The 276,319-nt window shown below is 43.3% G+C and overlaps 15 protein-coding genes, 1 long non-coding RNA gene and 1 other non-coding gene across 46 annotated transcripts in view; 7 read left to right on the top strand and 10 right to left on the bottom strand.

The window, feature by feature from the left end:
- Nucleotides 1–4,135: 4,135 nt before the first annotated feature.
- Nucleotides 4,136–29,055, top strand: OdsH (Ods-site homeobox). The gene is made up of 4 exons (XM_032440729.2): nucleotides 4,136–5,001; nucleotides 25,227–25,465; nucleotides 28,285–28,424; nucleotides 28,505–29,055. The coding sequence occupies exons 1-4, from the start codon at nucleotides 4,566–4,568 to the stop codon at nucleotides 28,923–28,925; spliced, it is 1,236 nt and encodes a 411-aa protein (XP_032296620.1). The 5' UTR covers nucleotides 4,136–4,565; the 3' UTR covers nucleotides 28,926–29,055.
- Nucleotides 29,056–33,810: 4,755 nt separating this feature from the next.
- Nucleotides 33,811–33,882, top strand: TRNAG-UCC (transfer RNA glycine (anticodon UCC)). The gene has a single exon. It is a non-coding gene; the product is annotated as a tRNA-Gly (tRNA).
- Nucleotides 33,883–36,955: 3,073 nt separating this feature from the next.
- LOC6633360 (uncharacterized) lies at nucleotides 36,956–37,573 on the bottom strand. Its single transcript, XM_002056948.3, has one exon. The coding sequence runs from the start codon at nucleotides 37,388–37,390 to the stop codon at nucleotides 37,001–37,003; it is 390 nt and encodes a 129-aa protein (XP_002056984.1). The 5' UTR covers nucleotides 37,391–37,573; the 3' UTR covers nucleotides 36,956–37,000.
- Nucleotides 37,574–38,722: 1,149 nt separating this feature from the next.
- Nucleotides 38,723–107,041, bottom strand: raskol (Ras GTPase-activating protein raskol). 13 transcript variants are annotated; one of them, XM_070206612.1, is made up of 11 exons: nucleotides 106,908–107,041; nucleotides 105,617–106,100; nucleotides 80,928–81,040; nucleotides 80,152–80,184; nucleotides 79,823–80,012; nucleotides 58,480–58,551; nucleotides 45,254–45,374; nucleotides 45,065–45,192; nucleotides 40,765–44,340; nucleotides 39,612–39,927; nucleotides 38,723–39,548 (listed from the first exon to the last, which is right to left on the bottom strand). In XM_070206612.1, exons 2-11 carry the CDS (start codon nucleotides 105,693–105,695, stop codon nucleotides 39,299–39,301), a joined length of 4,878 nt encoding a protein of 1,625 aa, XP_070062713.1. In that variant the 5' UTR covers nucleotides 105,696–106,100; nucleotides 106,908–107,041; the 3' UTR covers nucleotides 38,723–39,298. The 13 variants fall into 13 exon arrangements, with proteins under 13 accessions (XP_070062713.1, XP_032296657.1, XP_032296661.1 ...); XM_032440766.2 differs by having other exon boundaries at nucleotides 105,617–107,035; XM_032440770.2 differs by having other exon boundaries at nucleotides 38,723–39,533; nucleotides 105,617–107,034.
- Nucleotides 107,042–107,525: 484 nt separating this feature from the next.
- IP3K2 (Inositol 1,4,5-triphosphate kinase 2) lies at nucleotides 107,526–119,431 on the bottom strand. Of its 3 annotated transcripts, none has more exons than XM_070210507.1 (6): nucleotides 118,847–119,431; nucleotides 111,718–112,712; nucleotides 110,431–110,680; nucleotides 109,235–109,503; nucleotides 109,059–109,169; nucleotides 107,527–108,642 (listed from the first exon to the last, which is right to left on the bottom strand). In XM_070210507.1, the coding sequence occupies exons 2-6, from the start codon at nucleotides 112,660–112,662 to the stop codon at nucleotides 108,226–108,228; spliced, it is 1,992 nt and encodes a 663-aa protein (XP_070066608.1). In that variant the 5' UTR covers nucleotides 112,663–112,712; nucleotides 118,847–119,431; the 3' UTR covers nucleotides 107,527–108,225. The 3 variants fall into 3 exon arrangements, with proteins under 3 accessions (XP_002056982.2, XP_070066608.1, XP_070066940.1); XM_070210839.1 differs by having other exon boundaries at nucleotides 119,167–119,431; XM_002056946.4 differs by lacking the exon at nucleotides 118,847–119,431 and having other exon boundaries at nucleotides 107,526–108,642; nucleotides 111,718–114,097.
- Nucleotides 119,432–121,290: 1,859 nt separating this feature from the next.
- Nucleotides 121,291–145,336, bottom strand: LOC6633356 (uncharacterized). Its single transcript, XM_015170144.3, has 2 exons — nucleotides 142,822–145,336; nucleotides 121,291–121,547 (listed from the first exon to the last, which is right to left on the bottom strand). Exons 1-2 carry the CDS (start codon nucleotides 144,364–144,366, stop codon nucleotides 121,422–121,424), a joined length of 1,671 nt encoding a protein of 556 aa, XP_015025630.1. The 5' UTR covers nucleotides 144,367–145,336; the 3' UTR covers nucleotides 121,291–121,421.
- Nucleotides 145,337–148,729: 3,393 nt separating this feature from the next.
- On the bottom strand, nucleotides 148,730–152,110 carry LOC6633355 (pre-mRNA-splicing factor 38B). Of its 4 annotated transcripts, none has more exons than XM_002056943.4 (6): nucleotides 151,952–152,110; nucleotides 151,642–151,794; nucleotides 151,417–151,541; nucleotides 151,148–151,283; nucleotides 150,014–150,120; nucleotides 148,730–149,889 (listed from the first exon to the last, which is right to left on the bottom strand). In XM_002056943.4, the coding sequence occupies exons 1-6, from the start codon at nucleotides 151,959–151,961 to the stop codon at nucleotides 149,173–149,175; spliced, it is 1,248 nt and encodes a 415-aa protein (XP_002056979.1). In that variant the 5' UTR covers nucleotides 151,962–152,110; the 3' UTR covers nucleotides 148,730–149,172. The 4 variants fall into 4 exon arrangements, with proteins under 4 accessions (XP_002056979.1, XP_015025629.1, XP_070067307.1 ...); XM_070211221.1 differs by having other exon boundaries at nucleotides 149,804–149,889; nucleotides 150,003–150,120; nucleotides 151,952–152,109; XM_015170143.3 differs by lacking the exons at nucleotides 151,417–151,541; nucleotides 151,642–151,794; nucleotides 151,952–152,110 and having other exon boundaries at nucleotides 151,138–151,275.
- Nucleotides 152,111–152,685: 575 nt separating this feature from the next.
- Nucleotides 152,686–157,117, top strand: Raf (Raf oncogene). The gene is made up of 5 exons (XM_002056942.4): nucleotides 152,686–153,262; nucleotides 153,377–154,434; nucleotides 154,676–154,816; nucleotides 154,872–155,245; nucleotides 155,932–157,117. Exons 1-5 carry the CDS (start codon nucleotides 153,100–153,102, stop codon nucleotides 156,512–156,514), a joined length of 2,319 nt encoding a protein of 772 aa, XP_002056978.1. The 5' UTR covers nucleotides 152,686–153,099; the 3' UTR covers nucleotides 156,515–157,117.
- mRpL14 (mitochondrial ribosomal protein L14) lies at nucleotides 157,102–157,758 on the bottom strand. The gene has a single exon (XM_002056941.4). It carries the CDS (start codon nucleotides 157,690–157,692, stop codon nucleotides 157,174–157,176), a length of 519 nt encoding a protein of 172 aa, XP_002056977.1. The 5' UTR covers nucleotides 157,693–157,758; the 3' UTR covers nucleotides 157,102–157,173.
- A 1,182-nt stretch (nucleotides 157,759–158,940) lies between these two features.
- On the bottom strand, nucleotides 158,941–192,390 carry LOC6633352 (uncharacterized). Of its 4 annotated transcripts, none has more exons than XM_015170142.3 (4): nucleotides 191,836–192,390; nucleotides 164,162–164,478; nucleotides 163,788–164,093; nucleotides 158,941–163,091 (listed from the first exon to the last, which is right to left on the bottom strand). In XM_015170142.3, the coding sequence occupies exons 2-4, from the start codon at nucleotides 164,217–164,219 to the stop codon at nucleotides 159,634–159,636; spliced, it is 3,822 nt and encodes a 1,273-aa protein (XP_015025628.1). In that variant the 5' UTR covers nucleotides 164,220–164,478; nucleotides 191,836–192,390; the 3' UTR covers nucleotides 158,941–159,633. The 4 variants fall into 4 exon arrangements, with proteins under 4 accessions (XP_015025628.1, XP_015025626.1, XP_015025627.1 ...); XM_015170140.3 differs by lacking the exon at nucleotides 191,836–192,390 and adding an exon at nucleotides 172,399–172,457; XM_015170141.3 differs by lacking the exon at nucleotides 191,836–192,390 and adding an exon at nucleotides 171,811–172,329.
- Nucleotides 175,708–178,873, top strand: LOC138911060 (probable serine/threonine-protein kinase dyrk1). Its single transcript, XM_070208070.1, has 2 exons — nucleotides 175,708–175,749; nucleotides 178,166–178,873. Exons 1-2 carry the CDS (start codon nucleotides 175,708–175,710, stop codon nucleotides 178,871–178,873), a joined length of 750 nt encoding a protein of 249 aa, XP_070064171.1.
- A 1,926-nt stretch (nucleotides 192,391–194,316) lies between the features above and the next one.
- On the bottom strand, nucleotides 194,317–269,651 carry PsGEF (Protostome-specific GEF). 9 transcript variants are annotated; one of them, XM_070211350.1, is made up of 19 exons: nucleotides 269,567–269,651; nucleotides 247,353–247,523; nucleotides 238,007–238,082; nucleotides 220,933–221,067; nucleotides 218,200–219,127; nucleotides 217,725–218,025; nucleotides 213,266–214,592; nucleotides 211,405–212,281; nucleotides 211,161–211,338; nucleotides 210,579–210,750; nucleotides 204,745–205,206; nucleotides 202,497–204,368; nucleotides 202,325–202,440; nucleotides 201,564–201,645; nucleotides 199,682–200,344; nucleotides 198,569–199,116; nucleotides 197,174–197,890; nucleotides 196,905–197,109; nucleotides 194,317–196,110 (listed from the first exon to the last, which is right to left on the bottom strand). In XM_070211350.1, the coding sequence occupies exons 5-19, from the start codon at nucleotides 219,113–219,115 to the stop codon at nucleotides 196,024–196,026; spliced, it is 8,523 nt and encodes a 2,840-aa protein (XP_070067451.1). In that variant the 5' UTR covers nucleotides 219,116–219,127; nucleotides 220,933–221,067; nucleotides 238,007–238,082; nucleotides 247,353–247,523; nucleotides 269,567–269,651; the 3' UTR covers nucleotides 194,317–196,023. The 9 variants fall into 9 exon arrangements, with proteins under 9 accessions (XP_070067451.1, XP_070067453.1, XP_070067454.1 ...); XM_070211352.1 differs by having other exon boundaries at nucleotides 204,745–205,203; XM_070211353.1 differs by having other exon boundaries at nucleotides 211,405–212,236.
- On the bottom strand, nucleotides 243,492–247,323 carry LOC6633871 (uncharacterized). Its single transcript, XM_032440631.2, has one exon. It carries the CDS (start codon nucleotides 245,082–245,084, stop codon nucleotides 244,014–244,016), a length of 1,071 nt encoding a protein of 356 aa, XP_032296522.1. The 5' UTR covers nucleotides 245,085–247,323; the 3' UTR covers nucleotides 243,492–244,013.
- Nucleotides 259,991–261,208, top strand: LOC26530414 (uncharacterized). The gene is made up of 2 exons (XR_001449887.3): nucleotides 259,991–260,372; nucleotides 260,431–261,208. It is a non-coding gene; the product is annotated as an uncharacterized lncRNA (long non-coding RNA).
- Agpat1 (1-Acylglycerol-3-phosphate O-acyltransferase 1) lies at nucleotides 261,629–273,133 on the bottom strand. Of its 2 annotated transcripts, none has more exons than XM_032440613.2 (5): nucleotides 272,970–273,133; nucleotides 270,062–270,130; nucleotides 269,567–270,007; nucleotides 263,594–263,727; nucleotides 261,629–263,524 (listed from the first exon to the last, which is right to left on the bottom strand). In XM_032440613.2, the coding sequence occupies exons 3-5, from the start codon at nucleotides 269,746–269,748 to the stop codon at nucleotides 262,866–262,868; spliced, it is 975 nt and encodes a 324-aa protein (XP_032296504.1). In that variant the 5' UTR covers nucleotides 269,749–270,007; nucleotides 270,062–270,130; nucleotides 272,970–273,133; the 3' UTR covers nucleotides 261,629–262,865. The 2 variants fall into 2 exon arrangements, with proteins under 2 accessions (XP_032296504.1, XP_032296505.1); XM_032440614.2 differs by having other exon boundaries at nucleotides 269,567–270,003.
- Nucleotides 263,870–265,970, top strand: LOC6633870 (uncharacterized). Its single transcript, XM_002056936.4, has 3 exons — nucleotides 263,870–263,956; nucleotides 264,053–264,615; nucleotides 265,675–265,970. Exon 2 carries the CDS (start codon nucleotides 264,054–264,056, stop codon nucleotides 264,546–264,548), a length of 495 nt encoding a protein of 164 aa, XP_002056972.1. The 5' UTR covers nucleotides 263,870–263,956; nucleotide 264,053; the 3' UTR covers nucleotides 264,549–264,615; nucleotides 265,675–265,970.
- Nucleotides 273,134–274,416: 1,283 nt separating the features above from the next.
- The window catches only part of Paics (PAICS bifunctional enzyme), a 2,460-nt gene continuing 557 nt past the window's right edge, over nucleotides 274,417–276,319 (top strand). The window contains exons 1-5 of the mRNA XM_002056934.4: nucleotides 274,417–274,594; nucleotides 274,664–274,867; nucleotides 274,953–275,097; nucleotides 275,739–275,851; nucleotides 275,923–276,319. The exon at nucleotides 275,923–276,319 is cut by the window's right edge and continues 557 nt beyond it. Coding sequence (XP_002056970.1) covers nucleotides 274,567–274,594; nucleotides 274,664–274,867; nucleotides 274,953–275,097; nucleotides 275,739–275,851; nucleotides 275,923–276,319 — 887 coding nt within the window. The 5' untranslated portion in view covers nucleotides 274,417–274,566. The remainder of the gene's footprint in view (nucleotides 274,595–274,663; nucleotides 274,868–274,952; nucleotides 275,098–275,738; nucleotides 275,852–275,922) is intronic.

The following is a 276,319-nucleotide window of genomic DNA, read 5'->3' as shown; positions in this document are numbered from 1 at the left end:
CGTTCCAATTCGAATTGGAAATATCAAATAATACCGATTTGACAAATCAATCGGGGACAAATAATGTCATTATTCGGCATTACGACTACGAATGCCACTCAAAACGTGAGTGTGAGTGTGAATGTGAGTGTGAGTGTATTTGATATTTGTTATTTGTTATTGTAATTATTATTGTGGCATGTTCTGTCGTTTAGTTGTTGTGCTTTTTTTCTATGGGGTTTTACTTTATTGTATTCATCAGCCAAACAGCAGAAGCCCCTCTTTCAGTCTCTCCTTCAGCCCACGCCCATGCACAGGGCCGCCCATGTAGTCAGTTATTAATTTCATTATTTGCTCAACGTTCGTTTTATTTATTCATAAATTTTATCAGCACAAATTAAAAACAAATTAGTCGACAGTAGGTAAATAATAATAAAGTGTAATAAAAATCACAGTGCATAGCCAGGTGTGGGAGGAGGGAGGCGCGGACTGACAGCAGGTGTGCTCATGATATGTGTTTGGGGTTGGGGAAGGTTGGATTTGGGGCTGGGGGTCGATATGGAGCCCAGCATTGATAACAACTCGCAACTTGATTCGTTCAACTTGAATGGCAAAACGATTACAAATTTGTATTCATTTTTTTTATTCACTTTAAATACATGTGAATATGTATGCATATGTATATAAGTATGTGTGCTTATTCGTTTGCGTTTCGATTTTTATTATAATGACATTTTTATTGTTTTTAATGCGCTTTTAATAATAATTGATTTCTGATGTCGGCATTTTGATAAACCAGCAAAAAAAGCAATAAAAAATAAATATATATTAATCGATTGAAGTATAACAAATTAAATTGTTTTGCGCTTTGCTTAACAATATATATAAATATCAGGTGATATCAAATGGTTTGTCGTTCGACCTCTAAATTGCCATGCATTTGTAGTTCATTTGATATCTACATATATATAGAAATATATATACATGAAAAGTCCCTAGTTTCAAGCTTAACTTAAGAATTAAAACACTTGATTCATGTCTTGGGCCAGCGCATGATGACTGCGCTTACTTGTTTCAAGCCTCAAATGCTTATTTTGAGTCTGAATTTTAAAGTATGAAGAAACTTAAATCATGTTTGGTCTATTAAGTTTTTCAGCTAACAAATAAAAGATGCTTAAGCTGAGCCCAATTTGAGCTACTTAAAGCTATTGGCTCTTATGCAATTCCCGATTAAGTCTTCAGACACTTGTTTCAATTAAGTTAAAGCTTTAAACGATTCGGCTTTTGATTTAAGAAAACATTTTAATAGCTTCTAATTTTGTTGTTGTAAAAATATAAGATGACTTTTTGACTAGAGTCTTGAAATTTTATTGCTATTTGAAAAACTATTCAAAGCTTGACTTAAATGAAGCATGACTTATGCTTGACTTAAGAGTTTTTGGCTTGCTTCAGAATCTTTAAATGAAAGAACTACAAAGTAGCTATTTAAATTGAGTTCGTTTTGAAGAGCCTTGAGCCATAGCTTATATGAATTATATTTGGATCGAGTATTAAGTTAAGTATTGCCTGAGTGAGTGATTGACTGACTGAGTGAGTGGGTGATTGACTGAGTGATTGACTGAGTGATTGACTGAGTGATTGACTGAGTGAGTGATTAACTGGGTGAGTGATTGACTGACTGACGGACTGACTGAGTGAGTGGGTGATTGACTGAGTGATTGACTGACTGACGGACTGACTGAGTGAGTGAGTGATTGACTGACTGACAACCCAAGCCGTAAGAGATAGAAAGTTAAAGGTTTTTATAAGCTCGTGTAATGGAAACCAAAGTTAATTGAATTTTTGTCATGCTTAAAGAGTTAGACTCGAAATAAGCATTATTTATAGATATTAATATATATATATGGATCATATTTGGATTATATATATATATATATATATATATATATATATATGTATATATTTGTAGACACCCACGGCAACCCATTCGCAATTTGTTTGAATAATATTTTTGATTTATTTTTAATTAGGTTTTATCAGTTGCCGCAATTTCAGCAGCCGCCGAATTATTAGCTTAAAAAGAATGAAAATGGATAAGAGGGGAATGGGAAAACGAAAATGAAAATGCAAATCGTAATAAATGCGCGCCCAACTGGATATAACAATAAACATTATAATGTTCATGCGCAAATTAGTTCTATTATAATAAAACATATATTAAAGGCGGGCGACTGTCAAATTAGATTTGTGCCAGCCGGAGGGGCTGCTAACAACGGCCAGAAGGGGGGGGTAAGTCTGGCAAAACTTTTCCACAGAGACAGTCGAGTTAATAGAAAATCAAGTGCAAGAAAATGGCGCACGATAAGCAGCAGCTAATGCGGCAGTAGAAGAAGAAGATAGAAAATAGCGGAACGAGTAAAGAAGCAGAAATAGCAATAGAAGAAGAAGAAGAAGAAGAAGAAGACGCCCCGCAGCCAAATTAAATGAAAATTTGTTTGTGTGTGGAAAAATCAAGTGAAAATTAATTGAATTGAGTTGAGTGCGGCGGCCGCTGCCCGTTTATAGATTTTTGCTTGCCGATAAAAAAAAACACAAACCACTGACAATGGCCCCAGAAGAAGAAGAAGAAGCACAAGAAGCAGCAGCAGCAGCCGAAGAAGCAGCGACAGCAACAGCAGCAAAGTGCCGAACGTAATAGTGTGCGTGTGTATGTGTGTGTGTGTGTATTTTCATTTTTGCCAATCACAAGTCTGAAAGTAGTTGGGAGGGGGGCACGAAGTGGCTGCAGCCTAGCAAATGGTCAGCGAGGGCGGCAAATTTTCACAGTGTCTTTGTGTGCGTGCTTCCGTGTGTGTGTGTGTGTGTGTGTGTGTGTGTCTGTCTGTGTGTGCATAATTCATTTCAAAAGACGCAAAAGTCGCAGCTGCGCAGTTGCAGCAAGCAGCAGGAGAGTGGGGGGGGGGGGGGGGGGGGGGGGGGGGTGGCCTGCTCTATGGCCCAGCCTGCTGCATATTTAAGACATTATTACATTATAATCGCATAAAACAATCAATAAAATGTCAGTTGGCAGCGCCAACAGCAGCGACCCGTAACAGTTGGCAGCGCTGCTTTGCGCTCAAATTGCCCATAATCATAATGCTGTGGCTGGGCAAACCAACAAATTTCCCACTATTCCTTGGCCACGCCTGTGTCAGTAGCGCTGTCTCGCTTTCGCACAGCGAATGTGGCCACCATTTAGCTGGCTGGCAGGCCTGCTTGCACTTGGCGTGCACGATGAGACACTCTCACACGCACACACACGTACGCAAGCCACACACACAAATTCACTTTAAATCAATTTTTTTGGCGTTTTTCATTTCATTTTCACGATGTTGTCGTCGTCGTCGTCGACGACTGTTGCGCCTCTCTCTTGCTCAGTTCGCCTGAGCGCTAGCGCTCTCTCACTTTAGCATGCGCGCACTGAGCCAGAAAAATACCATTATTGCGCTCTGCATGTAGCGCGTAGTGTGAGTGCCTGTGTGTGTGTGTGTGTGTGTGTGTGTGTGTGTGTGTGCGAGTGTGCGAGTGTGTGAAGTGGAGTGGGCAGCATGGCGCGCGGAAGAGAGCGCAGCGCCTTGGCGTGTTTGTTAAGTGAAACCATTTTTCTTTTTATTGCAACGGCGACGGCGACGCTGGCAGCGCTGCTGCTGCGTTCGTTTTGTTATTTCTCGCTTTGGCGCACATAAATTTGAACGTTAATGATTTTTGCTTGCAGTCGCGCATGCGACCAGCAACAACAATAACAAAAGCTGCCCGCAAGTGTTGAAAAATGCTTATGCTGCTTGTTGTTGTTGTTGTTCTTGTTCTTCTTCTTGTTGTTGTTGTTGTTGTTGTTCTTGCTGCTGCTGTTGTTTTGCAGGTGTCGCTTGCCATCTCACTTTTTAGCATGGACACAAACCCACCAATGCCAACCAAAGCTGCGACACTTTTTGCTGTTGTTGTTGTTGCTGCCATAGTCACACACACACACACACACACGCACACATATGTGTGCATGCAATTATTAAACAAATGCCACAAAACGAGCGTCGTCGTCGCCGTCGCCGTCGCCGTCGTCTGTTGTCAACGTCGTCTGCGGTCGCCGTTTTGCCATTTTCATTTAGACGTCAACTTTGAAGCGTCGTCGCGCGCCTCTTCTCTCTATCTCACTCTCTCTCGCTCGCTCGCTCTCTCTCTCTCTCTGTTTGGTCGCTCGCTCGGCGCGTAAATCAGCGCCTCGGAGCTTTGAGTGTAATTTTAATTCGAATCAATTTGTTTGTCGCCGCCGCGGCCGGCGCACAGTGGGTCTCCATCGCTGCCATCGCCGGGTCTCTCTCTCTCTGCATTTTGCATTCTGCATTCTGCGGCCAAGACGAAGTTCGAGTCGCACATCCTTTTTGGCCGTATCTGTTGTTGTTTTTGTTGCTGTGTCGTGTTTGGTTAACGTGTGATGCAACAGTTGCGCCTCCAGCCGCCCCACAGTTAGCCGCATTTGGCACACAACCGTCCGCACAACGCCCGCCCCCTCCCCGCCTCACATCAAGCCAAACCACCGTACCGTTCCGCGAATGGATCATCTGCTCAAGCAGCTGGCAGCTGCTGCGCAGGCGCACACACAAGCCCCGCTGCTGGGCGGCTTGCCAGGCTTCGGTGCCGGCGTCCATCCAACCGCAACGCATCCACATGCCGCATCTGCGCTGCAGCTCTATGCGGCCGCAGCCGGCTGGGCGCCATTTCTGGGCCTGAATCCGCTAAGCGGAGCCAATTCCAGTTCCAGCTATCGCCATGGAGCGGCGCCTGGCGCCTCCGGCAACGCCTCCGTGCACATGCTGCGTCACATGGCGCTGCTGCAGCGCGCCAATGCGGCTGCCGTTGCGGCCAATGCAGCGAGTAAGCTGCAGCAGCTTAAGGAGCAGCACGAGGACCAGGACGAAGAGTTGGAGGTGGAGGTGGAGGCACTGGAGCCAGCATCACGTAAAATGCTGCAAACGGAGGCGCTTGAGGGTGAGTTCTTAAACGATTCTGTTCCTCCTTTCCACATTCGGAAACGTTTCACTGGCTGCGCTGCTTAGCTTCAGCTCTATATCTATAAATCATAATTTCAATTTCTCTAGAACTTACCCTGGATTACACAATTATTCGATGTGTCGGTTACTAAGCTAAATTAACTAAGCAAAGTCTATAATTAAGTTTCTATCTTGAATTCTTAAACGTTTTACTGACTGCTTAACCTAGGCGTTAATCATATCGTAAATCTTAGGCCAATATTTTACCATTTCCTTCGTTCACTTGCTCTCCTCTGTTATTCTTCCTTGTGTCACTTTCCTAAAGGCTACACTGGCTGCGCCTTTTCAGCAACGCATTAACCGCTCTTCTGACAGCTGAGGGCAAAAAAAAAATGGGCTTTTATTTGACAACTAGTAAATAATTTAAGCATTTTTTATAAGCAACTTAAGTGGGAAAAGGTTTATTTGTAATCTATTTAATAATTAAATTATTTCACAACCCAATTGCCTGCACCAATAGCAAGGCATCTGGCACACACACACACACACACACACTCACACACACATAGGTCACAATATGTGGCCGACTCATTAATTTATAGCAAGCATTTTGGCAGCGACGTCGACTGCGACGCTTAACAGCACAAAATCGCAAAAGCACAGGCTAAAACAACAACAACAACAACAACAACAAGAGCAGCAGCAGCAGCAGCAGCGCAAAACGGAATCCAGTTTTGTTGTTGGCGCCCCGGCGCGCACTTTATTCAATTTACCAATAAAATTTCAATCGCATTGCTCTTTTTAATCAATTCGCTGCGACACGCACAGCAACAACAACAACAACAACAACAACAACAACAACAACTATGCATAATTTGTTTGTTGTTATGTTTTTTGATCAATTTTTAATCAACAACAAAATTTGTGGGCCGACGCTAGCGCCACGGCGCCTGCAGCGGCCATTTGTGACATTGTTGTTGCTGTTGCTGCCCTCTCTCGCTCTCTCTCTCTCTCGCTCATTTGCTACTGTGTGTGTGTGTGTGTGTGTGCGTGCCTGTGAGAGAGCTGCCGTTATTTTTGTTGCTTTTTGATTATGCGCGTAATTAAATTTGGCAAGCAATTTTGTGCCTTTTATTTTTGGCCATGCAAAAATAATTAGGAAACCGAACGGCACCAAGATTGTGAGTCAGCGAGAGAGAGAGAGAAAGAGAGAGAGAGAGAGAGAGAGAGAGAGAGAGAGAGGGCTGAGTGCGACAGCTCACGTTATGCATTGAACAATGCATGAAATTTCACACAATTTGGCATGCCGGAACAGTATTAAATGTGCCCAAACTGCAAATGCCTAAAAGCTAGTGTGGCCAAACTTTGGTAGAGCATTGGAAGACAATTTGGCGATAAACCAAATTGCGCAGCTGTGATAGGCATGATATATAGAAGAAGAATAGGAAGAGGAAGAAGAGGAGAAAAAAGTGGAAGAAGAAAAGGGTTGCTTAAAGTTATTGTGGGGCAATATAAGTCGGGCTACAAGCCGCGATAATTTTGCAAGAAACCAAATGTCCTTTGAGCATTTTCCCACTCCTTAATTTGGGAACTTGACAACACTAGCCCTTAAAATCTTAAGCCCCTGTGCTGTTTCCTAAGGTTATTCAACCGCAATTACAAAAAAAAAGAAAAACACAAGAATAAGCAACTATTTATGAATGTTCACCATTTTTGTGCAGCCATCCATTCAGATTATCCACCAATAAGGCTGGCTGTTGACAAACCATTTTGTCAACGTGCCTGAAAACGGACTTCGACTGAGAGGTCGCCCAGGAGCAGGAGCAATGCACAAGGGCAGCAGCTGTAGGGGGGGGGGGGGGGTGGCGAAAACTGTCAGCACGGCAGGTGAACAGGCCAAGCAGAAAGAATGTTTCCATTTCCATTTCCACAAACATTTCGGCTTCCTGCTCCCAATTGCTATGCCAATTTCAGTTCCGAGTCTCGTCCCGTCTCGTCTCGAGTCCTGTCATTAAAGGCGACTGCGACTGCCCATTGTGTCCGGCGTCAACGCCCCCGCAAAACAGAACTATTTCTTCTACTGGTATATATGTATATGTATATGTATTTTCGTTTTTTGAGCCGCCTCTCAAATTGGGTAAACGCCCGAGCGGGCCAAGAAATTTGTAAAACAGTTCGTCTTTGGACGAGGACGGGAAATTAGCTGCCATTAGTCATTTTTATTGTTTTCGGTCGCGGACCCGAAACAGCGCCAGCAACAACAATAGCTGAGGAAAAACATGGTATGGCCCAAATTGGGCAACAAACAATTTGTATTAACAATTTTTCCATTTGGCCCGCGGTCCGAAGTGAAATGTCTTAATTATTTTGGGAGCTAACCGCCTCCTGCCCCGCCAATTCGACAAACCGACAGCCCAACAAACATACAATTTACGTTTACGACATTTTAATTAAGTTTTTTTTTTTTTTTTTTTTCCTCCTTGACTTTCCCTCAGTCTCCGCTGAGCCCTGCCCCCGCTCGCCGCTCGCTGCTCGCTTGTGGAAATTGAGCAAATTAATAAGAACGCCATTGGCACGCCCCGAAAACGCTTGAGCTGGTCGATTCCCAGCGTGCCGGCTCCCAATCCCGGGCACTGCTGATCATCATCGGCCGTGATCATCAGTGATGAATGAATTGAGTTGATCTCCTACTGCTCATTAGCCTCGCCGACCGCGAGCGCGTCTGGTAATTGCCTTCATTTCTAAGGGGCCTACCTAGACCATAGATTAATTGTGTATGTACGCTGAAGTGTAGCTGCGAGTGAGTCAATTGGATGATGCTCCTAGATGAAAACAAGCTTGGCATTTGATAGAACTCGCAACGAACACACGATACGCTTACAGTAGCTTATGCAATACGTTAACAGTTTTTCATTCTGCTTTGTGCGGCATCCTTAAACGTTTGGCTCCGTTTTCGTTGATTCCGCTTTGTGCGGCACTTTCCTCTCGCAACTGTCCTATGCTTTTGCATTCCTCTTTGTGTCGCATTCGTAAATGTTGCACGGACAGGCGCTGCTTGTCTTCGGACTGTGCTGAGGCTAGACAAACCCGAACGGATTGCTTAGCTAACCACACGTGCGTGCAGGGTAATTGATAGAAGCCCAAAAACAAGACTGGAAGCCACGCGGAGCCATCAACATCAGCGGCTAATGCGCATTTGTGTGCGCCTCTGGTCTGGTTGGCTGGTCCGATTTCCACAGATTTTTCCCCATAATTAATAAGCCGCTCAGCATCAGACGTCATCATTCGTCTCGTTGCCTAATTGGTCGCTCGTCAGTTTCGGAGCAACTCAGCCAGCCCGGCGCGAGACGCTCCAAATGAGCTTTTGACGAGCGTTTTGCCTCGGGAAATGATAATTATTTAAGTGACTCTCATTTAGCTGCGACCACTGCCAAAAATAACTGAAATACTCGAGAGAAAAAAAAAAAAAACACAAATATATATAGTATAAGTATATAGTACATGTGTATATTCATGCATATTTAAGCCGAACAGCTGCAAAGTGGAGCCATTCGCCCGCGCTGCCAAGTTATTTGCATAATTTACGAGGGCGACAACCCTGGCTGGGCCCATAAATTCACCCAATTTGTGCTCGTTGGCCGCTAGCCAGCTGAAAATTTCACGAGTGCCCGGCCAAATGGAATCGCATTTTGGCAGCGAGCAACCTTCACGTTAAACCATCCCTCCCCCCGCTCACCCTTCGCTTACAGCACAATACCCAACCCTTCCTTGTGCCCAACCCCCTCCACGGACCAAACCACCCACGTGGGCGTGTGGAGCTATTCAGCTAATAAAAATCAAAAGGCGTTTTGTTCGCTAAACTTAAATTGAAAACACTTCAGCAACAACAACATCAACAACAACAACAAAAGGATAAACACTTCAAGGGGCGGATTTGGCTTAGGTAAAATAAAGCCCCAAAAGAGTAAAAAAAAAAACCCCACGCCTCTGGCTGTCTGTATGTGTGTGTGTGTGTGTGTGTGTGTGTGTGTGTGTGTGTGTTGCCGTTTAGCACAAAGATGGCGGCTGCAGATAATGAAATTTGCCGAAATAAAAAAAAAAGAAAAACAAGAAAGCGCGACTATTCTTGGCAAGCCGCAGCTTAAATACTCTACTTAGAGCTTCATTTACCAAGGATATTTCCCGATATGATACGATAATCCAAATCGTTGCAATCCTGGATATATATTTGAGGCAGACCAAAGCTCGTATTAGCTAAGTTTGGCTCAGAAACATGCACAAAAGTTCTTTACACCAAAAATAATTATTCAGCTGTTTATATATAATATATAATATATAACTGTATATATAATATTAGATTTTTCTTATTGGTAAGAAACCTGATATATGTATGTAACTGTCAACTTTTGCAAAGATGGTCTAGAATAATAGTTTAGAAGCATATTGGTTAGCAAGAATAACAAGAAATTTTTTATAAAATTCCAATTTTTGACGCATGGCTCGGACAAAATAGTCCGATCAGGCTAATTGCGTTATATATCTGTCGCTTTATATATTAATATATGTATATATACATATATATATATATATTTGTATGCATCTATATAATTTTTGTGCTCGATTGAATCTCCTACTTCTGCGTTACACAGTTCGTGACAAACTCAAAATACCCTTTATAATTGTATTAAAAATAACAACAAATGTTTTGGCGACCCGAGAAAGGGAGGGGGCGGGCAGTGGGAGGTTGGGTGGTGGGCGCCCGCTCGACTAAAAGCCATTGCATTTTTGTTAACTCGCTTTGCTGTTGCTGTTGTTGTTGTTGGCCATTTACAGTTTTGAGGCGTAATATTTGTTGTTGTTGTTGTTGTTGTATCTTATGCAGCCACGCCCCCCGAACGCCCCCTAAGCAAATGGCCAATAAGTTGGCAGGCAAATTGGCCAGGCCATTTGAGATTAGCCGTTTAGGAGTGCCATTAAGCAGAAGGATTGCAAATGAATTCACTGGCTCTTACACCCTACTCCCCCCCCCCTCACCCAGCCGCCACTATCCGCTTCTCTTGGCAGCCTGTTTGTTGTCATTTTGCATTTTGGCTGCTTTTCGCTTTTCTTTTTTCATAATTTGTGAAGTGCACAGAAGTGGAAACTTGAATGCGAAGTGGCACTTCAGGCTGCCGAGGAGGCGGTTAGATGGGTGGTCGGGTGGGCGGGTTAAGGGGGTAACGGGGTAAGGGGGTTTGACATCTGACATTTTGTTCAGCTTCTTCTTCTTCTGCCTCTTGACTTGCAGTCAAAAACTAATCCCAAATAGTTTCCTTATTATTTGATTTTATTTTATTTTACTTTATTCCATTTCATTTAAATCATCTCAACTTTGAGGTCTTCTATTCAATCTGTTGCCAGAACTTTTAGCTACCTAGCTTTAAGTGCATGGAGCTTCAATTTAGTTGGAAGCTGCTTCAATTTCAGTTGAATATACCTAGATCCAGACTCTGAACCCGTCAGAATAAACACTAAAGTGTTACATAACTATATATATATCTAGACACTTATCTCTAATATAACACTAGAAAGTGAAATATGCTCAGATAAGAGATAATTCTATATCATATTTCTGTTCAAGGATGAATCGGTCAGAAGTATATATTTATATATACTCTATATTATATATAGAAGTGCATAACTTCTCTGTTAGGTCGGAAATACATATAAATTTTGTCAATTTTTTTATAATATATATTATCCGATTGTTTCTGCTCTCCTTTTAAGTCATTTGTCAGGAACGCTCAGAAAATAATGGGAAATGTTGAGTGCCATTTGATTAATTTGTAAATATGTCTGATCAAAATAGTGGGATAAATGAAATGCTGAGCTTGGTTCAGATATGACCCCTTAAGGTCGAAACCTTTTTTTCCAAAATTATTCTTCGACCAATCGCAGCTCATTTGAAACATTGCTATTGAGCTTTAATTATGTTTATTTAAATATTTTCCAAGCTCAACATAATAAGAAAAAACGTTTTATAATTACATGAAATCATTTGAGCACAAATTATTTACTTAAAGTAAAGTTTATCGAAACGTGCTTTGTTCAAAAACAAGCAACAAAATCACAAATCTCATAACTGATCAATAATGATTAAATACATATATACACATAGCTACATACATATTTATTTTGGGGATTACCCCTGATTCCAGCGAACAGAAAATTCCTTCGGCTCGAACGAAAGCCCAGGCGGAAAGGAAAAGCCGCAGACACGTAGAGTTAAGCGTTTTACCACAAAAACCGAGGCCCCCTCCATTGGCCCAACCCCAATCCCATCCCCTTCGCCAGCCAGCGTCAAATGTTTTGTCGTCCCTTTTGGCATAGCTGCACACACGTTTCGATTTTATGTTATCTCCATGGGGCTTACCAAGTGATATGCCCCGGCCCAGTCCACCCACAAGCGCTGCTCGGGCAACGACATGAAAATTATGTAAAACTTAAGTAAAAGATGAGCTCGTCAAGAATTATGACACCCAAGGGACGAAGATGTGTGCGAAGCGCAACAGTGAATAAAGCAAACAACAGCAACAACAATAACACACACACACACATTCACACACACACGCACACACACAGAGCTACACTACTCGCCGTTGTTGTTGTTTAAACAACCCCAAAAGAGGCCATAAGCCATATAAATAGAAAGCGAGTGCGATTGCTAAAAGTTAGTAGAGAATTGAAATACCCTTTAAAAAATCAGGCAAATCAATTGCATTGGCTAAAATTAAAAGCAAATGTAACGAGTAAAGAGTAACGAGAGAAGAGTGAGAATAAGGAACGAGTCTGGGAAAACGAGTAACTTCTGGCAAGTAAGGAGCCAAGTGACGAGTGAAAACCAAGTTAACCATGTTAACCAAGTTACAAGGGAATAAAGTGAGATGAGCATTGAGTAACGAGAGAAAGCTAATAACGAGTTAGAAGTGCAAATCGATATGTGACGGGTAACTATCGCCAATTAAGGGACTACAAATAGAAATAATTAGCTTACAACGAGTAACGAGTATCTAGCCTTGACCTGCGATAAATACATAAGGAATTTATATATTTCAAAAGTAATGGCTAAAATACATAAAAGATTACAAGTAGCGAGTAAATAAATTGTGACGAGTAACGAATTGGAAGCAGCGCGAGAGAGACGAGCATTTTGCGATTCCATTTTGTAAGCCGAGTAAAAACATTTACATTTTTGGATCTGTTCGTGTGCTCATTTATTTTCCCTCGCTACTCGTTACGCGGACAAACGTTAACCAACACTGCACAAGTACAAAGAACAGAGCATAATACCCCCCAAAAAAGAAGGAAAAACGAGCATAAAAAGGCAGAAATCAAATCTAAACTAAAACTACAACATGAGGCATTTAAGTGGCAACCTCCCCCCCCCCCCCCCCCCCCCCCCCCCACACACACACACACTCACACACACACACACACACACTCACGCACTCGCTGAACAAGCAGCGAGCTAAGCAGCCAAGCGTATCCCGTGTATCCACCCACTAGACTATGAAAGCTTGGCGCTCGTAAATGCCTCATGTGCGTTTATATTGAAACAGATTGCTCCGCCAGCCGTTGCCTCGACTCGTCGCCCCCCGAGCGCCGACCCCCTTCCCCCCTAGTGCCTAGTTGCCACACTCGTTGCTGTTGTTGTCGCTCGTCCTGTCGCTCGTATTGTGAGTCCTTTGTGAAATTGTTGCGGTTTGCAATTTGCTGCAAATGACACTTGTTGTGAGCACCCGGGCAGCAGTTGCTTCTTCGCTGCCCCCTCGGCTCCCTGTCGCCTGTCCCCTGTGCCATGTCATCTGTCGTGCGGCTCTGTCCTGGTCTTAGGTGGCAGCCATGTTGGCCTCTTCTTCATGGCTGCCGCCGAATGCGTGCGTGCGTGCGTGCGAAGGCGACGCATCGACTGCGACGCGCATCAACCACCAAACGGCCAGCAGGCGGCTATGCCCCCCCCGTCCCCGCCCATCCCTCTTGCCCACTCCCAGCTGCCCGTATGCAGCCCGAGCAGCTGCCATTCGTCCCGTTCGTCCCGCACGACACTTTGGGGCTAATACAATTTATACACTTGGCTTGGCGTCGTTTCGGTTTGGCTCAGTGCCACGCCTGGCAATACGGTTATGGGGCGTCCGAGCTGGGATTTTGTGGCAGGATATGCGGCCGGTGGCGAGACGGGGGGAGGCGAGGCGGAGAAAGGGATGGCAAGGCGGGCCACGATTGTCAGCCAGTTTTACGGTTGGATCAATGTTTATGCCGTTACACACACACACACACACACAATCACAGCGCGGCATTTATCCTTGTTACACGAACACACACACACACACACACACACACACACACACACACACACAGATACACCACTCCTCCCCCTCGCCAGCAACAACAGCAACAACAACAACACGGCAAAGCGCCCCCCAAAAAGCTTTCTCGTTGGCTTTTGGCGACGTTTGTAAATTGGAAAATTCTTGCTGTGTGTGTGTGTGTGTGTGTGTTGGCTGGCTGGTAGCTTGCGTTGTTATTGTTGTTAATGTTGTTGTTGTAGCTACATACATATTTCTTGTATCCATCGCCTGGCGTTCCGCTCGTTGGGCCGCCCAACGCCCCGCGTCTTCGTCTCCGTCTACGTCTCCGTTTCCGTCTCTGTCGTTGTATCTAATAAACCTTAAATGAAGGCAATATTGTGGGGTTGTTTTGGGTTAATATTGAAACGATAAAATTGAATTGAGCCCTATGCCACAACAACAACAACAACAGCAACAACAATGGCCCAGACGTCCCTGAAAGTTTTGCTGGGCTCGGTTTTTGGCAAACTTTTGTTGGATTTTTGTGAGTTGTAATGACACTTTTAGCTGACTTTGTAGCCATTTTGCTAGCTATCTCTATCACTATCAGTCGCTCCCTCTCTCTCTAGCTCTCTCTCTTTCTCTCTCTAGCTCTCTCTGTGCGTGTATGTGTGTGTGTGTGTATATTTGGTTGTGATTTCCGTTTCTGTTGCCATTGAAAATGATTTTGTTGTTTGTTCTCGTGTGCGGTTTTTAATCAATTTTTGGCAAATATTTTTGCCATAACTTTCGCCTGTGTGCGTGTGTGTGTGTGTGTGTGTGTTTGCTTGTTACAAGCAATGCCAATATATTCCACATATATGCGAAATTAAAAGTTTTACCACTTATCGATAACATTTATCGATATATATTATGCAGATGTATGCCTAAATGGCAATTTTGCTTGTGAAGTAGCTCAAAAGGATAAGAGTCATAAGCAACTAGTTATCGATAGCTTTTCGTTCGCCTATCGATAGCTGCTGTGTAATCAGCTATCGATCGATTATCGTTTTCAGTGAGTTATCGTTTACTTATAGAAAAATACAGATTTGTTTTGAGTACAAATTGAAAACTATGTCAAATAGAAGACAAAGCAATCATGTTTATAAAAAATAAAGGAAAGAAGCAGAGATATGTTTATATGCATCCATCTATCTAGTTATCTATTCATCCATAAATGTATCTCTGTGACTATTCATCGATCTATCTATCCATCTATTTATCCATATATCCATCTATCTATCTATCTATCTATCCATGTTAAGGTAATATTCCTTAAATTCTTTTGGAAGATCTGTGCCCAGAATTTCTTGAAGATTCGAGACAGCTTTATTTAAATTTGTATCTGCCCGTTCTATTGAAAATATTGAATTAAGACAATATTTTCATGCGGAATTTGCGGGCTAAATTTCAGCTGCAGCCAAAATTGGCAACAACCAAATCTGGTTAAGTAAATCCAATGGTTGGGGCCAAAGTTTTTTTATGATTTGCAGCCGAGTCTTTCACAAAAGTTCTCAGTTTTGAATATAAATATTTTTGAGCAAAATGAAATAAACTTACATTTCGGGCTAAAAGTCATGTTAGAAGCCTTGGTAACAGCGTAAGAATTTCAGTTTCCCAACATCAATCAGTCAATCAGTCAATCAGTCAGTCAGTCAATCAGTCAATCAGTCAGTCAGTCAATCAGTCTGGAGCTGGCATGTTTTTATTGATGGTATAGATAAGGGTATTTGGAATTGGACGTTCTGCCCCATTTTGAGTTCCGCTCTAAACGCAATTTGCGCCTTGCAGTTGCCCCCCTTGTTGCAACGGCTGTTGCTGCCCCTCGCAAATTTGCGTGTCTACAAAAGGTAATTCAAATGCCGACGGCATTTTATTTGCCAGCAACACCAACAAACACAACAACAACAACAACATCAACGAGGACAACAACAACGAGTTGTTGTTGCTGCTGCTACGTTTTTTTTTATTAATTGAAAAGTTAATTAAAGGTGATAAAAATTATACATGCCACCGATTTTCGCGCTGCAGGCGTTCGCCAGCAAGAGCAACAACAGCAGCAACAACAACAACAACAACAACAACAATGGACAATGGACAAGGCAGATAAAGAAAAACACGTTTCAATTACATGTACGCACACATGTGTAACAGCTCCGCTCTTGAACTGCCTGTGTGTGTGTGTGTGTGTGTGTGTGTGTGTGTGTGTGTACTAATTACATATGTATATGTAATGCCCAATTTGCGTACAGTCTATTAAAGCTTTTGATGCTGTTCTTATATGCACATGCAACATATACATATATACACACATATATATATGCATGCACACACACACACACACGCGGAAAATGCGTAAATATATGCCGTAGCGCTTATAGATTCGAATTTGCCTGCCCATTTTATCAATTTTAAATACAGGGCTCTGCTTTTACGCACAGCATTTACAACAAGTTGCCGTTTGCAGAGCTTGCTCTCTCTCTCTCTCTCTCTCTCTCTCTGTCGCTCGCTCGATGGCCCGAGCCGCCGTTGACGTTGCCATAGTTTGTGCACTGAGCCAAGTGAAGAGAGCATTCGACATGGACAGCGAGAGCGGGAGTGTGTGGGGCGTGTGGGCGGCATACAGATATATGTGCAGGTGTGAGCGAGATAGCGCAAGTGCGCAGCATGGCAAGTTAATTAAATCCTCATGTATTAATCACGGCACCTACCATCACCGCCATCCCCTCGCCCTCGCCCTCGCACGCGCCCCTCTTAGCCACCATCATGACGCTCTATTAATCGCCATCGCCGCAAACAAACTCGTTGGCCGCACGTCCTGGCGTCTGCCTCTCTCTCTCTCTCGCTCTCTCGCTCTCTCTCCCTCTCTCGCTCTCTCCCTTTTCAGACGTCGGTGTCGCTGTCCGGCCGTCTCCGTTTCGAGTTTCCAGTTTCGAGTTGGAGCTGCAGTTCGAGTCTCAGTTTCAGTTTCAGTCTCTGCGCTTGCGTGATTCTGATGGCAAATTAATTCCTGGTAATTTGTTTTGATGTGATGTGCGACTTGAAATTGATTGAGATTGTGTTGTTGTTGTTGTTGTCGTTGCTGTTGCTGCCGCTCTGGCTCGGGCCAATAACAGCAACAACAACAACAACAACAACAGGCAGCTGAGAATTTATTAAAGCAGCAGCAGAAATCAATTTTTATGCTGAGCTTTATTTTTGCGCTCTGCTTTTTTGCTTTGCCGTTTCGTTGTAGCTCTTCTTCTTCTTGCTGCTGCTGCTGTTGTTGTTGTTGTTGTTGTTGTTGTTGTTGCTCATTTTTAGCACTTTTGTAGCCCTGTTCGCCTTCCTTATGCATAAATCATAAGCCATAGCCCAGACACACACACATACATAACTTTCAATTAATAAACTATTGTTTATATTAATAGATTTTTGTTGTTGTTTTGTTGTTGCTCATAAATTAAATTTGTTTGCACAATTAATTTTAAGCCTTAAAATAATAGAACGCAAATTCGACAAGAACAATAATAAATAAATAAAACCAAAAATTCGATTTACTTAGAGCTCTGATTCCGCGAGTTGAGCTGCGGAATCAGTTCATTTGAACAGTTCATTTGAACAGTTCATTTGAACTTGTGCTGAGTCGCGCCGGCAACTTGATCCGTCTTGGATTAGTTTCTTAAAGCTTAACTAGTTCGTTTGCTCCGTTTCAACCAGTTAAACTAGATCAAATGTCGCTTTTGATTCGATTTTAATTCGCTTCTTAAAGCTCGAGTAGTTCACGTGTTGCTTTTGATTCGTTGCTTAAAGCTCGAGTAGTTCACGTGTTGCTTTTGATTCGTTGCTTAAAGCTCGAGTAGTTCACTTGTTGCTTTTGATTCGATTATGATTCGTGTCCTTCGTATGTTTTGTAAGATTCGTGTTTGATTCGTTTCTTAAGGCTTAGCTTGTTCCTTTGTTCCGTTCGATTCGTTTTTTCTGAAAGCTTGCTTAAAGCTCAACTGGTTAATTTGATTTGCCTCAGCTTATAGGTTCGCTGATTTGAGCTCGATTTCTTAATTTTCCAATCATGTCCATCCACCCACTTAAATTGCATATTTGCCTAAGCTCAGCTCGAACCTTGCATTGCACCTGCATGCTGTTTCTTCAGCTCGGGCAGAGATTGCAGCCGAGATACCCCCGAGATACGTACCCTGGGTCCAGGGTTGCACGCCCACTCGAGGTGGACGTCGTTCGTAATCAAATTAAGTAAATTACAAGCTCTCAAATGTGCAAGACTCGTGTTTTACCTTGCTAATAACTGCCGAAAAGCAAAAGTTTCGGCCAGATACCAGTTGTAAGCCCCAATCCCGCATACCTCAACCAAGCCCCCGTCCCCGTCCCCGCGGTCAACAATGTGGCAGCCTCGAACCTGAACTGCAAACTGATCGTGCGATCAGTGAAAGGAGGGAACCAACACGGACCACAGCGCAAAATGCAGCCACAACTTAAGAACTCAATTTGAAGCTTTAGCTCGGACTCTGTCTGGCCACAGCAGAGCTTTCTCTCTCTCTCTCGCCGTGCTGAGCATCTGTTGTGCGCTGGCTGATCTTTGCCGCGCTTCCTTTCTAAATTGATTTTGAAAACAAAATGATCGTAAATTTTGATCGCCTTTGCAGCCTCTGCAAATTACTGAGCTTTTGCTCCGAAACTGAAACCAGACCCGCCCTGATCATCAGTTGCTGTTGTTGTTGTTGTTGTTGTGCCTTGGCTTTTATGGGCCTTGATTGAGTTGTCATATTTTATTACCGAAAATTTTAGACAACGCCACAACGACTTTGACTCGCAACCGCAGCGAAACGTTTCATTTGCCGTGGCGAATTGCGATCGTCGGCGACGTTGACGTCTGACACAGACGCTGGCTGCGACGCTGACTGCGACGCTGACTGCGACGATGTCGGCACATACGCTTAACACCTGTGTTCGCTCTTGCTTGCAGTTGCTCTATGTGTGTGTGTGTGTGTGTGTGTGTGTCTATGTGTGTGCATGCGCATGTGTGTGATATTCAGGTGATAATATGCCCGCCATTTTCGTAATGGAAAGTAATTATTGTTTGCGGCAACGAATTACAGTAATCGTCATAAAATGTTTCCCCATGACTGCCTACAGCAAACCAGGCGAGGGAACGCCAACAACCAGGCAACCAGGCCCAACACCAAGACCCAACAATCAGCGGCAGTAAACAGCAACAACAACAACAACAACAACAACAACGAACAACAGCCGTTGTCCGTTGTGCCCTGCTATAATCAAGGGAAATAACATTTTCAAGCAGCGTTAAAACTAACATTAATTATGTCCGAAACGAACAAAACGATCAGCGAGAGCCGCAGAGGCAAAAAGCGAAGCCACTGGAAGGAAGGCAAAGGCAAAAGGAAAGCAAACCAAATTGGACAAAACTTTCAAAGAGAGACATTGTGTGAGAGAGTGCGAAAGTGCGCGATTGCATATTGGGCAACGGGAAGGTGCACTACTGTATGTGTGTGTGTGTGAGAGAGAGAGAGAGCGGCTGCAGCGGGTGTCTGCGATTGATTGTTATTGTTGGCCGTCGGTACGCAGTGGCGCCCTCTAGCGCAAGATTCGAGCAGCGAATGCAGAGCGCAGGCCAAATGGCAGTAAAATGAAGAAATTGAAAAAAAGTCTATGTGCAGCAGCTGAAGATGGACAGCGGATGCAGCGGCAGCGGCAGCGGCAGCGGCAGCGCCGTACGCGGAACATTGCTCCAGAGTTACGCCCCAGACAGAGCAGGCGCAGGCGCAGCAGCGATGCAGCTGCAGGCGGGCAGCAACAATGTTGGAATTGGGGACTGGAACTGCGACTGGGATGTTGTGCAGTGGCAGCGACGCCAACGCCAAGCCAGCCCAAGCCGAAACTAACGAGCAAGCGAGCGAGCGAGCGAGCGAGCGAGAGCGCAACAGCAAGCCAAAGAGAGAGCGAGCGAGCGAGCGACGTTAATAAGAAATTAATGTCTTGATCATTTTCGATCGTTATGTAAATCAATCAGGCAAATTATAGCTCAGGGGCTTGCCACAATAATTAGACCCTATTCGTAATGCAGCCGCAAAGGCCAGGGCGACCAAAAGAGAGCGAGCGAGAGAGTAAGACTGAGTGAGAGTAAGAGAGAGAGAGAGAGAGAGAGGGAGCGAAAGAGCGGGAGCAGCAGCCAAGACAGCGTTAAAGGCCTCGATAGTCATGGCGTGCAGACGACGCAGACGCTGACGCGCCCCTCGAACGTAGGGAATAAGAAAATGCAAAAAAAAAAAAAAAAAAAAAAATGAAAAAGAAGAGGAAACATTTTTGCTGGCATGCAACGCCTTGATGTCTTCTTCGGAGCTGAAGCTGGAGCCGACGTCTTCATTAAAACAACAAAACATTTATGCGCCGCTTTGCCGTGTCGCAGCCCGCTGCCCGCTGTCCGCTGCCCGCTGTCGGCGTCGATCGCGGGCAGCGATCGTTCTTTGAGAGCTTTTCGTCAGAGCGGACCCGGGGCTGGGCTGGGCACAGGCTGCAGCTACAGCTCCAGCTCCAGCTCCAGCTCCAACTCTGGCAGCAACGTAACAAGATGCGTAAAAATTATTGATTTTCCTTGACTTGATTGTTGTTGGCTATCAAAATTTAATCATAACATGCAACACGAGACCAGCGAGAGGCAGACACAGACAAGGAGAGAGAGAGGGGGGGGGACACTAAAGGATCGGCAACATGTTGCCAAGTTAACCACTTGAATTTTCAATTTTGCATCGCGCAGCAGCGGCAAGTAATTTGCTGCGTTGACGTGCCTGGCGTGGCAGATGAGCAATGACCCGGCACCCGGGCTGCCAGCAGCGCCAGGAGAGGAGGAGGAGGAGGAGGAGGAGGAGGCTCGGGCTTGTGTGTGTGGCAGATTACATACGCGGCCGCTGCTCGTCGTGTCGATCAATTCATTTTAATGCAAACAACTCATATAAATTCATGTGCAACTTGGCAGCTGACGCGCCAGTTCGCCAGATCGCTTCAGATTGAGGTGAGCCCTCCCTAACCCCCCGCAACACTCCCCTATCCTCACCTGTGTCAGTCCACTCGGGTCAGTTCACTCGACTGTTGGGCCTCTGCCAATTACCGTCGTGGCAAGTGCAAAGAAATTCATTAATTTAACTGCCACACATTTGTTGCCCACTGTGCGAGCGAGCACCCCTCCTCCACTCCTCCCCTACCGCACCCGCGCTCGCTTAGGGAATGGGTGTGTAAATGTATTGCAAATGTAATTGCAGCACACCGCTTAACCTGGCCAATTACATGCCAGCAGTAAGAAACTGAACAATACTGCAGAAATTACCCGGCGTTCGACGTGCGAGAGTAACAAACTGCTTTTTTATTTACCAATAACAATTCTTATATTATAATTTTAATTTAAGATACAAATATTTTGTCCACTCGGGGGTTCGAGCCATCGACTGCGCACGATATTGGTTCGACGCTCAAATCCCATTGCGAATCGCTTTCAAGCGACTTTTTGCTGCCCCTTTTAGATGATAAAGCCTTTAACTCATATATGCAATATAACTTTTGTAGATTTTGGCCGTGTTTCGAGATGCCTTCTTATTGCGGCTCTTCGGGATTCCCACGTCTCAGATTCTCCGAGGGGGTCGGGGACGGGCTGGGCATTTAGCGTGCGGTGTGCAAACAATTTAACACACTCCAAAGTTGCAGACGCAGCTCTGGATTCTCGAACAATTCATCAAAGTGAAAGAACAGCAACAACAACAACAAGCAGCTAAACGACTTTGACAGGCAGTGAAAAGGGGCAGGGAAAGGGGTTACAACAACAAAAAACAAACCAAGGCAACAAAAAAAAAAATAAATAAAAAACAGGAGAAACAAATCGAATACCCTGCAAAAAAAAAAGGAGGGCGCGTGGCTGACTTAACGCCCTGTTTTGTAGTTGTTTATGTTTTTTTTTTTTGTTTGATACAAGGCAGCGCGAAGGGTGGAGGGAAAAGGGTGGGGGTGCTAGCTATGCCGCGGGTCGCATAATTAGCAGCCCTAATGTGTGTGTGTGACCTAACGTTCATGTTTTTTTCTGCCCCTCATTTTTTATAACCTGAACCCATTGAAAATGTGTGAAAAGGGTATATTGGTTTTGTGCAAATGCATGTAACAGGCAGAAGGATGGATCGTAGATACCATTGGGTATATATATTCTTGAACAGCATCAATAGCCGAGTCAATCTAGTCCTGTTCGTCCGTCTGTCTGTCCGATTGTCCGTACTTCTTTCCGTCCATCTATCCGCCCGTCCATCCCTCCGTCCGAGATTCCGTCTCTCCGTTAGTTTGTTGCTCCGTGCATCCATGCATATGTATGATTGCGTCTATCTCGGATTACGTCTCCTCGTAGTGCCCGGGCAGTACAAGTTTGTTTCCGATAAACGAAGCAAATTCTTCGTTTTCAAGCAATCGATAAAAATCGTTTTAGAAATCCCGTTATTTTGAGCAAACCTCTTACTTTTCAAGGGCTAAAGTCTCCAAATTAAATGAAGTAACTTTCATAGATCGAGCTTCAATTGCTTAGAAGAGGCTTCAGGGCATCGCCTAGTCGGGCACTTCCAACCAAATCCCTCTCACTTGTTTTTACTGCGCCTCTGCCTCTATTTGACTTTCATTTTTTGTCAGTTTGTTCCAATTTTTTTCAGTTTAAAATAGAAAGAGAAAAAAAATGCAAAAAGCAAATCAAATCATGTGACAAGTTTCTAATGAACCTCAAAAGGTGCCACGACCCGGTCCGAGGCGGCCTTTCGACAACCCCCACGTCTGACATTTGTGTGGCCTATAAATGCTAATGAGCCCAACGTTTATTCTACGTTTTTTTTTTTCCATTTTATATTTTTTATTCGACTATTTTTTTTTTTTGTGCATTTTACCCACGTTTTTTATTGTTGTTGTTGCTGCTAGTTAATTTTTTTTATAGATTTTTATGGTGATTTTTTGGGCAATTTTTTGTGGGTCGTTCGGCTGATTCTTGTGGGACCAAATTTACTGCTGCTGCTGCTACTGCTGCCGCTACTGCTGCTGCTACTGCTGGCAGTAGTTCTGGCGACGGTTCTGTTAGAGATTTGATTCGCCTTTTGCTTGGCCCCGAGGCGGGTAGTTTTGTCCGCTCAGCGTTATGGTCATGAGCCGTGTTTTATTTTTCTTTTCTCCCCGAGGGCCGCAGTTCAGGCCAATCGCCCCCTTGCTTCCTCGCTGTCTCTCTTCCGCTCTCTCCACCTCACGCGCTCGCTCTTTGTCGCTGCATTTGGTTCCACTTGAGTTTGTTTGCTTAACGACCTTTGAAATTAGCCAAAACTAAGGGGCAATAGGCGTTAGATGGACCCAATGCAGCAGCCCGTAGATTAGACACTGTCCGCAGAGTCAACAACAAAAGCGACAACAGCAACAACAAAAGCGACAATAACAATTTATACTATTTATATGCAAATTTGCAAGCGCCTCGCAACTGTGCACCATTTGCTGGCCTAATTAAAATTGGGCTACCCATTTTTAATTAGGCCAAAATACAAGGAACAACAAACAGATTTATATGTAAGCAGGTGCTAGCGGGACAATGAGAGAGAAGGGGAGCGAGAGAGAGCGAGAGAAAGAGTTGCTGTCTGAGATGAGTTGGGGTATTGTGAAGCCTGGAGCTCTTGCTCGTCAGCCGGAACATGCTTCAATATATCCCAGCAGCAAAGTCCTAGGAGAAAACAAAACACATTCGAGAGCTAACGAATATTTTGGTACAAGATTTAATTGGGACAGGCGAAAAATATAGCAAGAACTACAGAGCAACAGACGAGAGTGTTGGAATAAGTTCGGCAGGCCGACGACCTAATACCCTTTCGCAACTATGCGACTGAAGTGAAGCTCGTAAATGCTGAGTTTCATAAAAATAATATCTTGGCAATGATAATATATTGCCATAAAGGACTCTACTGCTCGACCGATCGTTATTTTCAGTTCTGCCCAGGGCTATACCTTTAAAAATAAGTTACTTTTTAATTTTTGAATGGAGTATGGGAAGCTAAGTATATAAAAAGAGAAATATTTTAAAGCAGTTAAAGCTACAAGAGAGCCTAGTTGCCTAGTTAGATGTATTCAGCTCTAATAGTTTTCGAGTTAAGCATTTTGCAGAATCGATAATTATCGATTTTATAGAAGTGCAAGGATGGCATCGAGGATGCTCTTCACTGGCTGTGTCTATATTAAGGGCTCCGTCTTTTATTTATCGTAAATCGATTTCTTAGCTCAACTTCTGTTCCTTGAATGTTTTCCTCTAGACCCTAAGTCGCATATGCCTCTGCTGGGCGGCTCATTGATTATTTTCCAAACCGATTTGGTGGCTGTCATAATTTCGGTGCTCGGCCTTATCAAATGCCTGTCCATTATCTGATTTAGGGCCAGCCCCTTTTAACTTCGGCTCTGACACGCCCAGCCAGGCAGCGAGGCCGACGCGTCCACAGCTTCCTATCGATTATAGTTAATATATGAAGGCGCTTGCTCTGCAAATTAGGGGCACAGACCCCAAGCGAAACTATGCCACAGCTAAACAAGAGCGAGCAAGAGAGAGAGAGAGAGAGAGAGAGGAAAAGAGTGGAAGAGAGAGGAGCGAGGGAGAGGGGGAAAGTCAGAAAGTCAACAGAAACCATAATTCAGATAATTTTATTTATAACACCCTTGAGGAATTATATTTTATTTACTCTTTCAAGTGTGATGATGAGGCCGCTGAGCCAAGAGCCGAGATTCGTACGAATGGACAAGGACCTGTTACCCCCCCTCCTCGCCTTTACCCCCCCTTGTGTGTGTGTGTGTTACTCTATGAAGTGTCTGGTCCATTGTTGTGCCAGTCGAGGGTTGGAACGGGTCGCGAGACACTCCTTCGTTTTGGTAGCAGATGTGTTTATAAATTGTTGAAATCTGTGTGCATTTTAACATATGAATATCACGTACCAGCGCCTCGAATCAGCTACTCAAGGGTGCGGACTGCGAGCTGAGCTCCTTGACTTGGGCTCATCATCATCGTGGAGCTGCTGCTGCTGAAATCGAATCTTCACGTGCTTGATGTGCATTTTATAAGCTTTTATTTAGCTAGGCCACCTTCACTCCAGCAAGCCCCGCACAGTTCTAATTGGTTAGCCAGCAAATTTTGCAATTAAATTTCACTTAAAACTGCAACTAAACATTGGGCCTAGCCAGCTGTGGGTGGGTGGGTGGTTGGCTGCCTTTAGGCGCCCGAATCGGGTCTGCGCTGCATGTAATTTACTTCCGCAGCGGCGCTTTAAACATATCCGAGCCACCAGGCTCAGGCAACACCCACCACTTCCTAATTGTGAAAACCAATTTGCGCTGCTATAAATTAGAAAGACAAACGACGGCAACGACGGGCAACGACGGGCAACGGCAACGGGCAGGGCACCGACAACGTTGCCAATGCAATCTGCGCCCGGGCAGGGACTGCGACTATGGCTGGGCGCCCGAGCAGGGACTGGGGCAAACAGACTTTGGCTGGCTGGGGCCGCAAAGCTGTGGGCGTGGCACTGGGTTCCTGTTCCTGTGTGCGGTTAGCCGTTAGCATATCTTGGAAATTTACATAAATAGACTTTAATTGTTTGCAATTATAATACGAGCGGAGCGTAAGCGAAACCCAACATGCACAGACGGGCAGACCCTAGTTGGCTACCAACCCACCCCCCCCCCCCCCTCACCATCGCCCTTCGAATACAACTGCCCCGCCCACGCGCTTGTCAGTTAATTATGCCCGCTTGTTGGCAGCAGGCTCCATTTGCAAAAGCGGCTAATGCCAACGACTTATCGACTTTTGCAGTCTCCTCGGCCTCCGTTTCCGCCTCGGCCTCGGCGTCAGCGTCAGCGTCCGCCCACGATGATGAGACGGCCAGCGAGAGCAGCGCCGCAGCCGCCGCCAATCGTCGACGCAGCCGCACCAATTTCAACACCTGGCAACTGGAGGAGCTCGAGCGCGCCTTTCTCAGCAGCCACTATCCGGATGTGTTTATGCGCGAGGCGCTGGCCATGCGTCTGGACCTGAAGGAGGGCCGCATAGCGGTAAGTATCCATCTACTTAATAGATCAATTGATAATCGATAATGTTAATTAGCAAAAAACAAAAGGCAGTTGTCAGCACATGAACAGCTTCGATCAATCAGCGACAGCATTCAATCGAGAGCACAGCCAAATATTGCAATTACTATTTACCGATATCAGTCAGTCTTCCGTGCAACCAAAAGTTATTGATTTATCTCTTATTAAGTAAAAGACTTGATAAATTATCATCAATTTGCTTTGCTACTATCTTTACTGCAAGCAATAAGAAAGTATTGTTGAAATTATTATTATTGAAATTGTTGCTGATGTTGGTATTGGTATTGGTATTGGTATTGGTAATGGTATTGGTATTGGTATTGGTATTGGTATTGGTATTGGTATTGGTATTGGTATTGGTATTGGTATTGGTATTGGTATTGGTATTGGTATTGGTATTGGTATTGGTATTGGTATTGGTATTGGTTTGGTATTGGTATTGGTATTGGTATTGGTATTGGTATTGGTATTGGTATTGGTATTGGTATTGGTATTGGTATTGGTATTGGTATTGTATTGGTATTGGTATTGGTATTGGTATTGGTATTGGTATGGTATTGGTATTGGTATTGGTATTGGTATTGGTATTGGTATTGGTATTGGTATTGGTATTGGTATTGGTATTGGTATTGGTATTGGTATTGGTATTGGTATTGGTATTGGTATTGGTATTGGTATTGGTATTGGTATTGGTATTGGTATTGGTATTGGTATTGGTATTGGTATTGGTAATGGTATTGGTATTGGTATTGGTATTGGTATTGGTATTGGTATTGGTATTGGTATTGGTATTGGTATTGGTATTGGTATTGGTATTGGTATTGGTATTGGTATTAGTGTTAATATTAGTATTAATATTAGTATTGTTATTGGCATTGGTGTTTATGTTGAATTCGTATTGGTATCGATATTCGTACAGGTATTGGTGCTGGTCTTGGTATTGGTATTGGTTTTGGTATTGGTATTGATATCGATATTCGTATTGGTATTGGTACCGGCATTAGTGTTAATGTTGGAATTCGTATTGGTATCGATATTCGTAAAGGCATTGGTGCTGGTCTTGGTATTGGTATTGGTATTGGTATTGGTATTGGTAATGCCATCGGGCATCGAGCGAGTTGCGTGCTTGTTGTAAAACAATTTGAGGGCAACTGCAACTCAATTACTCAATAAAACCAATTACCTGACTATTTTTATTCATTACAATTCATTTTATTTCATTTCGAATTGCGTTTCGTGTCGCTTGCTGTTGCAATGTAATTTCAATTGCAACCAAGTTTTAGCCCCTTCCGATTGACGCTGGCGATGACGATGACGATGTCGATGACGACGATGACGAGGACGGGTTGCATGTCAGCCGTGTGATTATCGTCGTCGGTTTCTTTGGCTGAGACACTCGTCTACGCTTTAGCCAGAAATTGTTTCTTGACATGACATATCAATTTGTCAATGCGAACAAGACGAGACGAGTCGAGGTACTGCGACAGACAGAAAGACAGACAGACAGCCGGAGAGACGAACAGCAGGACAGACGGACAGGTGAGCCAGCTGGCTGATGGGCGGTGCGATTCGGTTTGCTTTTGGTTCGGGTTGAGGTTTGAGGTTTGAGGCGCTCGTTAAAGCGCAGGCAATGTGAGCATCGCATGCAGCTACTCAAAAACAATTTGCTGCACATTAAAAAATGCACAATGCATGCAAATGACTTTAAATTGAAGTGACACACTCGCACACACACACACACACACACTCACACACTCACACACACACACACACACTCGCTCGCACTCGCACTCGTACTCGCCCGCCCACTCGAAATGCGTTCGCGTCGCGCTTGAGTCGCTCCTCAAACTGCCCCTCAATTAGGGACGCCATTTTGTTTACGACCCGCCGTCTAACCCCATGAATAACGAGTGCATATCGAAACTGAAACTGTGAATAGTCGCACACAGCGCTACGTCCATTATAACTAAATGATGATAACGATATTATAATAATCACAATATTCATTATTCAGCGAACGGTCTCTCATTATTTGTTAGCCAATTCTTAAAGGTATGCTCATGCAAATTGCCTGAAAACTGGTTCAAATAATAAATAATAAATAAATGATTTCCCTATCATCCAGGCTAAAGTTAGCTGGGCAAAAGATAGCCTCGCGACAGCATAACACTTTCTTTTAGCAATTCATAGAAAGCAATAAGAAAAACTAACAATTGCTGCGGCATTTGAGCCAGCGACCTCTCGCTTGCTGGTCCGACTAAATCACGCAGACTCTTGAAATTGCGTTTGCTTGGCACAATTTTAAGCATGCATTGTCTTAAATGTTTTTCATCCGAGCTTTGACAAATGTTTTCCGCCCCTTTGGAGTTTGAATTTTCCGAATATTTCGTCTTGTAGTCAATCAGTCAATCAACAGTCAATCAGTCAATCAATTAAGGGGAAGAGCTTTGTGTATATAAAGATTGACTTGTTTCAATAAAAATTGTCAGAAATAGGATGAGTTAAGGCTGGGTTCACAGCTGAATCTAGCCAGTTGCCTAGATTCTGAGCTAATGTCTTATCCAAACAAGCTAATCCCCCAATTTAACAGCAATCTTCACCAGAATCGGATCAGTATATAGCTGTAATATCACTCGAGAACCAAGTTCTTGCTTGTTTTTTGTGACTTTGCTCGTCTCGCGAGCGCCCCGACATATCGATTCGATAGGTCAATCGCTAACCCAAGTCCTAGATCAGGCTTTTTTTAGTCATATTAATTAATATTAAATATTGTTCACTTCCAGGTTTGGTTCCAGAATCGGCGGGCTAAGTGGCGCAAGAAGGAGCACACGAAGAAGGGACCGGGTCGGCCGGCGCACAATGCACAGCCGCAGAGCTGCAGCGGTGCTCCGATACCGTTGCCGGAGCTTCGTGCGAGGGAACGGTAAGTGGCCGGCACAGTTAACCAGATGCGACCCAAAGTCTAAGTCTAAGCCCAAATCAATGACCAATCCTCACGAGCAGCGCACAGCGCAGCAAGCGCATCGCCAAGGCGATCGAGCGGCAGGCGCGCAAGCTGCGGCTCAAGGGACTCGACGTGAATGTGGAGCAGCTGCGCGCCGACTATCTGGCCGCGCACCGGAACGACATCGACCACGAGCACGACGAGCTGGAGCAGTACGAGCAGGATGAGCCGCCCATCGATGTGGTCGGAGTCTGCAGCGACAGCCTGGACAACTCGCAAAGCTTGACGAACCAAAGAAGCTGTCCGGAGGACAGCTGCGACGGCAGCGCTGTGATAAAACTGGAGCCACTGGAGCCACTGGAGCCGACTAATCTGCCCCCGCTGCCCGCAGAGCCGACGCAGCCGCCGCCGCCGCCGCTGGCGCAGCACAAGCCCCAGCACAATTCGTGCTTCAGCATCGAATCGCTGCTCGGCACATAACACCCATCCAGAAGCAATACAACAACTATACAAATTATTTATTTTTTTAATAATATATTCTTTTTTTTTTGTAATCTAGTAATACCCACTAAGTGTGCAGGGTATGCTCAAGTTGTGCAAATATATGTGAAAGGCTAAAAGTGAACCCTTCCTGATTTTTAATTGTCAAGCTTAAATAATGTTTATTTTATTATTGCTTGAGGTAATAAACAACGATTTAATTAGGACTAGAAAATCTTTAGCTCCAACTGAAGCTCCAAAGCTGTGAACGATATAATTTGTTTTCCGATCTATAATGCCCATAATATAGATATATATAGCATAGACTACTCATATATTATAAACTAGGAATAATGATGCCAAATTCAGATGCCAAATTGATTGAATTAAAATTACGTGTGTAATTATGTAGATGTGTGCATATGTGTATATGTGCTTGTGCATGTGTGTGTGTGTATGAATGTATGTGCGTATATGTATGCATGCAAATTATCTTCTATGCCAATATCAGACCAATTTGTCTTTTTTCGCAGCAAACTTAAATAAGAAAATATATTTATTAAAGTTGCCCTCCTCCTCGATTCTCAAAAATGTAAGTAAGGCTTGCAGGCTTCACGTATGAATTAGGCGCAGGCGGCTTCAACACTGGAAGCTGTGGAGCCTCAGGAGCATGGCGGAGGAGCACCAAGGAGGCGGAGCAGGAGGAGTAGGTATGTATGTGGGTAAGTAAGTTAGTATGTATGTATGTATGTATGTAGGTGTGTAGATATGTAGGTATGTGTAGACATGCATGTATGTATGTACATTTGTTTATATGTACATATGTTTGTATGTACATATGTGTGTATGTATGTATGTATGTATGTACATATGTGTGTATGTATGTATGTATGCATGTATGTATGTATGTATGTACATATGTGTGTATGTATGTGTGTATGTATGTATGTATGTATGTATGTATGTATGTATGTATGTGTGTGTGTATGTATGTATGTATGTATGTATGTATGTACATATGTATGTATGTGTGTATGTATGTATGTATGTATGTATGTATGTATGTATGTATGTATGTATGTATGTATGTATGTATGTATGTATGTATGTATGTATGTTTGTGTGTATGTATGTATGTATGCATGTATGTATGTATGTATGTACATATGTGTGTATGTATGTATGTATGTATGTATGTATGTATGTATGTATGTATGTATGTATGTATGTATGTATGTATTTTCACTTGATTTTTGAATAATGATGCCAAGCCACGTGGCACGTTTAATATTAAATCTCTCAAAGCTAAATGTGAACGTTTTTCGCGATTGTTTCACACATATGGGTGGAATTTCCGGAAACCCCGTCTTAGCATGCAACCTCATCACATACATAACTACAGTGGAAATTTCAATTTACAGTCAATCAGTTAGGACACACCGATTTATATATATACACCTCATATACTCTTTCCACTCTGTGATCGAATTTAAAAAGAGATAATTAATTTCTTTAAGAAATCAAAATTCAACGAAAAAATAAGTTAAATAACAAAGTAATGTCTTAAGTAAATGTCTTAATAAATTGGAAGATGGGCATAATAAATAGGGATTAATTTGAACAACTTCTGGGAGTATAGAGTTAAGATTGAGAGGGAGATAGAGAGATAAGAAGGGAGAGAGAGTGTACTTTCTAAAAACTCGAAAAAATCGCGAAGAGGATAGTTTGGCATTCAGTTATATTGACATAAGAACCAACTACTTATGCATATTATTTTCCGGCGAAAAATGCCAAATTGCATGTCTCTGACTTTTGACACCGAGTTGTTGCAAGCAAGAGGGGGACGGCAGAGCTTGCAGCGGCAACGGGAACGAAATGTGGCAGCTATAGTTGGATTTTTAGTGAATGCGCAAAGGCGCAAACAAATGCGAATGCGAATGCGAATTTGAGTATGCATTTTAATTTCCAGCAAAGTGCCCGGCGGCTGCGTGTGGTGCGCGCTGCGGCTGGGAGAGTGTGGTGGCAGCGAGGCGAGCGGCAGGCGCAACAGAAGGCGGAGCGGAGGCAGTGCATCCATCAAGTTCACACGCAGCACGCAATGGACCTGTGCCCCAATATGAGCCCCAAGCTGGATCACGGTGCGACCATGGGCAAAGCTTGGCTAAACTATCGAGCAAGCGATTCGATAAGTGTTCGAGCAACTATCGATATCAATTACCGCTAAGTGCAATCGAAGCGACTTATCGATAAATGCCACGATGTTTGCTATAAAAGAAAGTTTGCAACTGTAGACATTAAAGGGCGCGATTGAAAGCTGAAGACTTATTGGCAAAAGCTGAGGTAACGTGTGTTATCGATACATCGATAGCTTCGATTTGTAAGCAGTTCATGAAGATCTTGTTGCTAAACTTAAATATTTGTTTCACATATCGATGTTGCTTTTTACTGAGCTATGTTATCGATAGCTATCGATATTTGTATGGAGAATTTATCCAGTTTTAACCGAGATTCGTGCGCTGAACAACAACTGATTAGCTGTTGATCGATAGTATCGTTCGCTGAGAGTAAGCACCAGCTCTGGCGCGAGCAAGATCAAGAAGTGTCTGTCATTAATAATTAATGAGATTGAGGTTAAGGTGCTCGGGTACTCAGGTGTTAAGGGCCAGCAGGCAACAGTGCACCACGTGCGTGGCGTGCAACAATGAATTGGATTTTCGCTGCGGCTCAAACGAATTTCGGCCATTGTGCGAGCCAACAACTGTATCTGAAAGATACTTTCTGCTGAACGCATCATCAGGCAGGCACCGTCAACCACCGTCTTGAGTGGCTCGACCTGCATAGCCGAGAGGCAATTTACGAAATGCAACGCGTCCGGAATCGGGACAAGAACGGTCACCGTTTGCGACTGCAACGGCGACTGCGACTGCGAGTGGGACTGCGACTGCGACTGGATACAGCCGGGGTCGGGGCCACAAATGTAATACACACATCAGGCAAATAAATTAGAAGGCAACTCCTTGTGGCAGAAGCGTCAGGAGCGTCGCGCCCCCTCCAGTTGGTTCGTTTGGTTCGTTCAAAATGGAGCCAGAGCAATGTCGGGAGAGTAATGCCGACAATCCGTCATGCAGGTGTGAATGATTCATTAATTTCTCGCCTTCATACGAATTTTCAGTTAACATGCAAGCGGAACCAAAACGAGCCGCCGCAAAAGAGTTACGCAGTCGGCAACTGCAACAGCAGCGACGCATGCCTGCCAGCCTCAGTCCCAGCCTCAGTCCCGGTCCCAGTCGAAGTCCCAGTCGAAGTCCCAGTCCCATTCGCAAGTCGCAGTCCTTAGCATGAGAGTTCCCCAGTCCCAGTTTCAGCTTCAGCTTAACGTCTTCATTACGCACGGCCAACATTTCCGCTCTCCACTCCGTTTGCTGCCAGTTGCCAGTTGCCAATTTCGTTTTGCATTTTCAATTTTGTGGCATTTCCTTCGTCCAGGCTGCAACAGCGGGTGGGCATTACCCTAACCTACCCCCCTCCCCCATCGGCTATGCAACGGCGCGGCATGCGTTAATTACCTGATGAGTCCAAGGATCAAATGCCAATTGACACCTTGGGATTTCGTTAGTTGTTTATTTTTTATGCAATTGAATCAATTTAAAGCTTATTCAAATCTAATTTTATAATGCGTCATTCATGAATACATTCATGAATACACTAATGAATGCACTCAATTAAAACAGTGGCATAAAGTATTATACATTCCTGGCAATAATCATGCATTTGAAAGTAAATGAAAAACTGATGTGAGTGCAACCCATGAATGCACTTGTGAATGCAAATGTGAATATAAGCAGCAGTAGATTCAAATATGAATATAATTGTGCATTTATTTAATGAATGTATTCATGAATATTTCCATGATGTAATTTAAGAACACTTTTGAATTGTCTCATGCACTCATGAATATACTCATAAGTTGATATGCTCATTAGTTTATCAAGCGTCTATCAACTACTCATGAATATACTCATGAATGCATGCAACCACAAACATGTAAATGCACAAATCACTCAATTGAATTTGCACTCATGAATACACTCATGAATGCACACCCATTAAGACTCATTCGGCACCATGTAATTATGTTTGCATACACTCATTCATTTATATTCATTCCGTTTAACGGCATGCACTCATCTTATTCAATTGCCACTTCTTTGGCACTCACTTCGACGCATTTCGATTGCCCATTCGCCAGTTATTCACACTCATATTCACACATTTCGCCTGCCAATTTGCTGTTCACACGGATTCCGAAACTGAATCCCAAACCCAAATCCGATTCGACTTCAGCCTCAGCTCGTAAAATGCGCTGAATGATTTTTGGCTGCTGCTCGAGTGCCTCAGCCTCTTCTTCCACTTGTTGTTGTTGTTGTTGTTCTTTTTGTTGTTGCGACTTCAAACAACAACAATTCATATTTTTTATTACACCTACTTGGAGGCTTGAACCCGGCCTGAACAGCGGCTCGCAGCCAGTTCGAAGCAAAAATGAAGGCGTTAACCAACTTTAATACATTTATTTGGGCCACAAAAAAGCAAAATAAACAACGAAAAATCCGGCAAAAGAGATGAGCACGACTTAAACATACCCTGTACGCAATGCTGGCTCGAATTGGCAATGTTGGTTTCATAAGAAAATATGATTTTAGCAAATATTCCTTAAACTAGCTTTAATTTGAACAAAAATTATTTATATTTAATAAAAAAATTATTATTTATTTCCTTATATGCATGCATAGAAATAGATACATGTAATTGTTGTTGGCATAGTGCAAGCTCTGCCAAGTGCCTGCTGTGATTATATGTTGTTTTTTTATCTGATGGCCGCCAGGTGGCGTCGGTGGTGTAATGGTCAGCATAGTTGCCTTCCAAGCAGTTGATCCGGGTTCGATTCCCGGCCGACGCACGTTCTTTTTCAAATGCAATTTTGTATTTTTTTATAAACAAAATAAATTTATTCAATCATTCGGGCATGCAATCTAATTAAAAAGTAAATATAAAAAATCAACTGAATTAACAACAGAAAATGCAAATTAAAATGCGATTTAAACAAATATTAGCATATTATTTACATATGTCAAATATGTCATAAAAAATAAAATTAAATTAAAAAAAAAAAACGACTTAAAATGCAATTACCTTGATTAAAATTCAATTTAATTTAATATGCGAATATTTTATTCAATTTACTTTTAAAGGCCAGAAATTAATGATAAATTTGCAAATTATTCAACTTCAAATTAACTAAAAATCTTAACAATTTAACATGTCAAATTAAATGCTCATTAATATATAAATATAAATATTTAATATATTTGACATTTGAAGTCCTGCCTGGAATTGAAGATACTCAAAATGCAAATAATTCAACAATAATGAAAATTGCCAAATTTAATACTATTGTCCCTTGCCAGGGACTAAAGCCTGATTTCATTATACGATTTTGTACATTATTATAAGGCATAGAGAGATAGATAAAGATAGATAGATAGATTAAACTAAGCTTAAGCTAGTCAAATATTTTATATCATTTGCGTTTTAAGCATTTTGTACAGACATGCTTTTTAGAGGGTATTCAAATTCAGTCAGCTAGTCAAGCGGCTGGCGCAGGACCCGGCGCAGTCGCAGGCGCAGTCGAGGTTGCCATATCTGTCCAAAGTAATAATTATGTTTCACGTTGTTATCCTAATTTACGTGCCGGGGCTGCCCAGGCCCAGGCCCAGTCCACAGTCCACAGTCCATGCGGTCCCGAGTCACCCGTCTCCAGTTGTGGCTGTCTCTGACTCTGAGGCCTGACGACAACGGAGCATGGACTGTGGCTCAGCCTTCGCCTGGGCTTCTGCCCTGGCTGGGTTTCTGCCTGCCTGGATGGCCCCGGGCGCTGTGCAGCTCCACGTCGCACAGCGGCGCATTTCACTGGAAAAAGTATTAAGCACAAAGCGAGATACTGAAAATTGATTTCTCACCTTCGTGCACGTTATGAGCAGCCGGCTGTCCAGCTGTCCCCCTCTCCTCTCTCTCTCTCTCTCGCTCTCGCTCTCGCTCTCTCTGGCCGCAGCCTGGCTTTATAATTAATTAATATATATCGCTGCAGCGACTCGTGAGCGAGTCGTGATCCGCACGCCCGCATTTCGCCCGCGACGCAAACAATTTCAATAAAACTGATGCCAACTGTAAGTCCGGCCCAGAATGCGCCTAGACAGTCTGTCTCCATGTCCATATGACACCTGAACAATGCCCGCCAACTCACCATCAAAACCACCAACAACAACACCCCCCCCCCCCCCCCCTTAGCACCACCCGCCTGCTGCATAACTTTGCCAGCTAATCGTAAATAAAAATTTTATCTGTGAATTTATTGCATCATCGGGAAACTATTCAATTCATCGCACAGACAAAGAGTCAGAGCGAGACAAAGAGTGGCCCATGTTGGAGAGGGCGGAGGGGTAGGGGGGGAAAGCAAATTCGAATAGCCGGACGTGCTGGGAAATGTACGTTTAGACGTAGAGCCTCTCTCAAGCACCTGTTGCTCAATGGGAAATTTATTTGTCATTTCTTTTACGGCCATTTGTCGTGACATTTAATTTGATTTCAAAAATGCAGCTTAGCTTTTTTTTTATTTCGAATGCTTTTCTTTGGCCTCATGCTGTAACCTCGATCCGGTCGCAGCACTTTCTTGTTTGTTAGACCAGAAACCACTTTCGTACTTGATGTCTACAGATCTGAAAACAAATATATATTTATATCTGGCTTTAAGCTAAATTCCTGCCTTTAGCTTCGATTCTTGACCCTGACTTTCCACATGTTTCGGCCAGGTTTTGGTTTAAGCCCTCTTTCAACCAACTTTGATCTCTAATCAAAATTGGCATCTGCAAAATATGTTTAGACAAGGGCAACAATTGGAGCCAAATTTAAGTGTGCTTCGCGGCTAAGTTTGAACCATCAAAATGGCTCGAATTAACGAAAATAACTTGGCTTTAAGTAAATTTGAACCGTTTCATCTCATAAACGGTTCGCAACTTTGCTGCATAGTGTATATAAATCTCATTTTTATTTTTTCTTATTTTTCGCTTTTGTTGTCTGACCCCCAACCCCTTGCTCCCCAACCCCTTCTACTGTGCTTCGGTTAACCAAAACGAGACATCTTTTAAAATGTGGATGGCATATAAAAATTTGTATTGATATGATTTTTATGGACTTCAAATCGATTTTTTTACGATCATTGCTCGGCTTTTATGCGCTCGCCGCTGCTTTATGTGACAGGCGACGGCAGGGGGGGGCCGAGCACGCCGCCGCGGGGGGGAGCGCCAATTATGTAATTAGGTGTTAAAGCAAACAATATGCGTGGAGATTCAAATGTCAATATCGGAGCGAACTGGAGATGTGTGCGAACCGTTAGCCGGGCATCGTTGGCCTTATCGCAGCGCTGGCATCGATATGTGGAAGGGTAAAGGGGTTAGGGGGGAGGGCGGCGTCTCGAGAGCTTGGCCGAGAGCGCCATATGTTGGCCCGAAAAGTAAGAGAAGCGAACAATATAAATAAATACGCAAAGCCAATATCCGGCCCGAAGTCTGCGCCACAAACTGATCAGGAGCTGGCGACGTCGCTGCCGCAGTCGCTGCTGCCGCTGCTGCTGCCGGCCACCTGTTGCGTGCTTTTCTATGCGCGAGCAGCATTTTTTTTTTTTTTTTAATTTAATGTCTTTATTTTTTATACCACTTTTTTTGTGTTGCAATAACTTTTGCGGCAGGGTCAATGCTGCTGATTAATAAAGCGAGGCGGCGGCGGCGGCGGCGGCAACAGCTGCTGTGGCAACAGCCTGGCCAATTTCTGGTTCTGTTTGTGCAACATGCGGCAACATATTGAAAATTTTTTTTTTTTTTTCTTTTTTGCTTTTACATTTAGTTTATTGGTCATATTATCTAGAGCTTAGTTGCTATTTTAATTTATATACAAGCTACCCTGCCCCACACCCACAAGCAGCCCCGAACCCGACCCCGCCTTGACCCGCCCGTGCGCTTGCCTCACGCCTTGCTGAGGGCATTGGCGAATGGCGCCGCATTAGCCGTGTGCAGCTGATGGAACCGGCAGGCGGTGCGACAGCCGCGGCTGCAGAAGATGCGATCCGCACACATGGATCTGGCCAGGCTCCATTCGGCGACGACCAGAACGCGGCAATAGTCGTGGCACATATAGCAATCCGGCCGGGCGTGGCACAGTGCCGGCGTCACCGGCTGCAGCAGCGTCTGCTGATAGCAGCGCTGGCGACACTGCCAGATGCGCACCTGTTGGGGCAGCGTCAGTCGCTCCCGGAGCACGTTGCCGGCGGCGGCGCCTAGCGCGAGCAGCAAAATGATGCAGGTGATGCAACTGGTGCGCGGCACGGCGTTTGCTGAGCTTCTGGACGTGAACATGCTGGACTTGACTGGCTGACGTTGGCTTGGCTTCTAACTGTCTTTGGGCAGCATTCGGCTGGTTTTATGTTGCGTTCATTCAACAATTGGCCGGAAAATCCCACAGTCTACCTGGCGACGGATGCTACCTGTGCGCCCGGACGGGCGTTTAGGTAATTGACAACACATGTGCGCAATGCGGCCGACGAGCCAGATTTTTATGAATGGCGCACAGCTCTGGAAAACCCTTGGAATTTCAGCTCATTGAAGCGGCGGTGGCGGCGGCCCGTTTTATGGATCGCTTACCTGTTTACCTGTTGGCCCGGCTGTTGGATTGGGTCACAGCACAGATTTATCTATTGCTTGTTTGGTGACAGTTTTTATTGTTGCGTAATGCTCGGCACTCCGCACACACAATCGGCTAATCCCATTCTGTTGGGCCAGTTATAAAATCGGTGCGCGTGCCGTCATCTGTTGCTCGTTAAGCGGCTGCTTAGCTACAGAGCTGAACTGTAGATGCCGCGAGCCACGCGCGTTCCGAAATGTGTAGTAGTAGTTCGATTACAGCAGATGGCGCCAGTAGCGCACAGTTGTTACTTACATTTTCCATTGCATACTTTTCATCGAACATAAATAATTAACATGTACTACAGTTTGACTGTAGAACGCGCCACTTGAAAGGCGCTAAGCGGAGATGTTGGCCCGGCTGCTGGGTTAGGTCAAAGCACAGATTTGTCTGCTGCTTGGTTGGTGACAGTATTTATTGTTGTGTAATGCTCTTCACATTCTGGGCCAGTAATAAAATCGGTGCGCGTGCCGTCATCTGTTGCTCGTTAAGCGGCTGCTTAGCTACATAAATGAACTGTAGATGCCGCGAGCCATGCGCGTTTCAAAATGTGTAGTAGCAGTTCGATTACAGCAGATGGCGCCAGTAGCGCACAGTTGTTACTTACATTATTCGTTGCATACTTTTAAGCGAACACAGATAATTAGCATGTTCCCCAGTTGGACTGTAGCTGGCGCCACATGAAGAGGGCTAGGCTGATACATGCAAGGAATTCCAGATCGTAAGCGTGGGTATTACTGCTAATAATATTATTACCAGATTTTTAGGCAACGGATCCTAGAATAAATAAAAATGCAGCCCTTCTTCTGTTGTTACAAATTATTCGCCTATCACTCGACTCGTTGTGTGGTGGAATCCCTTGCAATTCGAATATATGATCCCTAACAGTCTAAAAAGATCTATCGATCCATAATCCGACCCGAGATATTCCAGAAATGCACCAAAACGGTTCGTTTTCGCATTTTTCCCCGACTTGCCCCATAAACAAATGAATATGCACAACGAAATTTGTCTAACTTTGGTTATAATTTTATTCATTAACTTAACTTGTTCTGCACACTTCTTCGTCCTGTTCTCTGCTTCTTTTGTTTATTTTTTATATTAACTTTTACAATCTTCTGCCGTTGCCGCTGCTGCAGCAACAGTTGCGTTTTTGTTGTACATCATTTTGTTTAAACATAGCTTGAGAAATTATGTATAATATGTATGTATTATTTATGTATATATATATATAAATATATATACATATATATATATATATATATAAATATATATATATATGCATACATATATATATATGTATGTATTATATTAAACATGTAGTATAATTTATATAGCATAGCATTAAAAAAAAATTGGCGCAAAAAAAAAGGTTTTTAAACAAAAATGTATCTTAATCTGACGAAAAAAAATTACACGACGACAACGGCGGCAGCTTCAACTTCTATGTGTGTCTGTGTGTGTGTGTGTGTGTGTGTGTATCCATGTGCTGGGTGCAGGCTGTAGCTAATCTACATGCAACCTCAACCCTGACCGCTTGCCGCTTCTGTCGCGCCTGCTTCCGCCGGCTCCGCTCCAACCGCTCACTGTGGCTTCTGGTTCTTTGGTGCTTGCTGCTGCTGCTGCTGCTGTTGCTGTTGCTGCTGCTGCGTCTCGTAGCGCTGACGCAACGCTGTCAGGGCGCTCAGCAGCCGACTGTTGGCGGCGTCTAGCGCCGCAATCTGCTGGCCCTGCTCCTCGATGACGCGCTGCTTGTGGGACAGCGCCAGGGACATTTTAAGCTGCTCGCGGCGCAGCTCCTCCTCCATGGTGATGAGCCTGCAAAGGTTTTGCCTGATATTAGTTGGGGCTGGTGCGAGCGAGGGGACAACACACGGGCGTTGGGGCCCCACTCACCTGTCAATAATGCTGCGCATGGTCGACTCCGACTGCTGTGACAGATTGTTGATGCCATTGCCACCGCTGCTGCCGCCGGCGCAGCCTGGTCGCTGTAGCGCGAACAGCTCGTCGCTCGAATCGCGCAGCTCGGCCTCGTCACGGTCCAGAGTGTGGCGCAGCGTGTCCAGCGTCTCCTGCAGCAGCTGGATTTCGCCATTCTGATCGTAGCCCTTGCACAGGCCCGACGACTCCGAGCCACCGCCAGCACCGCCGCTGTTATTGCTGCTGCGCAGCTGGCGACGTCGTTTGCCCTCCTGCAACTGAGCGCAGTGACCTGGTCGCAAGGAAGGATTCATAGTTAGGTAATTGCATTAAAGCAGGTGAAAATATGTAGTTAACGGACAGTTTTTTCGTGTTCATTACAAATTTAACAGATACTTTACAATATTGTTGCACTCAATTTCGTTTCAGATGTTCGCCAAAGGTTGCAATGCACTTTATCCGCCCGGCAAAACATTGGAATGCACTCTATCTACTTTGAAAAATTTGTCATGCACGTTATCTGCCTGGCAAAACATTTTGGAATCTATCTCTATCTACCTTTTATATTTTGACGTGCACTTTATATGCTTGGCAAAGCATTAGAGTGCAACTACCTTGTCAAATTTGACATGCACTTTACGAACCTGACTAAGAAATTTGCATTAACTTAAGTTTGTTTGGTAAAATCCACACGAGATCTAATATTAAATCAGCGAAAATTAAGCCTCATCTCTTTCCAAGAGATTGTCGTGCACTTAATCTGCCTGGCAAAAATCGCGTTAAACTAATCTGTCTGGTTAGAATATAAATGGACCAGCACTTTATCTTTGCTTATAAAAATTGCAATGCGCATAATTTGATTGATAAAAATAGCACATTTAGGCACTTTGTTTTGGCCGTAATTCATCTGCATGACAAAAGTTAACATGCACCTTATCTACCTGGCATATAAATTAAACTGCCAACTTTGAAGGTATTTATGAACATCTGACTCAAACTCTAGATATTTTGTTGCATAAAACAATCCATTTTGACGAACTTATACGCTTGGTATATTTTCCATGTGGACAAATGTTGCCACGAGCATGACAAAACGTGCCTTTAACCAGATTTTTTTGGCCGTACTCACCCTCAGTGTCGGTGCTGCTATCGGAGAGCGTTCGCGCCGAGTCCAGGCTGAGGCGTCGCTGGGCCACCGCCGTCGAGGAGGTTGCTGCGCTGCTGGCGCCGCCGCTGCTTGCGTATTGCTTGTGTTCCTGCTGCTGCTGCGGCTGTTGCTGCGGCAGCTGCTGTTGTTGTTGGTGCTGCTGCTGCTGCTGGTGGGGATGGGGATGATGATGGTGTTGATGCGGCTGCTGCTGCTGCTGCTGTGGCTGTTGCTGGTGATGATGCGGCGCGGACATGGCATAGGCGACACCCATGCCGCTGGCGCTGCCGTAGACATCCTCGCGCTTGAGCGGACCACCGCCATTGAGCCGGCCATAGGCGTGCGGCTTGCCAGAATTGGAGTTGGAGTTGGAGGAGCTGCTGCCGCCGCTGAGGGAGCGCTGTGCCTCCAGTTTGTTGGCCACATTGGCGCCGGCAGCCGCTGCCGCCGCATAGCTATAATAGTTGTCCGCCGATAGCTGCTCGTCCGAGGAGCTCGGTGTCAGGGTGGCCGCATCCAAGGTGCCGCCGCTGTTCAGAAAGGCGGCGCGTGCCGCCACAAGGCCAGCGCCCAGCGGCTTGACACGCCCGCCAAATGCGCCCGGCTGCGGCGTAGCCGGGCCACGTCCGGACGCGTTGGGCATGCCGCCGCTATTGCTGGTGCAGCTCTGCAGCTGGTACGAGGGATTCTTAAAGGCCAGCGGTGCGTTCAGCTGTCGCTGCTGCTGTTGCGGTTGCTGCGGCTGCAGCTGGCTCTCCACGGGACTGGAGGACTGTGCGGGCGAGGGATTGGTGGAGATGCTCTGGTAGCCGGAGCTGCAGTGGCTGCTCTTGGCCGACAGCTGTTGCTTGTTGTGACCATGACCCTGAGCATGGCCGTGTCCATGGGCATGGGCGTGGGCGTGGCTGCCAGTCGGTTGCGGTTCGATAATAACCTCCTGTTCCTCGGCGTACTTGAACAGATCGTCGAGATCCTCCAGATTCTTGGGCATGTTCGAGTTGGGATTGAGCGGCCCACGCGCATAATTGCTGTGGCCTGAGTGATCGGGTATGCCCAGATTAAGGTTCAGATTGTGACGATTAATGCGCTGGCCACGTGTTCCAGCTCCGGCTCCAGCTCCGGCTGATGCGGCGGCGCTCGCTTTGAGCAGCGGCGTCGGAGATTTGCGCACGAAAGCGCTGCTGGTGTCCAGGCCAGAGATTTGTATGAATTCGCCGGGCATGTCGTCGTAGCTGCCGCTCTGATTGCTATTGTTGCAATTGTTGTTGCAATTGTTGTTGTTGTTGATGTTGTTGCGGGGCAAGGTGCGCGCCCGGGAGCTGCCCGTGGAGCTGTCATAGTCGGCGGCATTGCCATTGTGATTGACCACATACTGATAGGTATGGCCCAGCCGATCCAAGCGCTCCATGGTGCTGGCGGCGCTCGTCTGCGGTGCCGGCGGGCAATGCGGCTGGTGCTGGGCGGGATGCGGCTGCATCAACAAGTTGCTGTTGCTGCCGTTTAACGAGGAGGATGCCATCGAGCTCTGCGACTGGGCGTGCTGCAGCACAGGTGAGCTCATGTAGCCACCGGCATTTGCAATCGAGCTTTGCGAGTTCGAGAGCAGCTGCTGCTGCTGCTGCTCCAATTGTTGCTGCTGCTGCTGCTGCTGCTGTTGCTGGAGGCGCACATTCACCGTGGGATCATTGTAGCGGAATATGTTCTTCTCGAGCGCGCTGGGCGTGAGCACGCCACGCATAATGCCGCGCTCCGCGGGCAACGGTTTGCTGACCACCGCATGCTGCGGCTGCGCCAGCTGTGCCTGCTGTTGCTGCTGCTGCAATTGTTGCTGCTGTTGCTGCTGCTGCTGCGAGTGGCTGGAGCTGGTGGCGCCGACCATGCTGCAGCCAGGATCGGGCTGGCGATTCTCCTGGTTCTCGCTGGCAATGGAGTGCGTGGACATGACTGTCGGCAGGTAGCCGGAGGCGAGCGCAGGTCCGCCGGACAGCTCCTTGGCGCGGCTAATGTCGTCCAGTATGTGCTGCAGCGGATCCAGCTCGTGCTGGCGCGCCTCGGGCAGCTTGGCCAGACTCTCGCTGAGCAGGCTGTGCAATATGGACAGCTGTTTGCCCTGATCAATGTAGCCGGCCCAGTCGAGAATGGAGTCGGGTGTCGCATGCTCCGGACGCGTCGATATATACTCGAGGAATTGCTGCATGCGCGACGCCTCCTGCTCAAGGAAATCGTTGAGGAACTCCATAAAGTTCTCCTTGCCCTGGAAGCGTGTGAAATTGGCCAGTGTCTGGAGAGTCTTGGCCACCAGCGTCAGGTTGCGTGTGGCACGCACCGACGGCAGCTCGCTGGTAATGTTGAAAAGGGACGGCGACAGGATCGCCGGGCAGAGGAAACGCAGAAATATGCTCGCCGAGATCAGATTGTCGGCCATATCCTGGCGGCCCAGCTGCTGCAGTCGCTCCCGGAACGTGGCGAAGCAGGCGCGCAGCTGCGGCGGAAAGTGTTTATGCGACTCGTAAATGCATTGCCAGGCGCTGCGCACGGCGCCGCGCAATGCCGCCTGCTGGCGCTGCAGCGAACCGGCCGAGGAGCCGCTCGTCTTGGTCGGATCAACCTCGCAGTCGCGCTCCGATTGTATCAGCTCGTTGATCGGCGCCGAGAGCGTATCCTGCAGATACTGCTCGCCCGTTAGCTTGAGGAAGGCCTCCATGCTCTTGGTGGCCAGCGAGTTGCCGCGAAAGGTCAACCTCTGATCGCCGACGCGCAGCAGATCGAGCGCAACGACATCGGTGAGAAAGGCGCCGGCCAGGCCCTGGGCATGCATCAGCAGGACTAAAGCCTGGCCAATATCCTCCTTGGCCTTGACCCCGATCACCGGCTCGAGCGTTTCGCAGACGCGCTTATAGTTCTCCTTGAGGTAGGCCAGGAAGTTGCCATAGATGTTGATGGGCAGGATGTCTGTGCTCTGGAAACGGCACTTGATGCGCAGCGTTGGCAGCAGTTCCCGCTCCTTGTCCTTGCCCAGCCCGGTGCGGCCGAGACTGTCGCCGGCCTTGTCGCTCAGTATCGGATACCAGTCCTCGCAGATCAGCCTTGAGGTCACCTCGTGCACGGGTATTTTAACGGAGCCAACAAATTGGTATTTGTCGCGCTTCTTCTTTTTGTCGACCTCACGAAAAACATTGACGGTGATCACATTGATCTCGGGTATGTCCGGAAAATCAAAGTATTCGCCCCAGAACAGCAGATCCGTTTGCAGCTTGACGCTTGTCCGGCCGTAGAGCGTCTTGTCTAGCTGCAGCTCGCAGAAGTATTTCTTTTTGGCGGGCAAGTTCTTTGCCTCGTACACCCAGAGCTTCAGCGAGTTGTCCGTGCGGCGAGTGTGCTCCGCATTCGGTGCTATCGATTTGCGCAACGAGTAGATCCAGAGATCTCGCTCCTGGCGTGATCCGCACGAATAGTAGCGCTCGCCGCGCGGCCCGCCGCGCACCTGGAAGCAGTGCCGGCGGCCCAGCACCGATTGGTGTACGGGCGCAACGCCCACAGCGCCGGTGCATGACAAATCTGCGGCGAGTAGAGAAAAGTGGCGAGTAAGTTCAGCGAATGACGAGTAAGTTACACATGTATCAAGTAGATAACAAGTTCAGCTGGGGCAACACTTAACGGATAATTTAAAAATATAACGAGTGAGCTCAACGAACGACGAGTAACGAGTAAGCCTTGTCAAACACGAGCAGTAACTATCAATCGAAAGGACGGACGAGTAAATTAAAGTGAAATAGAGTATTTTCGAATATTGTAAAATGCCTAACAAGTAACGAGTAACTGTGACTAGTAACAAGCAAGTTACTCGCTAGGTAAAAATAACTTTTAGGTAAACATCGTACACTGATTAATGACCAAATTTAATGTTAAAAATAACGAGTATGTCGAACGAAACAAAGCTCATTTCACGCAAAACAAGTTGTAATGAGCATCAAATAAGTTCGAAGAGTAACGAAAGTAAACAACGAGTAGATTTTATTAGTAACCAATAATTTACTTACAAACACCTAGCTAGTAGGAATTGCCTGATGAACAAGTTAATGTAATGTGTAAACAATAAAACTAAGTTAACGAGTAAGCAAATGAAATAGAAATCGTTTCACGAGAAGTGAGTTTACGACTAAACGAGTACTTCCAATGATAAGTTAGTTGAAAGAGTAACGAAAAAGTCTAAATGAGTTCATAACTTGTAACGAATAGCTAGTAAGAAGCGAGTTTAACGAGTAACGATTATAACACTTACCAATAGTGGACATGACTGCATGACTGGAGAGTAGACTCTCGTGGGAGCGCGAGCCGCGCAGCCCACCCGATCCGCGCTTGGTGCGCTCCAATTTGGTCACCGACTTTGTACGCTTGAGGGGATTTGATCTGTATTCGAAAATCAAAGCTGTTTGAATCTGTTTAGGTGCTTAGTTTTTTGTGCACTCACCTCTTGGAGAAGAAATTGGTAAAGCGGGAGGCGGCATTGTGCTCCGGCTGATGCTGTTTGCTGCCCAGAATGGGCGTTGTGGGCGCCGAACCGCGGCGACAGGCCTTCTCATATGAAGTATCTATACGAAAGCAAGAGAAAATCCAAATTAGTAAAAAGATTCGCATTTGATGTGAAGTAGAATGCATTCAAGGGAAGTAAAATTCCGTAAATGCTATTCCTAATTTCATTGTGAGCACATTTGTGATTTATATCGATATCGATACCGATAAGCTATCCGTTAAGCCGTTTATTTTTTGTTTCATTATATGGACATGGTAGTCGACAACCGAAACAAGGCAATTATTTATAGAAAAGCATATTTTCGATTTGTTTTCCAATTAGATTATATGATTTCGATAAGTTATCGATATGTATCGATATCCAACATCATAGGAATTAACATTGCCATTTTACTGCTGACAATTATTAACTTTTTTCCAGGCTTGTACGTGTTCCTATATGTTTATGGACACACTCCTAATACCCTCGTGGGGACTTGTGACAAATATCGATATCGATAACGATACTTTCTGGCTCCAATATATCAATGTGGTTTTGTATTCAAATTCGATTATATGATATCGATAAGTTATCGTTAGTTATGTGTTCCCATAATAATGCACCTATCGATCGTGGGTTATCGATAGGTTTTTCATATTTCATTAATCTGAAAACATTGCAAGTTATTGCACATACAAATATGATATCAGCTTTTATTTCAGCAACTAATTGTTTAAGTATTTATATGGTTGTTTTTTTTTGGTTTATTCCCGATTAAATCATCAGCATTAAGAATGAAAAAAAAAACTTGTCTATAAACCTGTCTCCGAATCGTGCTGATTATTTTTAATTAAAATGACGTTTTTATTTTTTTCATTTTATGCAGTGTTCTTTCTTTGTTTTTTAAACGAATTTTGGTATTTTTGTGTTAAGAAACGTGTTGAATTTTCGTTTCGAGGATTACGTGTCTCTTGTATTTGGGATATTTGTATCCTAATCTGCGGCCACTTTGGCAGGAATTCGCTTGTGTTTTGTTTCAATTCGGTTGACGGCACAATTGAGCGGAGACCAGCCGAGAGACAGCGTGGAGGAGGAACCCGCATAGCGCAACCGGTTTGGCTCTGGGATGCGCGACTCTCGCGCCGCCGAACAGAGGCCAAAAGGAGGACCAAGTGGCAGCAGCTGCTGCTGCTGCATATCACCTGCCCCGGTGCTGCCACGCCCACTGCAAAAGGCTGACTATGGCAACTGCGGCTGCTTGGTCAGGTACTCATTGTCCATGATTCATGATTCATCAAACTGCCCCCGAAAAAGGTAAACGAGGCTTCTTTGGTTGTGGCTAGGGAAAAACTGGTTTAGCTGTTGGTCGCTCTTCTTCTTTTTCTTCTTCTACTGCTGCTGCTGCTGCTGCATCTTCTTCTTCTTCGTTATGTACGGCTTGTGGCCGCCCTCACAAAAGAAACTCAAGAGATGTAAAGACATGGAAACGACCTTGTCAGCCCACCCAGCTAGCCAAGCTGTTTGGGCCCTTTTCTGTCTGTGTGCATGTGCGTGTGTGTGTGTGTGTGTGTGTGTGTGTGTGACTCATCAGGCAAAAGCAAACATCATTTTTGTGCGCTGACCGCGCTGCCCCAACATCTCCACCTTTGATTTATTCATTTTTGATGAGCTGCGCCTTTTGGGGGCAACTCTTCCGCAACGTTGATTCATTTCCAGCTGCCCAGAGATGCAAACACTGCGATTTGTCATCAAAAGGAAAGAAGCCCAACAGAAAGCCACAACAACAACAGTCACGACTGACAGGATACCCTGTACTGCTCATCTAGCAGCAAATCAAAAGTGAATACTCTCAAATAACTCATCGATTTTTTGATCCGATTATAATATAACTTTAAAGGCAACAAGATAACCCTCCAGTGTGTACATATCCGAAAAATCAAGACTATAGCTCTTTGATTCCCCGAGCTCTATGCCTGTTTCCATAACGCCTGCCTCTCACCTATATTCATGTAATGAAATACACTCTATCCAGCCTTTAACAATTACAGGGTATACACAAGTCTGAAAATTGTGTCATGTTTTTTTTGTTGTGTTTGTCTTCTATTTATGAAAAGAATTTCTATACGAGATCAAAAAACCCGTTGAGAAAATCTTCCACTCTTGGCCGGCGGCCCCAAATGGGCGCTGCCCACAAACAAATCACACAAAAGCCACACAATGAAGAGGAAGCAGGGCGAAGATGACGACAAAGAAGTAGAAGACGAAGAAGAAGCAGAGGAGGAGGCAGAAGAAGAGGCAGCTATAGCTCCACTTACAAAAATGGCGCAGATTATGATTATGATTTTTATAACGCACCCAACGCCCACACGCCACGCCCACAACACACAAGACCATGCCCAATGCCCATGTAAAGAGACGACCGACATACACACACACACACACACAAACACACACGGCACACCCCACAAAAGCGCACAAATGATTATGTTTACAAGTGAGGTTGGGTTAATGAATACTTGAGAACGGCGCACGGCTTGATTATAATTGTAATAGATCCCAGCCAGAGCCAGAGGCGGGCATTGCGGCATAATTGCAAAGGAAGTCGCTGTTGCAAGTAGTTAATGCCGCATAGTTATCATTATTATCAGTAATTTCCATCCAAGCGACTCGAGCATGATGTCATCTGACGACAGACTAGAGCTTATTTAGCTTAAGCTTGAGCTTCTAAAGATGCAATACAACAAATAGAAAATGTTTTGTTTGAAATGACTTAGAGCCTTAATATAACATACGCTCTGTTACTAACATAACTCTGTTATGTAAGTTTTACATACTAACTGTAACATTTCTTTATTTAAAGTTATTTAAGTGTTTTATGACTGCTTAAGAATTTCTGCAGACGCATCTATGTCAAGTCTTTGCACAACAGGCATAACAGACTCTGTTACTAACATAAGTCTGTTATGTTAATTTAACATGCATGCTGTAGCATTTGGTTGACTGCATTAATTGTCTCATAGTTCATTAAAAGTTATTTAAATCTTTTATGGCTTTGCTTAAATGGTTTCCTAAGTTTCCGGGTGTCATAAGCTATTTATTTACGTGCTTTAAATTTTCTTCATATTTCAATTTAACATATCACGACCTTAAAAGGTCTCTCTGTACTCTCACGTTCATTTTTTTTTTTTAATTTTCTATTTTTCTAATCTTTTTTTTACTTTATCTGCAACTTCATTAAGTTCCAAGCAACATTAGACAATCTATTACAAATATGTATTTATATTTATAGATCATATCTCAGCAAACACTTGACATTTCCAATATCTCATTTGGAATTTATGGCAGATCGTCTGGGTAAATGAAAAATGAAAAATGACTTATGTATGCATTTGAGCTGTTTCTAAAGTGTAATCAAATAATAAACTTCGTCTGTCTTATCAGCCGGGACGGACATTCTATTTATCGTTTCTCATGACAATTCTGAAATGCTGCTCAAATAAAACTGGGTTCAATAAACACATTTTCAATAAATATACAAAATGTATGCGAGGTCTTGTTGAAAGCGTTATCATATAAATTATATATACATAGATGCAACCAAGTGTTAACGGAAGACGTGGATTTTAATAAATTCCTAGACTTAAACAAAGTTAACTAAGCCGAACGCTTTTGTAAGTAATTTTATGTTAACATTAACATCGCTCGTTAACATTAACATTTATATGTGAACAGACTTTTAATCAAGCCTACACACAACTGAAATTGACCAAAATGCTTTTGTTAATCTTGTCGCCCGCATGCAAACATTTAACATTTTATGTTAACACTAACATAACTATGTAAACATTATTGATTTTATACTTGAAATCAAACCCACACAAAACTAAAATTGACCAAAACGCTTTCGTTAATCTTGTCGCCCGTTCGTAAACATTTAACAGTTGTTTTTTCCCTCGACCCATAATATTTGCCAATTCTATTTTAGAGATCGCAATCAGTGCCACATATGGCAAGGGCCAGGGCCTATTACAGCAACAGAGACAGTCGTGCCAGGGCAGGGCAGGGCAGGGCAGGGGAGGTGTAGGACAAGACAATTTTGGTCAAAATAAATAAAGCTGAAGGTGGCACATCTTGGGTTGAGGAGGCAGCGACCTCCAGAGAGAGAGAGAGAGAGATGTGTGATCCGAATACGTGTGTTTCGAATGCTGTTGGTGATTTCATCGACATTTGGAATGCGTTCCAAAACGGATTTCAATTCGTGTGAGGCCAGTTACCAGCGGCCAGCGGTCAGGGATTAGGGGTTACGGGGCAGTGAAAGCGATTAAGAAGTGGGGGGGGAGTAGACAACGCATGGGAAATGGATTGGAAATCGAATACGTTAATGTATTATATATAGGAGGGAGATTGGCTCCGGCTCGCCGATAAGGTCAACTCAATTAACGGCGCGTTAAACAAATGTATTTTCTATGCGATCTCACACGATCCGTCAGCTCGAGCTGATAAATGGTCGAAAGCGTACACAAGATACAGATAACAAATTATGTACATACAAATATACATACATACATATATGGGGCGGAGGGATGTACGAGTTGGAAGGGGGATCCTTTAAAGCTGGCCATGGCAGATGCGTTTGCGTTGTGATCCAGGCCGATAAGAAGACAGGAAAACAGTCGGGAACCAATCAATAAATGTGCATGTATGAGAAGTGCACAAATACAAACACACGCACATACAGACAGGCACAATCATGTCTTAATATGCACGTGTGAGTGTGTGTGAGTGTGTGTGTGTGTGTGTGTGTGTTTGCATTACAAAACACATTTCCAACAAATGTTTGCTTATGTGTCTTTCTATCAGCATTTGCTATGTTTGTGTGTGTGTGTCTGTGTGTGTGTGTGTGCGGCTTTATCGAGAATCGCTCAGCTGAGTCGCTGTTACAAAACCGTTTTCTCGTCTTATCAAATTTCAAATAAAATGCAACAACGCTCGACTGCTGTGTGTCCCTCTTCAATGCTCTCTCTCTCTCTCTCCACCTCTCTCGCTCTCTGTCCCTTCTACTCGATCAGTCCACAAGAATGCAACTGCGCCGTGTGTCCGTCTCTCTCTCTCTCTCTATCCCTTTGGCTCTCTCTCTTTCTGTGCGTCTGCCTTCCAGCCTGTCTGGCACTCTGCATGTGTGCGAGCATCGAAACAACAACAACTGCTAAACATGCACAAAAATATGCCAACAACAATTTGAAGTTTTTAAATAAAGCGTTTCGTTTGTTTGCCGTTTGCCCGTATCCAATGTGCGCTCGCTCTCTGCTGGCGCGCGCTCTCTTTCTCTCCCTCTCTCTCTCACTCACTCGCTGTTTTTGGCGTTCTCAGTTCCAAGTGCTAGTTCACAGTCTAAACTGGTTTTTCGGTGCGGGTGTCAGTGTGCGTGTGTGTGAATCATAACAAAAACAGCAAAAAAAAAAAAAAGAAAACAGAAGAAACAACAAAAACAGCGGCGACAGGCGACGCGCAATGAAATTGAAATTGTAGCCAAATCCAACGAAAGAAAAAAAGAAAGAAGCAGCAAATGCTGGACGACAGACGGGACAATGGAATAAATGAATGAAGTATGTGTGTGTGTGTGTGTTCATAACATTAAATTGGATTAATCGATGCATCTATCGATAACAGAATTTTGGGCATAAATTATACGTGCCAGCCAAAGAAGTCTTGTTTTGATTTGTATATGCTTATATTCATGTTCAAATTAAGCGTAAGCGTACTTTACTTAAGTAAAGAAGTTATTAATACTTCGTTTTGCAGCTGTGTCTTTTGGCTCCGACAATGTTAAAATGAACTACTGAACTACAGGACCGACTCCACAACGGAACGAGTGCAATAAATGATCGATTTAGTTTACGACCAAAAAGTGAACGAGTGAACTTTTTCCGCCAATTCTGCTAGAGGTTCCCATTCAGGTTTGTCTAATCACCGAAGGCAACTATCGATAGCATTTATCGTGTTTCAGTTATGTTTAGTTATCGATATACAAGCAAATCCTATCTAATTTATATTATTATAATTATTATTATTCACACGAAAATATATGTACTTGTGCTGATGATTTTGGTCTGTCTGTTAATTTTTAACACGATTCTAAAAATACAAATACAAATCATAAATAACCGACATTCAAACGTGATTGTATAACAATTTCAAAGTAATCAACATAATCAACATAATTGATATGGAATTTGTTCATGCTAAAATGATCAAGTCATTATGTATACACTCACACACACGCACACACACATATGTGTATGTGTATGTGTGTGGAGTGTGGGGGAAACACAATTGTACTTTATATATCATTTTTTTTTTCCTGCTGTCAGCCAGTTGACGCCCATTGTGCGATGCTTCGCTGCCTTCTCAGGGCCAACGCCATCAAAATGGGCAACAATTGAGCCAAACAATTGGGCTACTACACACACACACACACACACACACACACACACACACATGCACGCGCGTACATTCCGAAAAAGAAACGACGCACAATCGAGAGAGAGCAAAGAGTAGCTAAGGTATGTACAGAAATGCCAAAGAACAGGAAGGCTTAACAAAAATGTGTAGGGATGAGCGTGGGACCAGCGAGGGAGGGGAGAGAGAGGAGGGTAGGGTAGGGGGCACACACAGCGGCATGTGTGTAAAGTACATCGATAGTCAAACAAACGCACACACACACACACACATACAAAAACTTTGAATTGGAAGCCTGAGCGCATGGAATAACTCATTGGAAGCGTGCGGGGCTGGGGGAAGGCGGGGGTAATGGTAACGTATCGAAATCATGTTCTCTTATCTTATCATTGCTTTGTCTTTCTACTTCGCAGAAACGCAGCCGCGATCAATGCGCACGATCGAAGGGAAGCGAGGCGAGCGACGCGGTGTTTAGCGGCAGGGTATTAAATGGAGACACGACAAAGTAGGCGATCCTGACCGTGAGACGCATACATATTAACAAGCAATAAAAAAAAATAAAACAGAAGGGCAAAAAATAGGAAACAATTACAACGAAATGGTCGGGAGAGGGGGTCGGGGGGGGGGGGGGGGGGGGGGGGGGGGGGGTTTTATCGATTGATCAAGGGTTCAGAATATTAACAGTAACAGGAAGTGAGGAAGCAACGAGCCGTGACGTACGTGTTTAACTGCACTACGAACAGGGGGTTAAATAATAAGAGAGTAGGGGAGAGCGAGCGAGAGAGAGACAGAGAGAGAGAGAGAGCGAGCGAGAGAGAAGAAAGCTACCGCCTTTATGCAAGAAAATGTTTCAGTTAGCGTTCGGAATATCTTGTAAGAAAAAAACAAACCAAATTTGTTACAAAAGAAACTACGTTCTTTTTTTTATCTTGTTCGGGAAAATGTTTCAAAGAAATAACTAACAGGAATATATATGTGTACTTTATGTTTCTGCTTCTGAAAACTGTGACAAACTCTATTCAAGAATTAATATACCCATTGCAAGTGTTTAAAAAGCAACAATATATCATAGAAAAACTGTAAATTTGACGGATCGCTGCGTATCTTATGGCCATGAGAAACAGTATATGGGATTTACGAAAGCGAATTTATACACTGGAATATGTGAGCAATTGGAATACGAGTATTGGAACAATGTGCAGTCTACTTCCAATATGGAAAAGTGGAAGGAAGAAAAAAAAACTGCTACTTCATTGGAAGAACACAGAGGAGTCCTTGCGGAATTCAAATTAGGCAGCGAGCACTGTACTTCTTGCTGTTCCAGAAAATATATGCATATGCCATGAGCAGGCTCAGACAGGGTATACAGCATGTCACCTACCAGAATGATGTCCCGCATCATCGTCCGCTGCCGTTGCATTGCTCTGCTGCTCCGACACCGATGTGGAGGCGCCTCCTGCCTCGGCTGCCTCGGCTGCTGCGACGCCGGCGGCAGTTGTTGTTGTTGTTGTTGTGGTCGTGTGCATGGTGAGATCCTTCAGCATGAAGCGCTCGCAGATGAGCTCCTCGCAGTGGTCGGTCTGGAAGTAGGCGCTCAGCTCGTCCAGGCCCAGCGGGCAGACGTCGTAGCTGACGTAGAAGTGCTTGCCCCAGCTGCCGGTCGTGTCGCTGGCGCAGCTGTTCGACGCCGACAGCGCTGTGCCCGACGACATGCCGTGCGGCAGCATCACCAGCGACTGATGCGCTGCTGCTGCTCCTGCGCCGCCGACGCCGCCTGCTGCCGCCGCAGCCCCTCCGCCGATCGTTTTCAGCAGCGAATTGCTGCGCGACAATTTCGTCGAGTGCGCGCGGCGAATAAAGCTTAGCGATTTCTTTGGCGGCGATGTGATCGTCGCTGCTGGGATCGGATGCGGGGGCGTGGCATCCGCAGTTAACTTGGGCGTTGATTTCAGGAGAAACAAATTCTTGGGCGGAAAACTGTGCGTTAGAATGGAGGCAGCCGAGGCGCTGCTCTGCAGTTTGTAACTGGAACCGGAACCGGTACCGGAACCAGCAACGGAACCAGAGCCGCCGACGCAGTTATTGCTGACGTCCAAATGGCTGGCGCTGCTGCCGCCAAACAGCTGACGTTGCGGCAGCTGCTGCTGCTTGTTATTGTTGCTGCTGTTATTATTGTTGCTGTAATAGTGCGCCGTATCGTCCAGCGCGGCCGCCTCGCGCAGTGCAACTGACGGCGATAGGTTCTGCGGCAGCGTTTTCGCCTTAGCACGTAATGTGATCAGTGTTGTTGTTGTTTTTGTTGTTGTTGTTGTTGCTGCTGCTGCTGACGCTGTTGACGTCGTTGCCAGACCGCGCTCCACACTGGGCAGCGGCACAGCCAAAATGTTTGTGCGCGAACGCGACTTCATTAGCTTAATGGGCGTTGAGGTGTTTGTCTGCATGCGGCTTATCTCTGAGTCATCGTCGTCGACGGCTGCGGCGGCGACAGCGACGGAGGCGTCATCGTCGACAGCAGCTGACGATTGACGCGAGTGTGCGGGTGAGAGCGAGAGCGCCTGCTGTTTGGGCGGCGTTGCCATCACAATGTCGTTATCTTCATTGAAGTGTGTGCGTGGCGCACACCTGGCGCCATCTGGCGGCATATTAGGAAAAGGCTCAACGACAATGCCGCTGCTATCGTCAGCAACGCTGCCGCTACCGCTGCCATTGAGGCTGATCACATTGAGCACAATGCCATAGCGTTTGAGCTTCGACGCTGGCGTTGACGTTGACGTCGATGTTGACGTTGACGTCGACGTACCCGCTGTCGCAGCCTTAAGCAATTGCTGGCGCTGACGCTGCTGCTGCAGCTGATCCTCATCATCAGAGTCCGAATACTGCGCAGCAACGTCGCTGCCGCTAATGCTCCAATTGAAGCCGCAAGGCGGCGACATTTTGCTCACGCTGCTGCTGCTGCTGCTGCCGTTAGATTTGCGCTCAACTTTTTTAACTGTATTGCTCTTTTTCCAGCTGTTGCTGCTCAAACTGGAGCTGCTGCCGCCGTGCGGTGCTAAATGGCGTTGCTGCTGCTGCTGCTGTGCGACGTTGTCGTCGTCCTCGATGACCAGCGGCACGTAGAAGGTGGAGCGGCGACGCTGTGTCTTCTCCTCCTGCGTTGGCGTCGCTGCGGCACCACTGTCGCTGCTCTCGGCGCTGTTTCTAGTCGTTGTTGTTGTGCTGCTGGCGTCGCTATGCGCCTGCAACATTTTGCGCGTTTCTTTTAATTGTTATTCCTGCTGCTGTTGCGCTCAGGCGCCGCGCACAACATCGCTCTCTCTCTCTCTCGCTCACGCACACATACAGGCGCGCACGCGCGCGTACGACTGGACGAAGAGAGCGCAGTGTGCAGGTATTTCTTATGTGTGTGTGTGTGTGTGTGTGTGTGTGTGTGAGAGTGTTTTTCTGTTTCTGTATGCTTGTCCGTTTGTTGTGGCTTCTTTGCCTGCTGCTGCTGCTGCTGCTCTGCTCTGCTGCTGCAATTTGCTGACAAGCAATTTTTTCTTTTTTGTTTTTGCTGTATGTATTTCTTTATGCTTTTTTACTCAGTTTCGTTTGTTGTTGTTGTCGTTTTTGTTGTTGCTGATGTTTGTGTCGCTTGGCTTATAAAAATTATGCGCTCAAGTGCATTTCCGCGTTTGCGAGCGAACGTTTTATATTATTTTTTCTGCTTTACAGTTTTTTCACGCGTCGTTGTCGCCAGTTGTTGTTGTTGTTGTTGTTGGTTGTTTGCAGTTGCTTTATCGCGGCTTAGCATCACATTCGCTGCGTTTTGTTGCATGCAACACAGCATTTAATGACTTGTTGTACGAAATGCACACGCACTTTTGATTTGTTTTAAATATCAACAAATATTTCACATATACACAAAACAAACAGTACGAAACAATCACAATTAAAATAATATTAAAAAAAAAAAAAACATTTACGCACGCACAAAGTGAAGGAGAGAAACGCTGCTAAAGTAACGCGACACTCGGAAGATGAGGATACATTGTGTATGGAAAACTAAACCACAAAACGCAACAAAAACAAAAATAAAGACAAGATAGAAAAACGCATTGGAAGGCGTCTGCGTTGTTTTCGTCTTCCCGCTTCGCTACCACTCGCTGACGCGCCTTTCTCACAACTGACGCTGCCGCCGCCGACGCAGCCGTTGCTACAGCGGCGGCGACATGGCCACGATAAAAATGCGAGAGAGCGATTGTGGCGAGAGAGTGAGAGAACGATCGACGCTGTTTGTTTTAAAACAGGGCTGGAAGGTAACACAACCAATTGGGAGCTGTTTATGTTTAAATTTGCTTTAAGTGAATTTTAATTAATTATCTCATAAAACAGTGCTTATAATTATGGCAAATAATGCAAATTAAACAATCGACAATTGGCACTCAATTAATTTAACAATTTAAGTTTGAATTTCAGTTGAAAATTTACGTTTAAAAGTCGCAGCCCTGTTCTATGCAAGAGAGCACGCCACAGTGTAGCCAAGCGACGCTGCCAAATAGAAACAGTGCTGCCCATGCGCGTTGACAAAGCCACCGAATCGAAGTCGGCGGCGTGAGCGAGATGGCGCGACAAAGTGCAAGGAGCGTGAGAGAGCGAGTCAAGACTCAGTCATGCGAACACACAAATGCACTGCAATTGAGAATATGCCCAAACATACCAACACATAAACTCTTTAATACATGAATATATAAATAAATATGTATATAATAAGCCCATGTATATAACATAAAGCAATTTAAATTGGTCAACAAAGCTGTCAGAACACATCTTTATTAATAATAAAAATTCTCGCTTCAATAGGGTTATCAACAGACTGTGCAGAAGTTTGATAATAATGTTTAAACTTACACTCATAAAGAATACATATGTATATTAAAAATTATATATGTATGTGTGTACATTTGTCTCACATTTATAAGCAAAACTGTAACAGCTAATTGATTTTCTCAAGTCTTTTGTGATAATTGTTAATAAAACACACAAGAAGTGAGACGAACTTCGCCCCCCGCCCGCGGACTTCTTTCTATTGTATTAACAAGTTTCTCGTGTATTTCGATCGTATCGTTAGATTTTGCATGCATGTTTGTACGTGTCCGTGACAAGTCGCATACAAAACAGTCAAAGACATGCACAAACATGTTTTTTTTTTCTTCTGCCGATGCGCATGTACCAAATCGTATCTGCATACCTGCATGCCGTACCAAAGCATTTATCAAGGGTAAACAATATGCCCGATTGTCTTAGGCGCAGCGCAGTGTATTGTACGAAATTGAATTGAAAGCAAAACAACGGCAACAGCAGCAACCGGAGAGAGTACAAGTGGTGGAAGAATGTAAGTGGAGAAGTAGATGCCGAAACAAGACGCAGGCATAAGCCATGCGCGGCATAAGGGCGTGAGTGGCAATGTGGCTCGTAATTGATCTAATTGAGCGCAGGTACACACACACACACACTTGAATATTTTTTGTGTGCTTGTGTGTGTGTGTGTGTGTGTGGGACACAAGGCGATACTTGGGCACACAGGCAGCGCATAATAAGCAAATTAGAGGCGTACATTTCCAGCCCCTCTCCATCCCTCTCCAACACGGGCACACACACACACACACACTATCTCGCTCAGCAGCAGTTGGCTGCTTAACGGAAGTGCGTGACTTTTCTGTTTTACGTGTTTTTGCCCTTCTCTTCGCTTTCATCCTCAGCACCTTTTGCGGAACTGTGCGACTTATTTATGAAGCTTGAAACAAGCCATTTCCAGTTCTGTTTCCATTTGCATTTCCATTTGCGTATGTCAGCGGCACAGTGAACTGTTAATGCGGGCCTAACAAATATTACGGTTTCTTCACCCCCGGCTCCCCCGCCAAACCACCTACAATAACGACCTCACGCATAGCCTCAACGTATGCTATGCTAATGTGTTACGCAAGCGCTGCAAAGTATGCAACAGCAATTGCGGCTTCAACTTTTGAGCTGGCAATGCGTCGGGCTTAGAGATGGGCGCGTGTCAACATTTGTTTAATCGATATTCAAACACGATCGCTAATTGGTGCTAAAACCTATTCAAATATGTTCGCATTTTGCTGTCAATCAGTGAAACTGCAAGGTAATCGATAGTAGTCAGACTTGATAGTTTCGATAATCGATAATCGATTATCGATAAATATAACTATTTATGTTCTTTAGATCTTTGTGTAACATATTTGATCCACATATATATCAAGCATTATTATACAATACTATTGATAGGGGAAATTGGCAAATCGAAATAGTTTTTCAAATTATTTTTGGTATTTTTCAAATACTAAAAAAAATAGTCTTATATACGTATAGCTAGATAGTTAGTTTCTGTAAAAAGAGAACACCTCATATTTTGTTATCTCCAGTAAACTTGCAATTCATGATGTTTTCCATAGAACATAATTCGAGCTGTAATCCCAAGTTGAATACACATTTCCGTCTAACGAATTTCGCTCTACTTACTCTATTTTATAATAGATTATTATGATCTAAGGGAACTAGGCAATAGTAGTTGGGTATACGCTCTAGTATTTTTTGTACATATATCTTTTTGATAAATCGATAGATTCTAGTTCCAAGCTGACTATGATTTAGGGCATTGACTAAATCGGCGTACAGCTCTATAAGTCCCCCTTTAACAAGCATGGCCCAACAAAGAAATTGTTTACCTTCGTTCAATGACGTATCGTTTAGCGCCGTATCAAAGTGTATTCGAGGCAGTGTCTTCGATTTGTACTCACCTGCAAATAAAAGGTGGAGAGAGAGAGAAAGAGAGAGAATGAAGGTTAGGCAATTGTGTATAGAGTATTATCAATAGTGCGTGTCTAGATAATGGGCATTATTTAATGCCAGTTACAGTTAGTTCTCAAGTGAACCGAAACGCAAAACCAAGCGACGTTCAATAATAAAGCGACCCATTTACATGGTTTGACCTTTTGCTCGGGTGCAAATTGCATGGCGATGTCAAGTTGTTATGAATTCATTTCAATTAATGCAAAATATGAATAGCCAACGGCAACAACAGCATTGACAACAACTTTAACAACAACATTGACAGCAACAACAACAACAAAATGCGCCAATTCAGCGCCGAGCGCAATTTATGTGCATACAGAAATGTGTCGTCAAATGACAAAGACTTCGCTTCGTTCAGATAAAGATACAGATACAGTAACAGATACAGATACAGATACATATACAGATGCAGATGCAGATACATTTACACAAAAGATACGCGCATTCAGTAGCAGCAGCTGTCAAAGCAACAACAACCCACGGGGGCAAGGGGTGCGGCACGTGTGTGAATGCCCATTGAAATGGCCTTCGCTTAGAAAGTCGTCGTCTCCATGACCATTCAACACATTCCCCCTGCCCAACCCCAACCACACTGGAGTTGCTTCCAATTGAGGGCAGGCCCTGCTGACGTGGCGATCAGACGGATAGAAAGCAATTGTACGCGTTGGTCGACCAACAGATACTCTGTTTACAGTGTTGACATAACCTAGAATCAATTAACACTCACATCCTGTTTAGAATTTGCGGACTTTAGCTAACTATTAACAAGCATTAGAAAGCTGGAAATACTTATAGCTAAGCATTTCCAGGCATTGGAAGGCTTCAACACTTCCAGCGAACTATTGACAGGCATCGGTAAGCTGGAAAATATTTCAGCTAAATATTTACAGTCATAGGAAAGCTGGAAACACTTCGAGCGAAGTAATAACATGCATTGGAAAGCTGGAAACGTTTCCAACCATTGTAAAACTGGAAAGTCAGCTTAATGTGTGAATCCAATATATCTTTTACCCATCTTATTTTGGCTAAAGCTTAAAGAGCTCAGATATTGAAGTATCAAGAAGTAGAATTGTACGATATATTGAACGATAGGTTGACAGCATTAGGTCATACTTGCTTTCGGATCAGCCATATATAAAATTCTTCTTTATTCCAGATATATAGATACACAAACTATACGCTTTGGGTCCCTAAAGCATAATCTCAATAAAAGATGCCGACCATAACCATAACAAATACTCTTTCTATCGACTTGTTTTACAGGGTATACGTAATGTGAAGAAGCGCTAGGAAGCGCTGGCTATAAACGACGTGCACATAAAATTAAACCCATCTTGTACTCGCAGATAGTCCGTTTGGAAGTTGAGAATCATTCAATGATTCAACCAATTGTGCATTCCCATTGACTGCACTCGCTTCCACAGAATATTACACACTCTACATGTGTGTGTGTGTGTGTGTGTGTGTTTGTGTGATAATGTTTCTTCAGTTGTCTTGAATTGCATTTCAATGGAAACTCAACTCATTCGATTTCATTCCGTTCCGTATCATTTCAGTTCTTTTGTCTAATTGTTGTTTAATGTTCGGCTTGTAACCTTTTACGTCTAGCGGTTTGTCTGTACAGGTAACGCATACTACTATCTCGCGGATTACGTATTATGTTCTTGCCACACAATGTTGCATGGTCAGCGGCTGCAGTTACCGTTAGCTAAGATCGATTAACGCGGCAGACAGCATCAGCATTATGATTTCGCCAGCATTTCGCCGCCAATTCGCCCCGATTACTACGTGCGACGTTCTTCTTTTCATTCGCTCTCGCATCTTCATTCGCACTTATTCGCAAACTGTAAATCGAGTGCGCTGCCCCCCAACCCCCAACCCCCAACCCCCTCCACACTAATGACATCAAAGCAAATGAGCCAGCCCCCCCGCCTGTCCCACCCGTTGCCCCTCGTCCAGTTTCAGCAGCTGCTGATGTCATTGGCATCATGCGGAGTGCGTATCATCAAATGTGATACATTAACGGACCCAATTTGTCGAGTTGTAGTTCACATTCTTTCGTTCTCATTAGCATGCTGCTGCTTCTTCCCAGTTTTTATGGTCAATTTCGTAAACAGAGTGGGAATATTTTTTGATTGCGATGCTGGGTCGATAAGAATTTGTTAATACCACATCGATAAGTCAGAGCCCATTTAATATCAAGTAAGAGATTCTAGTCGGGAGCTCCCGACCAGATGATACCCTGAACCCTCTTCTTTCAACATCGAATGGATATATATATATTCTATTTTAGAAGCTATATGTCAAGTTTGGTTACTCTAGCTCTTAACAAAATTACCAAAAAAAAAGGACATCGATATCGATTTTTATCGGTTGCTTGGAAACGAAGTAAGCACCTACATCTAAAATTTCAAGACTCTAGCTCTTATAGGTTCAGAGATCCTTGCGTTCATACATACGGACGGACGGACGGACGGACTAACAGACGCACATGGCTAGATCGACTCGGCTATTTATGCTGATCAAGAATATATATACTTTATGGGGTTGGATATGCTTCCTTTTGCCTGTTACATACATTTGGATTTTGCACATATACAATATACCCTTATACCCATTTTTAATTGGTTCAGGGTATAAAAAATCATCGAAAAAGTTTCGATTTTCGCACCGACCTCGATTTGAAAAAAAAAAAAACGTGATGATGTAGAATTTCATATCTCCGCGCGGAGGGATGTCGTTTTCGAACGTCATATCTCTGCGCGGAGTTATTTCCGAGATATTAAAAAAAATCATAGAAAAAGTTCCATTTTCGCACCGACCTCGATTTTGAAAAAAAAAGCGTGATGATTTGGAAGGTCATATCTCCGCGTGGAGTTATGTCGTTTTGGAACGTCATATCTCCGCTTGGAGTTATGTCGTTTTGGAACGTCATATCTCCGCGCGGAGCTATGTCGTTTTGGAACGTCATATCTCCACGCGGAGTTCTGTCGTTTTGGAACGTCATATCTCCGCGCGGAGTTATGTCGTTTTGGAACGTCATATCTCCGCGTGGAGTTCTGTCGATTTGGAAAGTCATATCTCCGCGCGGAGTTATGTCGTTTTGGGAGGTAATATCTCCGCGTGGAGTTATGTCGTTTTGGAACGCCATATCTCCGGTCATATGTCTCGAAAAAGTTTCGATTTTCGCACCGACCTCGATTTTCCAAAAAAAACCTGATGTAACCCCTTGCCATTTTGTCGATTTGGGTAAAAATTATGGATTTCCTTTTTTGGATGCCAATCGATAGAACTGATCCTTACGAATCAAGAATGGTATAAAATTCCAAAATCGGACATTATTTGATGGAAATATTCCAAAAAATCATCAAAAAGGTTGAATTTACGAACGAATCGGTATTTTGTCAACAACATTTTTCAACCCATCGATGATTAATTTGTTTGAATGCCAGTTGATGGTAGGGATCCGTACGCATTCAAAAAGGTATAACATTTTAAAATCAGACATTATTTACCCGAGATATTAAGCAAAATATCATCGAAAAAGTTTCGATTTTCGCACCGACCTTGATTTTGAAAAAAATCGTGATGATTTGGAAGGTCATATCTCCGCGCGGAGTTATGCCATAACTTTGGTTTTTTTTTAACCAATCCTTATGAAATTTTCTACAGTATATCTCATTGTATCATAGAATATTTTTGTATACTGAGAAAGTCAATTGCATTTAAATTTTGGCTTATATATATATACTTTTATATAGTCCAAAACAGCACATATATCTATGTAGGTAAATGCATGCATATTTTGCATTTCCATTTGATTTCGATTTCCTTAAAGATACATATGTATTTTTATACAGTCAACAATCTTTTATGGATTCTTCCATTCACCCGTTCCCGTTGCAAACAATAACAGGGATTACTTACTCCTGCCGGCTGCTTCGAGCGCTGCTGCTGTTGCTGCTGCAGGCATTGCGCCGCTGCCGCTGCACAGTTGCAGCTGATCCTGTTGTTGTTGTTGTTGTTGCAGCAGTTGCTGCTGCTGCTGTTGCTGTTGCTGCTGCTGCAGCAATTGTAGCTGCTGCAGTTCACAGTGCACCTCGTGTATGGGCGGCGTTGGCGCTTCGTCGCGTTCGCCGCGCAAACAGGAGGCGAGGCCACGCCCACGCGGCATAGTACTGCGCCGCAGCGGCTGCTCCATGGCAACAGCACGGCACTGCGCCGGCGTCGACTGCAGCTGCGACTGCGCTGTCGGCGTGCGCGGCATTGAGTGCATCTTGCGCTGCGCTTCAAGTTGTAGCTGTTGTTCTTGCTGCTGCTGCTGCTGCTGCTGCTGTTGCAGTCGCTGCTTGCTGCGCTGCTGCTGCTGCTGCTGCTGCTGCGGCGCCGTCGTCGACGTCTGCAGCTGCGCGTCGTCGTTGACAGTGCGCAGTGCACCGCAGTTCATGCTCGACTTATAATTTTATTATTCTTGTTGTATATTTTGTTATTTTTGGTTTTTTTTTCTTTCAGAATGTGTTTTGTTCTTTTTAGATATATTGCTTGGTATTTGGTGTTTTTTTGGTATGTGAATTTTTTGTTTTAGTTGCCTTTTGTTTGCGTATTTGGTTTGTGTTGCGTTTTGTTAGTCTCTTTGCCCTGGCCCTGGCATGATTTTCATCCACTTGCTCTGTAAATCATAGCGAAACACTCGTTGCATTATTCGTTGTGGACGAGTAGCAAGTGACGAGTCAATGCTACAGCACGACTAATTATAACGAACACAAGCGTGGTTTTAGTTCTTAAGTGGTAAGTTTGGGAGTAGCGAGTAGCGAGTCACGAGCAATGAGTAGCGAGTAACGAGTACTAAGTAATGCCCAACGAGTAGTGCACAACGAGTATCGAGTAACGAATAGCGAATAGCGAGTAGCGACCAACGAGTATCGAGCGAACGGTGCAACGCGAACAATTACAGTAATCACAATTGTTGTTTTTTTGCTAATAAGAGCGAGTAACGACACAAAGGCGCGACCAATCGACCCGCCGAGTGGCTAACTGACTGACTGACTAACTAACTTGGCAAGCTGCTGTCGGCTCGACACGCCGGCAGCGGCGCCAACGTCGGCGGTTACGCTTGCCTGCGTCGACAATTAAGATTTATGGTCATGGCGTGCTGGTTGCCCTATGGTTTTGACCCTGACTGTCCCCGACCCAGTACCGGAGCCCTACCAACCCCTTGTGCCCACAGCCCACCTTATGCCTTATGCCCTCAGCCAAGACACGCTGCCTTTTTCTGTGTGCCTTGCAAATTGTTAACTAATTTTAGTTTTTGTTTGCCTTTTTAGAGCTTCTATTATTATTGTTTCTTTTCATATTTTTTTCGCGCTTGCACACGCGCGACTGCACAGCGTCTGCGTCTCGGTGTAGGCGACGGACTTCTACAAACAAAATGTTATCGTCATCGTCGTCAGCCCAAAAATTTTCCTTTTAACTTGTACAATTTTACGCTCGTTGACTGCTGGCGTGAACGAGCCGAGTTGGAACGGAATGGTAATGAAATGAAACGTTTGTCGTTGTTCCATGTCATGCGTGAACGCCGCGGCGCAAGCTGAATTAGCAGGTTATCGATAATTTTCATTTGCTTCTTAAGTGTTTTTAACTAAATACTATTTTTGCGTGAGTGAGCGTGAGAATTGGTTAAGTTTAAAGCTGGACTATGCTTAACTTTGGAAGATCTTGTAGACTCTGATAAGAATCGTTTCGATATGTTATCGAAACCTGCTGTATTCGCAAGCTATCGATAATTTAGAAAACAATTCTTATGAGTGAAAAAATCTAGAGTTGATATTATGTTTAATGATCGAGAGCGAAATAAAACAAAAACTTGCCAGCTTCTAATTAAATGTATTAAAAATGTCCAAACTTTTGCCTGTTATCGATTAATAACACTTGTCGATAGTTAGGTTATCGATAAGGACAGGTAAACGGCAACAGATCAAGAGGTTTGTGTTTATCGATAATAAGGCTGTTTATTATTGTAATCGACAATATCGATAACAATGCTGCGCATTATTGTAAACGATAATTATGATAAGTATGCCTCATTTAAACTGTAATTTAATTCGAATGCTTTCACGCATAAAATTATGCGCAGAAATTTAAATTCTAGGCCGACTTTTCTTCAACGCTTTTCCATTAGTTTTGCTCAGCTCTACGGGCTGAGCTATTGTTGTTGTTGTTGTGTGTGTGTGTTGTGGTTAAATGAATTTTCCTTTTTGGTCGCGTTACGTTGCCGAGTTGCGTGCGTTTTGCCATGAACACTTTTCCATAATCATTTTACTCCGCGCCTTCCATCTTCTAGCTGAGCTGCGTGAGCCCAAAAAGAAAACAGCTAGCATGAGGTCGCTCTATAAAGATGTCTAGGCACACACACACACACACAAACACACACATATATATTATAATATATAAATATATATATGTGTGTATAGTTATGGTTATAGTTATGGCGATAAACATAAATTTCGCCGTCTCGGCCGTCTTACTTTCTCCACAGAGACAAGAGACAAGAGACGTAGCCGCAGCTGTTCTCAGCGCTGCTGTCGCATGGGCGCAGCGAAGCGTGACGTCGGCGTCGACGTTGTCGTCGCACCTGTAAGCGCTGCACACACACACACACACACACACACAAACACACAGGACTTTCGGATGTGTGTGCGGAACGGAAGTGCGAGCCAATGGCCAGAAATGGTCAGAATTTGATATACGTGCGCATATGGTCATGGGATCGAACAAACATATGACTGCAGACTGGAGTGTGTGTGTCGTGTGTGTGTGTGTGTGTGTCTTGTGTGTGTGTTGTGTGTGAAAAGAAGCAAGAACAAAGCGCCGCAGCGGATGCGCCAAATAAAGCAACCAAGCGATGCGACGATACGGCAATCATTGCATTCAGCTGCAGCCAACTTAATGCTGATTAATGCAACAATATGGCAACGCACGGCAGACAGGTCGCAACAACAAACAACAACAACAAAAACAAAAAGACTTGCAGCAAGCAGAAGACTAGCTGCAGCAAGCCGAAACACAAATACCCTAATAAGACGGACGTTGGATATTGCGCTATAAAAGGAGTTAATCTCACCAGGATCGAAGTCGAAGATATGTCGCTATAAAAAGATGTGTCGTTTTCTTCCTTGATTGATTTACAATCAATATCAATACAATATAGTATCTCGAATCGGTTTGCATATCTATACGTAAACAGCAAAGTAAAGCTTATCATACATGAGCTTCTTTAAAATTTCTTTCAAAAACGAATTCTTCAAGCGATTCTTCTTATACTTGCTAAAAGATATGGGTTTAAGATGTGATATAGTTAAATTTATATGATGTAGTAAAACTCGTTCAATAGATCTTAGAAGAATTAATTAATTAATATATTATAATATATACTAAACGTTGACAAAACAAGAATACCCACTCCCAAGCAAGGGTATAAATTGTGGGGTACAGGGAGTTCGCATTGTTTCTTTTTTTTTTGCGAGCGTGTGGGCCGCGCTGCAATGAATAATTTGGCAGCGCTGCATTTTTGCACGTCGCTGCGACGCGTCGACGCTGACGTCAACGTTAACGTCGCCGGGAAATAGCAGCAGAAACCTTTGGTTGGGGGCCCTCATAAATAACGCCATAAGGGCAGCTTGTAAAGTTTTCGCAAAATGCTTTTCTAAAGTTTCAATTAAAACTAACTGCAGTTAGCAAAGACCTTGGCCAGATGATATATGTATATATATATATATATACAGATATATAGATATACAAATCGAAAAGGAACCAACAACAATTTGGGTAAGAGTAGATTTTATGCTTCCTAAGTTCTAAGACTAAGCTCAAAAAAATTCCAAATACCATGAATTTGATTATTCACATCTTTTAAGCTCAAAGCTTGAACTTGGTTTATCAAATTTCTTTCAAATGTCAATGCTATAGTTAACTCTGAATATTTTAAGTTAAAATTATTGGAAAATAATATTTTCAAATAATAAAATAAACAACTTTTTCCCCAAGTAACTAAACTGGTTCAAGTTTCGGTTTCAGGTTCAAGAGAATTTGAGCATTTCGGATTCTAACCAATTCGATTCACAATTGCGAATCTTGACTTGAGTCCAATTGCACAATAGATAATTTCTCTGGAAGTCCTATTTTTTTTATAATATAATATAATACAATATACTTTTAATTTCATGGATTCCACAAAACAATTTCATGAGTTTTTTGAAAATTTCACATTTAGAAAACAGAAAGAAAAAACAGTTTTGAATATGATAAAAATGCAGCTCAACAGTTGTTTTTAAAATACGATAAATATTCAGCGAAGACTGTTTTCAAGATCTTTTATCTTTCATAGTTCTCGAAGAGTTCTTTATTTAGACATATTTATCATAATTATTTACTCTTATACCCTTGCAGAGAGTATTATAAGCGTGTCATGAAATTTGTGTAGACGGAGATGTCTCTGATCCCATAGAGTATATATATTCTAGGTCAGCATTAACGGATCGATCAAATCATAAAGGCACCATAAAAACGATCGATCTAGAAGCACGTTCTTGTATGGAAAAGTCTTTTGTTTATCAAGATATCTTGACCAAAACGACGCGTATATATGCATCGTATATTATCAATATCGAAACACTATATCATATAGCAGCCATAGGAAAGTAGTCGAAAAGTAGGTTCTTATATGGCCAAACATTCTGCTTTCCAAGATATTTGAGCAAACTCGGCATTTACGAGCCTGCAAGGGTATCAATTGTTCGACGTGCCGAGGATATCCTAACTGACTCGTTTTGAATACAGTTTTTTTATTACAAAAGTAAAGATATTAAAAAGTATAATTGCTAGTTGAAAGCACTTAACAATAGCTAAAGCCCATTCACAATCGCAAGTGCCTCATTAGAGTTAATAAGCTTCTCCAGCCATAATTCAAATTAACGATTTACTATATAGCTATAAGAACAAGCACTGAGACTCTCGTCATTATCAGGTAAGTCACGGATGAACATTATAAAGCCGACAATTAACCAATAGCTTTAACAGCTTTCGAAAATATTTAAACAATTATCGCAAAAAAATAGCCAAACAATTGATCAGCGTTTCGACAATTACATTGATCAAATTGCAATTGCAATTCGGTAAAGAAAGTGATTATGGAGTGTGGCCAAATAATTTGTTGTGGTTTCTTGAGCGTTGCCACCTTTTGGCAGTGCATAGTCGAGGTGGCAACACGTGAACGAAGTGAAAGCAGAAATTGATTTGCAATTTAAAAGTTGAAGCGCACAATTAAAATCTTAAAATTTTTGAACAATTACATCAGAGTGGCAACATTGTGAAGTGTTGCCACGTTTTATACAAATTCATTGACGAAGTTTTTATGAAGTTCTTCAGATAGTTTAAATATGATGCCAATTTTATTACATTTCAGTAAAATGGCAACATTGGGGGCCAGCTTGCAAAGAGTTGCCACCTATAATACAAACTAAATATTGGTATGGCAACACTAAACGAACTTAACTTGGGATTGTCTAACACGTTTATCTACTCACATAAAGAATACATTTAATATTATTGCAACTTCAGTTTTAATTTCCTGAACGTTTCATGAGTGTTGCCACGTTGTTCTAAACCGCATTTAATTAGGCAGCACTAAAGCGAAAAAGCGGTTATCTTATGTGCACTAAATGAGGCCTATCGATTAATCGATTAATAGACATTACGATTGTGGGCAAATTGAAAAGTCCTTGAAAATGAAAATTATGTATCGATATTTTATCGATAAATGCAGCTTTTAGATATTATAATTGCTGACTTTTGAATTGAAAATCAAAGCAGAAAGTTGTTCAATCAAAGCATTTTTACAGCTAAAATGATATATCCGTAAAAAGTATCGCTATTTTAGCTGATAACTTTATGCAAATCGAAAAGTCTTTTGGCATCGAAATAAAAGCAGAGCGTTAATCAGTCAAAGCATTGTTATTGCAACTATTGCCCATAGAGTTGATCTCAGATCATAAAGTTCCGTTTTATGGGTGTCAAACTCTTGGAAATTTTTTTGAGTGGAGCGTCCCTCGCTGAGGCCTTGCCACAGTCATTGGCATTTGGATATTGCCGCTTTCTTTGCTGTGGACGTGGGAAAATTTGCTTCATTGTCGCATAGAACAAAAGACGTTGCAGTCACTGTCGCTGTCGCTGTCCGCGTCGCAGCCAGCGCCAGCAGCCAGCGTCAGCAGCGGGCCAAACGCAGTCGGCCATATGATGAAGCGTTATGCAAGCCCAGTCACAGGGGCCGCCGCCGCTTGCAATTGTGGGTCTGGAGCTTTGAGCTCATAGCCCAAAGAGACCCCGAGACCAAGAGAGAGGTCGTTGGCATTGCGGCAGATTGTTTGGTAGATTGGCAGATTGACGGACTGACGGATTGGCCGATTGCTGGAGTTGCGAGATCCGAGAGGGTGAGACTTCCATTATGTACACTTGTATATAGATATATATATATATTATGGGCCAGTTTATTTGCACGGCTCGGGTAATTGACTTTAGCCGGCGATGATCATCAAAATGGACCATGTTGATTGCGGCGATAATTGCGACATACATAAAGCCCAGTCGAGAGACACGCAGACGCAGGAATGGAGAATAAATTGAATGAAAGAGTGAGTGAGAGAGAGAAGGAGAGAGAGAGAGAGAGAGAGAGAGGGAGGGCGGGAGGTAAGCAGAGACAGCGCAAGTGAGAGTGACTGAGCGACTAGCACATACTCAGCAATTACTATCTTTTAATAACTGAGAAGGATGCTTTGCGATTAAACCTGTCTTTCAAAATCGACACTTATCGATCCGCTATCGATATTTTATGTCCAAGGCAAATAGACTTATAATAAATATGACATCTATACTTCACTGAGATGTGCTCCAAAAACGTACTTAATAATCGACAGCTCATAAAAAAATTACCTCAGTGGATTTCAAAATCGGTGTTTAAAAATCGACACTTATCGATAAGTTATCGAAGTGCATAACGGTTATAGACTTAAATGCGTACAAGGTATACAAGTATAAAAGAAGACAGAGGCAAGTACAGCTGAGGGTGGGTGTAGAACAAGAGAGAAAGAGAGAGATAGAGAGAGAGATGGGGAATGTGGGAGCAAGAGTGATAGAGAGAGATAGATAGATGGAGGGCAGAAGCCGGGCGGCAGATAGCCATAAACGTGTTGCCTTTTGTGTGATTCATTCAGAACAATGCAAAGGCAGACAAACAGACTGTCAGACAGACAGACGACAATCAACGCAAACTGAGAAGCTAAGCAGCTCCAGGGGGGAGGTCAGGGCTAGGGGACTGGGCATATTATTGTTGCTGTGGTCGTTGATCGCACGTTGGCCACAGCCAAATTAAATTAACAACAACAAAATTAACAACAACCAGTCAAGACGGCAAATGACACAAAAAAAAAAAGTGAAAATTGTTGTTTATTGTAGTTCGTCCGGTCCGTAATTTTCGAGACGGATATTTGCGGTTCTTTTTCGGGGACAGCCCATTTATAGAGAGACGGGCAGACCAGACTGTGAAATTCTTCAATTGTCTTGACTCTAAACAAGCCACATGAATTTCAATAGGCTTAAGCCGAACAAATTATACCAAATAGCTTGCTTAGCTCTCGGTACGTCGGAGGCGATGAGCGGAATGAACGAAACGTTTTCAAAATATGGCTCGAAGTCCGGCGCTTTTATGTAGCCAAAGATCCCGTTTAATAGGTAAACAAATTCAAAATGAATAACAAAAAAATAAGTTCAACGATTTGCCAGAAGACTGCAAATTGGGTTTGAACCATGCTGGTTCAAACGAGCTGTTCAAATTTTACTATCTAGCTTGAAGCGAAGCTTAAAATAGACTGTAACCAAAGATACACAAACCTCTTCACTCTTTTTATTACCCACTCTCTATCTCAGTCTCTCTCTTTCTCCCTCTCTTTCCTTCTCTCCCTCTTTCTCTTTATCTCTTTCACTTTCTCTTTTAATTACTAGCTCTCTCTCTCTCTCTCTCTCTCGCTCTTTCCCTCTTTCGGTGCCCCTTTTACTCTTGCTCTCTCTCTATCCTCCTTTTTCTGCTCTTTCTCAACTCTACCTCCCTCTCTTTATCAATCCTGTCACACTCCCTCTCTTACCTTCCCTCTCTCTCTCTCTCTCTTTCTCTTTCGCTTTCTCTCATTCTTGCTTCTCCTCACACATATATATATCATACTTATAAAGCCACAAAACGAACGATCGTTCATTTTAGTATTCTGCTAGTACTTTAATATTTTTAATATAGTCTGCGGTATTTCAGCTTAAGTCTGAAACTTTCCTTTGCCAATATTTTGATGTGGTTAACACTGTGTTGTGTCTGGGCAGCTTGTCCATTTTCTTGCCACATTGTCTTGTCCACACGGGGCGTACAAAGCACCCAATTATCTATGCCCCTTTGCCCGGTTTATTATCACAAAAGACGGAAAATTGTGGCTGCCACTGGAAATGGGACCGGGACTGGGACTGGGACTGGGACTGGAGTTGGAGCCTCAACACTTGGCAATTGTTCACACGCTGCAGCGGGGGTAAGGGGTACGGGCTGCGGAAGGGTGTGTAGGGGGAGCGGGTGATGGGGGGGGGGGGGCGAGTTTAGTTTAGTTAGCTTCAGCCTTCACTTTGATGGGGCTGTCGCAAGTAGCGCTGACTAGTTGGCAAGGCGAGTGGAGAGAGAGAGAGGGAGAAAGAGGGGCGCTCAAGCGTCGCTCATTTAGCGGACTCTTTCATGGCAACCAACAACTGCAGCCACGCCCCGCCGAGCAGGCCGCCCACTTTGGCTCGTTATTCGTGTCAACATGTGTTGCATATTATGTAAATTATATTTTGCAGGGGCACAACTGGCGAGGGGAGAGGGCAAGGGGGCATGGGGCCAGCTAGAGAGCGGGTTAGAGGGGCGCCCAAAAGACTTTGGGCCCAAGTAGCGCCCAACGGGGCCTCAAAGATGTTGAAATGGGCACATAAAGCAATTTAACTGTTTAATGCGGCCCTCTTCCCCGCCCCACCCCCACACCCCTTCTCACACTCTCCCCTGCCTGCCTTAAAAGGGGGCGACGGGCTGTTTTTTAATGGCAGAATTGTGTGAACTTGTTGTTGTTGTTGTTAGTTGCCTAGTTTTTGGTTGTTTACGCGATTATTTTCCATAGTTTTTTCTTGTACGTTTGCTTTTTTCTTGTTTTTTTTTTTTTTCGCTAAATTTATCTGATTTCCCAGCATTGGGAAGAAGGCGCGGCAAAGGCATAGGCATAGGCAAAGGCGAAGGCAAGGCCCGGCCGGCCGTTCAAATTTGTATTTTTATTTTTGGAAATGATTTCAAACGCATCTCAAGGTGTGATAAACATTCGTGTAAACAAATCAAATCAAAAAAATACTGAAACTAACTGCGATGTCTCTCGCCCAACAGCCCAACCGCCCCCTCCTTATCCCCATTCAATATTTGTGGCAAGTTCCAGCAAGTCGTTCGGATTTGTAATATAAACACAATTGAAGAAAATTGTGAACATGTTTACAGTGGCAGCTGCTGCGCGAGGGACGCAATTCGGTTGCTCGATATGGCCAATATATCTTGTCAAATCGATCTGACAGATTGAAAAGAGACCTTCGACAGGTTCAAAAAGAAAGCGAGAAAGTAAGAATATCTACGGCAAGCCGAAGGTTGAATACTCTAGTCGAGTCTTGTACTTTGCAGTTATGTGAGAATAGCGAAGCTACGAAAACAGAAGAAACAGAAACTACTTTTCGATCGATTGTTCCTATCGGAGCTATATGATATGTTGGTTCGATGTGGAGAAGAATTTGCATAAATTTAAGGACCAAAGTGAAACTTACAAATGATTTTTGATCAACAAAATATGTTCTCGAAACAAAAAAGCTACCCTTTGACCGATTGTTCGTATGGAAATTATCTAATATAGTGGAAGATTGCTTTAAAACTGAGCAACTTGTTTGTATAGAATTGGACAGACGGACGGAAAGACAGATGGACATGGCTTTATCAACTGTTCTGTTGATGCTGATCTAGAATATATATAATTGATGGACTCGGAGATATCTCCTTATATGTATTGCACATTCCATGACAAAGTTATATTATCCTCTACAAGGTTATACAAAAATAAATACTGTATTAATATTTACTTTCCTTTTAGATACAAAATTCTTAAGGCTCATAAAAGCAACTAGATTTGAATATTACAAATATTAAAATAAATTTGATTTCTTGCTTCGAGCCGGTTCGGTTCATGAGCGGTTGGGCTGTCAATGTCCAGCCTTGAGCCTTGAGTCTAGGACGGAATCGGTTCATTAAAGAGCTTGTGTTTTCGGCGGAGTCGATTCAAAGAGCTGGAGTTTCGAGTGGAGTCGGTTCACAAAACGAGTTCGGAGTCGGTTCGTAAAGCTTGTGTTTGCTTCAACTGGTTCGTTTCGTGAAATATATATATTTAAAAACGGATTCGAGCCGGTTTTTATATATATACTAATATAAGATGAACGAGTAAATGCAACTAGAGCAAATAGAAAAAATGTTTTCTTCAACCTATTCTGAAGCTAAACATTTCTTGACTGTCCAATTTAGACATGTGTTATCACACAATATTCGTGTTTGAATGCAAGACTTTGATTTTTCGACGGTTTTTAGTGAATTTTCCAAATGCATTTCAATAACAGATCCTAAAGTATCTTCGCACTTTGCGCGCAATCCTTGGGCTAAGTCTGATTAAAAATAGACACGAAACAGTCGTAAATAATCGCACAAGTGTATATGCTATACAGGCATATATATATATATATGTATATAAGCTGTATATTTATGTGTGTGTGTGTGTGTGTCTATTATATAATTGGCTAGCTCAAATTGGAAGTGGAAACAATTGCCATATGTAGATCGAGTGCTCGACGGGACCACAAGACGCTCGCCGCTGCCAATGATGATGATGATTGAAATGATGATGATGATGATTGGAATGATGATGATGACGATGACGACATCGCGCAGTTTTTGTGCAAAGTGCGAACAGGCAATTTACATGCACACAGACACAAAAATACAAGCGAAGCGAACTCATGGATACAGATACAAGCCGAGTGACTGACAGATATTTATGACATATGAATTACTGAATGCGACGCTGTTAATTGTTGTTGTCATAGTCGTTGTTGTTGCTGTTGTTGTTGTTGTTGTTGTTGTTTTGGTTATGCCTCAAATGGTTCAATTGAACAGCCAGCAAACAACTTCAAAGTAACGGATACAACTGCGAAATTCGCATTAAAACAACTTTGAGATACATTTGTATCTACAGAAGCGCAACGCTGCCAATGCACCTGCCCAGATGCCCAGACGCTATCAGTTGCATTGCAGCTTCAAGCTGCTGTAGGCGGCTGTTGAGGAAGGGGTGGGGGGAGTGGCTGAGCGAGGGAGGCGGTGGGGAGAATAGGGGTTTGACTAGACAGAAGCGAAGGTTGTGTCGCGCATTGCAAATGCATTTTAATTTTTTCGACTTGAAACTATTTGCACATAAGCTAATCAGCCGGAGAGAGAGAGAGAGGGAGAGAGACATAGAGATTAAGAACGAAACAGAGACAGACAAAAGAGAGAGAGAGAGAGAGAGAGAGAGAGGCTCAGCGAGAGAGAGAAAGAAAGACAGACATATTCAGAGAGCGAAAGGGAGACAGAGAGACGCACAACTATGACAAAAACCGCTGCCAAAACGCGGCCTTTTTTTCTTGCTTTACTTTTTTTTTGGTTGTCAATTTCACCCACAACCCGCGACAAATGGACAGACAGAGACAAACAACAACAACGAGACAATGGCATTCATCATCATCAGACAATGGCAACTCCCAGCCAACAGCGCCCCTCTGCCCCACCGCATCACCCCCCTCAAACCCCACCACACGCCGCACGCAAACAGCTAACAAAGGGAGCGCCCATTGTTTCTATTGGCGTTTGTTTTTCATTTTAAAAGTCCAGAAAAACAACAATAATGAAAAAATAGTGCGATTTTAGATACTCTATCATACGCGTATGGGCCATTGAAATTTGCAAGAAATTTATAAATAATTATTATATAATATATTATTATAAATATTTCTTTTGTAGCAGGCGGCAGATGCTACCTACTGCTCCGACCCTAAAAGGTATATATTCTTGATGCGTGAGAGCAATGACAACCCTATAAAGTGAGTATAGAGGGACAGAGAGGCAGGGAGTTCGAATCATATTCATCATATTCAATTATAAAAAATTCTGTAATAAGTAGAACTTATTCAAATTGAAAATAGCGAGAGAGAGAGGGAAATGCAAATGGTATCAATGTAATATAAAACAAGTAAGAGGTTCCGACCAGATGATACCCTGAACCCTCTTCTTCCAACATCGAATGCATATATATATTCTATTTTAGAAGCTATGTGTCAAGTTTGGTTACTCTAGCTCTTATTTTTTGCCAAAATTGCCCAAAAAACAGGATATCGATATCGATTTTTATCGGTTTCTTGGAAAAGAAGTAAATTATCGATTATCGGAAACAAACTCGATCTGCGCAGGCACTAGGAGCACCTACAGACGGACGGAAGGACGGACATATCTCCGCGCGAGAGAGCGAGAGAGAGCAAAAAAGCGGAAGAGCTTTAAGTTAGAGTATTACGAAATGTCGCCTAGTTAAAACATTTAATTTGACTGTAATTTCGCTGCGGTTGCAATTGTTGCAATTGTTGTTATTGTTATTATTATTGTTATCGAGACAATCTCGCAGCTCTCATGCTGGTTACCGTTGTGGCCAGGGGAATAGAGTGCGCGGGGAGGGGGAGAGAGGGTTGCCAACTGTCTGTGGCCCGCATGGGGCTGGCGTCGAGGTGCGGCAAGGTGTTGCACTAGTGCATTTGATTAATGCATTTAAAATACACACGTATTTTCAATTATTTCTACAACTAACAAAAAAGTGAGAAAAGAAAGTTTTGACTGCAGCAAAAACAACAACAACAGCAACAACAACAAGTGTGCATAAAATGCGTAATTATGCAGGCTTTTTGTGTTTTTCTTTTATATTTAGATTTTCAGCAACATTTGTTGTTGTTGTTATAAATAAAATGTGGGTCATGTGCATCAAATTAATTAATTGGTGTCAATTGGCGGCATTTGCAGCGCGCGTTTTTTTTTTTAAGCTTTTCGCTTTGAATGCTGCCCCCCCCCCCTCCCCCTCTCACTCATTCTCTTTTGCCAGCTCTTTTCTTTCGCTTTCTTTTAAGCGGTTGGTTTTTATTTCGGCTGCTAACTTGGCCAAATGCGGCTGACATAGTTGGCCATTACGCTAGCTATTCTGATTTCCATATGGCCCCCAACCACCCCTCCACCACACTAGACACTTCTTCGCCCCTCGCTCTACACACAATATGTCACATAAGCTAATCCGGATGCGCTTATAGCCGTAAAAGCTTTAAGACAACAATAACAACAACAACAACAACGACAAGAAGACGATTTTGGCTATCCGGCCTGTGCCACGCCTTAATTCCCATGCCCCCTTTTGCCGCCTCAGCGATTGGTGTCAAGCGCTCATTTCCCTAATTTAGTTAACAATTTTCTTTTGCACTTATTGTTATTATTTTGTTTTGTCTTTCATTTTGTGCCGTTTGCCTTTAACACTTGACGTTTTGGAAACGCGCCCGAAACGCGCTCGAAACGCGCCGCGTGCGTTTGTGGGCGTTTTTCTTATATATATATATTTTTTTTTTTTTTGATACGTTTTCGAATTTTTCTTTGTAGAAAATTATTTTGTTCCGTTTGCTTTTGCTAAATTTATAGCCCAGTTGAGGTTGCAGATGATGATCTATGTGTGCGTGTGTGTGTGTATGGTTGTGTGTGTGTGTGTGTGTGTGTGTGTGTGTTGTAGTTGTTGCCCAGTTTGTACGGGCAATTTTTGCGTTTAGTTTTTGGGCCGTGCGTCGTACGTTTATTTGTGTTCTTCTTCTTCTTCTTCGTCTTGTTGTTGTTTTGTGTGTTTGTTTGTTGTTTGCATTCTATTTTTAGAACATTTTCATTTCGAATTCGCAACGCGTAGTTTTACAACACACAATTTTGTTGTGTTTTTTGTTTTCCAACATTTTTTTTTTTTTGCGCCCAGCAATTTTTCATTCAACAACAACAACAAAAAACTTGTAAGAATTTGTGTTTGATGGAAATTCATTTCAGCTTGTCAAAAACAACAAAAAAAAACATATGTTTTTTGTTTTTTTTGCTGGATGCCACCGAAACACAAACAAAAACACGAGCAAAAAAAAAATTAATAAATATAGAAAAAACAACAACAGCAGCCGCCGCTCAGCTGTGAATCGAGCGCAACGGTTAAAATTCAAATACAAAAAAAAAAAAAAACAAACTGTCTAAACACAACGCACCGAAGCGAGAGCTGACGACGAACCCAACCGCCTGCGCCGGAAGCTTAAAGTGGACTGAAACGAATCGAACCGAACCGAAACGCCGCAGCAGCAGCAGCAGCAGCGACAGCGGCAGCGCCAAAGCTGGCCATAAGACGTGCACAGTAGGCCGCAGCTGAAGAAAAAGCGTGCTGGCAGCATTCAAGTCGGAGTTGATGCACGCTCTTAATGGAAAGCTCTTATGTTAATTGGTAAAAATTCTAAAAAGAAACTAATTGCTTTTGCTGTATGCCAGAAACAACATTCTAAAGACGTCTGCTGAAGAGCACAAAAACCTGTTTGTAAATTGCTAAAAGTAATTCTTTCGCTCAATTGTAAATATATATGATATCATAATTTAATGTGTGGCTATTATAATATATGATAGCTCAATAGAGCACAAACGATTTTAGATTGCAAAAAACCGATTGAGCTCTCATTCATTGAGCTTAATTGAGAGTGTACAAGAAAAGAACAAAAATATCTAAGCCCATGCGTTCTCGAGACAAGCTGTCATAATTTTTCATCAGTTGTAGCAAAACATTTGCTCCACTGTGCATGGTCTTGCAATGAAATGAAACGCAACGGAAATGAGACACTCTCTGAACTTCTCTCTCTCTCTCTCGCTCTCTCACTTGCTCGCTCGCACGCTCTGTGTTCTCGGTTCATCGATGGAACAGTTTGGCAGCCGAAACGAAGTTGCAAGCGGCGCAAAGCACGAAGCGTTGCAAGTGTTCGCCGTTGTTGTTGTTGTTGTTGTTGCAGCGCTTTGTTTACATTTGCAGCCAGTGCTAGAAGAGGAAGCAGCAGCAACTGTGCAAGAAGAAGAGGCAGCAGCAGCAGCAGCAGCAACTTAAGCTAATCACAGATTTTTAATTGCATTTTAGTTTTGGTGTCGAGCAGCGACGCCTGCGCAGTCTCCGCTTCAGCGGCTATTTAGCTTTGAATTGGCCAAGCAGCAGCCTTGATACGCAGCCATTAACAACATTAACAACAACATAAACATAAGAAAAGCAACAACAAGAGCGGCCAATAATTGAGTAAATAGATGAGTGTGTGTGTGTGTGCACACCCAAGGCTTAACAAGGAAAACATTGTAAGCGACAATGGCAACACTGGACAGCCAAAAAAAAAAAAAAACAATAACAAAAACGATAACGATTACGATAAATAACTATTGAGGTTAAAACAAGCCAGCCAAAAAAAAAAACTAACTTATTTGAGGTTCAACTTCGGAAATTATGTTGAGAAATATTTTGTTGTTTTTGTTTTTTGGGTTTTAGCTAAAGATACTTTTTTGCCCAAAAACTTAAAAAACGTATACTCTTTTTTGCCCTTTTTTAGGTCATATTTGCAGCACGCCGAAGTTTGAATACTCTAGTAGAACTATTTCCAAACTGTTTTAAGTACGAAGTTTTAATACTCCAGTAGACCTATTTCAAAAGTTCGCAAATTGGACTACTTTTTCATAAACAAAACTCCAGCAGACCTGCATCAAGCGATATTAATGTAATTTGTAAATAGCAGTTTTTACAGATATAAAATATATTTAAAAATAGCTGCATTTTCGCGCAAGAATTTAATTTTAGACCAATCGTTCAAATTGCAGCTGATATAATATAGGTTGGCTGTACGTCATATGTATGTGTTGAAAGCATCAAAGTCGGGTAGATAGATGTGTGAGTAAATAGATATTAGTACTGATCAAGAGTATATAGATATGATGAGATCGGAATGTGTGATGCATTCATATTTTGGTACTTTTTGCCGAATGTTATACCAAATGTCAGCTGTGAGTTGCAGCGAGGGTATCTTCTAGTCGAGCACACGTCTAACATTTGTTTCCATTACAAATAGAAATATGCAAATATGTTTACCGAATGTTTCACATACCAAACATTCCGTTTGGCAACATATACAAAAACGTTTCAGGCACATTATAAATCCGACGCGAATATAAATTTATTTTAAGCATTTACTAGCGGTCTTATAGAATAAATAGAATATATCTTTATATTTATTTATATGCAGCTACTTATTATATTTACTATATAAGCACACGAGTGAATTCTCAAAATAATTAAATAAATGAATACACATTTATTTAGTAGATAATTCTTATTATTTTTTTTTTTGTTAGCAACAATTTTGTCGCCTGCACTGAACTGCTGGACTACGCTCTAAGGCAACAGCGCTGCTCAATCGCGCGTGTATTGTCATTAACATGATCGCCATTGTTGTCGGGTGGACGCTCTTCCGTTAGTCTGCTCAGCTCTCTGAGCTAACCCCCAGCCAACAGTGCTCCCACACCCGCCGCAGCCCTCCAGCTCCTTCGCCTTCCAGTCTGCCTGTTGCTATTGTGCCCAATGCGCTGGCATGCGTGACGACGCGGCAAACAAATTTCCTGAGTGCGCACGCACACACACTTGCACACACAGCAGGCAGCAGAGAGAGAGAGAGAGAGAGAGCGAGAGAGAGCGAGCGAAAGAGTGGGAGAGCAGCGCTGGCTTTCGATACGATCGGCAACAGCAGAGCCCCAACAACAACAACAACTGCAATTACCGAATGCGTCTCAGTCGACGCAAGGCGTCGCTCAGTGCAATTAAAGCGCCGCTTGATCGCAGCAGAGAGGCAGCTAAATGTAAGAGGTCAAGCGAAATGGTCACACTTAACACTTTATAAATACCACCCCCCACACACACACAAACAAGCACTTACCTAGATCATTGTAGAGCGTTGTGTTTAGCACAATATCGTTGAGTCCGCTCATTCCATTGCCGAGGCACGTGTCGGAGTCGTTCTCGTTCTCCTCGGCCAGCGTGGGCGGCCCGTCCCACAGTGCTTTGGCGGGGCGACGGGCGCGATCCAGGCGCACGCGCGGTATATCCTCATAGCACACATCGCCAAGCTGCAGAGAGGCATCAGAGAAAGAGAGTTAGATATGTATATATAAAGAGAGGGAGAGAATGGGCTCAGTAAACAAATAATAAAAAAAAGAAGGAGTAAATAGCAGCTTCTCGTTTGTTGGTTGTTCGAGCATTACCCACCTCCAGCTCCTTTTTGGGTGTAGCCGGAAATATCTACAAGTTAGTAGCATTTTTTAGTATGATCCATATTAGTGGGTGCAAGAATGTGAAGGAAATAGAGAGAGACAAATGCACAGAATACATATATAAAGAAAATAAGCGTTAGAGATGAATGAAATACGATATGGGCAAAAGCGATAGAGATATGCTACTCGCCGTTCGTTACGATCTACATGCTACTCGTTAGTCCTTTATTAAAAGTTGCTACTCGTTAATCACTTTCTAGAGCGAGTTTAGCGCGTCTCGTTACCAGCTAATTGTTAATCGTCACTCATTGCATGCTACTCGCCACTAGTTACTTTTGACTTGCTACTCGTTAGTCCCCAATTTCAATTAGTTACTTTCTGTATCGTTTACCTCGTTACTTGCGTCTTGTTGATCGTCACTTTTGTTGCTCGCTAATCGTCGATAGTTCTCGCAACTAGTTCAACGCATATTGTTGATTGCTTCTCGTTAATCTCGTCATTCGTTACGTTTCACTTGCTTCTCGTTGGTACCCAATTGCAATTATGAACTTGGTCTACCACTTATACGCTACTACCACTTACTCGAAATTCTTTCCTAACCAATTGCTAATTGCTACTCGTTACCTGAGTACCTGGACCACTTTTCAGTCCCTCTTCTCGACTAGGTTTCGCATATCTTGCAACTTGTCACCTACAACTCGAGGCTCGCTACTCGTTGGCCACACAGAATATTCGTTGCTAGCATTTTGTTACTCGCTACTCGTTACTTACCGAAATCTCTTCGCTGCAGTAGGCAGTAAATGTTTGATCATCCTGCTGCAGCACACAATACAGCGGACCCCATGGTAGTGTTTTGATCAGGCGTGTCAGTTCACCCTCCGTTTCTGTAATCAAAAAGGGAAGACATTTAGATTAAATTGTATAAGAGATAAACGAGGGAGATGAGAAGGGCATGCTAAAGTTAGTTAGTTTTGGAATAAAATGGAATCTGTCGACGCGCAGCAGCATTAGCAAATGCTTTGGCTTACCAAGTTCTTCTTCTAGCTTATCGAATGTTCTCTTGACACACAAACGTATAGCACAGGTTTAACAATTTAAGTCCACATTAGTCTTCACATACCAAAAATTCCAAGCTCTTTTTCAAATTATAAATTGTAGTCTAGCGCCATCTAACGGCTAGCGACGACATCGCATCGGCACTAGCTAAGTCCGAATTTTGTTGCCTGCTTTCAGGCGGCGCCCAATATTACAATACATAATGCGCGCGCATCAATTTGAAAAGGCGAACAGAAAAAGGCACCAAAAAATACCAAAATCAGGCAGAACCAAGCGACCGTGTGCCCCCAACCCCCGCGCATGCAGACAATCAACAAACTGTCTGTTACGCTGCCGCTGCACGCATGCGTGTTGCTAATAAGACAGCGGGACTACAAACAAGAAGAATAAAATTATGAATGCAACTGCGACTGCAACTGCAACTGCGTCAAATGCCGTTTGGCTGTTGCTGTGTGGAAAATTGTGGAAAATTGTATGCATTGCAAGCAGTAGCTGGAGAAGAAGAAAGGCAAGCAATGCGCAACCAACTTGAACTAAGTAACTGCTTATCCCACTCTCCCTACCCGGCCAGACCCAGCTCCAACATTTGCCTAGCCCGCATCTGATTCAATAATTCAATCCCATCCGTCTGTCCCGACTCACCAGCCCGCCACCCTCCCCCCACGATCTATGTTGTGTGGCCCCGCAAAATTCACAAAGTTCGTTTCACTTCGTTTCTTCTACGTTCTTGACGGCGCGCGTCGGTGTCGGCGTCGGCGTCAGCGTCGACGTCAGCGTCAACGTATGCGATAACAATGTGAAGCGCAGCAGCAACAACAACAACAAGATAAATAATAAAAGTAAAAAAAAAAAGAAAACTGTTTTAATTTGTTAAAGTGAGAGAGAGAGAGAGAGAGGGGGGGGGGGGGGGGGGCAGCGAAAGAGTGTGTGAGGGAGGCGCAGGCGGAGGCTGTGAAGACGCGACGACCTAACGCGACCCAAAAAAAGAAAAGAGAAGCAGAAACAACATAAAAAGTCAAAACAGCATATGAATGAGAAATGTTTGTTTCAGGCTTGCCGAAGAGTAAATACCCTGCAGGCTGAAAAAAAAAAACAAGTAACACGTTCTAGTCGGGAGCTCCCGACCAGATGATGCCCTGAGCCCTCTTCATCCAACATCGAATGCATATATATATATTCTATTTTAGAAGCTATATGTCAAGTTTGGTGACTCTAGCTCTTATTATTTACCAAAATTGCCCAAATAACAGGATATCGATATCGATTTTAATCGGTTGCTTGGAAACGAAGTAAGCACCTACATCTAAAATTTCAAGTCTCTAGCTCTTATAGGTTCAGCGATCCTTGTGTTCATACATACGGACGGACGGACGTTTTGGAACGTCATATCTCCCCGCGGAGTTATGTCGTTTTGGAACGTCATATCTCCGCGCGGAGTTATGTCGTTTTGGAACGTCATATCTCCGCGCGGAGTTATGTCGCTTTTGAACGTCATATCTCCGCGCGGAGTTATGTCGTTTTGGAACGTCATATCTCCCCACGCAGTTATGTCGTTTTGGAACGTCATATCTCCCCGCGGAGTTATGTCGTTTTGGAACGTCATATCTCCCCGCGGAGCTATTATCCGAGAGGAGTTATGTCGTTTTGGAACGTCATATCTCCCCGCGGAGTTATGTCGTTTTGGAACGTCATATCTCCCCGCGGAGTTATGTCGTTTTGGAACGTCATATCTCCGCGCGGAGCTATTATCCGAGCGGAGTTATGTCGTTTTGGAACGTCATATCTCCCCGCGGAGTTATGTCGTTTTGGAACGTCATATCTCCCCGCGGAGTTATGTCGTTTTGGAACGTCATATCTCCCCGCGGAGCTATGTCGTTTTGGAACGTCATATCTCCAGGCGGAGCTATTATCCGAGGGGAGTTATGTCGTTTTGGAACGTCATATCTCCCCGCGGAGTTATGTCGTTTTGGAACGTCATATCTCCCCGCGGAGTTATGTCGTTTTGGAACGTCATATCTCCCCGCGGAGCTATTATCCGAGAGGAGTTATGTCGTTTTGGAACGTCATATCTCCCCGCGGAGTTATGTCGTTTTGGAACGTCATATCTCCCCGCGGAGCTATTATCCGAGAGGAGTTATGTCGTTTTGGAACGTCATATCTCCCCGCGGAGTTATGTCGTTTTGGAACGTCATATCTCCCCGCGGAGTTATGTCGTTTTGGAACGTCATATCTCCCCGCGGAGCTATTATCCGAGAGGAGTTATGTCGTTTTGGAACGTCATATCTCCCCGCGGAGTTATGTCGTTTTGGAACGTCATATCTCCCCGCGGAGTTATGTCGTTTTGGAACGTCATATCTCCGCGCGGAGCTATTATCCGAGCGGAGTTATGTCGTTTTGGAACGTCATATCTCCCCGCGGAGTTATGTCGTTTTGGAACGTCATATCTCCCCGCGGAGTTATGTCGTTTTGGAACGTCATATCTCCCCGCGGAGCTATGTCGTTTTGGAACGTCATATCTCCAGGCGGAGCTATTATCCGAGGGGAGTTATGTCGTTTTGGAACGTCATATCTCCCCGCGGAGTTATGTCGTTTTGGAACGTCATATCTCCCCGCGCAGTTATGTCGTTTTGGAACGTCATATCTCCCCGTGGAGTTATGTTCTTTTGGAACGTCATATCTCCCCGCGGAGCTATGTCGTTTTGGAACGTCATATCTCCCCGCGGAGCTATTATCCGAGCGGAGTTATGTCGTTTTGGAACGTCATATCTCCCCGCGGAGTTATGTCGTTTTGGAACGTCATATCTCCACGCGGAGCTATTATCCGAGAGGAGTTATGTCGTTTTGGAACGTCATATCTCCCCGTGGAGTTATGTCGTTTTGGAACGTCATATCTCCCCGCGGAGTTATGTCGTTTTGGAACGTCATATCTCCACGCGGAGTTATGTCGTTTTGGAACGTCATATCTTCCCGCGGAGTTATGTCGTTTTGGAACGTCATATCTCCCCGCGGAGCTATTATCCGAGCGGAGTTATGTCGTTTTGGAACGTCATATCTCCCCGCGGAGTTATGTCGTTTTGGAACGTCATATCTCCCCGCGGAGTTATGTCGTTTTGGAACGTCATATCTCCCCGCGGAGTTATGTCGTTTTGGAACGTCATATCTCCCTGCGCAGTTATGTCGTTTTGGAACGTCATATCTCCCCGTGGAGTTATGTCGTTTTGGAACGTCATATCTCCCCGCGGAGTTGTGTCGTTTTGGAACGTCATATCTCCCCGCGGAGTTATGTCGTTTTGGGACGTCATATCTCCCCGCGGAGCTATTATCCGAGCGGAGTTATGTCGTGTTGGAACGTCATATCTCCCCGCGGAGTTATGTCGTTTTGGAACGTCATATCTCCCCGCGGAGTTATGTCGTTTTGGAACTTCATATCTCCCCGCGGAGCTATTATCCGAGCGGAGTTATGTCGTTTTGGAACGTCATATCTCCCCGCGGAGTTATGTCGTTTTGGAACGTCATATCTCCCCGCGGAGTTATGTCGTTTTGGAACGTTATATCTCCCCGCGGAGTTATGTCGTTTTGGAACGTCATATCTCCCCGCGGAGTTATGTCGTTTTGGAACGTCATATCTCCGCGCGGAGCTATTATCCGAGCGGAGCTATGTCGTTTTGGAACGTCATATCTCCCCGCGGAGTTATGTCGTTTTGGAACGTCATATCTCCCCGCGGAGTTATGTCGTTTTGGAACGTCATATCTCCCCGCGGAGTTATGTCGTTTTGGAACGTCATATCTCCCCGCGGAGTTATGTCGTTTTGGAACGTCATATCTCCCCGCGGAGCTATGTCGTTTTGGAACGTCATATCTCCACGCGGAGCTATGTCGTTGCGGAACGTCATATCTCCCCGCGGCGCTATGTCGTTTTGGAACGTCATATCTCCACGCGGAGCTATGTCGTTGCGGAACGTCATATCTCCACGCGGAGCTATTATCCGAGCGGAGCTATGTCGTTTTGGAACGTCATATCTCCACGCGGAGTTATGTCGTTTTGGAACGTCATATCTCCCCGCGGAGTTATGTCGTTTTGGAACGTCATATCTCCCCGCGGAGTTATGTCGTTTTGGAACGTCATATCTCCCCGCGGAGCTATGTCGTTTTGGAACGTCATATCTCCACGCGGAGCTATTATCCGAGCGGAGCTATGTCGTTTTGGAACGTCATATCTCCACGCGGAGTTATGTCGTTTTGGAACGTCATATCTCCCCGCGGAGTTATATCGTTTTGGAACGTCATATCTCCGCGCGGATCTATTATCCGAGCAGAGTTATGTCGTTTTGGAACGTCATATCTCCACGCGGAGTTATGTCGTTTTGGAACGTCATATCTCCACGCGGAGTTATGTCGTTTTGGAACGTCATATCTCCCCGCGGAGTTATGTCGTTTTGGAACGTCATATCTCCCCACGGAGTTATGTCGTTTTGGAACGTCATATCTCCCCGCGGAGCTTTGTCGTTTTGGAACGTCATATCTCCACGCGGAGCTATGTCGTTTTGGAACGTCATATCTCCACGCGGAGCTATTATCCGAGCGGAGCTGTGTCGTTTTGGAACGTCATATCTCCGCGCGGAGTTATGTCGTTTTGGAACGTCATATCTCCCCGCGCAGTTATGTCGTTTTGGAACGTCATATCTCCGCGCGGAGTTATGTCGTTTTGGAACGTCATATCTCCGCGCGGAGTTATGTCGTTTTGGAATGTCATATCTCCCCGCGGAGTTCTGTCGTTGTGGAACGTCATATCTCCCCGCGGAGCTATGTCGTTTTGGAACGTCATATCTCCCCGCGGAGCTATTATCCGAGCGGAGCTATGTCGTTTTGGAACGTCATATCTCCGCGCGGAGTTATGTCGTTGCGGAACGTCATATCTCCGCGCGGAATTAGGTCGTTTTGGAACGTCATATCTCCCCGCGCAGTTGTGTCGTTTTGGAACGTCATATCTCCCCGTGGAGTTATGTCGTTTTGGAACGTCATATCTCCCCGCGGAGTTTTGTCGTTTTGGAACGTCTTATCTCCCCGCGGAGTTATGTCGTTTTGGAACGTCATATATCCCCGCGGAGCTATGTCGTTTTGGAACGTCATATCTCCCCGCGGAGTTATGTCGTTTTGGAACGTCATATCTCCCCGCGGAGTTATGTCGTTTTGGAACGTCATATCTCCCTCCGCAGTTATGTCGTTTTGGAACGCCATATCTCCCCGCGGAGTTATGTCGTTTTGGAACGTCATATCTCCCCGCGGAGTTATGTCGTTTTGGAACGTCATATCTCCCCGCGGAGCTATGTCGTTTTGGAACGTCATATCTCCACGTGGAGCTATTATCCGAGCGAAGCTATGTCGTTTTGGAACGTCATATCTCCGCGCGGAGTTATGTCGTTTTGGAACGTCATATCTCCCCGCAGAGTTCAGTCGTTTTGGAACGTCATATCTTGCCGCGGAGCTATGTCGTTTTGGAACGTCATATCTCCCCGCGGAGCTATTATCCGAGCGGAGCTATGTCGTTTTGGAACGTCATATCTCCGCGCGGAGTTATGTCGTTGCGGAACGTCATATCTCCCCGCGGAGTTATGTCGTTTTGGAACGTCATATCTCCGCGCGGAGTTAGGTCGTTTTGGAACGTCATATCTCCCCGCGCAGTTGTGTCGTTTTGGAACGTCATATCTCCCCGTGGAGTTATGTCGTTTTGGAACGTCATATCTCCCCGCGGAGTTATGTCGTTTTGGAACGTCATATCTCCCCGCGGAGCTATGTCGTTTTGGAACGTCATATCTCCACGCGGAGCTATTATCCGAGCGGAGCTATGTCGTTTTGGAACGTCATATCTCCACGCGGAGTTATGTCGTTTTGGAACGTCATATCTCCCCGCGGAGCTATGTCGTTTTGAAACGTCATATCTCCGCGCGGATCTATTATCCGAGCAGAGTTATGTCGTTTTGGAACGTCATATCTCCCCACGGAGTTATGTCGTTTTGGAACGTCATATCTCCCCGCGGAGCTATGTCGTTTTGGAACGTCATATCTCCACGTGGAGCTATTATTCGAGCGGAGCTATGTCGTTTTGGAACGTCATATCTCCGCGCGGAGTTATGTCGTTTTGGAACGTCATATCTCTCCGCGGAGCTATGTCGTTTTGGAACGTCATATCTCCGCGCGGAGCTATTACCCGAGCGGAGTTATGTCGTTTTGGAACGTCATATCTCCCCGCGAAGTTATGTCGTTTTGGAACGTCATATCTCCCCGCAGAGTTATGTCGTTTTGGAACGTCATATCTCCCCGCGGAGTTATGTCGTTTTGGAACGTCATATCTCCCCGCGGAGCTATGTCGTTTTGGAACGTCATATCTCCGCGCGGATCTATTATCCGAGCAGAGTTATGTCGTTTTGGAACGTCATATCTCCGCGCGGAGTTATGTCGTTTTGGAACGTCATATCTCCGCGCGGAGTTATGTCGTTTTGGAACGTCATATCTCCCCGCGGAGTTATGTCGTTTTGGAACGTCATATCTCCCCGCTGAGTTATGTCGTTTTGGAACGTCATATCTCCCCGCGGAGCTATGTCGTTTTGGAACGTCATATCTCCACGCGGAGCTATTATCCGAGCGGAGCTATGTCGTTTTGGAACGTCATATCTCCGCGCGGAGTTATGTCGTTTTGGAACGGCATATCTCCCCGCGCAGTTATGTCGTTTTGGAACGTCATATCTCCGCGCGGAGTTATGTCGTTTTGGAACGTCATATCTCCGCGCGGAGTTCTGTTGTTTTGGAACATCATATCTCCGCGCGGAGCTATTATCTGAGATATTAAAACAAAAAAAATCATCGAAAAAGTTTCGATTTATGATAAAGAAAGGAACTTAAATATTATTATAGAAAAAAGTCGCAATAACCATGCTGTTAAAATAGAGCATACTTATATCGACACGACGAAAATAGAGCAGAAATATAGAATAAATACACTATATACAGAATACACTATAATATATTATATATATACATATTGAGGAGTTTATTTGCTATACAAAATACTGATCCGATTTAGAAGAGTTTGCTTCTTCTATGTGTAACACGTTTGATGACATAATTCAAATGCCCTTCGCAAGGGTATCACAAACAGAACTTAACCCAAACTTGGGGTAAAGCGTGCGGCAAGTACTTGATATAAAGACAAGAGGTTGCTCGAGGGGGCAGTGTACAGGTGGTGGGGTAAGCGGGAGGAGGATGGGGTGAGGGGGGGGGGCCCTGTTGCTCTATCATTTTCACAGACTAAAAACGAGCCACATATTTTTTTTTTTTTTTTTAGCTGCGGCGCCCGTCTGCCCATTTAACATAAATATTGTGTGTAATTGTGAAGACCACAGCCGCGGCTGACGTCGACTGCACGCGGCGGCGGCGGCGACGGCAGCGTTGCTCAGCAACTTTGCGTTAATTTTGAAACGTTCGTTGCTCGTTTTTTTGTTTTTTTTTTTTTTTTTTTTTTGCATAAGAATTTCTCGCTTGCCGAGTTCAATGCACTTTGGTCAAAGCCAGCCGAGAGCTTTGCACTGGGCTCTGTCAAGGGCGGCGCAGTGCGGCGCGGCGCGGCGTTGAGCACTGAGGCGTGGATTTGGGGCGGACCACCTGTGCCAGACAACAGCTGTTTGTTACGTCACCGCCAGCGTATCGATCAATTATCGTATCGATTGACCCTCACTGGCGCATTGCGTTTTGCAACACTGCCCGGTTAATTGCATACGCTGATAATTGCATTTCGTGAGAGTTTCAATAATTTATAAAATATCATGCACCGTAATAAATCTAAACAATGGTTCTCAGGTGTTTCCAGAGATAGTCGAGAGGGGGGCATAGAATGTGAGCTTAGTTGACTGAGGCATATGCCCTGTAGAACGCAGCATGAGATATCAACAAGCTATGCGCATGCAACTAGATCTTTAACAGGGCTACCAGATTTCTAGATAATGTTTGTATGTAATATGTACCTACATTTTCTCATATCGCATTTGTCTAGGAAACAGCACTTCGACGTGAATCAAAGATCAGAGATCAGTGCGTGATTTTAGTTTGTAAATGGTATGAGTTTTATGATTCACAAACGTTGTTAGTATCAAATTTATTTATTTATTGTTGCATCATATTTTGTAAATAACATTTTTTTTTGCCCAGCTGTTACCAAGACTTTGGACTTTGTCATCGGGCATTACAGGGCATTACATATTAATATTATTATTTATTCATTTTATTATTATTAATGATATTATTAGTGTTGCCATCATTACCAGTATCATTAGCATTAGCATTAGCATTGGCATTCGCTTTAGCGTTATCATTAGCCTTATCATTAGCGTTTTCATTAGTATTGCCATTAGCATTGCCATTGTCATTGGTAATATCATTATTATTGTTATTATTATTATTTTTATTAATTTAACATTAGTATTTATTTAAGATTCGAACTTATTTTTTTTAGCATCCCTGCCTGGGTATTGAACCCGAATTCTCGTAATGCACTTGCCTGAACATTTATTTCTAGCATTACATGACAATTGATGCACTTTATTTATATATGTATTTTTATTGTTACATACTATTTATAAAACTTGGTACTGTGCTTTATTTGCATATGCTTGCTTCTATAATTAACAACAAATTTTTCCAACAAATTCTTTTTGAATCTCACATAAGTTCAAGCCGTAAACTGAACCTTTTTTATACCCTGAATCCATTAAAAATGGGTATAAGGGTATATTGTATTTGTGCAAAATCCAAATGTATGTAACAGGCAGAAGGAAGCATATCCGACCCCATAAAGTATACATATTTATTCTGTGATGCTATTTAAGTTCCTTTTTTTTAACCATAAGTGCTTAATTCAAAATTTTAACCCAAATCCACAAAATGGCAATGACGTTCCAAAACGACATAACTCCGCTCGGATAATAGCTCCGCGCGGAGATATGACGTATAAAATTCTAAAATCGGACATTTTTTGACGGAAATATTCCACAAAATCATCAAAAAGGTTGACTTTAAGAACGAATCGGTTTTTTGTCAACAACATTTTTGAACCCCTCGATGTTTAATTTGTTTGACTGCCAATTGATGGTAGGGATCCGTACGCATTCAAAAAGATATAACATTTTAAAATCAGACATTTACCCGAGATATTAAAAAAAAATCATTTGAAAAAAATCGTGATTTGGAAGGTCATATCTCCGCGCGGAGCTATGTCATTTTGGAACGTCATATCTCCGCGTGGAGTTATGTCGTATTGGAACGTCATATCTCCCCGCGGAGTTATGTCGTTTTGGAACGTCATATCTCCGCGCGGAGTTTTGTCGTTTTGGAACGTCATATCTCCCCGCGGAGTTATGTCGTTTTGGAACGTCATATCTCCCCGCGGAGTTATGTCGTTTTGGAACGTCATATCTCCCCGCGGAGCTATGTCGTTTTGGAACGTCATATCTCCGCGCGGAGTTATGTCGTTTTGGAACGTCATATCTCCGCGCGGAGTTATGTCGTTTTGGAACGTCATATCTCCCCGCGGAGTTATGTCGTTTTGGAACGTTATATCTCCCCGCGGAGTTATGTCGTTTTGGAACGTCATATCTCCCCGCGGAGTTATGTCGTTTTGGAACGTCATATCTCCCCGCGGAGTTATGTCGTTTTGGAACGTCATATCTCCCCGCGGAGTTAAGTCGTTTTGGAACGTCATATCTCCGCGCGAAGCTATTATCCGAGCGGAGTTATGTCGTTTTGGAACGTCATATCTCCCCGCGGAGTTATGTCGTTTTGGAACGTCATATCTCCCCGCGGAGTTATGTCGTTTTGGAACGTCATATCTCCCCGCGGAGTTATGTCGTTTTGGAACGTCATATCTCCCGGCGGAGCTATTTCGATTTGGAACGTCATATCCCCGCGCGGAGTTATGTCGTTTTGGAACGTCATATCTCCCCGCGGAGTTAAGTCGTTTTGGAACGTTATATCTCCGCGCGGAGCTATTATCCGAGCGGAGTTATGTCGTATTGGAACGTCATATCTCCCCGCGGAGTTAAGTCGTTTTGGAACGTCATATCTCCCCGCGGAGTTATGTCGTTTTGGAACGTCATATCTCCCCGCGGAGTTATGTCGTTTTGGAACGTCATATCTCCCCGCGGAGTTATGTCGTTTTGGAACGTCATATCTCCCCGCGGAGTTAAGTCGTTTTGGAACGTCATATCTCCGCGCGAAGCTATTATCCGAGCGGAGTTATGTCGTTTTGGAACGTCATATCTCCGCGCGGAGTTTTGTCGTTTTGGAACGTCATATCTCCCCGCGGAGTTATGTCGTTTTGGAACGTCATATCTCCCGGCGGAGCTATTTCGTTTTGGAACGTCATATCTCCGCGCGGAGTTATGTCGTTTTGGAACGTCATATCTCCGCGCGGAGTTATGTCGTTTTGGAACGTCATATCTCCCCGCGGAGTTATGTCGTTTTGGAACGTCATATCTCCCCGCGGAGCTATGTCGTTTTGGAACGTCATATCTCCCCGCGGAGTTATGTCGTTTTGGAACGTCATATCTCCCCGCGGAGTTATGTCGTTTTGGAACGTCATATCTCCCCGCGGAGTTATGTCGTTTTGGAACGTCATATCTCCCCGCGGAGTTATGTCGTTTTGGAACGTCATATCTCCGCGCGGAGTTAAGTCGTTTTGGAACGTCATATCTCCGCGCGAAGCTAATATCCGAGCGGAGTTATGTCGTTTTGGAACGTCATATCTCCCCGCGGAGTTATGTCGTTTTGGAACGTCATATCTCCCCGCGGAGCTATGTCGTTTTGGAACGTCATATCTCCCCGCGGAGTTATGTCGTTTTGGAACGTCATATCTCCCCGCGTAGCTAATTCGTTTTGGAACGTCATATCTCCCCGCGGAGTTATGTCGTTTTGGAACGTCATATCTCCGCGCGGAGTTATGTCGTTTTGGAACGTATACAAATATTTTTAAATTTTCTTTGTATAAATATTTTATATATATCCTAGGCTAAGTTTATTTCAAGCATATTAAATAACTGTTAGACGAAACAATGTTATATTTATTTGCTTTGAAATACGAGCGAAAGTCTGATTGAATACCCATTGAAAGTCGTTTAAAAGGGGTATACTAGTTTTGTGCACATGCCCATAACGTATATATGTTCTTGATTCTTGATCGATATCGAGCAGAGAGTTGTCTTGCTAATATTTTTCTGCCTGTCGGTGAAAACTCTTAGATATCAATTCCCAATCTCCAAGGATATAGTCAAATTAATAAAGAAAAAAGAAAGAAGCTTGAGAAGAGATATGCATTTCATAAATGCCAAAGCGCGAAAAGGAATGAAAGACAAAGAAAAATAAATGAAGTACAAACAAAAATATGAACTTTAATTCGAAATATAAGTTCGATAAAAAGTCTCCAAGGATATAGTTAAAGTAAAAAAATAACCAACTAGATAAGCAAAATACATTTAATAAATGTCAAAAGCACCCAAAGGAATTCAAAACAAATGTAGAAAAAATAAATAAAAAATAAGAAGAAAAAAAAACTAAAAGAAAAACAAAAACAAAAACTTCGCCAATTAAAAGTAATTTAAAATAATTTATGCGATGCGTCATTAAAGCCCTAGTGTGTTTGTGTGTGTGTGTGTGTGTGTGCGTGGGAGGGTGTGGCAGCACGTACATGTGTTGCGGTTAAATGGGGATTGGGATGTGGGAAGTGGGAGGCGACAGACGGTTCAGTTCTAGTGACGATCGACGCGCCAAGTTTGTTTCCCCCTCCCCCTCCCCCGCCCACGCCCCCGCCCCTGCTTGGAGCTAAGCTGTTTTCACTCGCCCTGTCGCAGCAAAACCAAAATCGAAACCATGAACAAGAAAAACATAAGTCAAAAAGAGCTGTGCTTGCTTGGCCAACTATTGAATACCCTTGTCAATTTTTACAAGAATTTCTGACCAAGCAGCAAAGTTCGTTTAAGCAAGAGAGTAAGAACATCTTGGGCTCGCCGAAGATTGGATACCCTTGTGAGAATTGTGAAGCAATAAAAGCGAGTTCGCATAGAAACAGACAGACACACAGGCATGGCTATATCAAGTCGTTTGTTGATGCTGATCTCCTTCTATAATAGCCTCTACAGGGATATAATGAACTCTGGGGATTCAATATTAAAAAGGAAATCTTAGTAAAGGCAGTTCTGACAAGAACTCAACTCATTAACAATTTTACAATCGATCGCTCACATTGTTTCTATGCAATCGATAAATATCGATTAACAGTTTTTTGATAATAGATAATATCCTGTCTTTCCTGATAAGTGAACAGACATAATATATTAACTACTTAGTCGCAATATCAGGTCATTCAATTATCATCTTTTCGCCTTTTCTTATGTGTTACACGCTTCGTGACAAAGTTAAAATGCCCATTGGCAAGGGCATGTGCATGGGAATTGAGTTATTTTAAAAATGGCGCATATTAAACACCCAACAGGAACATATGACATTCCAAATTTAGGTGTAAACCTGTGTGTGTGTGTGTGTTTTTGTATAACCCATCTGATTGACCGCTTGCAGCAAATATATATGTCGAATGTCAGCCGATCAAGTTATACACTGACGGAGAATTATATATATATATAGATATATATGTGCTGATATATATATATATATATATATATATATATATTGCCTGCGTGAGTAGCACACGTGCATAAATTGTGATACCCGCCGCTGGGCTAGGGCATTCGAAATGTGTTTTAGTTTTTGTCGTGGCAGGCGCCAACATGAGAAGCAACAACAGGCGACAACAATGGAAGCTGAGACGCGGCATCAGCTACTTCCGCATAGGCAGGCAGCTGCTGTTCCAGACATTGCCCCAAACAGAGGCACCCAACCCCAACCCAGTCCCCAACTCCCCCCTCCACACGAACTATGTGTGTGGGTGCAACTGATGCAGACTGACAGACGAACAACACCCGCACCAGGGCTTGGGGCAGCGGCTGGGGGGGTGTGGGCCGAAAGTTTATAGATGATCGAGTTTTTTTCTTCTCTTTAGGTTTTTTTTTTTTTGGGTTGGATTTGGGCCATATGCGTAGCCCCGCGCCAGAAGTGGAAACATGTGTATGTCTAGGCAGCTTCCTACAGCTGCGCCCCAACCACAACCCCGTCCCCCTCCTCTCTATCCGCTCCAGCACTGCGCATTAGGTTGCGTAAATGCAACAACTTTTAATTAGGTTTATGGGAAATATGCGAAACGTAATGTTAAGAAAAAAAATCAGCGCAAATATTGAAAGAGAAAAAACGCAGAGAAAAAGAAATACAAACAAAAGCGGCACCAAGCCCCCTCCGGGTGCCGCGCCCCCTTCGGCTGCCACGCCTCTGCCTCTGGGCAAACAATGCAGAATTATAGCATAACTTGAATTTCGCATCATGTAATCAGCTCAAAGCCCGAAACTGAACCGCGTCGCGTCGCGTTTTATTTGTCAATTCATTTATAGATTGTTTTTTGGTTTGCTTCTCCGGTTTATATAATACCCTGTAGCCAGTAGACGCGTGCAAATGGCGCATGCCAGACTGGGCTGTCAAATATGTTACTCTATGTTTGACTAGAGAAAGAGTTGAGGGAGAGACAAGGAGAGAGAGCATTATCGATAACTTTAGTTAAACAGATAAATATCGATTGTCGCGCCAGCCTTTTCTTCTTGCATTGTGCAATAAGAGGGGTAAAGGGGGACTTTAAATCTGAAATACAATCTGAAATACACACATATTTTCCTATATAACGCTCACGAATATCATCATTCTTCGTTAACTCCTCCCATTATTGTAATATCGATAAATATCGATTTTGAGCCAAGGTTTCTTAAGCATAACTCGAAAATATAAGAGGTAAATACACCATTTGTGTGTGTGTGTGTGTCTTGTTTAAGGCATCAAAGGCAGCTTGATTCTGGCTACAGGGTATCATCTGGTCGGGCACATGCGCTCTATTGCTTGTTTTTTGTTTGTTTGTATCTTAGCGATTGCGAAATTCAGACTAAAGAAACGCAGATACACACACAAACACACACACACGCGCGCGCGTAATAACGAACGTGGTCTTAGTGATTTTTTTCCAACAGCTTCTTCTTCTTCTTCTTTACAGGGCGTATACGCAACGCAATTTTGTAATATTTCTTAGAAGACACGCGAATTTTCTACTTCTTTAATTCGCTCGTTGATATTTGCATCGCCGTCTGTGGGAGATACTTAAAAATTTGGTTGGCAATAATAAAGCAGATTATTAGCTCACGATTTGTGTCGATTTGGTAATTCCATGGAATTAATTAAACAGGGGTGGCAAGCAGGGGCGGAGCTGTATAAGGCAACAGAGAGAGAGAGAGAGAGCAATACCGAAGACTAAACATCCTGCCCGATGATATGATATATATATACATATATATATATATATATATATATATATATATATATGTATATATGTATGTGTTACGACATATTTAGCAGATATGCAACTTCTATCAGTCAGACAGGGGTGTTACTTGATCTCTCCTAAGGGATCCATGTCCATGTTTAGAAGATACGAATAATCCGATGTTGATATTATTTTTGCTAGAATGCAAGCACAATGGAGAGCTGAAATGTTGCTAAATTTTAGAACAGAACAGTTCCAATTTTGTATATTTTTTGTATTTTGTAATGCATTGAAGGAGACATCTCCGGCCCCATAAAGCATATAGATTACATTATATATCTGGCAAAGGCAAATGTCTGCAAGGGTATTGAATCTTCGGTCTGCCAAAGATATCGTTGCTTTCGTACATATTACTTTCCTTTGCTCTCATAAAAATAAATAAGTTTTCCGCTTTACGAACTATCAGCTCAGTTCTTATGTATTTCTCCTCTTTGCTGCCTCTTGCTGTGACAACAACCTGTTGCATGGAAATATATGTTGCCTCGCATGCAATAAAAACCATATCAAAGTTGATTTATTTGCTTTGGACACATATCTTTGAATATATATAAAGATAGGCTCTCGACTACTTTATCAAGGTAACTGGCTTTATAAATCTATTCAAAGTATTTCCAGTTCTTGCAGCTCTTTGCCTTTTGTTTTTGTTTGTCGCGTTTTCGTTTCATTTCTTCAATGACTTTTGTGTGACTTTCAGTTTCCAATCGATCTGCAGATGTGGTAATATGTGTGCGCACTTACTCGTATTACTCGGACCACTTGGATCATTTTCCGATCCATCCCCTTGCCGCCATTCTCCCCTTCGCGGAGCTGTATCTCAGTCATATCTCGTTTAGGCATATGGCGGCTATAATTTCATGCGTTTAACAGGTTTTGCGAATTTCCTTTTTCTTCATTTCTAAAAGTTTGTCTAATACTCTGCCTCTATGGAGCTAAACATATGTATATTGGTTTTGTGCGCGAAGCAAATCTTTTTGAAATGCGTAGAGAAAACAAGTAGAAGTCGAAGGTATCCGACTTGGAGATACACTCGTCAAAACATTCAAGCTTCCTTCTCTCCTTTGCCTCCTGATAATGTGCTTGAGAAATGCATTTCTTGTTAACTCAGCTCTTTATATTCCGATCTTTATGCAACTTTCAGGGTTTAGAAATGGCATTCAAATGTATTTGCATACCAAAGCGCAAGGTTCGAACTTTTAAAGTAAGTTCCATTCCATTTTTGGGAGAATGAGGAAAGGTTCTTTAAAAATGTGACCTATTCTACATCTGTATTTTCTACACAAAGAGTTTGCTGCAGTCAGCTCATAAGATTTTCGAGTTAAGCCTAAAAACTCTTAAGCCAAAATCGATATGTATCGATTAATTGCTAATGGAGCTATCGAAATATCGTTTGGCGCGTATACGTATGGCTGATCTGAAGAAAGATCGACACGCTTAGGCAGACGGATGCCTCTAAATGGACTCAGTTCATGATCCTGATCAGGAATATATATAGAAGCACAAGCAATGCACATGCTTCGTCCGTCTAGACTCTGTTTATCATCTTGATCAGGCATCTATATTTTTTAGGGATTCAGAGTCTCTTTCTGACTGTCAAATGCATTTACAAGAAGCTTGTACGCAATGGACTCAGACTTTCGTTAGTTTTTCTTCAACACAGCAAACAGAGTATCCCGCCGTCGAGTGCAATGGATTGTCGGAAAAACCTGCGATTCAGACGCGGCGGCAACGTGTTAATCCCCCTCGACGTTCGATTTGCTAAAAAGCAACAACAACAACAATAACAAGCACACAGCTGGTGGGGAACGCGGAAGAAGAGGAGGTGGTGCGCGGAGTGGGGGACATTTTTAAAGCCTGCTTGGGCCTGGCCCGACAGCGCGTCGACGTCCCAAACGATTGAGGAAAAAGTGAATTTTTTCATAGAAAGTTGCTGGGCAACATTTGCGACGGGCCGGGCTGGTGAAGGTGGTAGAGACAGGGGAGAGGGGTGGGGCAGTTGCCGATACTTGAAAATAGAAAATACAACAACAATAACAAGTGTGTCGAGTGCCGAATTCTGCTGCAGCCTGTTTCACTTTCCAATGTCCCATTCGCACACACACACAGACAGTCAAAGAGACACACGCCTCCGATGGAGCCACCCCCTTTCCGCCACCCGCCGCTTACAGTCGCTTAAGCTAAGCTCAAAGAGCGCATTGAACTTTCTATCAACAGGTGGCGCTGCGAGCGCAGTTTAACCCACAAATCAAATCGAATCACAAATCAAATGCGAAAAAACGGTAACAAATCGCGGCTGCACTTTGGCTAAAAATAAAAATAAAATAAAATAAATAAATAAGAAACAAACAAAAAAAATAACTGTGCCACGGCGACGCTTTGTTAATGACGCCATCGCCAATCGTCGCGCAGTTTCGACGACGTTTACGATTTCTCTCTTTAAACCCCCCCCCTCCCCCCCTCACACGACTTCTCACTCCCTCTCGCTCGCTCGCTCTCACTATTCTTGCGCTCTCTCACTCGCTCTTTCTTTTTGTCTAGTCTTCCTTTAATGCGCGTTTCGCTGTGCTCTTTTCACGGGCTCAGAAAAAAAATAGAAGTCAAGAATGATCTAGTCAAGAGCATGGCGCGACTTAGAGATACCCTGTGTCTGCCTTATATAGCATACATGTTTATACAAAAAAGTAAAGTTCCGAATAGAGCATCGACTAGATGTGACAAATCAAGTCAACGTTTTCTTGTATAAATACCTATGCACAGACAAGGTCCGAACTACCCCTTTGGGTATTGGGTTAGCAGAGGGTATCACGCAAAGAAATGGCAAATTGGCCTGAAAGCCACTTTGCTTAGATCCAAAAGCGCTGGCAGTGCGTGGCCCAAGAACCGGGCCAAGACGTTAGCTGGCCAAAAGCGTAGCCAAAAGCGAAGACATGTTAACCAAGACGGCCAAGTGACATGCAAAGCGAAAGCGGCTAACAACATGCAACCTGAAACATGAAACATGAGACACGAGGCGGCCAGGCAAACATGACAGAAATGATGTCAAGCCAGCGGGCACACAAACAGGAACAACAACAACAACGACAACAACAACAGCTGCTCGCAGCAGAGGCCAAGCCCGGTCAAGAGCTGTGCATGTGTGTGTGTGTGTGTGTGTGTGTGCGGGCGGGCAAAGGCATGGCCAAGCGGCCAAAAGCTCAAAGGCTGTTAGAATGTCACAAATGACCTTGACACACCAACCCGCACACACACACACACACCAACACACACACCCGCCGCAACACACCTTCCTGCCGCAGCGTGCACATTAAATAAATACACAAAACAATATTAACAAAATACATTAAAAGGTAGAATTTGGCAGTCGAATGCTCCCGACTGCGCAATACCCTTTCGCAGTCCAAACAAATTCATTAACAGCCAGTTAGCGAGCAGCTAAATGGTAAACTTCATGGCAAATTTCATAAAAGCAGCTTTTAAACTTAAACTATGACGTTTGGAGTGGGCGGGGCCCACAAAAGGTAGCTAAACTGAAGTTCAGTGAAGGTTGTTAGCATAAAATATGCAGACATTGGCTGCGCCCCCATTGGGCGTGGTCGCCAATATACCCGTTTGCACTTTGTGAAAGAGTATGAAGAGACTAAAAGAAAAAAACCAAATATGGCCAGAAGAGAGGCGAGCAGCATAGAGCTTTGCCATTTGCCATTTGCCACTTGCTGCGACGGCAAATGCCTTGAAGCCTTTTATTTTTCACTTCGTCACGGCACGGCACGACTTTATCGATGGGAAGCACCCACAACAACAACAACAACAACAACAACAACAACAACAATTGCAGTTGTTGCCAAGCAACAAAATGTGTTTCAATTTGATTCGCATGCCAAGTGATTCATATTGAAAAGAGTTACCTATCTAAATTAGGTTTATAAGCCAATAAAATCGACTTTAAAAGGAGGTTGCTAACATTTACCACAGACTTTAGCAGGAGGGTATCAGATGATTCATATTGAAAACGAGTTGCCTTCTACAACTGCAGATCGATATCAATTATCTCAATTAAGTTTAGAGGGCAACAAAAAAATCTACCAGGAGGTTTCTAACCTTTACCACGGACTTTAGCAGGAGCACTTCAACATTTCGTTAGAACAGGTTAAAATTGCTGGTGATGGAGCATATCAAGTGATTCATATTGAAAAAAAGTGCCTCCATCTACTGGACATCTATATAACTTATACAACAGTTATTTACCAGGAGGATGGCAACATTCATAACGCACTTTAGCAGGAGCATATCCTCCTGTTGGGATTAGTAGCTACATAAACTTCGCTTCTTTCGAGTAATGCATGCTGAGAAACCTTACCAAATAACTACAACTACTTTTTATAAATTAATTGATATGTTCTACAATTAGCCTCTGATAAGAGCTGCTTGTTAAAAATGAAGCTACCAAAACAACATTTAACCTGAGGCTAAACAGTGGAATCATTTTCTGTTGAATAATTAAATTTCAAATATGGAATAGCACATATTTATTTATATATATGTTTATTTAAAATTGAATTATTTACAAATTTAAAATGATAGGGTAACTTATAAATGCGAGCTACGTGACGTATTTAAAAACTCTATTAATTAGAATTTGCAAGCTAAAGAAATATATATGCTATGCCAGAGCATATCATACTTTTGTTGTTTTATAAGTTGTTGTTGAAGCTTTATCTTTGCATATAAAAAAACGTGAATATTTTAATGAATTGAGTATGCATAAAAGACAAGAAAGCGGGCTAATATGTGGCCAACACCGCCGACCACATACCCTTCCAGATATATGCCCTGGAAATGATGTTAAGCAATAGCTTTTTTTTTAATTTTATTTCTTATTTATTACAATATTGTATTACGATCTGAGCGAGCGAGCGAGAAGTGTAGCTTGAAATTGAAGAGTTTGTTAAAGATTTATCGCAGAAAATAAAAGATAATATATATAAATAATAAACAAAACTAACTTGTCGATCGATTGTACCTAAATATCAAAAAGGTATTCCGATTCTTTCGAGATTTTGTAGATATGCTGAGAAAAGAGTCAAGCTTGTTATTGAAGTGTGGCGAAGATTTCTTGATAAACAAAAAAGATTATTAAATAAAAAGAGAGCCCATTTTGCGATTGAATTTATATGATATAGTAGTCCGATATGGAAAAGTTTTAGTTTACTTCTAAAGAGCATCATACAACATTTGGATGATATGTTTCGATCTGGAAATAATGTTCCGATCTGGCAGGCAAGACAAGGAACTGGGCAAAGTTTCGTAAGAATAGCCCTCGACAGGCAGAGAGAGGTGGCAATATGGCTATGCATGGATACTGATCGAGAATATATTATATATTATATATTTATATATATATTTATATATAAATACACCTTACTTGGTCGTAGACATATGCTTGCACCTTTCTCAATGTACAAGGGTATAAAAGTGCAAGGTCAGCTTAAAAGCAAATATTGCCACCGTGTTTCTTACTTTGTTTTCTTCTTTTTGTCGCCTGAGCACACACAACAAACGTTGACTGTGTGTGTGTGTGTGTGTGTGTGTATGCATGTGTGTGTGTGCGTCTGCGTTTGCCTTGCGGCGAGCCAAGCAACCCCTCGCAGCACAACAACAACAATGACGACGACGACGACTGCAATAAACTGAAGCGGATGAGCGACAGGTAAAAATGCTAATAGTAGATAACGGGAAAACAACAACAACAACAACAACTTTGGGCAGGTTGTCGCTGTTTGTTGTCGTTGTTTGGGTTGTTGTTGTCGTTGCTGAGAGGCAGCCCTGTTGAGTTTTCCCAGGCCAAGCGGAGCATTGCCTGCATTTGCACAGGTGCTCAAAGGTGAGAGCAGGAGAGTGCAAGACAAACAGTTCGGACAGCATCCGCAACAGCTGAGCGTTGCCAGCATGCAAAAGCAAACATAAATGCAGCGCCCGAACGGGGTTGCCAGATTTCAAAAATTGCATTTGCCAAAATTGAGTTAGGGCATAGAATGTAAAGAAATTACAAAATTAAATAAAGTACAAATATAAATGAATCGCTCTCTCTCTCTCTCTCTCTCTCTCTCTCTCTCTTGCCAACAGGGTAGCCAGAATTCAAAAATTTCATTTGCCAAAATTGATTTGGGAACAGGAATTAAGAAAATGAAATAAGATTCAAACATAAATGATTCCCTCTCGCTCTCACTCCCCCTTTCTCTTCCTCTCTCTCGCCAACAGGGTTGCCAGACTTTATATTTTGCATTTGCCAAAATTGAGTTGGGGAATAGAATGAAAACAAACTAGAAAATGAAATTGAATAAAGAATATAAAAGAGTCGCTCTTGCTCTCTCTGCCCCTCTCTCTTTTTCTATTTATCTTTAAATAGGTTTCTTGAATTTGATTCACATTTTCGTTGCCTTGTCGATCATCGAAATTGGAGCGCACATCCGCCTTCAGCTTGGTCAGCGGAGCACACGCCATTCGCAGGTGTGGAGAGCTCTTTTAGTATTGGCTGCAATTACGTGAACTTATTAACTTTCTCCCAAATCAATGGAACACAAAGGCGACAAATATATGTATATATGCATTACTATAACCAAAAAAAAACAAATAAGAGGTTCTAGTCGGGAGCTCCCGACTCGGGGATACCCTGAACCCTCTTCTTCCAACATCAAATGCGTATATATATTCTATTTTAGAAGCTATATGTCAAGTTTGGTGACTCTAGCTCTTATTATTTAAAAAAATTGCCCATCGATATCGATATCGATTTTTATCGATTGCTTCGAAACTGAGTAAGTTATCGATTATCGGAAACAAACTCGATCTGCGCGGGAACTAGGAGCATCTACATCTAAAATTTCAAGCCTCTAGCGCTTATAGGTTCTGAGATCCTTGCGTTCATACATACGGACGGACGGACGGACAGACAGACGGACATGGCTAGATCGACTCGGCTATAGATACTGATCAAGAATATATATACTTTATGGGGTTGGAGATGCTTTCTTCTGCCTGTTACATACATCGATTTTGAAAAAAATCGTGATGATTTGGAAGGTTATATCTCCGCGCGGAGTTATGTCGTTTTGGAACGTCATATCTCCACGCGGAGTTATGTCGTTTTGGAACGTCATATCTCCGCGCGGAGTTATGTCGTTTTGGAACGTCATATCTCCGCGCGGAGTTATGTCGTTTTGGAACGTCATATCTCCACGCGGAGCTATTACCCGAGATATTAAAAAAATCATCGAAAAAGTTTCGATTTTCGCACCGACCTCGATTTTGAAAAAAATCGTGATGATTTGGAAGGTCATATCTCCGCGTGGAGTTATGTCGTTTTGGAACGTCATATCTCCCCGCGGAGTTATGTCGTTTTGGAACGTCATATCTCCGCGCGGAGTTATGTCGTTTTGGAAGGTCATATCTCCGCGCGGAGTTATGTCGTTTTGGAACGTCATATCTCCGCGCGGAGCTATTATCCGAGCGGAGTTATGTCGTTTTGGAACGTCATATCTCCGCGCGGAGTTATGTCGTTTTGGAACGTCATATCTCCGCGCGGAGTTATGTCGTTTTGGAACGTCATATCTCCACGCGGAGCTAATACCCGAGATATTAAAAAAAAATCATCGAAAAAGTTTCGATTTTCGCACCGACCTCGATTTTGAAAAAAATCGTGATGATTTGGAAGGTCATATCTCCGCGTGGAGTTTGTCGTTTTGGAACGTCATATCTCCGCGCGGAGTTATGTCGTTTTGGAACGTCATATCTCCGCGCGGAGTTATGTCGTTTTGGAACGTCATATCTCCGCGCGGAGTTATGTCGTTTTGGAACGTCATATCTCCGCGCGGAGCTATTATCCGAGCGGAGTTATGTCGTTTTGGAACGTCATATCTCCACGCGGAGCTATTATCCGAGAGGAGTTATGTCGTTTTGGAACGTCATATCTCCGCGCGGAGTTATGTCGTTTTGGAACGTCATATCTCCACGCGGAGCTAATACCCGAGATATTAAAAAAAAATCATCGAAAAAGTTTCGATTTTCGCACCGACCTCGATTTTGAAAAAAATCGTGATGATTTGGAAGGTCATATCTCCGCGTGGAGTTATGTCGTTTTGGAACGTCATATCTCCCCGCGGAGTTATGTCGTTTTGGAACGTCATATCTCCGCGCGGAGTTATGTCGTTTTGGAACGTCATATCTCCGCGCGGAGCTATTATCCGAGCGGAGTTATGTCGTTTTGGAACGTCATATCTCCGCGCGGAGTTATGTCGTTTTGGAACGTCATATCTCCACGCGGAGCTAATATCGCGAGATATTAAAATAAAATCATCGAAACAGTTTCGATTTTCCCACCGACCTCGATTTTGAAAAAAATCGTGATGATTTGGAAGGTAATATCTCCGCGTGGAGTTATGTCGTTTTGGAACGTCATATCTCCCCGCGGAGTTATGTCGTTTTGGAACGTCATATCTCCGCGCGGAGCTATTTTCCGAGCGGAGTTATGTCGTTTTGGAACGTCATATCTCCGCGCGGAGTTATGTCGTTTTGGAACGTCATATCTCCCCGCGGAGTTATGTCGTTTTGGAACGTCATATCTCCCCGCGGAGTTATGTCGTTTTGGAACGTCATATCTCCGCGCGGAGTTATGTCGTTTTGGAACGTCATATCTCCGCGCGGAGCTATTATCCGAGCGGAGTTATGTCGTTTTGGAACGTCATATCTCCCCGCGGAGTTATGTCGTTTTGGAACGTCATATCTCCGCGCGGAGCTATTATCTGAGCGGAGTTATGTCGTTTTGGAACGTCATATCTCCGCGCGGAGCTATTATCCGAGCGGAGTTATGTCGTTTTGGAACGTCATATCTCCGCGCGGAGTTATGTCGTTTTGGAACGTCATATCTCCCCGCGGAGTTATGTCGCTTTGGAACGTCATATCTCCCCGCGGAGTTATGTCGTTTTGGAACGTCATATCTCCCCGCGGAGTTATGTCGTTTTGGAACGTCATATCTCCCCGCGGAGTTATGTCGTTTTGGAACGTCATATCTCCGCGCGGAGTTATGTCGTTTTGGAACGTCATATCTCCACGCGGAGCTATGTCGTTTTGGAACGTCATATCTCCACGCGGAGCTATGTCGTTTTGGAACGTCATATCTCCCCGCGGAGTTATGTCGTTTTGGAACGTCATATCTCCGCGCGGAGCTATTATCCGAGCGGAGTTATGTCGTTTTGGAACGTCATATCTCCCCGCGGAGTTATGTCGTTTTGGAACGTCATATCTCCGCGCGGAGCTATTATCCGAGCGGAGTTATGTCGTTTTGGAACGTCATATCTCCGCGCGGAGTTATGTCGTTTTGGAACGTCATATCTCCACGCGGAGCTATGTCGTTTTGGAACGTCATATCTCCGCGCGGAGTTATGTCGTTTTGGAACGTCATATCTCCACGCGGAGCTATTACATGAGATATTAAAAAAAAAATCATCGAAAAAGTTTCGATTTTCGCACCGACCTCGATTTTGAAAAAAAAAAAAACGTGAAAATGAAAATTGGGTCGGATCGAACGACTACATCATTTGAGAAAGGGTCAATTTGAATTCGAAAAGAAACAGAAAGAGAGCAACAACCGGACAACGCCGGGTTATCTGTATGCATTCATGTGTATATACATGAGTACCGTATGCAGCTGAGTGCTTCCTCTTTTTTTTCTAGCCTCAACAACTTTGTGATATCCTTAAAAATGACATTTTGCCTTTAAGCCCTTCAAGATTCTTAGGCAAAGCCCAATCGGAGCTCCATAAATAGAAATAAGTAGATGATGATTTAGGGTTGCAGCAGGAAGGGGGCAGTCGAAGGGGTAGGGTGGGGGACTTACCGCAAACATCCAGCCAGCCCTCGACGCGGCTGGGGTAGGAAATTGCATGGGCGCGATTTCGATACGTGCGACGTCCCATGTTTTCTTTCTTTCTTTTTTGGGTGGGTGGTGATTTTTTTTCTGCTTCCTCTTCCTTATGGGATGCTGCGCGCGCTCTCTCTCTCTCTCTCCCTCTCTCTCGCCGCCTGTGGCGTGCGCTCTCCTGCGGCGGCTGCTTCTCGACGCTCGTTATCTTTCGGCTTATCGACAAGTTGTCGAATAGCTGCCGCTGCTGCTGCCGCTGCTGCTGCTTGTTGTTGCTGTTCTACTCGTTGTTGTTGTTGTTGTTAGCTGCTTAATTTGAATATTGATTTTGTTGTCGCCGCTGCTTTTGTTGCTATTTATTTGCCATATATTTGATTTTATTGCACTTGTCTTCGACCAAAACGGTTTCAGCGTCGAGTTTTAGTTTCGAATTTCCACTTTTTGTTGTTGCGGCTGCAGCCTTTTTTGATTAAAAGCTCAACAAAAGCGCGTTTCAAGAGCACCGCAAGAAAACAAAAATATAAAAAAAAAATACGTATATATATATATGTATTTATATATTAATTAATCACGATTTTTGTTGTTTTTTTTATTATTTGCTTTTTGCTGGTTTTTGTTTTTCTGTTGATTTCTTTACGCACGGCTCAAGCTCAATGCGGATTCCACTCTCTCTCTCTCTCTCGCCTTTGGTGCCGCGCGCGCTTTGCTCTTTTCAGTGTGTCCGTGTGTGAGATTATTATTTGGGCTATTTTAGCCTTTTTGCCTGCAACAGCTGTGGTCCCAGGCGCTGTGAGACGCGGGAGAGAGAGAGCGGCCGATGATGAGATGCTCGAACAAATTTTCAAAAAAACGCAATTGCCGCCGCCCCCCGCGCCCTTTCCAGACACAAGACTGTTGTTGTAGTTGTTGTTGGTTTGTTGTCCAAGCATACGCATACATACACATATATTGTTAATATTGTGAGTCGAAGGCCGGTCGGCGCATATTGAAGTTTTATTTATTGTTGCTGCCGCTGTTGTTGTTGTTGTCGCGCCAACGAAACCAGAAACTTTTTTAACAGTCACAGACGCCGCTGCTCAACACACACACACACACAGACAACTATGGGTACAAGTGCGTACATATGCGCTTTTCGGTGTATTATTTTTAAAAATACTCCAGCAACAACACCAAAACAACACCCAACCAACACACACACATCCGACAAAAAAAATTAGCACACACTTTTCAGTTTGATCAAACAAAAAAAAAATGAATAAAAACGCACGAGTTTTTTTTTTAAAAAGCACGCCAACTGCGCGCGACGTCGGCAAATGCAACAACGAACATTTAAAAAAAAAAACAAGTGTAACTGTAATGCGTGCGCGTTAAAAGGCGCGACGTGCCAACCGCGCAGCAACAAACATTAACTAACTGATAAACAATGTGACCGCTATTGGCAAGCATAAAAATACGGCACAAGCAAAGAGCTAAGAAAACTACCAGACACACTTAAATACCAGCGTTATGGTATTTTATGCGCTGCTGCATTTTGGAAAGCAGCTAAAAGTATGCTATACACATATATAGAAGCCAGCAAGTAAGAGAAACTGTGCGGGCTAACTGCCTGAGCACTTATGTTTTTACCTGTGGCACCCTAAAACACCACAAATTAATTGATAAGCAACAGCAAACACTTTAAATAAACATATGTCTCTAATCTCTTTATGCGCACAATGTCAAAACTGATAAATATACGTTTTGGCCGTGCGACTTGAAGCAAGCTGCAAAGGGTAACAATATTTTTTGCCTACTTTCAGGGCGCGCGGCAAAAATACGCGCGCAATTTTCAAATTTTTAAAAACGCGTTGAAAGAGCACAAAAAATAAAAGTGATCGAGTTTTGTTTGTTAAACGGTTTACATGAGTTTTAATAGTGCACATAATTAGTATGTAGTTATTAGAAGATAATCAAATACACATAATATTAATAACATTATTTTTATAAGTAAATAGTACTTGAACTTGTTTTTGTTGTTGTTACAGTATTTGCTGCGCATTGTTTCTGTGCGAATTGCATTAATAAATTACAACTACAATAGCAACGCAGGAGCACAACGAATTTAACTATATATACATATATATAGATATATGTGTATATATATATATATATATATATAATATGTATATGTGTGTGTGTGTGTGTGTGTGTGTAGATATATATGTATATCTGTGTATAGGTATACGCATATTGTTGTTCAGTCTTTGCTTTTAATCTTAACGGGTTAAAGAGAGAGTGGGAAAAAAAACAAAAAAAAAATTGCATACATACGCAAGTAGGTATATATGCATATATATATATATATATGATTGACAACTAGACTAAGTTTGGGTAATGGTTAATTAATTGATTTTTCATATTTCATTTTGTTGCTTTTTTTTAACACATTTCTGCGGAATGTGCTAGGAAATTTCCTTGGCGGGGCGCAGCCCCATGGAACGCTTCAGTATTATCGTTAACTATATAGTTTTCTATATATCTCGATATGTATATATATGTTTATATATATATATATTTTATCGATTTTTATTTTCTTGCTCTGGCTTTCACATCTTGCCGGCCTCCTCATCCTGGCCGCTCGAGGCGGGCGCTGGTGAAACCGAACCGGAACCGGAAGCTGAACCCGAACCGGAGCCGGAACCAGTGCCGGAACCGGTGCCAGATGCTGTGCCCGTTGCGGTCTCCGTTTCGATGGCCGCCTGCAGCTCGACGAATATGTCAATGAGATTGTTGATGCCAATCAAATAGCCATCCTCATGATTGCCCACCTTCCACGCCGAATAATGATCGATATGCATCTGCGGAGGCAGTGCCACCGTCTTGGCGAAGTCAATTAGCCAAACGCTCGCGTGCGTCTGATCGTGCACAAAGAGCAGCGAGCTCCCGATCACCTCGTGCGTCTGAAAGAACTCGGATACGGCCAGGGTGGCGCGAATGGCCCGCAAGCGTTGTATATAGCGTGGCTGTAAAAGCAGCACAAACCAAAGGTCGGATTAAGCAGGCGGTAATATAACGTTATCAATATAAACGGTTAGGGGCATATAGAATAGGAGATCTATCTACTAAGCATACAAATTCTGGATCAGCAAGTATTATAAGTTTCGTACAGAAAGAAACAAAGTTCAAATAAAGTAGAAAGCAGATGAAATAACTATAACAATCAGTGTACTTATTATTTTGGCCACGAGTGTATATACAGACTGCAGCCAAAACAACGAATCTATGTAAGTTCGATGGGCATAGCTCGATGCTGAGATAATGCACATGGTTAGATAGACGCGACATGACCTTAAGGACTCGGACATGACAGATCTGGGATTACTTATGACATAATACCCACTGCCGGGGAATATAGAACAGGTTACAGGGTTTAACGCACCAGAATATGTGGATGGCCGCTGAGGAACTCGTTGAAGGCCAATTTAATTTGTTCGCGTGACTTGGTCGTTTTGAAATCTTTGGAACTGGTGCCATCGCTTTTCTTAATGCCCTGTTGAGAGAAGGAAATAAAGAGATGAGCTTAGATCAGAAGCAGACCACAATGCGAAAGCCCACCTCAATGCGAAAGCCCAGCGTTGCGGTGCTAGAGATGGTCTCGCGCCAGACCATGTATCGTGGCTTGGTAACCGCCTTGGCCGCATGCTCCTCGGCATTGGGAGCCTGTGCATCGATTTGTATCATTTTGTCGTACATGTCCTTGCGCAGCTTCGGCTTCTCCTTGGCCTTGGACAGCTCTTCCTCCAGATAGGTGCGCACACCCACTTTGCAGTCCATCACGCAGGGCTGCACATAGTCGCTAAGCAGATCCTGCAGCTGCAAATAGACTGAAAGTAACACAGAGTTGAGATTATACAGAGCTTCAGAGAATTGGTCATTCAATCAGTCAGTAAGTCAATCAATTTATCAATTAATTAATCAATCAATCACATAGTTAATCAGCCAGTCTCTCAGAAGGTTACGTTTTTGATTAGTCTGTCAATCAATCAGTCAGTTAGTGGTCAATCAAACAGCCAGTAAGTCAATCAATTTATCGTACAGTCAACCAATCAGTCTGCCAATCAATCAGTCAGTAAATCAATCAATTGCACAGTCAACCTATCAGTCTACCAATCAATCAGTCAGTAAATCAATCAATTTATCAATCAATCACATAGTCTGTCAGAAAGTTGCGTATTTGATCATGCAGTCAATCAATCAGTCATTAAGTGGTTAATCAATCAGTCAGAAATTCAATCATTCGCTCAATCAATCTAGCTAGACACTAAGTCAATTTATAAAACAATTACACATTTGATTAGTCAGTCAGTGTATGAGTCAGCCGATAAGTCAGTTATCCAATCGGTCAGCTTGTAAATCTGTCAGTCAATCAATCAACTCAGTATGAAAATTAACCTGGTAACCTAATTAGACGGTCATCAAGTCAGTTCATGAGTCAGACAGTAAGTTGGCTTTTTATTCGGGCAATCAGCACAAAAAGGCAATCAATCAAAATAATATTTAGGTCTGTTCATCAGTTTGTCAGGCATACAGTAAATCAGTCAGTCGCACAATCAATGAGTCAGCCCGTCATCAAGTTATTCAGTCAGAATATCTATTAGTCAATCAAGCAATTCAATCAATCATTCGCTCAGCGCAATCTCAATCATGTAGTCAGTCAGCACAAATACTGACGCAGCCAGACATTACATCAGCTAGTTAGTCAATCGGTCAGTCAGTCAATCATAGTTATACTGATTTATTATAGGACTTACGTTCGCCATCCTCGCTGGTCACCTGGCCCTTGTAGACGGGCACATAGGGCCGCAGCACATCCTGCATGAGCACCTGAAAGCACTCCTCCTCCTTGGGGCAGAGCTTCTTGAGGACGGTGCCCGGCTCGGGACCGGCCTTGAAGTTGCCCTGGTGACCGGCTAGCTGCACCCACGGATAGCGCTGCTTCTTGTATGTCTGAAAGAAGGGCGTCCATTGCACAATGTTTCGTATTTTGCGCCAGCCGGAGCTCTGACAAAAGATAAAAGCGAGAAAAACGTAATTAAATATGGTTTTTAATGTTTTATCAATATGTCAACTACTTGAATGACAATATTTGTTTATAGCCGTGGCGCCATCTGGCGGCTGTTGTAATTGCTCGTCAGATGGCGACACTTAAATAAAACGATTCATTGAAAACTTGGTTTGTGATATTTCCAACAGCTGCGCCCCGCGACGCCGTAATGGACGCCCGCCACCTCCCCGGTCGGTGCCCATTACGAATACAAGACGATAAAAGTTGATAGCTCGAAATGGGACGAGTTTCGGATGTACAGCCGGAGCGAATGACGTCAGTGATTGAGTAACTACTAGCTAAGCGTTGGATAAGCGGGTTGGGTAAGCCTCAGATATGGCCGGATAAGGTCGGCCAAATCTTGATTAACGCCAGATGCGCGCCACTTAGTTCTTGAGGCGCGCCTACGACGAGTCCAAATGGACGTTGTAAAGCTGCGGATAACGCCGGATAATGTCGGATAATACCGAACAGAACTGAAAGTATATCCAATGGCGTATGTGCTTAAGAAACAACTGAGTAAGCACCACATAAGCGCTGAATAGTTCAGGATAAGCAGACAGTTTAGATCTTAAAGTACAGCCAATGACGTCAATGCTTAACAACGCTTAACAGTGACGTCTAAGCATTGCACAAGTGCCGTAAAATGTCGACTAGCGCCGGATAAGCACAAGAGCGTAGCCAATATTCTTAATGTACTGGTTAAGCGCCAGATATGTTTTAACCGGTTGTAGCCAGAGAATAACACGCCAAGGGCTGAAAATGTGGGATATCGTCGGTAAAATGTAGCCGGATAACCACGGATAAACACATTGGACTTAAGGGCGGCACTATCGGTCAATTTTTTAACTTGAACAGCAGTAATTTGTATTTTGCATTATTCCGGATAATTGCGGATAACTCCGGATAAAGCCGATTAAGCTCGGATAAAGCCGAGTAAAGCCAATTGATCACCGTTCAGCAACACGTAGCAGGGCAGCCAACGTCGTCTTACCTTCTTGGTGCCGCTTGCTGCGGACGCGGCCGCAGTGCCCGAGCCCGTTCCCGCTGTGGTTGAGGCCGCCGACGTGGACACATCAGAGTCCCACTCGGAGCTCAGATCGTCGCTGCTGGCATAGCCATAATCGCGCGGCATGGGCACCTCCAGCAGCGACTTGGAGTACTGTATGTAGCCGGGACAGAGGCTCTGGCCCAGCGGTGAATGGCTGCGACGCGGCGGCGTCGACATCATCATCAGCGGCAGCGAATGCTGCTGCGATAATTTGCGTCCGGCCGACAAGCTGACATGCTCGCCCGGATTGGCCGTAATGCTAATGGTGGGCATCGATAGTTTCTTTTCGGCGCGCTGCTTGATGCCGTGCGCCTGGGCAAAGGCCAGGCTGCATTTGCGTGCCTGCATATTGTTGCCGGATAGCTTGCGTCGAAAGATTTTCTTTGTGGCGCCGCCGCCGCCGCCGCTGCTGTTGCCACCGCTTGTGCCGGCAGCTGCTGTGGCATTGCAATTGGCATCCTGAGCGGGCGCTTCGGCCTCGCTGCCGCCATCCTCGCTGTCGGCGCTGGTCTTAGCGGGCGACTTGCTGCCGGCAGCGCGACCCGCATCGCTATCGACACCATCGTCGTCATCGACATCGGCATCGGCATTGGGATCGTCCTCGTCATCGAAGCGCAGCTTGGCAATGTCCTCGGGCAGAACGTCGGGAAAGTGCAGCAGCTTGACGGTAACCTTCTTGCCCGCCTCATTGTAATAGACCTCCTTGGCGCTCATTCTGTCAAAGTCCTCGTAGATGCGCACCTGCGGCGATGGCGGCGGCGTTGGCGGCGTCGATGTTGGCGGCGTTGTTTTTGTCGTTCCTACTTGTCCGTTAACGGTACTTGCTACGGCAGCTGTTGCGGGCGGTCGTGCGAGTGCGAGTGCGCACACAGACATTTTACAGGACATGCGACTTGCACTTGCGCATTAGACGCACTGCATCCACCGGGCACAATGAGCTGCACAGCGAGAACCGAAAATCGAGAACCATCAATTTCTGTGGCACCTGTCACCTGTTGCTGCTGCTGCTGTTGTTGTTGTTGCTGCTGCTGCTGCTGCCTTTGACTGTGATTGATTTCTGCGCATTTGCGAACCTGTTCGCGCCTTAGCCAACCACCATTGACCCACCGAGCGACCCGCCGACGAATGCAGCTCACGTCACAAAAACCAAATGTATATGCAGCTCTAAGAGCACGCTGACTATGCGTATACCCTACAATGAACAGTGTTGGCAAATTGTTAGAAACCAGAAACCATGCAATGCGAACCCAAGCCAAAAAGAAGAACAGATATATACAAATATATGCATGCATACGTCTATTCTTCATTAAGATCGGACAATATGCACCGAAGGTCTTCAAGAAAGGATTTCTGGGGTTAGGAGAAGAATAATTTTGAGGGTCGAGCAGGTCGCAAGTCGAGCAGCCAGCCATGGAAAATCTCTTTATCTTTATGGTTTCTAAATCTGTGTAGATTGGACTTGAGCAGCCCGAATGCGTCTCCTTTTCAGATGCCTAAGAGCTACAGAACTGAGAGCTATTTAGTGTTAAGGTTTTACCCTGAGGTGAAGATGAAGTTGAAGACGAAGCAGGCAGCGAATTGGGGCATGAGACGAAGTAGCTTGCGATTAAGAAATTAGGCAATTAATTTCCACAAAAAATCAAGATTAAAGTCTAAACAACTCTTGAACCCTATAATAGATGCAGCTGAATAAGTGCAGTAAGCGCATCGGGAATTCGTTGTGGCTCAACTCAAATTGAAGCTGCGACAAACTTGTGCTTGTTTTGGGTTGTTGTCGGCGTGTCGCAGTCGCTGTTGCTGTTGCATTGGCGCACACATCAATCAAAATTGATTAAATTTAATACAGATATATGCGAGAGTAGCAACAACAGCAAGAACAGCATCTAAGTAGGCATTGCAGGAGCGTGCTGGCATCTCGGCCGCTTCGCACAACCATCTGCGGTTCGGTTTGCAAAACCGCCAAAACCGCCTTAGGTAATTGCGTGTGTGTGTGTGTGTGTGTGTGTGTGCGTGTGTGGACTCTTTAACCACAAGCACAACGAAATTGGAATACGTAACATCAACCAAAATCGGAACTAAACGGCCCAAGCAGAGTCGGGGACAAGGCAAACCCGAACAACAATCGCATTATGATAATAATGGAAATGTTAATGCCAACAACAACAACAACAACAACAACAACAATGGTAACAATAGAGTATCAGGAATGGAAACCTAGCTATCCAGTTACACACACACTCACACACTCGACTCTGAATGCCAACTACAGTGTTCCACAAATAAATCAGACTTTTGCATAAAAAAAATACGACGTTCTGGAAGTACACTCAAAAAAAGTAATGTGCTCTTTAACTTTAACTTAAGACTTAACTTTAACAATAAGATGAAAATATTTCTTAATTTAAGCACAAGAAATTTTCTAAGATTTTTGTATTTTTATAGCAAAGATATAAGATTATTTTTCTTAACTTCAGGAAAATATGCTTCAAAGAACTAAACAAAAATGTTTTCTAAATTAAAGAAAATCCTCCAAAAAGAAGAATGTTTTGCTTTACTTGCGGGAAATTACTCCTAGAAGAAAATTATCCCAAATAAACAATTTACTCCCATATCCTTTATCCTATATATGTATATATATAATCTTAGCATAACCATATCCTTTATACATATAATCCTAGCAGGATATTGACCTACAAAAATATATTAGCCTAGAAGAAGAAACAAAAAAACATTTCTTAATTTCAAAAATTGTACTCCTTTAAGAAAATACTAAAAAAGTATATTTTGCTTGACTTCAAAAGTTTGCTCCCATATTATATCGTATTTTATCATAAAATAATATTATCGAAGAAGAATATTATCCTGGGTGGATAAAAACACAGAATATTTTTCTTGATTTAAAAAAAAAATGACTCCTACTAAAATATTATCGTAAATGCTTTTTAGAAATCAAGAAAAAAATCTCAAAACATTTTTGTATTCTTCTAGAATAATATACTCTCTAAAATCATGAAAAAAAACGGAAAATAATCAGAAATTACTTTCCTTACTTTTATTTCGACAATTATCTTGAATTTAAGACCAATTTTTTTTAGTGTACTTTCAGTGTGCATATTTTTTTTCGCGCAAACAAACTAAACCAACTTTTTTCCGTGTATTTTTTTTAGACACGAATCAAATTCATGTATTTAGTTTTCAGAGAATCTAGTTGAAGTTCGCTTAGACTCTTCTGGCCGATCTTTACTTATGACAACTATCAGATATAGTCTGCCGTTCAGCCTGATCTTGATATATGTGCTGGCTGCAGCAAAAATACATATCTGTTTCAAATTTCAAGAAGATAGCTTTCACACGAAGTGAGTTCGCATAGTTGGCTAAACGGTTGGATAGTTAGGATCTGTTCACAAAGAATTGAATTTTGATACTGATCAATTGTGTACTTAATAGTTTCACAATATATCTTGTGCACATTTCTACACGTTATTTTTTTTTTTTTTTTCGAAAAATAAGAAATTACGTTTCCAGAAAATTTCCGTTTCTATTATTGGAACAATTGTATTCAGTGTAAGTTTTAATTGCCGAGCGATCACTGTACGCTCTCTCGCTCCCTCTCTCTCCCTCTCTCTCCCTCTCTCTCTCTGTGTGTAATTTTCTGTCTCTTTCTGACTGCTGTGCTCTTCGCTCTGAAACATTTGACGTCATTTGCAAAAGTTGTACGCTGCGATAACGAACCACAACAACAATAATTCGAAACCTTGGAACGTCGCCGTTGTATGAGGCACCTTTTGTGTGTGCGATGTGTGTGTGCGGTGTGTGTGTGTGTGTGTGTGTGTGTGCCCGCATTATAGGCCACAATATGGCGACTATAAGTAGGCCGATCGATATGGAAGCGGCGAGATATGCCGGAACAAATGAAACTGCAGCTGCAGTCCACAAGAAGAGGGCACCGAGTAAGGGGGAGGGGCTGACAGGGCGCAGCTGGACATGTGCATAAACATCCGTCTAAACATGCACCTCGTATACACACACACACACACACACATATATATACATATACATGTATATGTACATATAGTAAATGTATACTAGAAATATCGCGGTCAATCGGAACTGAACCGTGTGCAAAGCGCACTGATAAAGGGACCCAAGCTAAACTCTCATATTTAGAGAGTATCTCAATTAATGCTAGATTTTTACTCAATGTACCGCCAGATAATCTGAAATGCATCATCTAGACTTTAGCCTGTTGACTCTAGGGTATATCAAATGCGTTATTTACTAATGTTGAATCTAATATAAACACATCTAGAATATCCCAAAAATAGCGATTATTTTGTCTGCGTTTTACTTTTGCGTATGCTCTATATATATATGTATATATGTACCTCCTTAGTTCCCTTCAGACATTCTAGATCTTTTGTATACTTTCAATTCCCGAAGATTTTCCCAATTTCCTTTTCATTTTCTTGAACTTTCTCAACTAAAGTTTTGATATTTATATTATATATATATGTATTTTCCTTTTTTGATCAGCTTTTATGGTCGAATCTCTAAGGCCATATACTTACTATCCAGCTGACTGTGCGAACTAGCTCAGTTCTGAAGCTATCCTGATGAAACTAGGGATGAGATTATTTTTGGTTTTATATTCTTCCACACAGTTAACATTTCCATGTCGACGAGAATCGGTAGACTATATCATATAGCTGACATAGACACAATAGAAACTTCTCTAGAAAAACTCTTTGTTTTTTTTTTCAGATAATAAAAGTTCTCTAAACGCAACAGCTTCATTTCTTTGTTTTCTGTGACTATCCCTGAAGTTCGAGAATCGAGTAAGTAGAACCCATTAAGTGGTTCTCTCTCTTTTTCTCCTTCTCTCTCTCTCTCTCTTTTTGTGTTTTCTCTTCCTATTTTTCCCTCTCTTTCACTCTCTTTATCAGTTCCTCTCTGGCTTTCCCTCTTTCAGTCTGTCTCCCTTCTCTCTCTCCCTCTCTCTCTCTCTCTCTCTCTCTCTTTTACCTCTTGTCTTTCAGTTTATTTACTTTGCAAAGTAATCCATTGCTTGTTATTTCAGATACTTTCTTTCATGCCACTTTCACTTGTATCTTTATTTAACTGTTTATTCTAGACATTGTTGTGGATTTCATGTCTGTTTCATCTGTTTGTAAGCCCCATTGTATAGCTCTGTATTTTATGTATTCACAAAATCGTGACCGATCTTTTAATCCCCTTTGTCAACTCGCTGTCTTTATACTCTATCTCTCTCCTTTCTCAACGTGTCCTTAACTTTTTCAGCAATTTTCGCTATGTTCGTCTGTTCATATCTCTCTTTCTATATCTGATCGCAATATCTTTTCCACTCTCTCCAGCTCACTTTCGCCATTCTCTACTCATCTCTCTCTCTCTCTGTCAAACTCGTTTTTGTATACTTTCCTTTTTCTCTTTCTTCGTCTCTTTCGCCCTCCGCTTTCTTTCTGCCTCTTCCTAATTTTGCCTTTGTTTCTCCCCCACTCGATCCTTAGATTGTCCCGATCTTTTGTCATTTTATCCTGTTGCTTCTCTCTATAATCCTTCACGCTCTCTTATTCCCGCTCCCATTCACTTTCCCTCTCGCCTTGCCTATCGTGCCGTCTGTTTTGACTGCGCTTCAAATAGGTAATTTGCTATTCGTTATCTAATAAACACCGTTTCGCACATGCCGTCGTCGAAGGCCCGATCTACGCCTAGATAATAGATATACATATATGTACATACATGTGTAGATATCTATAGATATTATTGTTGGGGCAATAGATACAAATGTATCTAAAGATACAAAACCCTGTATAGCTGGGTGTGGGGATACGTAACGCCAGCTCTTACCCGGACACCTATGCCCCCCTACCCCGTCAATTCTCCTCTAATGCTCCGCCGGACTGCGCTTAATGTGCGGCATTCACCCCGCATAACAATGAAAAAAGCAACGTTTTTTTTTTTTTGCTGCATGTAGATGTGTTTGTGTCTGTGTTGTTTTTTTTTTTGTTTCTTAACTGCCGAAAGCTTAAAATTAATAAAGTAAACACTTTTTTCTATTTCAGTTGCGTCGGGCGGTCGCCATTGACGCACAAAATGCGATAGAATTAGGCGCTTGGGGGGTGTGTGTGTGTGTGTGTGTATATGTGGGAGGGGGGGGGGGGGGGGTACATTGATCGTCATTGAGGGCGTTTAAGGCTGGGTGGCTGAGCGTGTGGGTGGGTGGGTGGGTATGGGCGCTGCTGGAGAGGCACCAGCGGATGTATATTGAACGATTGATGCCAATTATGGTGGAGGCGGCATGATGGTGGCAAGGGAGGGCGGGGGGGGTGGTTTGTGAATGTGTGTGTGCATGGTAAAATGGACTTGGACTGCCATTTGTGGGATTCGGGCGATAAATGAGCTTCAATTGCCAAAATTGCTGGCAAACCAAAATTGTTTAATAAAACATGCGACGCGTCTTTTATTATTATATAATTCCCAATTGGTGCGCGCGCGCGTTGCCGAGTCAAGCAACTCAGCTGCACCCCCCCCTACCAACCGTCCCTCCCTCCATCACACTCTCTCTTACGCGCTGGCAAAGTGCGTAGCATTCTCCATTGACGTCGGCGTTGAAATGTTTACATAAACTTGAATTAATTTCATTGCAGAGCAGATCAATACCGCCCCCCCCTCCCCCTCCCCCCTACATGTCCACTCTTCATCGAACACTTCATCAGACGCGCAGCAGCCAAACGTAACGCGCGCCCACTCTGTGACGCGTCGGCGTGCGACGCGTCAGCGCGTGCTTCAATTAACACTTTTTACAGCAAACCAGAAGTAGAAGAAGAGGAAGAAGCAGCAGCAGCGGCAGCGGCAGCAGCAACAACAACTGCGCAGCTTGCAACGTTGGGCATTTCCAGCGCTTCCAGCAGAAAAATTGTCAACGTGAGAGCTTTCATGTTAAACAAGCAGCAACAAGAAATATACATGTATTTATACACATACATATATATGTATATGTATATGTAAATGTATATATATGTATATATATATGAAACAACAGCACTTAACATACACAAGTGCATAAATACACGCACACACACACACACACACAGCAAAAAACAACAATAAAATAAGAAGACAAAATGAAAACACACAAAATCGCGAACCGAGGCGAAATTTAATTAAATTTTTTTTCAGTTGGAATTTTTGTCCGTTTTTTTTTCTGTTTTTTTTTTTTTTTTTTGTTTTTGTTTTTGAAACAACAGACAAGCAGTCAAAACAGCTCTGCTTAATGTTATTGTTGTTAAAGTTGTTCTTGTTTCGTTTGCTTGGCTTAAATTTTGTTTCGTTTGTTTGTTTGGTTTGCGGTTGTTTTTGTTGTTGTATTGTTACTGTTTCTGTTTGCGTTGCTGCAGCTGCTGGCGCTCGACGCGACGCGTGCCAGACATTGGCTTGAAAAACGCAAACGCAAACGCGCAACGGCAACGGCAACGGCAACGGCGACGGGAAAATTCGTTTGACAGCGACAGCAGCAGAGCACAAGCAATAGCGTATAGCAGTCGCAGTCGCAGTTGCCGTAACAGTGACAATAACAGTAGCCGTTTGCTGGTAACAGATGCAGAGACAGAGCCCAGCCGCACGCGATCGCTGCAAAAGCTCAACTGGTCGGGGGACACAGGCAGGCATACACAGTCAGAGCTGCTGCCGCTGCCGCTGCCGCTGCCGCGATGAGCAGCAGACAGCTAGCGGCAGTGAGCAGTGAGCGGCAGCGACGTTGCGTCGCAGTCGCAGCATTGAAGTCCTAACCCCAATGGGCGCGCGACTGATAACAGTAAATGCCAAAGCAAAGAGAGAGCGCATGTAACAGAGAGAGAGAGAAAGATGGAGCTGAGAGAGGGCAGTGGGAGTGGGAGTGGGCATGACGTTCAATGTTGGAAGGCCAAGCGCCCAGACACAAACAATGGAAATTGATAGTGGAAATGGCAAATTGTGTAGCTTTCATTAGGCTGTGCGCCGGGCAAAGCTCATTATTAGCTGCTCAGCGCGCTCTGCGTCTGTCCGCGTGTCTTCTTTGCGTTGTTTACTGAGAGCGCCACAGTGTAAACAGCTAAGCGCACGCGTGTGCGCGCGCGTGTGTATGTGTGTGCATGTGTGAGTGTGTGTGTGTGTGTACGTCGCAGCACACAAAAGGATAAGAGCTTAATTTGAGCGAAAAGATGAGGCCAAAGCGGCCTTTTGAAGCGCAGCTTCGAGCGTGAGTCGCTTGTTACCAGCTTCTTGTGGAATAATACGGTTTCGAATTCGATTTCGATTCTCGAATTTAAGCCAATTTCCTTTTCAAGCAGCAAATTAATCAAATTATAAAATGTGCTAAATTATGTTTTAAATTGAAGAATTTCTGCAAGAAAATGTGCTAATTTGTTTGGGGGCCAATTTAAATAAAAAAAAAAAAAAAGCCCAAGAGATGTATTTGACAATGTAAAAATAATAATAAATATTTGGATAATTCGTATTTGTGAAAAGCGTAATTTCGAAATGTGCAGTTTATTAATCTGTCGCTTTCTCCATTCATTAAATTCGAAACTTGTGCATCGCTCTCTCCTCTCATCTCTCTCGCTCACTCACTCTCTCTCTCTCGCTCACACACACTTTTTCTTGAGCCGCAAACTTCTAGATCTTGTTGCTCTCTTTGCTGCTCCTTGTGCAGCTTTCCAGATTTTAATATTTTTCTCAATGAACTTTCCCCTGCGCCCCGTCGCTGAGTCTTCAACGCTTGAGCTGCTGCTGCGGCTGCACTCCGTGCGCTCTCACACACACACTCTCTCTCTCTCTCTCTGTGTGTCTCTCTCGGGCGCGCGCGCAGGTAAGTTAAGGCCAAGCGCGTCAGCGTCGGGGCGTACGTCGCATCATAAAGCCTGTGACGTCAATGGCAACGACTACGCTGGCAGCGCGAACAGCAGCTTTCGGACCGGTCCAACAGTCCAATAATTCAATGCGACAACGGCCACAACGGCCGCAACGTAGACGGCGTCGGCTGAAGCTGAGTCCAAAGCCGACTTGGCCAAAGCTGCGTTGACTGTCTCTGCTGGCGCTGCTGTCGCTAGCTAGCGCAAGCAGCGCGAAGCTTTCGAATTGATCAATTTAGCCGAGTTGCAAACCAGTTGCGAGCTTTTGCTCGCTCCGACTAAACTAATTAACGCCACACGCCAGCCAAAGCGAGCGCAAAAGCTTTTGCCCCTCCCCCTTCCAAACACTCCGCGACCCACCTACCTTCTTCTTGGCCGCCTCAGCCGCGCTGATCACGTACAGATCAACAATGCCCAGCAGACAGTCGTCGCAGCGGCACACATCCTCGCCAAATGCCAGGGAGCCCAGGCTGCTCGTCGAGTCCAGCGAATCGGTGCGACGCAGGCGGCTCACAATGGAGGCAGCGCCGCTGCCAGCAGCGGCAGCGGCTGCGCCAGGCACAGTGACGCCGGCACCGGCGCCGCCAGCCGAACCGGAGCCTGAACCGGAACCGGAACCAGCGCCACCGGCTGCCGCGGCTGCTTCGATTTTGCGCGCCAACAGCTGCTCCATCAGCGTGCGCGGACGCGAGGAGGATGGAAACAGGGCCATGTTTCTGGCCGTGCTCTCACACGAATGCGTTATACGATTATCTGGCCACACTGCGCCTGGGCCGCTGCGGCAAGTTCTTTGCTTAAGTCTTTTGTTTTGCTCAGTGTTAACTTTCGAACGGAATTCGCTTTAACTACGACCAAAGTGCAACATACCTGTAACGAGAGCGAGAGTAACAAAGAGAGAGAGAGAGAGAATTAGAATAAGAGCATGTCAATTTAATTAAACTTTATTTTAATACTCTATTCACAATGTGAAGACGGGTATATGAGTAAGTCTAATGTCATTTTAGCTGCCCCTCCGTCCGTCCTGTCCGCGTGAATGCGAAAATACTAAAGAAAATATGCGACTTGAAACTGAGTACAGTACGCCCTCGCTCAACGATCTAATTTGTCAAATAAGTTTTGCTTTAGACAAAATCTCTGACAAACCAATTTTGACAAATATTGACCAAGTGCCGCCCATACAAATCCCAAAAACCGATATTTTCTTATATGAAACAGGCAGAAGAAGACGTATCCGACTCCATCTACTCTATATATAAAACTGGCTATCCAGACTGACTGACAAACTGATAACCGACGCATAGCTTAGATTGTAAGAGGTAATTCTTTGTATAGCTACTACCTCTTGTTAACACTAAAGCGCGACTTTGGGAAATTCCACTCACAAGTGTGGAAAGTTTTATGTTTATTATTGTTTTCTGTCCTCTTCATTTTCCTTTCCGATCCGCTTCAAGCACATTTTCTTTTACACGAAATGTATTTGCGATATGTTTCACACATTCTGTGGAAATGTGAAATTAAGACAATTTCTACACTTTTCACAAAATAAACGTGCCAGTCAAATTTTATAAGAACTTATTAAGGACATGTTTCACACTTTTCGCAAAATCCACACTTATCCAAATTGTCGGAAATTGGTCGTATTATTTGCACACTTTTCGCAAAATCCACCGCTCTTGGCGGAAACATTCCACTCAAACGTTGCATGAACGTTGAACGTTGCATGGCTGCAAGCTTCTCACCATGCGTAAAATTTTCCACCGTCGTGAAATGGATGGAAACTTGATAAATTTTATAAAAAGATCGGTCAAGGCCTTCGAATACCAGTTTGTATATCTTCTGTCTTGCCGAATCGAAGCTCTTGCATAAAAGCACTTCTTAGCCAGATGTCTGCAAGGGTATTGCAAGTTCGGTGCGACTTTCTTGCCTGTAATCTAAGTGAAGTTCGTGTAGCGTCTCTTTCTGATCTTTGGCTATTTAGCCAATCTGATTATTTTCATTTTGGATGCCTTCCACATTTGGCTTCTCCAGCTGGTGCTGGCTTTTATCGCAGCCTGTTGCTGCTGCCGCTAACTGATGTGCCACAATTTGTTGTCTGTCGCTGCTTATCGCCAATATGGATGGGGCGCTGTGGCGCGCTGGGCGTGGCGTGTTAATCTAGCTCAGGTGCATATATGGCTAGATTGGATGTGTGGCATTCGCATAATCGCAGCTGATAAAAATTTCTTGTTAATTAACATGAAAGTGCAATGCGAAGTCTGGAGTCCGGAGTCCGGAGTCCGCTGACCGACTGTGGCAAGTTGGCTAGCTGTGGCATGTATCCAGTTGCAAGTTTGCCGTTGGCACGGCCAAAAACTCGTCCACAGCCAAACCGAAACTGGCCCCCACTCCCCCTTCCGCCCGGCCGCATTCAGCTTTGCTGGCAGTTGGCATCGTTTGCAGTCGTCGTCATATTGCCGCATTTATGCGCACATAAAAGTCAAATAATAGATCCAATAGATACTTTGCCACAACTCGTTGCAAGGCAGTTGTTGCTGTAGCTGTTGCTGCTGTTGTTGTTGCTGCTGCTGCTGTTGTTGTTGTTGTTGTTGTTGCTGCTGTTGCTGTTAGTCGAATGATTTATAAGCAGTTGCTGCTATACCCTGACTACAGCCACAAGATGAGCCACACAAATTCAACGTGACAAAAGGCATAACATACACATAAATATACACATATATCTATGTATATAGATACACCTCTAAGTATTACCTCGTCCTGCTCGGGCTAAGGTTTTTTTGCGTATCAAATGAGTTTTCATAGGGCTCTTGGAAATAAGTTTTTATCCGAAACTTCTCACACCCCCATTTCCAACAAGTTGCCGTGAATTTATCGAAAAGCGTCAAACATGTCTCTAAATCATTTTCACAAACGATTTTCCACACTTGCGAGTGGAAAATACATAAGCGCTGAAACACGCGATCATTAAGTTTTTACTTTAAAACCGAACGACGAAACTTTAAATAAAGCCAGGAATTCCCTATTATTTTACTTTAGAATCGTGGATTGTACGAAAACTGTAAAAAATGTATCAAGTTAATTTTCTTAATTATAAGCTTTAGCCACCAAATATGAACCCCAATTCCACCAAACCGTCGTGAATCTCTTGTAAAGTGTGAAAACCCAAAGTAATTTGCACAAAGCACTTTAAATATTAGCTTAAGACCAATTGATTGACAGACAATAAAGTTACCCAATAATAATAAAAATAATAATAATAATAATAATAATAATAATAATAATAATAATAATAATAATAATAATAATAATAATAATAATAATAATAATAATAATAACAATTAACTTTTAATATTGGATCGTATCTTTAATTATCCTCTTAATTTCTGAACTTAATTTTCTTAGCTTTATATGAACTATTAACTGGACCAGAGATTACTTTTACTGGGAAGCCAGATATTGTTGATTCACAGCACGATCTTCGATTTATGATCGTGTTTTGATTAAATTTCTAGTTGCAGTCGAAAGTTGTAAAAGTCGATTGCACAGAAAATGGTTTTATGGAAAGCAATTAGGCTACTTAAGCTGTAGATTTTTTATCCGCGCCAAGATCAATTTTGAGCTCCAAGAGAATTATATAGATTGTTTTCTACAGCAAACAGCCGTGATTTAATAGCCATGCTAAGACTGTAATTAATCTATTTAACTAAACTGAAGATCAAGATAATCGGTTGTAAATCAATGAATAATCGTTGCGAGATTAAAATATGGTATAAGTATAATCGATTGCACATCCTGCTTTCAATGCGCAAATAAATTGTAAGTGATCTAGTAAAGTGTTAGGATTATAAATCATGGCGGTCTGATCGCATCTTGCAGATCGCATCTTGCTGATCGTGTTCAAATTTATAATTCCCGGAATTTGTCGCAGATTCGATGATCTGTTAATATGATTTAAGCAAAGCATTTAAATTGTAGATCGCAACAGCATTGATCTGCAACTGATCAAGCTGACAATTCATTCTTCTTTTATTTAGCACATCGATCACTTTATTTTGTACATTAAATTGTTCAAAATTTGTGAGGATCGTGTGCAACGCTGCAATTGTTCAGCTAAATAAGAATATAAACTGATTATCAAATTGATATCGGAGATCGGCCCATGATCGCAGATAACTACAATTGATCTAGTAAACATAAATTATTTGTAGAGCATGGAAATCATTTCGTGATGCTGTTCACTTGCCTATTAAATGCTCTCCGTTTGATTATTAAGTAGCTATTATTTTCTATACAGATGACTTTTTTTGATTTTCAAGATCAGTTGCAGTATGTTGAAGCCAAATGACGATCAGCTGATCGTGTAGATAAGCTCTTAATCTCGTTAATTAGTTGGTCAATTTTGCTAATTAGTGTCATTCTGAATACTTTGATCAGATGAAGATCAGTAGAACAAGTCAACAGCTAAAGATCAGTCGATCTCGTTTCGTATATTCAATTGTTTCGACTGTTGGCTTCTGTTAAAAGAAGAGCTGTGGCTCGCTTGAGCATATGAATTATATTTGTAAACGATCGTGATTTATAGTATATTTATTATCTATATAGACTTTTGTGAGCGATTCGTGGAGGGTTTCAGCAGGGTTTTAGCAATATGCCATGTTGAGGGTAACTAAACGTCGACGTTGGACATAAATTGTCTGTGGTCGATCATGGCTGTTGTTGTTGTTGTTGTTGTTGCTTTAGGCAACTGTCTTGTACTTTTATGGTCGCTCGTCTTATCAATAATTTATGTCAGATTATACCGTTATGTCACAATAAATTAAAGTTGGCAACTTATTTTCCCGGCTCTGGTGATTTTTCGTTTTATTTTATTTTATTTATTACTATTTTTTTTTGTTTCTGTTTATTATTTTTGTTATTTTTTATTATGGCCAAATCTGTCAGTTTAGTGGCGCATTTGGAAAATGGGGAAAATTGAACGGCTTAACCAGTAAAGTGGCGTCGCCGCGGCCCAACCTTGTTCCCGGCCCCACAACTTGGCCAGATCTGGGGACTGGGGACTGGGGCCTGGCGGCCGAGTCGGGCGCATGGCGTGCGGCGGCAAATTTCACTGTCACGCCTCGTTTTCAATTAACTTGTTGGCGGCCGCTGGCCGAGGCCGATAAATCAAATGTGCCGCCGCCAGAGGCAGCAAATGCCGCTGCAACTCGGCTGCAGGCTCTTGACCAGTGGCCAATGCAGTTTTTGATTTATGAAGATCGCTTCATTTGGCGTCGGCTGTTGCTGCTGTATATGCTGCTGGAGATGCTGCTGCTGCACGCAGCCATGTCAAAGTTTATCGCCGTCCTGTGATGATTCATGTGGCAGGCACTGGCTGGCAGTGGCCATGTGGCAAGAGTCGGCTAAGCATCTCAACCTGCAACTGCAACTGCAGCTGCAGCTGCCTGTTGCCGTTGCCTGTTCGCCATAAATGCGCAACTGCAACTGCGAGTGCCTGGCTGCTGTTTATGGTAGTTGCCAGTTGCCAGTTCGCAAGGGTCAATCCGTTTGCGTGGCGCAGATACAAAAGTATCTTTTTAGCCGCACCGACTGCTGTCTGCTGCCTGCTGCCTGCTGCCGGCTGCAGCAAACCTGTATCTATCACGTAGAAATGTATCTCTCCTTTTTTTTTTTCCTCGTACATCGGCTACGCAACGGCTGCAAGCCACGAATGCACACTCTTTCCAAGTATCTTTAGCTAATGCGCGTTCTTGCTGCAATTTTGAAAATTAATCTCAATTTATTCTGGCAGCACGCATCTTATTTCTAAGATTTTCTTTAAGTATTGCTCAACTCGTGAAAAGTAGCTTTCGATTAAATATAATCAATAGCAAATCAAGTATCTGCAAATCTACAAATCGTTGAAAGTATCTTTAGAGTACACAAAGGCTGCTGCGGAGTACATATTGCAGACAAACTTAAAAAGTATCTATTGAAATGTATCTCGAAGAATCTGTCTTTAGCTTGCATAAAAGCAATAACAAGTTGTAGCTGTAAGCTTAAAAAATATCTATTCAAAAGTATCTAACCTAACTATGGCTTGATGAAAGTATCTTTAGAGTGCACAGCAATAATCAACTATGGAGCATACATTTCGGACAAGCCTAAACGAGATCTGTGAATGCACAACTACAAGATTCTATCTGTACGTATCTCCCTTGAAATTGTATCTATCAAAAAGTATCTATGAATGTACAGCTAAATGAATACATCTCAACTCCAAAAGTTTCGAACTATTCTAAAAAATCATCAAAAAGATTGACTTTACAAACGAATCGGTTTTATGTCAACAACATTTTTGAACCCATCGATGTTTAATTTGTTTGAATGCCAATTGATGGTAGGGATTCAAAAAGGTACGCATTCAAAAACGTACGCATTCAAAAAGGTATCAGACATTATTTACCCGAGATATTAAAAAAAAATCATCGAAAAAGTTTCGATTTTCGCAACGACCTGGGTTTTGTAAAAAAATCGTGATTTGGAAGGTCATATCTCCGCGCGGAGTTATGTCGTTTTGGAACGTCATATCTCCGCGCGGAGTTATGTCGTTTCGGAACGTCATATCTCCGCGCGGAGTTATGTCGTTGTGGAACGTCATATCTCCGCGCGGAGTTATGTCGTTTTGGAACGTCATATCTCCCGCGGAGCTATTATCCGAGCGGAGTTATGTCGTTTTAGAACGTCATATCTCCCGCGAAGTTATGTCGTTTTAGAACGTTATATCTCCCGCGGAGTTATGTCGTTTTGGAACGTCATATCTCCCCGCGGAGCTATTATCCGAGCGGAGTTATGTCGTTTTGGAACGTCATATCTCCCGCGGAGCTATTATCCGAGCGGAGCTATGTCGTTTTAGAACGTCATATCTCCCGCGAAGTTATGTCGTTTTAGAACGTCATATCTCCGCGCGGAGCTATTATCCGAGCGGAGTTATGTCGTTTTAAAACGTCATATCTCCCGCGAAGTTATGTCGTTTAAGAACGTCATATCTCCCGCGGAGTTATGTCGTTTTGGTACGTCATATCTCCGCGCGGAGTTATGTCGTTTTGGTACGTCATATCTCCGCGCGGAGTTATGTCGTTTTGGAACGTCATATCTCCGCGCGGAGCTATTATCCGAGCGGAGTTATGTCGTTTTGGAACGTCATATCTCCGCGCGGAGCTATGTCGTTTTAGAACGTCATATCTCCCGCGAAATTATGTCGTTTTAGAACGTCATATCTCCCGCGGAGTTATGTCGTTTTGGAACGTCATATCTCCCCGCGGAGTTATGTCGTTTTGGAATGTCATATCTCCCGCGGAGTTATGTCGTTTTGGAATGTCATATCTCCCGCGAAGTTATGTCGTTTTAGAACGTCATATCTCCCGCGGAGCTATTATCCGAGCGGAGCTATGTCGTTTTAGAACGTCATATCTCCCGCGAAGTTATGTCGTTTTAGAACGTCATATCTCCGCGCGGAGCTATTATCCGAGCGGAGTTATGTCGTTTTAAAACGTCATATCTCCCGCGAAGTTATGTCGTTTAAGAACGTCATATCTCCCGCGGAGTTATGTCGTTTTGATACGTCATATCTCCGCGCGGAGTTATGTCGTTTTGGTACGTCATATCTCCGCGCGGAGTTATGTCGTTTTGGAACGTCATATCTCCGCGCGGAGCTATTATCCGAGCGGAGTTATGTCGTTTTGGAACGTCATATCTCCGCGCGGAGCTATGTCGTTTTAGAACGTCATATCTCCCGCGAAATTATGTCGTTTTAGAACGTCATATCTCCCGCGGAGTTATGTCGTTTTGGAACGTCATATCTCCCCGCGGAGTTATGTCGTTTTGGAATGTCATATCTCCCGCGGAGTTATGTCGTTTTGGAATGTCATATCTCCCGCGAAGTTATGTCGTTTAAGAACGTCATATCTCCCGAGGAGCTATTATCCGAGCGGAGTTATGTCGTTTTAGAACGTCATATATCCCGCGAAGTTATGTCGTTTTAGAACGTCATATCTCCCGCGGAGTTATGTCGTTTTGGAACGTCATATCTCCCCGCGGAGTTATGTCGTTTTGGAATGTCATATCTCCCGCGGAGCTATGTCGTTTTGGAACGTCATATCTCCCCGCGGAGTTATGTCGTTTTGTCGTTTTAGAACGTCATATCTCCCGCGGAGTTATGTCGTTTTGTCGTTTTGGAGCGTCATATCTCCCCGCGGAGTTATGTCGTTTTGGAATGTCATATCTCCCGCGGAGTTATGTCGTTTTGGAACGTCATATCTCCGCGCGGAGTTATGTCGTTTTGGAACGTCATATCTCCGCGCGGAGTTATGTCGTTTTGGAACGTCATATCTCCGCGCGGAGCTATTATCCGAGCGGAGTTATGTCGTTTTGGAACGTCATATCTTCGCGCGGAGCTATGACGTTCCAAAACGACATAACTCCGCGGGAGATATGACATTCCAAAACGACATAACTCCGCGGGGAGATATGACGTTCCAAAACGACATAACTCCGCGGGAGATATGACGTTTTAAAACGACATAACTCCGCGGGGAGATATGACGTTCCAAAACGGCATAACTCCGCGGGGAGATATGACGTTCCAAAACGACATAACTCCGCGGGAGATATGACGTTTTAAAACGACATAACTTCGCGGGAGATATGACGTTCTAAAACGACATAACTCCGCTCGGATAATAGCTCCGCGGGAGATATGACATTCCAAAACGACATAGCTCCGCGCGGAGATATGACGTTCCAAAACGACATAACTCCGCGGGAGATATGACATTCCAAAACGACATAACTCCGCGGGGAGATATGACGTTCCAAAACGACATAACTCCGCGGGAGATATGACGTTTTAAAACGACATAACTTCGCGGGAGATATGACGTTCTAAAACGACATAACTCCGCTCGGATAATAGCTCCGCGGGAGATATGACGTTCCAAAACGACATAGCTCCGCGCGGAGATATGACGTTCCAAAACGACATAACTCCGCGGGAGATATGACATTCCAAAACGACATAACTCCGCGGGGAGATATGACGTTCCAAAACGACATAACTCCGCGGGAGATATGACGTTCTAAAACGACATAACTTCGCGGGAGATATGACGCTCTAAAACGACATAACTCCGCTCGGATAATAGCTCCGCGGGAGATATGACGTTCCAAAACGACATAACTCCGCTCGGATAATAGCTCCGCGCGGAGATATGACGTTCCAAAACGACATAACTCCGCGCGGAGATATGACGTTCCAAAACGACATAGCTCCGCGGGAGATATGACGTTCTAAAACGACATAACTCCGCGGGGAGATATGACGTTCCAAAACGACATAACTCCGCGGGAGATATGACATTCCAAAACGACATAGCTCCGCGCGGAGATATGGCGTTCCAAAACGACATAACTCCGCGGGAGATATGACGTTCTAAAACGACATAACTTCGCGGGAGATATGACGTTCTAAAACGACATAACTCCGCTCGGATAATAGCTCCGCGCGGAGATATGACGTTCCAAAACGACATAACTCCGCGGGAGATATGACGTTCTAAAACGACATAACTTCGCGGGAGATATGACTTTCTAAAACGACATAACTCCGCTCGGATAATAGCTCCGCGGGGAGATATGACGTTCCAAAACGACATAACTCCGCGGGAGATATGACGTTCTAAAACGACATAACTTCGCGGGAGATATGACGTTCTAAAACGACATAACTCCGCTCGGATAATAGCTCCGCGGGGAGATATGACGTTCCAAAACGACATAACTCCGCGGGAGATATAACGTTCTAAAACGACATAACTTCGCGGGAGATATGACGTTCTAAAACGACATAACTCCGCTCGGATAATAGCTCCGCGGGAGATATGACGTTCCAAAACGACATAACTCCGCGCGGAGATATGACGTTCCAAAACGACATAACTCCGCGCGGAGATATGACGTTCCGAAACGACATAACTCCGCGCGGAGATATGACGTTCCAAAACGACATAACTCCGCGCGGAGATATGACCTTCCAAATCACGATTTTTTTCAAAACCCAGGTCGTTGCGAAAATCGAAACTTTTTCGATGATTTTTTTTTAATATCTCGGGTAAATAATGTCTGATACCTTTTTGAATGCGTACGTTTTTGAATGCGTACCTTTTTGAATCCCTACCATCAATTGGCATTAAAACAAATTAAACATCGATGGGTTCAAAAATGTTGTTTTTCTACAGTATATCTTATTGTATCATAGAATATTTGTGTATACTGAAAAAGTCAATTGCATTTAAATTTCGGCTTAAATTGGTTGGCAATAAAAGTTGGGTTATTAACTTGATTAATAGCTCTGCGGTGGTAGCGGAGAGGTGGCGATAGGTATAAAATGAAAGATACTTGACAAATATATAATATTTTAGAAGCAACATATCATGTTTCGTGATAGAAACATCATGAAAAGCTTTATAGCTAGCCGTGTAAGTAACAAGTGTTTAGCAAGAAAGTTCCTAGAACTTGTAAAAGTATCTTTCAGATACATATTTCTTAGGACCAGTTCGAAAAGAGTTTTTGACAGTAAAAGGCGCAAGCCAAAAGTCAACTTATTCTTATAAAGTTTCAGCCTGAACAAAAGTATCTTTAAAATACAAAATAGATTTATTTCGAATTGATTGAATCAAAGGCTCGAAAAGCATCCAAGTGTAAAAGCGAGAGCATTTCAAAGTGACACATATAATGTTAGAATAGAATAAATATGCATTGCTGCAAAATCAGTAAGCACACAATACAAAGTATCTATAGCTTAAGGTAAAGTATCTGGTAATATGAAAAGTATCTTTCACCAACAAATTAGCTATTATTTCAGAACATATGTTGGCTACAAAAAAATGCATCTAGTATTGAGTTAATACAAATGTTTGAAAATTATTTTTCAGATGCGGTAAACAGAAAATTTCAGCTGAAAAATTGCATTTCAGCTAATGAACCGACATTTGCTTATGCAGTCAATAAGTTAGCTGAAAGTAATGTATCTGCCAGCTGGCTGCCAGTTGGGTATAGATTGCAAATTAATAAATCGCAGGTAACAAAAAAAAAAAAAAAAAAATTACTTTTAATTAACAAGCCAGCCAGCAATATCAACAAAATCAATTTGGTGCCGCGTTTCTCGGGCAAACAGAACAGAAGAGAACAGAACGAAACAAAACACAGCCAAAGGCGTTCGGATAGCTCACAGATAACTTTCGGGCTAAGATACTTGAGATACTCACTTGGTGCTGGTTGCGCGGGCGCTGCTTAGCTGCAGATACAGATACAGCTACAGATACAGCTACAGATACAGCTACAGATACAGATTCAGATACAGTTACCGTTACCGTTACTGTTACAGCTGCTGCGACAGCCTCAGCTACGCTCGCAGCCCGAATTCACACACAAAACAATTATGCTGCTGCCAAAACAACAACAAATAACAACAACAACAACAAAAAAAAAACAAATAAAATTAAAATAAATATAAAAAAAAAAAAAAAACAAACAAACAAAAAAGTCTCAATAAATAATAAAGAATAGTTTTTCTATTTGCAAAGAGCAAACGGACTGCACTGCAGCCCGATCGTGTGGCCCAGGCGAACGGCAGCGAGCGAGTGTCAGAGCGAGACAGCGCGAGAGAGCGATAGAGCGAGACAGCGTGAGAGCAGGCGATACGTTCACGCACGAGGCACACAATTGGCCGATCGCTTGTTGACTTTGCAACGGCGCACGAGCAACTGAACACAACGTTCGGCCGGCAGCCGCAAGCAAAGCTCGAAAGCTTGCACCGCCAACTAACGGCTGCAGCCCGAGGAGCCGAGGAGCCGAGGAGCTGCCGAACGGCACAGCCGAGCCGTAGCGAGCAGCTGCAACGCGCACACACGAATGCCAATTGCCAAAATCAAATACTGTGTACCACAAATTACAGGGGAAATTAAATCATTTCTATGAAAATGTACCATTCTAATGGTGTAGGTATAAGTGTATAATTATAAGTGTATTTATAAGCATAAATTGTAGTATGCATAAAAATGTAGACATAAGCGAAGCATTTTTCAATTTAAACTAATCAATCCCAACTTATTCCTAGTATTTAGCAGTTCTTTAAAGACGCTGGTACAACTGGAACAGCTGATCCATAAAATTTTTGGAAAATATTTTATCCCAATATGTATGATGACATACCATTATTGTACCATTATTGTTCTTCAATTTAAATATACTCAAACGCATCCTTTTTGTATACATTTACAGTATACTATTTTTAAAAATAATAGTATACCATTGCAAAAATATACCTCCAGTTTTTCTGGTAGCAAAACCTTTTAATTAAAATATTTTCACATTTTATTCAAGATGGAAGGCAATCAAATATTAGTTTGTGACAAAAAGCTGTCATTACACAAAGTATTAAAACAAAATATTTGGTACAATTTAGTGTACCATTGATTTCTGGTACATTAAATGGACATGTACCATTATGTAAGAATATGTTCAATGTGCCAATGCATAAAAAAGGTACCTGTTTTTGGTACATTTCAGTGCGTCTAAGTCCTTGTCTGCCAATTACTAAAGAGCATTGTTAGGGACTACAAATGTACCATTTTTTGTGAAAAATTTCAGCGCACTTATGATTTTTGGTACATTAAAAACAAATCTTTGCACATTTTGTTCAAATTAGACGACTAAAAAGTATCACTTTGTAGGAATAGAATAAATGTACCAATACACAAAAAAGGTACCAGTTTTTGGTACATTAATGGTGACAAGCTGGCGTTGCCAGTCAGACAGTCTGTGAGTGTGTTGCACTCTGTAGCTGTTGCCTGTGCCTCATCCTAATCCCAGGCACTGATCACGGCATAAATCAGCAACAACAACAACAACAAGGGCATCAACATGGGCAACAGAAACAACGTCAACGACAACGACAGCGACAACATGATGGAATAATGGGCCTGATTGAAACATGAAAAGCATAGCGACAACTGTCAGGGTTGCCAGCCTGCTCGGGGGATCATGGCCCGATCCTCAACAAGGCTGCTAATTGCGTTGGCAAATTGCCGGCATTGCATTTGATTTGCATAATAGTCGAATGCTGACGACGACGACGACGACGACGATCAATGGATCGGCGATACGGTGTACCGTTTGGCAGTGCCAATATGCAAATTGGCTTTGGCCCAATCGGGCCGGCAATGTTTATGACAGGCTCTGGCGGCTGTCACAATATTTGTACGGTATTAATTGCCCACTTGACGCCTGTGGCCCCCAGTGTATGTGTGTGTGTCTCCGGGCCCAATAAGCCCAAAGACGTTGCGTTTAAGTGTTTTATGAAGTCAGGCAGATGGGGCGGCCCGATAAGCGCCCAGCCGATACACACACTCGTTGGGGACCGAAAGAGCCTGGGCTCACATAGCTCATAGCTGTCATAGATATCGCCCATGTTCGGCCACATGCAACAGAGATACAAAGCGATACATACGCAATGAGACGCCAATAAAAAAAAATCGAGAAAAATAATGCGAAAAAAATACTGACAAAAAAAAACTATTGCAAAAATGGCAAAACTTGAAGAGAGATCAGTTGGCAAATGGGCTTGGCACACAATATTCGCATTTGCCAATTGATTCGCATACTAATCGAATTTAACGCTCCATTATGCCCAGTCGAACAATTCAATCAATCTGCCTGCTGCTGCTGCTGCTTCTTCTTCTTCTAGTCTACGATCGGAAATGCGCGTATCTTATCGCATCTATTCGACTATTTCTGTGCTTGTTTCATGGGACAAGTCTTTTCAATATCAATGCCATCCAATCATTTCGCTTGTCTCCAATTACCAAAAAAAAAAAAGAAAACAAAACAAAACGTCTGCTTCTTCTTATATGCATCTTATTCCAGCGAAATAGCGGAGCAAGTTAACAACACTTCCATTTTCAGATACTTCAGATGTTATCATATGAGAGTTATATACATATATATATATCGATTCCTAGGGAAAACTCAAACATTTTCACAGGAACAAGAAGTCATTTTTGGCATCAGAAGGAATGTATATATACACATACATATACATATGCATACATATGCATATACATACATGCATATACATATATATGCATATGCATAGAAAAAAGCTAGACAACTGTTCCCTAGAGCCGGGGTATCTGTATATTGTGCACGCCCGCTTAGAATCCTGCGACTTGCCAAAGTTCTTAAACATATATATATATATATACACTACTGGGCAGTCTTAACTGCACTGGCGCCCAACTGGCAAACGATCTTTTAGTCAGAGACGAAGTTGTTGCATTTCCTGTGCTGCATTTGCGCCCAATGTCTGTCCCTGGGCCGTACCAGTGTCCGTTTGTGACATGCCACAAAATGTTGTCGCCATAATTTCCCATCTTACACTGCACGAATAGAGCAGTACTTACTGCCCCAAGCAGTACGTTTGACGCAGTAACCAAACATCTAATTATCATCTAATGATAATAAAAATAATAATAATGATAATAATAATTATAATAATAATAATAATAATAATAATGCTAATGATAATAATATAAATAATAAAAATAATGATAATACTTAGTAATAATAATCATAATAATAATAATAATAATAATAATAATTATAATAATAATGCTAATGATAATAATATTCATAATAATAACAATAATGTTAATATTAATAAATTCGGAACTTATTGTCCGATCTTTATGAAATTTTTAAAGTATATGTATCCAAAACTCTCATTATATTTTAAAAAAAGAAAACAATAAATGTCGTCTCCAGCTCATGAAAGCTTTAATATATTCCTAAAAACCGCATATCGATATCGATTTGTCTGTCGGTTATCGATAGTCGGTTATCGATAGTGGGCGTGGGCACCAGAAGGAGCTACGTTTAAAATTACAACTCTCTCGATCTTTTAGATGCTCTACAAACTTTCCCTTATAAGTTCTTACACATTTCTCAGCGGTTCATGCGAATTTTGAGTCAACTGTACTTGCTTTAAGTAAAAATATTCACAATTGTTTTTTTCGGAAATATTACCGTACCCTACGCAAAGTAGATTTGAGCAGTAGCTGACATTTTTTTGCAGTGTAGCAGTTGTGGAGATCGCGGGCCGATGTTGCATGCAGCACGGTGTTGCCGTGTGCGAGTTGTTGGCATCGTCGTCGTGTTTGGGTGTCGCGCGACAGGCGACATAACCTTTAAGGCAATCGGAGCACTGAGTGCTGCAGCAACAGTTGCAGTGGCAATTGCAGTGGCAGTTGCAGTTGCAGTTGCAGGAAGTGCGGAAGAGAAGTGGCATAAGCACAGCTAGCAGCTTGCAACAAGGCGGCCGCAGGAATGACAAATATGCTGGCGGCACCCGGCACGCAACTCCCGACGGGGACAAACGATGCCAACAACAAATGCAACAACTGCAACAACAACAACAACAACTGCAACAACAACTGCAGCAACTCGAGTTGCATTTGATCTGCCGGCAGCGACAACTCGGACTCGGATTCGATTTACTGGAAATTGAAAACGCACAAAAAGCACAAACAAAACAAGACCCAAAGGCAAAAGTCGCGACTAACGAAATCGCAAATACCCTAGGAATTGTTATGTACATAATTAATATATATATATCGATCTATTATTAATTTCATACATTTTATTATTAATTCCCAAGAGAAACAGAAAACCCAATAAAAATATATTTTTATAATTTATTTTTATACCATTTGGGATACCCTTGGGTTATTGGCTAATTGACTAACCGGTTGAGCAACTATCTGACGAATTGATTGGTTGATTGACCGATATATTGATCGACTGACTGATCAATCGATTGACTGACTGACCAATCTACAGGGTGATTGACTGACTAACTTACTGATTGACAAGCTAAGCGATTGATTGACTGACTTACTGAGTGACTGAATAACTGACTGGCCGATTGATTAACTAATTGGCTGACTGGCAGATTGACCCACAGACGGACCGATTGACTAACTGGTTGACTATCCATTAGAGCAACTGACCAACTGATAGCCTGGCCGGGTTATTTATAGGATTGATTTATTATAAACTGACTGACTGATTGACTGACTACGTCACTGATTGACTGACTGACTGTTAAAGATACTGACCTAATGACAAACTGACCAAGTGACTGGCAGACTAACTGATTGAATGATTGACAGACCAATTAACTGACTGATTGACTGACTGACTGACCAACTAATTGACTGGATGACTCACTGACTGACGGACTGACTATAATTGACTCACTGGGATATTGACTGACTAACTGATTGTCTGATTGCGTGATTGACTGGCCGACTTACCGTCAAACTAACAAACTGACTTATTGAGAGTGACTTACTTGATTCACTTTAGTGACACTGACTGACTGACTGACTTACTGTCTGATCGACTGATTGGCTGACTTTTCCCTATAATATGATGAATACAATTGAAGTGTCGGCACTCTACAACAAATTGTTACGCACTGCATGGCATAGCTTAAGTGCACAACGGCAGGGTATACGAGCAACACGGACAAGAGCAAATGACGCAAATTGCGCACAGTGAATACCCAACACAGTTCTTTCCTTTTTTTTTTTTTTTACTTTGTTGTTGCTCGTTGTTGTTGGTGTTGTTTGCCTTATGCTACTCTTGACTTGCGGCTTTCGCTGTTATTTATTTATTTTGCCATTGTTGTTGTTGTTGTTGTTGTTGTTGTTGTTTGGTGGCTTACAGCAACGCCCGCTTGATCATGTAATTACTCTGACGATCACACGGTGGCCGTTGATGGGCCGCTGACGTCAACGGAAGTCACCGCCGACATCGGCATCAACGTCGGCATCAACGTCGGCGTCGGCGTCGGCGTCGGCGTCGAGGCCGCCTCAGAGGCTGTGCTTGTGAGACCGCGAGACTGCGTGACCGTAACGGTCGCCCCTTACCCCACCAATACCCCCATCCTATTTGCAGCCTAATCGATTTCTCGCGCCATTAGCGGGCGTCATAATTCAAGCGGCCAGCCACCCCCAAGCCGTCTGGCAGCGACGCCGGCAGCGACGTTGGCGACGTGGCGTTGATGGGCTCCGATTAGATATGAACAACAACTATGGGCTGTTCATGGGCTGACGGATGGCCGCGACTATGCCATATAAAATAAACAACAACAACAACAACAACAGCAACAGCAACAAAAACAAACCGCCAACAACAATCAACCCGCCACCCTCCGTTCATGCCAGCAGTATCCAATTATAATGCCGAGTATTATGGGGCCCATCATCAAAATGATCACCATGATACTGTTACCGTTAGCCAGCAATATTTCCATGTCAGAGCTGGTGAAATATGGTCACATTTCGATGATAAATGCGCCCTGATTGATGTGACAGATACATATTTATCCCTATTTAGCTGTCCCCCCCTCTCAGCTGCTTCAATAGCAAATCTCGCTGAGCTGAGCTGAGCTGTTCGCTGGAGAGCTTCATGTTAAATTTATTGACTCTAGGTGTCAAATTTCCAATACAATTTTAAAGCCACAGTAAAACTATATTTGCTGGTCTGCTAAATTAGTTGGGAGCGGCGTTTGCGCTGATGAAAATCGAGCCAAACTGAAAAGATTGATTGCGGCAATTTATGGCTGGAAGTGCATATTTACAAGCTGCTTGCAAATTCAACAAGCTACAATTTTTGGCAAATATATATACATATACATAAGTTTTTTTTAACACAATGCTTAATAAGCATATTTCCAGATATTTATATATACATCAAGTTAATTTTGGTACAAAATAAATATAAAGCATAATGAAATAGTCAAAAACTAAGTACAAGGTACAAAGTACAAGGAACAAAGTTGAAGGTACAAAGTACAAGGTACAAAGTACAAGGTAAAAAGTAGAAGGTAAAAAGTAGAAGATACAAAGTAGAGGGTACAAAGTAGAAGGTTCACAGTTATGGCCAATTCAGCTAGCCAAAATAGTAGATTTCTAGCTAAATTTGGCTATTTTCAAAGGATCTCAGCGGAAAATACAATATTTAAAATATATAGCTAGATTCTTGGCTATCCAGTTTAAACGCGGGATAAATCTATAAAGCGATTAGAGAAAATATATATTAAATATTCGAAAGCAACGTGCAAAATCTACAAGCCCGAGTTAAAACGGAAATCTAAACTAGGGAATTCCAAAATTTATGAAAAATATCAAAACACAAGAAGAGAGTTTTAACAAAACGTAGAGAAAATTTATGTAAAATATCAAAAAGCGAGCATAACAATTTTCAATTCGAGCTGAAGTCAAAAGTAGAGAAATCTATATCCATAAACTATTATAGAGCATTACAATGTCGTTGTTGTGGCAATTGTTTATCTGTGTTGTTTTTTGTTTTTGCTGTAAAGTTTTTATGGCCTCGGCGGCCGCGGCAACTCAGACCCAAGATTTGCCATTATTAATGACCGCGACTGGAGCCGCAAGTCATAAGCAAAATGGAGCCCAGTGACGTCACAGCGCGCGCTGCCTTGACACCCACACACACACACACACACAGAGGGGGGAAGAGAGGGGGATCTTTATCTAAAGTAATCAACGTTCTGACTGCTTCACGTAGCCCACGCCGCAATCTCGCGTGGCAAGGTGGCAGACAGGCGGAGAGGCGGACAGGGCAGCGGGCGAGACAGACAGGCTGGACAGGCATCTCCAAAATGGGAATGCAAAACAGATGCTCCAAACGCCCCCTCTCACTCGCACTCCCCCGCCTGCTCCTCCCCATACATATATAGTACATATATAGCTAGTTCGTTGGTTGGTTGGTTTACCAGGAAATGTGGATCCACGGAATACCACACACTGATATCAAAAGACAATAAATAAGCTGGATAAAAAATAAAACAAGATAAAGATAAAAGATAAACACAGAGTTGATAGATATACTGATCTGGGACAATTCCATGGTAACGTCTATTTGTAGAAGAAATAAATATTTCAATTCGCTTTCGCCGTAAAACTTCTTGAACAGTTGACAAAGTTTTCGGCATATAATCTTCTATTTAAAGAGCTCCGATTAATCAGAATAACAGAATGTTAGCCTCCAGTCAAGTCGCTTTTCAAGTCATATGCAACTATTATACTTATTACGTATTATAAAAATAACCATGACGTAGATATGCCTCGCATATCGTATATCCAACTGAATGAGGCGCAATCCGCCGAATTTGAATGAATTATACGAATGCTGGCAAAGGCAAAGGAATGAAAGGCAATGAAAATATATATATATATATATATATATATATATATATATATATATATACATATGGCATTGGCTTGTGCGGATGATAAGCGAAACTAGTTCAGCTTTAAGATATGCGCCCCGATGAATGTACTCATATATACTTGCTTGCTAATGAGTACATTCATAATACTTGCTTGCTAATGAGTACATTCATAATACTTGCTTGCTTATGAGTACATTTACAGGCACAGCTATCTCCCCGCGGAGCTATTATCCATCATACCGCGCGGAGCTATGTCGTTTTGGAACGTCATATCTCCCCGCGGAGCTATTTCCATCCGAGCGGAGGGAGTTATGTCGTTTTGAAACGTCATATCTCCCCGCGGAGCTATTACCCATCATACCGCCTGGAGTTATGTCGTTTTGGAACGTCATATCTCCCCGCGGAACTATTTCCATCCGAGCGGAGGGAGTTATGTCGTTTTGGAACGTCATATCTCCCCGCGGAGCCATTACCCATCATACCGCCTGGAGTTATGTCGTTTTGGAACGTCATATCTCCCCGCGGAGCTATTACCCATCAGACCGCGCAGCATCTGCCATAAAACTAAGATGTGGAACTTAATTAAAAAAATCAAGTGTCTAGTTCAAATATATATGGACGGGTATATTCAATGCATATCCAATTATATGTCATTTGCATTTGGAATACGCCAGCTTTAGGCATATATATTATGGTCTAGAAATGTACATTATTTCTCTGAGCGTAAAGAATAGATATATACATATATATATATAGACTAGGATGATGCCTATATGAACTTTAAAATGAAATTAGGTTTATCCCCAAAAGTTCTATAGAGCCTAAGAACTCATCTATCTACAAATTGGCTCAACCTTACCCAAGCAATTTACCCTGCTTACATAAACATGACTACTCACGATATGCTGGGGATTCGAACCAGCAACTTTGCTAATTTTCAAGACTTTTGCCCACTAAGAAAACTCAACTTGAAATATTTTCAATGCCAAATTGTGGAAAAGGCGCGTTTTTATCTATGTATCCAATTAATTGGTCCACAAAGCTCAATATTTTTGTTCTGGGAATTCGAACCAGCAACTTTGCTCGACTTGAAATCTCTTCTAAGCCGAAATTAGCAACAAGTGCGTCTTTAAAATATTGCATATAAGTACAAATTGTGCTCACACAAAGACATTAATTAATAATATTTGATTTTTTGGGAGCTACATGAAATTAGGCCGAATTCCTGATGCGAATTCGTGAGCAAGTTGAAATTTCTAAAAACATGGCTTATGCACGTACAAATTGATATACTTATTTGCCAAATGGGCCTAGCTTAAAGCTAGTACGCTGCACACCAGAGCAAGGGAAAACTTTTGTTCGACTTGCATATTATGCTCAAATATACTCTAAATACTTATTTCTTGAGAGTTTTTGATTTTCTGAAGAATACATGAAATTTGAAATATAGTATATTAATTCTCTTATAGTTTTCTTGATTCCCAAAACGTAATCAGCTCTATAGTCGAAACTTTCCAATTTATGAGCGAGTCCTTTCTTATGCCTAGAGCAACCCTGGTGCATTAAAGCACACATAATACAGATACTAACAGGTGTTCTTGAACTATATGACTATTGTGAACCATAAAAAAAAAAAAACAGAAGAATAACCTGCAGACACGCACAATGCTCGATCGTCTGGAGGGGCAGCAAATAAAAAATGCCATTCACATAGATAAAGATATAGATATAGAGTAAAGCCCAGATAAGCCAGATAGTATATATACATATATATATGTTAGCTATACGAACATATATATGTAGCTATGCATACATGCGTAAGGTTTGTCAAATATTTATATTATGATATTTGGTTTTTATTACATATAGTTTATATATCCAAGTTTGCTTTTTTGTTGACTTAAGAAATAGCAATAGTTCTTGCTGTTGTTGTTGTTGTTGTCTGTCTGTCTGTCTGTCTGTCTGTCTTGTTTTTATATAAGTAGTATATATGTATATAAGAGACATTAAAGGCATATAGGAGAAATAATACACATATAGGCGTATATATCTATAATACTAAAATATACAGAGTTAATCACTAAGATAAGCGTCCGTCGTTGTTGTTGTTGTGCGTGTGTGTGTGTGTGCGTGTGTGTGTTGTGATAAGACACTGTTATATGTGCATATATATATATATATATCTGTGAAGTCGGTGCCACAACTTTTATCAGCGCACCCAATTTCAACATCATCATTTGTCGGCGTCGAGTCATAAGATACAAAAAAAAAAAAACAAACACACACACACAACAAAAAAAAACAACAAAAAAAAACCCACCCGTTGTACGTTCCGCGGCAATGGAATCTCTCGCATGGCGATAAGATAAACGCCAAATTAATTACCCGCACACACACTTACGCCCCACTTCTCTAACTCTAATATCTCGAACTCTTTCTCTATATCATAAAAAAAAAAAAAAATAAATTCACATATATATATAAATATATATATATATATAAGTATGTATGTAGTGCACTTATATAAGAATACGATAGCAATGCTAAATTTAAACAACAACAAAAAACATAATACACAGAGCACACACGAACCGTTCCCCATCCCCCACCCCCACCCCCCCCCCGCACTCCCCAACGGCCAATTGCGTGGCCAGCCCCCAGCACCCCCTGCCCCTCTGCGCAACCTACGTTGTGTGGCTTTTAAACTTAATTGAGATTTGCCATAATTGTGACGCTGCCGTCGCTGCCATCGTCGCCGTCGTTGCTGCAGCGCTGCTTGCTGCTGCCTACCTTCTTAGTGCCATCGCTGAGCTGCGTGGCAGCCAAAAGCTCGCTCAGCTGTCGCTCTCTTTCCCGTTCGAGCTGGCGCTGCTGCTGCTGCTGCTCCAATTGCAACTGTTCATCGATGTCCTCGTCGTCGCCGCCGCTCAATTCGCCGCTGCTGCTGTGACTCGATTTGCGGGCGAGAGCAACGCGTATGCCGTTAACAATGCACTCGCCGCCATCCAAGGCGGAAATTGTTGAGCCGCAATAATACAAATTGCTGCAGCTGCTCGCCGCGCTCACATCCGACTGAGCTTCATCCTTGGCGCCGCCGATGCTGCCGGCGGCAGCGGCACTCGCTTCCAGCGAACAGCGACGCTGGCAGCGTGCGCGCTGCAATCGAAAATACTCCATCTCCTCCATGCTGATGCCGCAAGCGGTTATATCATCCGAATAGTCGGACACGACCACAGATGGCGTTCGCACATACCGTACACCCGCCATGCTGCCCAGCTCGCTGACGCAGCTTTGCGTGGACTCGCGGCGTGAGCCGGGCGGCGCTGCCAGCGCCGCAACGACACGCTCCTCCAGCAGCACTTTGGTGGGCACGCCGGCGCCCACACCCACGCCCACGCCCACGCCCAGACCGAGGGCAGCTGTGGCGCTGGTCGGCGAGGTTAACGGCGAATCGGGCAGCGCTGTCGGCTCGGCCAGTGGCAGCAGGGCCGGGCGCAACGGTAAATCGGTAACGGTCAGCGTCATGCGTCGCTGCGGCGTCGGCAGTGTTTCCATTGTAACATCATCAACATCGAGGCCCAGCGCCGAGTCGCTGCTCGCACAACGCGTCACCTTTGGCTTGCGGCGGGCGACAGCATCGCATTCGTTGTCGCTGCTACAGGGACTCAAGCCGCCCGCATTGCAGCCCTCATCCGAATTGGCAGCGCTGCCCGCAATCACAGCTGGCTTCAGCTGCGGCTGCTCTGCTGCTGGCTGCTGTACAATCATTGCCTGAAACTTTTCAATCAGCTGTCGTATACGCGTCCTGGAATCAAAAGCTTTTTCGCTCTCTCGCTCTCTCACTGGATGCTGCTGTTGCTGTTGCTGCTGCTGCTGCGCTGCGATTGCGTTGAAATCCTGGAAGAAAGCTGCGCGCAATTGCGCCTTGTGCTCAGCGAGACGAAGCTGACGTTCACATGGAATAACACACGCAATAGTTGTTGTTGTTGTTGCTCTCTCTTTTGCCAATGCTTCTTTTGGTTCTTTTTCTATTGCCGATGCTGGTGCCAATTCTGCCGCTGTTGTCTGTTCGAGGCGTGCGCAACGCTTCGCTGCTCTCTGATAACTAAAAGTCGTTGGCGCTGCCGTCGCGCATTTATTTTGAGCGTTAACCGTTGTCAGCGCCGTCGACGCTGATGTCGTTGCCGTTGTCGCTGTCGTTGTCGCTGACGCCGGCGTCGCTGTCATTATCTTGAGCATTGACTCGGTTTCGGATTCGGTTTCGGTTACGATTTTAGTTACGGACACGGCGGCGACAACATCGGCATTTTGTTGACCATCGCGGCGCGCACTCATCGCTGTCAACGTCGCGTCCGCGTCAGCGTCGGCGTCGGCGTCGCGTGCGTTTTAAACTCGGTTTTAGATTTTTACGCGTCCGCGCACTTGAAATTCAAATGACACCTGCCGCTGCCGTCGCTTAACTGTCGCTCTGACTATAAACTCGGTCTTCAACAGCGACGCCAACAGCGACGGCGACGGCGTCGTCAACGGCAACGGCAACGGCAACTGCGACGGCGCGCAGCGTGACGCTGGTTATAATGTTGCTGCTTCTGCTGCTGCTGCTGCTGCTGCTGCTGATGGAGAAGGTGGTGCCGCTGTCGCTGCTGGCGTTTACCCAGTTCTATTGAATTTTCGTAGTTGCTCATTGCCCGCTTACGCGACCGCGACCGCTGCGGCTCTCAGTGACGCTGGCTGTTTTGATGCGGCCGCTGCGGCTGTCGCTGCTGCTACTGCTGCTACTGCTGCTGCTACTGCTGCTGCGGCTGCGGCTGCGGCTGCAATTGTAAGCAGAATTGGAATTGGAATTGGAATTGTGTGTGATCTTGAAACGTTGACGCAATGTGCAATGATCCCGCACGTACACACACACGCACACATTCGCACACCGAAACACTTATTGCTGCTTATTTATTTATTTATACTCGTATTTCATTTTTGTTGCTGCGCTCCAATTGCTTTGCTAGTTTTCTTAACTTGAGCGCGTAATTGCATTTAAGCACAAAAACACACACACACACACACACACATACATGCACAGCGACTGACAGACTGACAGACGTCGTGCTCTCATATGCCGACGCACAGTGGGTCGCACATCCACTTTCTGATTATTGCGCCCAGCATCAATTCGGAGAATGTGTCAAATGACGTTTGCAGTTGTCTCAAGCGTCATTTGGTGCAATCGGAATGAGCGCTAAATAAATTTTTGATAGTAAAAATAAATGTTTCGTCCACTCAATATTTTTAATTATAAGTTTAAGAGAAGTACTAAAAAGTTATTCAAGAAGATTTATTAGTAATACTGTGCTGGCTTTTATGATATCTTAAAATGATAATATTGCAATCAGAGCTAACTAAATAAAAAATAAAATAAAAAAAAAATGTACTGTCATTTTTTATGAGTATTTATTTTTGATACTCGCTTAAAACGGTATGTCATGTCTGTAAAGTTATTGGGATGTACTTTAGGACAATGACGTTCACAATAGTTATTATGAATTCAGTTTCAATTCAATTTGATTCTTGATTTTAGGTATGCGAATAAATATATATATATATATTTCGAATGAATCCTTTCATGAGTAGGGCATCTGCAAGTCGTCTCGATATGCGATTACCATGGTAGCATGTTTTGATAACAAGCAATTCATCAGTAACAAACACATATGAATGTAGGTACTAACGTATGTTATCACAGATACATGCATGGACACATATGTACCCATTCATATGCGTATGTATGTATGTATGTGCATACGTACGAACATAACACACCCCAAACAGAACATGTGGCCCTGAGAAAAGCTGTGCGAATGGAACGTATGTTAAATGTGCAATGGAATTCGGCTGTGATTCAACCAGACGCATTAGTTGTGCCGTAAAAAAGCAAATGTTGCCAATTTGTCACGCGCATCATTTGAAATGACAACAAATGATGGACAACGGAATAAGGCAATAATGCAAAGAGAGCTTTTGCCAATGACCAATCGGGGCGATGACAATGATCGATAACCAACAGCTAATGGACAGGTAATGTCAGCTCAATATCAATTTCACCAGCTATTTACGAACGGTGGCCCATTGTGCGGCGTCGCACTTTGTTCGCGCCGTTCTGGCTATGACGTCAGTCGCAGGGGCCGACGTCGACAGCGTGACGCGCGTATAATTGTCAGACGCAGACGCGACCGCGGCCAGTGGCCAATGAACAGGCAAAAGAGAGAACGAGAGAGAGAGAGCGAGAGAGATAAAGAGACAAGGGCGCACATACAAACATAAATACATTGCATACTTATGTATGCATGCGCATGTGTATGCGCAAGTGTGTGTGTGTGTGTTAAACACTCACGATCAGTCATGCAACCGGTGGGCGGCGTCGGCGTCGACGTTGGCAGCGGCGCATGCTTGACTGCAAAATTGCCGCCCCATCAAGCGGCATAAATAACAAAAACAATTAAAATAGAACAACAACAACAAGAACAACAACAGCTACAACAATCATAACAAGTAAGTGCAAATTTTTGACAAGACGCTGACGTTTGCTGCTGACGCTGATATGACGCCGACTGCCAACGTCCCGTTGTCTAGTTGCGAAATGGAAACCACTTTAGGCTACACACCTGCGATAGACGCCAAACTGTGTGTATTAGTAATTATGTGCATATGTATGTGTTTGTGTTTCGCTTGAACGGCGAGTTGCATTACGTCAATGCAATTGGCGAAGTGGCAAGCACCAAGTAAATTGAAGGATTATAAGCGCGCGCTCTCTCCCTCTCTCTTACGCTCCTGTGCTCCTCTCTCTTATACATATATATGTATGCATGTATTTGGGTCGTGCTTGCTGCTGGCCCAGTGACCGAATTTAACTTTTAATTAAAGGCTGTTGCCGCAAAAGATTACCGATTGGAGGAGGGGCACAATTATGTACAAACACATTATATATATGTATCTAATTCACACTTTAGCCTTAGCTTTATGTTTATTGCACATTGCGCACTGTGCGCACACGAAAATGGTCAAAGCAAGTGAGTGACGCGCGCACGCACGCGCACATTGTGCGATCGGCGTTTATCGTTGCCAGGGCTGGCACGTATGCGCCAATAGAAAAGTAAGTGTGTATGCGTTCAGAGCGTCGATATTAACAACTTATAATTAGGCAAACTGTTATCGGTGCGTAGTTATTAACATTATTTGACAGCAGACGCATGTTAGCATAAATTGTTTGCGGTTGCGGTTGGTAAGCTATACAATTGCTGCAGCCCTGGTAGTTTCATTCATTGCATTTTCCCATGCGGCTGACATTGATCAATTGCAAACACTTTAAAGCCTCTCAATGTGTGCGAGTATGCATGTGTGTCTGTCTGTCTGTCTGTGTGTGTGTCTGTGTGTGTTTAGATATTGAATTTAGCAGCTGTTTGAAACACATGCAAATTACATTTTAACTCTTATAGCTTTTTGGCCTGCAGCTTTTTCTTTTGAGTTTTTGCGTTTCGTTTTGATTTTTTGCTTTTTGCCTTTTGCTTTTGTAACGGTTGTCGCGAAGGCAACACGTTTGACGCGCACGATGACAACTGAGCCGGAGAAGAGAACGCGGCGACGTTGGCAGCGCTTGTTTCGCGTTTCACTGTGCGCAAGCAACTGTTTTCTTTTTTTCTTTTTTATTTATTTTTTTCGTTCCGACTTAAACAGAAACTGACTCAAATTCTTACACATCGCTTGCGGAGCTGCCTGCGTTGCGGGACGCGACGGGGCGGATCGGCGCGACGCGACCGAAGCCCGCCGGAGGCTTGCCCGCTGTCTAAGCTCTGCTCTGCTCTGCTCCGCTCAGCTCGACTTAACTCAACGCCGCTAGTTAATAATTTAGGCTGGTTTTTGTTGCTTTTTATGCGCACATACTTATACAAAAAAAAAATAAAAATATAAGACACATGCACATCTATGCTTGCATGTTTGTGTGCGCACATACATACATATGCATGTATGTATATGTATAAGAGATATTTTAAAGCTCACGTACGCAGCAGCAAGAATAAAAGAAAAAACAAATACACACACAGACGCACACAGAACATCTTGTTTATTTTGGGCGCGCATTTTGGCTAGTTAAATATTAACATTAATTCATTGAACGCACACTTCGCACTCGTCTGTCAATTGCCTGTCGCAGAGTTGCCTATTTTTTTTGTTTTTTTTACTTTATATTGTATTTGCCTGTGTACAATACTTTTATTTGCTGTCGGCCCGGCTTGATTAACGCTCGTTTTCTCGCATGCTACTGTTAAATTTAACATTTACTTCAAACATGCTGGCAAACCAAATTTAATTTTAACATACACTTGCTATTTAGCCAGAGTGTTGCCACCTTGCAGTTTGGATAGCGTTAAAGTGCTGCCAGCTTACAGGCGCGGAGCTGCCAGTTTTTAATGACAAGGCGTTGCCAACACTCAGGCGTGACGCGCTTTTAACGGTATTTTAACCTGTTGTTGGCTTTTAGCTAAATCTATTGTCAAATTTAACATTGAGTCAATGTGGCATGCAATATTTTGTTGAGTGCTTCTTCGACAAACATATATAAAAATTCGAAATTACGTTAAGGGTTTGTGTTTTCAGTCAAAAACTTTATTCAGAATTCTGAGCGGACGGCATTTAGAAAACGTTGGGCTTAAACAAATGTTATTTTTTATTTAGCATAAAACACAACTTGAAAAATGTACAATCAGCATTTATATTTAAGAGTTACGAATTACAAAATATAGCCATACGCTGTTTGTCTGTATGCACGTTTGCTCGTGTATGTATTAGTGTGTGTGTGTGAGTGTGACTGTGTGTGTGTGTGTGTGTTTGCATGGATGTGTCTGTTTTAACCTGAGTAAGAGTCCAGCTGATAGCGGGGCTTGCATGAACTTGACTGGACCACAATGAAAAGGGCTTGATGAGGGAAGGGGAGGGGGGGCAGGAGGAGTTACAGAAAATAGAAAATAAAAAAATAAGTATTTCAAAAAATACTAAATCAAGTGCTAGACAGAAACATGTTCAGTTTACTAAAAAAAAAAAAAAAAATAATAATAATAATAAAGAAGAAGGAAAACAAACGCTGCGTCAGGTTCACCGATAGCGTCGTTCCCGCTCCCGTTCGCGCTCTCTTTCCCGCTCCCGCTCTCGCTCCCGTTCGTCGTTGTGCCTGTGCCTGCTGCCGCGCTCCTCGCGCTTCCGTTCGTGCCGATGATGGCCACGGCTGGCGCTGCGTGTCTTGCTGCGGCTGCGGCTGCGACTGCGCGAGTATTGCCTATGCTTGTGCTTCTTCTTGTGTTTGCTGCTGCGACGACGCTCGCCGCGCTCGCCATAGTCCTTTTCCCGCTCGGAGCTGCCGTACGGCAGCATCGACGACATTGGCGTTGGCGGTGGGTAGTCGTCGTAGCCCCTGGCGCGTCCGTACGCCGACCCAGAGGCCTGAGCTGCATAATAGTCGCGATCGTCGTGATCATTGCGATAGTTTGTTGGCGGATAGCCGCCACCGCTGCCGCCGCCGCCGCCGGAACGTGCCACGGCATGGCTGCCGGCACGGCCACTCGCACTGCCGCTGCCCTCGTAATCATCGCAGCCAGTCGAAACGGCTGCGATGGCGCCGGGCGCCGACGTCGCCGGTGCAGCCGAGCCCCGACCCGTGCTCAGCTGATTAACCGTGATGCCCTGCTCCCGGCAATATTGCTCAATTTTCTTCTCGATCTGCTTCTGGATGGGCACAGGTATGCGCGGAAAGAGCGTCGAGAACCAGTCCAGTTTGGTCATAAACTGGTACACCATTTGGCCAATGGTCAGCACCTGGACGAAAAACAAGAAGAGCAAAAAACGGTTAAAGAGCATTTGGGCCGAGCGCGAAGCGTACAATAAGGCATGCTAAGGTCTAGTTGTGCATATTGATTGGTGGCTCATACAGTTGACTCACCTGGCCGCCGCCCGCCTTCACGTCAATCTCCTCCTCGTCCTGCAGATAATCCTCGTACCAGTCATACAAATCTCCCGGCGGTTGCGTATAGCGTAAGTACATAAAACCTGATCGGAGAAAAATCAAATGAATTGGCAATTAAAAATTACAAATTAACGGACACATGTCTTTCACGGCCGGCCAGTATGCAGCTCAGCGCCGGGGCACCGTGCAAAATTAAACCTTAATTAGTTATTTAAACCAAATTCTCAATGTCTTTCCTAAGCTAAACGACAACAGTCCAACAGCTCTAACAGCCCATCCTCGGAGACTGGAGAAGAAAGCGACGAGAGCTTTGCAGAAGTCAACCCTTCGAGCTTCCCAATCGAATGATTCAATAGATATAATATATATAATTTATAAGATTGAACAATTTTTATGTTTAACCCCTCAAGATACTTTAGTTCTTAAATTTGGAAAGTTTCTAAATTGTCCCTACAAATAAAAGGCAAAGTTTTAAATCATTTTATAATATTGCAAAATACTGTAAATGGAGTTTAAAAATAAATATTCAAGTTTCTGGTATTTAAAATTGGTATTTTTATAGACTTAAATACCAAATTATAATTCTTGAGAAATTTGTTTTATTCTGTTTAAATGTGTAAAACATGTGGTTCTATCATTTTATTGCTAGCACGAGGAAATTGCCCGGCGTTGTCCGGGTCGTATTGATAAATGCTAAAAATCGAAAGCAAATCTACATAAACTCGCCCTAGCCCCATACTTCGTGCCCAATTTGGCATTTAGAATCAATTTAGCAACCAGAGCGTTCCTATAATTTAAGAAACTATATCACAGGATTGGGTTCCGCGTGAAACTTGATATCCTAAGGCTTGCTTTGCCGCGATTTTGTTTGCACTACTTAAGGCAGATTCGAAGTCTTTAAATTACATTTAAATGATGTGAGTTACGTTAATTAAAGAGTCTATGCTATTCAATTGAAATGTTTTTTTTTTGGTCTACATTTTGCTGGTGCCTAACTTGAGCTGCGTACTAGCCTAGAGAGTGTGAGAGAGTTGAGTTTAAAACGCGGGAGGAGCAGGAGCAAGCAACGAGTGAGACACGGCTGAACTCATGCGACTTACCAACACCTACCTAGTGCCCGAATGTAGGCGGAGTCTGTGTGGTTGAGTAGTCCATTCAGTTGCTTGCGGGTCAGGCGCAGCGTGTACAGCTTGTAGAGCAGACAGTAGGCAGTGGATACGATGCCGCCGGCGCCAACGCCACGCACCTGATATCAAATGAGATGAGAGAAGAGCAGCTTATTAGCATGACGGGCACTTAATAGCATAGTGGAGTGGGGAGGGGAAGGGCTTGGATTAGGTATTATCGCCAACGATTAGCGCTACATTTCATAAACTCACACCGCCGCACATGCCCGTCTGGCCGGAGGTTTTCCGTGAGCCGCGCTCCCAGGGCTCCATGTGCTTGACCTGGTAGTAGATCTCGTCGACCACTTCATGGTAGGTTTTCAGCTTGAATAGGTGAACTGTTTTGGGCAAAAACAACGATGCATGAACGACTCATTTTGTGCTTTTCTTTTTTTTTATTTTTTTTTGGCGGGCAAATTAGTAAGCCGCGCGTCTTACCTTTGAAATAGCTGGAACTCTGTATGTTGGCCAAGATGAGGGGATTGAGGTTCATCGACGTCTCGTTGCCCCACAATGGCAGCGTGTTATGCTGTTTACCAACGCCCGCCTTTTTGCCGCCACCGCCACCGGCCGAAGATGCCGTCGAATATTCTGTGAGCGCAACGCCAAAGCCGCGCCGCGATTGGGAAAGAGCAAGACGGAACACACAGAATTGTTTTTTTTTATTGTTTTTTTTTTTTTTTTTTTTTTTTTTAAACACAATTGTTGGGCACACTGTTATGCCCAGGAGGGGCGCACACTACCTTACCTTCGTCCATGGCTCCGCTTCAGATATTGCTTTTTATACTGTGCATTAATTTTGCAATTCTCAGTGATTTCGAGCCGAGTAATCGCAATTTGCAAACGTTTGCTTGGAGTGAAAATGCCAATGTGTGGTCGGAGAGCTTAGGGATGTGAGTAGCGCTGCAATGCGAGACGATAGGTTAAAGCGCGTCAAATATCGATATGCACGAAATGTAGTTTGAGTACTCAAAGCAGTTAATTTTGATATAATAACATACTAAGTGACGATAGCTTTAATTAATCTTTTGCAGCTTGTTAGAAATTATAAAAGAGTTAAAACATTCAATAGCTATCGGTATCGATATGTGCTGTTAACAGATGTTAATTAGCTCGCACAGTGATTCCTGTACAAGCGTTCATTTAGTTCACTTGAAATGAATCGTTTTCGTCTTATACGGTTCTTATATTATAAGCAAATATAAGTTATGCCCTTGATAAGCTCATTCAGCGCCGCCAGGCATGTGTAGGACTTATAAACGTAATAAACAGGCTTTCAGTACAAACTAAGCTGACATGGTTTTTGAAAGTGACTTGAGCTGTTGCAAATATTTCCGTTCTATAGCTGTGCACATTGAAAAATTGCGCGCTTTACTAGCGGCAGTGCAATTACCAGATATCGATAAATGCGCGTGAGCTGAGTAAGTGGTCGCAATCGAGCTAGTTCCGCGCTGAACTAATCGACTCCAAAAAAAAAATATACGCAACGCAACGCAGCAGCAGCAACAGCAACAGCAGAAGCAGAAGCAGAAGCAGTGACAGAAGAATCTATAGCATTAGCGGGCTGCGTTTTAATCAATTAAAAGTCGGTCGTGTAAAACAATGCAGCCGCTGGCTGGCAGCAGCAGCCGTTGCCTCTCAGCTGGTACTGGTTGTCCGCGCACAACCAGATGTGGAAGCGTATACGGACGTGGGTGGTATCCAGAGTCAATCGAGCAAATTCTGAACGCAAGCGCACACAAGCCAAGCAAAAACGAAGAAGCAAAGCAAAAATAGCAACAGCAACAGCAACAGCAAAAACAAAGTTCAGGGTCATGGTCAGGCAGCTGCTTTAGGGAGTTATTAGTGTCAAAGAGTTGGTAAACAGTTGAACGTGCACATAACTGGGACCTCAGCATGTCGAGCGACTCATCCCCGGATAGCGAAGGCGAACTGTACGATCCGCTGGCCGACGAGCTGCACAATGTGCAGCTGGTGAAACATGTGACCAGAGAGAACATCGATGCGCTCAATGCAAAGTTCGCCAATCTCCAAGAGCCGCCAGCCATGTACTTAACAGGTGGGCCGCACACATGCATCCGCACACATACATGTACACACACATGCATGCCTAGTTAAACCCAATACCCACACACTTCAGGCAATTACTGAATCCAACCTTAATTCCCCACAGAATACCAGGAGCTGACCTCCAAGCTGCACGAGCTGGAGGCCAAGGAGCACGAGCTGATGGAGCAACTGAACGCACTGCAGCAGGAGGACGAATGCCGCAGCCAGAGCGAGGCGCAGCAGCAGTCGCTGCAGTCAGCGTCACAGCTAATTGGGGATCGCGCCGATCAGCCGCACTATCAAAACCAGACGCAAATCTTGCAGCAACAGCGTCAATTGGCGCGCATTGCGCCCGAGCTGAGCGACAGCCTGGTCTCCAGCTCGGGCATTGGCTCTACGGTTAGCGGCAGCGGCTCCGGGCCCGGCTCGGGCACGGCCAGCCAATGCGGCACACTCACACGACAGCCCAAGGTGCTGCTGCGCGCCCATTTGCCCAACCAGCAGCGCACCTCCGTCGAGGTGGTGGCCGGCACTCGACTCTGCGATGCCCTGATGAAGGCCTTGACCCTGCGCCAGCTGGAGCCGTTCATGTGCGAGGTGAGCACAACGCAGCACAGCGGACGACATATCATACCGTGGAACACGGACATTGGCACGCTGCACGTCGAGGAGATCTATGTGCGGCTGCTGGACAAGTTCCCGTTGGGGCCGTACATCAAGCATCAGTTCATACGCAAGACCTTCTTCTCGCTGGTCTTCTGTGAGGGCTGTCGCCGCCTTCTGTTCTCGGGCTTCTATTGCAGCCAGTGCAACTTTCGTTTCCATCAGCGCTGCGCCGGCCGCGTGCCCATGCTGTGCCAGCCCTTCTCCGTGGACAGCTACTATGAGCGTCTGCTCTCCTCGTATCCAGAGAACTCGGTCGGCTTGCCCGTCGGACGCAGCAGTGCCGTGCGCTTCAACGTGAGCAGCCGCAGATGCAGCAGCAGCGGCAGCAGCAGCACCACGACAACCAACACCACCACCAGCAGCACGAAGCCCACTCTCAGTCGACAGGGTCGTCCGCCGCGCATCAGCCAGGACGATCGTTCCAATTCCGCGCCCAATGTTTGCATCAATAGCATCCGGCCGCTGACCACCGAGACGCAGCGCAGCCTCATCATGCAGGCCAGGCCCCCGTTGCCGGTAAGTGTGAAGTCAAGCGGAATACATCGCCAGCTCCAGGCCAGTTGTGGCAATAGTCGAGTCGATGTAGCCTCCGTCTGGCTGTCAGTCTAGAAGCCAAGTTGTGTCTTGTTTATGCCAATCGGAGCACGAAGTTTGTATTCAAGTCAAGATATCTTGACCATATCCGATGACTGAGAGGCGCCAGGCACAATCTTCTCCCATCATTTCTTCACATTACTCACAATATGTTTCTTCTCAGCATCCCTGCACGGATCACTCGAACTCGACGCAGTCATCGCCCACCAGCACGCTGAAGCACAATCGACCGCGCGCCCGTTCCGCGGACGAGAGCAACAAGAATCTGCTCTCGAGGGATGCCAAAAACTCTGAAGAGAATTGGGTAAGTTGTTGCCAATCTGTGTTGATTGCTCGCATTTCTAAAATCAACTTTGCAGAATATACAAGCGGAGGAGATCTTGATTGGGCCACGGATCGGTTCGGGCTCTTTCGGAACTGTTTATCGCGCCCATTGGCATGGACCCGTTGCCGTGAAGACGCTCAAGGTGAAGACACCCAGCCCGGCACAGCTGCAGGCGTTCAAGAACGAGGTGGCCATGCTGAAGAAGACGCGCCACTGCAACATCCTGCTGTTCATGGGCTGCGTATCGAAGCCATCGCTGGCGATTGTCACCCAGTGGTGCGAGGGCAGCAGCCTCTACAAGCACGTCCATGTCAGCGAGACGAAGTTCAAGCTGAACACGCTCATCGACATTGGCCGCCAGGTGGCGCAGGGCATGGACTATCTGCATGCCAAGAACATAATACACAGGTGAGCCCGAGGCATCTCCATCTACAGCTGGCCTTTTCTGCAAGCTGTGTAGATCTCTCACACATAAGTCCCAGCCAAGTTGCCTAAAAAAACAAATCTAAATTTGTATTATATTTTCGCTTTTCACGCATTTTCCGACCGTGTCGGTGGATTCAGCCTAGCACATATTCAATGATTACTTATAAAGAGCACAGTCATTAATTAATATGGAAAATTATCAAAGATAAATCGAACCATCGAACCCCTTTTCCAATTTCCACCAGGATACGTGGGAATGTTAAACAGTTTCCCTTTATATTCCATTTTCCATTAGGGTAAGTGGAAAGTGTGTGAAACAATTTTCCTACATTTTGTACCACTGTACGTGGAAAGTGAATCAGTTTCCCTCCAATTTTTCAATTTCCACCAGGGTAAGTGGAAAGTGTTAAGCAATTTCCACCCATTTTCCACCATGGAACGGCATGGACAATATATATTCCAAAATCCCGTCTTGCAGTCGCTTAAGCTTAAAGCCTTAAACAGTTAGAGTTAGATTAGCTAGGAACCTACATGTTCCACCAGGTGAAAGTGTGCCACCAGCAGTTTCCGCCCATTTTCCACGAGGGTTATCGAATGTGTGAGAAAAAATATGCATTCAATTTAGATGAAGAGTTTTATTTAGTTGCATTTTTATTATCGTCCAACAGGGATCTCAAGACGAACAACATTTTCCTGCACGAGGATCTGTCGGTGAAGATTGGTGATTTCGGTTTGGCCACGGCGAAGACGCGCTGGTCCGGCGAAAAGCAGGCCAATCAGCCGACAGGCAGCATACTGTGGATGGCGCCGGAGGTGATACGCATGCAGGAACAGAATCCCTATTCATTTCAATCGGACGTCTATGCGTTCGGCATTGTCATGTACGAACTGCTCGCCGAGTGCCTGCCGTATCGGAACATTAGCAACAAGGATCAGATACTGTTTATGGTCGGACGCGGTCTGCTGCGACCCGACATGACCCAGGTGCGTTCCGATGCGCCGCAGGCATTGAAGCGCCTGGCCGAGGACTGCATCAAATACAATCCCAAGGAGCGTCCGCTCTTCCGGCCGCTGCTCAACATGCTCGAGAACATGCTGCGCACATTGCCCAAAATCCATCGCAGCGCCAGCGAGCCAAATCTAACGCAATCCCAGCTACAGAACGATGATTTCCTCTACATGTGCCCCAGCCCCAAAACGCCGGTCAACTACAACAATTTCCAATTCTACAACAGCGCTGGCAACATCTAAGGGCCACATCCACTCCACGAGAACGACAAGAAGGCGGCTGTACCTGTACTTACTACCCAAGCGATTGGGCAGGCATGCAACAAATGCTTGCATATTGTTTTTATATATATATAAAAATATATATATATATATATATATATATATATATATATATATATGTATATGGTCAAGCTTAAATGCGAGCAGGCCAGCGAGAGAGAGAGAGAGACAGAGTTGCACGAAATGCGCGAGACTCTGGCTGTTGCGCTCTCGCTCTCGCTCCCGCACACACCTGGACCTGTTCGGCTGTGTTTCCTGTATCTTTGACCTCAGCCTGAAGCAACTCTAATGTGCATTTCTGTTAAAACGTATAAACACAAAGTAGACGCTGCAATGAGAAGCAACTATTAACTATATTATTGTAAACTAACTAAAACTGAAACGCGCATACATATGTACATACATATAAATATATATATACACACACACACACACACGAACGACACTCACACACACACACACATACGTTAGGCATCTACTAAAGCTAGCTGATCGAAGGAAAGAAAAGAGAGAGAAAGAAATTACATTATAAACAATATACTACTATATTAACTATAACGAAAATCATGTATTTATTATTAAGCACGACACACATGAGAAACCGCATGAATTGGTCAGTACTAAACGTAGCGACTGGCTATGGCCAGCACCTTGGTGTAGTCGGCGCCTTTGGCCAGCGTCTTCTCCTTGAGGATGGTTCGCAGCACCGTCGGTATGGGCACGTGTATGCGTGTGCCCAGCGGACTGCCATTGTCGTCGATCAGCACCAGATTGTTGCTGTCGAACTGCGGCTGCTTGAGCCGTTGCTTCTGCTTGAGGCCCACCAGGATGCCCTTCTTCATCTGGCCCTTGATGGCCACCAGCACCTTGTCGCCTATCAGCCCGACGCCGCGCTTGTTATAGACGTGTATGCAGCGGGGCGGCCGTCCCTCGGCCATGGCACGTTTGCCCAGATCGCTGTTGTCCACCACGCGCAGCCGGGAAAGTTTCCGTATCTCGCAGCATGCCGGCGTCGTGTGCAGCTGACATTGGTTGGCGGCGCCGGCGACGATCGCTGTCAGCGGGCTGGTTGCGTTGCTTTTGGCCAGCAGCGCCACATTGCCGGCTCTGGTCACGTTTCTCAGCAGGATTTGGGCCATTTGCCTGAATGCTTTTGACAGCAAGGGATCCAGCTGAATTTTAACACAACAAATTGGAATTATACAATGCCTATCGATACATCGATGCGGGTGCAAGGCAACCGTGCAATAATCGCCTGAGTTCTGCGCACCTATCGATAAATTTCCTTTTATACGATAGTCAATTGTGACGTCACCGATTATTTTTGTGCGCGCGCTTTTTGAATTTCCCTGCAAATTTCGTTGATCTTTTATATCTAGCAATATAAACGACGCAGTCAGCTAATTTATGGCTCTAATTGATCACATTCGAAGGACAATTACAGTGCAAGCATATTTCAAATATGCACAATTTAACAAATTCACATATTTTGCACAACTCTTGCAGGAAGTCGCTTACAAAACACTTACAATCGATGTTTAAATAATTATCTTGGGTATTTGTTGCCTAGTTTTATTTAAAAACAATAAACTAATTTTGTCATATTTGACAATTTCAAATTTTTCTTTGGCGCCAATGGATTGTGCTTCTTCTTTCTGAGTTTGTGACGTAGATGCGCAGAACGGAGCGATAGTTGAACTAAAAATCTAGTTCCGATATTCATCGATTGCCTATTAATATCGATATTCATCGCACTCACTTGCCAGTGCTGCCAAGTCTTGCGTAGTGCTGCCAATGCCACTGTTTAAATTCAAATTTAAAAAGCAACCGTTTTTTGTGTTTGTTTTGTAATTTTCTAGCGATTTGTTTGGCAAACAAAAGCCTTGCGCGGTGTCTTCGCATAGGTTTTAATTTTAAGATCAAAAGCAATTCTGATTTATGGGTATTTATCGCATATTTTCGAAATTAATTTTCAAATAAAATATAGGCAACAAGTGTTGCCCATGAACGCGCAGTGCTGCCAATGCCATTGCGTAAATTTGAATTTGAATTTAAGGCGCACACTTTTCTTTTGTAATTTTCATGCAATTTATTTATTAATGTATCAATAAAATATGCTCAAATGCGCGCCAAGCAATGAATTGCAGCGCAACGCACAATACATATGTATACATGTGTTTCTCTGTGTGTGTGTGTGTTTGGTTTTAGGTATTTCTAATAATTTATAAGCATTAAAAGAATGCTTCAATTCGTTTGCTAATCGCTCGCTTTGCTTTTGTGCTATTAGTTGTTGTTTATATATTTGTTTACGTTTAAGTTTAGATTGTTATAGTTGTTGTTTTTGTTTTTTGTTTTTTGCTTTGACACGACTAAGTAGACCAGTCCCATTGGTTAGAAAATTGGTTACTATAATTCACTATGACATACAAGATATTATATAGGCATATAACGTATATATAAATTTGCTTGCTTTTTTTTTTGTTTTCTTTCGCTTTGTGTGTTGCTGTTGTTGTTGTTGTTGTTGTTGGTTTTCGTTTTTTGGGTTCTTGTGACCTTAGAACTAAAACAAAGTGTGTTTAAAAAAAAAAAAGAGCCATTAAATTACATAGTTCATAACAAATATTAAGAATAGTTAAAAAAAAAAATTAATATTGTATATATATATATATATTTATATATGCATGTGTATTGGTATACAACAAAATTGTTACTAAAAAAAATGTAAAAAAAATATTTATATATATATATATATATGTATATATATATATATATATATATATATATATACTTCATGTACAACAACATTTTGCATACGCACTTGTTAATTATTTACATTTACACAAAATAATAATATGTATAATTAAAATAATAATTAAAATAAAAGCAAAACAAAATGTGACACGAATTAAGAAAGTAAATAAAAATACAAATCAAAAATTAGATTTTCAATGAAAAATTTGCGCATTCGCTTTGTGCATTTCGTTTCGGTTCTCTTCCCATTCCTTCTGATCCTTATACTGATTTCGCTTACGCTCCCGCTTCTGCTTCTGCTTCTGCTTCTGCTTCTGCTTCTCCTTCGCTCAGGCGCGATTCAGCTCGCCGCGCTTAAAGTTGCGTATCGCCTCCAGCAGCTGGTCGCGCGGATCCGGCGTCGTCGGCGTCAGGGCGTTCCCGCTGCGCACGGGCCTCGCCTTGGCCAACATTGGTGGCGCCGGTGGCGCTGGCGGCGTGGGCGTGGGCGACGCAGAGCTCCTGGCGGTGGCCATCTGGCTGGTGGGTCGCAGCTTCACTTGCAGCAGCGCCGGCGTTGGTGTCGCCTCCGTTTCCAGCTTCAGTTCCAGTTTGCTGCTGCGCATGATCGTTGGCGTTGGCGTTGGCGTCGGCGTCGGCTTTGCGGCTGTGGCGGGCGGCGCTGTTGCTGCTGCTGCTGCTGCTGTTGTGGGCGTGGGCGTTGCCATGCCATTGACTGAGACGCGCACACGCAACGCCTGCTCCTTTTCCTGCTGCTCCTTGGCCAGCATGCGCTCCTTGAAGCCCGTGCGCCGCAGCGTATTCTGTCCAAAAGGCGCTGCCGCTGGCTCCGCCTGCAGCGACGCTCTCTCTCTCTCCTTCTCCCTTTCCCTCTCCCTCTCCCTCTCCAGCGTGGCGTTGGGTCGCGGCAGTGAATTGGTCGAAACGCCGCCAGCTACAGGAACGCCAGCGGGCAGCGTGTAACGATTGCTTCTCGCCGGGCGAGGCAGCGTCGAGGGCTTCACAAACTCGCGGACTAGCTCCTGCCTCGGCTCCTGCTTCTCCACATGCTTCTCCACATGCTTCTCTTCATGTTTCTCCACATGTTTCTCCTCCTGCTTCTGCTCCTGCTTCTGCTTCTGTTCCTGCTTCTCCTCCTGCTTCTGCTCCTGCTGCGTCTCCATCTTCTGCTCCCGCTCCTGGCTGGCATCGCGCAGCGGCTTGACTGTGATGGGCACATGGTATTCCTTGCGCGGAATACCCATGCGCAGTATGGGCGAGGCCACCTCAATGGTCAGCTTGGCCGGCGCTGCACTTGCCCTGGCGCCGCCATAGATATAGTCACCCTCGTTCTTGATGGCCACCTGCGATTTGGGCCGCTCGCTCCAAGTGGCAAAGTTAATGCTGGGCGGTCCGGAGTAGCGATAGGTCGGCGGCAGCGGCTTGGGCTCGGGGCTGATGACATTTCTGGCTGCCTCCCGAACTGGGCTGCTGCGGGCCGAGGCGTCGGTCGAGTCTGCGCCGGAGGCAGGCGCGGACACAGCTGTGACCAGGGGCTGGGCAGCGGGCACAGCTGTAGACACGATTGTAGACGCGACTGTTGACACAACTGTGGGCACGACTGTGGACGCGACTGTTGACACAACTGTGGACACGACTGTGGGCACGACTGTGGACACGACTGTGGGCACGACTGCGGTCGCTTGTGGGCTACTCTTTGGTTTCTCTGACTGTTCCATTTGCTGTTGCTGCTGTGGCTTCTGCTCCGGCACCGGCTCCGGCTGCGGCTCCGGCTGCGGCTCCAGCTGCGGCTCCGGCTGGTTATCCGCCAGGCTGTTCTTGCGCGAATTGCTCAGTATGTTCTTGATCAGCTCGAGGCTCTGCAGCGACGGCGACTCGGCGATGCTCAGTTCGCTGGAGGAGCGACGCTGTTGCTGCTGCAGGCTTCCATTCAGCTCGATTCGGTTCAGGGAGAGCTGCGAGGAGCTGCGCAGGCGAAGGCCCAGGCCCAGGCCGCTGTGCCTGGGCGAGGCAGAGGACGCCTGGAAGGAGTCGGCGCGTGTGATGGTGGGCGAGCTGTTGCTGCTGCTGTTGCTGGAGCTGCTGCTGGCCGTGCTCATACCATTCCCATTCCCATTCCCATTCACATTTCCATTCGCAGTTCCGTTTCCAATTGCGGCTATGCTAAAGTTTGCCAGGCGATTCGGCTTGGCCGCCTCGATTTGTGGCTGGTCGGGCGGTTGGCGGATGAGCGTGTCGAGACGCTGCTGCTGTATGATGGTCGACAGCTCGTCGACAATCTCGTCCAGCGGCGTGCTGGCCGTGCTTCTGGGCCGCGTCGGCGCCGGTGTGCCATCCGAGAAGTCCGGCGGCGGCGATATGGGCACCGCATAGTTCCAAGACGACAGCGACGTTAGCTCGCTGGCGCTGCTGGGCGTGACCGAGGCACCATTCGCCCGAGGCGATTGCTGCTCCTCGGCGGTCAATTCGTCCTCGGTCTCCGGCTGCTGGGCCGTCAGCACGCTCAGCTCGGCGAGCGTTGTGGGCGCTGCGGGCTGCTGCTTGATCTTGAGCGAGCTCTCGCAGGAGGTCTTGAAATTGTACACCTTGATGGCCTCCTCGTCCTCCGAGCTGGACTCGATCTGGCATTTACGCGTTGCCAGCTGCTGTGACTCCGGCTCTGGCTCCTGCTCGGGTTCCGGCTCGGGCGAGGGCGTGCTCGAGGGCAGCGGCTCGCCTATGCCCGAGTCTGCTTGCTTGGAGGCGGCATCGTTGTTGTCCTCCTCCTCCTCCTCCTCCTCCGTGGCACTGCCAAGCGAGCGCGGCTCCGGCGTGGGCGTGGGCGTGCGATTGAGCAGCACCTTGGACACATTCTGATTGCCATTGCCGGGCAGCTGTGGCGCCGCGCTGGTCGGCAAGGCCGGCGTCTCCTCGGCCAGCTGTGGGCTCGCAGGAGTCGGAGGCGTGCTCACGGCCATGGGTATGGGCGTGGTTATTCTGGGCGCCGGCTGCGGCTGGGCCGGCGGCGGAGCCAACACTTCCGTCATGGAGGCCGTTGTCGAGGCCAGCGATATGCTATCCGCAGCTGCAGCTGCTGCTCCGGCGGCCGTCAGATCGGGCGGCGGTGCCGGCGCCGCCTTCTTCTTTAGCTGCAGCAGACGCTTGCGCGGCGTCGGCTCCGGCAGAGCCGGCATTGGATTCGGCTTGAGCTCAACTGTGGCATAGTGTCCGCAATCGGCGGCATCCGGCGTCTTGGCGCTGTTTCCATTGCAGTCAAGCTCCAGCGAAGGCTCCCTTTCTGTTTCCGCTTCCAGCTCCGGCGTGCTGGCCAAATTGGGCGTGGACATGCACAGCTGCGGACGCTTCACAATCACCGCATACGCGGGCTCCGTTGGCGTTGCACTGAACTGGGCGACGGACTGCTCCGGAATGACCAGCTGGCTGGGCGGGCGGGGCGCCACGCGCTTCTTGCGCGGCGGCGGAGCCAGCGCCTTGGGCGGCACCACAACGGGCGTGCGTGTATAGTTCATGCCCGTCGAGTCCATCGAGTTGAGCGAGTTGCTCGAGCTGTACGGACTGGGCGTCTTGGCCGGCAGCTTCGAGTGTGTCGAATGCGTGTGCGAGTGCCGGCTGCTGCTGAACTCCGAGCTGCTGCTCAGCGAATCCCGCGCGGCGGCCGTGCGCTGGAACTTGAGCATCGAGTCTGCGTTGAAGCTGTCGTACGACTCCGACTTGTGGCACAAACGGATCTCCGACAGGCCCACCGCGCCGATCGTCGACTCGCAGCTGTACACCTGACTAGCATCCACTGTGGGCGAGAGAAGCACAAATTAATTTAAGCAACTAGATTAAAGCTAAGCTGGTTCGCCACAGCAATGCCTGCTGAGTGCACTCAAACTGAACCGCTTCAATTAAAGGCAATTTGAATGACTTTCTGTTTAAGCCCAAGCCTGGCACATAGCCTAATCAGTGCCTTTTCTATTGAAATTGTTAAGTCGTATAAATCGAAAGAATAGTGCAGAAAGTCTGAGAGCATCAACTAACCTTATCAGACTAGTTTCTATATATTATTTAATTGAACGCAATTTCTCATTGTACTCACGAGTTTATCGAGTTTCGATAAATTATCGAAAAGCTTGACTGTATCCGTTAGAAGCAGTTTTGATATTCTGGATTCATATAGGATCCTTGCTTGTTAGAGATCCTCACTTTTCAATTGTATTAACGGATGGTTAGCCTTAACTGTCTATCGAGTTTCGATACTTCGATAAAGAATCGAAAAGCTAGTGTTGGAAATTCTCGATATATATCGGACAACTTTTTCTTGTAGATCCCTATTGTTTAACTGAAAAGCAAGCTCCATCTGAATCGGAAAACTTATCGCTTTGATTTATTGAAGTGCTGCTCAAGTTTCGATAGTACGATATATAATCGAAAATAGACTACATAACCCTATTGGATTCTTCATGCTCGTATATCTTTATAGTCTTCGGTCTGGGCTTACCTGGATTGCGAAACTCGTATTTATCGGCATCCAATTGTTTATTGTCACAGACCAGGGACAGCAGCTTGCTGAGTGGCACACGGGCGCCCAGTCGGGTCACATAGAGCTGATCCTTGGGCAGGAGCACGGTTATGCGAAAGGTCTGCTCGAAGGGTGCATTGCTGGTCGCCGCCGGCAGCGGCGTGATCCGATTATAATCCAGCTGACTAGCCTCATTGATGTGCATGCCCTGGTCCGTCGACAGATGGTGCAGCTGTGTTGTGGACTTCGATAGTTTCCCGTTGGCGCTCGCAACGCCGGATTTGTCTGCAAGCAGCGAGAGAGACAATTGTTATGGTGGGGAAGGGGAAGGTCCGGGGAGTTTGGGGACTTACCCTTTTTGCGGCCAAACCAGCGATTGAGTGTGCTGAAGCCGCCCTTCATGCTGCTCATCTTTGGGGCGTGGCTGGCTTGCACACACTTTCTCTCTCTCTCTCTCTCTCTCGCTCTCGCTCTCTCTGTCTCACTTTCGTTCGGGCTGTTTGCTGCGTGTTTTCACTAGATTTGAACTAGTTCTATTTCCGTTTCCGTTTCTGGATCGTTTCTTCTTGTTGTTCTTGTTCTTATTGTTCGCCTCTCTCTTTCTCTAGAATGTTTCGTAATATTTCTGAAGCATACTAAAAAATGGCGTGCGATTTGTGCGCTGCGAAATCTGCAAGTGAAAATCATTCGAATGCTGATTACGATTACGTTGAAGAATACGAAAAATAAAAAAAATATATAAAAAGAAAAAGAAAAGAAACGCAAAAGACGCGCCAACGCGCTTATCAGAAGCCTGATAACGCTTCCAAGCACCTGAGGGAGGGGGCTCCCCCCCCCCCCCCCCTCTACCCTCTTCCCTTGGCCAAGAATCAAGCATATAGACGAGTTAAGCGGGGGCGGCCAATTGCCGGGGGCGTGGTAAAGCAACCGCCACACGCATTCCTTGTGTAATGAATGGCTTTCTTATCGTCGACAACGTCGGCCCACAAATGAATACACGCACACACACACACGCACACACACTCATTCACACCCATATGGATGTTATATAGAGACCCATACGTTGACTCTATGTAAGGTCTGATTGCTTACGGATGTGCTTATGTCAGCCAGATAAGCGTCCAAAAGACGCACATCACCTGGAATGCTGCCAACTTAACCTGAAACGGTTAAGAACTCAATTCTCAAAGCGTTTCTTATATCCATGCATTTGAACAAATTGATGTCAACTTAGGCAAGAAATAAAAAAAGAGAGTACTAATGATTTTGGTTGGGAAATTCTTACAAATATTATACGACACAGTAGTTGGACTAGAGTTGAGTGTTTTAAAAGTAAAAAATTATATAATGTAGCCCGCAATTTCTATATGAAAATATGTAAGACTTGCAATATTTTCATTAGAGCGGGCATTTATAGAAAATACGAAATTAAATTCTATCATTAAAATGTTGAAAATATTGATACAAAAATCTGATTGGAGAGCTGTATAAGACGAGAAAGAAAGTCAAAGCGTAAATCGAACCAGCGACTTTTCTTTTTTGCAGTTTACAACTATGACTTAAGCTCATATTTTCGCTGTTCAGTTGAGCTTCACGCGAATTGTACGAATATTCTTTAAACTTCTTTAGCCAAGCACAAAGGGTTTTAAACTTTCGAAAGACTTTAGAATATTTAGAGTATCTTATAGAGTATTTTGTAGTATTTGCAGCTGGTACTTCCATTGCAAATTGTCTGTTTTAGACAGACGAAATTGCAGGTAAATAAAATTAGGCTAAAGCAAGCCTCATCAAGTGCCCATTTAATGGGCAGCTTTAAACATCGTTTTCAGCAATCGTAAAAAAAAAAGATGATTGTTGAGAAAAATAATCGCAAACGAGTTAAAATATTTACAGCTTGCTAATTTGCATGCGATCGTAAACACAAGTATTTATGATTATCATAAAGTTGCCTCGATAATATATAGACGTAGATATGCGCATATCTTTAAAATCGGGCACGTCCATAACTTAGGCAATTAGAGATGGGTGCGTGACAAATATATACATATATATTTAATAAGTTTCGGATATCGCGACACAGTTTCTATTTGAGATTAGATAGGAAATTTCTCAAGATTTTTAGCTACTCTTGTGTTGATTCTCGTTCTCGTATACGATGTTTCACTTAGTCAAACAAATATCGCATTGCATACGATTGCTCGTGTCACGACTCACGCGGCCAGCTTTATTATCAATTAACCTGTTAAATTTGTTGCTATTTGCGCTAAGCTTAACGCCAATTGTCCTCTAAAATATTGAATAAACAGTGATAGACGCACACACACATACACACACACACACACACACGCACATTGGCCTTTGTTGCGCTATCTAGAAGCAGACGGCAAAAGCCGCTCGCCGCCTGCGACCTGCCGCGCGTTTTTTGTCGCGTGCGTTTAATTTGCACACAATGCGGGCGAAAGCGCGGGTGCTTGGTTAGGTGAACGGCGGAGGGGGTGGGGGACGCGGTTAGCTCGATTTGATTGTATAATGACGTGGTTCAAACGGTACTGTTTCTCCCTCTCTCTGTGTGTGTGTGTGTGTGTGTGTGTTGTCTTCTCATTGGCCATGCAAATTACTTACAATTGCAGCAATAATGACAACAACAACGACAACAACAATGTGTGCAAGTCACATGCTATAATCAGGCAAGTGCTCGACTAACAGATACCCTGCATGCACTTCAATTCATTTCAATTTGATAGGGAAAATCAACTTTAATTAAAGCATGCTATCATTCGGATAAGGCACAAGGCTGTCTATAAATAAAATGGAGTTTTTTCAATTCTAAAAGGGAGAAACATCAAAAAGTGGAACGATGTGTAATTCGTCCATGTGTAAAATGCATACTAGGATCTAACAATTACTCGACTAAGGGATACTCTGTACGCACACCTTTTCAGTGGCTTTTCAAACCAAATTGAATTTCAAACAATTTTACTCTTCGTTTCTTTTTGTGCATACACAAGACTGTTGATTTGTATAACACCCCACAGGACACTTGTTACAGGGTAGCCTTGCAACAGTCGCACATTTACATGGATACATATGTGAGCGGGTATATGCTTTCAGTCGTGTAATTGAGACACGTGTCCGACTTACTGCTTCAATCTGCACAAGCACAACCCCTCCCCCCTTCCCCATCCCCCTGCCAACAACTTCACCCCCTGGAGCCCCTTTGGCGACCCTTGAGGTGTACGCCTTGAAGCATCTGTAAATCGATTTGGCGCTTTTGTTTTTTTTTTTTAACGAGCAGCCGCACTAATTAGCCCGACTATTAGCTTGGCTAATTAAATTTTACTCACTGTTTAGCTATTTTGTCGATTTTTTGTTGTTGTTGTTGTTGTTTTTGTTGTTGTTGTTGTTCATTCTAATGCCTTGAGAAATGGAACCGAGCAACGTGCAAACTTTACTAAACAAATCGCATAGAATTTTTATTTTTTTGGTTATCAATTTTTGTTGTTGTTAGCTCTTTTGGCTATTTAAGCACACACATGTGTGTGTGCGTGTGTGTGTGTGTGTGTGTGTGTGTGACTAAGCGAGAGGCAGTTAGTCGGAGCGGGGTGGGGCGGGGCGGTTGAGGTTTTATAGCCAGTTAGTTAAACTTGAAATAAACATGAGTAAGAAAAAATTCCTCGGCTATCAAAGCGACATCGAAACGCTACTTAAAAATCATCACGTTCCACAAACATGCCAGTTGCATTGTTCTGGCCAAAAATATATAAATTAAAATAAAATGACATATAATAAAATACATATATAGCATATAGTCGATTGACTGACCGATTGCCGCAAGGCTGTCGCTTTGACTGAGCACAAAGTTGAGGGATCGCAGCGCTGCGAAGGCGAAAAACTAAATGGATTTAGTTGACTCGATTATCAAATTGACAGAGAAAAGAAAGAGATATATAAATAAACTTCATAAGTAACTATCTATATATATATATACATATATATATATGTATTCAACTATCTGTGCATCTACTTATCAAGTCACATACTGACCCTTATGGTATACATATATCACACATCCGCTAGAACTTTATATTACTCTGACTCTATATGTCTATCTAACTATGCATATATACTATATATATCAGTTTATTTGGTAGCCTTCAGTGTGCAATTAGATATTGACAAGGTAAACGGTCGAGTGTTTCAGTCAATCAAAAGCAATTCAAGTATTGTCCCATCATTAATTATAAACAGCTGCGTTTCTATATGTTAATTCCCATATCTCAATATACATACATCTTTCTTCTTTTTTTTTTTTTTTGTTTTGTTTCAAAACGATTGTAAAGCAAAGTCCCTCTTTGTAGCTTATCTGGAGAAGCACTTGAAAAGTCTTTATGCGGTTTTTATGGTTTAAGTGTGCCTTTGTTTTCTTTTGAATACGTATATGGTAAAGTTCAATCTGATTCCCAATTAAGACGGAGACGAGCAATGCCGCTGATAAAACGATCAAAAATGTCGTGTTGAAGAGAGAAAGATGTATGAGCGCTGCTTGTAGAACGTTTAAGGATATCAGGCCTAAAAGGAAAACTGAAAAGTGGGAGAGGGAAAAAAAGAGAGAGCGCAAAGAAGAATCGCAAAAAAGCAAATGCACTTCAGAGACTAAGCTAGAAATCAAGACAGAACGTTGCAGGAAATCGAACAAAGAAGAATTGGAAAAAACGCTTAAGGACATTGCTGAAAGATGAAGTGAATATTTAAAAGCAATCGAGAGTGAAGTGGGGTAGAGAGAGAGAAATGACAAAGAGATAAGTTAGAGTCGAAATATGCTCGTTTACGTGATGATCTGTGGTTAGATAATTGTATGGCTTAAGCTTCAGCTTAGTCGAGCTATCAATCTCTGCTGTTGCTCATCTCCAGAATTAAATTCTTATTTAGTTGTGTTTATGGGAATGTGATTCTTTCAAGCTGATGTCACCTAATTATCAAATCCAACAACCTGTAATATCTAAACGCAACAGTTAAAAGCTATTTAGTTGCCAGTCACGTAATTTATCAAAGATTCTATTTCTATTACTGTTTCTATTTCTATTACTGTTTCTATTTGCATTTATAATCGCAGCTATATATCAACTTAAATAGGAATTTCGTAATGTGCCCGTTGCTAACAAAATAAATATATAATAATTGCTTGACCTTTAAATTGCCTAATGATACTGAACAGGCAACAGACATTGGGTTTAGGGCATGGCTTATGGCATTTTGGGTGCCGTCGACAATCGATGTTCCTTTATGAATATTTCAACTCACTAAATTGGCAACTTTCTACCGTTATGCACCTGCTGCCACATAACCGTATGTGTATGCCTAAAAAATGATCGTAAAGCTCAGTTCCATTTTCGGGCCACTTTGCGCTAACGAGTCGAATCAGAAGTACAAACATTCCAAAAGATATCAATAAAAATAAAAAACAATATGCAAATAAAAAGCGAGGTAAACAACAACGAAATTTCCCCCAAAAACAAATCTCTGATCGATGATTAATCAGAGCTCAGGAAATACTGATCGCATATACATATATATATATATACATATTTATGGGGGGGCATTGGGAATTTTTGAGCTGTGTAAACGCTTTCAGATACATTGTGCAATGCACGCGACATTGGCATTGGCCTTGCATTTGGCGGTATGAAGCGGGGGGCTGCGACGCAGGTAGCAGGTGGGGGAGACCCGAAGCTGAGAGTGAGTCTTAGCCAAAGTCTGGCGATGATATCACAAGCGACAACGTGTGGCAATTTTTTATTAGAAGCTCATCATTGTAATACTCTGTCTAGAGAGTATTGCAGCTTGATCAATGAGCGAAGCGAAGGAGTATGTATAGGGTATATAAAGAGTATATGTATATGTACAGAGGATAAAGAATACATATAAGTATATAGAGTATATAGCAAGAAGACATATATATATATATATATATGCTTACAGAGTATCATGGAGTATATATAGCGCAAGAATATATATATGCATATAGGGTATATATATTCTTGCATAGAGTATATAACATTTGTATTGGATGCTCATCATCATCATGCAGTGTGTATACGGAGCATACACGAAGATTGTATAAATGCATATAGAGTATTTAGATATATATATAGTGTACTTAGTATGAATATATATATACATATATTTATATAGAGTATATACTTGCTCAATATTAAACAGTCGAGTCTATCTAATTATTTCAGTTCCAAAGCTAACTTCATGCAACTTTGCACGGATTCATCTTTCAGTTTTTGATTAAACATATTGCAATCTCCCAGATTCAAAGAATATATCCTATAGCTGTCATGGGCTGCATGAGCTTTCCCATGTTCCCTACATATAAGGCAAATCTTATGATAATTTATGGCTATATAGAAAGAATCAGTCAAACATTTGAATAAAATAGATGTTTATGAGTTATCCTAAGCCTAATCCCCATATAAGGAAAACCTTATAGTATATGAATCTAAAACTATTAAACTATAGAATCGATCGTTTAAATGAAAACGTCGAAAACTTATTCAAAGGCCTGTAAGGGTATTCAGGTAACGGTGTGCGCGAAGTGAGTAGCTATTATTGCTGTGCAGTTTCGCGCCGGAGGCAAACTAGTCAGAAGAGCCACGACAACTATGCAAATTGTGGCCAAGTACACACACACACACACACACATATATCTAGGTATTAGTGGTGTGTATGTGGGCTCTGGTGCGATCGGGCTGTGATAAAGGCACCTGTGGAAAAGTTTACTCAGCGTCTTTATCTGCAGCGACTAAAGAAACCCGCAGCAGTCAGCGGCCCGGAGATAGAGATGGAAATAGAAGCACGCCGACTTATCAGCCGGTTGGCTAATGGTGACTAATGCCGAGAACCTATGCTAAATAACATGAGGCGGGTCTTTATCGAAGTGTATTCCATTTGGGCCACACACTATTCGAGTTATGGCCAAATGCCCGGCCACTTTCTTTCACGCACTCCAGATCGGTTCGGCTAGCTCAGATATCGTCCAGGTAAATACAAACAGACAGTCAAATTGCATAAGCAACAAAAAATGGTTGCGTAAATAACAAGAAATTGTTAATTTTATTTACCTGGCACAAATATTGAAGCACCATATTAACAGATATTTGAGAGCAAAAAAGAAATCTCGTTACCTTTTGGCCTGGAACTATTCTAATTATAGATACAATTTTGAAGACTGAAAATATTTACGTTTTAATTCACTCTCAAAAGCGGAAGTAAGAGTGAGAAATAGGTTAGTTTTAGGGGTTTTCCAGTTATACAATTCACCGTTCCACTTAGCTAGCCTTCACTGTCCAACTCAAGTTGGTCAGCTTAAAATTCCACTTGTGCTGTTTTCAGTTAATAACAACAAATAAAAACAAAGCACTCGACGGACAAAAAAAAACAAATCGTGAAGACAACTATTAGATTTAAGAGTGTCGCATCTAATGCGAAAAATAAAAAAAATATATAATAATAATAGAAAACAAAACTTTGAAACTCTCACTGATTGGCAGCAAATTTGTTCCACTTTATTCTTATTGGAGCCATTCATCATTTGCCGATTGGAATTGTGGAAGCTGTCAAAATGACAATTGCCTGCTGCCAACAACAACAACAACAACAACGGTAAATCGCACGCTCTCGCTCTCTCACTCACTTACACTGTACGTGATGGCCCTCTTGAGGCTCGCTTTTCTTATTGGCATTTGTTGTTGTTGTTGTTGTTGTTGCTAGAATTTCGCGTGCCACTTTTCTTTGTTGTTGTTTTATTTGTGCTTTTGTTAATGTTTTGTTTTTGTTGCACAGCTTTTTTTTGTTTGAGTGCATTTATCGTTCAACAATTTGCACGTTGTCATAAAAAATAAAACAAAAATAAACACCCACACATTAACAAACAGAGCCCGCATTAAATTCAACTTTAGAAACAACAAAAAAAAAGTGCTTAGAACTGCGTACTAACTGCGGCTAGCGGCGTGTTTGCTTTGGTCTTTTCTTCACTCTTTTCTTGCTGCGCTCTTGCCTTCGCTTTGTTTTCTGCTGCGGACTCTCTGCTTTGGCAGCAGCGTTGCGAGGCGGCGGCGACGACGACGTTAACAAAACTGAAAACAAAAAACGCGCAAAATATGCACAGAACACGAATACAACACCAATACACCAGCAACAGCGCACACACACACACACACACACGCAGGCAATAATAGTAGCAGGCAATAATAAAGCAACGGTAACTCTCTAATAATAGCGCCAGACGGCAGCACTCCGACAACAACAAAGCACGCAGAAATCCAGGCAAACTGCGCTCAGCTGTATGCGCTCTCTTCCCATAAGCTCTCGCACTTGCGCTCTTTATTCCTCTTCGTCTTGTTGTTGTTGTTGTTGTTGTTGTCGCTGCTGCTGCTGCTGTTTTATCTTATCAGCATTAAGAGCAATTGGCGCCGGCGCGGTAAAAGGAAAAACTGCAGCGCAAAATTGACAGATTGTAGCTGTTAGCGTGTTGTTGTCGCTGTCGCCGTAGAAGAAGATGTTGCTTTGATTGTTAACCGTTTACCGTTTATGCCGTGTGCTATCTTCACTTGTCGCGCTAGCTGGGCAAACTGAGCGCTGAGGCCGCGTGCGTTGCATAAGACAAATGATGGCGCTGCCGCTGCTGCCGCTGTGCTGCTGCTTGCGCAAGCAACTCATTCTGACTGCGACGCCGGCGACCTTCAGCGCTGCCGTCGGCGCGCTTTAGCGTGGGTTACGCTCTGGGTGCGCTCCTGCTGGCGTCGCTGCAGCGGTAAAGCTTGTGCATGGGAGTTGAGAGTTTCAGGAGTGCCTTGGCACATGCGTGACCATTTATATCGCGCCATCTATTGATTGGCATTGGCTAAGGAGGCCGCCGCCTTGCCGCGCCTATTCCGCACACACACACACACACACACACACACACACACACACACACACACACACACACACACACATATGACATCATCTTTAGTTTCAGGCATCTTCACTAATTGCCGCCACGCACCAAACTTTCGAGTTGTTGCCCCCACCAAAGTTGGGCATTGGCCAAGGGGCGCGCCGCTGTTTAACTGTCAGTCAGTCAAGTTAGCAGCAGCTTTGGGCTTGGATTTCCGATTATATTTAATTACTGCGATGCCTACATTTAAATTCTTAAGCTAATAGCAATAAAGGCATTAGACACGGCCAAGTAGTCAATGTGTGGGCGGTAAACAGCTTAAAGAGGCGTGACTGAAAACTGATATAACCAAAATGAAGCCATCAAATAGCATACAGTGCGCGCTCGTTAGCAAGAACTTTAAGTTAATATGTGCAGATGCTTGATATAGCGATTTTCTTCGTTTGATTTTTTTTATTATTGAGGTTTTTTAATTGTTATTTTCACATTTTTTGCAAATTTTTATAAACTCTGCCAGCAAACGCATTCTTTATAATGAGTGCATACTGTGCATGTAAAAGAAACGCTACTGAAGGGCGCCTCGCCGATTTTTGGCTAAGTTGTGCGCTCGAATTCGTTTTCCAACTGGAATTTTCAGGTTTTTTTTTTTTTTTTACCTTTGCGAAACCAGATTTTGGTTTAAGCTTTTCGTCGTATTTCTTTTTACTTTAAACAATTAAAAAATATATTTTTTAAGCCACTTTTTGTTGTTTTATGCAATGTGGTTCGTTTCAGGTCAAGGTTCAGTTGTTCTTGATCCTATTTAACATGAAAATATTCTATTTGAAACCGCAAAATAGATTTGCAGCCCTGATCTAACGAGTATTCTGTCTTAATTTCAAGAATTTCTTGTGGTTCAATACGCACTCCTTATATTAGAACAAGTGTTAGATAACTCTTTAGAGCTATAAGTTCCTTTAAGAGAGAGTGAGTGGCTGATTCTCTTCTGTGTGGGCATCCAATATAAAAGTTGTTATGATTTATATATTTATAACAAGGAGGTTTAAACGAATTCTTGTTATTTATAACTCTCTCCGACACATCGATAAGATTTATAAAGCATGCAGTTAACATTCTTTTGATTAGTTAAGATATGTTTAGGCGATTTGTCTAGTTGTTTTTCTTAATTCTCTTTTATGTAATATATATACGATTACGGAATCAGATATCTTTTGTATCAGTTATATTCGCATTATGGCTTGTCATCGATTAGCTAAGACAAGGCTTTACTATCAATTTCTGGCTATATATAATTCCTTGCACTGCAATTAAGGTTTTACAAGCCAGATAAAGCCATTAACCAAAATAGTAAAAAATATAAGAAACCACTTGAAAGGAAATTCCCGAATTGCGCTTAGAATCTAACTACGGAACGTGTTACATTTATGAAGGAATTCCAGCGATAACTGACCAAGTGTCTACTGCATAGAGTATATATATATATATATAGTATATCCATAACGATGCGTATCTCAATCACTTAACGCTTGTTTAACCCACATATTAACGACTCAGGTGCCAAGTTGGACAACAACAAAAAAAAAAAAAAACATAAAATAAAAGTTGCCAACAATTTCCGCTTATCAGAAACCCACTCGATATAGCGTAAACACAACAACATTCCATGCCATGTCGATGATGTTGATAATGATGATATAGGGCATGCTCCAAGGGCCAGTCAAGCACTTGGCCAGAAACCACTCGACCCCTTACGCTTACCCCCCGCTTTGCCACTTCTCTAACTGTCAGATTCGTGCAGAGTCTATTATAAGTTTTCTTTCAGCCAAAAGCTATAGCTATATATGCCAAGTCGATATGTATCTATCTTTCTGGCAGGCTTTACTTGACTTTCTTTCAAGATATCTAGACCAAACTTTGAGTTTATTTCTACTTGATCGCTCGAAGAATCAGTTATTATATGATAAACCTGACATTTACCAAATTCACTTAGCTTATGTGTATCTATATAGAATATATAACAATATATAGTATATATATATGTCTAATGTAGCTTAGTAAAGTTTGTAATTTTTAGATTTGGTGGAGATATTTTTAAGGAAAATGAGCTTTACTTTACTATATAAATATCTTATAAATATCGGACCACTTTATTATATATTTCTATCTTGATCTTGTTTTTCAAAATACCTTGCAAATGTGCGCAAGGGTATTCATGGTTCGGCGTTTCGCTGTTGGCCGTGTTCTTTCGTGTTTATCAAATGTGTTTACATTGTTATTTGGGCTGTCCTTGTCTTTGCTTTGATATTGTGTACTTTGGCACGTTTTCGTGCACTGATAACCTCAACCTTAACATAGAACATTGAAGAGCGGGTCGAGCGGGTATCTGCGTGGAGGTGGGGGGAGGTTGGGCGGTTGGGGTGTTGTGTAAGTATAATTAACAAGCCGCTGGCCACAGCTATGCAAAAAGCAGAAAGCGAAGTAACAAATAAGTTAAAAGCGTCAACAAATCGCGTTGCCAAAACATTTCACCTGGCCAAAATGCTGAGACGCATTGGCCAAGACTTGACTTGCGCGCGAGCTGCTGACCCCGTTAACGGAAATTCTTTTTTCTTGCTGCTGCCTTTTTTCCATGCGCAACTCGAACAACAGCAACAACAACAAAAAAAAAGTGGCACAAACTCATTCCGAAAAACACAACAGCAACAAAAAGCACAGCCACAAGAACAACATAAACAAGTTCCACGACGGCAAATTCGACAATAAAACCATATGATCAGCGTAATAATAGTTATGATCATTGGCGGCTCTCTGGGCTGTTCTTGCCACTCACGGAGGCAGGCAGAAAAAAGAAGATAAGCAAAAAAAAACAACATTTTTATATAGAAAGAAATTTCTACATTTTATGCCAGCAATCGCAGCCTCCAACGTTTTACTTTTTCTTTGCATACCCCGTAGATGTGGCAGCAAGCGGGCATGCTCAACTTTGTGCGCGTGCTTGTAACTGATCGTGCAATGTGGGCAGACATGTTGGCCAGTCGGATGCCCGCCTTAACCATGATGCGAACCTGGGCTAAAACACAAGCAGCTATGCCAACCGTAATGCAGCATAAGAATTCTAAAAAAAAAATAACTCAAATCGAGTGAGTAATAAAAATTCTTAATAAATTATTAAGGTAAAATATTTAGAAATGTGAGAAAAGTGACAAAGCAAGGTCGAGTCCGAGCCCAAGCAGCTATACAAGCCGAACCTTCACGTTTTGCAGCCCTATTTAGAACAATATAATTGGGCATTTAGTCTATTTTAAGCAGTCCATACTCAAGACCCCGCTCCCGTCCACTAAGCACTTCAAGCCAATTGCGTGCAAAACAGTGGAAAATTAGAAAAGCGAGCTGGCCGAGTGGGACGGGGCGGGACGGGACGGGGCGGGGGCTATTATCATTGAAAGTCCAAGTTGCAGCTGGTTCAATTGAGCAAAGTGCATTGATAGGGCCACTTAAGGCACCGCTCGATAACGTAACGATACTACGATATATATATATAAATTATATATATATATATATATGTGTGTGTGTGTGTATATCGTATTTACAGATGTGTATATAGTATATGTGTGTACAGCTGCAGTTGGCCGTAATTGAATCTGAGACGTAACGCAACTGTCATGCAAAGTTTTCTACGGCTCCGATCTGGGGGAGAGGAGAGGGACTCTATAGCTGAGGTCTCGCCTGCAATTGACCCAATTCTCGACGGTTTTTGTTTTTGTTGTCGTTGTTGTTGTTGTTGCAGCTTTTTTTTGTACTATTGTGCCGTGCACTGGTGGGCCAGTCATTAAGGCTGACAACGTGCCTGTCAACGGCAACGGGGAGTGGAGCGCGCGTTGTGGTTCGCTTTGGTCTCTGGCGGGGCTTGTGGGCTTGTGGGCTACTAGGGCGCAAACGTTGCCGCTGGCATTGATTGAAGCCTAATTAAAGTAAAAGACTTGGCCCTGCCAGCGGCTATGGCAGCTAGTGGCAGCTACTTATGTGGAGCAGCCACCAGAAGACGTCTGCCACAATCTATAAATTAAGAACGGGGCGTTGTCTTAACATACATATATTTAAGCTAATTTAAGTAAGATGGAAAGAAAGCTTGCTCTGCATTGCCAAAGACTAAATGTGTGCATATTTGTGAGCCACATAATACACATATATAGCTGGCAGGTAGCTGGTTCAAATCCAGCAACAATTTACGTTTATTATCAGTGCTATAATTATTATTAAAAATAAATAAACAGCAAGGATGGCACATTTCCTTTATACAAAAGCTTCATAGCTGATCGTTTGCTCGGTTGCCGGTTCAAATCCAGCAGCAATTGTAAGTTATTTAATGTTTTTATTACATTTGTTATAGAATGAGTATGGCTGGCGCTTTTCTTTTATACGAAAGCTTTCTATTCAATCGATTGTTCATTAGGGGCGCTGGTTCAAATCCAACGTTTACATTTTATTTATTATTTGTTATTGTTCACACGAAAAGAAACAATATGGATTGGGGCTTTTCTTTTTTACTAAAGCTTTCTATCAGATCGATTTCACCCAAAGGTTGTCGGTTCAAATCCAGAGTCCAAAGTTATTTTTAAAAGAGGTTAATTTGATCGATTATTCCTATGACAGCTATATATAGTAGGTTATAGTGATCGCATATGATTACGATATATGTATGATCTGTGAGGAATTCTTAAAAAAGTTTCATGGCGTTGGGTTTAAAGAAAATCCAATGACAGAGATTTTTACTTGCGCATATCTAGGACCCATTCTTTAGATATACGTCTCTCTCTCTCTCTTCCCCTCTCTCTGTCTCTTTCCATCTCTATGCACGTTTGCTGCGTTTTCGATTTCATTTCAATTAACCTTATTTTTTTTGCTGCGAGTCTGCGAATTGTTGGCATTTATTCATGTGGTCATGTGATCAAACGTTTAATCACAACAATTGCAATGGAAAAGTTGATCTCTCTGCCCCTCGCATTGCGTTCACTCTCACTCTCTCTCTCGCTCTCCCTCTGTATTAGTGTAAGTATTGCTATCTCTTTCCATAACGAAACGTTGCACAGCTGCAAGTGTCGAATGTTGAATTCCGAATTCCGTATGCCAAATATGTCGCCCAATAATCGCAGCCTGGGGCAACCTGTCACAGCCTCCCAAAAAAAAAAAAAAAAAAAAAACAACATAAAAACATAAAAACAAGATACGAGTGGTGGCAACGGCATCGAGTCTGGTTGTGCTGCTGCTGGTTGCCGGTTTCGGTTGCTGGTGTTGCAATTGCAGCACTACATCCACATCAATTGCCGTCGCGTTCAAGTGGCGCTCATAAATTTGTTAGAGCGCGAGCATTTTCCACATTGCAATGGGCCACAGTCAGCAGCAACAACAATAGGAAAAACAACAACAACAACAACAGCAGCTGCAACGGCAACAGCGGCAGCAACATCATCAGCAGCAGCAGCAGCAACAGCAGCAGCTGCTGCACGGCAATTTAAATGCAACAACAACAGCAACATTACCAGTAGAAACAATATCAATAGCAGCAGCAACAACCGCTGCAATAGAAGCAGCAACATCGACAACAAGTACGGCCGCAGATGCAACATTTGCAGCAGCAACAGCAGCAGCAAAATTAGAAGCAACAGCAACATCAGAAATAATACCATCAGACAACAAGAACAGTAGCAGATACAACAGTAGCAACAACAACAACATCAGCTACAACAACAGCAGCATCAGCAATAGCTGCAACAACAAGAACAACAGCAACAACTCCAGCAACAGCAGCAATAGATGCAGCTATAACAGCAGCAACATAAGCAGCAACTGCACCAGCAATAGCAGCAGCAACAACATCAGCAACAGCGACAATAACACTACCAATAGATGCAGCAACAATAACAGCAGCATCAGCAACATCAGCAGCAGCAGCAACATCAGCAGCAACAGCAACATCAGCAGCAACAGCAACAGCATTAATAGTTGCAGTGCCAACAACAACAACACAAGCAACAACAATACTGCCCATAGTTGCAGCAACAATAGTAGCAACAACAGCATCAGCAATAGCTGCAACAACAGCAACAACATCAAAAATTAACTGATAGTTTTTGCAGCCCATCAGCAACTGCCTTTGGCACAAAACCCAACCTTGCCTGGCCCGCCCAATGCAGCCTGTTGCCATGGAAGAAAGTGAAGAGTAATGGGAAATGTTGTCGCTGTTGCTGCTGCAACTTTTGCTTTGGCCGCAACGGCGGCTTTCTTATGCACTTACTTGGATAACAACTGGAATGTATTTCATTTGAAAAGACGTTTAGCGCGGTGTGCCTTAATTGCAAGTGGCAAACCTGAAACTGGGCAGCGCCAACGCACCGCAGCACCAGCCGCAGCAGTCGAGCAACAAGACACAAACTGCAATTGCAGCTAACAAGTATCTGTGAGATGCTCATGGCTGCTTTCAAGTGCTGCTGCTGCTGCTGCTGGGCTTGCCAAACAACCTTGACATGCAGCCAAACTAATGACAGGAAATCGTCGACAAGTGCCGCGCGCATCTAAGCCAAAAACAAAAACAAGCCCCGTCCAATCCAATCCAATCCAATCCAATCCAATCCAATCCAATCCCCCGAACCCACATAGATGCGCAATTGCTTGGGCTCTCGTTATGGATTTGCCTGGCCGCGCTTTTTAATTACAATTACGACTCTGAATACGAGTGCGAGTGTGAGTGCGCGTTTGAGTACCCGCACTCAACCGGTTGCCAGTTAAACAATTGCCGCCCAGGCCCAACCAGCAAATGTATCTTAAAAATGTATCTGTATCTGCAACTGCATCTACAATTGCAACTGCCAGTTGGCTTTGTTTTTGTTGGTGTTGTTTTTTTTTTTTTTTTCGGCTGGGCATGTCAAATATGCAGCTTAAAAATGTACAGGCAAGTAAAAGTGCTCTAATCGGGCATGCTCGATTTGTAGATACTCTGTAAACAACGCTGTAACCAAATATTAAATACCAGGGCTAGAAATGAGCGAAGCGGATGTAGGATTTTATGAAGTTAAGCATTCTTAATCCGAGATCCTTCCTACCTAATTCGATATCTCTTGCTCTTAAGGTCCTGGTGATTTGTTAGCCATCTATTAAAATCGAAGTTTGCTTATTTTATGAAAATGGGAAATCATTTTAAGTAAATTTATAAATTTGCATTGTGTGGCATATATGAAATAAAGATAGACGACATAGCTCGTCGTTCTGATTAGGAATAAATATATATGATTTATGGACTGCCCACAATTATGATACCCTGTTTGACACATTCTTAATGGTTACAGGGTGCTCAAATTTGCAGCCGAATATTGTCTATTTGGCTATTTGGTCATTTATGGCTACTTTTGGTCGCCCTGCCTGCTGCTGTTTGGCTGGGCGGGTTCCAAATGTGGCTCACCTTGGCTTCAGAGCCGGCCAGATATGAAATTGTGTTGCATTTGTTTGTGCTGGTGTGCGTGCGTGTGTGTGTGTGTGTGTGTGTTCCAGTCGGTGGGGCCGGCCGCAACTTCATCAATGAAAATGGACAATTGAATGGGCAGCCAGGTGGCTGAGCTGATTGCATACCCAAACATCAATTAGCATTCGAATGCCATTAACAATTCAGGTTGATTAAGCTGACCCAGTGTTGAACAATGTGGCATAAATCAATTTTCCATAAACTGAGCCTGACCTGGCCTAACCCTAAGTCAAGCTAACGTAACCGAAACCTAACCTGAGCTCACCTCGCCGAAGCTTACAGAATCTTAGCTAGCCTTGGGCAAACGCAGCTGACCTAACCTTACATTAGCCAACACTTAAACAAATTTAAATCAAGCTAAGCTCACATGCCCTTGCCCCCAACTAACCTAAACTCAACCTCTCCTAAGCTACTTAGTTTAATAGGTGGATTTGAACTAGTTTTTTAGAAATAGTTGGTTCAAATTAGAAAATTTTTGAGAAACTTTTTGCTTCAAACCATCAAAAACTTAAGCTTTCCTAAGCTACTTGCGAAGTTTGTTTGAGAGTTGGGTTTGAACTGGTTTTTAGAAATAGTTGGTTCACAATAAGAATTGGCTAGCAAGAGTGAGAGAGAAAGTTCAAATGTAGCCCGCGATTTCTGTATGAAAATATCTAAGGACTGCAATATTTTCAGTAGAACGGGCGATTATAGATTAAAATTCAAGTTGTGTATTTGAAATGTTTATCAAGTAGAAGGTTTTGAGGTAAAAGCCGGATTCATAGATTCGTTAAAGGAGAGAACAGAGCCTTGAACGCAGCTTTTAACTGTGCGCCGAATTATCAAAAATTTTCATCAGAATTTTATTCCAACTAGACATACCCTGCTTTGTTTCATAATAATTAAGAATAATAATAAGAGCTAAGCTGGAAAACGTAGCCCGTAGATAAGCAAGAGCTTCGGCAGATCTAGTTCTATGAGATCAACCATTTGTGAAGAAACTAAATTCATTGTTTCGAATCAAAACGGTTTGATATAGTTTTAGATTCGTTTGAAGTATTTTGCAATGGAAATAGTAATAGAAAATGGATATTTCGGGCTCAAAACAGGCCTCTCTTAATACAAGATCTTGGCACTTACTTCTTCTTACATACTCTTAAGAGTTGACCCAATCCTAAGAATGTGATATCCAATTGTGTAAATAAACTTTTGTTGCTTGTTATAAATATTTAAAGACTATGTGATTTCAGCGGAACTAGAAGAAATGCATCCGAGAGAGCTGCGGTCTGCTGACCCTGTTGTATCGATTACCCCAACAACCTGCCACGTACACCCGATACTGGACAAGTGTTGCTGCTGTTGTTGTTGTTGTTGTTGTTGCTTGGGTGTCCGCTTTCAACTCGGACTCGCCTGAAGAGACTCAGCTGCGAGCTGAAGCTTCGACTTGCAGTTCAAGCTGGAGTTCAAACTCAAGTGGAAGGCAAGTTGAATGCATTGGATAGGCCGAAATGTCATTGACTGCCTGGACACGGATTTGGGAAATCGCAAATGCTGTTTGTGGTGTATATGGTATAGGGTATATTTGAATAATGCATGAGTGTGTGTGTGTGTGTGTGTGTGTGTGTGCGGCTGTCAGCTGGCTGAAAAGCGGCTCATTAATTGCCAGAGAGATTCATGGCAAATTGTGCAGTTGACAGCTGCCGTTGAGTAAAACGCTCGACCTTGGAATCGGAACCCCAACAAGGTGCTAAATGCTAACTAGAAAAACCTGAACGCATTCCATGATGATGAGCACAATGTTGTTGCTCTTTCGTTTTGGCCCGGCCAGAGAAAGTAGCCAGGCAGTATTAGACTCGGGGCGTCGGGTTGTCGGATTCGGAGTCGGAGTCAAGAAACGAGTTGGCCCAGGCAAGAAAAAGTAAAATTATTTTGGGACATGCTGCCAAAAAATGTATGTCACCTGCAGCTGTGCCAGGCGCGGATCCAAAACACAAAAAAAAAAAAGAGTGTCGGGAGTGCCCGACTACAATATATCCTGTATGTAGCGACAAGTTGACCTCGCAAGCATTCAAGTTTTCTGCTCTGCTTCTCTTTGATCCAACACATGCCTCAAATAACTCAGATGTTCTTAGTCCGATTCTTATGCAAATTGTAGGACCTTAAGAGTGCTACCATATATGTGTATTTACAAAAGCGCAAGGCTTTTTGATTAAATTAATTGTTAGAATAAGGGAGGGGCTAAAGGATTGCGTCCGAATATCAAAGGATTCGGCATAGAGAACTGTGTAAGCGAGAGACGACATATGAAGTTTATTCTATTTAGAATTCTCGAAAAAAAGAAACATGCTTCAAAACCGATAAGTATCGATATCGGAATAACTTTTTCTAAGCACAATATAACAGCTTACATTAGAAGATGCCTAGAACGAGAGCGACTCAGCTGGTTGACTTGACCAGGCACATATAAAATACATGTAAAATATTACATACCCTTTATTATGAGCACCTAATAGGTACAGGGTATAAAAAGCACACACAAACAGCTGCGACAACAACAACAACAACAACAACAACAATTGCAACAACGCGAGTCGCGAGTTTTACTTTCTGCTGCCCCAAAATCGGGTATCCAGTATCCAGTACTGGCCAAACAAGTTGCGTCTCTCGCTTGCTCTCCCTTTCTCCAACCCGAACTACAACTGCAGCTCCCGCTCCCTCTCGCTCTGTCGCCGTCTTTGTCTACGTCTCGCTGTGCAGTGTCCAGTGCGTGTTGCATGCTCGCAAAGCAGGAAGCACTTGCAACACGCAAGCGAAGCCGCTTGATTTGAGCCGTTTGGCCATTTGGCTAATGGAATTCGCAAGTCTCTCCCAATTCCCAACACAACTGCTGCCTAACTAACTTATATAAATCTCGAGCTAAGCCTCTTATAACTCAGCCATGTCACGTATATGTTTATCGTATCGTATCGGTTCGTCTTGTATCGCATTGTTGTCCTCCTAACAACCGCATTATACAATGGGGCGCGTCTTAAGAGTATTTCACGCACGTCTTCGCCTGGGCCTTGCTCAACATCTTGCAGCCTCAACTACACATTTGTGCACCCCATATATAATATAATATATAAGGCGTAAAGTTTATTATAAAATAAACAAGCCCGAAACGAACCGGTTCGAGTCTGGAATTCCAATTGAACATTTGATAAATCCGAAACGAAATCCATATCAAAACATGGCTCAAGGCTGGAAGCTGGTTCGAACTGGTTCGTGAACCAAGAATAATTTATGGAAACTTTGGCTTCTTCCATGATTCGTTCTTGTATTAAATTCTTTTATTCCATGTGCCGTTTACCCAGTTTACCTTGGGCCTTATGGTATATATCTCAACCAAGTCACGTAGATTTTTCGACTTCTCATTGGGGCCTTGCGCAACATCTTTAAATATAATTTGAATCACATACTTGGCATAGAAGTTTAATGTAATCAATTCATGGAATCGGAATAATTGGAATATTATTATTGAATTGGATAAATTATTCCAAGATCAATGGATTCTTTTTAAGCAATATATTAATTAAGTTACTGATATATCTAGAATTCGTTACCAAGCTCTCAAGTTTTAGAATATATGTTTCCTGTGCTACCTTTACATATGCCTACAACCAATAGTTGGAGCTGAAATGCTATTCGATTTGTGCTTAAACTGTCTAGCTTCGCATTTGGCTCAGGCTTCAACCAGTTCCTGCTAGATAGCTTTTTATATTGTTTGGGCTTCTACGTACTCCTCCCCGTTTGCTGGCTTATTGCGGAACCATGTCACGTTATCGATTGGCATTATACAATCTGAGATCGCAATGTTTCGGGCACATCTCGTGCCGCTGTCGTGTATTTTACGCACGTCTCCAAATGGCCCTTGCCCAACATCTGGTTAACTGCGGCGCACTGACCCATTTGCCTCAATGTGAGTGCGGCTCACATTTCGGCTACGTTACAAACGCTTTTCTTTGCGGCCTCTGCTTCTTCTTCTTATTCTTCTTCTACTGACTTTGACTCTGCTTTCTTCTTCCTCTCTCTCTATCTCTGTCTCTCCGTTCCAGCTGGTCTTAGCCCGATTTTCAATGTCAACGCTTTGGTGACACTGAAGTCAACTGGAATTGTTAGCTTCAGATATTTCGCATACCCTTGCATAGGGTATTAACATTTTCTGTTGAAATATGTCACGCATGGACGAAGACATACATACTTTTTCAGTTTTATTAGCCGAGTCGATCTAGCTGTGCTTGGCTTTAAGTCCAGCTGAAGTTTTCCATAGGTACAGATCTCAGAGTTGGTCGAATCGAGCCACTGTATCAGAGATAAAAAACTCAAATGTCCCAGTTAGCCAGATACAACGACTATATCATAGACTTGTCATAGAATAGTTTAATCAAAAGAAGCAATCTTAACTAAAACTGAACAACATCGGCCTACTATATCATCTAGCTTCAAATAGAGATTCAAGCTAAAAGTGACTTTTTGTTTAAAAAACATTTCTGTTAAACAAAATAATGCGACCAAACGACAAGCTTGTTAGCCAATTGGCGAAAGGGTATTCAAACTTCGACAAGTTCTTGTTTTATTTTTGGTATTTTACTTTGTTTTTTTCGTGGCGCGTGTTCCGTTTTTTCTGCGTATAGAAAGAGGCGACCCCAAAAACAAAAAAACACCAAAAAAAAAAAAAACGAAACAATTTATGTAAATAAAAAATTTTGTTGTTTTGCCCATTTGCATATGCAGACAGTCACAATAAATGGGAGGTGTTTGATTTGTTTGTGTTTTGTAAATATATTTTCTACACCTTTAGCTGTTTTCAGGTTCAAAGCAATTAAGTAATAATACAAATCAAATGGCAGACAAAACAGAAAAGCCAAAAACCACAACACAAACTAACCAGAAATTATGCAAGCGACAAAACAAAAGAAATCAACCAACCGACACGGCTCGCAGAGCACTAAAAAAAAAGTTGTAAAAAAAAACCGAAATAAAAAAGAGCTAAAAAAAAAGCAGAGCACAAAAAGTCCCTAGCGCAGGGCATAGCTCAGCTGGAGCACTACTTAAATGGCCTCCGAATGGGCTGTTTAGCGTCGAGTCGGCGATTTTGACAGCGTTTACAGTCAAATGGATTGCCAAATGTTGACACAGTGTTGAGAAGTGTACAAATTTCGAGTTGGAAATTGCACAAAAACAATAGAGTTGGAAGAGTACAACTTCTATAAGTCAAGCGAAAGGGCCTCAAGGTTAGGCACTATAAAGCAGCTGCTTTATATTGATCTCAGCTGTAATAGAAAACTTTGTCAAGTTAATTTAGTTTAGTAATGCCTTAAGCTGTATTTAGGATTATTTTATTCTACTCTCTATTGTTTATTCTTTATATTTTATTCTTATTTCATTATTCTTTATTATTTATTATTATTTATACTATTTATTAAACTTCGGCGTGCCAAAGATATTCATACTTCCTTGTTCTTTTTAAATTCTCTTTTGTGCCAGTTTCGTAAACGTTTTGTTGGTTGCGTGCGTATATGGGCTGATCCTCAAAGGTTTCTAGTTTGTTGCGAAATTCTATTCTAGATATTATTATAATCATTATAGATAGTTTTCTATTGATGCAAAAAAGTCAAATGAATGCAATTGTACTCATTGATTTATTGCATATCAAAAAATTCCAGCATCAATTTTCGTCTATAATTTATTATTGCACTTTGAGAATGTGTCATGTGGAATGCAGATATATGAATATAGTAATTACAATTTGGACTTGTTAGTGATAGGGAATGAATGAAATGTTGTGTTGCAGTTTGGATAAATACTTAATAAATGTTTTTCTCAGAGATTTCACTGGACACACGCTGCCTGAAATCGGTGCGTTTTCACGCTTTCGTTGCAATTGAAAATCAAAATAGAAATAATAATAACAAAGAATAACAAAGAAAAGCGAAATGTGAAATGTGAAAATGAAATGAAAATGCATTGAATTGAAGCTGAGACTCGATTTGGGCGCTTGCTGAGCATTATTTCCATATGCCAGGGCGCGTTTCGCCTGAGAGGAGCTTGTGGCACGTGACCCGCCCACCTTCGGCAAAAAACATTCGCAGTGAAAAATATGTGAAGCGTTGCCAGAGTTTAAAATGACAAACGGGTAGGCGACAACACTTACTGAAATGGGTTCGCAATGCACAAACCGGTTTGCCAGCATGTGTGAGTGTTGGTAAACACGTTTCTAAACGCGCGCCCTTGTCAAGGTCGATGGTTCGCAGTCACAAGCTGCAGCTGGAGCGTTGACTCTTCTTCTTGCATAAAAGGTGCTGCAAAACGCCCTATCACAAAACACAAAACACAAAACACCAAATCTCAAATCGTAAATCGCAGATCGCAAATCGACAATCATCAGCAGATCCCACAGTCCGTTTGGCGTTTATCATAATTAACCTGGCGCATAACTCGCGGAGTTCAACGACTCCGCTTGACAATTGGCCCATTGTTGTTGCTGTCGCTGCCGTTGTTGTCGTGGCATGCCTCCAGCTTGGCTTTCAGCTTTTAGCTTTCAGCTTTCAGCTTTTAGCTGTTACTTTTAGTGCTCCCAGTTTGGCGGAGGCCAATTAAAAACACGTTAATTTGTCGACTTTTGTTGGGACGCTACATGCACAGAATTCAATTTGCCGAGCTGTGATTAATGGCAACATCGGGCATCGCACATTGGACATCGGACAGGGGAACAATCAACGGGCTCATCGGACATCGAAGTAATCGCGACTTTGTGGGCAATCAATTTTTGTAACGTTTTGGCCATTTGCTTTTAGCCAAAAACAACAACAACAATAAACATTAATAAAAAACTGTTTGCTACTCCGATTCTTTTGGCTTTGTAATTGCTTAGCACAAACGCAGCCATGTTTAATGAGCGACACGCTAAATACACTGAGCAAAATACATGAGTGCAAAGCGGCGCTTGAGCTGATTAACAATATTATCTTAAACGCTCTACATAACTTTTATATCCATCATTTTTAAAACTATGCAAAAACAAATTAAAATTGAATTAATATATTCTGCATTTTTTTTATGTACATATTGAGTTTTGTATGTTTGCCTTAATATTAACAAACACATTAGATTTTCAATTATTTTTTTTTTGTTATAAAAATAAAAGCTTAGCTCGAATATAAACGATCAAGAGTTCTATTTGATAAGCAACGAATAGAATTTCATGCAACAACAACTACATATGCACATACAATTTCTCGCAGTGCATGATGATGGCTCTTCAGCTATGGCTGTGGCTATGGCCTGTGATTATGAGCAGCCAAACAGCGCCAAGTTCGTAGCGCTCCCAGCTGCCAGTTGGCAGCCGGGCTACGGTAATAGTCACAGTCACAGTCACAGTCAGCCAGTCAGTCAGCGAACTCACACACACATAGAGAGAGAGAGAGGGAGAGAGAGGGAGAGAGAGGGAGGGAGAGACACGCACACACCCTGTAAGAGGCAGCTATGCATGATTCTAATTATTATGTATGGCATAAGCAGACTTTAGACAATGCAGAAGCATAGTTAAAGAACCAAAGAGCAATCGGAGCCATCGTCACCGCTGTGGGGTTCCATTGTTCTTGGCAGTGTAACAGACTAAAGAGGAGGAGGAGCAGCAGGAGATGGAGGAGGAGGAGCTGGCGGAGGAGGCAGAGAAGTAAGGCGAGGTAGCAGAAGTTCAAGTACCCTGAAAAGCATTGGGCTAGATCCACACACGGACTATAAAGACAATAGATTAGTTTGTTTAATGCCTGCGATCGGATAAGCTAATGGTTCAACTGTTTAATCGATATCTGATCAATAATAACTGCTGTATAATCAATTAAAAACCACAACAACAACAAGAAAAGGGGGAAAAACAGAGAAACATTTGTAAGATGACAAAATCAACTTGAAATATAGAAATGAATCAACTTTATGAATGTTGGCCCAGAGCGTGCATATCAATGTTTGGACAGATTGTTAAGTCCAACTGGCTATCAGGTTTAGCTTAAACAACGATCAATGCAATAAAGCGCCAAAGCTATCGATAAACAAAGTGAGTCAGGGGCAAAAGAAATAAGAAAATAACGACTTAGACAAGTGGCAAGTGTGCAAGTACTTACAAACATATATGTATATTTCTATATGTATGTCGTATATATCTGGCCTAAGTAGGAAAAGTCAATCAATTAGCGGATGAACGGCAATTGGAGTGAGCAGCCGGTGGATTGGGAGGGGAGAGGGGTGGGGGAATAGGTGAAAAATCACACAGCGATCGTTACAAATTAGAAAGGTTTTTGTGTAAGGGAACAAAATCAGTTGGAAATCAGTTCAGCTGAAAGTGAGTGGAACGTGTGGAATGTGGAACATGATGTTGGTGAAGGGAAATGTGCCCGAACACCAGGTGGGATGAAAGAAGAGCAAGAGGAATACGAAGCGGAATAGACAAAGGGAAGAAGCTGAAGCTCAACAACATGTTCTATGGGAACATTCAACAAATCATGCATTTCAAGGCTTAGCTGAATACGGGCTATATATAGTATATGGGCATATACAAATATATGTTATATATGTATGTACATATATTATATCTTAAGCTTCTGACAGCTGCTGCTGACACTTTTCAACAAAAGGGGTTGGGGTTGCGTTCTTTTGCCCTCGCCTGCCTCTGGCCCTCGTTGCCCCTTGCCTATTGTGAGCTTGATTTTTATTTAATTTTTTTTTTTTTTTTGTATTTTTTTGCGTCGTTGGCTCTGGGTTCAAATACCTTGAGCAGTTTTATGAGCATGCCCGGAGAACCGAACCATCTTGTTGTTTTGTGTTTTGTTATTAAAAAAAAAAATTAAAAAAAAATCAAAGCTGAAGAAAACAACAACATTTGAAGCGCTTTTGCGTGCGATGCAAATGTATTTAATTCAATAAACTGGGAAACCAGTTTATCAGTTCCTCAGTCGTTTGTCCAGTGAAATGTGTTGTTTAACAAAAGTCGCCAAAAAAATACAAAATAAAAAAATGCTTTTTAAATTAAAAGCAAATACAAGCAAGAAGATATGTCTGAGCAGTGCCGACCATTCAATACCCTCGCTGACAAAAGCTGTGCGATCTGATGATTGGATCTACATCAATAAACGATCTGATAATTGGATCTACATCAATAATCGATTATTCCTATGTAAGCTATATATAGCCATAGTTTTAGCTATATTGCTTAAAAGTTTGCCAGTCAGGTTGAAAGGCATTTGCATTAACAACTTGGTGAATTTGTTCAGACCTCATTGACGATCGAGAGCTTATATGGCCTTACGAAATAGTTATATGATATGTTAGATAGTTACATATATATGATATTGCGATAAATTATATATGATATAGTTTATCCATATTTTTGATATTTCGATGTATGCTGAAGGCAAACTTACTATTGATAAGTTTCGGAAAGTTATCTAAATAGCCAAAGAGAATAAAATTCTCCTAAACAACAAATTTTTCAAGCTATTTAATAATCCCATCCAAGATATATACTCCTCCAGATACAGCCCTGAACAATTTATATATACAAAGCTATATATGATATTGTCATATTTGATATAGTTATATACGATATAGTTCATCGATTTGATCGATACTTGCTAAAGATATAATAAAGCTTGCGAATAGTTATCTAAATAGCCCAAATAAATATTATCCCCGTAAGAAACCAAGAGAAGATATAGAACGTTTTTCTAGCTGCATAATAATCCCATCCAAGATATATATCCATCCAGAATGTACATATATTTACAGCGCTTATTAAATTTGTGACAAACTTAAAATACCCTATACGAAACTAAGGATATATACCTCATAAATGTCGCCGCCGTGTCCGAGCATTACAGGCCAAGTACTAAGTACCAAGTTTTCAAGTTTCAATGGACATCATCATCATTATGATCATCATCATCATCATCATGATCGTATTATTGTTTGTCGGCGCTTTTTAAACTGTTTGCGTTGCGTTTGATTTTTATATGAGATTCAATTAAAAAACTTTTGAGCAGCAATTTTATAAAATTTCAACAGCTTCATGATGGCGGGAGGGTGTAAGGGAGGGAGAGGGGGGGGGGTGCGGTTGTCGCTTGTACGTCGGGTGCGGGGCGGGTAGTAGGTAATGGCTCGCGATCTTCAACCAGTTTGCTGTTAATCAATTTTCGCAACAAATTTTTGCACTTGCCGTTTCTGGCACTAAAACTTGTTGAGTTCACAGCAGCAGCAACAACTAAATAGGCAATGTATCTTTGTATCTTGTATCTATGTATCTATATGTCCGCATATCCGCACATCCGCATCGATGTTATCTGGCGTTGTTTTCGATTCGCCTTAAATCACTTAATATGCATTTAGCAGCTGTGGTTTTTGACCTTAAGATACAAGAGATACAGATACAGATACATATAGAAGCCGAAAACCGATCTGAAAGCAAGTGGCGCGTTTCCGTTGCGGCTTTGAGGCAGCCGCAGCAGCCGCAGCAGCAGCAGCATCAATAGATAGTTATGCGGCCAGATAGTTAGATAATTATTATTGTTGATGGCTCTCAGATGATGTTGATGGTATGCCAGCTGCAGCAGCAGCAGCAGCAGCAGTTAGGTTCTCAGCTGGCAACAGCTATAGCTGTAGCTATAGCTAAAGATACAGCTACAGTTGCTGATACAGATACAGATACAGATACAGTAGGCGCAGATTTGACGCTGCTTTCACTGGCTAACACTAAACTCCAGCGAAAAGCGGAGAGCGTAGAGCGGGCAGCGGGCCGCGGGCACAACACAGCTGCAGTTACAGCGTCTATCTGTCATTTTGATTTGCCGCAGTTGCCGTGCACAGTGGTACAAGAACATGCAAAAGTGGCAAAAATAAAAAGGCGCAAATTTAAATTTGTACGCTTCTAAGCTTGAAGTGCATTAATAATATTGATCAAACTGATATTATTAATTTCAATTCACTTGCGTATGCATTCATCCATTTTTTATGAAAATTATCAAAAGTAGACTTTTGTTTTTCCTTAAATGCAAAATGTATACGTTTTATTTGTATTTATTTGGCTTAAGAAATTGTGTCACATTTTTGTGAATTTCTTTTATATTTCAATTTTTAAGAAGTGTCTTCTTATTTACTCATTTTTCTCTTTCGCTTAGAATTCTTAAGCGGTTCTTGACAGTTTTGTCTTTGAAGTATGCCAAAATGTTTCAAGTAGATTTCATGCAATTTTAATTGACGTGCGTACCACAGTGCGTGCTGCAAATTTTGCCTTGGGGAGTTACGGGCGGAGCAGCGTAAGCACCGGCATTATTTACCGTTTGTCTGCACACACACACACACACGCTCAGCACCTCGCTGTATCCGTGTATCTATGTTTCTTTTGTCTCTATGTTTCTTAAGCGCACTTTGCGAGCTGTTGCCGCTGCTGCTGCTGCTGCTGGCGCTGCTGCTGTAAGTGAATTTCAATGTTGGCAAAGGCAAACGGAAGCAGCGGCAACAACAAGAAGAAGCATTAGACAGATCACAGAACTTACCTAGCGACGACCTCAATTAGCGAGTCTTGGGCTTCATGGTTCTAACAGCGACGGCAACAGCGACTGCGACTGTGGCGACGACGGCGACTGCGACTGCGCCTGCGTCCGCGTTAACGTCGTTTGTTTAATTGCTCGTTGTTTCCTGTTAGTTCACATGCAGCTAAACACACACACACACACAAGAGCGCGCGCGAGTGCAGTTTTTATTTTTGATTTTTTTGGGAAAGCACAAAAAAACAAAACAAAAAAATGTAAAAAAAAAAGAAACTAATATTTACTAAGCGACTGCCCACAGACGCAGACACACACTCGGCGCAAACAATTGCACTCGCTGCCCAATTAAAACGCCAAATGGAGAAACATGTAATGTATGTAAATAAACAATGCAATATACACACATACACGCACGCGCACGAGCAGACAGTCACACACACACACACACACACACACACACACGGTGGCGAGAGGCTGCGGCAAAATTCTTTAGGGCCACTGCGACTGCGGCTACGACTGGCGCTGATCGACCGTTCGCCACGAAACTCGTTTTCAAACTGAGCGCTCAGCTGAGCGACAACAGCTTTGAGCATGCCAAAGCTCGGTAGCAACAGCTGCGACGGCGACGCCGGCGCCACGCTCTCTAAACGAACCTCGGCCAGCTACTGCGCCAGCAGCCGTAGCGACACCCAAAGAGAGCACACTCTCCCACTGTTTTTTTTTCGGCACGCTTTAAAACTGCATTTCACTGTACGCACCAAACGGGACTCGACGACGGCGACGTTGACAGCGACGTCGACTGCAACTAAAGCTGAGGTCTAGGCTGAAGCTTTGACTGCGACTGCGACTGCGGCTCGGCCTGGGCTTGGGCTTGACAGTTAATTTTTGTGTTGTTTTTTTTTTAATTACGTTTTTTTTTTTTTGCCATTGTTGTTGCTATTCGTAGTCAGCGATGCGATGTGCAATCAGAACTACACATAGATCTTTTTTGCTGGCATACAGAGCCGGATACGTCCATTGGGGCACACGAGTGCAAATGTGGGGGTTGTAATCAATCAAGGGAGACAAACTGTGCGCAAAAATGCGTTGATTTCCCACGCTGGCTAGAAATATTCTCCTTACTTTCTCTTTGCGCGATGTCCTTGAAGGTTGTTTTATCAGTCAAGAGCTTCGCCAGCAACAGCAACAGCTTACGCTCTTTACCTCCGGGCTGCAAACTTCATTTCACTTAAATACAATATTTTATGAAATCCTTTTTGTGCGATGTCCTTAAACGTTTCAGTAGAAACAAAAAGCTTCGATTTCTCAATAGCATTTTAAGCTCGTTTGCTGCAGCCAACAGCCTGCTCTTCGCCATGCCCGTGCAAATAAATTATACTTGAGGTACGTTATTTATGTCATAATAAAGTTCATTAGGAAACTGAAAACCATTTATATAAGAAATATTTGTACACACAACTATAATTTCTTCTTTTTTTTTTTTGAGTTTGATTTATTTGAAATTTGTTGTTTTGTATTGTGTTATTCGTTTTCTGTTTGTCTCATATAATTGAATTGATTTATGTTGAATTTCAAGAGGAAAATTCTGTTAAGCTAAGTTTATCAATTTGGAATCTAATCTTTTAATCACAAAAACAACAAAGCAAAACTAAACAATTTGCATTACATATTTAATCTAATTGTGTGTGTTTTATTGTATTTCAAAAAAATTGTTTTCTTTAATTTTACAAAGTCATTAATTGCATACCTGTATAATGATTACGTTTACTGTATGAAGTAAAGAAAAAAAAAAAAAATAAATAAATTCAAAAGTCCCATGCCCTGCCGGGTGAGGAGTTTGTGGGGACGGCTTCTCTAGCTGCAGTGTAAATGGGCCATGCATTCACAATTGAGATGCAATGCAGGCGGCGTTGTTGTCATTTGCCAGTGTTGTATAATGTTTAAAAGTGATAAATGCCTAATAGTTCGATCTTTTACATGCTAATCAAAGTATTTTTCCTCATAAGTGTATATATATATATATATATATATGTATATATATATATGAGTGTCTGTATATATGTGTGTATGTATAGTATGTATATCAATTATATAACTACATATGGCTTTTTTTTGTTTTAATTTTTTTTTTAGAATTTCTATTAAAGCTGATAAATGTACTTGTTCATTTGTTTTGTATTTTATTTCGTATAATTTGTTAGCTTTCAACAATTTCAATGTGAAATAATATACAAAATGCACATACATACACATACATAGGTTTTTGCTGTATGTTATCATAATCCCCCCCCCTCCCCTCCTACCGTTCCCCCCTCTAATACCCCACAAACGTTGCCTAAACGCATCTAACAGTATCTTTATCTGACAAAAATGCATGTAAATATGCTGTAAATAGTTGAGGAAAAAAAAGTGGGAATTCTTAAAATTTTCTTTTTACCGCTACTACGAGTACCTTTTACTGTAACTTTTACTTTTTCTTTTTATTTGTTTTTTTTTTTTTTTTTTTTTGTTTACCTTTTACTGGACAAATGACAATTGCAAAATGCCATAAAATGTATAAAGTTTAATGTTAAGCTACAAATACAATAAATAGTTCATATTATACGTAAGGCAATTTCATTGTTAATTCAAAAAAAATAAGAAAATACAATTCAAAAGCCCCATTCACACCGGCTAATCCAGTGTGAACCTAAACTAATTTGACTTGCTACCAATTGCGATATTGTTCTCTCTTAATAAAAAAAAAAAAAACAGTCGACACATATTTTATATGCTTCCAAATCGTTTTTTTTTTTTTTTTTTTTTTTTGCTAAATTTCTTTTGGCTGGATGGCGTGTATGTGTGTGTGTGTGTGTGCGCCCTACGACCCGCCCGATAAGCTGTTGCTAAATGTATGTTAAATAACAGTCACTAAAGCCTTGCCCTTAGGCAGAGCTGTCCATTCGTTGTCCCATTTTTGGCTGTTCATAATTTCTAGATTCGAGAGTTTTCGATTTTTGGCCGCAAAACTTGGTTGTTAGCAACCAGTTGGCCAGCTTTTTGGCAGGAGTCGCGTTCGACTTGGACGCAATTGGACGCATTCGTTTATGGGTTTAACTAGCTACAAAGTTGTAAGTATCAAAAAACTTAGCATAGGTATTACATAGTTCTTTTCTCTAACATTAACATCCTATTCATCACCATCATCATCATCATCATCATCATCGTTTAGTTTTGATGTATGTTTGCTCAATTTATCTAAATATCAGTTTGATCGGCTTGTAGGCCGTTCACACTGCAGTGGAAACACGCTAAAAATAAGTATGGCATTAGGCAATTGCTTGATTATCCTGACAGCATTGGCTTGAGAAAACTGTTCAGTTCAGTAATTAACTGGCTGCAGTAACTGGCTGTAGGGTAACGATTAGACACAACAAAAACTTACTGCACACCAGTGGAAACACATTGAAATTGTATTCAACTGCAGTAACTGACTCTGATGGGTAAGGGTATACGTAAGCATGCACACAGCTGAATAGTGCTACTCTTATTGACCATGAAACTAACTGCATTGCGGTGAAAACACTGGCAGCAGTAAGTCAGAACTACTGTGTTAAAAAGCTAACTGCAAACATTGTGTGTTTGACTGCCAGCAGTAAATGTTGTTCGCATAAGTACTCTAACGACTTACAGCACAGCTGTGAGAGTGCAGCAAAGTTACTGTAAATCAGTGTTGCAATAATTAATAAACATCATGGCCTATTTGCTTACTGTAGTAGCAGTCATTTTTACTGAACTTTGCAGCAGTAACTTACTGCAATTAAATGCTAAAAAACGGCTTGCTTTAGGAATATGAAACGATTTGAAAATTGTGATCTACTGCTGACTGCCGCAGTAACTGCTGACAGTGTGAACGGTCTACAAGCGCAAATCATTATGGAACTAGCTAAGCTCCTGCACAATCTGATAACTTAACTAAGTCTTAACTAAATGCTACATATGCAACCCAATAAAAGCGCTACGCTGGCAAATATCACACAGCTGAACGGAGATACTCAGATACAACCATGTATCTCTATCTAAACATGAACGAGAGAGAGAGAGAGAGCAAGATAGAGAGAGAGAGAGAGAGATATATAGAAATAGACATTTGTAAGAGTAAGGGTGTGTGTGTGTGTGTGTGTGTGTCGGTCGAGGTGTGGGTGTCGCCGTTTCTTAGCCAGCGACTATCTGGGATACGGAATTGGTGCGTCTTCTTTTGGTGATTTGCTTCCACAGGCGGCGATTCAGCGAGGGCTTGTCCTGTCCGCATAGAAAGTTTAAGAATGAGCACATTAAACAAGACTGGTCCAGTCGGTAGACCGACTTGAAGATGCCCTGTACCTGTACACTGTGCATTCTAGATAAACTTCGTTGCTCATTGTCCAATCTTTATTTAGTATTCAGGGCCTGAATATGGCAGGGAAATATATCAATATACCACTGCTTTATGTTCAAGCATAAGGTTATTTAAATATTGGGGGAATGGAGGACGGTATACAAAAAGTGAAATATTCGCAATATGTGTAAGCTTTCTAAGGATCTGCATACCACGTTTGGTGTATCTAGTTCTTAAATTCCTTGAGTTATGCTCAAAGTAGCGATTCTCACAATCGATATTTGTCGATATATTGAAAATGCAGAGAAATATGGAAAAATAAATGACTAACTCGCTCTGCGTTGAATATACATTTTAAATACTCTTACATGCCAAGTTTGTTGTCTTTAGCTCTTATAATCCTCTAGCTAACGATACTTATCGATCGATATTTATCGATGCAATTAATATGCGGGAATGCATTGAAAATTAAGCGACTTACTCGTTTTATGTGCCACTTACAAGAGTACACAATTTAGACTTCGAGTCTCAAGCTTCTGTAGTTCCCGAGATCCATGTGTTTGTCTAGACGGATAGACTTGGCTGGATCGATTCTGGAGGACTTTGTCGGGAATATATACACCTAATTGATTCTGCTTGTAACACACATTTGGACAATCCAATTATACCCATTCGCAACGGGTACAGGGTATGCTGGGCAAGGCGCTGCCCGACTTACGTTGTCTTTGCGCGGCGACATTTGTGCCATTTCCGCGTTGTCCGGCGCCTGCCTCAGCAGTTGCTGACTGCCGTGCAACTGCAACTGTTGCTGCTGTAACTGCTGCTGCGAGTCGCCACCGAGTGTGCTGTCGGAGTTGTTGGGATTGCTGCTGTTGCTGCCGCTGGCGGTTATCTCAGAGTTGCGGCGCTTAATAAAGTTGATTCTGCGTGGAGAGAAGGGGCATGGTTAGGCTTTATTGTTGTTGGCAAATGTGAAATGGGACATACAAACGGTTGGATTTGCCCACTTCCGTTTCGAGGCACGCTTCAGTCATTGTTGTTGTTGTTGTTGTTGTTGTGGTTGCCACCGCATCCATCGAAGTAGTACTCATCGTCCTCGTCAGAGAGACTGCTGCTGCTGCTGCTGTCGTCGTCGTCCTGGTGGTGGCTGGCGAGGAACAGTCGCGTCTCGTTGCCATCGTCGTGGTCATGGTCGTCGTCTGGATCGTTGTCAATTTCGTTGTCGTTGTTGTCTCGGATGTCGCCCTGGCTCGACAGCCACTCCTCGATTGAGACATGCAGTATATCTTCTCGCGTCTCGCTAAGATTTCCAGATCGCCTAATTTGTTCGCGCCGCTGTTGTTGCTGCAGCTTGTGCTGTTGTCGGCGGCGCTTGCGCTCCCTGCGCCGGCTCGAGCCGCAGATGCAGAACTGTTCCATGTATTTGGATTTGGATGCTGGCGTTGTAGACCGACGCCGGCACGAGCTGAACCAGCGGCGCGCGGGCTTCCGTGGCTGCTGCTGCTGTGACTCCTCTGGCCGGGATGACCGACCCCGGCTGTTGTTATGGCCGGACGTGGTCGCCGATTCACCGTCGGCGTGTCCATCTTGGAGTTGCGTTGTTGAGAGTACGATATGACAGCCTCTTTTGGCTGCACCCGATTCGTGGCTGAACGACTCAATAAATCGCGACCCGTCAGTCGATGAAATGTGGAGAGGTCGTGCCTGTCAGAGCAAATACAAAAATAAGTACAAATGTGCAATGCATTTTCCAAGTTATTGAAAATGATTGACTGATTGACTGATTGATCGCTTGACTGATAGATAGACTGTTGTACAGTATTCTTAAGCAAAAGAATATTCAAAAGATAAAATGCATAAGAGAATATTCACAAGAGAGCATTGATGATTTTAAGGCGATTTTCTCTCACGATCGTGGAAAAGGGGTGGAAACTGTTAAGCACGAACTTTGCGTGAGATTTGCATAGGATGGATGAAAGCTGAATCACAGCTGCTTTTGCAACTATTCAAACTGTCTCCGGGACAAACATATATCCACAAAAGAGAGAAGCTGCCATTCAGGCACACGGATCTCCTAATCCACCCATGTGAAATGAGTTCTTGAGTATCTTGAAAGTTTATAGTTCGATCGATCCCTTTGAAATTATCAGGGCTTAAATATGACATATGTATGAGTGTATATACCAAAGCCGAGGGCTATATCGACTTCGTGTTATCTATAAAATCTAGATGAGCAAACATACGTATAGCTCGGATAGACGACTCAGTTGGTCGTCCTGATCAAGAATATATATAAGTGGAGACGGGATGGTTTTCTGCTGCTTATAAACTAGGGTTATTATATAATTTGGCTCTTAGATATGTTGTTCCCTTTGGACTTACCCCAGAATAGTTGTTAGATCTGGACCAGGCTCGTAGCAGATCAAGTCCTCGTCCCCGAGTATGTCGTGGTTGAGCGCCAAGCGCATTTCCAGTCTTGGACTTAAACCGCAGCCAACGTGCGGCGCTGGGGCAGCGTCCACAGAACGTGGACCGACTGCGTCCGGTACGGCCGCTGGCGTCGGCTCCGGTGCCGTTACCGTTCCCGTTGCCGCTGCCGCTGCAGCTGGGCTGTTCTGCGAGCTGTTCCGCATCGGCTTTGCCATCCTCGAGGCTGTTGCTAATGAAGTGGCTGAGCCTGCCGGCACTGCGGCACCCAGCAGGCAGGTCTCGATTATCGTTGACGATGGGCGTTTTGGGCCGGGCACCGGTCCCGGACCCGGATCCGGACACACAGCCGGGCCCGTCGCCGCTGATGGTGCACAGGTTCTGGTACTCGCAGGCGTTGTCCTTGACCCGGTACCGATTGTGGGCGAAGCGTTGGCGGCGTCTCCGACAGCCGCCGAGCAGCCACTGTCAGCAGTAGCGCCAGATTTTCTTTGAGGTGGCTGCTGCAATTAGTCCAGCAGTGAGCAGAGTGAGAAGTATCCAAAACAATTTAAACATAATAAACTCTAATAATTCCCAAGTGGTTTACGCCCAAACGAGCCGAGTCGTTAGAGCCAGGCTCCTCTGTCTATTTGCTTTTAATGCTATCACGAAATCTTGCCTCTTTCTGTTGCAGGCGGCACAGTAGCCGGATCGGGCCAATATATCATAAATAAAGCTGTCTTCAACCAGAAATTTGTTGTTTTTCAAGACAAATGTATGCGCTTCACTATGATCGCTTCGCTATATGTGCGCGATCAGACTATTTTTTATTAAATCTGTATATTAAGGATGTTATATAGGTAAACTATCGGTAGACTATTGGAACCATCGGAAAATATCCTATATAGACATTGGTCAAAACTCGGTCAAATCTCATTCGATTCATACGAGGTTTGGGTCTTTGCTCATGGTTTGGCCCCTTCAGGGTTCAGGGCATACAATTGGGACTGATCGAGTTTATATATAAAGCTTATAGAGGATGCCAGCTGGGTTTCGATTGGCTTGCCTGACACTTGGTGGACCTACCGTTTTGGTTGCCGCAGCGCTTAGATTTGTCTGCGTGAGCAGCAGACGACGAGGCGGCGGCGGCGGTGGAATGAATCTCGGTGGCTTGACGTTGGCTCTGGCGGCGCTGCTGGTAGTGCCGCTCCCGCTGTTGGTTGTTGTAGTAGTCGATGAGGGAGCCCGACTCGCCGTCGCCATCGTCGTGGGCAGCAGCATAGTCGGCGTCGCCATAGATATCCTCGTCGTCCTCGTTGTCGTCGCACTCGTCGTCATCGTCGTCATCGTCGTCATCGTCGTCGTCGACGTCATCGTCCTGGTCAATGATGTCGCCGTGGTCGCAGACGCGCGCTGTTCGAGTAGATACTCGCAGGATGAGGCCGCTGCTGGTGGCGGTGGCGGTGCCGCTGGAGGCACTGCGCCCAGCTGGTTCTGGGCGCGAATGGATGTCGACGTCGGCGCCGAAATGGCTGTGGTGGGCAGCAGCATGGTGCTGGCGTGGGTGGTCAGCGGCCGTGGACCCAGCGGTGTGGTGGCCAAATTCGGCTGCAGACGCTCCTCGCTGGAGTGTGGCTCCGGCTCCGGTTCCGGCTCCGTCCTCGGATTGGCCGCTGTTGGGGCTGCCTCGTCGCTTGAGCTTCCAGCTTCCGAATCCTCTAGGTAGTGGCCATTTGTCGTTGCTTCCCCCTACCAATTGTTGGGAATAGAATTCAACTAATCAATTCTGGTTTTGATAAAGCATCCAGCTTGCACTTGGTGTGCCATATGAGAGTGGTTCGTTTTCTTGTTTAATTGTTCGGTTCAATTGTTTCATTTCGATTGGTTTGATTTCTGATTTTGATTCGATTCGGATTTGGATTTATGATTTTAGCAATTTCGGATATTTGGTGCATTTTGCATTCTGTGATTGTCAATCGTTCTCAATCGCTTGTGGGTCTCTGTCCTGGCGTGTGATGTTTATGATCTCGCAGTATTGCAGGTTTGGCTAAAGCTTCACTAATTTCACTACGACTTTCTATATATTGTATATTTTTGAATATATAGATATATAGATATACGCATACACACATACATTTACAATATGTTAGGAATCAACAACAATAACAAGAATTAATTACAAGCAAATTGCAGGTACAGTTAACACATAGATTGCGAGTTGGATGTATGCATAGTGTGTATGATTGATTGATTGATTAATTGATTGATTGGTGATTGAGCGTTTCGTGATGTTGATGATGATGAACAGTTGTTGTTGTGGTTGTTGATGCATGTGGAAAAAGAAAACAAGACGAGAAAATAAAAGTTAATAACAAATACGATCAATCAAGCTAACAATTGATTGATAGCAATGCATGCATGAGTATGAGCACTTGCAGCGCATCAAATCATTGAGATTTAAGTCTAAAAACGAAAACATTTAGCATAATATGAGACTAGTTATAGCATAATAATAAAAATTTTAGAATTGACATGATGATCAATCAAAAAGTTGTTAAGTATGAGCACAACAAGTGGAAATATTTAACATATATGTATATGGCCAAATATATCGTAAAACTAACAATAGTTGAGCTTAAGACACTTTTGTGAAACCTTTGCAAAACAAAAAGCTTTTCATATACGCGAAATGCAGCTGCAAGTGCATTCGAGCTTCGGCTTGTCAAATATGCATCGGCTCCTTGGCATAACGTGGGTACAGTTCGCACAGCTGGGGCATTGCCATGCGCCACAATGTGACCAGTGTGGCCAGGCCACAGAAAAATAAATTTGAAATATAAATAAAACAAAAAAGAACTGCAAAACCGAAACGAAATGTGCTTTGATCTGTTGCTGGCCGTTTTTAAAATTATTTGGATTTATTTAATTATTTATTGGTTTGCATTGATTTGTTCTAAATACGACCCACCTTTTTGATGTCATCGCTGTCCTGTTGGGTTTTCTCTTCGTCGCTTTCGGTCTCCTCCTCGAACAGGGGCTCAAGACGGCGTCTAAGCATTACAAGTTTACGATATACGATTCGATATACGATATGAGATGCAACGAATTTCGATTTTTTGTTTTGTTTTGGAAATTTGTAGCAATAATTGAGCATGTGGTGAAATGATATAAATTTTGAATTTCAGCAAGATGTTTTTTCATATACATATACATAGATATATATTAAATGTTCTAAGTATATAGCACTATATGTAGTTAAAATTCGACTAGGCACTACGGAAAGATGAGACTAGTTTACGAGAAGTTCTCTTAAGTTTGTCTGTGGCCTAGACTAATCCAAGATGAGATATATATATATATACTTAGCGAATGTTAATCGGATTCACTAAAATGGGCAAACGAATTGAATTTAAATGGTTCTCGATTGGGATTACGTGTGTATAGAGTTTACGAAAGAACGCAAGAAACACCTGTAAAAACTACGAATAAAAAAAGGTGTGGAAAAAATAAACATTTAAAAGAAGAAGAAATATCGATATATACTATATAATACTTAATTAATGAGAGATCTATAGCTAAGCTTGACCTCCTAAGTGTACAATGTCTAAGATTTCTAATAGCTTTGCTTGGTTCGGGTTCAAAGATCTCGCTCTGTTTCTCATCTCTCTCTCTCTCTCTCTCGCTCTCTCTCTCTCTCTCTCTCTTCTCTTGCCTGGCTCTGGCTCTTACCGTGGCAGCAGTCCTCGTATGGTGCTGGCCGTCATCGGCGGCGCCATCAGCAGCTCGTCCATCATTAGCTCCGTGTCGTCATCGTCGTTGAGCGAGTTGCTCGACTTGGTGGGTGACTGCAGTATGCATTTGGATTATTGGATGGGTCTTGTTCTCGTTGGGCTGCACTTACCGAATGCGTGTTCTCCGAATTGATCAGCTGCATATCATCGTTATCTCCGCCGCTGGTGGGTGTGCCCCAGACCTCCTCGCCGCTGGTCGCGCCCGAGGTGCACTCGTCCAGCTGCTCGTCCGTTTCGGAGGCGGTCTGATTGGCTGCCGTCTGGGAAGGCTGCTCGTTGGCATTCCAGCGGCCCAAGTATTTGTCAATAAAGGCGCGCGACTCCTCGAAGAAGGACATCTTGTCGCTGACAAAGGCGCCGGCGCGATTTGTCCAGGCGCCGCTGGCCAGCACATCGCCATTGGCCAGAATTGTGCTGCTGGAGCAGGTCGCCAGCTCTGGCAGGTTCTGTGCCAACGCCTTGTCCGCCGTCGCCTCATCCACATCATCGTCATCGTCCACATCATCCACATCGGCCACATCATCAACATCGTCGTCGTCCTCCTCGTCGTCATCGTCGTTGCCATCGTCATCGTCATCGCCATCGTTGTCGGCCTCGTTTTCGACATGCTCGTTGAGTCCATTCTGGGCATACGGCTCGAGCTCGTCGTCCATTTCATCGGAGGGCAGCTTCTCCAGGCTGGACATGGTGCCAAAACGACGCAGCGCACTGGTCATGGGCCGATACGGCGGCTCCTCCTCCAGCGGCGACTCATCGCACGAGTCCTCCGGTATATTCTCAATGATCGCCTGCCTCGGCTGCTTGGCCGTGGCCGTTGAGGTTGTCGCCGTTGTGACTTGGTCTCCGCTGCCGGCGCTGTTGTCCCACACATGTGTGCTGGTCTTGGTCAGCACCGCATCTGGCGTGGGCGGCATTACAGCTATGGTGGGCGTGTCTGGGGCCAGTTTCTGTTCACGTTTCTCCGGGTCGCAGAGCTTTGCGGCAGGCGCAAACTGCGCCAGGCCAATGAGCATCAGGGAGAGCTGCTCATCCTCCAGCCGTTGCACAGCGGCTGTCTGCTGCTTGGGCGACTCTAGCAGCTTGCAGGTCTGCTGCTCCATCTTGTCCGGCCCCAGCTGCGCCTGCCTGAAGTCCTCCGGTGTGCAGCGGCAGTGGCAGGCCGCGTACTTGGCTGGGGAACCGCCGCCGCCGCCGCCGCTGCCGCTGGCACGTTCGCTGGTGCGCATAATTCGCGCAGTTTCCGTCACGGTGACCATGGCCTTCACCTGTTGATTGGCGCGCGGACGCACTGGCTCCTGGCACAGCTGCGCCACGATGCGCGTGCGCCGTGGCGGAGGCTGTGGCTGTGTCCTGGGCGAACCCGTTGCCGATGCGGATGCCGATGCGGATGTCGATGCGGTATTGTTGGAGGCGCCGGAACAGTGGCCATTGGTCAGCTGGGCCACAGAAGTTGCCTGCTGCGGCTCTAGAATTCGTAGCTGGGCGCCGCTGCCGCTGCTGCTGTTGGGCATGGCGCCGACGCTGTCATCGGTGGCCTCTGATTGGGACAGCGAGAGTTCATCGGTGATTAGTTGGGCCACATCGCTTTCGGTGTCGCCGGTCTCGCGCCGGCTGCTGCTAGCAACTACCTTCGAGGACAGCTCGCCGGTGATGGTGCTGCTCGACATGCTCGTCACGCTGCCGGTGCCCGTGCCCGTGCCCGTTCCCGTTCCGGTGCCCGTGCCGGTTCCGGTGCCGTTGTCTTTGCCAGCGGCATTGCCATTCAGCTTGCAGCAGCGATTCGGCGAGGATTGACTGTGCTGCACCTTCAGCGAGTTGCACAGCAGCGAGGATCCACCGCCGCCGCCGCCGACAGCTGCCGCTGAAGCTGAAGCACCAGCCGAGCCACGCCCCACGCTGCCTGCGCTCTGCTGGCAATTTTTATGGCAGTGACGGCACACCGCCAACTTGTCGAGCACAATGGGACTGGATCGCACGGTTATCTAAGCGAATGAAGCGCCAAAAAACAAACAAAAATACCACATCTAGCAATACGCTCTACACATACATACTAATTAACAGAGATGGGCGTGGTCGGGTCAAATGAACACCTAAAGACCTAAATATAAGATCAACAACTGTCATATTGATATGAGAATAAAGTGTTTGAGATAGGAACTTCGCTTGTATAATAATTGGGAATAACAAAGGTCTATAAAATTATGTGGGTCGAGTCGGTAGCCTGGTATATGCCTATTGGTCTATGGCATCTGCTCGTATAGTTGAGACTAGGTATAATCTCTTGAAACAAAGTCTCAAGCCAATCAATATCTCTTGCCACGCCCATCTCTGTAGGCTGCCCCGCGCAGCCGCACTCACCTGACTGTCCGATGTGGTGCTGTGCGATTGACTGATCTGGCTGGTGACCATCTCCGCCTCCGAGTAGATGTCCGAGGTGGCGCTCATGCTGAGCTCCTCGACGCCGCTGAGTCGCTTGCCGCCGAAATTGGGCTTGGCGAAGAGCATGCCATTCTCTTTGGCCAGATTGAGTTCCTTGGTGCGCTTCTCGAGCTGCTGGCGCGTCCAGTAGATGATGCGCTCGTCCTGTTCGCTGTCGCTGGTGAAGATCAGCTGCTCATCCTCGGCACTGATGTTCTCCTGTGAGCGCGCAATGGCCGCCAGTCGCGCCTGCTGTTGCTGCTTGTCCAGCTGGCCCTTCATCCAGTTGGCTAGGTGCAAAGCGCTCGATTTCGGTGTGCCCGTTTTGTTGAGTATGCGGCACTTCTCGTCGATCAGCAGCTCGATCTGCTCCACGGCATGGCCATGGCTTGTGCCGCGCTGCTGCAAGAGGCGCGGCCCGCCGCATCGTTAGAATGTTTTTTCTTTTTTGTTTGTGCCCCCAACAATCCGGCCCTGCCCCAGTCCTATGCAAACCGGCCAGGTGCCTACTCCCATACTCCCAAACCAAACCACAACCACACCCAGAGGCACATCCACACGGAGCTGCAGCTGCCCGACGTTGCAATGTTGCATGCAAATTAAAAATTTGTGATGGGCTCAAATTAATTCGTAATTTCTTTGGTTAACTTTTGGTTAATTGTCTTCTTACTTATATTTTTTTTGTTAGGGGTATTCCACTGCTTAATTTGTGCTTGTCTTTGGCTTTTTGGTTTCGTCTCTGCTCGTTTTTTCTTTGGCATTTGATATTTATTTTTTTTTTCTTTTGATATTTATTTGGCTTTCGCTTGCGAGAAACAGAAACAATAAAAACGCGCGTTCTTTATTTTTTTTAAGGCCATCTTTGATTAAAAACGCTTGCACTTGAAGAGGTTCACACTACGATAACGATAACAAATATATTTGCAAATTATAAAATTGAAAGAAGCGAGAGAAGTTTTTGCAATAGAACTTAAACTAAACTAAAATTGAGTCCATCACAATTTTTAATTTATCAATTTAATTTTTTTTTTTTTGTTCTTTTTTGGTTTTTCTGTTCAATCAATTTTGAACGCAGGATGAACCGGGACCAGGAGAGAGTCATAATTGTTTTTTTTTTTTGGTTTCTTATGCGGAACAGTTGGAACATTTTGGGCAACGTACAGAGTGGTACATAGTGAGTGCTCGGTGGGTTTTTTTTTATTTTTTTAATATATTTGGTTGGAGAATTGGTTTATTTTTTGGGAATTGAAATGAAAAGAACATCACAAGCGTTTTTAGTCAAAGAATTATTTGGTTTTTATTATTCATCGTTTCTCAAACTCAACTCATCTGATTGCATGTCAGATCTCAAATATATATCTATCTTTCACTTTGCTGGCAACAAAATATATTTCAAATATAAGAAAATAAAAAAGGTTTTCTGACATATCCTAGACACATATATGTGGAGCGCCAATTGGCTCGCTTCGTCTTCTTTATATTTGTATATGGTATATATAGAAAGAAATATTATGTATATTTATATATATATATATATATATATACAGATATATATATATATATATCTATATGTATACTATGCATTTGGTATATACGTGAGGTTACATAATATAGATATTATAGCTTAATGCAGAGCGAAAATATATTTAAATAAACTACGGCTACGGCAAACACGAAATTTGTTACTCGGGCGTCGCGTACACGTGGCGTATACTTAATAACTCGACTTTAACAATGGCCAACAATGGTGTGTGTGCGTGTGTGTGTGTGTGTGTGTGTGTGTGTGTGTGTGTGTGTGTGTGTGTGTGTGTGTGTGTGTGTGTGTGTGTGTGTGTGTGTGTGTGTGTGTGTGTGTGTGTGTGTGAATGCGAGTGTGTGTTCGTGTGCGTGTGTGTGTATTCAGATTATATCAAATCAGAGCACATATGCTGTTGACTGTTATGCACGTATTTGTGTGTGTGTGTGTCGGATTATATCAGATCAAAGTTTACTAAAATGCAATTGGACGCGGGGCGGTGCACCAAATGAGGTCGCACAGTGGGGCAAGCACTGCAAAATAATAGCTGCAGCTCTGTTTAAAAAAAATCAATAGCAAGAATGCAATTTCCATGTGAAAAACAGAGGTTAAACTGATCCAAAATAAAAGGCAAAAATAACTATAATATTATTTAAAATAACTTTGGGCCCATGGGCGAATTGCCCGGCAAAATTCACCAACTATTTTTAATGCCGCGAAAATCAAATTCACAACACTTGCGTTTTTTAAAAAAACCATAGTACCCAAGTTTTCTGCCGTGAAACTATTTATGCAAGGCGCGAAAAAGTATGCTATGAAAAAAGGAAAATCCAAATGGAATTTAGAAACGTGCTGAAATAATGAATTATTAAATATTTGATTAAGAAATTATTCAGTTTTCATGAGTAATAATTCGAAGACTATTAAATATAAATGAAAAAAATGCGATTACAAACTAAATATGAAGTATGCCCCGAAAAGTATGCCATATATAAATTTTTGTTGCGGAAACGGAAATGGAAATAGAGAACATGGCGCAGCTGAAGCCATTAGCTGACATATTCAAGGAAAAATGGCAGCTACAAAGTATTTGGCATGCATAATGCAAATTTCTATAAAGAGCTTCATTTTTTATTGACTGCCATTGTGTGTTTCATGTGTGTGTGTGTGTGTGTGTTGTGAGCTTATTAAGTTACGACAGCCTTTAAAGGCAACAAAGTGCTAGTCATAGCCATAAATAATTGACATTGATATCTTTGCAAGAGATCTATATATAGAAACGTAATAAGTCTAATGTGTCAGCTGTCCTGGCGATAATATACATATATATATATAAACATATGTTTATACGTATATATGAATATTTATACAATACATATATATATATATATTTACGTGAACTTTCTTTAAGTGTACGCCTTGACGCTGAGAATGAGCATAGATTGTTGCAGATACAGTTAGTCATACTCATATATGTATATATATATATATATCTCATTTTTATATATGTATGCATATGCTAACTGTATGCTAGGAAGTACTATGTACACAGGGGGGGGAGTGCCAATTCAACTCAACAAGAGGCAGAGCACAATCGTGTTTAACCTACAAACAATTCGTATGGCAGCTTTTTTTTTTGTTATACTTTGGCTAACAATTAACTTAAGTTTAAATTTAGGAAAACAATTATTACCAAAATGGAGCGTTCTAATCGAAGGGGACTAGACATTGGACAAAATTTGGTAATATAACAACAACAATAATAACAAGAGTTTCCTTTTTTTTTTTTTTTTGATTTTGCTTCTTTTTGGTTTTCTTTTCTTTTTTGTTTTGAATTTGGCGCTTTGCTACAAAATGGAAGCGTTTTAAGATTAGATTTGTTTTTTATAATTTTTTTTTTTTTTTGATTTTTTTTTTCGTTTTGGAAAGGATGTTGGCAAAAACATTTCAATCGAATGAAAAAGACGATTAATACGTATGGGTATGTATGTAAATACGATTATAAAACATAGTGTGTGTGTGTGTGTGTGTGTATGTATGCACATGTGTATATGTGTCTCTTTGTGTATATATATATGTATATGTATGTATGTATGTAAATTTGACTATCTAGGGGGCATATGAACTACTCTAGTAGATACTAAACTAGTAATAACTATTTAAGAATTGCTTTAGGCTAGAATTACACATACACATCAGCGTAAATATCATCATATCAATAACATGTTTTGCTTCATCATCTTCTTCTTCTTATATAATTTTTCTTTTCTTTTTGATATTTACACTCAATTGGCTATGGACAATACGGATAGACGAATACAAGAACAAGTACAATATATAGAGAGATACGAGTATATACATATAAATATATATATATATATATATATATATATATATATATATTTTGATCGAAATTGTTATACAGTAGGGGAATATGCGCTGCGCTGAATACACTCAAAGAAAAACGCCATAGCCCTGAGTGTACTCGAGCAGTGTCCATAAATACGAGTACTACCTACATAATATATATATATATATATATAATTAACCTGTTAGCTGTGCATGTACAAAAAGACGATTCACAATTATCAAAAGCAAAAAAAAAAAACCAGCCTTGTACAATTTGATTATACAAGAGACTCGAATACCAATGCCAAGACAATTAATTGTTAACAATCTCACGAATTTACCGACAATTCGCAACTCCTGCTTGAGGGTCTGTGTACAACTTCTCAGTTCTCTAATTGCGTTAACTGTTTCAATGACAGCTAGAAATATCTTCCATAAGGCATACATTCGATAGATCACACTCATTTGCTTAGGATCGATTGATGGAACGCATGTGAGATCCATGTGGAACATACATATTTGAAAGCAGTGTGGAATCTGCGTGGAATTGTAATGCCCAATTCACGTTGACAAGCGGAATCTAGGTGGAAGCTGTGTGCAGCCAAAGAGACCGAAGGGGGGGAGAGAGACAGCAAATGCTGAAGAGAAAGAGTGAGGGCAAGAGAGAGAGAGAGAGAGAGAGAGCGAGCGAGAGAGGCCGATGGAGAGGGAGGGACAGAGAGAGAGAGAGAGAAAGAGAGAGGCGGAAGCGCAGTTGCTTGAAGAGGTTAAGAGTTTGTTTAGATTGAATCAGTTGGGTGGTTGTCTAAGCTCATTTTTAGTCAAAGATTGTGCTATTGTGTGTGTGTGTGTGCGTGTGGGCAAGGCTCTGGCTGTGACTGTGGCCTGGATCCGTAAGCGTTTCGGTTGACAGCCAAAAGTCAAATCACAGATCCAAAGAATCCGGCGGCGTCGGCTTGGTGGGCAGCATGCCAAATGGATCGTCGACCACAACGCTATCATCGTCGCTATCATCGTCTACGTCCGTTTGGCCACCGCCGCCGCCACCGCCGCCGCTGGAGCCAGCGCCCACGCCATCGCCCAGAAAGATGCACTCCTCCACATCCGTGTCATAGCACGGATCCAGATTCACCTCGTTCAGCTGCAGATCCAGCTCCAACAAATCCCAAGAGCCGCCGAACTCGGCCAGCGGCACGTTGACGGTCCGAACGACAGACGTTGCTGCCGTTGCCGTTGCCGTTGCCAATGTCGGCGGCACAAAGTCATTGGAGAAGGCATCCGAGTTGCAGGCCAGCGAGCTGGGCGATAGGTTCGGCGTGGGCGTTTCAGGCGTGGTCAGCGACACCTGCTGGGCCACAAGCACGGACTCATCTATAAAGGAGCGACCCACCGAGCTGAGACTAAACTCGAGCAGCTTCCGGGCATGCGTTACCGTTGCCGTGGCCGTTGCAACCGGCTCACTGCTCGCCTCCGGTATGGCCGTGAGGCATTTGCTGCTGGCACTGGGCAGCGACTGCGCCGAGGTCTGTGTCTGGGTGTGCGCGGTCAGGCTGGCGCTGCTGCTCAGGCAGGAGCTGTTGGTATTGTAGCGGCGCAGCGAGCTGTCGCCAGCAGCACCAACAGCTCCGCCCACGCCGTTCGGCACGGAGCCGCTACAGCTGGCGGCATGAGCAGAGCGCCCGCCCAGCTGGCGGGCGGGTGAGCTGGTACGCGAGGGCAGCGAGGCCGAGCAGAGCTGCGCCGTTTGTGTGCTGGCCGTAATGCGGGCATGGACATGATTCGGGACAGAGACAGAGACCGAGACGGGGGCATGGCCTGGATGGGGCGTCGGCACCAAAGCACTGGCCAAACGCTGCAGATTCTCAAAGGAATCGCCGCTGTCCAAGCGCTTGCTGCGAAAGAGACGCACCTGCTGTTTCTGCTGCTTCAGATTGATGCTATCCAGCGAGGGCAGTTTCATCGAGCCCATCGATGCGGAGGTCATTCCGATGTCGCTCAGCGGCACCAACGTGTTCAGCACATCCGGCGAATCCAGCGGACTGGACAGTGGCGTCGAGCCCAGGGCGGCGTTCACCAGAAAGCTGTGGCAGAAAATACACGAAAAGGGAAGAGGTTAACCAGAGACTGAATATGTTTGATTTGACTGCTTAAAATATTTCTTAAGAAATCAAAGGAATTTTATTTTATTAAGTTTAATTATTATCTAAACACCTCAGCTGTTTCACTGCAACCTTAAGGAATATGGAAAGATCTAGAGAGGCACTATTTTGGCTTTAACGAATTTTAAATATTAAAGGGATTGCTTAAGAGCATAAAGATTATTCTTTAAAAAGGTTCTTGAAGAACTTCATAGTATGGACATGAGATTCTACCATAAACAGGCCTTATGGAATTCCGTAAGAATGCATCGACTAGTGAAGTAACAGATGGACTAAGCTGGCTTAATGGAATTCTTGAGGGATCAATCGACCTTTTGAGAAACTCAACTTACATTTGTCGCTGCAATAGATTCTGCCAGACGGCCTTCAGCTCCAGTGAGGGTGCGCGCAGGATGAGGCTCTTCCGCCTGGCGCCGCGCTTGGGCGTGCGCGTCAGATCCGGTGCACAGTAGCCGGTCGGACTTTCAGCCAGTCTTCCATTGGGATCCACGGTCAGGCGGAATTCAGTGGCTGTGGGGAATCAATAGCATTCAAAGATTTGTTGTCGACAAATCGCAAAATAAGTCTTATGCTCACTTTTCTTGCGCATGTTAAAACAGGAGTCGACCACGTTGGCAATGGGTATTGGTTCCTCGGTGATGAAGAGCACGCGATCCCGACTGACCTTGGCGAACACAATGATGTCACTGAAGAGCAGCGTCCAGTAGGGTTTTATTGAGCGCCCCTCTACGCGGGACAGATCGCCGCCGAATATCCACTGGCGACCCTGGACGGCCAGCGTAAAGGGCTTGCACTTGGTGAACACCATGCGCGACTCCAGATCCTGCAGCGTCAACAGTGGCCGACCCTCGCCCAGGGGCTCCATCAGGCCGCTGCTGACGGTTATCTCGCGATAGGCGGCCTGCAGCTCACCGATGACGGTGGTAAAGTTCTTGTGCTCTTCGGTATCCACGTGGCAATTGCTGGCGAGCAGTTGCATCAGCTTCAGGATCTCCCTGAAATGCTGCAGCGGCCTGTGTATGAACATGGTCAGGTCGGGACGCTTGCGGGGCACAGCTGGCTCGGTGATAAAAGCTATAAACTCGGAGCCCGTCTGCCGGGACTTGTTCACCAGAACGCAGTCGGCACGCTTGATGCCGTTACAGTACTTCTTGTAGGCGGCACAAATCGCCGTCGTCTTGGAGAGATAGACACGCGAGGCGAAGTTCATGTGCGGCTCCTGCTCCTGCTCGTTGCTGCACAGCTGCTCCAGTATATCCTCGGAAATGCGCAACAGCTCATCGATGTTCTGGAATAGCGTCCGATGATCGTTCGGCGATATTAGATCCTTACGTTCCAGCAAAGGCTGCACAAAGCGCTGCACTCCGAAATGAATGGCGGCCGTAAAGTTCTGCTCCCGGCTGATGAGCTGCAGCAAGAAGCGTCGACGATTATCCGTTATGGGCACAATCGACTGTACCAATTGGTGGGCAATGGTAAATGATAGAGAACGGGATAGGTTTATGTTAGCCACTAAGGAATTCTCTCTCCACTTGAATGTCATTTGCTACTTCGGAATTCGTGTTTGTCAGTGTCTTCACCAAATCTGGATTCACACTCTGAAGGAGTCTTGTTACTTTTGAAAAGTAAATCAATATCTCTTTATCATTATTCTAAATTGGATAATTCCAGCTCTACAGCCGTATAGGATATAGATTATTGTGATTGAGCGAGGCGTGGTTGGTCGTGGCCACTTGTGATTCATTTGAATATTTTGTTTAATCTAGCCTTATAGCTCTGGAAGATGGAAGATGTTCGCATTTTCCTTCAGCTTTTCAGGCGTGATATATTGTTTATTAAAAGTATAATGCCCATTAAATAGTTGTGTTTTCGTCAATCATGCTTTTGCCTACGTAATGAATCGTTTCTGAGTAATGTCCATAAAGGGCTAAGAAAGGTCCTCGGTATGCAATGCAAAAGCGAAGAAACCCAATTAAACTGGGCCCATTATGAGAACGGAAACAACTTGTGGGAGTTCATTACGCCCTCGTCTGTAAACACGCCGACTTCCCCTTCCGCGAAAGCCAAGCAACGAAAAGGAAAAGCAAGAAAGAAATAAAACTTGGGTAAAAGCCACATGAAATCGAAAAACGAAAATTTTATTGTCAAGCGATGGGCGTGGGCTGGGAGCGGGTTAAGTGGGTAAAAAAAAAAAAATGAAAATAAAAAAAAATATATCTATATATATATATATAAGATGATATTTATAGAAATGGCAAAAACTTAAACGTTTAAACTTAACAATAATGCGCTAAAGATATTTACAAAAAGCAGAAGAAGAAAAAAAATGAAGGGTATTTCATAAACAATGGCAAATTCAATAAGAGACAACTAAAACTAGCCGATGGCCTTGGCGGCTGGGTGCTCGATGAACTTAAACAATGACGCCCTTGCCTACCTCCTTGCTGAACGTAACCTGGGGCAGGTGCAGCCGCCGCTTGGCCGCCTCAATGGAGGAGGTGGTGCCGGAGCAGGCGGTGGCCGGTCGCGACATCGTATTACTCAATAGCTGGGGACGTACACTGGCCGTGCGCTGAACCACTGCCAGCTGCTCCTCGCTGGGCGCCAGCGAGCCTAGGCCACAATGCTGCCGCTGTTGTAACTGGGGCTGGATCTGGGGCTGTGCCTGAGGCTGAGCTACAGTCGAGTTGGGCTGATGATTGTGGCTGGCGCTGACTGTGACCGTCGTGCTGATGGTGTTGGCGGCATTGCTGGCCATGTTGGCGCCCGCGCCTGACCTTCTGAATATCTCCAACGTCAAGGACGAGCCCTGCGATCGTATCAAATTCAGAACATCAGCCTCGGGCATCGTGACCACATTGTGCTTGTCCACAAAGATGACATAGTCGCCCGGCAATATGCCGCAGCGATCCGCTGACAGTCCGCTCTCCACTTTCTCCACACGCGGCGGATGTGTCCACACAATGGAGAACCCAAAACCGCGCTCCTCCGTGCGCGTCAGTCGCTTGGTCATCGTGAACGGCGTTCGTCCCGATGGCTGCCGGCTGCCGGGCAGCGTTGAGCAGCGACGTGTCGCGCTGCCAGCTCCTCCGCCGCTGCCGCCGCCATTTAAATGGTTCGCATTGCTGGCATTCGCATTGGCATTGGATGCACTGGCTCCAGTAGCGGCGCCGCCAGTGCTGTTCCCGCCCGCTGCGGTTGTGCTGTTCGCATTGCCATCGGCGGGCGGATCCAGTTCCAGAAAGCGCAAGAACAGATTCTCATCGGCATCGCGCTGATGCAGCGCCTTCTTGCTGAGCACCATCGGCTGCTGCGTCTGCGACTGCAGTAGCTGTGCCTCATCCCGGCTGCCATTGCCCAGCGGTCCGCCGGCGGCTGCCATGCTGTCAATGCTGATGCCAATGCCGATGACATCATCGCTGAGCAGCGCATTTGCTGCGGCGGCATTTGGTTTCAGTGGTGCCGCCATCGTTGACATCTTGGGTATAACGGCCACTGCTTCGGATCTGGCTGCCACTACTACACCAGCTGGCTCCTCCTTGGGCCTCTCGTTGGGCGCCTGCTTTGGCTCCTCCTGCGGACGGCTGACGATGCTTGTGGGCGTGATGTGGGCTGTGGCGTGCGGCTTGCTGCGGCAGCTATGAAGGCATCCCTGCGCGTGCAGCCTGTAGGATCCCGTTGCAGTCTGGTTCTGGTTCTGGTTCTGGCTCTGCTGCACTAAGGCGCTCAATGGAAACGTGAGGCAACCCAGGAATTCGCTGCGTCTGTGGATATTACAAACGTGAAATTAAATAACTCGAGCGCAAGGTCCAATTGGACGGAAAAGAAAATCATCAGCTTAAATCAATTTCACGGTAAAAAGAATAACAAATAGAATAAGGGAAATGCTTGCAGTTTTAACAGGAATTGCAGCTCATCCCCTGAGACCTGGCAATTTCATTGGAAATTCCTTGGTTTTCTTGAGTTTTGCCGATTAACTGCGTAGGAATTCTTCGATTTATTTCCGCTTTAGCGTTAAGCTCGCTTGAACAGTTGGTGTAATTGGTTTATTAGCTCACAACTAGTTCCCAGAATTGCATTACACCCACAATCTAGCTAACCTTTGAGTATGACGCAGCAGGAAACTGTTGGGTAACAGGATCCTTTCGTGAACTAGAGCAGCGAACCAACAGAAATACGGTCGATTAATTGAATAGATAGCCACACTTGGCCCATAAACCGTTGAGCTGCTAGTGGCTCTGCCATTAGTTTGTGCTAGTGTGTGAACTAATGGAGCTGGCTTCGTAAATTGCACAGAAGATCTGTCGGATAGCAGCCGCACTGTTGCCTGGGCATTTATGCCGAACGGATGTCGACCTTTGAAAGGAAGTTTCCAATTTGTTCTCGCTAGCAGCCAGCAAATCAAGGCGAGTGGCTAGTGGCTAGTTTAATGGCGAGGCTAGCCACTGAAAACTTGCTAATAAATAGTCCCACACTGAACGACCCCATGCATTTGGTCGAGGGCATTCGAGTGTGTGTGCAGTTTGCTCCGAAAATATAAACCATTCTCACGATTCGACGTCCGATAAGATCTTTTTTCTCTGCTTTTTTTTTTTGTTTTTTTTTTTTTTTTGTTTTGTTAGCCTTGCGTCACGTTGCATTCTGTTTACAATTTGTTTGGCTCCACTGTACACTCCACTCTCGCACACCCTGCTTGTAGCACCTCCCCTCCAGCCCTGTGGCACGTGACATAAATCAATTAGCGTCGTCTAAGCTGTCTTTGCTTGGCATTCCCATAGATCCAATAGGTGCACCGGAAATATGCTTAGAACCTTGTCGAGCTAGTTGCCTATTTTTCTAGCCAACGCTTGGTGCCCGGCCCGGCCCGGCCTGGCTAGGAAGTTTTGCCCGCGTGTATTTGGGTCAGTTTTATTGATTTTCATTTGCTGCAGCAGCGCCAAAAGTTTTGCGATTGCAATCGCAACTGTCTGTCAGACAGGGAACGGGGGATGGGGGAAGGGAAGCGGTGCGACAAGCACTTAAAGTCTCTCTCGAGTTGTTGTTGTTGATTTTTGTTTTGGGCGAAAGCCCACCCGCGCCGGGCCAGGCTTGGATTTGAGAAAATTGGGGCCAGTGCATTAAAAATGTAGCAGGCTGCGTAGCGTAGGTGCGACAGAAACTGTTGCCACCTGCCGCAAAAGCCGTGTGGCGAGGCATCAACCCTTGCCACAGGCTCATAAAAGGGCCAATGAATTATTTAGCGAACTGTCGTTCGGCAAATTTGCTTAAAATGCTTAACGAGGCATTTGCAAATAGAATATGGCAACAACAACAACAACAACAACAACAAGAATGGAATGTTATCATTATGCATGCATAACAAATGTCAGGTGTGCGTGTGCAGGTGCGCCATGTCCCAGGTGTGCATTTAGCGAGCTTCAAACCTGACTGAATTAGCCGAGAATTTGATTGCCTCTGACCTGTGGCCATTGCATAATGTAGCGAGCGCGGCTATCGATTTGACATAAGCGCTAGCCGACTGAATGACTAAATGTCTGAATTTTTGAATGACGAAATAAATGGGTATGTGCGTGTGCGTGTGTGTGTGTGTGTGTGTGTAGGCGCGCACTGAAGAGGACAGGCCAGCTGCCATGTCCTTGAATTTCAATTAAAATGGGCACTGTGCGCGTTAAAATCTACACTCACACGCAAGCAAGCGCACACATACACACACACACACACACACACATGCAGAGGGACGCGCACGCTAACGCAGCGCAGCCTTTGGTCACAATTATTTAGCAGCATGCCTAAAGTTATGCTACACGAAAAAAAAAACGAACGCACATACTGGCACGCACACAGTTATATAATTTGGTGCTGCATACTTTTGAGCTGGCAGCGCAAAAGGCAATTACAGCACTGCCAACATAACAAGGAGCGTTTGCATTTAAATAAAAACACACACATGTGACACAAGAAACAAATTAAATAAAATAAATGTATATATATAAATATATATACATATAATTTGAAATATGTATATATATATTTATATGCAAGCACATTATTATTATTATTGTTGTTTGCTTTTGAGGCGCACAACATATACACACACACGCACACATACTTTTTAGCATTTGTTGTTGGGCACAGTTAAAACACGCCGTCGTTGCGTTTGGCTGCGTGTTTGCCGCAGCAGCGTTGCCAGCTTGTGCCGTTTTTGCGTCTGCGTCGCGCGAGCTGAACACTCGAACTGAGCGGAACGTGCACAGCGCAACGAACCAAACCAAAATCACACGAATAAAAAACAACAAATATATATGTATATATATATAGAAGAAGAAGCAAAAAGAGAAACAAGAGCCACGTTAAAACTGGAGCCCAGGCAAAGTTTACAGTTAGCTGGAATGCGGCCAGAGACAGAGGCCAGAGCTCTCACAGCGCTTGCGCTGGATGAGTGTTCGTGTGTGTGTGTGTGTGTGTGTGTGTGTGTGTGTGTGTGTGTGTGTGTGTGTGTGTGTGTGTGTGTGTGTGTGTGTGTGTTGGTTGCTGGAAGGCGCTCCAGAGCCAGCACCCCGCCTGACTGCGCCCCTTCACCCAGTGGGCGCTGCGTTTGTTTATGTGCAGGAAATGCACAATGGCAAAGTGTGCTACAGGAAAACGTTACAATTAGGCTGAGACACCCCGCCTCGCCCCGCATCGCCTTACCACACAGCCCACCCTTGCCTTAGCCTAGCCATTTGCCTGGCAGCCTCCGTCTTGGCGGCATATTGCCCCCCCCCCCCCTGCTCCTACCCCGCCATCTAGCATTGTCCTGTCGATTGGGGGTGAATGACACGCACTTTTGCTGCCAGACAGCTTTCGATACGATACTTGCTTACTTAACGGCTGCTATTGACCTTACTCGTACTCACTTTAGATGACGATCCCGATGCCACACGGCCAGCTGCAGCTGCGTCGACGCCGACGTCGACATTGTCGCCTGCAGCATGGCATCCTGAACATGGTAGCTAAAGCGCTCATCAAAGTACGGACGACTCGAGTGCCGATGGACGGCCGTGCGCTGGAAGCGACTCGAGCTGTTGCTGTTGCTGCCGCTGCTGCTGCTTGTGCTGCTGCTGCTGTTGGTGGCATTTCCGGATGCCAGCGACACCTTGACGTACGCATTGATGCTGCCTGTGCCGTGCATGCGCTGCAGATCGCGGCATCGTATAACTGTAATGGAATATTCGATTTAAAATGATTTGCCATTTAAATTAATTATGGGCCAGCTGCATCCAATAAGATTTTCCCAACACATGAATACAACTAGTATATGATCTAATCAGAATCTATGGAATCTTAGTGGATGAAGCTGTAGACATTCGGGGGGGAGACTCTGGAACTCACCATGTACATTTAATTGTTGTTGTTGGGCATCGTAGGCGATGCTCAGATCGATGCTGCCTCGTGGATGAAACTCGGCACTGCTCGTGCTGGAGGTGGTGGTGGTGGAGGCGGAGGTGGAGGATGAGGAGGCCATGGAAATGCGTTTGGCGTAGTGCTCATCGTCCTCCAGATCGCTGGACGTGGAGCTCGAGGAGAAGCTCAGGCAGCGCTTGCTGCTAGGTATATGATCCAGGCTGGGCGGTTTGCCCAGCGCCAGCTTCTGGCCAAGCACATGCCGCTGGCTGTCGCCGCGTCCGTCGTTCTGTTTGGAGCTTGTGCTGGTCGCATTGGACGCGGCTGCGGCTCTGTGTTGATTCTTGCGCCGCACTACGCGCTGTCGCTTGAGATGGGTGGGAGTGCGCACCTCCATCTCATGGACGCTGCTCTCGCTCCATTCGCCATCGCCCAGCGGCAGATCGGGCGTGGCTCCCACTGCCGCCGCTGTCGTCTGATGTTTGCAGCGCACCTCCTTGCGCGCCGACTCGATGATGGCGTCTAGCATGCGGTCCAGCGTTGTGTCGCCCATGCGTGACGACGACAATTGCGAGTCCTCCAGACCACCAGCGCCACCGCCACCGCCTCCGCCGCCCGTTGCCGCAGCAGCACCCAGGTGCGGCAGGCAGCGGAGCGCTGCCAGCTGCGGCGTCGCCTGGCGCGGGCCGCTGCCCTCACTGAAGCTGCGCCGCTGCGGACTCTTGCCATGCACATTGCTCAGGTCCTGGAGTGCGATGAGGCTGCTGTTGCCAAAGGGGCTGCTCATGAAGTGGACGCCATAGTTCTCCTTGTTCGCATCGCCGCTGGCATTGCGCCGCCTGCCACGCGTCTCCTCGACGCCGCTGGAGCTGGAGTGCCGATGCATCCGTGTCATGGTGGGCATGTCCTAGCCAAGCTGCGCAAAAATTAATCAGCTAGAGTGGATTAGAGACCGCCTCACAGGATCACAAGACGGAGCGGAACAGGGTCGGGAGGAAGGGTAGCAGCAGTGGCAAGTCCAATCAAAACCTGAACCGAAAAAGAGCTATATTGGGATCACGATCCAAATCCTCAAAGCTATATTCTGTGCTTCTATCTATATATGTGCTTCCTCGACTCCTCGTTCTTGGCAACTTTTTGCCTCAACACGATCGTCCTTGATCCTGACGAATGCCAGTTACAGGCCACAATTTCAGCTTTTAAGCCTCTAGGCTAAATTGAGTCCTTGGGTTAACAAATGCTGAGCTTCTGTTTTATAAAAAGCGGTTGAGCATAAACATATACTCTAGCTGGGCTGGGTATCTGGGCCAAGACGGGTAGCTGGCCGCAGGCGAGCGGGTTTTTTTTTTTCATGCAAACTAGCTGACAGACAATTTGATGCGAATGTGCACAAAAAAAAAAAAAAAAAAAACTAGATATATGAGTATATTATATATAGATATGTAGTAAATGCATGAGTGTTTGTGAGGGAAGCGGTCCAAGACAATGGGCAGAAAGCAAGAAATTTTTGCAAATTGTTTTGCGGCAAACGAGTTTTTCACGTACTCGTCGCGAGGGCAGCGGCAGCCTTTTGGTCCTTGCTGCAGCCAGGCTGCAGTTGGCTGTGCGCGCAATTTCAGGTTTTGGGCCTTGCGAAATTCAAATTAAACTTATGCTAATTTTCGGCAAAGATTCCTCAGAGTTTCTTCATTTTACGCCGCAGCCGCAAACCATAAAATTGAGCGAGTCCTTGCCCAAAGGGATCCGCGCGCCGTGTGTGTGCGTTTGTGTGCGTGTGTGTGTGTGAAACAATTACGCCCCAGCATAATGATGCCATTTTTGCAAACAGCCCGGGCCAAGAGCAGAAAAGGAGCGCAAGGATCAGGCGGCAGCATGCTCTTCTTCTTATGCAGCTAGGCAGCGGCACACACAGACACACACACACACACACTCGCACGCACACACACATACAGGCAGCGACTGACACACGCACAAGCGTTAAAGAAAATAGGGTATTCATGTAATCCATAAACGTCACCCCGATGGAAATTGAAAATTGCAAAACGCAGCAAGGCGAGGCGAGGCGAGCAAAAAGAAAATTGTTGTTTTTTCCTTTTACTTAAAGAACTCTACGAACTGCGCTCGGCATAGGGAAAACCCCGCTCCCTGCCTGCCTCCCTCCCTCCCGTCTGACTTGTGTCCCGAGGCGGATTAGCAGCTCACGGGGTGGACGAAAAAAAAAAAAAAAACAGCAACAAATTAAATGTATTAGAGCAGCACACCACCCCTTTCCTCTTCTTCTTATTTTTTTTTTTTTTTTTTTTTGTTCATCTTCTTCTACTCTATTTGTGGGTCTCTCCGTGATCTGTGTGACTGCGGCTCTAGGGGTTAGGTCTTAGGGTTTATTTTTTTTTCGCTTTTCTTATTCTTGCGTTTTCCCATTCTTGGCTAAATTAAAATTAGAGCTAGAGCAAAAGACAAATAGGCTACGGCACATGGGTGCGAGCGCAATTACACAGATACACGTGCGTGCCAGTGAGTGTGCCTGCGAGTGTGTGTGTGTGTGTGTGTGTGTGTGCCTGTGTATTGCCAGGTGTGTTCGACAAAGTAACTGAGACTGGACCGACAGCCCAGAAGGAGGCTATCGTGGGTATCGATTACCCACTATAAACTAATGGAACACGATACGATCTGATAATGCGAACCGTAACATGTCGATAAGATCTAACGGCATGCACTTACCTGATAACTGTAGCTGCTTTTCTCTCTATAGAGGTGTGTATACGTGTAGGAGATGCGACTATGTCGCCTGCGTATATTCCAGAATTCCGCTAGCGATCGCTTTAAGGATCCAAAAACTTTTACACTTTTTTTCCACTTGTGCACCGTAAAAAAAAAAAAAAAGAAGAAGTTGTCAAGATCCAAGAATGATCTAGAGCTGGGCTGGTTTGTAGAACTCTTCTTCTGGTTTTAACTTAGTTTTTTGTATGAAGTGCCGCGCGTATACGTTTGCAGCGCACGAGGCCTTAAACGGAAATGACGAGCGGCCGAGGTGTTCGAAACGTTTATGGGTTCGTTTCGGCAACGATTTTGCGGACGAGCAACCACCGCGAAAGGGCCAGATATAAATGAGAAGAGAGTAAGAGACTCTCTCGTTAGGTCTACCCCTCCCTCTCTACTCTCTCTCTCTCTCTCTCTCTCTCTCTCTCTCTCTCTCTTATGTTGGCTGGGATTCTGGGATGAGGCTCTGAAAAGATAGCCGTAAGCGTGCACAAAGGCAAAAACAAGATCACTTTGTCAATGTCCTTGGACTTATGAGAAATTGCAAGCGCAAGTATTGATTGGATCATTTGTGCTATGCGCTATGCCAGGATACATTTCTGTTCCCTTAAACTTGCCTTATTTCTAGCAATAATAATAATATTTCAAAAAATATTAATCATCTTCCATTTATAGAGCTCTTTTATGCTCTGGATAGTTTTTAGAGTCAAGTCATTTTGCGCTCTTGGCAGAACTTTAAGCCTCATTTTAAAGCTCTTGAAAGTTCTTACTTTATTTTGCAGTATTACCACAAGCGCAGAATTTGAGACGTTTAGATAATCATCTAATATTTATAAAGCTCCATAATTTATTTGCATTAAATTTCACTAAGAACTTAAAGCTTAATTAAAGATCTTACTATATTTTGCAGTATTTCCACATGCGACGACCATGGGATATGTTTATATAATCATCTAATATTTATAGAGCTGCATGATGCTCTGATGGAATATTTGTTCGCAGAACTTATCGTAAATTCGTTCGCTTTAGATTTCTTGCAACTTAAAGACTTACTTCAATCTCTTGAAAGCTTTCCACAGACCTTGAGACGAAGTCTTGATTGCTTTAACTCGATTGAAAGCCTTAAGGGAAAACTTTGACTTATTACATTAATATTCTCGATACTCTCAATACTACTTGCCCCTGTGTTCATAAGAAATAACTTAAAATCAACTTAAAGCTGTCATTAAATTTTTTATTGTATCTCTAATTTGATGGTTTTTTGATTTCGTAAAATCAATTGCAGAAGAGCCTGAAACGAAATTCCTTTGCGAATAATTTGTACAAGTCCTGAGCACAAACAGCTTTTGCAAACCTATCCTCTTATAGTTATATATATATATATTGTTAAGCCCTAACCCTTTTTTTTATCATTTAAAAGTGCTCCTTGTTGTAAGCCCCAATGCAGTTTTTTCTATTATTTAATTTCTGCCTCCTTTATCCTGCGCTCAACAGTTGCTTTGACCGTGCACAGATTTTGCCGAGTTGCCGCTACCCACCGCCAGGGGCGCTCGCAGCTTAAGAGCAGCGCAAAACGCTGTGCCTCTCGCACGGACTCGCTCTTTGTAGCTCTTCGTTCTCTGAATGGATGCGGCGGCTTACCTGCCGTGTCCTGGTGTGCCGTGTCCTTTGTGCCGGCCAGCTTTGCCGGCAGACAATGCGTCCACAGCTGCCGCACAGTAAAAATGACAAAAAAAAAAAAAAAAAAAAAAAAGTGGGAAAAGGAAAAAGAAAGGTAAGAAAAACCCACACGGCGACGTCGCAAGGTGTCTTAGCCCAGATTTGTCTCGTGTGTTGTTATTTTCTTTTTACTGGAACAGCATCAGCAGCAGCAGCAGCAGCAGCAGCAGCAGGAGCAGGGGCAGGAACTACAATAACGGTAGCCTAATGTCTCTGTCCAGCGCTGATCTTCAGCTCAGCCAGCCGAGCGACATGGACGGACGGGCATTGGTCATTACTTTCACTTTGATTTTGATTTTGTGCTCTCGGTCGGTCGCATTGTGCCCCTTGGCCACTGGCAATCGGCAATTTACGAGTCGGCGAAGCTTCAGTAAATATTTGTCCAGATGCTGCTGCTGCTGCTGCTGCTGCTTGTGTCCTCGTCTTCCGTCTCGTGCCTTTCAATTAGCAGCCGTTCGTTTTTGGCCACGGCCCAATTGTTGGCCCAAATTTATGCGCGCTCTTTATGTGACGGGTCGCAGTTCATCTTCAGATTTTACGAGCACTTGGTCAACTTTCGTATGACTTTTGAATGGACCAATGCCATTGGCTTGTGGGCCCGCGGGGGTGGCTGCCGCTTCCCGGAAGGCTCTTTGAATGTCCCTAATGGTTGCACCATCCAAAAGACGCACGGCACTTCACTCGAGTGGCACAGCTGCTTTGCCTTGCACTTAAACTAGGTGTTTTACACGTAACTGCACTTTCCGAGAATCAATTGAGCTTCTGCATTTAGTCTAGGCTAGGTTTTATAAACCGTGAATCCTTATGTAGCCAAGATTCTATACTATTTTAAACATAAAACTTCATAACATCAATGATTTTGCAATGGACACAATGTCTAAGATAAGTTTGCAAAACGAGTTTGAACCACGATGGTTCAAACCCGAAATAAAATAGGGCTCTGAAATGTTGCGATTAAGGCGTTCTGAAGGGTTAAGGACCAGAGTAGGCATTCTGAGGGTTAAGTCCCAGAAGATGCGGCTCAGTCTCAAGAACTGATTACTTAATCTTTCCCAATACATTTTGTCTATGTTTATCGATTAGCAATTAAAGCCTCTAATTTGAGTCTGAAAACACATTTTGTAATTTAAACGCGCTGGCTTAATAGCCCGCAATTAAATGCTACTCAGCTGCAAAAGTATCCAACTAATTCGCCATCCATTCATCTATCCATCCATCCATCCATCTATCTATCTATCTATCTGTCCGTCTATCATTAATAATTGCGCTTTTGATAGCTGTAATCGATACGATTTTCATAATCGCTTCTCGATTTGAATTTCAATCAATGGTTTGTGTTGCTATTTTGTTTGCTTCTCATATTATTTTTGTATTTTGCGCTTTATTAAAATGAAAATTAGCAAAAACAAGGCGTGAGGATGAGCTCTGGATGTGAAGGGTTATATCGACTATATCTGATTGCCCACGGGGTTGCTTGCTTGGCCTGGCCCAACGTGTGCGGCCAATTTGTTGTTGTTGTTGTTGTTGTTGTTGTTGTTGTTGCGGAGCATATTGCAAATTTTATCTAAATCGTTTATAAATTCAATTTCCCAGCAATAATAAAAGGGGTGCGGGGTGTGTTGTGTGGAGTGAGGGCTGAGGCGATTTTGGCAAACTAATTGCAAATGCATTTGACACTCGGTCGAGGAAATCGGATCACAGATGTGACAACCCCTTGACATATTTGTGGTGTGCCTGCGTCTGTGTGTGTGTGGATGTGTGTTAAATTTGCCTAATGGGCAGCAAAAAGGTAATATCGAGAAAATTAGCATCAACTTGATTTTTGCTTGTAAGCGTTAAACAATGTGGGACTTTTGCTGGATTTGCATTTTCGGAAAAAACACAAATTAAAAATGCAAATCCCATAAAAAAGCAAGACGTGATTTATACGCAGAGCGGGATAGCAATAGGCCAGCCAGAACGGGACGCAACATCGACGAGCTGAGAAGTTGCGCTTGCGTCTTGCCCCGAGCGGCGGGGCAACATGAGGCGCATTGATAGATGCCTTTTGATTGACAGCTTGACAAGGAGACACAAAACGCGCGCCCGAAGGACGAAAAATGGGATCGACAGCTTGTACGATGACGATCCGAGCAACAGACCGATCGACCAGACCGACAGAACTGATTTTTGTCAAAGAGCGCAACGTCACCCAGTGCCGAAAAGTCTTTGTTTTGATATTCACTTGGAAATTGAAAATACATGAGGAAAACCGAGAATGAAAATGAACATGAAAATGAGTGCGAGTGTGCGCGACTGGGCGAGTGAATGAATGAGAATGTGATCTGCTTTGGTCGTCGCGACAATTGTTGTCGATTTTTGCTTGAAATTTGATAAATGATCAAAAAATTGCAGCTTTGCCTTTGAGCTCAGCTCGTCATCCGTCCAACGCTTCATTCAGTTTTTTCTACCGCACCCCGTGGGCCAGAAATGTTTAAAAAAAAAAAAAGGGCACGTACAATGTTCGGTGCATGCTTCTACCATCAGCCACTGACCTGACCCTAAAGGACTTATTCTTCGTCCTTGACATTGGAGTACCTCAAAACTGGCGTCAGCGTTGCGCGGAGCCACACTAACTAAACCTAGCCGAATACTTAAGATATTTCTATCTTTTGACCAATAAAATGAACAATTCTAATTTCGCATTAATCGCGTCTTATATTTTAGTTTAACCAGCTGATTAATCTATTAAGTTCCAGCTGACTCGGCCAAAGCCAGGTAATTTCTTGTATCCATAATCTGTTCTGATATGATCTATATTTCCAAATTATATGCGCATATTCTCATTGTGCTGTGTTACGCAAATTTGACATGTAGCTTCTAGAATAGTATATACAGATCAAGTATTTATCATATTCTGGATATTTCCCACCCCCCCTCCTTAGAGCGACGAACTGCATTTGGTGTTGTTAGAAGAAGGTTGAGGGCATTCGTTAGTCGGGCACTTCCGACTAGAGCCCTCCTACTTGTTGGTTCTTTTCTTTTTCTTTTGCCCTCTCCACAAGATCACGAGCCAAGATGCGACCCCTTTCAGCAACTGCATCTCTCAGCTGCTCATTTGCGTTAGCTTCAAATCAAATTAGTGCAGTTTTTTTCTCCAGTTTCTTCTCTCAATTATTTATAAATACTTTTATGCACATACTATATATATATATATATATATATATATATATGTACATTTGGTTGTAGTCTATTAAGGGCTGCCCAGGTTCCAGTTTCCTGAGCGCTTTGCTTACAAATTTTTTAGCCGCCGCCGAATTTGCATTTCTCACAGCGCTCAGCGAGAGATAGAAAAAAAAAGGTTTCACCTTTTTCTCCTTCTGCAGTCAGCGTCTGGCGTGCAACTACTCAGCGACTGCGACTGCGACTGAGACTGTTGCCAAGGCACCCAAAAATACGTTTTTCATTAAAAAAAAAACCCACCAAAAAACGCAAAAAAAAGAAGTTTTCGACGTGGTCTGCATTGCAGTTCAGCTCGTTGCCTGTTTTTGTTTTTTCTAGCTCTCCGGAGATGATCCTCTGCGCTGCAACTGCGTTCCCGAGCGAACCCACAAAAATTTCTCAGACATTGCGGCGCCCTCAAGTAATTTGACGAAAAAAAAAAAACTATTTAAAAAAAAAAACTAAACAAATGCAGCGCACTCTCGAAAGAGACCACCAAAAAACTTGTTATGCAGCATGTCAAGTCGGCAAATGACATGTGATTTGATTTATGAGAGCTCCAAAAAACGGAAATACTATATATATATATATATAGCCTACTAAGACACAGAATTTTGCTGCATGATTAGACTATATATCGGTAAGCCTTGCAATGGATATGCAGTTGCCCAGGCAAGCAGCTGGCAAGACTTCGAGAAGTTCACAAAAAAAAACTAATGAACATCACAATCCGACTCAGTTTTCTTCTTATCCAAGCTGTTAAATAATCTAGAGATCAGCTGAACATATTTCTTAGTCCAAATATTAAGTTAGTTCGCACATGAATAGGAAGAGTTCCAGAATGTGATCTACATTCTGGAGCTGATCCTTATCATTCAAGATTAGACTCTTTAAGATACCTTATTCCCCAAACACAAAAATCCATATACTTCCATTCAGACAAACGTGCAGGCTTGCAAGTCCTACTTGTTAATTTGAGAATCGCATAGTAAGGCGATATTTAAAATAAAGCAGGTGTAATCAAAGCAGGAGAGGGGCTCTTAATAATAGATGTACAATTGGCTCCAGATTGGTATAGAAGAACAGTATTATTACCCGGCTTAGCCCAGCCAAAAGAATTACCTTCAAAATTTAAACATTATTGAAGCTGATGGGATAAAACTTAAACTAACATCCATGCTAAAACTATGGCGCACGTCTAAAATGAAATTCCCGAATTTTATTTGCAGGGGAATTTAAAGCTGATTGGTAAACAAATGTTTCATGCAAATATTTTTCATTTAAAAAGTCAAAAAGTCAATCAATCTGTCAGTCAATCAGTCAGGACAAAGTATTTTATATATTTATAGCTATTTTCAGCTTTGGCTATTTTAATATATTTGCCAATCATATAGGTAGAGTTTTGTGAATGAACAACTCTAGAATAGCATTATTTCTAGGCCTTTAGGCTTCTCAATACCTGGGTCCATTCATAAAATCACTAACCATATCAAAATCATATTTTCGACAAAACGTTTTGGGCCGCATATTGCACGCTGTCCGGCCAAATGCCGGACAAGAAGAAGCACAAATGTCCGAAAGTGTGAAAGAAATGCGCTGTCCAGAATTTGAGAATTTCATGGCAAATTGCGAGCGTATCGATTGAACAGCAGCTGAGCCGCAGCTGCCCAAAAGGATCACAGAGGACACACACATCGCTGCAGCCCAGACGTCGAAGCTTTGACATGATGAGCGATCGATTCAGATCAAACAAAATCATCGTACGCAAATTCCCAAGAATAACTTGACACAGAGGGGAACGCAAGACCCAGATAAGGAGGGGGAAAAAAATGCTGATAGCCTCCGAAAATGAAGCAATTTCATGTAAATTACGAGACAAGCGCCCTATTTACCCAAACTTTAAACGAGCCATAAAAAATCCACAAAAAAAGGCAAAAGAAGAAAAGTTGAGGAAAAAACGAAAAAATAAAAACATTAAAAAAAAAAAACATCAGCCATAGTAAATTGCGGTAAAATCTCATTAATCTTGGAGGTAGATTGGAAAAGAAGAAATGCGCGAGCTATGCCAATGCCAGCAGCCAGAGGGTCGATCGCAGGATCGTTCGATCTGCCGAATGGTCAATCGTTGAATTGGCCGATCTTTCGCACGATCCATGCATAAATTTCCCTACAATTTGCGGCTTGTTCGACTTGTTGTTGTTGTGGTCAGTCGCAGACGAAAAATTCACGCACGGCTGCTTTTTGGGTGACAGTTTATGACGGATCAAAAAGCCGAACTGCAGCGGACAGTTTATGATAAGTTCATTAAAAACGATTTGCGAGATCGCCGTGGGAACTCCGACCCAGCCGGTCACATAGAAGCAGCGACTAACGCCAAGGATAACGAGCGCTGCGCTCCGTACAGTTGCACAAGATTAATGATGCAGTTTTGTGGCCTTTTCGAGCTGCGGCTGCTCTCTGGGCCAAAAGTGCCAAAAGGTGTTGCCATAATCTGCAGCAACAGTACAAGAGTCGGCATTGCCCGACTAGTCAATGCCCTCTAACTGGCTGCCATGACAAGCCTTCTAGCTTTAAGATAAGAATCTATAAAAAAAAAATCCTTTGGATTTTTGCCTTTTCTTTTGCCCCACATCAAGCCAAGCTCGATCTTGCATAACATCGGAGCATGAAGTCCGATCTGTATGCCATTTTTGGTGCTCTCATATGGCAGCCAATACAACATTTTGGACATCTTGAAAATGAAAATAGCTATCTAAAACTAAGTGAGACACGAGTCGATTAATAGTCTAGGGTATATATATGTCAAATATAAATGGCTGCAGGGTATCGAGAAATGCAATAGAATAAAAACGCAGCAAGCTGTGCAACGTGCCACGTTCAATTTACTAACAAACTTGTCACGCAATGCCACGGGCCACATCATTAATCACGATGATCAATCCGTCAAGCGGCGGCTGCACACAATTGTGTATAGATGTGTGTGCGTGGTGTGTGTGTGTGTGTGTGTGTGTGTGCGTGTGTGGGTAGCAGCGGGTTGTTGGTCAGCCACGAGCGGGGTTCCTGACATTGTAATTAGTGCACGTTGACAGGCCGAGCAGAAGAAGCTGCTGCACGCGCAGGATCAACAGCCGGGCACAGGATAACACTTCATTTGAATGATGGCTCGGCCAGTTGGGTTGAAGTTCAAGTGTGATTGCCAACCAAATATACGGCCAGCTAATTACAGAAAATGCCTGAATGCGAGATATATGTAGGTGGTGGTGGGTCGTAGGGTCGCAAATCAAAATTGGAGATCATCAATCAAAAAAGATCAATCAGTATTTGCATAGCACTTTGAACTAAAGTCATGAAAAGGACTCAGAACTCAGTTCGGTTTCCATTTAAATAAAACTATATATCTATGGATATGACGTTTTGGAGCGAGGGGGAAAGAGAAAGAGAGAATAAAAGAAAGTCAGAGAGAGACTTTAGATCTTAGATCGATTTGAAATGAAAAACAAAAAAGCTTGTTTATCTTCAACTTTTATACAAAAGCCATATACACACAACCGATTCTACCTATAGCGAATTCTACTAAAGAGAAAGTAGTCCTATTTAGAAGAATCGTTCAATATATGTTAAAGAAAAGAAAAGTTCTCCATAGTTACACCTATTATTCGAACGATTCTTTCTACATGATAAAGTATCAATTCGGTTGCTTATCAAAAATCGATGAGTCTTACAAGGTCAAAAATGTCTCATTTTATGTATTACACATTACGCCTCTGTATTCTTTCCAGACTTCATAATGATTTCAATGTGGGTGAAAGGTGATCATCGATCGATCAGCATTTGCATAGCACACTTTGGGTATCCAATACTCAAAGTGTGGCACACTCTTTGATGATTGATGTTCTGTACTTAAGTTATGATCATTTTAATATGATCAGCGCTTTCATCACGTCCACTTACAAGAGCTTGGACTTGACTCGGTCAACTGAACAGATTACAAAATGATTTTTGGGTAGAGTTTGTTGAAGAGATCGCTAAACGATCTTTGAGGGAGAATTTGCTGTATGTTGCAACAGCGAACAAAAAAAAAAACACAAGGATGCGGCATTGTTTGTATTTAAAGTAGCTGAGATAAACAAACTTTGGCCACAAAGAATGGGAAACCCCGCTGATTAAAGCATGAGGATCGAATCGGAGCTCATACAAAACCATTTATTAATAATTCTATGGATTTGCCTAAGCGACGACGACCCCCGATGCACAACAGCCTCGACCCCCTGTCGTTGCGCTTGACCAAAAAAATAGGTTTGTTGGTTTTTTTTATGACCCCCAAAAATGATGTGTGTGTGTGCGTTTGTCTGTTTGAGCTGAGTGTGCGGCACACTTTTTTACGACTTTTCCACATTTTTGTGGACATTTCGACGCGGTCAGCCGCTTGCATAATGACGAAGGCAAAAATGCCGCTTTATGAATTTGATTGGCATGGCAAGCGCATTGAAAAGAAATTAATGTGAAATTGAAAATAGGTAGAAATAGGTAAATCGTAAATGAAAATCGAAATCGACAATGAAAATGAAAATTGCAATGAGCTGACGACGCTGACGACGATGATGAGAAATGAGAATTGAGGCGCAGCTCATAAACTAGCTGGCAAACATTGTTTTGATGACACTCAGGGGCAGCAGCCCGAGCCCGCGCTCGAGCTCGAGCTCGAGCTCGAGGTCTAGCCCGACACCGAGACAATGGGCCACCCCTGTATATTTTTTGTTGCCTGGGAGATGATGCATATTTAAATTTTCGCAAGCCATGTCAGCTATGCCCGTCCCGAATCCCATGCCCAGGCCCGATTCGTTGCACTTAATTGGCCTGGCAGCGGAGAAAGCAGAAAGTGTACAAAATTTATGCCTCATAAATGTCAATCCATTTCGTTACCGATGCCAACAGAAAAGAAACGAATAATAATAAAAATTAAACATAGTCTAACTGCAGCCTGTCAAATCCAACGCGATCTCTATCTCAAGTGCCGCCCAGTTTGCCAGCCAGAAAGAGTTTATCATCAGCTTCAGCTATGGCTTTTGAGTAGACACTGCGGGAAACTTACAGACGCCGAAGACAGACAGGATCAGCATCGATTTGTCATACTGATCCATCTAGTTGATATGTAAGTAAAAATATTTTAATGCCAGGACATGGTTATGCCTGACATGGAAAGATTTTGAGCAGCAAAAGTATGTTTTTAGCTGCAAGTTAAATATATAAAACTAATTAGGCTGAAAAGAAAACGTGACTCATAAAACTCAATTACATTCTGATCAACTTATAAAGTTGTGCAGTTTACAAAGAGCTTTTAACAGCAGGAAGTAGATGACAAATTTTGCTGCCTTTTTGAATTATTCGCTTGAGGGAGCTGTAAGTTTTACAAGGCACATTTACCATGAAGTTAGCAGTTTTGCCGCGCAGCATGAGTTGTCATCGATATATTGCCCCGCTTTCATGCAGTCAATAAAAACCGTTAACGAAATTATGTTTTCTCTCAGGCCTTAAGAACTAGAGTCAGCAAATTCGGCATAAACCTTCTAAGACAATATATACATATGAAACTTTTCATTTTTTGGCATAGTTTAAGAATCATGCGAAGAAGCATAAGCTTATGGTAGGAGAAGGCAAATACAAAACACTTTATTGGAAATTTTAATATGCATTTTGTAGCTTTAACCACGTCATGTAAGGTTGTGTACTGTAGCTGAAGGCGTGTCAGTTGGTCGTTGATCTTTATCTCAAGTGTTGGTTAAAGGTTTAGGGAAGGGTGCGTTGCACGGGCCGCGACTGTGTGGGGGTCGGGGGCTATTTGACCGAGGCGCTGACAATTGACGGTATTTGAAATTTATGTGGCTGTAACTCAAGGCACAATTGAAGGTCTCTCGAGCTGCAAACGGTGCAATATGCACTGGGCCATATGTTGCAGGCAATGCGAACTGGTTCCGCTTCTTGAAGTTTTAATTTAATTTACATAAATTTCATTGCTGGCTGCTCAAGAAATGATAAAGGAAAAGTTGAGGCAGCAGCTCACACTTTTCACGGAATGCGCAATTGTCGCAATGGACATTGCAGCTCAACTGTTATGCTAATTACCACGGCTGGTGGCGCATATGCGGCTTGCGGCCTGCGGCCTGTGGCATGTGCCACTCGGCCCGCTAGGGCCGCTTGGGCTGTGCGCATGCGCAAAACGCCCGCGCCCTCAGCTCGGACCGTGGGCCCAATGCGAATGCAAATGAGGCCGAAGGGTGCGACAATAACTGTAATTAAAAGCGAACATTGTTGCGGTCAGTTGACCAGCATGCCACGCGCAATGTTGCACGTTCCACGTGCCACAGCAATGCCGCTGCAGGCGTTCAGCGTCAGCATCGGCGTCGGCGTTTGTTTTGTTAAATGCCCCCACACAAAAGATGAAAATTGTAGCACAGGCCAGCCAACATTTTAGATTATTGCCGATAGAGACGGGCTCTAGCACAAGCGGAGCAATCAAAAAAGAAACAAACAAAAAAAAAACAGAGAATACAGAAATTATATATAATAATACGAGTATTGGGCGGTGCCCAATAGGCGTTGCCTGTCCACTCAACGCAATTAGCTGTGGGCTGATTGCTCGAACCACAGCAAAAACAACAAAGGACTCACGCGACAACAACAACAACAAATAGCTGAATGCAACAGCAGCTGCCTATCCAAAATTTTAATCTATGTGATCCACACACTGAACTACACAGATCTATAGAGATCGTAACAGATATTAGGCATGTTAGGCGGGTGCGTTTATAATAAACAATTTATATCAATATACCGAGCAATTAGTTTCTCAAGCGTTTTATGTCAGTAATGAGCGCAATCCTACGCATTTAGATAATCATTCATATGTTTCAAGCTACGGCTCTTGTCGCTCTAGCTGCTATTCAAATTGGGTTGAACTCTTTCAAGTAAATAAATTAACTAGATTTACTTATTATTATATTACTGTATATAATAATAATAATGAAAATAATACGAATGCTGATGCTCAGCAATTATCATTATTATTATCATTGATAATAGTAGAGAGTATTAAAATTTTGTCATTAAATGTGAAACGCATAGAAGGCGACATCTCCGAACCCATAAAGTATATATATTCTAGATCAGCTACAGGCATTTCGACTTCTATCACACTCTTTATGTATGAGAGAATTCGTATCAATATCGAAAAACTATATCACAGTCAACTAGCATCATGGGAAAATTGGGCGAAAAAGTTTTCTGTTCCACTATTCTTGCAACCTATCTGCACACAAGAGTTGACTTAAATCGCGAGGTTTTCAAAATGATCGATTGCAGTATGGCAGAAGCCTATATATGTCGATCATATGGAATACCTTGATTAAATGAACCAGCTCGGCTTCGACTGAAGTTGCTGATCTATGACTGAGCGATGTCAAATTGAACGTGGCGATTCTCGGGCAAATCTTTGGGCACGATTTGGGCTTTGGGCCGCTATTCGAGACGCTTCATTTGGCAACATATCCATTGTGGACTTTGAGAAACGACTGCAAATGCTTTGTTTGTCTTGCAAAGAATGGAAAAAACAAACCCTCAAAATGGAAGACTACAATGAAGAATAACTTTGATTTTTTGCAAGGGTTTGTTGCTGCGGTTGGCAGACAACGAATTTCCCTCTTTTTTTACAATTTATTTTTGCAACATTTTTTCGACACTTTTTTCCACGTTTTGTTTGCACTCGCAAGAAAAATCGTTTTTGTTGCGCCTTTTGTGTGTGTGTTTTTCTATTATTCGTTGGTTTTTCATTTCTTTTTTTTTTGGTTTTTTGTGCGGCTTTTCAACAGTTTTTCAGGGCGAATTTGAACTCATTAGCCGAACGCCGTTTAATTTGTCATGGTGGCAAAATCAATCGCATCCTCTCGCTCTCGAGCTCATTAGCGGCGACCAGTTGACAGCTTGGCCAATCAACAATAAATGAATGAGCCACAAAAAAAACCCTTCACTAAAAAAAAAAAAATATATTTAAGTCGCGCCGCGGCCTGACATGTCCAGATCCTTTCCGATCCTTAACAACAGCCACGCATCACGTGCAGGCAATTACAAAATTATGTACAAAAACCAAAAAAAAAAAAAAAAAAAACTGAAGCCGGCGGCAAAATTTAGTCGAAAGCATTGAAGAAGCAGTAAAAATGCAGGCATAAACTTTTGAAGTCGGGTATACGCGACTGCGCAATGCCCGCTCAATGACCAACAACTGCTGAAAATAGGCTCAACATGAAATTTATGTGGATATAGCCAGCTATACAATTTGACACATTCGCAGTGGGCGTGGCCTATATATGTATATGCCTATTGACAATGCAATATATAAAGTTAAACTTAGGAGGATCGATTGGACTACAGACTAATATTAGTCTCTATTCCAAATGGGGCTCACTCTAGCTGGAAAGCTATGCAGGATATGCTTTGTTTGTGGGCGTGGCAAGAGATATAATCTACCTGTACAATTTGTTAACTCTAGCTTTAAGACTGTGTAAGATGTGTTAGATGACATATGGCGTATTTGCCTCACGCCCTGGACGCAGTTCGAAACTGCGAGCATCTAATTTGAGGCACGAATACACGAATATCTATGCCAAATTATCGCATAAGAATAGACGGGCTTGGCACCGAAGCCAATATACCCGTTTTTGAGACTAAGAACGTGCATGAAACTACAAAATATGTTGAATGCAACGAGTTAAGTGCCGCGCGCCGCTTTTAATAGCGCATAAATTAACATAAACGACGGCGGGTTTCATTGTTTTGGCAATGACATTGCGCGAGTCGCATGTAAATACCGAGTGCTAAGTGCCGCCCAAGCCAATCCCATTTCAAAATCCCTGCCACGGGGTGGCAAGCTCTATGCCGCTCCCTTTCTCACCCTGTCTCGCTCCCCCTCTCTCGCTCTCTCCCTGTGGGCACCCACTGCGGTTTTTGTTTGCCCATCAGATAGAAATCTGTATTCCATGCGCCGCCGGCACTGTTTCAGCTTAGCGCCTAAAGACTGCTCAAACTTACCCCGTGCAGCCTGTGTCCTATATCCTGTGCAGCGTGCAGCGTGCGGCATGCCCCTTGCCACACCAGACACAGGCACAGGCATGGGCGCAGGCGCGTCCGGACTTTGCGCCCATCGAGTGGGCCGTACGTTGTTGCACAGTGGTAGAGCAGGGCAATTATTTCATTCTACAGTGGGATTTGGTGTTTCAATATTGTAAATTATGCAATTAATACGGACTATCGATACCATCAATAAATATTACGGAATAACATATTTAATTTTTGCAAAAAAATTGTCTGCATAATACTGTTTTCTCGATTTTTAATCGAAATCTAATAATCGACAGCTATCAAATCACTTCTAAACTCTGTTGAGAGAGCCTTAAATATTAAACGACAGTTATCGTTTTTTTTAATATGTATTATTCTAGGGAAAACGCTTTTGAGAAATCACAGCAAGCATTTCTTGCTAGAGAACATATTTTCATATCGCATATCTTAAAGGTTCAATCAATTGCTATCGACTATCGATCGATAACGATTAAAGACCAAATGCATGTATTGGTAATAGATGCGATTTATTTACCGATCAAATAAAAAATACTACTGATAGTCTGTGCTCCAATATATATTTATCGACAATATTATCGATTGTGCTACTAGTGTATTTCGATAACATATCGATGGATCTCTAACAATGCATAGATTTCAACAATTAATGCCAAACAGATGCCAACGCAAAGTCCTTTGAGCTGTGCGGCCCACTGTGCGTCGGCGCAACAGCAAAACGCTAAAACGCGTTGGCTTCACTTCAATAGCCGATTAACGCCGCCGCCGACGAGTGCGTGGCGCAGGGGCGTTCCTTGCAACTGCTGCCACTCGGGGCGCGGCTGCTCACTTAATACGCGGCGCAGCAAGTCAAGTGCGAATCATGTCAATCAGAGCGAGAGTCGCGCGACGCGTGGCCGTTAAAAAAAAAATACCAAAAGAAAAAGTGCTCGATTTGGGCGTGCACGACTAGAAGGTACCCTGCTATAGACCCATACTAATGCAATTTTGGTTGTTAAAATATGACGCCCAAATAAACGAAAGGCTTTCGCATTGATTCAAAGGATTTTCACTTTTTGGGGCATTGGAAGGAGGCATCCAAAAAGTAAATGTCGATATTTATCGATATTATAAAATTGTTAGAAAAATATATGGCATACAAAAAAATATAGTTGAAATCTTTATAGTCATACAACTGAAAAGTCAGACAGACATTCGGACATTCGTACAGTTATGGCCAGTATATACACTTTATGGCTTTCAAAGCTGCCTTCTTCTGCGTGTTACAACCATTACACCCTTCTGTTTAATCCATTTTCAATGGATACAGGGTATGAAAAGCGCAGAGAAATGTTGCCCCGCGCACCGACTCGTTTTGACCCGTTGCAAGATGACAAAGTGACAGGCAAATGTCAGCGTTTTGCCGAACCGTTTAAGCTGCAACACTGCTCCGCTTGTCCACTTCACTGCGCAGCAACAACAAACACACACACTAAGAGACACACACTCACACACACACACACACACGGCAAGTAGCTGGCAAGTTGGGTTGAGCGCTTTTCCCCCTTTTTCTTTTGTCCCTCATGGTATTTGTTTTTCATTCGACAGCAACAAAAAATGTAAATTTTCACCCAATTCTCGAAACTGGCACGCGTGTAATCGCCCGGAAGCGCTACCCCACCCCCAACCGGCCCGACCCAGTCCACAGTGCGCGCGCTCTCCTCGGCGCTTCTCGTTCGCGTTCATTGTTCAGCGCATGCGTCGCGGCCAATGTGAATGTGGATGTTAATGTGAAATATGAATGTGCATGGAAAATATGATTGTAAATGGTGCACGCCACCCTGTGTAATATTACAGCATTGCAATGCGGGGTTGCAACATTGCGGCGTGCAAAGCTTTCAGCTTCTGCAAGTTGGCTGCACATGTGTGTGGCATATGCATTATAAGGCGCAAATTTGCATTGACTTTTGCAACATCAATTGCATATTTTTATGGCCTCCGGGCCCTGTGTGCGTGGCAGCTGTCCGGGCACGCGTTCTGCGCTGGCCAACTGTTATGCCACTGGAAAGTTGCCGAGTCATTGTTGCACACAGAATATTGACTTTTCGCTGTGGCAACAACTGCCCACTCATCAGCAACAAAAACAACAGCCTCAGCCCGACTCGGATGGCGATTCCCATCCGGATTGCGATCCTCCTGCTGCACTTTGACCTTAACACTCTGAGGCGGCAGCTGACGCAGCACTCCACCAAAGTGGGCAACACTTCATCAACTTCGACAACGACAACGTCATTGACGTCATTCTGCTGCCTGTAGAGTGCAGCGTGCAGCGTGCAACGTGCAACAAACGCGCGCTAAGCTAATTAGCTGAGTTCGCTGAAAATTTGCAAAACGCCGCCGGCAGCGCAGCGGCAGCAACTGAGGCAGCAACTGTCGCCAGTGCAACAACATGGTGCAACCCTTTTCAATTTTTTTTTTTTTTTTTTTAGTTATTTCGGGGCTCGCTCTGGAAAATTTGTTTATCATTAGGAGAGGTTTTTTGGCGCAGCACAGGCAAATGAAAATGAAAATGAAAGCGAACATGAATTATAATTACGTTGATGCTGAGCTACCCTTGCATCGGTTCATCTCCTTCGCAATACCCTCACAAGGGGCATAACACTTTTGTAACAGAGTGTGGCACGTACTTTAAACATGAATAGGTTGTTATTAAGTATAAGTTTGTTATTAGGTAAAGGTGGGCCAACTGATCGCAAAGTAGGAGGATCAAAGCTATTTTCAGTACTATTAACCAGGCAACGCCGGGTAATTTTCGAAACTAATACATATAAGATATAAGTAGCAAAAATCTACTCATACAGATATACCTCAACTATGTATATAATATATGCATATAATATATATATGAGAAATATGTCTCAAATGAATTTTAACAAAGTCGCTGAGTTGTTCAGGACAAACAGATTTTTATATAGAGATAAATATATTTATGTAATTCAGTACTTACCTGCCAATTCACACGTACGATTATTTTATCGTCATCTATCAGTGGGAGGGAGACGAAGTTTTATATTAACACAACACTGAAAGAATAGAAAAGAAGAGAAAATGTTTATTAGATCAATATTTATAAATATGTTATCTGTTCACTTCTAGCTCAGCTCAACATACACATATATTTAAATACATACATACATTTATGTTTTCAAATGAAAACCAACATGCATACATACATTTGTAATATATGTTCCTGTCATTTTTAACATAATATGATTTAGTTATGTTTATAATACGTACCTGTTATTTCATAGTTGAGGCCTTCATAGTTAAGGTCGCAAGCTCCTCCTATGCTTAATCTGCCGCCATCTCCTTCAATGCCGCCTCCTCCTACACTCAAGCTGCCGCCTCCTCTATAGTTGAAACCGCCGTCTCCTTCAAAATGCCGCCTCCTTCTTTGCTCAAGCTGCCGCCTCCTCTTTAGTTGAAACCGCCGTCTCCTTCTCTGCTCAAGCTGCCGTTTCCTCCTAAGCTGAAGCCGCTTCCTCCTCTGCTCAAGCTGCCGTATCCTCCTAGGCTGAAGCCGCTTCCTCCTAAGCTGAAGCCGCACCCTCCTAAGTTAATGCCGCATCCTCCTTTGCTCGAGGTGCCGTCTCCTCCTAAGCTGAAGCCGCACCCTCCTAAGTTAATGCCGCATCCTCCTTTGCTCGAGGTGCCGTCTCCTCCTAAGCTGAAGCCGCACCCTCCTAAGTTAATGCCGCATCCTCCTTTGCTCGAGGTGCCGTCTCCTCCTAAGCTGAAGCCGCACCCTCCTAAGTTAATGCCGCATCCTCCTAAGTTGAAGCCGCCTCCTCCAATATGAAAGCCGCCGCCTGCAGCCTATGGGGCCTACTTGAATTTATGAGAATCGAGTAGTAGAGCACTAGTTGGCAGTTCGTTATTTTTTGAATTTCCAACGCAGCTGGTGGTATACTTGGTACATATATACATATATGCATACATACATACATACATACATACATACATACATATATACATACATACATACACACACATACATACTCACATACATACATACACGCATACATACATACATACATATGCATACCCATACATACATGAATACATATGTATGTACAAACATACATACGTACATGCATACATAAATATATACATACATACATGCATACATGCATGCATACATACATACATACATACATACGCATACCCATACATACATGAATTCATACATGCATGTACATACATACATACATACATACATACATACATACATACATATATACATACATACATACATACATACATACATACATACATACATACATACATACATACATACATACATACATACATACATACATACATACATACATACATACATACATACATACATACATACATACATACATACATACATACATACATACATACATACATACATACATACATACATACATACATACATACATACATACATACATACATACATACATACATACATACATACATACATACATACATACATACATACATACATACATACATACATACATACATACATACATACATACATACATACATACATACATACATACATACATACATACATACATACATACATACATACATACATACATACATACATACATACATACATACATACATACATACATACATACATACATACATACATACATACATACATACATACATACATACATACATACATACATACATACATACATACATACATACATACATACATACATACATACATACATACATACATACATACATACATACATACATACATACATACATACATACATATACATACATACATACATACATACATATATACATACATACATACATACATACATACATACATACATACATACATACATACATACATACATACATACATACATACATACATACATACATACATACATACATACATACATACATACATACATACATACATACATACATACATACATACATACATACATACATACATACATACATACATACATACATACATACATACATACATACATACATACATACATACATACATACATACATACATACATACATACATAGATACATACATACATACATACATAGATAGATAGATACATACATACATACATACATACATACATACATACATACATACATACATACATACATACGCACACACATACATACATAAATACATACATACATACATACATACATACATACATACATACGCACACACATACATACATAAATACATATGTACACACATATGATAAGATCTAAGGCTGAGAGCATGTCGCACAAATAATTCATTGTTGTGAATGGAAGGGTACCTACTCTTCGGCAATTCTGTGCCGTACAGTTCTTTATTATTGCTTGCAACGTTGCGGGGAGATTTGAATATTAATGGTTTTTTTTTTGGTGCCTGTTGTTGCCACATTGCCACACGCGGCGCCTGAGCCTGTGGATTTGGAAATCTTTGGCATTGTTTGCATAACATTTGGCAATTATTGCTACATCCTTGCTGACAGTCAGTGGCCAGGTTGCCAGGATGCGCTCTAAGCCGGCTTAGGCCAGACAGGATGCGGAGCAGCAAATGTCACCTTTGTGCGCGCGTGTGTCCGTATGTGTGGGGGGTGGGGGGTAACTGCCTCAGCTGGCAATCGCAGCAGCAACTGCAGCGAAAGTTCAGCGCCCGCGGCCACAAAATTAGCGCAAATTGTGAATTGTAAATAGTAAATTGTGAATGCCAAGATCAATGCGCCCAGGCATTAGCCAAAAGGTGAAGGCAAGGGCTGAGCCAAAGGAAGCCCCAGATCTAAAGGTAAACGGCAGCGGTTCGCAGTGCCAGCGGCGCGTTTGTCAATCAAAAGGTGTGCGCGAAGATCGCGAGTTGGCATCTGGCTTGCCGACAGTCTAAAACGGAGACGGCGACGGAGACGGAGACTGAGACGGAGTCGGAGACTGAGAGTCAGTCGGCAAACTGGCGGCGTTTGTGCCTTTCAATTTCGCCTCGAGCTGTGGCAGCCACTTCCTTTGCGGCCAGCTGTTGATTAACTGCATAATGAGGCCTCGTTGTTGGCCTGTCGCAAAGACCTTTAAGGACCTTGGCATTCGTTTCCGATTTATTTCATTATTTCTTTCTTGTCAATCATTTGCATATTCCGCACTGCAATCAAACAGCTTTTCAAGGCAGTGTACAAAGCGCGTTTCCATCTCTGGGGTCAAGATTTGCACACAGCATAAAAGCTCTTGCTCTCGCGCTTTTTCGCTCTCGAGAGAGCCTCTGATTTTGTCGAGTCCCTTTTTGTGTTACATTCGCAAACGTTTTACCGTCAGCAACTATGTGACTTATGCTTTGTTGTTTTATTGGGGGAAGAGATAAAAGGAGCAAGAGATCTTAAGAAGAAGGAAGATGCATCTGCAAATCTCTCTAGGGATCAGAGTCCTGGCTCTGATCATTTAAGAAGCAAGCAAAGCTATACAACAAGCACATTTTGTTAAAAGAGGTCAATTTGGTTTGAGGTCAAATGCTCAAAACTTTACATATGCACATTAAAACAATTTCAAGAGGAAAAAACCCAATAAAATGGACTTAAAGTTGGAAATACGTATTCTAATTAATTTAATGCTAAAAATATCATCGAATTGAATGCATACGACACCATTTTATTGTTTAGACAGTTAACAGGAAAAACTTTAACGCTCTGTCAGCTGTGAACAGCTCCCCTGTTCCGGACCCTCCGCCCCCCTCATACAATAGAGTTGACACCCCCATCGCACACAGACACACATGTTATTTATCACATTTACAAGCAATTAATAAAAAATTTTATCGATTAGACAATCGACAGGTAAAAACTAAAGAATGAAAATGAAGAAAACGCGAACCGGAAATGCGACGACTGTTGTCACGGCTAAGGAAAATTTAAATTTTCCTCCTTTAAAGGGTTGGCTAAGTGTGCGTGTGTGTGTGTGTGTGTGTGTGTGGGTGTGACTGTCAGCAACATTAGAAAATTAGTTTAACGATGCGGGTGAGCACAGCTGGCGATGAGCTGAACGGAGCGCAGCAAGTGCAACCTGCAGGGGCAGAGAAGGAAGAGGAAAAGGATGAGGAACTGTTACCGGGAAATGTCTAGAGCCAAATATAATAAAAATAATTCAATTAACGCGCGTCCGCTCAACAGTTAAATGGCCTACAAATTAGAGCCAAGCCCACAAGAATGCCAGAGCTGATGACAGGTCGACCGAGCCGTGGCAGGGGAAGATGTGTCGGCCGGGAAAGAGGCAGCAGCAGCAGCAGCAGCGTCAGTCGGCTAGCAACCTGTGCGTTGCTGCGGATTAAGCGGGTCTCTGCGGGTTTTTCACAGAAGCCCAACAACAACAGCAGCAGCAGCAGCAACGGGTACCCTGTCGGCTCGAGCCGCACTCAAAACGAATTACAGTGCGAAACAGGCCGCACGCTCCGAGGGCGTCAAAGTGTTAACAAGTGTCATGTCAAATGTCGGCTGTCGCACGAGCTAAGCCAAAGCAGATAAGCAAGCGAGAGCGTGCGAGCGAGACAGATGCAGAAACGGACAGAGAGAGAGAGAGAGAGAGAGAGAGAGAGATCAGTTCAGCTGCAGCTGTTGTTGCCGACGCAATGGGGGCGTGCTGCTGTGCTGTCCCTCATTGTTCCTTTCGGACTACCTGCTGCTGTTTTGAGCAGCACAAGCAAAGCAAATCACTTGGTCAAGCAACAGCAGCAACAACAACGAAAACAACAACAACAGCATTTACCGCAATAGTATAGCATTCATCTCGACAGCTGAAACAACAACAGCAATTCGAGCTCAACTAACATGTCAGCCAATGGGCGCGCAGCTTTTACGCTCTTAAGCCAAAAGCAACACAAGAGCAAAAGAGCTTGCCTGCGCATAGCCAGACTACAGCTAATGAGAGCCGAGCTTGCGCTCAGGTCAGCTCAATTTGCATGTTGAGCTTAATTTTGGCAAGCGAAGGCAAGGATGAAAGCTGGTGAGCGCAAAGCGCAGCAGAGTGCAGACTTGAGCTAAGCTCACTGTTGAAGTGAAAACTCTCTGCTGCGCTTGCTGAAAGCTGAGCTTTGACCTGCTTCTCTTAGTCGCGAGGCTAAGAAGCACACCATTCAGCTGCAACTTCACTCTTTTGCACTTTAATCAATCGAAAAAGACTAAAAATGAGACTTTAAATAAGCTCTCTCTTCAGGAATAAACTCTCTCAACGCATGTACCTAATGGAGCTTTATGTGCTAGGACTTAACTTACTTATTTGCGTCAAACTTAAACGCCAAGTCGGCAGATTATACTTTTTTCGAAAAAAAAAAAGAATTTCTAGATACATCAATTTTTAGAATACACCTCTAGTCCAATCTAAATATAATAATATTAATTAGATTTTAATACTATCTATAATTAATAATATATATTTCAGCAAGAACATCAACTTATATCTTATTTTAATTAACGTCAATATATATTATAACTTTAATCAAGAGTTCCCGTTAGATTCTCTTAAAAGCAAAATTGCAATTAGAAAGAGAAGACATTTGGCTTTCGTAAAAGCTTTCAAGTGAAGACATAACCTCACTTGTAGTTTAAGTTTTAAAAGGAAAAATTCATATTTTGTGTTTGATGCAGCATTTTATTAATAGAAAAAAAAGGTTTTAAAAAAAATTGTTTTACTTAAGCATAAGTAAATAAATATTTAAAAAAAAAGTTTTTTTTTTACAAAAACTACATAACAGCAGTGTAAAAAAAATTAACTTAAATTCTAATATATGTACATTAAAAAAAAAAAAGTAATTAATTGCAACTTAAGAACTAAATAAGCGTCATAGTTAAGCGTTTTCCCCCGTTTGTCAGCGTTGGCTAGCTCTTGCCTTGTCTCTCACTTTCTCTCTCTCTCTCTTACTTTCTCACTTTCTCTCCCTCTCTCTCTCACTCTGGCTAGACGTAGATAGAGGGCAGCGCGAGGCCCACCTCGAAGTAGTTGCGCGCATCGACCTTGTAGCGCTTTGGTGGCGTCTCCAGGCCCCCAGCTGCTGGCGCTGGCTGCGTCTGCCGGGCACGATTCCGTTTCAGTGGGCGCACGGGCGTGGCCAGGCAAAAGGTATCAGAATGATTGGCCGGTGTGGGGGCACGCGGCTGCGGTGTGGGCAGCTGCAGGAGCACGCTGTGCGGCAGCTGGGACAGCGGTGAGGCCGGTTCGGGCGTGGCGGGCAGCGGCAGCGGCAGCAGCGTAAAGCTGAGATCGCTGGCGGGATCATCGCCGGGCGCATACGATGGCGACAACATGGCCACGCACTGCGTCTCCAGCTGCTGCTTGACGAGCGTGCGCCGGCGCAGATTGAAGGACTTGCGCGGCTTCTTCTTGCTGCCGGCGTCCGCCTTGCAAGCCGAATCGAGTATGGCATCGATGAGCTTGTCCAGCGTCTGATCGCCCATATGGGTCGATGGCTGCGGTGTGACGGCACGCAACGCTGACTGCGCTGACTGCGCTGGCTGCGCTGGGGTTGCCGCTGCTGCGGCTGGCTGAGTTGCTTGCGGCGCCTGCTCCCCGGGCAGCTCCATGGTGGCCACAAAGTCCGCCTCCAGCTTGCGCTGCCGCAGCTGCTGCGTGGCAGCCATATAGCGCGGCTGCTCCAGAAACGGATCCAGCGGCAGCAGACCGCGCAGCGCCAAATGCTGACCGCTGGGCAAGGCGCCGGCGCTGGGCGAGTACTCCTCCTCGTAGCGCGGCAAGGTGGCGGCATAGTGTCGCACGCTCTGCACGACGCGACGACCCGCCGCCGGCGACGACTCCGGCGTCACGTTGCGTATATCGGTGAGCGGCGCCAGCACCAGCGGACTATTGCGCTGCCGCGCCAGCGGCATGGGCGTCGATGTGTAGCCCACACTGGGCACATTCTCCTTGTTGGCAATGGTCGCGCGTCGCTGTCGACGCTGACGTCGCGCCGCACGCAGCTCCGGCGCGGGCAGCTCGTTCAAACGTTGCGTTGAGGCCGTCCACTTGAGCATGTCTCTAGTTTGCTTATCGGGTGTTTGTGTGTGTGTGTGTGTGTATGTGTGGATATATGTAGAGCTATTTGTCGGAGTGGCTGCTCCTGATCTCTGTTCGGCACTCGGCTAGCTCTGTGCAGTCTCCTCTCGTCTCGGCGTTCGCTGACAAACTGAATCGGTTCGGGGTAGCGGGCAGCGTTTTATACTCGGGCCGTGCAACGCGCTAGGGGTTGTTGCGCAAGCGCACCCCGCGGCGAATAGCATGCACACAAGATTGCGTTCTCTCGCTCTCACACACTCTCTCTCTTTTTCTCTCTTCCTATTGTGGTTACTCTTAATTGCAGCAACATGCCGCTAGCTCATTTCAAGCTCAACTTTAAGTGCTGCTTAAAGCTCTAACTCTTTCCTAACCCGTTCTTTCATTGCTTTCAATTGCATCCACTTAAAGCATTAATCACAGATCCAGTTTAGTGCTTTGTGCTTTGACGCAACAAGCACACACGTGATTTGTTCTTTTACTTTTGCTCTTTTCTCTACACTTAAAGCTCTTCTTCTGCTCCACTTTAAGCCATTCCAGTGGAGCACAGTCTGTCGCTATGCCATTCGTAAGCTTCGTTTCCAGCACACTGCTTGACTCTGTCGCTCTCGGTTACAGTTTCCTTGACATTCTGCTCTCTGGTCCACTTAAAGCGCGACCCAAAACTTCATACCATTGCTTTGCTTTTCCTTCAGTTCGGCGCTGTCACTTAAAGCTTATCTTAAAGCTTTCATTCAACTATTGAGCTCCCACTCTGCTTGTACTTTTGCTTTACAATCCAACTTAAAGCTGTCTTTCAGTTTGAGGTCTTCTTAGGGATTCTTACTGAATCTCGCCCTCAGTTAAAGACAAAGCTCTGCTCAAAGCTTTATTTTGAAGACAATCCCAACCCTTACGGATAGCTGACGTTTTTTGTTTCTTTGATATTCGTTCCCACAGCGCGTTGGCACACCCAAATGACGTCTAGATCTCTATCGGGAATCGCTTAGTTATTAAATTTGCTTTTGCCCTCAAGGAAGTGATCGTCATTGTTGCTGTCGGGCTTCGTACCTTCCCCTGCCGTCAGCGTTGGTCAATTTGAATGTCGTTTAGGGGTCGGCTGGCTTTTGGCCTGGCCTGGCCTGGCCTGCTCTGGCCGCAGCAACAGGCTTTGACACTTGCTGGCCAAGCAGGCACGTTAATTAGGCAGTCTCACAACAACTTGCACAACTTCCTGCCTCCAGTTGGATGTCGTGTATTAATTGCGGCTCTTTAGCGACCACTAAAACAGATACTTTAATTGAAAATGTTGCAACTTCCGCAGGAAGCATTTGAAAAACGTTACAAACGCTGAGTAGGTGCTGATCCTGCACATTAGTCCTGCTGCGCCGCTGTGCCATATGGTTAACTATCCACTCAAACACCTTCGAATGAGTTGAGTTCTGTGCAGGGCCAGTTGATCACCTTTGCCCGGATCGCCAGCACGGTCAGCTGGCAGTTTTGTCTACAGCTAATCCCGAGATTTGGATCACACGAGCATTTTCTTCGTCTGTGCAGATCAATCGGATCAGCCAGACTAGACTGATGCATTTAGTGGATAACTAAGCTCTGGGGATCAGTAATACATCAATCTTCAAGTGCCCTGCCCTGCAAAAGGGCTCAAGCAAGTCAATCAGCCAGCTGTTTAACTTCGAAACTTATTCGCACCTCGATAGATCTTAGTAAGCCCCCATGATCTGTTCATGATCAGTTCAGAGTTAGACAAGATCCATGCTACAATGTTTATTATCTCTTTAATTAGAAAACTCACAAGCGCCGAACTACATTAATCAAGGGATTTACTTGATTAACTTAAAGCTAGTTCCGTAAATTGCGTTCCTTGACATGACTTAAAGTAGGCTCATCAACTGGTTGGCCCTTCTTTAACTCATCCCACATGAACGCCATCTTTTTGATGTTAAACATAGACAGACCGAAGCAGATTTTTTCAATAAGAAACAGGTACAAAACCTGCGATCGTCTTAAACAGACTTTTTCAATATGAAATCTTGCATACCTGCGATCAGTTAAATCTAAATACTGATCTACACAAGTATCTCATTTTCTTAAATTTAAATAGTTATCATTAAGTATAACTGATCCTAAGCAATTTCTGCTCTCCTCATAAGACCAGAAATATATAAGTATACAATCAAATGATGTGTCTAAAGAATAGTTTACAAGCTAGCATGCAGATTAAAAAAAAAAAATCAAAACTCTTAAAAACTCACCAATGCCCAGTTCTGAATATCCACTGATCCCTTTGAGCAAGATTTCTTTTGAATCCACGAATTGCATTTGTCGCCTTTTCGGGGCCCGATTACTCTGCAAGCTCTCGTGCAGCTGGAACTTTGACTTTCCGCACTTCCACTTGCACACTCTCTCTCTCGATTAACGTCTCTCTTAAATTGCATTAATTCGCAAGAAAGAAAAAAAAAAACAGTTTAGCGTGCTGAAAGATTGCTTTAAGGCAATTCATCGATTGCATTCACATATTTCACACGTTTTCTTTTACGGCTCTTTCTCTGCGATGAAAGTTGCCGATTTTGTTTGCTTTTGCGTCCATTCTTCGGCGAATGCATTCTTCGCGCAACCAAGCAACAAAGGGGTAAGGGTAAATTAATTGAATGCTGCGCACAACGAAAAACAAAAAAAAAAAAAAACAAGAAAAAAAATGTCTCATTTTTTTCAACTCTTTTTTTTGTGGAATTTTTTGCACTAAAAAAAAAAAGGGTTTCGCATATTTGGTTTTCTTTTCGCCTCGTCTTTGGGCAGCCCTTCGCGATGTTCGCGGTTCCCGTTACCGTTCCCGTTACCGTTCCCGTTGCTCTGTTTCTCTGTTTTCGGCGAGTTTTTTTATGCTGTTTACATAGCCACACAAAAGGATTAAATGGGATTTTAAAGGAGTTCGGCAAACGAATTGCATCCGATCCGCAGTATGCATGCCCGCAAGGATCTGTTGATTAATATGATTTAACGAGCATCTTGCTAACTGGGCGTGTCCTGTCTTTAGCCGTCTGCCAAATGATGGGCTGCTTGAGAAATTACCATAAGCCGCACATTTTCTGCGGTTTACATGGAAAAAAAAAACGACATAAATGCGCGCACACGTAAAACCACTTAAAATCAATTTACATTATTCACATGCGACAATTGAGTTCCTTTCTTTCTTTAGTTTCTTTACTTTTTATGTACTCAACGATTTAACGCTTAATTAACGAGCCGGCACACACAAAAACCCGAAAGAGCGCAAGCAAAAACATCCAGCCGAGGGCCGGGACAGACTGGGCCGTCGGCCGTTTGACGATCGCTATGCAAATTGCCGGCAGTTTTTTTTTTATTCTCTTTTTTCTTTTTGTTAATTCACACACTTTCGCTCTCTCGCTCGCGCGCTGCGCCTGTGCGTGTGTGTGTGTGTGTGTGTGTGTGTATGTGCTGGAACGCGTCACAAAGAGCCACTTGACTTTCACTCTCCGGCATTGCCTTTTGCCTATCCCCCTTTACCCGTTTCGCATTTACCTAGGCCCCACACACTGCGACCGATGTGCATGCTCAATGGCCTGTGGCAAATGCTTCGCCACTTTGGCGCATAAACTTTGCGAATCAGCTTTTGTCTCTGTCGCACGCGTACGTATTTGCGATTTGCCGATTGCTCTGTTTGCTCGCCTGCCATTTAAGCCGGCCGCTCTTTGCATACGGACGCAGCCCTTTTTCAATGCATGTGCGTGTGTTTTATTATTGTTGCTGCGCTCTCCTTTTGATTTTGATTAATGCGTTTATTTTGCATTGTGTGCGAAATTTATCGATATTTGATTTGCTGCGCCGCCAAAAGAAACAACAAAAACTACATGTACGTGCCAGGGAAAAGTGTAACAAATGTTTGTCGCGCGGCTTTGTTTGCGTTTTGCATAAGTTTTACTTCCAATAAACATGTGAGCGCACACACACGCACATGCGTATGTAGATGTGTGTACACATGTAAACAAGATTGGAACTTCATTAAAACATAAGCGAGCGGCATTTCCAAGGCTGGAATTTATTGTAAGAGAAAGCTAATCTTAGACACGAAATATAAGAGAGTCTTAAGCTTAAGTCAAATGCTTTGCTCAGGCGGGACATAATTTTGAAAAAATAAGATCTGCTTTCAGTATAAGAGAATCTTCATAGCTCATGTAAAATATATACATATAATGTTATTCTTATGAAAATTAGACCAAAATATACATATGCATATTTTTTTTGTATGTGCATATGTATATTTCTTATAAGTGTAGGGAACAAAGGGAATACGAAAATCAGGTAATAAAATTGCATTGCACTAAGAACATATTAATCCCGTTAGATCCGTTGATTTCCAGCCAACACCCAGCTCTCAACTCCAGAAACCACAAATAGATGAAGAGCTCGGGTCCAAAACAAACGCCCACAGGGGCGACCAATTCCAGATATTGCGAACATGCCCGTGAGTTGGCAAAAATAAAAGTGAAGAAGTGATACTAAAATAGAATAAACAGTCAAAAGGACGAGAGCAGGCTCTCGAGAGGGGGCCCAAAGCAAATGTCATGTTTATGCTCATAACTTTAATGCTCAAAAGTCGACCAACTGTCAACTGTCAAATACGAGACAATTTCGAACAAAACGCAATGATGCTGAAGCAAGAGTGAGAGCGAGAGAGAGAGAGAGAGAGAAGAAGGAGCACGAGCGAGCAACAGAAGGAGGACCCGGGGGGACGACTCGCAGTACTGAGTGTGACCCTGAAAAAGCAAGGCTGCAAAAACTGGAACATGCCGAAAAAAAAAAAAAAAACAAAATAATTGCAATGAGGATGCGAAAGATGCGCGACGAAGAAGCAGACGCAGGCAGACAAGACAAAACAATGGACAACGTAATGAAGAACGCACACACACACAACGCTTACGCAAAGACACAACGGGAGAGCAGACACAACACAGACGTGGCCAAAGAGAGAGAGAGCGAGAGAGAGAGAGACTTCTAGCGAATGATAGACTGAGACGTCCAACAAGAGGAAGTAAATTACGACAATGCAAGCGATGGTAGCAAAGGATGCGGCGATGCGACGCTGCGACGCTGCGGCTGACTGACGTGCCGCAGAGAGGGTGAGGGGAGGGGTGGGCTGCAGCCAGGCAGGCAACAACAACAACAACAACAACAACAAAAATTGCACAAGACGAGCCAGAAATTATGGCAAATAATTTAGAGCAAAAATTGTCGGCTTGCAAACAATTGAAAGGGATCCTTCTTGATGATCCTGCGATGCTGCAATCGATTGCCCAACCATTTACCGTTCCCTACTCTGCATTCCTTTATCTTTTCGTGTCCGTGTCTGTCTGTCTGTCTGTGTGTCTGTCTAGAAGTTTGTTGCTTTCCTTTTTGCGCCTTCGTCCTGCTCCTTTTGCCCAATATCTTCGGCATGTTTGCGCTGCCTGCCTTTGCCATAAATTTGCAACAATTAAAAATAAAGTTAATTAAAATTTATGTGCGACAGTTTTTGCACTTGGATTGCGACCAGCCCATCGAACATGTGTAAAAAACGGCAACCAGGATCTAGCCAGCTATCCATGTGTGTGTGTGTGAGTGTGTGTGTGCAGAGACCCAGCCCCGTCTAATTGCTGGGAGTGGCCGATTGGCATTGAATGCCCAGCCACTTGAAGCGTTAAGATCTTTGATCTCTCCATTTCGTAAACTCCTGTTAAAAAAAAAAACTAAGCGCTGTGTGAAAGCTGTGCTGTTTATATTCTCTCTCTTACCTTTAGCCCTTCCCCTCTCTCTCTCTCTCTCGCTCTCTCTTTTGCAAAGCTTAAAAGCGCAAAAAGCTTTTAGGCAAAAGCTGCCTGAATTTTTGCTAGCAGTTTTTTTTTTTGGGTATGTTTTGATAGCTTTGACTTTCCTTTTAATCCCCCCTCCTTCTCGTGTCGGTGCCTATTCTTCTCCTTTTAATCAAGAACATATAGAGATAAGTTAAAATTAAATAAATCTAATAAAATTTCGTTAAATTTGAAAACAGAATATTGAATAGATTTGTACAGATACATACAAGCTCTTGCATAGAATATACACACGTTCTAATATCCCTTGGAACTTCCACTTCGCTGTCGTCTCTCTGCTTCTCCCTGGCAACTTGTTTGATCTTTGGCAATCAAATCTTATGGATCTGCAACTCTTTCGTGGCACGGCGCCTACTTTGCAATTGCCGCCTCCGGGTTTACAATCTTCCTCCGCCGCCTTTCGCACAGCCGGACAACACACACACACACACACACACACACACACACACACACGCACAGATGAGCGCTCTTGAGCCGGACAATGGGCCTGTCATTTGTTGCTGATGCGTGGCTGATGCCTTGCGTAGATTTATTGGCCTGCTCTCAATCTTTCACGTAGCACGCTGCGTTCCATCTAAGAAGCGTGAAAGTGCCCCTGTCCGAGAAGATCTGCTTCGATTTGTTTTTGGCTCGGCATAACAATGGATCCAACGGAGCGGCCACTTCTGGCGCAACTTCAGCCAATTTTCTAGGCAAAATTGTGCCAAAAATTTCTGCCCTCTGTACCATGTTCATGTCACTAAATTAGAGCAAAATAGTTTGGTGGTGGCGTTGGCAGCTGCGCCAAAGCTGACCGCCATGCGAGCTGCTCAGGATTAGGCGCAGGCGCAGGAGCAGGCAAGCGTTGCGGCTATTATCCTTTTACCTAAAGCCTAAGCGGCGGGGGGAGCGACGGCGGCGACTGCTGCTGCTGCTGCTGCTGCTGCATCTTGGACAGTTGCTTCCGACTTGGACACAAACCAATTATGACATAGAAGAAGCCAGAGCAGGGTGACCAGCCAGCTATGACCCTGAGAAAGTCCAGGCGAGCGCATTGCAAGCAAATTTAACCGCAATCATTACACACACACACACACACACGCACAGAAACACACACGGACACCCACAAGTGCAGTTGAGGATGTGCCGTGTCCTGTGCCGCGTCTAATTGTCGGAAGTGCAACTACTTAGAGACTGCCGCTGACTATGCGCTTCGCTGCGTTGCGCGTCTTCAAGTGTCGCATCGAGCTTAGGGCTAAGACCAGGCCAGGCCAGGCCAGGGGCCAGTTCTTGAAGTTAATTGCCACACATTTAGTTGTGATAACATCGCGGCGATAAGGTCCTGTTGCAAGGTACGGCCAGCTGTACCCGGCTGCCTGGCTGATTGCCTGCCTGCCTGCCTGTCTGTGGCAACTTAGGCGACTTAGTGAAGATTTTGGCATTGTAACCCCTTTAACCCCAACACATTCAAAATGTTTCAAACGGGTATGATGGTTATTTAGAAATGTTTGTAACAATCAGATGTCGTCAACAGCAGTAGATCTCGCCATCTCGTAAACTACAGGAGCTAGCCATATATATATACTCTCGTAGAACATACGCTAAACAAGTTGATTATATTTTTACGTTATTTTCTCCCATTGTCATAATATCGATAAATATCGATCTTGAGACACACGGCTTTTCAGCCTGAACTCGAGGATCGTAAGAGCTAGATACGCCAAACTCGATATGTAATCGATTACATGGCATACACGGGATAAAGAATATTTCGATTTATGAATAATAAGCCCGGTCAACCAACAATTTCAAAGAAAAGTTAGCGAAGTGCGCTGTACGCCTAGTTGGGTGCCCTGTTTAGAGCCTGAGAATTTCATAAAAATCGGACCATAAATACCGAACTTCTTTGGGCATGCAAAGTCGCAGCCAGAAAGCTTGTAAGCCCAGCTCGAAGTTGGGTTCAGATTATATTCGAGTCGTTCGCTCGAATTAGTCTACTTTTTGGCATCTTGGTCCTGCCTTTGCTTTTTACCTAAACCATAATTGAGCTGTTGTCAACAAATATTTGTAGCCGATTACATGATGTTGGGCGCGGTCTCTCGCCTAGGCCTATGCTAATTTTAAAAAATATGTATGCTTAGAAGATTATGCATAAGATTATGCGCATAACGCCTAATCCCTTTGAGCGGGACGCACAAATATTTTCATGTCTCATGTCAAAACAGCGAGCGAAAAAAAAATCTGTAAACCCCCGGGTTTATGATGCCTGGCATTTGTGTCTTTTCGATTTTTCATTTTTCTTTTTCTTCTCATTATGTTTTTTATGCAAATTCTTGACAAACGCGAGGGTTAACACTCACCATCAGTCAGCGTCAGTCAGCGTCAGTCAGCGTCAGTCCACGGGCAAGTCCATTAAGGTGTTACATGGCAACAATCTTTGTCGAGTAATTACAGGCTTGTTAGCTATGGTTGCAACAACATTTCGCTTTCTTTTCCCGGAGGGTGCAACATTTGCTTGCTACGTGGGAAACAGTTTTTCCTGACACCCAACGTTTTTTTTTCTTTTTTTTTCCTTTCTACTTTTTTAATGCTTGTCCCGGCGCATGTACATCACTTATGAGTGTTTGGGCGAAAACAAAAGGATCATCGGCTCATCATCTGGCAGGCAAGAGAGAAAACGCAGTGAGAGCAAAAAACTAAAAGATCAGTTGTCAATCAAGGTCCCATATATATATATATATATATATATATATATGCATGTTCATTTCCATATCGATCCCACAGAGCATACTCTACCGCCCGACCCCTCATATTGCACGGCTAATTACTTTATTCGACCCGTCCTCAACTATTTCATAACCAGAATAGAATAAAGAGCGCATCGCATAATTTGAATTTAATATACTTTTAATGGGCCAATTGGGAAGCTCACAGGAACTGGATGCGATCAAAAATGTTTGATTAAAAATGGGAAATTAGTTAAAATAAACCGGCTCCGGTTAAAATGGGAATTGCCTGCTAACAGCTTAGGCTAAAGGGAAAGCTGTTATTTAGTGAAGAAAATAGTTTACTTGAGTAAAAATCCAAAAATTAACTTAATTTAGTAAACAAATATAATAAAATTGTGAGTCTGGTTACTTAAAAAAAAATTTAAAAAAATATGAAAGTTTTTCTAATTTAATTTGAATTTTATTTTTTTTTTATTTAACTGAAGTTTCTTAATTTAATTTAAAGATCTTTTCCAAAAATCCTAATAGCTCTTTCGAAACTCACACCAACTATTTCTATTTGTTTCTAAAGTTTTGCCATAACCAATTTTTTTAGAGTTTATTCCAGAATTCAATCCAAGCATTTTTTAAATATTTATTAAATACTTAGATAGATAGTTTGTATCTATATTTTTTTAAATTTTAACAAAATTTCTAACTAAATTAGTTAAATTAGTTTGAATTCGATTGATTGCTCTGTAATAGACTTAAAATTTGGTATTTGATAAGCCGAGGGCTGAATGCCACAATATGCTACCCCAAGCGACAGCAGTGCGATGCACTTAATTAGGCGATATCATTTAGAAAACAATACAACGCGTTCACTTCAGCAGGGGGAGATATGATTACATACAGTACAGCTCGTAACTGGCCATAAAATACAAATAAACTAACAAGTAAAGGTCGAGCACCTTCGTCGTCGTTAGTGACCGACAACAAGGTACCCTGTACATGGCATATAAGAGCTACACTCGGTGCTTATTGTCCGATCTTTATGAAATAAGCTGATCTTAAATATGGAAAGCCTCTAGCTGGCCAATTACAGGTTTTTCTCTGTTCGATGTCTGATTGAAATGTATCTCCAAATCGATATATATCGATATTATGTAAAAATGATGAGATATCAAGAAAAGATGAAAAGCTCGTTCTGCCATATAAAATTAATCATAATTCAAGCCTCTAGAGCTGGCTAGATCTGCTCACAAATATGTACTTTATGGGATCGTACCTTTCGCCTACCGTCTGTTACGTGCCTTGGCACAAGTACATCAAACCCGTTTGAGGGTATACAAAACAATCGATCGAAGCGCGTGCACCAAATGTGAAATAAAGAAATTAGAGTGTGGGAGTGGGGGGTGTAGTTTTTTTTTAGAGTGTAGACAATTAAAATGTTTACCAATCGAAATGATAGAGAAAAACTAAACCGTAAATATTGTCGCAATATCAATAACAGCGGCAACCGGGGAGGATATTGAGGAGTGCGAGCGCGTCAGCTGGACAAAAACAGAAGATCGCCGTGTACAACAATTTAATGCAATTAGTGCGACGATGCGACAGACGGAACAGAGTGCCATCTAAGTATATATTCCATATAAAGCTGCCCATACAGATAGGACAGAGAGCGACAGAGAGAGAGAGACTGACCAGATAGTGTATACAGTTGGGGGTAATTACATAATTACATGGCGTACGATATGCAACGCGTGTCGAGGGTCGGCGCGTTGTGGGTGCAACAGCAACATGCCACATGCCTGTCACAGGCATTTGCAACACAATTGTCTGTGTGTGTGTGTGTGTGTGTGTGTGCGTGCGTGTGTATTGGCAGAACTCGACTGTTGCCAATCTCACTTGGCTGATTAATGATATTAGGTAATCCCATTAGCCGGACCTTGGCCCCATGCAAAAATCAACGCTGTCAAATGCAATCAACCGCAATAATCGCGCGAAAATGAAAATGGGAAAATCGCAACAGCGAAAAAATAAGACTATTGAAAACAAAAAAGCAAAAAAAACAAAACATTAGCAGCTAATGCATTAGAGCCTTAACCACCACCAATCGCGCAGCGCAACGCCCCAAGCTAATCACGGCAGTTTTTCCCAGCCCAATGCCCTACATATGCCAGCCATATCCCAGCCATATCCCATATAAGACCATATTGTAGACCCTATATGACGCTGACGATGTGTTAATTTCATTTGATTGACATGTGTCCATGCGGCTGTTCTTCTGTTTTAAGATCGAAAACCAAAAAATAGAGAAGAAAAATAACCTTACATAGGGAAATCAATTTTTTTGAGGCACGGGTCCCACGTGACGACTGTCATGTTCGAATCTCGACACATCAACATGTTGCCATGTTGCCCCCTATCCAGGCACACGATCTACACCCATCTCACCTTAGCGCATCTCATCTGGTTCTGTACCGTTTGACGCTTGTTATTGTTGCGACAGTTTTTCAATTGTTTTTCCTTTTCTGTCGTGTCGCAAGTTGGGATGACACCAAAAACATCCATGTCCAACTGTCATATACATATAATATGATATAATGCCCGAGCATGTCCGAAACCGGAACGAAACTGTCTAAACTGTCTAGGTCAATGTCTAAATTAACAACTTTTTAGCGCTTCGCATACATTGAGTAAAAAAAAAAAAGGAAAACAAAACCGGAAAGTTAAGATCTTGCTTCCGTGTCGGAGTGAATTCCAAATACATTAAATTCCATTTGAAAATTTATTAAGGTTTTTTTATGTTATTTTTGTAAATCTCAAACTCAAGGTATTAGACTCAGATCATTGAAAGACAACGATTCTATATCTAGCAAGTTCTCCAAATGTTCAAAAGGTTTTTGAGGGAACAGCCAAATCTAAAATAAGTTTAAAGACTCGAATTTAGAAAGGTTTAAAGGTCCGCACCGATAAAAACTTTGAAGTGTTAGATAACACATAAGCCCAACTTGTTGGTAATTAAAATCGGACGTAACCCTAGCTTGAACTTCAATTTTGTTGGCCTTCTAAAGGGTATTCCAATTTGATCATCTTAGGAGAGATCTTCGAACCCGTAAGGAACTAAGTATATTCGTGATCAATAACATCAGCCGAGTCGATCTAAGCATTTTTATTAAAAAAACCTTTTCTAATTTTCAATATAATTTGATCAATCTTTAAAGATATACCATGCCATGAAAAGTACATCAAATTGTCCGTTTGAGCCAACAAAATAAATAATTAAATAAATAATAATTAGAATAAATAATTAATCTGCAAATTACTGAAATTTAGTTTTTGAAACAATGATAATATTAAATGAGATAAATAGATATGGATAAGTTAAAAAGAATAATTCCCCTTGTTTAGTTAAATTAAATAAGTTCAGGCATGGATGTTGATAAGTTTTTATAGAGCTTGCAGCTGATTGCCTGATGCTAATAATGTCGGATTGATGAGTACTGATACAAAGTTGACATAGCTAATAAAATAATAATAAAAGGGTCGTCAGATTACCTATTTCCAATGAAGTATTACTTAAAAGCTTCTCCCTTGCTTTAGGGAAGCAATGATGAAAGTTAAATAAGTTTAAGTATGGATGTTGATAAGTTTTTACCAAGTGCTACACATAAAAAGCTAATGAAATATTTCTGCAGTCTTGCATTTGGCAAAGGGCCCTCAGATATATCAGCCAAAAAGTGAACAAATGCAGGCTCTCAAGAATGTACCCTATGAAGTGTGGCCCCCTTTTGAATTTTCAATCCGTCAGTTGGCTCATGAAATTTGTAATTTAAGATGTTGCAATTCATGAGGACGTAAGCAGATTCGTAAATTGTGAAATTAACCCGATTCGATATGCGCGAAAATTGTGCAATGAAGCCAAAAAAAAATACATTTTGCATGGCTCAATCATCGATTTCGATTCGGGTTCGACTCTTGCCCCGCTCTCCCTCTCGCTCTCTCTGTGTGTGTGTGTGTCTCTCCTTACCCCCTTCTTCGAGAAAGTTGTGACAGGAGGAAAGGTAGCGAAATGCGTTGCATTTTAATCGCTAGTCCTAGCCAAAAGAAAGAGCAAAAAAAAAAAAAGGCTGCTGCTCCTTTTGCAGCCTTTCGCCGTCGCGTCATAAGTGTGTGAAAAATTGATAGACTTGTCATTGCCGGCCGAGTCCAGTGGGGTGGGTTAGACGACAGTCCCGTCAGCCAGTCACTCGTCCTCATCGTCCTCATCGTCCTCATCGTCGTCGTCCTCCTGTCCGCCTCTTTGTATGCCGACGCACATAAAATTGCATAAATGTCAGACGACTGTCATGACAACCTCTTGTAAACGCCCCATAATTTTTATTATTAATGGCATCAACGCACTATTATCGAACACCCAGCAGCCCATCAATATTTTCAACTGACTAACTCAGGTTTTTCTTTTTCATTTTCCTTTAATGTTGAAAGGGTATTGCAATTATCTCGGCTAACTGCTCTACTCTGGCGTTTTATCACCTTTTAGAGCGCACATTTCTGCTGAAGCTTACGCAAGGTCTTACTTCTTGCTTCGCTTCTCTTTTACCTTTTTTTTTTTTTTTCATTTTATCAGTTGTTCAACTAATATTAATTGTAAAACTACTTGCCTAGTTCTGCTGTGTAAGCACATAATCAACTAAAACTTATCTTCGCTTCTCTCTTTCGCTCTCTCTCTCTCTCTCTCTCTCTCTCTCTCTGTTACTTGTTTCTGATGAGATCGTCCAGACTGATTGATTGACTAATTTATTCTTTGACCAACTGATTAAATGGATGACCGACTGACTGAATAATTAACCGACAGAATGATTGACTAACTAAATGACTGATTGACAGACTAACTGACTAGAAGATTGATTGGATTTGTGATAAGCTGACTGACTGACGGACTGAATGATTGAGTGACTTATTGACGGACATTGACTGACTGACAGACTGTATGACGACTTGACTGATTGGACTGTATGACTGATTTACTGGCTGACTAGCTCACTGTCTTATACACTAATAGACTGACTGATTTATTGACTGAATGATAAGCTGATTTCACTGACTGTCCAATACACTAATAGACTGATTGACTGACTGACTGCAAACTGACTACAAGATTTACTGACTGACTGATAAACCGATAAGCTGTCCGATAAACGGACTGACTGATTGATTGATTAATTGTCTGACTGATAAACCGTCTTTTAAACTGACTGCTAAAGTAACTGATTGACTGATTGATGTTCAACGACGCGCAGATTAAAAAGAAAGGAAGTTGCTTTGTGTGTAGATGCACGTACTGTGTATAACGGGTGGAAAACGTATGTATACAATTTGTTGCTTACCACCCAATCGGATTGTTGTCTGTATTATTCGTTGTTGTGATATTTTAGAATCTTTCGGCCATTTTTTCTAACAACTTATGCCAATGTATAGATCAAGATCCTTCTCAAAATCCTTCTCTTCGCAATGTTCAGGCAACGCAGATGAAAAATGGAGATCAAAGTTTGCGAGTTTGCCAAAACCCAGGTCTACTTTTAGGAAGTGAATCTAAATACAAGCCGAGCAAGCAGAGCACTGCTTGTAAACGTTTTGTAGTTAAACAAAAAAAAAAACAGTGCCTACTTTTCAGGGCCATGCGTTTAAGGATATTTCGATTAAAGTCAAAGCAACGGAAATACAAATTTATTGTTAACTACAATTTGATGCTCTATAAAAAGTTTTATTTTCCAATGGAGAAACCAGGCGAGTAATAAGGTTGAGTTCCGACTGCACAGTATATTAGAATTCAAATTGTAATCCTCATTAAGCACTTGGCGGCCTATTGATTTGGATATTTAATAAAGCGGTTTGAGCCCCTGAAATGGAATAAAGTTTGAAGACAGAAATTTATTAAAAACAAACGGAGTTAAATTATTTAAACATTGCAGAGTTATGTATGCTTATATTCCGGATCTCTTTAGATTGGAAAGTGCTTGGTCGATACAATTTGTAAGTTCCGCTTGTTTTGATTCCGCTATAAAAAATATATATTATTCTAATATCTATTTGTATGTTTTTTTTTTTTCGCAACAGTTGCTACTCCTAGCCCCGCAGCTCCCGACGCAGCCTCTGAAATGGAAACAAGTTTGAAGACGGTGGGTACATTATTGAAAATAAATGAAATTACATGATCCAAACATTGCCGAATTGGCGGGTATTTCTTTGTAGATGCCAAAGATATAGATATATATATGTATATATATATATAACAGTAGGCGCTGACGTTTGATTTGTCTACCAGCCTCACTCTCGCCTCGTTTAGGCTCATTCTACTTTTATTTCTTATATAGAAACAAACGTATACAGTCACATTTTAAAATTCTGTAGTCTTATTATATATATATTTTTTTTCTTTAAATGGATAACAAACTTTATAAAATTGTGTTTCGGCATGTCTACTGGACAGTTAGCGAATACCAAGCCGGGCCAAACCATTTTGTTAATAAGATTACCATTTATGAAATGGTCATAAAGAAGATGCGGCGCAACAAACATAACGAAAATCTAAGGGCTCTAATAGATGCAGCCTTAAAAGAGTTAAAAGAGTGTGGTATTGTGGCCTTTGTGGAGCCGGACCTCTTTGGCATCTATAAAGAAATACCCCCCAATTCGGCAATGTTTAGATCATGTAATTTCATTTATTTTCAATAATGTACCCACCGTCTTCAAACTTGTTTCCATTTCAGAGGCTGCGTCGGGAGCTGCGGGGCTAGGAGTAGCAACTGTTGCGAAAAAAAAAAAACATACAAATAGATATTAGAATAATATTATATATTTTTTATAGCGGAATCAAAACAAGCGGAACTTACAAATTGTATCGACCAAGCACTTTCCAATCTAAAGAGATCCGGAATATAAGCATACATAACTCTGCAATGTTTAAATAATTTAACTCCGTTTGTTTTTAATAAATTTCCGTCTTCAAACTTTATTCCATTTCAGGGGCTCAAACCGCTTTATTAAATATCCAAATCAATAGGCCGCCAAGTGCTTGATAAGGATTACAATTTGAATTCTAATATACTGTGCAGTCAGAACTCAACCTTATTACTCGCCTGGTTTCTCCGTTGGAAAATAAAAATGAACACCCTGAAATCCGTTCAAATAACATTTACATTGAAAAGGGCGATTGGGCAGAAGTTTTTAACGGTTCAGCAATTCCGTAAAGCAACTCTGTGAAGGATCTTAGCTTGCATCTCGATCGGAGACTTACATGGACTACTTCTAGCAACTCAAATATTGAAATTATTCAGCGCTTTCAGTCAAAAATATTGCGATCCATACTAAAGATAGACTTCACAGACACCAAAATAACCTAGCCCTAAATCTAACAGTTCATAGTCCAGCAGTAAGAAGACTTCAAAGAGTGCATATTCTCGATCTCGCGGAAAGATACATTAAATAGGTTAAACTTTAACCTAACATACAAAATAAGTAAAATATCAAAGTAGGCTTCACTGGAAACTTTCTATTCCTGTTATTTTGAATTATAGCTGACTAAATTTACTAAATTTTCTTGGGAAACTAAGGAGTTTAGTGGAAATATCCTGGAAAATGATTTTTGTTGCCATACAAAAACAGATTTTCGACCGATTCCTCATATAGAAGAGCTAAATAATGTAGTGCGATCTGAAGGTTCGGTTCATATATAAAGTTGAATCAATTCGTAGGGACCGTCGAATGGTTAAACGGATCGACTCGGCTGTTGATGCTGATTTGAATATACATATATAAGTACTAATGGGGTTGGCCCATCTCCTCTGGCAAGCCCACTTCCATTGCTATCTACTCTGCTCTTGTCTCTTTCTGTTTATATCTCGCTCTGTTTCATGTTGTCGAGCTCTTCAAGAAATACAAAACGTTTTAGCAAAAAAAAAAAGATTGTATTATTAATATAAGTGTTTAATTATGATTAGAATCGTTTTTTTTTTCTTTTGTTTTTTGGTTTTGTTCTTTGATTTGTCTTTAAACTAAGCCGCTTGCTCTGTCGCTCGCATTCATTTTAGTTCCATACAATCTCGTATTTACAATATTGAGTTAACAAACTTTTAGTTATACAATACACAATACACTGGAGTACATCAATTTGTTAGACTGCGACAGGGACACACACAAAAAAAAAACATGATTTTTATAATAATAATAGTAATAATAATATGTAATACAAAAGAAGTCAACGCTCGGCAGGCCGAAGTTTTGAATGGACTCCAAGCTAGGGCCCGACTTGCGGCTATATACAAACGATTTTCAACGCGAATCGGAGAACGCTTTTTAATTGTTTTGGTAAATATGCAAAGTTTTTCAAAAGAATTGGTTACATTTCTGTCGAATGGACCCCCTAAGCCCCAGTTGGAGTATGTTTACATAGCATTGGTTACACATTTTTTTTTTTTTTTCATTTTTGGTATGTCTAGGTAAAAAAAATATGTGATTTGCATTTGTGTTGGAAAAAGTCATTAGAATAATACATTGATCATAATGTTGGTTGATTTCTTAGCGTGTATGTGCCGTCATATCTTATGGTATTTATCATATATATAAAAAAAAAACACTATGCAACATAGTAAATGAAAAAAGAAATAAAACAGATTTTTCAACAAAAAAAAAATCAAGTTTAACTAGAGAGTTTGCATTTAAAAGTTATAAATACTTTCAGACAATTGCATTGACAGTTCGTGTAAAATAGAAAACAAGAGCTTAAGCTAAAAAATTGTTATAAAAACAAAAACAAAAAAAAAAAAAACATACAAGAGATCAAAGCTTGGTTAAAAATTAAGTGGAATACATGGGCCTTAGCCTTGTGGAAATTTTAGACATATTTGTTTTCTGAAGACCAATTCCAGACAGTAAATTAAACAAAAAACAATAACTAAAAAAAACATGTTACATAGTGCGCTTAGTTGTTGCTTCTTGTTTTCTTGTTTCCTTTTTTTTTTTTTGGCTACCTTTTTCTCTTATTTTTGTTTTTGGTATGCGTGTTGTTTAAGGAAAGATAAGTCTCGATCGTCGACAATTGTCGCGCCATCATAAGTTTAGGGTTTGCCATAGAAACCTATATATACCTCTATATATATATATATATATATATATATAGGGAGAGAGAGAGCTATAGATCGCGCGCCTATAGCGTCTTCAGCATGGTCGCCTTGCCGGCGCTGCTCTTGTACGTCTCGTAGGAGGCGGCAGCGGCGCCCACATGCAGCTGCGCATAGCCGGAGCTATTGGCGACGGCTGCAGCAACTGCCTCGGCCCCATTGACCACCGACGGCGATATGGATTTATGTGGCTTATAGCGTTGCAGCATCTCCGCGGAGGTGAGCTTAAAGGTTTCGCACATTTGGGCGCGCACACGTTCCATTAACTGATCGATGTCATCCTTGGTGAGTCCCTCGGTGCTAACCGGCGGCAATGTCGTAATCACAATCCGTCCAGCGTTCAGTATTTTCTTTTTATCATTGAGGAATGTACAATAGGAGCTAAAGACGACCGGCAGTATCGGTATCTGCTGATCGATGGCCATGTGAAAGGCGCCCTTTTTGAACGGATGCAGTTCGCCGGTGTTGCGGCGTGTACCCTCCGGGAATACCCATAGCTTGATGCGCTGCTTCTTAATCCGACGATTGACCGCATTTAGCGTATCCCGCGCCTTCTCACCGCGCACACGATCAATGAATATGAGCCCAGCCAGCCAGGCGGCCAAGCCGAATGGCCAGGCATAGAACAGCTCCCGTTTGGCCACCACCGTGCACTTATTCATCACGTGCCAGATGTTGAACATGCCTGGCACAGGGGTCAAAAGATTTTGATTAGTTTCCATTGGCTGTTGCGGGTTGCCTTTTGCATATTTACCCAGCACATCCAGTGAACTCTGATGGTTAGCGACAATGATGCAGGCCTGATCCTTCTCCAGATGCTCCTTGCCGCGCAGCTCCCAGCGCAGGCCAATTAACGCCGTGACCCGATGACACCAGGTGCTCGCCCAGCTGCAAGGATTCAGATTGCAATCAAATACATTTCAGATAAGAAGCCAGCAGAGGCTGTACACTTCTATCTTTCTTTATATGTGTCTGTGTCTTTAAGGGTATTCAATCTTCGTTCTAAATACAGCCTTTCAAGTCCGCCCAATCACAGAGGCTTTCCAATTATGAGCCGAACACTTTTAGGATTCCGTGTAGAAAATATGCAGTGACAACAAAGTGGGCGTATAGTCAAGTAAGTAAATCTCTGTCTAATATTGAGTTCCCATTTTGATTTCTGGCTTGCCATCCCGTCCACCTGTTAACGATGTTATGCACGACAATTCAACAGGATGCCCACTTCGTCATGGGAGCGGTCCAGGCCCATTAAGCGTTCGAACAAGAGCAGCATCTTTCCGGATGATGGATGTCGGCGACCCCAGCTGTTTGTTGCCTCGTTTGAACGGAAAACGGAACGTCCGCAGATGAGTCTGTTGCTTGGCTGGGAATATGGTCGCGAATGGCTAAAGGAACGCGATGAGTTTCTCCGTCACGATACATTCAAGTCGAACAAGCGATTCATTGAGCCGGACTATAATTGGTGGCTAAAGAAGCGCCAAATTGTGCTCGATCGCAGGAAGCTCTTTACGCGCACTCGCCGAGCGGCAGCGAATCACAAGAAGTGCTATGAAATGACCGCGTTCGACGAGGCCAGGCAGCTGCGGCAGGAGCGCGAGCTTCAGCAACAGCATCCCGAACGTGCCACCCATCTAGAAGTCAAATGCGAATGTGCCGATTGCAAGCAGAAGAGATGTCGCAACGCCGTGCCACAGCAAGCCCACGTTTAACGAACAGACACTGGCGCCAGCCAGGTAATGCGCTGAGCTTTACTTGGATTGGATGGCACGTGGCAAGGTAAGTGGCAGGTGCATGTCAAATGTTGACGCGCACTTTTTGACACTTTGTCAAAACCGGTGTGGGAAGGTTTGCTCATGTTTCTGTCAGCCCAATTGGCAGTGTTTTTTAAAAGCTATTCAATGTTACGGCGTTGCCACATTGCCGCTAAATGCATGTCCGGCAACACCAAACATTGTCGGGCAAACATAAAAAATCCGAGAAGTTTATCTTCTCGCTTATTCGAGAGGAGATTAGACGTTTGTCCCGTTGATTATTTGATTGGAACTAACCTTGCAGCGTTGCCACCTTGCTATTTAATACATGCCTGGCAACACCAAAGGAAAATTACGAGCAGCTTTTCCTATCAATTTGTTTGATATGAAGCTAGCAATGCAGCGTTGCCACTTTGTCGTTAATTGCATGTTTGGCAACGCCAAATATTGTTGGCCACACTTAAAACATCAAAAATGCGAGCAGCTTAGCCTTTCGACAATTCCATGCAAAAATAGCATTTCAACGTTGCCACCTTCAAGTAAATTTCACATATGGCAGCACTTCACAAAAAAGTAAAGGATTAAATTAGAAATATTCGGATATTTATTCCGCTTATCAACATTTAACAAGCGAAAAAGAGCACAAGTCGATCTCATTGTCAAATTTTGACAAACACATTGGCAATACAGTGATGCCACCTAGCAATGCACTGCAGCTCTGGCGACACCAGACAGAGCTTGCTTGATAAGTATTTTTGATATACGTGTTTACATTATTAGCCTGATTGTCCTGAAGAAATTTGGTGTTGCCACATGGCAATAATTTAGACATACGGCAATATTGAAACTCATTCATTTTGCCTGTCAACGTAGTTTTGGTAATAAACAAATTGATGAGTTAGTTTATACCTATGTAAAGAAAGGCAATTGCCGCCAGCTCGCTGTTGGCGTTGCCAGACTGTCACAAAATGTAACTTCCTGTCAAATTAGGCAGAGCCGTTCAAAGCTTGACAGAAACATGAGAAATCGCCGCCTTAATCACAAAAAATTCTAGAAAAATTCTAAACAAAACTTTCCCTCTCAGTTTTACTCTCAGTTTATCCAATAAATGATACACGACACGCTACAATTTGTTATTTTGGCACACCAGCTACAGAAATTCATACGCAATTCTCGAGAAGATCGGCGAGCGCACAACAGCTGCCAAGGTCGAATTCTGAATGGGTTGGACGACCGCACCGCTCAAAATTGTTGCCATCTAACGAGATGTGACCCTGGCCACAGCCGGCTCCATCAATAGATCGCTCGTATTGTCAATTTCCAATTAAAATGCAAAGCACGCTTTGCAACAAAATACGAATACAAATAATAATTGTTGTTTTGTTTTTTCTTCTTCTTTTTCTAAATACCCCAATGCCTTTTGGTGCAGCACGAATGGGCGGCTGCGGGGCAGCCAAGCTGTCAGCCAACTCTGATTACCATCTATGTGAGGCGAATGCATGCGCTGCAGCTTGTGCTCGGATATATGCAAATAGTTGTGCAACCACACTGAAGCCCACATGGGACTTGGGCGACAAGGCAGGCACTGATAGCCGACGCGTCAATACTCTTACTAGAGTTAACTTAATTCGAGCTGCGGAAATCTATATTCATATATATTAAAATTATTGCAAGAGTATTGAATGCAACCAAAGCCAGCCTTGCATTGAAGATTTTAATAGAAATAAAATATATAAGAGAGTCAAACCCCTTTCAAGATCGCACTACTTTAATATATAGCTCTATGCTAAGAATCAATCGAAATTTTCTGCATGACGAAATACTCTTATTTTCCAAGATATTTTCATCAAACTCTGCGACATTTACGAGCTTCACTTTTCCCACATCTCTGGCAAACCGTACGACAAATCTCTACAAGAGTATTAAATCTTCGGCGTGCCGAAAATGTTCTCACTTTTACGTTTCATGTTGCCAAAATGCTAAGACTGGTTAAAAATTCTATTTAACTTTTTAAAAATATGAACGAATCTGCAGAATGTTCAGTAAAAAATTGAATTGTTGTGGAAAGGGCACAAACCACAGGCAGGAAGCTGGTTCAAACCTTTTTATGTAGTACATGTGCTATATGTAGCCGAAACTATCAACGGGCGTGACATAGTTATGGGACCCGACAGCAAGCGTATTGTGTACAGAATTCGGGCATTCGACTTTTCGGGGCGAGCGCCCAATTTTCTTTTTTGGCTAGCTGAGGGTTACGGCAGGCCCCAATATGTCGTGAAATATTGCTTGGTTATATCACAAATATACATATACATATATATATGTAATATATCTGTAGATATTTGGAGTGTCTGCTTGGCAATCGATTGACGCACACCTGCAGCTGATGCATTCAAAGCAATTATAATATGATTAAAATTGTACGAATTGTCATTAAATATGAAGAACCCTCACTCTATCTTGCTGGCCGAATGCCCCAAAATATGCACACCCTGGGCAACTCGGGCGACCTCGCCAAATTGCCAGTTGGCGTTGGCGTGCGCCGCAAACAGAGCCCCGCAAGGGGTCGGCACGTGTCAATTGCACCGCTCGCACCGCCCGCCGTCCCGCTGTCGGCGCCAAACATGCGTTGTCCTTCACACAATCGGAGCCCAAACAAATGTCGGTTCAACAAATAGAATACTTAACTCTGTTGCCCCTTACCCCTGACCACGCCCACGCCCATGCCCATGCCGCTGCCACCCAATGCAGGTGTTCCCAAGCTGCATTTGGCTTTCAAAGTCTCGTAAATATTGATAGTTACTTAGCTAGCCAAACTGAAAGGTCACAAGGTGACAGGCGGCACAGCAGATAAAGGAAATCACGGAACAAGCCTATTGAGCAAGGTTGAGAAAAATGATTTGAGCCGCAAACTGGTTCAAACCCGAAATTTTATATACTTATTTATCAACAGCCTTAAACCCAAGTGAAAGGCAATCGAACGTTAGCCTATTTTGTCAATTGAGCAAGGCTGCAGAACAGATTCGAACCGCAAACTGGTTCAAACTCGACATTTTTACTTTCTGTTTTTCCTATGAGCCGTCAGAAATCCATCTTCATCTACTGCATTTGTCTGTAGCTTAAATTTTTAGAACTGAAATTGATTCCTTTATTCAAGTTTTTAAAATATAGAAAGGAAGTGAGCCCGATCTGAGAAAATACTCTAGATAACGCAACGTAAACCTTATGTCGGATTAGCTGAACCAAGAACAGTTGAGCTTAGTTAAAGTTTTTTATTCAAAAGTTTTTTTCTGTTCAAAAAAAAAAGTTTGAGATCCTAACTCATCGAGCCTGCCCATATTTGGTGGCAAGTAAACATTATGATATAATTCTACGAACCTAAAACGAAAATGTTTGGGATCTTGGCAGTAATTTGGAATGTAATCCCCATAATCCTAAAAAAGTTGTGGCTAAAGTAATTCCCGTAAAGTACAAGCTCATTAAACTTTACAATCTTTTCGAGAACCGAGATTTTTAACATAATCTAATTAGAATCCGAATTCTTATGAGCGGGAATGTATTATTAAGGCCTAGCATTAGTTGTGGGGCCCGTAACCCTTGACATCATTAGCTCGTGTGTTATTCGACAAATAATTAAAAAGAAATAAACAGACGACTGTCTAATTGTTACAACCTGGCAACTAATGAGACCCAGTCAAGGTCAAAGATGCCAGGTAGGGCACGTAATCAAAGTAAAGGTTTATCGAGCTCATATTTCCGGAACATATATATATATATATATATATATATATATATATATGTTTGTATGCATATGTGTGAAAGCCAAGCAATCAGAGCGAGTGGACAATGTGGCAAAGTGGTTGCAATTTGAGTAACTGCCGATTCCGTTGAGCACAAATAGTTATTATTGCCCGATTTCAATTGGCCAAGCGAGTGTGTCAACAAATCGACAATCTAATAGAGCAATAGACAACAGTCTATCGATTTCTGAATGCATAATCAATGACAATGAGAGGGCTGCAGGCAATCAACTTCCCACAGCAATTTAGCTGGCCACAAGTGCTGGAGGTCTAATAGGGTAATCGTTTATACTGCATTCAATTTTAATATACCCTCGTCGAGTGCACTTTCATTTTGCAATAGACTGTGCTCGGTTGGCGTTATCTAGCTGGCAACAAGTCTCATGGAAGATCGTCCAGATCGAAGTGCTATATCATGGAGCTGCCTCGGGAACTAACTGTTCAGAAATTATTATTTACTTTATGTACAACTTATCTAGGCTCCTCATCGAATAACACTATAAATATCGGGCCATTATATCGTATTACTTGCATAGGAACAATCGTCTGCAAGCTAAGTTCTTGTAAGATCGATCGAAAATTAAGTTCTTGTCAGATAAACTCTTTTGTTTTTTTTTTTTTTGGCAGAGCCCATCAATATCGGAACTACTATATCATATAGATATCGGTTGAAAATCAAGTTTCTGTCTGAACAACTTTTTGGCCTATGCATATATATCTATGCCCCTTAATTATTGATCGTATCAATATCAAGATGCAAAATCCTATCAAAAAAATTCCTATCACTATATCATTAACTATTATATATCTATCAAGAATATCCCTCATATAATAATAATTTCTTGTATTTGTTTATCAAGATATCTTAACGAAACGCGGCATTTATCGGGGTTCAAGCTATAGCTACAATCGGAACGATAGGCTTCTAAGCAAATTCTTGCAACATCGAACTACTTTAATCATATAGCTCTATATGTATTATCGATCAAAATATATGTGTATTCTTTAAGAGATCTAGAGCAAACTTTCCAATTGCGTGCCTCACAATTCTCGCCATATTTCGGCATAAACGTTATAATTCCACAAGGGTATTTCATTGTCGGTGTGGCAAACATAGTAAATATATTTCATATATATATATATATTTTTTTTTTTTAATTTTGTTTTCATACTCACAGTAAATTGCGCACATCGCAGGGCCGTGTGAGAAACGCCGGTATCAGAATGATCGAGTTAAACGAGACGATTCCATAATAGATTAAAAACTTGAAATAATATCGGAATATGTGGTTCGTCTCGTATAGAAAAGGCAGCATTAGCAGCACGAACAATCCAAAAAGTTCCAGATAAGAGCTCATCTTGAGTGTGTGTGTGTGTGTGTGTGTGTGTGTGTGTGTGTGTGTGTGTAGCCTGTCTGCCTGTCTCTCTCTCGCTCTATCTCGCTCTCTCTCTCTCTCTGGGTCTATCGCACTCTCTTTCGTTGATCTTTATGTCTCTAGTCCAGGCTCTCTCTTCTGTCTGCTGCAGTCGACGTCGCCGTCTCCGTCTCCGTTTTCGTACGTATTCCGCGGCGAGGCTTAAGGCAGAGCGGTGCAGTCTTTTCTGTTATGATCCTAGCTGCAATGTGGCGAAAGTAAGTTCCGTTTGTAATCGAGAGCTGAAAACCGTTACCGTTAGAGATGAGCGCGTGTCGAATTGTTAGATACCGATATGTTGTGTTTTCCCATGGAAAACCCAGAGCTGCAAATACAAAATATATGTATCAATATATATTTATATATATATATTTTTTTTTATTTGATTTTGAGCAAGTTATCTGCGTTTGGGCTGGCCACCCGTTGATTTTTGCACATTTTCAAATACCTAATTTGATCTTAATGCGAAATTTGCATTTACATGAATTTAATCTTAAACTAAATTTTAAGTGTTCTTCAATATATATATATTCACGTGTGCAAATCAAAAGGAAAGGAAGAAATTGTAATATGTAGACAATACTATCGGTATATATATTGCATTTAATACTTATTATAGGGCACGACACGCGCCCATCTCTAGCCTAATTGCTCTTTCAGCAATATTCCATTGTGATTGTTGTGCCATTTAAATGGACACCACTGTGTGAGTAACTGTGCAAGTGTGATAATGAGTGGGAGCGAGAGGTGTGCTTGCAAATGTAAATGCGACAGAGCGAGCGAGCCGAAGGGAAGGTTTTGCGTGCGCTTTGCGTCGCATTCTTTGCCCTGCTGCATTACCATGATTATTTGGCGAGTGCAGCAGCAGCAACAACAACAGCAATAACAACAACAAAACACACAACAGCATTAAAAAAAAATCAATTTAAATTGCCGAGCAAAACAAAACAGAGAAGAAACAAAAGTCAAGAGCTCGTTTTTTATGTGGGCGACATTATTGAGGTTTCTTTCTATGATGAGATAATTCAATATGATATGATTAAATTGCGCGATACACTGATTAACACAGCATATAATTACGGTAATTGCTTAATAAAGCAGAACTACAAATAATTATATATCAATAACTGCATTCGACTTGGGTTTTACAGTTATTTTTATGTAATTGCAAGCGAATCTGTGTCGAATTCTTTTGGGATTAGTTGGAGCTAAAATTTTCGATTCTATATTCAAGAATATTAAAAATCTTAGTGGCAAATATACATATATGGCTAAATTACTGTCTAAGTTTGTTCAGGAATATTGCAGAATTCCTCAGATATTGTTCTTCTCTCTCTTGTCAACTCCCAAAGCATCAAGAGCATATGCTTTGGGTTTTACAGTTATTATTATGGAATTGTGAGCGAAGCTGTGTCGAATTCTTTTGGAATGAGTTGGAGCTAGATTAAGGAATTCTCTTGCGAAATTTTCGGGCAACTATTTGCGAGTTTGGTGGCAAATTCTTTTGCCGTATCTCCTAACGCTTCCGCACTGAAAATCATTAGCTTTAGTTAAGAGAGGTATAGATTCTTTCACGTTCTATTCTTTTACAACTTATTCTTCCTAATATGAATACCACATAGGGTATTTGGGGTCTCACAGTTACAGGTTTTATGTATCGAAATGTAAACAAACTTCAGAAGAGAAGAAACTGCAACATTAGGCAAGATCCCCTGCAAGTATGCAGTACTAAATTGTATAAGAGAAAAAGTAGAAAAGGCACAAGTTGATAGTGGATAGAGTGTTACAGATACCCTGTAGACCCTGCCAGGCCAAAAGATATAAGGTAGCTAAGCAAACAAATATATTTTACGAAAATGATTCTTCGTTCTTTTAATACTGTAATAATATTTAAATGGAACTTTTCTCTAATGAGAATAGCGCAGCGTTTTAATTAACGAGTGATCACTGTACCTGCCAGACATCAATATACCTTTGTTCTAAGCCCTATTAACAGGTATCAGGGGAGCAATTGGGGCCAAACTTGGTTGAGCAGGATATCCATACGTGTATGCAGATGTATGTATGTGTGTATGCATATACCCTACATGGCCAGATGCGGGCACGTTGCATGGCAATTAATCTACCCGCTTGCAACAGTTACAGGGTATACCAGTGCAATAACTTTAAAATGATTTAAGTGAGCATCCGGTACTCTCTCTCTCCCTCTCTCTCTCTCTCACTCACGTGTACATGGCGAAAGCAGCGGCTGCTGTAAGAATTTATGATCTTTATTTGTGTGCAAGCCGGCAGGACATTGACCCACACACACACACGCACACACATAAACACAGCGCACACCAGAAAAAAAAACAAAGTAAATTTATGAAGAAAAAAAAAAACAACTTGCATCTTATGCTGCTCACAACTCATAGACATACACACACACACACACACACACACAGCTGCTTGGGTGCATGTGTGTTATGTCTAGGATAACTGTAAGCCGAATATTTTAGCGTCGTTCCGCCAAGCGCGTTTGCAAGCAAAAAGCAACAAGAACAAAAACGAAGTGAGGGTTGCAAAGGAGACAAAAATCAGCCGACGCCGCAGCAGCAGCAAAAAAAAAACACACGCGCACACACGCACACATGAACGGAAAGAGACGAGGTAAGGATAACAAGCAAAACAAATGAAAAATAAATAGAGTAACACGATAACAGTGCACAATTTGCAATTAAAATGCTTGTCTGCATTTATTATTGTTATTTTCGTTGTTTTTCTTCTGCCTTTTTCTCTTGTGCGTGCTTTGCATTTAATTCCTTTTTGTTTTGGCCTCGTTGCTGCTGCAGTCGCTGCGGCAGCTTCTTTGTGCAGCGGCTGTGCTTTGCAGCCGGGACAAAACACACACACACACACACACACATAGACAGGCAGGCCAGCATAATCTCTTCTCACACACATACACACACGCACACTCAAAATTAACTAAAGTAGCATTAATATAATACAATTGATGAACGGGCGACAACAACAATGCGCGCGAGTCGAGCCTGACGACAACACATGAAATTATGTTCAAGCATGCTGCATTTCTTTTCTCTATCTTCTTAGTCTCTCTGTGCTGTGTTTTTTTTTTTCGTTTCAGTTATGTTTTCGCTTTGATCTAAATAGTGAGGGTTTACGTTTTTTTTTTTTTTTGTCTTGATGTGACGCCGCTGCGGTTGACAATGTTGGCAGCAACGGCGACGACGACCGGGCGCCGTTAAAACGTAGAGCGCGAAAAATGTTGACAAGAATTTCCGTTACCGACGTGCTTGCTCTGCGGTGACGAGAAAAACAACAACAAATTGCAACAAAATTGATGCTTAGCAGCAATCTGTTAATAACATATTCGCCAATGTTATACTCAAAATGTACTGTTTTCATATGGATTTTAAACGCTTAACGAATGTCACACTTAACATTTACTCACCCAACGAATTGTAATGTGCTCTGGTACAGTATTGTAACGAATTGACGAACCGGCGGTGTGTGCATTAAGCGCAAGCTTTACTAATTATATCGAATTATTTGAATCGACACTCAGTTGGTTGTTACACCTGCTTAAGACTTTGGCGCGCAACTTAAATTAAAGATTATCTGTGCAACAGTCACAGCATGCGCAATATGCGCCAAAAATGAAAACCAAATACCATTCGATTTTATTTGTTTAGTATTTTTTTTACTATAATAGATGCTGCAAGGTATGCAGGATACTTGGCAGAACTCTCGCTTGTCCAAAAACATTGCTGTGTTTCCGCCTGTGGGCACTTGGCAACCGGCGAGAGACCCTGATCCCCACCACCCCGCCTGACCCAGACAAATAGCTTGGCATGCGGAAAACGTGTCGTCGAGTGAAGCCAAGGGGGAAAAAAAAAAACAAAAATATTATTGTTTACATGGGGCTGCCAAGCCAAATAAAAATAATGACACGCTGATAATCTGGATTGATCTCTGGGACGAAATAAAATCGAAATGACGGACAGCAGCCGTAATCGAAAATAAGCTAACAATCAGCAAGAAACGCTTTTAAATGACAATTACTGAATATAATAAACCACATTTAGCTCAAATCTAGCAGGCAGGAAGATCATAGACAGCGACATCCTTAAGAAAAAGAAAGTGTTTTTATTCAAACCATCATCTAAACCAAGCAGTATATGTTAATACCTCTTTAAATACTAAAAAAGATGGTAACACTGTCGGCCAGGCTGCCTAATTGAATTCGTTTCGTGCGCTACGCATCTGCACATGATGAAATAAACATCGTTTTACTTGTGCATGCCGAAGTCTGTATACTCTTGCGCGTGCATTTGACATAACAGTTGCGCACACTACATAAATGTTGACTTGCAGCTGTAACAAGCAGCGCTCAATAATCATGCGACTCTGTGCCTATGTGTGCTTTCACAGTGCGCTCTTTCGCTTACTCTCTCAGTTACGCTCAGCAACTCTGTAAGCGATCGCCAGTTGCTATGCCTACTCGCGGTGCGTCAGTGTGTGCGTGTGTGAGTGCTTTTGCTTGTGTGTGTGTGGGTAATTTGAGATAAGCAATGAGCGCAAAGCAGGCACATAAAGTCGCTGGCAGCGCGTCTGTTGGCGCACAGTTGGCCTGGAGCTCGACTTCGACACAGACTGTAGACGATTGTCGTGTAAATAAAATAATAGAATAACAAGCACAAAGCATAACGCGCAACACGTGAGCGAATTGAAATTCAAATAGAAGCTTAAACGAACAGAATGCCAGCCACAACAACAACAACAACAAGTAAGTGCACACCGCAAACCCCAACCCCGGTGCCAATTATTTAACCAACCGACCGCCCGCCCACCACAGTTGATGGCTACAAGCTGGGCAAGGTGCTCATCGAGGGCAAAACGAAGCAGGTCTACAATCTGCCCGAACATCCTGGCCTCTGTCTGCTGCTCAGCAAGGATCGCATCACAGCCGGCGATGGCGTCAAGGCGCACGACTTGGCCGGCAAGGCGGAGATCTCCAATACGACCAATGGCCAGGTATTTCGCCTGCTCAACGAGGCCGGTAAGTCTATTATACATACACATATTCGCCTCAGACTGACTCTCTATCTCTCTCTCGCTCGCTCGCTCGCTCGTTCTCTCTGTAGGCGTACGCACCGCCTATGTGAAGCAGTGTGGGGCGAAGGCTTTTATTGCCCGCGAATGCCAAATGATACCCATTGAGTGGGTAACCCGACGTCTGGCAACTGGCTCCTTTCTCAAGCGCAATGTGGGCGTGCCCGAGGGCTACAGGTCAGTAACATCCGTTAGGTTATCTACCTTGCATTTTGCATGCGACGGCGACGGCGACTGCGCCTTATCAATTGCAACCAACGTCAGTGACCCCTAAAGCGCCTCTCCCCCCCCCCCCGCCTCTTTCTGCCCTGCTCACCGCCCCTTGCTGGCTGCTGCGGTAAACAAATTGAGATACTATTAATGCACTGCATCGAGGTCATCCCCGCCTGCCCCCGCTGCCCTGATAAGCCGCGCATTGGCTGGTTAAAATAACACACACAATTATAGACGATCTTTTGATACCCTTTTAGAGGTTATTATCAATATCGGTTTACTATATCATATAGTTGCCCTTTTTTTTCAAAATGGATAAATAGGGTATTATGTTTCTGTGCAAATCTATGTAACAGGCCAAAGAATATATATATAAATATATTCTTGATCAGGACAGCGAGCTTAATCGATCTAGCCATATCCATTTGTTTCTTTGTCTGTATAAAATCTATATAAAGATAACTAAATCTTTGACTGAGTGCCCTGAAAATTGTCTTATGATCGGATCACAAATACCGATCGATTGATCAACTCGATAACTGTGTAGTCGAGCGAAGACTTTTATCGATAACTGTTTAATCGATTATGATTCTGACCCATTGCAGATTCTCGCCGCCCAAACAGGAGACATTCTTCAAGGATGACGCCAATCATGATCCACAGTGGAGCGAGGAGCAGATCATTTCGGCCAAGTTCGAGCTAAACGGTCTGGTGATCGGTAAGTGAAGAAGAAGTGAATTGCTGCAGCAATTCGAATTGGAACCAACTAAAAAAGCGTCCACTTTGCAGGTCAGGATGAGGTGGACATCATGCGACGCACAACCCTGCTCGTCTTTGAGATTCTCGAGCGGGCGTGGCAGACAAAGAACTGTGCCCTGATCGACATGAAGGTCGAATTTGGCGTTGACTCCGGTGGCAATATTGTGCTCGCCGATATCATAGATTCGGACTCGTGGCGCCTCTGGCCGGCTGGCGACAAGCGTCTAATGGTCGACAAGCAGGTCTATCGGAATTTGACATCGGTGACGAGCACCGATCTGGATACGGTTAAGCGCAACTTTATCTGGGTATCGGAACAGCTGGCCGATATTGTGCCGCGCAAGGATCACTTGATTGTGGTGCTCATGGGCAGCGCATCGGATACATCGCACAGCGAAAAGATTGCCACCAGCTGCCGTTCGTTGGG

The sequence above is a fragment of the Drosophila virilis genome, chromosome X (assembly GCF_030788295.1).
Source record: "Drosophila virilis strain 15010-1051.87 chromosome X, Dvir_AGI_RSII-ME, whole genome shotgun sequence".
Lineage (NCBI taxonomy): Eukaryota > Metazoa > Arthropoda > Insecta > Diptera > Drosophilidae > Drosophila > Drosophila virilis.
This window is presented reverse-complemented; position numbering and strand designations above follow the sequence as displayed.

Excerpts from the sequence above, each read along its gene's own strand:
- OdsH (XM_032440729.2), top strand. The coding sequence starts at position 4,566 with ATGGATCATCTGCTCAAGCAGCTGGCAGCTGCTGCGCAGGCGCACACA. Across the intron at positions 25,466-28,284 it reads TGAAGGAGGGCCGCATAGCG|GTTTGGTTCCAGAATCGGCG; the intron begins GTAAGTATCCAT and ends GTTCACTTCCAG. Across the intron at positions 28,425-28,504 it reads GAGCTTCGTGCGAGGGAACG|CGCACAGCGCAGCAAGCGCA; the intron begins GTAAGTGGCCGG and ends CCTCACGAGCAG.
- LOC6633360 (XM_002056948.3), bottom strand. The coding sequence starts at position 37,390 with ATGTTCACGTCCAGAAGCTCAGCAAACGCCGTGCCGCGCACCAGTTGC.
- raskol (XM_032440764.2), bottom strand. The coding sequence starts at position 54,999 with ATGTTGCAGGCGCATAGCGACGCCAGCAGCACAACAACAACGACTAGA. Across the intron at positions 45,375-53,135 it reads TGATGCGGGACATCATTCTG|ATACTTCATATGAGAAGGCC; the intron begins GTAGGTGACATG and ends GCTTTCGTATAG. Across the intron at positions 44,341-45,064 it reads TGCAGTCATGTCCACTATTG|ATTTGTCATGCACCGGCGCT; the intron begins GTAAGTGTTATA and ends TACTCGCCGCAG.
- IP3K2 (XM_070210507.1), bottom strand. The coding sequence starts at position 112,662 with ATGTCCTGTAAAATGTCTGTGTGCGCACTCGCACTCGCACGACCGCCC. Across the intron at positions 110,681-111,717 it reads CAGCAAGCGGCACCAAGAAG|AGCTCCGGCTGGCGCAAAAT; the intron begins GTAAGACGACGT and ends ATCTTTTGTCAG. Across the intron at positions 108,643-109,058 it reads GCGGCCATCCACATATTCTG|CCACGCTATATACAACGCTT; the intron begins GTGCGTTAAACC and ends CTGCTTTTACAG.
- LOC6633356 (XM_015170144.3), bottom strand. The coding sequence starts at position 144,366 with ATGAGTGCGCGCCGCGATGGTCAACAAAATGCCGATGTTGTCGCCGCC. Across the intron at positions 121,548-142,821 it reads TCAGCGATGGCACTAAGAAG|GTATGTTGCACTTTGGTCGT; the intron begins GTAGGCAGCAGC and ends CTCTCGTTACAG.
- LOC6633355 (XM_002056943.4), bottom strand. Across the intron at positions 151,542-151,641 it reads GAGTTCCAGCTATTTCAAAG|TTCACCTATTCAAGCTGAAA; the intron begins GTAAGACGCGCG and ends TGCCCAAAACAG. Across the intron at positions 150,121-151,147 it reads CGCCTACATTCGGGCACTAG|GTTTTATGTACTTACGCTAT; the intron begins GTAGGTGTTGGT and ends TTCTCCGATCAG.
- Raf (XM_002056942.4), top strand. The coding sequence starts at position 153,100 with ATGTCGAGCGACTCATCCCCGGATAGCGAAGGCGAACTGTACGATCCG. Across the intron at positions 153,263-153,376 it reads GCCAGCCATGTACTTAACAG|AATACCAGGAGCTGACCTCC; the intron begins GTGGGCCGCACA and ends AATTCCCCACAG. Across the intron at positions 154,817-154,871 it reads AAAACTCTGAAGAGAATTGG|AATATACAAGCGGAGGAGAT; the intron begins GTAAGTTGTTGC and ends TCAACTTTGCAG.
- mRpL14 (XM_002056941.4), bottom strand. The coding sequence starts at position 157,692 with ATGGCCCAAATCCTGCTGAGAAACGTGACCAGAGCCGGCAATGTGGCG.
- LOC6633352 (XM_015170142.3), bottom strand. The coding sequence starts at position 164,219 with ATGAGCAGCATGAAGGGCGGCTTCAGCACACTCAATCGCTGGTTTGGC. Across the intron at positions 164,094-164,161 it reads CTGGTTTGGCCGCAAAAAGG|ACAAATCCGGCGTTGCGAGC; the intron begins GTAAGTCCCCAA and ends CGCTGCTTGCAG. Across the intron at positions 163,092-163,787 it reads ATACGAGTTTCGCAATCCAG|TGGATGCTAGTCAGGTGTAC; the intron begins GTAAGCCCAGAC and ends TCTCGCCCACAG.
- LOC138911060 (XM_070208070.1), top strand. The coding sequence starts at position 175,708 with ATGTGGCAGCAAGCGGGCATGCTCAACTTTGTGCGCGTGCTT. Across the intron at positions 175,750-178,165 it reads TCAACTTTGTGCGCGTGCTT|GAAAAACAACAACAACAACA; the intron begins GTAACTGATCGT and ends CAACAACAATAG.
- PsGEF (XM_070211350.1), bottom strand. The coding sequence starts at position 219,115 with ATGCCCACCATGACACGGATGCATCGGCACTCCAGCTCCAGCGGCGTC. Across the intron at positions 210,751-211,160 it reads AATCTATTGCAGCGACAAAT|CTTTCTGGTGAACGCCGCCC; the intron begins GTAAGTTGAGTT and ends TTTCTGCCACAG. Across the intron at positions 197,891-198,568 it reads GATCTAACAACTATTCTGGG|GCACGACCTCTCCACATTTC; the intron begins GTAAGTCCAAAG and ends TTGCTCTGACAG.
- LOC6633871 (XM_032440631.2), bottom strand. The coding sequence starts at position 245,084 with ATGCTCAAGTGGACGGCCTCAACGCAACGTTTGAACGAGCTGCCCGCG.
- LOC6633870 (XM_002056936.4), top strand. The coding sequence starts at position 264,054 with ATGCCCACTTCGTCATGGGAGCGGTCCAGGCCCATTAAGCGTTCGAAC.
- Agpat1 (XM_032440613.2), bottom strand. The coding sequence starts at position 269,748 with ATGAGCTCTTATCTGGAACTTTTTGGATTGTTCGTGCTGCTAATGCTG. Across the intron at positions 263,728-269,566 it reads TGCGATGTGCGCAATTTACT|CTGGGCGAGCACCTGGTGTC; the intron begins GTGAGTATGAAA and ends GAATCCTTGCAG. Across the intron at positions 263,525-263,593 it reads GAGTTCACTGGATGTGCTGG|GCATGTTCAACATCTGGCAC; the intron begins GTAAATATGCAA and ends CCCCTGTGCCAG.